The sequence below is a fragment of the Echinococcus granulosus genome, assembly GCF_000524195.1.
Source record: "Echinococcus granulosus chromosome Unknown EG_S00011, whole genome shotgun sequence".
NCBI classification, from domain to species: domain Eukaryota; kingdom Metazoa; phylum Platyhelminthes; class Cestoda; order Cyclophyllidea; family Taeniidae; genus Echinococcus; species Echinococcus granulosus.
This window is the reverse complement of record NW_020170391.1, coordinates 671042-911198: the sequence shown is the minus strand read 5'-3', so window position 1 is coordinate 911198 and position 240157 is coordinate 671042. Positions and strand designations below refer to the sequence as shown.

At 40.1% G+C, this 240157-nt stretch overlaps 21 protein-coding genes across 21 annotated transcripts in view; 11 read left to right on the top strand and 10 right to left on the bottom strand. All coding sequences in view use genetic code 11, as the record gives it.

Annotated features, from left to right (window-relative positions):
* Nucleotides 1–2459, top strand: part of EGR_02471 (hypothetical protein) — a gene marked incomplete at both ends in the record, with an annotated part of 3189 nt that extends 730 nt beyond the window's left edge. Inside the window, 2 exons of the mRNA XM_024491720.1 lie at nt 1788–1878; nt 2362–2459. Coding sequence (XP_024353871.1) covers nt 1788–1878; nt 2362–2459 — 189 coding nt within the window. The remainder of the gene's footprint in view (nt 1–1787; nt 1879–2361) is intronic.
* Nucleotides 2460–12609: 10150 nt separating this feature from the next.
* Nucleotides 12610–25838, top strand: EGR_02470 (Dynein light chain 1, axonemal; the record flags this gene model as incomplete). The annotated part of the gene is made up of 11 exons (XM_024491719.1): nt 12610–12647; nt 13595–13790; nt 14106–14219; nt 16441–16482; nt 18319–18807; nt 21101–21619; nt 24806–24954; nt 24989–25044; nt 25104–25316; nt 25354–25434; nt 25798–25838. The coding sequence occupies 11 exons, from the start codon at nt 12610–12612 to the stop codon at nt 25836–25838; spliced, it is 1938 nt and encodes a 645-aa protein (XP_024353870.1).
* A 127-nt stretch (nt 25839–25965) lies between these two features.
* On the bottom strand, nt 25966–29455 carry EGR_02469 (hypothetical protein; the record flags this gene model as incomplete). Its single annotated transcript, XM_024491718.1, has 5 exons — nt 25966–26673; nt 26752–27350; nt 27422–27764; nt 28003–28908; nt 29276–29455. 5 exons carry the CDS (start codon nt 29453–29455, stop codon nt 25966–25968), a joined length of 2736 nt encoding a protein of 911 aa, XP_024353869.1.
* Nucleotides 29456–36149: 6694 nt separating this feature from the next.
* EGR_02468 (hypothetical protein) lies at nt 36150–36656 on the bottom strand (the record flags this gene model as incomplete). Its single annotated transcript, XM_024491717.1, has 2 exons — nt 36150–36527; nt 36618–36656. The coding sequence occupies 2 exons, from the start codon at nt 36654–36656 to the stop codon at nt 36150–36152; spliced, it is 417 nt and encodes a 138-aa protein (XP_024353868.1).
* A 6478-nt stretch (nt 36657–43134) lies between these two features.
* Nucleotides 43135–45056, bottom strand: EGR_02467 (Innexin unc-7; the record flags this gene model as incomplete). The annotated part of the gene is made up of 3 exons (XM_024491716.1): nt 43135–43986; nt 44268–44611; nt 44735–45056. 3 exons carry the CDS (start codon nt 45054–45056, stop codon nt 43135–43137), a joined length of 1518 nt encoding a protein of 505 aa, XP_024353867.1.
* A 559-nt stretch (nt 45057–45615) lies between these two features.
* On the bottom strand, nt 45616–49043 carry EGR_02466 (Innexin unc-9; the record flags this gene model as incomplete). Its single annotated transcript, XM_024491715.1, has 3 exons — nt 45616–46610; nt 46894–47224; nt 48879–49043. 3 exons carry the CDS (start codon nt 49041–49043, stop codon nt 45616–45618), a joined length of 1491 nt encoding a protein of 496 aa, XP_024353866.1.
* A 5796-nt stretch (nt 49044–54839) lies between these two features.
* EGR_02465 (UBX domain-containing protein 2) lies at nt 54840–62208 on the top strand (the record flags this gene model as incomplete). The annotated part of the gene is made up of 8 exons (XM_024491714.1): nt 54840–54935; nt 55021–55137; nt 56610–56756; nt 57559–57709; nt 58435–58655; nt 59656–59787; nt 60801–61073; nt 61990–62208. The coding sequence occupies 8 exons, from the start codon at nt 54840–54842 to the stop codon at nt 62206–62208; spliced, it is 1356 nt and encodes a 451-aa protein (XP_024353865.1).
* A 7540-nt stretch (nt 62209–69748) lies between these two features.
* Nucleotides 69749–80657, top strand: EGR_02464 (hypothetical protein; the record flags this gene model as incomplete). Its single annotated transcript, XM_024491713.1, has 9 exons — nt 69749–69754; nt 70901–71006; nt 71070–71485; nt 72181–72306; nt 74625–74742; nt 77307–77720; nt 77799–78410; nt 78850–79077; nt 80512–80657. The coding sequence occupies 9 exons, from the start codon at nt 69749–69751 to the stop codon at nt 80655–80657; spliced, it is 2172 nt and encodes a 723-aa protein (XP_024353864.1).
* Nucleotides 80658–84084: 3427 nt separating this feature from the next.
* Nucleotides 84085–101964, bottom strand: EGR_02463 (hypothetical protein; the record flags this gene model as incomplete). Its single annotated transcript, XM_024491712.1, has 9 exons — nt 84085–84220; nt 86486–86642; nt 86951–87031; nt 87621–87934; nt 90732–90880; nt 92880–93139; nt 93531–93789; nt 94814–94911; nt 101775–101964. 9 exons carry the CDS (start codon nt 101962–101964, stop codon nt 84085–84087), a joined length of 1644 nt encoding a protein of 547 aa, XP_024353863.1.
* Nucleotides 101965–109887: 7923 nt separating this feature from the next.
* Nucleotides 109888–122656, top strand: EGR_02462 (hypothetical protein; the record flags this gene model as incomplete). The annotated part of the gene is made up of 7 exons (XM_024491711.1): nt 109888–109978; nt 115915–116113; nt 117541–117821; nt 118133–118264; nt 118628–118812; nt 120463–120630; nt 121781–122656. The coding sequence occupies 7 exons, from the start codon at nt 109888–109890 to the stop codon at nt 122654–122656; spliced, it is 1932 nt and encodes a 643-aa protein (XP_024353862.1).
* Nucleotides 122657–131569: 8913 nt separating this feature from the next.
* Nucleotides 131570–132637, bottom strand: EGR_02461 (rhodopsin-like orphan GPCR; the record flags this gene model as incomplete). Its single annotated transcript, XM_024491710.1, has 1 exon — nt 131570–132637. One exon carries the CDS (start codon nt 132635–132637, stop codon nt 131570–131572), a length of 1068 nt encoding a protein of 355 aa, XP_024353861.1.
* Nucleotides 132638–141285: 8648 nt separating this feature from the next.
* On the top strand, nt 141286–156079 carry EGR_02460 (hypothetical protein; the record flags this gene model as incomplete). The annotated part of the gene is made up of 10 exons (XM_024491709.1): nt 141286–141402; nt 142708–142790; nt 144355–144589; nt 147933–148142; nt 148402–148506; nt 148863–149033; nt 150578–150631; nt 151197–151305; nt 154575–154668; nt 155779–156079. 10 exons carry the CDS (start codon nt 141286–141288, stop codon nt 156077–156079), a joined length of 1479 nt encoding a protein of 492 aa, XP_024353860.1.
* A 5747-nt stretch (nt 156080–161826) lies between these two features.
* Nucleotides 161827–166362, top strand: EGR_02459 (hypothetical protein; the record flags this gene model as incomplete). Its single annotated transcript, XM_024491708.1, has 7 exons — nt 161827–161886; nt 162238–162427; nt 162975–163126; nt 164376–164424; nt 164521–164652; nt 166085–166142; nt 166242–166362. 7 exons carry the CDS (start codon nt 161827–161829, stop codon nt 166360–166362), a joined length of 762 nt encoding a protein of 253 aa, XP_024353859.1.
* A 1413-nt stretch (nt 166363–167775) lies between these two features.
* EGR_02458 (Anosmin-1) lies at nt 167776–184884 on the top strand (the record flags this gene model as incomplete). The annotated part of the gene is made up of 12 exons (XM_024491707.1): nt 167776–167991; nt 175260–175352; nt 176747–176803; nt 178509–178749; nt 179614–179858; nt 180051–180317; nt 180845–180931; nt 182388–182444; nt 182769–182913; nt 183071–183295; nt 184022–184438; nt 184649–184884. 12 exons carry the CDS (start codon nt 167776–167778, stop codon nt 184882–184884), a joined length of 2286 nt encoding a protein of 761 aa, XP_024353858.1.
* Nucleotides 184885–190225: 5341 nt separating this feature from the next.
* EGR_02457 (Butyrate response factor) lies at nt 190226–191194 on the bottom strand (the record flags this gene model as incomplete). The annotated part of the gene is made up of 2 exons (XM_024491706.1): nt 190226–190486; nt 190775–191194. 2 exons carry the CDS (start codon nt 191192–191194, stop codon nt 190226–190228), a joined length of 681 nt encoding a protein of 226 aa, XP_024353857.1.
* Nucleotides 191195–194697: 3503 nt separating this feature from the next.
* EGR_02456 (Coiled-coil domain-containing protein 42A) lies at nt 194698–200865 on the top strand (the record flags this gene model as incomplete). Its single annotated transcript, XM_024491705.1, has 8 exons — nt 194698–194734; nt 195148–195314; nt 195720–195934; nt 196026–196108; nt 196873–196982; nt 197679–197849; nt 198257–198376; nt 200761–200865. 8 exons carry the CDS (start codon nt 194698–194700, stop codon nt 200863–200865), a joined length of 1008 nt encoding a protein of 335 aa, XP_024353856.1.
* Nucleotides 200866–201588: 723 nt separating this feature from the next.
* Nucleotides 201589–204077, bottom strand: EGR_02455 (Calcium-binding protein p22; the record flags this gene model as incomplete). Its single annotated transcript, XM_024491704.1, has 5 exons — nt 201589–201642; nt 202764–202844; nt 203362–203569; nt 203795–203882; nt 204011–204077. The coding sequence occupies 5 exons, from the start codon at nt 204075–204077 to the stop codon at nt 201589–201591; spliced, it is 498 nt and encodes a 165-aa protein (XP_024353855.1).
* Nucleotides 204078–206378: 2301 nt separating this feature from the next.
* EGR_02454 (Calcium-binding mitochondrial carrier protein SCaMC-1) lies at nt 206379–207759 on the bottom strand (the record flags this gene model as incomplete). Its single annotated transcript, XM_024491703.1, has 4 exons — nt 206379–206729; nt 206795–206962; nt 207069–207289; nt 207498–207759. The coding sequence occupies 4 exons, from the start codon at nt 207757–207759 to the stop codon at nt 206379–206381; spliced, it is 1002 nt and encodes a 333-aa protein (XP_024353854.1).
* A 964-nt stretch (nt 207760–208723) lies between these two features.
* On the top strand, nt 208724–212340 carry EGR_02453 (Zinc finger protein; the record flags this gene model as incomplete). Its single annotated transcript, XM_024491702.1, has 5 exons — nt 208724–209935; nt 210006–210678; nt 210963–211044; nt 211525–211885; nt 212125–212340. The coding sequence occupies 5 exons, from the start codon at nt 208724–208726 to the stop codon at nt 212338–212340; spliced, it is 2544 nt and encodes an 847-aa protein (XP_024353853.1).
* A 351-nt stretch (nt 212341–212691) lies between these two features.
* Nucleotides 212692–220709, top strand: EGR_02452 (Queuine tRNA-ribosyltransferase; the record flags this gene model as incomplete). Its single annotated transcript, XM_024491701.1, has 11 exons — nt 212692–213381; nt 213537–213767; nt 213863–214213; nt 214978–215246; nt 215609–215831; nt 216248–216498; nt 216602–216949; nt 217528–217619; nt 217665–217854; nt 218566–218883; nt 220523–220709. 11 exons carry the CDS (start codon nt 212692–212694, stop codon nt 220707–220709), a joined length of 3150 nt encoding a protein of 1049 aa, XP_024353852.1.
* Nucleotides 220710–230044: 9335 nt separating this feature from the next.
* On the bottom strand, nt 230045–234299 carry EGR_02451 (hypothetical protein; the record flags this gene model as incomplete). Its single annotated transcript, XM_024491700.1, has 5 exons — nt 230045–230320; nt 230546–230606; nt 231336–231407; nt 232224–232330; nt 234237–234299. 5 exons carry the CDS (start codon nt 234297–234299, stop codon nt 230045–230047), a joined length of 579 nt encoding a protein of 192 aa, XP_024353851.1.
* Between the last annotated feature and the right edge of the window lie 5858 nt (nt 234300–240157).

Below are 240157 nucleotides of genomic sequence, written 5' to 3'. Positions count from 1 at the left end.
GGGGTTTAGTAACTCCAAGGAATGACTCAATGATCAAAGTAGAATTTCCCGTACGCATACCACAGAGAAAGGGATTATTTTTAAGCACGCACAAAACGAAAGAGCAGTTTCAAATTTACCACTTAGTTGATTTTGGGTATAATTAGTGAGCAGTGATTAGTTGTCCTGTTGCACTATCTTTGTGGTAAACATTTAGAAAGCAAGGCAGAATTTCGGAAATTTCATAAACAATGTGTGGCTCTCCTATTCTGCAGAGCCACACCCCGTGCCATTTTCAAAAGCGCAGCTGTCGACTCAAAATTACTTCTGCGACAAGGTCAAGGATCCCCTGGTCAACCGCAATACAATCTAAGTTAATGCAAACGACTATATTAAACTAAACAAACGCTTGTCACTGAATGCGAAATTTGTAATATTTGATATGGAATTATGCGTCACCCAAAAACTTCATCCGCTGTTGTGAAAAATGGGGATTGCTTCCACATCTACTCAGATGCAATATTGTAAGACGTTTGTTGCTCAAACATTGGCTTTAGTTAAGGGCCACTTTGTGACTTGGGCATTGTAGCTTCAGTGGATAGGCCGGCCCCAGGGGCATGCTAATAGCCCCAGAGGCTGCTGCACGTTAAATTTATATGTATCCTGCATGAGCATTATGTCCTCTTTCATCTTCAGGGATGTCTCGGGGCGCCACAACATAATGACCATGTTAGCTGACTAATTTTGGTAAAAGGTGCAAAGTGGAAGCACAACTAATGGAGACTGGAGTGTCCAGGTAATTAGGCACGTGAGTAAGTAAGATAATGAGCCATTACACTTTAGGAGGTAGGTGAGAATTAAATTTACAAATGCCGAAATCTTTGCTCAATAGAATTTTCATTGCTTAGCTGATCATTAAGTTAAATAACAGAATATATTTCATGTTCAAAACACTAAAATTGCTTGATTAATTCTCTATACTGTCTTTGTTTGACATTTAATTAATAAATACATCTCCAGTGCTCAAAATTGTAAAAAAGCAATATCCTGTTTCACAGTCTGCACCAAGATCACCTTCTTCATGCATCTAATGAATTTTAAATGTTGCTTCGTGGGCCAGAATACTTCGAATTTAGCACTACTTAAGTGATGTGTGATCATTTTGTTTCGTTTGTTTTATTAAATTTATTATAGTCATTGCTAGGGTGTTATTAGCCGCTACGTCTTTATGAAATGGTTCGAAAGGGATTGGTTTTTAAGGTTTCATTAGGCCAAACCTACAACAATTAAAGCTGCTATCGCAGATTGGGAGGCAAAAACGAACCAAAAGGCGAGCGAAGCAACTGAAGTCAAACTCTACGCCCAATTCCCGCCAATAGAAAAAATGGATGCGGGATTATCTGTGCTGTCCAAATGCGAGTAGTGCCTTAATTTGCCGTTACACAGTCTTTAGAAGATTGTCGCTTTCATCAAACGCTATTGAAAAAATATCGAACCTACATTCTCTAAGTAAGGATGTACTTTACCCACTAAATGAATATCAGAGCACCTTCGTGTCCTCTCGTTAGCTAGAAATAACATAAAAAATATATCCGGGTTGGAACCACTCGGAGAGACTCTTGAGGAACTATGGATATCCTACAATTTGATTGAAAAGCTTAAGGGTCTCGGTTCTCTGAAGAAATTACGTGTACTTTACATGTCAAATAACAAGGTCAAAGATTGGGTTGAACTGCTCAAGCTAAACGAACTTCCATCTCTTGCTGACCTCGTCTTCGTCGGTAACTGCAAAACTTTGCGCACTTTAGGTCTTCATAGGAAATCCACTGGAAGAACACAACCAAGAGACATTTAGAGATGAAGTTATGAAGAAACTACCTAAGATAAAGAAACTAGATGGTAAGCACCGATATTAACCCAGTGACGTAGAGTTGACGTCTCTAAATTGTAATACCTCTGTTCTAAATGGTTGATCAACGAAACAAGTAGGACACTAGTTTACTCTTTCAAATGCTTCACTGGCACATGTTCTTGCGCTACCTTGTGAGAACAAACAATTGCTCAACTAAATGTTATTCCGTACGATAAAACCAAAAAAAGAATACACCAGCATCAACGGCCTAGAGAGAATGAGTCACACTCCCCTGATTAAAGACCAACCCTACATACGCACGAACTCGATATGACGGATTAAATGCATCAATTATTATTCGTAAACGACCGATGGGTTGATCCGCTAATTTATGAGCCTCTAACTTCAGGCATTCCCTTCGTGCGAGACGACGCCGAGGAGGAGACTTGAAGATACTATTCGGCTAGTATAATACATTGGTAAATGAAGTGTATTTTAGACAATGTGAATAAACTTATCCCAATGTACAGCATGGAGAAGCGAAATAGAAACAGCTTGTAAACGTTCAAGTAAAAGCCTATTTCTTCATCTTCTTCTTGGCTTCGTCAATAATCTGATCTATGAATGAGTCGTACTTCTTTTCCTCATCTCTGCGGCTTAGAGACAGCGAAGGCGGCACAGATCCACTGGTAAGGAGTTGACACAAGTCGGAATAGAGCTCCTTGGGATATGTCGGATCCGCAAATTCACGTTTAGATTCGGAAATGACATCTTCAATCGTGAAAAGCTCAAATGTCGCCTTCGTCGACTTTTGGCGAGTTTTAACGACATTATTCAGCAGCTCATCGGCAAGGCCAGATACTTTAAATCGGGATGGTTCTGGTTCGTTAGAACTGTTGAAACCCAGACACCAGGAGCGTACCTCCTCTGCACGGCTTTGATGTAGTTCTGCAGCCCTGTGTTCGGAGAAATACCAGTCCTCGCTGAATATGTCACCGCGGGAAGTCAACATGAGACCACGAACCCCGATTGGCTTGATGTCACATTCATCTCGAAGTACATAAGCTGTCGAACCCACCAGGCCTGTGGTGAACCGCTCGTTGCAAAAATGAGGATCTAAGATACCACTGTGAAGATTGTTGAGTGGACAGTCCAGAATGTCAGTGAGAGTTCCATTTGTCATGCAGGGTCCAACTACAGTGGGCGGCAAGGCAATATTCCTGTTAAAATTGATCCCCATAATCGAAAGTTCTCCGGGCATCTGCGAAGCCGCCACGAGTGCCGCCTGTAAACCAAACAGAAGATCACTCAAAACTAATTTTCCAAAAAGTTAGGGACTTAGACCCTAAATCAAAAGCACTACCTGTGCGGGAAATTCGCCAGATTGGTCTTTGACATCGCAGATTTGTGCATAGGTTAAAGGACCTCTTAGGGCATGAGACCAGTGTAGGACGGGATGTCCGGGCATGCGCTTGTCCAGAACCAAGCCGCTGTAGTCAGTAGCAAGCAGAGCGTATGTGTCACCATACCACTGGGGTTGTGCGTAGAAAATGCTCTCGTAAGGATTGAATGACCGCCCCTTGTCCATGTCGACCACTTTCGTGGCCATGTTGAACAACTCCTGAGCCGCTCGCGCGCCCGAGATGCGGGTGTCAAGACAAAGAAGTCGTTTTGGTGTTGCAAGGCAAAGTAGGCCTGGAGCGTCTGCAAAACCCACACGCACCCACGTGGAAGCGTGGCTCAATCGAAAATCAAGCTCCGCACGATAAAGCAACTGCTCTGGTGACAAAAAACCTCCCTTCTGCTTTTTTTGAACTTGCTGACAGTAGTCGAGGAGACTCTCGTAGAGGAAAGAGTTGGCATATGTCCGTTTTGATTCCTCAAATTTCGTGTAACATTTGTCTACGAAGTCCAAACTCGATGCTGCTACCGAGTTAGTCAGCAGGTGGGTTATGCATTCACCTGGAAGCGACAAAAAAGCAGTTAATCCAGAAGATACATACCACGCAGGAGGGATAGAGAAGCGGACTAACCTTCGCTGCTGAGTGGAATTCGACCGCACCACAGACGTCGATTTAACCCAGCATCAAAGAGTTCCACGACAGCCAAGTGCGCATCGGGAAAAGCCACAGGATCATGCGTGCGGCCAGCGAGAGCCCACCTGAGTGAGGCTACACTCGATCTGTCCGAATGTATGCACCAGGGGCATATGGCCACCGAGGTAGGTTTGTAGTAGTTGATGCTTGAGTTGAATTGAGTGTGATCACAATCCACCACTGTCAAACTCCCCGAGTCCAGAAGCTTGAGCCTCGTCCTGCTCGTAAATACCTGACTGCCTGTATTCCGGGCGATGGAATAAAGGGAAAATTCATCTAGCTGAAAAAAAAAACATTTCTGTGCCTGTTAATTTCAACGCAATATCGAATTCACCTTTGCCGATTTTTTTACAGATTACAATCTATCTAAGCTTGCATGTTGAGTGAAGAACTCAGATAAGACATCTGTAGTTAGGATAATAAAATAAACGGTCGGGAGGACTAAATACTACTACTGTCGTTCGGGATGTAACAAGTAGTAAATCACATTAGCAAGCGATTTTGAATAACAACTCACTTGAACGGCGTCGATCTCACACACGGAAGACCCCACAAATTCATCAGGCACTTGAAAGGACGTATACTGATTTGTTGAGAGGGGAAATGAGACGGCGTTGGGGAGCAAAGCGAGAAATATCTTTGGGGTGGATGTGGTCAGAGCGGGTGGAGCCCATAACATTAAAGGATTCCCCTCTCCAATCACACGAAGGCAGCCACTGCCGAGGAAATCTGGATTCACCGGCCTTGCCGATAGAGCAATAAGAAAGGGGTCAATTCCACAAGAAAGATAAGACAATTGCGAAAATTTTGGTTGTGTTTCTGTGCTTGCCTCCTCATCGAAACCGAGGTACTTTGAAACAGCTTTGGCCTGCACCTCATCAAAAGGAATCCTAAACATAGACCCAAGGGAAGGAGTCAAAGGAGATTGGAGTTTAAGTCGTCTTTTTCGCAATATCTCGCGTCGAATTCCCTCCTCAACCTCCGATGGTTCAGCAGTCAAGTCTTTGACAGTGTTCACAATCTTCTCCAATGCTCTTTGTAATACTTCAGACTGGCGGGCCGAAGAAAGAACTTTCGATGTGGATTTCTCAATTAATTCCAAGAATTTTAGTGTATTATCCGCTGAAGCACGGGTTTCGATATATTTCCGCCGTCTCATTTGTGATTTGGACAAATTTGGTACATTCTGATTTAGAAAAGTCACAAACTTGGCACAAACAAATGTCGCACAGGCTTGTTCACCAAAAACAGGGTCGTCGAGGAGCTGCGTGATACCCAACTCCTTAAAAAGGGTTTTAGAAAATGAAGAAGATGAAAGATTCGCCTTTTTTTGGCTCCAATGATAATGAACAGGCAAAACGGGTTCGGGGCATCCAGCACGATGCAAGGCTCCAGCTAAATCGCAAGAGAGTTGGGGATGTACCTGAATCCCAAAAATAAATCACAGTATAATCATCGCATTAGAAGCCAAATAATTAACAGTTCCTGCTAGATTTTCCAATTATGCGTGATTTCTGAGGTGCTGGCTAAAATTACTTCCTTAAATGTGCCATAAATCTCAACCTCAAAACGCACCTATGTTCAGTTTTCAGAAATCATGCCTCATAACTAAAAATGTAGATTACAGCGATAAAGTGTGGTTCAGCAAACTTGTGTACATTCTAGATTGGAGGATCCATAATATTTGCTGTCTTTTATATGCAGAGAAAGGTGACCATACCTTAAGGACTAAATCAGGGAAAAAACGACACCAGAGCTATGCATTTAAGCAACGCAAATTGAAAGCGTACTTGGACTGCGTCGTCTGACAAGGTTAACTGGCAGGACCCCACACGACCCCAGTCAGCAGTCGTAGATCTCCCATTCCCAAACGGCACCCGGATACTCGGCAGTTGGTTAAGATGATTAGCTTTGTGGGTATGTATATCCCACCAATCCGGAAAGAAACCACGCGGGAAATCAGCACACATTAGAAAGAGTGCACCCCCTTAAATTTGCCGGGTCCCAAATCAGGAAATGGCTACATTAATTTCAATATCTTATTCCAGCCTAAATTCGAAGACTCCGAATTTTTATTTTTTATTATATTTATTGAAATTGTGTGAGTTTAACTTTGTAACGTTGAAGGCTTTTATTTTCTGTACACTTTAAAAAGACGAATTTGGTTTGCAATTTCTGTAACAATAGATCTATTAACAGCGTATTTCGACTTTCACAAACATTATAACTACGAAACATTTTAGTCGTCAGGTGACCTGGTGTTGTCGTCTTGGAGCTGTTGCACCTTAGGGTCTTCCTAGAAGTCTGGATAGAACACGCAGGTATGAAAAAGCAATTGATGTGAAGAAATGCTCAAAACTACAAACACAACCTTTCATCCGCGCTAAAAATGAAGTTTCGATCGCGAAAAGTAAAAAAAACAGTTGAGCAATAGTTGAATTGCTACACCGTTCTCCATCTTTTGATCGTTGTCACTTTTTCGCTTTGGCCATCACAAAGTCGTCAGTTCCTTAAATTTTACCAACAAATGGAAAAATTATAGTAGTCAGATTTTAATTCAATCCCAGTGTTACTTGTGGGCCCTACCGATTCACCCATATTCGAAGTTCAGCCCTCATCGTAAACAACATTATCAAAGGGGGGATTCACTAACTTTGTGGTGTTTAAGGTTGAAAGATCCTTTGCAGTAGGTAAACTCGGTATGTCACTGGTCTAAACGCAGAAATATTTAATAAAATTGACCAACTAATGTAGCTCCGAAGATCCAACTCCTTGCATCAATTTCGCCTTGCCACCTCGTTCCCATTTAGGGCCGCCTAGTAGTCTACCCAGGTGTTATTCAGGCTCTGTACATCTGGCACATTTAGGTCCTTCAAGTGTGGTATTGTCTTAGTTGTTAACAGTATTCTTGTAGAACATAAGATTGGAGTATTTGTCGAAGGTAAATGCTGCTTCTATTAACTTTGTACTCCATATTTCGGCCTATTTATTATCTGTAGCCGATGCTCCTTCTGTCCAGTTAAGGCTTGATAATTTGATAGTTGTCCCTTTGAATCGGATTCAGTTATCAGTACCACCGTAGTAGCAGTCAAGGTCTCACTGGAAATCTTGATGAGCTATACAATAATGGGAGATCTGTAAGTAATGTACGGTCATATCATCAAAAGGGAAGTGAAAGACGTGAACACTGAGGCGTCCTGGTAGTTAAATGTACAGTTATACACAAAACGTATCACTACAACTCATCTTAGGTTATTCTATCGGAAATAATAAACACACCTACTTGCCAATTTCTTTTCAAATTTTCCGTTGCATGGTTGTGGTGGATGATTTGCTTAACTTATGTGCAAAAAAAGGATAGGTTAAATGTAATTGAGCAAACCTTGCCCTTTTCATTCAGTATATGTGTTACAATTCTCCTTTTCTTAAGTTAAATGGCAGCACAAATTATTTCCCTATTCCAATTTTATCTGTTAATAATTCACTTAACTACGTTAGGGAAATTCATTACAATTTTAAATAATATTGAGTAGTTTGCATTCATTACGTTCGTGGGAAATGGTAGAGATACTTTTTGCTAACTGATTATGCTGCCCCTTGGGCATGATCGTCGACCACGCTTTACATAGTAATGTGCAGACTGTGTTTTGACCAATGGATTGACCTGTTTAAATAGAGGGAGCCGTTGAGGAACCCCGTAGATTCTGTTAGCTGCCCCATGGGCAAAGCATGTGGGACATAAACAGGGACGATTTTAAGCCGTTCAAATGAAGTGTGGCCATAGGTAATAAACAGGAGGCACGAATGATGGGCGTGCCTGAAAACTTTCAAAAAATGGCTTCCTACGCATTGGTAGTGTTTACATTTTCGCTCTCGACCGGACGTAGCGCTAATTCTGTTTCTACCAAGCATGAATAAAGGCCACATATTTGAACAATTTTAGATTTTCTCTTGTTAGTTTGCTTGCTTGAGTGGAAGCCTTGCCAGTGGACATTTAAACCCTTTCTGGACGGGCAAGTCCAACCGCCCGCGGTACATCCCGTGAGACCAGCTTGAGACTTTGATGGTCAAGCAGACAGAATAGCTATCTATTTTAAAATATTTCGATACCATGGACGCATTATTTAGCTGTTTACAGGATGAATAGGTGGGCGATTAGTCCTTGGTTAGAGAGACATTTTTATGGGCAATGTCTAAATTGTAACAGCGCTACTTTTGCGAAGGTAAGATGGATAACTTCGAGGATTTTGAAGCCAAATGGGTTTTTTAAGAACAATATTTTTGAGTGTGCAATATTGAGATGCTCCTAAGCGCAATGGTATGCTGTATGGACCTTTTTAAAGTAATAAAACTAGCTTGGTTACTGGCGGGCTAAAGAAAGCAAGCAGCACTCAAGTTCCTATAAATTTTCCTGTTTAAAAATACTGTACTGTATGCAATAATTTTACAGCCTTATCCAAGCAATCCGTGAGAATTGTGCTAACGTTTAACCTTAGAACTCAATATGAGGGAGAAAATGAGGCAATTTCTTGATCGACACATTTAGACAAGGGAATGAAGAAATTCAAATAGCAATGGATTTAGTTTCTTTGGACTTCGTTGCTAGTTTATGTTGATGCATTTGAATTAAGTTCTTCAGCCGCCCATTGCTTACCTAAAAACTAGAAAAGAATAAGAAAAAAGCCTAGTATTGAAAAGCAAAACTAAAATGTCCTCAATATTTATGAGGAGTTATTAGTGAAGTTAGTAGATTCTATTGTGAAATGAGTTTGTAACTGATGTCCCATTCTTAAAAAATACGATTTTCAAATATAAAGTAGGTGATTGTCATTTGCATTTGTGCCCTTACATTCAGTTCCTTAAAGAGCGTTACTTATAGCATTACCTGAAAATAAAGTATTTCCATTTCAAAGGTCAGTGCTTGGTGGCTCAAAACCTTCCACAGTGTGCAGTGTATTTCCGTACCATTTGAGTTAGCTATGAATTGCGCATTCAGGAAACAAGTTTGCTGATATCTTTAATCAACAAGCAAATTGAGACGTCCGATAGACTGTTAATTTGGGAATGAATTTATACATTCCATCTTGACATGGAAATTTGTAAGGAGCGTTTACTTTCAAGAAGTCATGCACTGTTTTAAAGCGGGAGTCCGCACAGCTCGCCCTACTTGAATTCCTCTTTCTCAAAGGGTATATGGATTTGGCTTGATGCCATCATTAGCAAAAACATTATGATCAACTTCAATTTCCACCAGGAACTTTGTGAAAACTCATACTTGGCTTGTTTTTTTAATTCTACAAAAAACAGACGTGTTGAGATATGATCAATTTACTAACTTTGCTAACGGTGTTGCTTTTAGAGTGAATTAATTTGAATTTTGCGAGTGGGCGCAAGGAGATTAAAATAACACCACATTTGAAGATCTTTGAACCCTTGGGAAAATAGCTTTATTTACTCAAGATTCTACGCAAAACGACCGAAAAAATAAGTAATTGGGATTATAGTATTGCCATCATTTTCTATGGAATCCATGATTAATGGCATATATGTGTTTTGAAACTTCGCCCCAGGAGCTAATGCTTCCTAAGCAGTTACATCTACTGCCGTCTGAAGTTTGTGGTATTTGATGCATCGTCCCTATCAGTGAATGACAAAGGGCATCCAAAACAACCGTTCCATTTTTGGGTATCAGGGTCAAACCGAGTTACCGCTCAGTATATTATTGTGGCACTTGAAGACATTACTCAAACCTACTGGGATGCACCATTATCTCTTAAATGCACCTGGCTCTATATCCTAAAACGAGTCAGTTATGTTAGCAGTGCTAACTGAAATTAAATGTAAAAGAAGTCTATTTTTCCTCCAAATTTTACAATTTGAAAATCCAAGCCTAAATTCACATTGCTATTGGTAAACACACATGCATGATTTAACATAAATTAACTTAATAAGAAAAAGCTCGTGCCCCTGTAATTGCAATTTTTAAGACCTACAACTAATATTTTGGTTCACAAATTTACAGGGTTTTCATCTTCCGTCATTTCGTATGCAAAACCATCTTGTCGGCTACAAAACCCCTAAAAAAATTAAGAATAGTTAACTACTTATGCAAACTACAATGCAATTATATTTCCTTTTAAGTAATCCGTTTTAGATGGACTGCAATTCTGCCCCATCATGTCAGCATGAAGTCCCACTATTTAGACAGAAGCTTCGGTTATCCCGTTCATCGGGAGACTTTAAAGTTAAAATAAACTGCGAATGATTTCAACTTACCGAAACTATGTCAAATCATCTCTTTCAACATTGTTCGAATCGCCTTTAGTCTCCAAGGTGTATGGCTCTATCCTCTCTGATCCTCGGTGACGTGTGTACTAAGGACAAATGTGTGAAATGTTTAGGTGTTGCGCAAATGCACCTTCAACGTTTCGTCAAAGTCGTTTCCGGAATTGAAACATTTCAAGTTCTTACAGTTTGTGAGTTATAAATCAGTCCTTACAGTTAAACACCAGTGCATAGCGATCACGAAATCTCATGGAGTAAGTGAGCAAATGTGCAAACTAATGTTTGCACATCATTTCGGATAAGCCATTCTTATTGATGAAACATTATATTCTGGCAGTAACTCTTACCTATACCCCCTTAATAATTCACTATTCCTTGTCTCTAATAAAGGAGTGTGTTTCCAAAGTAGGTAAATGGCGGCCTCTTATCCCGATTCAAAAAGAGGATGAAGTGCTAATATCAATTATCCATAAAAATTTGCCCTAGATTGGTCGGCAGAATCAGTCCCTTAACATGCATCGCCTTAGTCATGCACTCAAGGCCACCCAAATCATACTGCGGTATTATTGGGGAATGCTTAGGCGAATGGCTTCGGAGCTAAAACTTCTGTTCAATGTCTAATCTCACTAAGGGCTCAAATTCATTACTTTTGAATGTTTGAGATTTAGGTGATGCACCATCAATTCCACTATGTGAGGAGTTGTAACAATGGGAAAAGAAATTCAACATCGTTTAAATGCGCCACATGTAGGCCCTCGACTAAAGTTTATACAGGCAGGGTTTCGTGCAAAAAACTCAAACAATTAACAATGTTGTTATTGGTAGCGATAGTCCCTTGTTTTTTCGATTAGTACAGTGGAACTAGCAACACATCAAGTGTCCGCTGAGCTATTGGTCATTTTTACAAGTCATGTATACAACATACAAAAGCTCAATGGATGTATTTTGTCTAGTGTTCTACGCTGCTTTCCATTTACTTTAAATCCATGCTTCATTAAATATCCACTGAACCGAATTCATCTCGGTTCCAAAGCTGCAGGAGCTAGCTTTTGGTTAAATATATTGCGCCAAAAACTTCGAGAACGGGCAGTGCGCAGTCGCAGAACGCACTGTCCAGAAACGGCTTAAAGAAGTCGAGTGGCTCTGGCGAGGAATAACTCAACAACTGATGCATCCCGTTTTGGAGGGAAGACACTATTCGTAATAACAATGAGGAAATACGTGTTGCTATCAGTCAGACGACTTTGAGGCTAATGCGTCAAGAACCTACCTGAAAGTAATGGTTAACCCAACGTAAATGATGAAACGATTGCATTGCACCTACGTCAAATGGGAAGGGGAAGTCCTGGTGGAAGCTGAGCAAGTGGGTTGCACCCGCATGGATTAACAGACAACAGTATGCTTCAAGGTTCGTCTATTTATTCTTCACTTCCTTCGCGAGTGTCAGAAAAGCAGGGCATTCTTCGGTTGCCTGATTGACTGATTAGTGATGAAAAGTGGCTTTTGAAGTGCAGAGTTTTTTACCCGAACGAAGATATCACTGGTTACCTGCAAACGGCCAACCCCCATTCCACACTTCTTAGGTAGGCGCCACCTCGCCCATATTCCTCTGATTAGGATGTTTTGTGTGTGGTGGACTGGAGACATGAGTGTTCACTGGAACCCTCTTTCTGTAAACTAAACAATGGTTGCAGCTCAGAATCTGTCAACTCGGCACGAAAGTGGGAAGGATAAACTTTTTCTTCTCCATGAACAGTCAGTACTAGCCATTCAGTTAGAAGGAAAGTGCTACTTTTATTCATATAAGGAAACCGCCGGAAAATTTACCCTTGAGAGGAGTTGCATTTTAGGTTAAGCGCTGAGTTATGCTGCCTCACCTTCATCAGCATCCTCCTCGGTATTCTTTCATTTTTTAGGTCATAATTATCACCTTTTCCCGATAGTAGACAATCAAATACCAAATGGACAGTTGGGGAACTGAAGTGCAGTAAAAGGCGCTGCTGGGGCTAGCCTTTTAGCTTCTGGAGCAAACCGTCTGATAAATGTGGAACTTGCAGGCATGTGTCTCGATGAGGAAAAACAATAAATTATGGAACTATAATGGCTATTTGTTCCAGTGGATGAAATTTTTTAGAAAGCTTTCTGTAGTTATTTAAGTTCTACCAAAAACTATTAACTTAGCTACTCTACATCAATACCCTCCCAATGGTTAAGGGTAGTTTGACAATCAACTCATCGCTGATCCAGTGATTGGTCGGGGTAAACCGGTCTGTTTTTATCTTCAATTGCCTTGCACGAAATTCTACAGTCAGCCGCTCGCCACTATTCTGAGGAGTGTAAATTCTTTTCCGTTGTTGCGCCTGTGCTAACATAGCCCCCGCCCCTCTGGCCTCGGATATGTACGCGAAAAGCAGACGCGAGTCATCGCTGTTGCGGTGACGCATTCGATCTGAAACCTGGGCTATTGCTTAATTCAATCGGTGTCACAAATGTTCCAGACAAGGGCACAATGTTGTAGACAAAATTTAGCCATCCTTACAAGCTCCCACAATTTAATGCGCATTTTGGTGCCTCAAGTCACAAGTTTTAGGTACAATTCGTTGCCTTGTATTGATCTTGATGTTCTGTTGGCTTGCAACAAAGCCATCAATATCGGCATCTGTTAGTCTAACCTAATTTATTTTTGATTTTGAACTCCTTGAGTGCTGGCCTCGCTTACTGGCAATGCACTTGCTTTAAATTCAACACCGCGGTTTTTGTGATCCTCATCCTCGTTCCCCATAGCATGTGTGCACTGAACCACTGACTTTTTAGTACTTCACCTATAGCTTAATGATTTTTTGCTGCCATATTGCGTTGCATCTTTTGCTTATTTGATTAATTTTATTCACTAGGGAGACTATAGTTATCGATCACTTGTCTGCGAAACCAGTGTCCTGTTTACATCCAGCATTTAAATCGCACGGATTTGTTGTTTTTGCTCCTAACATTATTTTGAGTCAATTTTTGCAGTGACATGGGGGATCTTATTCTTGTTCGAAAGTTAATTTGCGGATTTGTTATCTAGTGTGAATGCATTATATTTAATGAAGATTTGGTTCTCTATTGCTTGAGCCAACTGGTTTAAGGCTCAGATTTATAATCTTTCATTTATTATGGCAAATTTACGGGTCCATTGTAATAGAATGTTTGTGACAGGTTCGTCGTTTTTGTTCTATGCATTTTCAATCCTGTTTTGTAAACGACTCATCTTACTTATTGTTTACCTTGTGCTAAACGTCGCTTCCCCCAATTTTCTATCAACGGTCAGTGGAGGATCCTTGTTTTTTTATAAAGCGCTTTACTTACAGATATAAGTAGGCATTAACTTTTCTTTCTCCAGATCCATATCATTGGAGAGGCAGGAGAGGATAATGCGCTTCATTGATAATGCAAAGATCATCCGGGGCACCTACGACACCAAGGCAATGCTGATGGGCGGTGACAATGCCATCCGACTAAAGGCCGAGGTGGACATTGACGGTCGCGAGTTGACTCGTAGGTACCTGGAAACCATGCCGCTAGGCACGCTTTTGGCGGTGAGTGCGATTGGTAGTTTTATTATTTTTATGGCGATAATCTTGGTCTTATCTGGCCCGGATGTTTTAGTGATTTGTGACAAAAGTTAAACACCTGGCCAGTAAGAACCACCGATGATCGAGGCCTATCTTTCTTTCGTGAAATGGTTGCCCGTATATGCTTAAACGTTTAGCATTTTTATTTGGTGATCGGGTGTAAGTGTGATTTCTCTGCGAAAATAGGCGAGGACAGCGTTTTTGTCACCTTACTGTGACTTTCTCTGCTGAGTAGAAGGAATTGAGGCAGCTTTTTATCTGGTTTGATTTGTCTATCAGGAAATCCAAGCCATCAATACGGAGGAGCAGCTGATACATTTCATGCTGGACCATGGGGACCAACTGGTAAATACCCTTGGTGCTGAGATAAACCAAATTGAAGATAGTCTAAAGGTACGGTCTCTACTTATTTACTCCTCGGGTGTCATTTTATTGCCTGTTTTGCAACTCCCTTGAACTTCTCTAATCAATTTCCCTATTTCATTATAAAAAGTGGTTAAATGTTCTCTGTATTATTTTTTAATTGTTTTGTGTCGGTTATTTGAGGGTTAGCTTGCAATGCCATCACGCGTTTCTCACTTCAGTTTTTTATCTCAACCAATCGATGTTATTCTAGTCAGTATAAACTTTCAGTTGACTGCTTGTCTAGTTTTATTCTACTGAATGCATGTTCAAACAATGGGACATTTGTGGTATTCACTTCTCATTTTTAACTCATGAGTACCACATCAAATTGCTTAGGGTTTCCAAGTGAAGTCGCCGCGCCTATCAAGTTGAGGTCGCGTTTCTTCTAGTATGTACTCATGCGTTCGAAACACAGAGCGTCACATGCGTTTTCTCGGTTCGCTCGCACATGTCAGGATTTTTTTGCTTTGTCTGCTGCGCGCTCCTCAATAAACGGACGACCTATGCCACTAAAAGTAGATACATATAGTAATCACGATTCTCCTTCAACCTCTATGAACACGCGTTTTCGATTTTGTGGTAACAGTTGGGATGGTGTTATCCTGAAGAGTGGAGTCCACTTAAGTTTCTCAAACTGCTTTATGTTAAATATAAGTTTTTGGAAGCTGAAAGACTGAATTTATTTAGGTACTTTTTTCGCTCTCTTTTGCATCTTTGCCTTCTAAGGACGTGTTAAACAAAGTGGTACTTCTTTTTATTAGAAGTATCAAACTAATTTAAAGTTCCTTATCATTTCTGGCCTTCATAAGTCAAAGTGGCTTTGTAGTGAGTGCAATTAATTATACTTGCGTGAATCATGACCCATATAGTTAAAGTTTTTGCTCAAAATGTGGGATATCGCCTTTTATTGCTTTCGCTTCTCTCTGTTGATACGACCCAACTAATACCCATGTTTTGTACTATGCCTTTCAAAACTTTATGTTAAATGTACACAATCGCTGCTCCGCTGTTTCAATTATCCATTGTGGATTGTTTCTTAATGACTTTGTCAAGCATTTAACAAAATTTCATTTGTGTTAATCTGCTATTTTCCTGCAAATGTCTATACTATGCGCATTGGTATGGTTGGCAAGCCGACCAACGTCAACCTAGGGCTGGGGTTGAATAGGAATGGTTTTAACCGTGTGTCTCGATTTTTGCCACTGGTTCGACTCGTTAAAATAAATCTATTTTATGGTGTGTACCGTGGCAACTTTACCACTTTCACATAATCATTGGAGACGGCATGCTTTAAGCATCCTGCGATGTCTTTGCATTCATCACTTGCATCGTCTACCAGTCAATGCTTTGGTATGGAGAACGTATAGTATGCCCTGCGATATTCGAGGCTACTTTTTTATAAATTACAATCATGAAATTGTTTCTGAACGCTAAGTATCGTACTTGCTGTTTCGTCATGCGCTGATTCTTCCTTTTCTCTTCCCTTACAGAGAGAATTCCCCGATATAAAGCACATAGATATTGAAATCAACTGAGGCCATAGAGGCCGATCTGATACGATCGTCAACGTGCGCATGCCGCAAGCGAACTCAGGATCCATTACTTAACCCAACCTCCTGTACACACTCCGTCATACATGCCTCGCTTGCTTATTTTTTTCCTGCTTTTCTGTGCACAGACACAGTTATATCACTGTTTTGCTCAGCCTCCATGAGAGATCGATTGCGTGCTGGAAGTTGCGTTTGTTCAATGAAAGCTTAGTGTATTTTTATATCTGTAATATTCTAGTGCGAATAGGTATTCTTCTTTCTATTGAAACTTTTGATTCATCCCTGTTTCTACCTGGGAGGAGTCCAGTGAGCGTTTTTTAACATCTGATTAAATGGTTGTATGCTTCATAAATGTTTGAATCGTGTCAGTCTCATCGCAACTCCCGGACTGACTGAGGCCTCGTTCTTTGGCTGTGAGTATTTTATGTTTGCAATCAAGGTGCTCCTGCTTAGTTTATAAGCTGCGAATTTTCACTAGGTCGATCCGTATTTTGAGGGTGTTCGTGGAATTGCTTTTTAGAGCTAGATCGAATGTATATTGGCCCCCACCTCAGTCTGGATGTGTGTTTCGCACTTCAGCAAATACCTCTTTTTTGCGTGTCGCCTCTTGGACTGGATCATCGCTTAAAACCACTGATTTGGTATTGTTGCACCTGTAGGGCTATCGCGAACGTAAAGTAATAAGTCGTGCCAGCTCGGAAGTAAGTCCATCGTAAGCTCACGAAAGGTCACGGAGACGCAGACAAGTCATCACGACACCGGCGTGGCAGGCGAATTGAAAATATTGAAAAACCCGCGTAGTTGGGCATACAGTTACACACTGGATATCGCTGTGCCATGATGAGACTATCGGTAACTATGTGCCACCCCGCAAAATACGATGCTTTCCCACTCTGGTTTTGTTGATGCTTGATTCCTTTCATTGAAACCATTTCACCTCAACTGAATGCAAGTGCAATGGTATTCCCCGTCTGATTTTGTTAGTGTCATCGTGAACGCGTCTTTATTTTTCCCAATTCGGATACATGGAGACAGTTTTAGCAATCATATTTGTTACAGCATATCTATATTATCTCCTTTCTACCTTTGACTTGACAATATGCAAACATCCGTCAATTCTTATTAAAAAGGGAAAAGACGTATTTCCCAAATAAGATTGACAGTCATTCACTACGACGCAAGTTTGCGCACAGCCTCTAAGTCATTTCAAATAATCAGTGGTAATGGAATAGAATGAATCTTTTATCGACTTCTATAAAGTACTTTCAGGGTCATTAAAACTTTGGGTTTGGAAGATGATGCAAGCCTTTTCAAGCAAACAGGAAATTTGTATTTTCGTTTTAAATCAGACGTGCGTGAACCGGATTTCGTTCCGCCATCAACTTCAAAGTTGGCATTTATCTCAGGCTTGGGGGACAGTAGCTTGTCCTTTTAGGACATTTAACTGGGTAAATAGGTATCTTAGTCATTTGTGCGTCCCTTGTTTGACGAAAATCTGATATCCTAGTGTTATACTCAACTCAGCTGTCGAAGTTGACAGAAGCTTGATGTGGTGCTACAAATGGGGGTATTTATAATTCGAAACTTTATTAGTCAACCGCCACATTGGAGGCATCTTCACCCGTTACTGGTGAAGTGCAATCGTATGTGACAATTTTTGAACTGAGTACTCACATTCATCATATTTTTAGGTCCCCATTATCGTTTCGCTTATACTATTTATTTTTAAAGTTATGTGGAACAGAGGTACGTCTATTGCATGCTTTATCATTTATCTTATGCTCATTTGACTCATTTTTCCACAATGATTTTGTCAAATATGCGATTAATTGTTGCTCTTAACTTTGTTAGCATTAGAATTCTGTAGTCTGTTTAATTAGTACAGATTTGCACCATATTCCCTTTCTGTTTATCCATTGTTCACTTATCTACTTTACTAAAGATTTCAAGTCGACAAATGCTCTTTAATGCGGTCTCCTAAGATTCACCGGACATGGCTTATTATTACACTGACCATTGGTCTTTCAAGTGTATTGAAGTCCCTTGAGCACTGCTATCTACTTTAATCATATTCACTTTACGATACGTTCGCTACTCTTGTTCCACCTCGGAAACCCTGAAGACATATTTTGCTGACTCTACATTACCTTTAAATGATGAAATCGGTGGTGAAAAACAATGCTATGAGTAGTTATTTGCTTCACGGGTATTGGAATAAGGAATTTTTGCATCCACCTGAATGGCCTCAGCACAAAACTAGAGTTGAGCGACTTGCTTATGCTCTCATAACGTGCTCAAATTTGGAAAGAGGTGCAAATTTACGGAAAAACTGAAATTTGCCTATGTGCGTACTTTTTCTTGGCCAATAAACGCGTCCCCACCTGCCCCACCTCCTCCTCCAATGAGAATGCTCCTGCCTATCGACCGGCCTATCAGCGCTCGGAGGCTGCTCACGCGTGCTAACAGAAAGACGAGTCTGCAGAGCAGCAACGGCATCAGCACCACTTTTCATACACGCCCAAATGGGTCGTACCAAGGATACAGCAAGGGACAGCCTCCCCATGGAGAAGACTCATCAGCACCATCACACCTCATCTCACAAGGTCTTTTCACGGCTGCGCAAGAAGTATTGCTCTGGCACCTGCCTCAAGTTTGTCTACCTAGCCTGTGCGACGCTGGTATCAGCCAGCGTCATTATTGAATGCATCCTTGCGCATCTCGTCATCACCCCCTACATCTCTGAGTCTGTCTTTGAGTCAGGCGTCTGCTTCCTTTACTACACTGCCACCGGCAAGCGGGTGAAGTGTGAGAACAAGTGCTCCAAGGACCGCTCTGCCTTCCCATGTGCAAACGTCCAAGTCATCTACATTCCAGCTCCCCGGGCCCAGGAGAATCATATTCCTGGGATCATCGAGGCCATTCGATATCGAAATCCCACTGTCAGGCAGTACCTCGAGGTAAGGCAGGCTCGACTTCTCTACCTCTACGACTACTTCAGCACCTATGCTGCCTACAAGGCTGACAAAGTAAGTCTGCCGATCAACTGGTGCACCCTTTTATGCCAATCTTGAGTTTCTTTATTACTTGAGAATAAATTCTAAAGACAGCCTTCATTCATACAGTGGAGAGTGGAAGATGGCAAAAGGATTGTGGTTCTGTGTAAAAATTACCTAAAAAACTAGTAGCTGTTCATCGAAAGGAAATAACCGTATGTAGCTTCACCTCAAGAGTTTTTTCAGCAATTACAATTCATTTTGTGCAAATATTTGCTTTTTTCACTCAAATAATTCTCACCAATGAAAAAGCAGTCTAGGTGGAATTATACCCCAGGGGACTCTCCCTGGTTTTGCGGACTTAAGTAATTGGTACTGTGCAAAATTATTAAGCAGCATTATATTCCAAAGCATGCAAAGGTTCTCTAAGCTTTATTCTAAAAATTAATTTTAAATATCATTTCATTCTAAAAATCGCCCAGAGTTGTCTTTCTTGCTTAATGCACTTTAGACGCTGGAATGTCGAAGTAAACCTACCAAATCATTAATGGATTTGGGGTAAGTCAATTAAGCCTTCGGTTGAAATGAAGAAAGGAAGGATGTATCACCCATTCCTTGTTTACAGATAGAGAGGGTTAACGGCTAGGGGAGTGCATCAACTTCCCTCCTTCATAATTTGGTTATCAAGGTCTAGAGGCTGAGGCAAAGCTATGAGCTCTAACCCACTTCTTGAATCTTAGCAAAAAAATGATCCTTAATATTAATTTAAGAGTTTTCTAAACAAGTGAAATATATGGCCATTAGCATATCTGATTGGGCTTTCCACAGCATTACTTGGACGCAGATTTTATGCACGGATCAATGTCCTTGCATCACTGATTAATGCGCCTCAAAAGCGGTCTGATGGGGCGATTACGATTTGAGAACGAGTAGTCTCAACTTGAAGCAGAGGACGCTAGGAGTGGAGACGCATGTTGTCATTGGTGGGAAACCCCTAATAACATTCTCCACTCAAACAAAGTCTTAAATTCCATGCATAATCTTTTGCCCGTTCCCTGTTTCTGCCGTTCTATTCTCTCTCCTCCCGTCAGCAATGTACAGGTGCCACAGACGCCTCCAACCGACATAGTTAATCATCTAGTCCCCTATCACGATTTTTATAATCGCTTTAGCAGCCACAACTATATGAACTGTAGTTAATTTAAATGGTGGGAATTCCGTTATACGTAATAGCGCTACCCATAGCAAAGCTCGATTACAATTAGAGTGTAACAGTTGTGAACAATTTACAGAATTAGAAAACAAATGCGAGTGTTGCCTTTGTAATCCGGGCTTTGATGTTGAGTACATATTCATGCCAATAAAACAGAAATTGCCAAAATGCAGACTGAGGCGATAGCAACTTATGTGGAATATGCTGTCTGGATACGCATATGGATATGAATATACATATTCATATAGAGAAGAGGATACATGTTTGGCTTTAAAACCGGAAACCCAAAGATCCTAATCGAAGGTGATTCTTTCATATAATTATTGTCTTGCCATAAAACCAAACACTGTTGCAATTTGTAAGTGAATTGTTAACTGATAGTACGTCCATGAAAGGTATGCGTCCTTCTCTACAAACGGAAATTCGAACAAAGTGACTACCTCCTGAATTTCAAATCTTTAACCAAGACATTAAAGGACTCAAATCATGGCTGTGATTATATAGTTCTAAGGATTCTCTGCCTTGAACTTCTGTACTAATAACTAAAAGGGTACGAAGATGTGAATTGAGCGCTATTGGGCATGTGGCCATGGAACTCGTAAGGATTAATTCTCTTCTTATCAGAAGAGCAGGGAATCGTCAATCAGTTTTAAGGGAATTCGTTATTTTGAAGTTGAGTGTATGTAGAGACGCTTTAATTCTAGGTTAGATATCTACCTTCATCGACGTAGGTTGATTCCAAATTCAGTAGTAGAGGTATGACATTTGCATGCATGTTTTTAAACGCTGCAGGGATTGCGTATTTCTCCGGTGTGTTGTTCTGCCTGATCTAGACTGCAATGAGCTATTTGAGAAATTGGGTGAACCAGTGTAGGAGCGAATTCCTAATTTTGGCATTAGAATTTAAATTTACATTGAATTAATAACCCCATTTATTCTGCTTTGCACTTCTTCACTTTGGTAAGTGTTTTAGTGGCAAGAAACCATTTCTTGTAAATTGATGTCTGTGTGAAAATGAGACATTGAAATTAAATTTACATATATGCATTAAAATACTGTAAAATTTTGACTCCAAGTTTTACCCATATAAGTGGGGTCCTTCTATTACTGCAGTGCTCTACAAGTCCCTGCAACCGTCGTGAAGCAGACAACGTGGAAACTGTGGATCAATACCTGCGCGAGCTCCACGCAACTGGGCTGATGCCCTGCTACGCACTTCCCATGCGGGCAGAGTTCTCAAAGGAGATGCACAACTGGCGGGGTCGCTTCAATTCATTGACGATGCCCGTAAAGATAATAGGATCGCCAGAATCTAGGCGTGAGGAGGAGAGTGAGGTGGAGGCCGGCATTGACAACTTTCACATTCTGCCGGCTGCTAACGAACCCACCTTCCTCCCTCTGCTGACCATAGAGTGGCTGCGTGAGGGTTCGAACCTCTCGAAGGCAGAGGTGGGTTCCTCGCGCCGCCTTCTTCACTTTCCGCCGCCAGCACAAGGCGAGCTGAGTGCTGCAGCACTGATGCACCGCCTTTACCCCGACACCCTCCTCTTCCACTCCCTTTTCTGGCCCCTCGCCATCATCCTCTGCGGCCTTCTTCTCATTGCCCTTGCTTACGCTGTCGACGGTTGCAAGGTCTGGCGCACAGACATGACTGTCATCGCTTGACTCCTCCTCCGCACTCCCTTCCATTACAGATTTCACATGTGTGCACATATAGCTTTAGTCAACAGAGTAAATGAAAATGGTTCTTTGATGTCATCTCTTACTTATTAGTTGCACCTCGACTCAAAGGAAAACCCACAAATCAGTCTTTTTTCGTAAGGCTTGATTCTTTCATTCCCCGTAGTTTATTCCGATTTCCTCGTATAAACATATCCTTAGTTTCTTACTATCAATTCTTTTGCCGTTTTGATGTTTGTAAGCTCTTAAAAATGGGTTGTAGTTTACAAAGGAGGGCAAAGAAAGGAAAAATAAACCTAAATCTACCTCCATATACGAATTGAGGAACTCACTTATCTCGCTAACAATAATTATTGTACGTTTTGTGTAGTCAGCCCTCCTTCCCCCTTTTTTTGTTTGATAAACTTATGTGAAGCTTCGATGTCTTGTCGTGCTCTCCACACCACCATACCTGCAGTTTGGTTTCATATATGGGCTTTGAGCATGGTCAATACGGCTATGCATGGCATTTGGCGCTTCCTTTTTCCTAACAAAGGCGGTCGAGAAGTCCTAGTGTGTGAATGTCTCACATATGAACAGTTAAAATACAACCATAACTAGGGACGGAAGTAACCCGCATACCCGCATCACATCACCATGTACTCACAAACCCCACAGTCATTTCCACGAGGTACATGGATCGGGTTGTCCGTTGTTCAATCCGACTACTCCGTCTCACATGCCCAGAGCTACTAGTTTTCCTCGCCTGGCTAATCACACATGATACGACACTCACATTGAATAAACACGGTTTGCTATTACGGTTGCCTTCTGCCCAGTGCCATGTCATGCCATCACTGTGCATTTGAGCGGTGGGTGGGATTGCTGACGCCGAACCAAAATACTTTTATAATTAACATCTACACAACTTTTGTGACTTTATTTACAAAGACATTATTCTACTTAAGCGTTAAGGTTTTCCCTTTTTAAATTCTAGGTTGAAAATTCGATAATTTTTTCAAATGACGTTGCATGTCGAGGGAACAGTTTCTCATTCCAACATTCGATTTGGACACGTATTTAAGGTAGAAACATAAAACTTTGCAATCTTAAATTTACGTCCCAGCTCTTCTTTCGTCCTTTCACCGGTTTTGGAGTTATTTATACAGCGTTTCCCCGCTTTGATAGACTCAAATTTCGGTGTTGTGCCAAGCGGGGCTGCGCAAAATAGACACCAGTGACACACCTTAGATGTCACGAAGACAAACACCTAGTTTACAGTGCCCACTTATGGCTGACATTTTTACACTGATTTCTGGTTCTTACCGCTGCAGAATTGGTGAATTACTAACAGTATTTAACAGCATTATTATTTTTCATTGGCAGCATCTCCTTTTTAACTAGAGTATTTCACATTACGTACTTGAGTCCGAGACATAAAATAATACATCTGGGTACGGTTACCCTTATTTGGGTAACTCCAGATCAAGGGTACAACCCATTAAATTGATAAGTTGGAGTATGCGGTACAGATTCGTGCTCACAATATCGCCACCAGTAATTTTGCTTATTTCAACGATATAAATGTGGAACAATTCTGCAGCTTCGTACCATCAATACGCGAGAGGAATTGTTTAAGCACAGATTTTTCTTCAAGTCACTGAAGCATGGCGTACCTATCAAGCCTTTCTGTACGTGACTGGATGCAAGATTTGTTTTGTTTTTAAATTGCCTATTTGAATCTCCAACCACTTTAGCGGTGATATAGCATCCAGCCCACGCCATACTCATTAACAGCCCACCAAAACCCCATGCATTTAAAACCAATTTTTATTCCAAACCGTCCATCTTATGACGTTATCCGAGGGGCCTATGCGCAGCAAATTGAATTAAGCGTCCTTGTCTTCTGTGGGGTTTAGTAACTCCAAGGAATGACTCAATGATCAAAGCAGAATTTCCCGTACGCATACCACAGAGAAAGGGATTATTTTTAAGCACGCACAAAACGAAAGAGCAGTTTCAAATTTACCACTTAGTTGATTTTGGGTATAATTAGTGAGCAGTGATTAGTTGTCCTGTTGCACTATCTTTGTGGTAAACATTTAGAAAGCAAGGCAGAATTTCGGAAATTTCATAAACAATGTGTGGCTCTCCTATTCTGCAGAGCCACACCCCGTGCCATTTTCAAAAGCGCAGCTGTCGACTCAAAATTACTTCTGCGACAAGGTCAAGGATCCCCTGGTCAACCGCAATACAATCTAAGTTAATGCAAACGACTATATTAAACTAAACAAACGCTTGTCACTGAATGCGAAATTTGTAATATTTGATATGGAATTATGCGTCACCCAAAAACTTCATCCGCTGTTGTGAAAAATGGGGATTGCTTCCACATCTACTCAGATGCAATATTGTAAGACGTTTGTTGCTCAAACATTGGCTTTAGTTAAGGGCCACTTTGTGACTTGGGCATTGTAGCTTCAGTGGATAGGCCGGCCCCAGGGGCATGCTAATAGCCCCAGAGGCTGCTGCACGTTAAATTTATATGCATCCTGCATGAGCATTATGTCCTCTTTCATCTTCAGGGATGTCTCGGGGCGCCACAACACAATGACCATGTTAGCTGACTAATTTTGGTAAAAGGTGCAAAGTGGAAGCACAACTAATGGAGACTGGAGTGTCCAGGTAATTAGGCACGTGAGTAAGTAAGATAATGAGCCATTACACTTTAGGAGGTAGGTGAGAATTAAATTTACAAATGCCGAAATCTTTGCTCAATAGAATTTTCATTGCTTAGCTGATCATTAAGTTAAATAACAGAATATATTTCATGTTCAAAACACTAAAATTGCTTGATTAATTCTCTATACTGTCTTTGTTTGACATTTAATTAATAAATACATCTCCAGTGCTCAAAATTGTAAAAAAGCAATATCCTGTTTCACAGTCTGCACCAAGATCACCTTCTTCATGCATCTAATGAATTTTAAATGTTGCTTCGTGGGCCAGAATACTTCGAATTTAGCACTACTTAAGTGATGTGTGATCATTTTGTTTCGTTTGTTTTATTAAATTTATTATAGTCATTGCTAGGGTGTTATTAGCCGCTACGTCTTTATGAAATGGTTCGAAAGGGATTGGTTTTTAAGGTTTCATTAGGCCAAACCTACAACAATTAAAGCTGCTATCGCAGATTGGGAGGCAAAAACGAACCAAAAGGCGAGCGAAGCAACTGAAGTCAAACTCTACGCCCAATTCCCGCCAATAGAAAAAATGGATGCGGGATTATCTGTGCTGTCCAAATGCGAGTAGTGCCTTAATTTGCCGTTACACAGTCTTTAGAAGATTGTCGCTTTCATCAAACGCTATTGAAAAAATATCGAACCTACATTCTCTAAGTAAGGATGTACTTTACCCACTAAATGAATATCAGAGCACCTTCGTGTCCTCTCGTTAGCTAGAAATAACATAAAAAATATATCCGGGTTGGAACCACTCGGAGAGACTCTTGAGGAACTATGGATATCCTACAATTTGATTGAAAAGCTTAAGGGTCTCGGTTCTCTGAAGAAATTACGTGTACTTTACATGTCAAATAACAAGGTCAAAGATTGGGTTGAACTGCTCAAGCTAAACGAACTTCCATCTCTTGCTGACCTCGTCTTCGTCGGTAACTGCAAAACTTTGCGCACTTTAGGTCTTCATAGGAAATCCACTGGAAGAACACAACCAAGAGACATTTAGAGATGAAGTTATGAAGAAACTACCTAAGATAAAGAAACTAGATGGTAAGCACCGATATTAACCCAGTGACGTAGAGTTGACGTCTCTAAATTGTAATACCTCTGTTCTAAATGGTTGATCAACGAAACAAGTAGGACACTAGTTTACTCTTTCAAATGCTTCACTGGCACATGTTCTTGCGCTACCTTGTGAGAACAAACAATTGCTCAACTAAATGTTATTCCGTACGATAAAACCAAAAAAAAGAATACACCAGCATCAACGGCCTAGAGAGAATGAGTCACACTCCCCTGATTAAAGACCAACCCTACATACGCACGAACTCGATATGACGGATTAAATGCATCAATTATTATTCGTAAACGACCGATGGGTTGATCCGCTAATTTATGAGCCTCTAACTTCAGGCATTCCCTTCGTGCGAGACGACGCCGAGGAGGAGACTTGAAGATACTATTCGGCTAGTATAATACATTGGTAAATGAAGTGTATTTTAGACAATGTGAATAAACTTATCCCAATGTACAGCATGGAGAAGCGAAATAGAAACAGCTTGTAAACGTTCAAGTAAAAGCCTATTTCTTCATCTTCTTCTTGGCTTCGTCAATAATCTGATCTATGAATGAGTCGTACTTCTTTTCCTCATCTCTGCGGCTTAGAGACAGCGAAGGCGGCACAGATCCACTGGTAAGGAGTTGACACAAGTCGGAATAGAGCTCCTTGGGATATGTCGGATCCGCAAATTCACGTTTAGATTCGGAAATGACATCTTCAATCGTGAAAAGCTCAAATGTCGCCTTCGTCGACTTTTGGCGAGTTTTAACGACATTATTCAGCAGCTCATCGGCAAGGCCAGATACTTTAAATCGGGATGGTTCTGGTTCGTTAGAACTGTTGAAACCCAGACACCAGGAGCGTACCTCCTCTGCACGGCTTTGATGTAGTTCTGCAGCCCTGTGTTCGGAGAAATACCAGTCCTCGCTGAATATGTCACCGCGGGAAGTCAACATGAGACCACGAACCCCGATTGGCTTGATGTCACATTCATCTCGAAGTACATAAGCTGTCGAACCCACCAGGCCTGTGGTGAACCGCTCGTTGCAAAAATGAGGATCTAAGATACCACTGTGAAGATTGTTGAGTGGACAGTCCAGAATGTCAGTGAGAGTTCCATTTGTCATGCAGGGTCCAACTACAGTGGGCGGCAAGGCAATATTCCTGTTAAAATTGATCCCCATAATCGAAAGTTCTCCGGGCATCTGCGAAGCCGCCACGAGTGCCGCCTGTAAACCAAACAGAAGATCACTCAAAACTAATTTTCCAAAAAGTTAGGGACTTAGACCCTAAATCAAAAGCACTACCTGTGCGGGAAATTCGCCAGATTGGTCTTTGACATCGCAGATTTGTGCATAGGTTAAAGGACCTCTTAGGGCATGAGACCAGTGTAGGACGGGATGTCCGGGCATGCGCTTGTCCAGAACCAAGCCGCTGTAGTCAGTAGCAAGCAGAGCGTATGTGTCACCATACCACTGGGGTTGTGCGTAGAAAATGCTCTCGTAAGGATTGAATGACCGCCCCTTGTCCATGTCGACCACTTTCGTGGCCATGTTGAACAACTCCTGAGCCGCTCGCGCGCCCGAGATGCGGGTGTCAAGACAAAGAAGTCGTTTTGGTGTTGCAAGGCAAAGTAGGCCTGGAGCGTCTGCAAAACCCACACGCACCCACGTGGAAGCGTGGCTCAGTCGAAAATCAAGCTCCGCACGATAAAGCAACTGCTCTGGTGACAAAAAACCTCCCTTCTGCTTTTTTTGAACTTGCTGACAGTAGTCGAGGAGACTCTCGTAGAGGAAAGAGTTGGCATATGTCCGTTTTGATTCCTCAAATTTCGTGTAACATTTGTCTACGAAGTCCAAACTCGATGCTGCTACCGAGTTAGTCAGCAGGTGGGTTATGCATTCACCTGGAAGCGACAAAAAAGCAGTTAATCCAGAAGATACATACCACGCAGGAGGGATAGAGAAGCGGACTAACCTTCGCTGCTGAGTGGAATTCGACCGCACCACAGACGTCGATTTAACCCAGCATCAAAGAGTTCCACGACAGCCAAGTGCGCATCGGGAAAAGCCACAGGATCATGCGTGCGGCCAGCGAGAGCCCACCTGAGTGAGGCTACACTCGATCTGTCCGAATGTATGCACCAGGGGCATATGGCCACCGAGGTAGGTTTGTAGTAGTTGATGCTTGAGTTGAATTGAGTGTGATCACAATCCACCACTGTCAAACTCCCCGAGTCCAGAAGCTTGAGCCTCGTCCTGCTCGTAAATACCTGACTGCCTGTATTCCGGGCGATGGAATAAAGGGAAAATTCATCTAGCTGAAAAAAAAAAACATTTCTGTGCCTGTTAATTTCAACGCAATATCGAATTCACCTTTGCCGATTTTTTTACAGATTACAATCTATCTAAGCTTGCATGTTGAGTGAAGAACTCAGATAAGACATCTGTAGTTAGGATAATAAAATAAACGGTCGGGAGGACTAAATACTACTACTGTCGTTCGGGATGTAACAAGTAGTAAATCACATTAGCAAGCGATTTTGAATAACAACTCACTTGAACGGCGTCGATCTCACACACGGAAGACCCCACAAATTCATCAGGCACTTGAAAGGACGTATACTGATTTGTTGAGAGGGGAAATGAGACGGCGTTGGGGAGCAAAGCGAGAAATATCTTTGGGGTGGATGTGGTCAGAGCGGGTGGAGCCCATAACATTAAAGGATTCCCCTCTCCAATCACACGAAGGCAGCCACTGCCGAGGAAATCTGGATTCACCGGCCTTGCCGATAGAGCAATAAGAAAGGGGTCAATTCCACAAGAAAGATAAGACAATTGCGAAAATTTTGGTTGTGTTTCTGTGCTTGCCTCCTCATCGAAACCGAGGTACTTTGAAACAGCTTTGGCCTGCACCTCATCAAAAGGAATCCTAAACATAGACCCAAGGGAAGGAGTCAAAGGAGATTGGAGTTTAAGTCGTCTTTTTCGCAATATCTCGCGTCGAATTCCCTCCTCAACCTCCGATGGTTCAGCAGTCAAGTCTTTGACAGTGTTCACAATCTTCTCCAATGCTCTTTGTAATACTTCAGACTGGCGGGCCGAAGAAAGAACTTTCGATGTGGATTTCTCAATTAATTCCAAGAATTTTAGTGTATTATCCGCTGAAGCACGGGTTTCGATATATTTCCGCCGTCTCATTTGTGATTTGGACAAATTTGGTACATTCTGATTTAGAAAAGTCACAAACTTGGCACAAACAAATGTCGCACAGGCTTGTTCACCAAAAACAGGGTCGTCGAGGAGCTGCGTGATACCCAACTCCTTAAAAAGGGTTTTAGAAAATGAAGAAGATGAAAGATTCGCCTTTTTTTGGCTCCAATGATAATGAACAGGCAAAACGGGTTCGGGGCATCCAGCACGATGCAAGGCTCCAGCTAAATCGCAAGAGAGTTGGGGATGTACCTGAATCCCAAAAATAAATCACAGTATAATCATCGCATTAGAAGCCAAATAATTAACAGTTCCTGCTAGATTTTCCAATTATGCGTGATTTCTGAGGTGCTGGCTAAAATTACTTCCTTAAATGTGCCATAAATCTCAACCTCAAAACGCACCTATGTTCAGTTTTCAGAAATCATGCCTCATAACTAAAAATGTAGATTACAGCGATAAAGTGTGGTTCAGCAAACTTGTGTACATTCTAGATTGGAGGATCCATAATATTTGCTGTCTTTTATATGCAGAGAAAGGTGACCATACCTTAAGGACTAAATCAGGGAAAAAACGACACCAGAGCTATGCATTTAAGCAACGCAAATTGAAAGCGTACTTGGACTGCGTCGTCTGACAAGGTTAACTGGCAGGACCCCACACGACCCCAGTCAGCAGTCGTAGATCTCCCATTCCCAAACGGCACCCGGATACTCGGCAGTTGGTTAAGATGATTAGCTTTGTGGGTATGTATATCCCACCAATCCGGAAAGAAACCACGCGGGAAATCAGCACACATTAGAAAGAGTGCACCCCCTTAAATTTGCCGGGTCCCAAATCAGGAAATGGCTACACTAATTTCAATATCTTATTCCAGCCTAAATTCGAAGACTCCGAATTTTTATTTTTTATTATATTTATTGAAATTGTGTGAGTTTAACTTTGTAACGTTGAAGGCTTTTATTTTCTGTACACTTTAAAAAGACGAATTTGGTTTGCAATTTCTGTAACAATAGATCTATTAACAGCGTATTTCGACTTTCACAAACATTATAACTACGAAACATTTTAGTCGTCAGGTGACCTGGTGTTGTCGTCTTGGAGCTGTTGCACCTTAGGGTCTTCCTAGAAGTCTGGATAGAACACGCAGGTATGAAAAAGCAATTGATGTGAAGAAATGCTCAAAACTACAAACACAACCTTTCATCCGCGCTAAAAATGAAGTTTCGATCGCGAAAAGTAAAAAAAACAGTTGAGCAATAGTTGAATTGCTACACCGTTCTCCATCTTTTGATCGTTGTCACTTTTTCGCTTTGGCCATCACAAAGTCGTCAGTTCCTTAAATTTTACCAACAAATGGAAAAATTATAGTAGTCAGATTTTAATTCAATCCCAGTGTTACTTGTGGGCCCTACCGATTCACCCATATTCGAAGTTCAGCCCTCATCGTAAACAACATTATCAAAGGGGGGATTCACTAACTTTGTGGTGTTTAAGGTTGAAAGATCCTTTGCAGTAGGTAAACTCGGTATGTCACTGGTCTAAACGCAGAAATATTTAATAAAATTGACCAACTAATGTAGCTCCGAAGATCCAACTCCTTGCATCAATTTCGCCTTGCCACCTCGTTCCCATTTAGGGCCGCCTAGTAGTCTACCCAGGTGTTATTCAGGCTCTGTACATCTGGCACATTTAGGTCCTTCAAGTGTGGTATTGTCTTAGTTGTTAACAGTATTCTTGTAGAACATAAGATTGGAGTATTTGTCGAAGGTAAATGCTGCTTCTATTAACTTTGTACTCCATATTTCGGCCTATTTATTATCTGTAGCCGATGCTCCTTCTGTCCAGTTAAGGCTTGATAATTTGATAGTTGTCCCTTTGAATCGGATTCAGTTATCAGTACCACCGTAGTAGCAGTCAAGGTCTCACTGGAAATCTTGATGAGCTATACAATAATGGGAGATCTGTAAGTAATGTACGGTCATATCATCAAAAGGGAAGTGAAAGACGTGAACACTGAGGCGTCCTGGTAGTTAAATGTACAGTTATACACAAAACGTATCACTACAACTCATCTTAGGTTATTCTATCGGAAATAATAAACACACCTACTTGCCAATTTCTTTTCAAATTTTCCGTTGCATGGTTGTGGTGGATGATTTGCTTAACTTATGTGCAAAAAAAGGATAGGTTAAATGTAATTGAGCAAACCTTGCCCTTTTCATTCAGTATATGTGTTACAATTCTCCTTTTCTTAAGTTAAATGGCAGCACAAATTATTTCCCTATTCCAATTTTATCTGTTAATAATTCACTTAACTACGTTAGGGAAATTCATTACAATTTTAAATAATATTGAGTAGTTTGCATTCATTACGTTCGTGGGAAATGGTAGAGATACTTTTTGCTAACTGATTATGCTGCCCCTTGGGCATGATCGTCGACCACGCTTTACATAGTAATGTGCAGACTGTGTTTTGACCAATGGATTGACCTGTTTAAATAGAGGGAGCCGTTGAGGAACCCCGTAGATTCTGTTAGCTGCCCCATGGGCAAAGCATGTGGGACATAAACAGGGACGATTTTAAGCCGTTCAAATGAAGTGTGGCCATAGGTAATAAACAGGAGGCACGAATGATGGGCGTGCCTGAAAACTTTCAAAAAATGGCTTCCTACGCATTGGTAGTGTTTACATTTTCGCTCTCGACCGAACGTAGCGCTAATTCTGTTTCTACCAAGCATGAATAAAGGCCACATATTTGAACAATTTTAGATTTTCTCTTGTTAGTTTGCTTGCTTGAGTGGAAGCCTTGCCAGTGGACATTTAAACCCTTTCTGGACGGGCAAGTCCAACCGCCCGCGGTACATCCCGTGAGACCAGCTTGAGACTTTGATGGTCAAGCAGACAGAATAGCTATCTATTTTAAAATATTTTGATACCATGGACGCATTATTTAGCTGTTTACAGGATGAATAGGTGGGCGATTAGTCCTTGGTTAGAGAGACATTTTTATGGGCAATGTCTAAATTGTAACAGCGCTACTTTTGCGAAGGTAAGATGGATAACTTCGAGGATTTTGAAGCCAAATGGGTTTTTTAAGAACAATATTTTTGAGTGTGCAATATTGAGATGCTCCTAAGCGCAATGGTATGCTGTATGGACCTTTTTAAAGTAATAAAACTAGCTTGGTTACTGGCGGGCTAAAGAAAGCAAGCAGCACTCAAGTTCCTATAAATTTTCCTGTTTAAAAATACTGTACTGTATGCAATAATTTTACAGCCTTATCCAAGCAATCCGTGAGAATTGTGCTAACGTTTAACCTTAGAACTCAATATGAGGGAGAAAATGAGGCAATTTCTTGATCGACACATTTAGACAAGGGAATGAAGAAATTCAAATAGCAATGGATTTAGTTTCTTTGGACTTCGTTGCTAGTTTATGTTGATGCATTTGAATTAAGTTCTTCAGCCGCCCATTGCTTACCTAAAAACTAGAAAAGAATAAGAAAAAAGCCTAGTATTGAAAAGCAAAACTAAAATGTCCTCAATATTTATGAGGAGTTATTAGTGAAGTTAGTAGATTCTATTGTGAAATGAGTTTGTAACTGATGTCCCATTCTTAAAAAATACGATTTTCAAATATAAAGTAGGTGATTGTCATTTGCATTTGTGCCCTTACATTCAGTTCCTTAAAGAGCGTTACTTATAGCATTACCTGAAAATAAAGTATTTCCATTTCAAAGGTCAGTGCTTGGTGGCTCAAAACCTTCCACAGTGTGCAGTGTATTTCCGTACCATTTGAGTTAGCTATGAATTGCGCATTCAGGAAACAAGTTTGCTGATATCTTTAATCAACAAGCAAATTGAGACGTCCGATAGACTGTTAATTTGGGAATGAATTTATACATTCCATCTTGACATGGAAATTTGTAAGGAGCGTTTACTTTCAAGAAGTCATGCACTGTTTTAAAGCGGGAGTCCGCACAGCTCGCCCTACTTGAATTCCTCTTTCTCAAAGGGTATATGGATTTGGCTTGATGCCATCATTAGCAAAAACATTATGATCAACTTCAATTTCCACCAGGAACTTTGTGAAAACTCATACTTGGCTTGTTTTTTTAATTCTACAAAAAACAGACGTGTTGAGATATGATCAATTTACTAACTTTGCTAACGGTGTTGCTTTTAGAGTGAATTAATTTGAATTTTGCGAGTGGGCGCAAGGAGATTAAAATAACACCACATTTGAAGATCTTTGAACCCTTGGGAAAATAGCTTTATTTACTCAAGATTCTACGCAAAACGACCGAAAAAATAAGTAATTGGGATTATGGTATTGCCATCATTTTCTATGGAATCCATGATTAATGGCATATATGTGTTTTGAAACTTCGCCCCAGGAGCTAATGCTTCCTAAGCAGTTACATCTACTGCCGTCTGAAGTTTGTGGTATTTGATGCATCGTCCCTATCAGTGAATGACAAAGGGCATCCAAAACAACCGTTCCATTTTTGGGTATCAGGGTCAAACCGAGTTACCGCTCAGTATATTATTGTGGCACTTGAAGACATTACTCAAACCTACTGGGATGCACCATTATCTCTTAAATGCACCTGGCTCTATATCCTAAAACGAGTCAGTTATGTTAGCAGTGCTAACTGAAATTAAATGTAAAAGAAGTCTATTTTTCCTCCAAATTTTACAATTTGAAAATCCAAGCCTAAATTCACATTGCTATTGGTAAACACACATGCATGATTTAACATAAATTAACTTAATAAGAAAAAGCTCGTGCCCCTGTAATTGCAATTTTTAAGACCTACAACTAATATTTTGGTTCACAAATTTACAGGGTTTTCATCTTCCGTCATTTCGTATGCAAAACCATCTTGTCGGCTACAAAACCCCTAAAAAAATTAAGAATAGTTAACTACTTATGCAAACTACAATGCAATTATATTTCCTTTTAAGTAATCCGTTTTAGATGGACTGCAATTCTGCCCCATCATGTCAGCATGAAGTCCCACTATTTAGACAGAAGCTTCGGTTATCCCGTTCATCGGGAGACTTTAAAGTTAAAATAAACTGCGAATGATTTCAACTTACCGAAACTATGTCAAATCATCTCTTTCAACATTGTTCGAATCGCCTTTAGTCTCCAAGGTGTATGGCTCTATCCTCTCTGATCCTCGGTGACGTGTGTACTAAGGACAAATGTGTGAAATGTTTAGGTGTTGCGCAAATGCACCTTCAACGTTTCGTCAAAGTCGTTTCCGGAATTGAAACATTTCAAGTTCTTACAGTTTGTGAGTTATAAATCAGTCCTTACAGTTAAACACCAGTGCATAGCGATCACGAAATCTCATGGAGTAAGTGAGCAAATGTGCAAACTAATGTTTGCACATCATTTCGGATAAGCCATTCTTATTGATGAAACATTATATTCTGGCAGTAACTCTTACCTATACCCCCTTAATAATTCACTATTCCTTGTCTCTAATAAAGGAGTGTGTTTCCAAAGTAGGTAAATGGCGGCCTCTTATCCCGATTCAAAAAGAGGATGAAGTGCTAATATCAATTATCCATAAAAATTTGCCCTAGATTGGTCGGCAGAATCAGTCCCTTAACATGCATCGCCTTAGTCATGCACTCAAGGCCACCCAAATCATACTGCGGTATTATTGGGGAATGCTTAGGCGAATGGCTTCGGAGCTAAAACTTCTGTTCAATGTCTAATCTCACTAAGGGCTCAAATTCATTACTTTTGAATGTTTGAGATTTAGGTGATGCACCATCAATTCCACTATGTGAGGAGTTGTAACAATGGGAAAAGAAATTCAACATCGTTTAAATGCGCCACATGTAGGCCCTCGACTAAAGTTTATACAGGCAGGGTTTCGTGCAAAAAACTCAAACAATTAACAATGTTGTTATTGGTAGCGATAGTCCCTTGTTTTTTCGATTAGTACAGTGGAACTAGCAACACATCAAGTGTCCGCTGAGCTATTGGTCATTTTTACAAGTCATGTATACAACATACAAAAGCTCAATGGATGTATTTTGTCTAGTGTTCTACGCTGCTTTCCATTTACTTTAAATCCATGCTTCATTAAATATCCACTGAACCGAATTCATCTCGGTTCCAAAGCTGCAGGAGCTAGCTTTTGGTTAAATATATTGCGCCAAAAACTTCGAGAACGGGCAGTGCGCAGTCGCAGAACGCACTGTCCAGAAACGGCTTAAAGAAGTCGAGTGGCTCTGGCGAGGAATAACTCAACAACTGATGCATCCCGTTTTGGAGGGAAGACACTATTCGTAATAACAATGAGGAAATACGTGCTGCTATCAGTCAGACGACTTTGAGGCTAATGCGTCAAGAACCTACCTGAAAGTAATGGTTAACCCAACGTAAATGATGAAACGATTGCATTGCACCTACGTCAAATGGGAAGGGGAAGTCCTGGTGGAAGCTGAGCAAGTGGGTTGCACCCGCATGGATTAACAGACAACAGTATGCTTCAAGGTTCGTCTATTTATTCTTCACTTCCTTCGCGAGTGTCAGAAAAGCAGGGCATTCTTCGGTTGCCTGATTGACTGATTAGTGATGAAAAGTGGCTTTTGAAGTGCAGAGTTTTTTACCCGAACGAAGATATCACTGGTTACCTGCAAACGGCCAACCCCCATTCCACACTTCTTAGGTAGGCGCCACCTCGCCCATATTCCTCTGATTAGGATGTTTTGTGTGTGGTGGACTGGAGACATGAGTGTTCACTGGAACCCTCTTTCTGTAAACTAAACAATGGTTGCAGCTCAGAATCTGTCAACTCGGCACGAAAGTGGGAAGGATAAACTTTTTCCCCTCCATGAACAGTCAGTACTAGCCATTCAGTTAGAAGGAAAGTGCTACTTTTATTCATATAAGGAAACCGCCGGAAAATTTACCCTTGAGAAAAGTTGCACATGTGAATTAGATAATCAAAATATGGAAGTAAAGTGGTGACTAGGACTAGGTTTCCTGCTTCTAAAGACAAAACATTGGTCAAAAGTAGGAGTCGCAAGCTTGTACCCTACTAGGAACTGATCATAAGTTGGGTTTTGTACTGGTTACTATTTTACGGAATAAATGCATATCTCATGGAGGTTTTCGCATTAACTGGCACAAATTCGTTTGCTAAATGACCGCAGAGACTCAATTTGGATTTCGCTGTTACTGACATTGCATTCCGTGTTTTTTGATGACTTTTACTATGCTTTAGCCATGAAAGCCAGTGCTATCTAAATTTTTTATGTGTGGAGACCCAAGCACAGTTTTAACTGCGCTAAGGACACAACAAAGCGTGCGTTTCTGAAGTATCAAATCGGCATATAACGTTAAGATAACTGCGTTGAGGTGCGAATTTAAAAACCTGGTGTGAGGTCGGAAGCACCCGTTATCACTTAAATTAGTTTCGGAAGTGGCGATTCGAAGTTGAGCAAATACATAATTAGAATACACTATACCTCGTCGGGGTCGCCTCGAAATGTCTTGTGAAATTGCTCAATGTAATTTTGAAGAGCCTCTTCATCCGCATCCACCGGAGACACCAATCCTTCCACAAGGTGGTTTGACCCAACCATCCGACGTTTTTGAGCCAAACTCGACCCATCGACCTCTTCGTGCAACAGCTGTCCCATCCTCACTAATCGTTGCGTCTCTTGTGCCACCTCTTCTTGTAGGTCCTGACGCTTGGCGATGGCTGCTAGGACAGAATACAACTCTGCCTCCTTCTCCATCGTCTCCAGGACTTTCTTTGTCTTCGTGGCCATCGTCTTTTCGTAGAGCTGCTCAATCGCTTCGGCCAGTGTCTCGTTCTCATCCGTCAGGGGTCGTGCCTATTCAGTGGAAAAGAGGACCAAAAAACCAAAAATTTCAACATCTCACACGAAAGTTGCGTGCCACCGAGAGGGCAAATGACAGGACACCTCAACTGTAGAGGGAGGATTACACTGGGATAAATGCATGCCTCCGCATTTCCCACATCCGATTGGGTGATTCGTCCACCAATTAATTAAATCCATTGACATTGTACATAATTGAGCGCAAATTAAGCCCAAAAAGTGGGTGTAATTGGGGTTAAAATTGCCAACGTATCTTGTTCAATCAAAAAAGTTGAGTCTGCTTAAGCGTCTCATTCATGCTTCAAATGTATTCAGATACCAGCAATATGTCGGAGAGGGGTACGCAACCTTAAATTGGTGGCCCCCTAACAGACATCAGTTGTTAATTATTCCACCCCTTTGTGTAACTGGTCTTACACCCTAATTTTAAGTTCGCTCTCTGGAGAATCGGAATTGTATTAAAAGGTTCACCCTATGATAATAAATTGCACAAATGCTTTGATGTATGTAAACCGAAGTCTTTTTTTTGTTTCCACTTTGTCATGAAATTTGACTTACAGGACATGAGTATCGTAACTTGGCAAATTAATTTTTTTTATTCCTTAATGCAGAACCGTGATCCCAGTATCGTTATGCCCTGCTTTAGCTAAAATTCGCATCGCCGTAACCAATCGTAGAACATGGAATTGGAGTTATTTGCATTTAAATAATTATTCAGATAAATTTGATGCCCAAAATCCGCGCTTATTCCAAATGGGTATTAACATATTTTAATTAACATAGAACAACTTTCTCAATTAATTGTGAATACCTAGACAACATATTCACACGATTTTGCGTAGCTAAATTTTCCCTTAAAATTTAATTTTTATTTGCAACTAAGCCAAAGTGTCATTCGAAATCCCCACTGATTTCTCCATTATGCAGTTATTGAAGCATCTTACTCACAGCCTTTCATGTGCTAGATTTATTTTGTATGTGTACCCATCTACTTCCTTGGGCTGTGTGAGTTTGTTCTCCACATATTTCACGTATGTTTGGTTTAACGACCATTAAAGTACCATATAATTTTGCTTTTTTCTTGAACGCCGGTTCTTGAACGAATTTGTCTTCCTCTACCGAAATTGACATTATCAACGTATCTAGTACGTCACTGCGTGTGTTTAGACTGTTAAGTTGGATAAGACCTACCTTAAACCGAATAGTAGGGTGTGTAAACAGCCACAATACCCTAGAGACAACATTTAAATAAAAACTGTTGAATATTTACTATGCAATATTTCAAAAGTTAGGAGGTCTGCGATAGGGGGTCAGAGTCATAGTCGGTCCGTGGCAAAATGAGATTACAATCACGCAAAAAAGCATGAGTATCATTTGACTGGTGAAACTAGTATTGTGGTCTTTAAAATAACAGATGTTTGTCCCGGCTTCACTTTGTATGTACCTTATTTTCGCTCAATAGTGTGGAATATTTTATATCAGTTTGGTCGTCCAAATTCAAGCATACCACTAGTCAGTACTATAATCCATGGAAACTTTTATTTAGCTAACAAATGACCACTCCTGCATATTACTGCTTGACATTTAACAAAATTCATATTCTTCACAATCTTTAGTTAGGGAGTAGAGAGTATATTCAAAAGCAAGGTATTTACTAACATTTTTGCACATTTTGTTGGTTGCATAACAATAGCGATCTGATTATAAAGCATTTAGAAAGCATGTATTCAGTTGTCATCAGTTGTCGCTAAAACCCTCATTTGAAAAACGGCAAACTAAGCGCTAGTAGATCAAAGAGTCCATTCAAATCTCATGAAGTCGGAAAAACGCAATTGCAAATGCCTCCCAGTTTTTCGGTTCAGCCATTGAGTCACATACATATAAAGTGCAAATTTCATTCAGCTATAATCATTTTGCAATCACTTCCGGGAGACCCACAACAAGTGTGCATGTTCACCTTCAAATTATTGCAACATCCGTTAGAATATAAGAGGGGGCATGTATCAAAGTTCCTCAGTCTTTGCCCATCTGTCTGGTTTATTCTGTGGGACAATGTAAACGGTAATTTAGTTTTTCATTCCAACCAATGAAGATTTTAAGTGCAGTGTAGTTACACCGTTTGTTCATATTACCAAAGTAACGAATTTCAGCGCTAGTCACAAATTTTCATGCTTATAAACCATTTGGCAATAATACAACTAAAAGTGCTGCAAAATTTCATATAACTAAGTATTCCTGCTAGTACTTTCATGCTTATGAGTTTTAGAGTTAACTAAAGTCTGGCTACGAATTGTATTTTCCGCACCAATTTTGACTGCGTAATATGAGTCCGACAGTGAGTGACTGGTCGGTTCAATCGTGTTTCATGTTTTTCGTATTTAGATTCCATTTAAGCTTTTTCTCATATTTACCAATAAAAATGCTAATCCCAGCAAAAATTTTGCACAAATTCGAGTAGATGATTACTTTTTTACGGTGAAAGTTTGTTGAATGTTGATATGAAATCATTTGTCAGGTACCTTTCTGCCGGGAAGTTTGTGAGCATATTTTAAATTCATAGATGAAGTTAAAATATATTAGAACTGATAAAGAGCAAAACCCTTTTATTGGAGTGAATGAGATTTTATAAGGTGATAAGAAAATGTTCGATTTTCAAGTAGCAAATGTTTTCAGATGAGCGTAAATACTCGAAGTCTATACCGAACACTATACTTTGCAAAACAATTGCATTCAAGTGTGGGACTAGCATGTTCAATGGGGGTAGCAACTTGCAACTTCATTTGAGAACTTTTGAAGACTTTTTCATTGCATGTCGTGATATGGCAAGCACTCTATCACAAGCTTCAGCCTGAGTGGTGGTAATCTTCAAAGCAGAGGATTTTAAGAGCACTCATTTTTCTCCGTGAGGTAGTCTACTTTGCTCCAAAGGTGATTTATGTCCATCTCATCATGCTAACATAGGTCGAAACCGCATTCTTCTGCATTCATTTTTGTCATGACTAGTGTAAAGCACCGACATATTGGTATCTGTATCTTCTGTTACCTCCATATATTGAAATATAACTGGAATCAAATAAACTTATATTCAAAAAGTTGGAACAACATGCGCCACTTCAGAAGCCTTTTTTTAGCAGAACTAGGGAGTGAAAACTAGTTTGGATTAGGTTTAGGGGGATTCAAAGGAGCAAATTTATCTATCAATTCAGAATAAGAACATCATTTACAGAAATGACTTCAATTTTACCCTCTTTGTTGTGGTAGATGTGGAACTGAGAGTAAGTCACTTTGAAGCAGTTTACTGACTTGGCAGAACGGTAGTCCTTTGAGACGTCAAGTTTGGTCCACGATTTTGGTCGATTAGCTCTGGAAGTTCTGTAAGGTTTTTGAACATTTTTAGATTTCTGGAAAAGTTGTAATTTACACTGTAAGAAAGCTGTTTATGTTTTTTAAAGGATTCGCAAATGACTTGGTCATTAATGAAAAGTCCTTCATTCATTTGTCGCAAACTCAATAATTATAAGGTTCGCTATTTTGTTAAAAATGTTTTATCTGGAGGAAATAATGCAAGGCTAAGCTGTGGCAATTTCAACCGAGATTTGTGTGAAGTAGGGATAACACTTTGATAAAGTATTGGTAAATCATTTTATTTTCCTAATTTTTTGAATAAAATAGTAATATGGTTTGCATTTTAAAGAGGTGGGCACCCATGTGTAGCGTCCCGAGACTCCCTGAAGACGAAAGAAGACACAATACTCGGGCAGAATATGTATTCAGTGCATAGAAGGTGTCTGGGCTATTGGCATGGCCCGAAAGGCCAGCCCACCCAGCGAGGTACAAGGGGGCTAATTCAAAGTACAAAAGTGGCGCCTCACCAGAACCGAGGGATAAACCACTATCGTATTACACATGTATCCGAAAAGTGGTGTCCATTAAAAAAATCTTCTCCAGCAAACTAATTTAAGTGGTTTCTGTTTAATGAGCTGCAAATCTTAAAAAGGGTCCATTTTTGTTCTGATGACTTCGTATTATTGTCTTGATGATTGGCTGAACCTATAATCTCGATAGGTATTCTGTGCAGTTTGTAAAAACATTGTAGCTCTTTTGTTCAGCTATTCTCCGCTGCGGTTGGGCTAAATCTCACCCGAAAATATATTTGACTGCCTGATTTGCAAATGCAAGAATCTCCTCATTTTAAACGTCGAATAACTTATGAATTTCCCCTTTTACTTCCCCAGAAGGTGATAATAATACCACTTGAGAATTAATCAGGCACTTTTTAATTTATTACTCGAAATTCGAACATAAATTTTAAGTGCTACTTCGAATTTCCTGATAATTTTTGATTACACCAAGGAGGAGTCTGTTTTACTGGTAATTTTTCATTTTAACTAACGCTATTATTTCGGAGTCGAATTGAAATGTAAACATTTATGGATCCACATGATTTCAGGCAACTACACGGCTCACTGGAATACTAAAGAGCAGTTTTGATGCGGAGTTTGAGGAATTTATATTTTTAGGACGTAACATTTCGTTTCTTCTTTTATCCAATTGATTTCTCCATCTAGGCAGTCGTCCGTTCCTTTATAATCTACTGAAAGATGTTTGCATTCCCACTGTATGTGAACAAATATTTTGGTTTCTAACTCTTACACTTCAGCGCATAATCATTTGTGTCCGGTTTAATTCATTTCCTTCCCAATGGATTTACCCATATTATCGTTTCCGTTATCACTCCTACCATTCTCGCTAATAGTGTTATTAGCCTCTATCATTTGTGAAATAACACATTTCCACCACTTTCTGTCCTTTTTATGCGCTACAGTTTAAAATGATTGGCGTCTGCGATTCGCTGCATAACTCAAGCAAATACAATTGGATTCCATTTATTTTCACCACAAAGAGGCACGTTCAGAGTGATGTACATTTGGTGTTTTAGAACTATTCTTCATGAAACAAAGCGTAATCATTTTGTTCCATCTTGCCTCAGTAAGCCTAACTAGATTTGTCGCCTTTCAGTATGTTTCAAGTAATGTGATGAACATATGCAGAAATCCAGAAAGCACGACTTCGTGACCGTACATCTGAGAGTGCGAAAGTTATGAGGCACCTTCAATCCATTCAAAGTGAGGAGCAAACTAATCCTTGTGAATTGAACACTCTGTGCGTTAGTAATGGATTTTCTTCCCTATTGGAATTATGCCATTGTCACTGTTTCTAGTCAGTGTCGTTCACCACTTTACACCATAAGTATTCCTCACTTAGGCGAATCGAATCAAAATTATGCACGTCCAGAACCTCGGGCAGTATGTTATCACTTTTGGACCGAGTTGAACCCAAAATCATCTAAGCACCACTCACTTTGCATCGTCTTTGAGGCATTTAAGTAGGTCATAATTAGGATGAATGTTTCCACCTAAGCTAAAGATTAATTCCTGCCCGATTTTTTCAAATTCTCAAATTTTATAAACAAGGTGCGAAGCCAGGTTGTCCTGCCACCTGATTTAACTTCTAATCATGCATCGGGAAGGGTGTATGACTAATTTGTCCCTAATCAGACATGCTGAATAAACTGCATTGGGAAGCTTTGGATACAGTCTATTCCTGTGCACGTAATAGTCCTAGGAACCAAAAAGTGATTATTTGACATACTGTACATTTAATGCAACTGTTATCGACACGTAACGGCAGAATAAGAGACTATTCAAGGCATTAAACCCTTTATAATGATACAAGATCTTACAACTTGATTTAGTTACAATATGGCGCATTTTTCACAAAGGAACGCAATTTGACCCAACTACAACTACATTATTCCACGCGGTTATCTGTAAATTGGGCCTTTAAACGTGGTCAAAGTCCACCTGTGATTGCCTTACAACCCACTCTCCAGAGCGCATGATCTTGCTACAGCCGCTGCGCTGAGAAGCTGACACCGGCATATTATGATCCTGAGAGACTATACACCCGGAATACTTGTTCTGCCTAAGTGATAGCACCTGATTCGCACCCACTGGTGCATCTTCATTTGCGAATGCTTGACAGGTTGAAGTCCTAGGACCACGTAGTGGGCTATCCAAAAATATCTTTGTAGTCCTGTGCTCCCTTTTTTGATAATAATGACTGCATGTTTCACTTCCATAGTACCCATTAGACCGTGCTCACAGCTAAGAGAACAACTGCAAACCCAGAGATTGACATAAGGTATAACCTGTTCGGTTAATGCATCACTGTAACCTAACGATGGACATTACCTTCAAATTCAGACAGAAGATAAAAACGCCTTAACACATTCGCCGATTTAGAGTCACTCGCACATCCAAAATCCCTTTCTCCGAATGAGCCCATCAGGCTATTAGCATTTCTACAGCTCTCTTCGATGAAACCATTTCTGGCATTATCACTTACATGCCATCATTGAAATGTCATAGAAGAAACAGAACACAAAGGCAGTTCAATTTATTACGCGATTTGTTATTCTAAAATGAAGGTAATCGAAACCGTTTGTCACAGATTATTAAACAATAATAGGCCAAAAATACAAATTTAGCGTTACTGTTGAGATGTGAGTGGTCAAAAGTTCAAATTGATTTCTTGAGCTTCATTGAAACTGTTCCTTCGTGTCGGCCAAGTCCATCTTTATTCTGTCTATTTCATCCATGTCCTCGGGAAAGTAGGGGTCAATCCAAGGATCGTTGCCAAAATCCTTCTTGTCGGCGTACGTAGTAACCCACGTGTGCCACAGGAGGCGAATCACTTCACCCGTGATGACATCACCCGCGTTCATGTTGAGCATCTGAACGATAAAAACACCATCCATGCGGAGAAACTCGCGAATGAAGCGCTCCACGGTGTCCGGTCTGCTCGGGTCTAGGGCTTCAGAGGGTGTTGTGGAACTACTATCACCATTCTTCTCTGGTTCTAGCATCAGAGGTTTCAGCTTGAGGTACCTGCGGATAACGCTCGTCTGTCGCCGTCTGATGGCCAGACGAAGAAACCAGTTAATGAGGCTCACACCAGTTGTTATAGCGACGGCGAGCGTCCAGAACCAGAGGAAGACGTAGAGCTTCTCGTTGAGCATATTAATGGCCAGAGCACACATGCCCATGTAGCGATTAGTCTTTTGACCCAAATGACGAATGGTAATGCTGCAGAAGGCGACTCGGGGGAAGTAGAGGGACTCCTCCCATTTCACCCCCGACACCAGGGAGTTAGCCAAGGTCAATCCAAAGCCCACCATATCCTCGTCATAACCGAGGAAGTGCTTCATCAAGTAGAGCTGCCCGATTGCATTTGTAAGGTAGAGAATCTTGATGCAGAGGTACGAGAATACTGTCCAGGTTCCTATAGCCGCATTGAAATCATCGTTATTATTTAAGTTGACTATGAGAGAAGCAAAGCCTCGTCCATCCAGTCTATCCACTCGTGGCGCGAATCGGCCGGGGTAATTACCCTTTCGGTGACCGTAAAGTAAACTACCTAATCTGCTTGCAGACAACATTAAATACATCTTTACAAAGATTATCAGTGTGAAACTAAGTGAGAGACTTTGATGCTTGATTAGCATCAGCCCGGCAGTTATTAAATATGTGCTAGATGTGATGTATATTGATAGCGCTGCATGGAATGCAAATCTCCTTCTGACTTGTCACGGAGAAAGCCAAAGATGGGAACACGCTATCTCGACAAAACATGACTCCTGAAAAAGTCCTCCCTGGGCTTTCACTTTCCTACTGAAGATTCATAGGGACAAAATAGAAGGCCGATGATCATACCCATCCTCTTGCTGACCAGGAAGATGCCGCAGATTGCGTGGAGTCGGCGTTTGATTGCTGCCCGTTTGCCCCGACGAATGTCACGGTGCGCAAACAGCAGAAGTTCCAGTCGTTTCGCCACATTCGCAATCATCTTCTCCCGATTCACAGGTGATGAGGTCTTGAGAGCGTCCATCGCCTTCACAACAATGGCAGTGAGGTCTGCTCCAAGACGATTAAACGTGATGTTTTGCCAAGCGACGTGTGGCAGGTAGAACATTATGGTTTGAAGACCCAGAATGAAGGGCACCCACTGATAGTATGCTGAAATTAAAAAAAAAAAATACAATGGGAAAAAGAACTTTCTCTCTCAACCTAACGTTCTATTCATTTCCTTATGATTAAACCCTTGTGAATGCGTATCCACGGTACAACTAACGTACTTACTTATTTTCCGCTCCTTCTCCAGTTCAATCCACGCGGTGTCGTCCTCAGGTATGGTCTCGTTGGCGCGAATCGGTGTGGTGCCATGTATCCAGCAGTAAGAGTTGAAGTAGGAGTCAAAGTCAGAGCCCGATGGGACAGTGGGCACGTGGCAAGCCAGAGGCTGCAGAATGTAGGTTTTTGCAGATACTATGGCTGTACACAGCATGAAAATTATGGTACTGTGCACGTAGCTCATTCGGTCCGCCCAGTCCTGAATACCTATAAGCGTTGCCGCCTGATACTTCTGGTAAAATTTCATAAAATCTGCCCCCAACTGAGACATTGTGGTTTAGAATTCAATCCTATGAAACAAAGAAAATTATAACTTCTTGAACAATAGGCTTGAATTCTGGATTGCAGAAAGGATTGTACTGTTAGTGATTCACTAGAGAGATGTTACATAGCAATCCAAGGATGACTTCGCTTTTCAAAATATTTTTACGTCTAAATTTAAAGCCTAGAATGAAAAAAACAATTCATCTTTTGTGAAATTCAATCGAAAAAAACCTTGACGGTAAGAATGGCACTTGTTTTGGTCGTTTTCATCAACTGTAATCTTGCTTGAGCACAGTCATTCCAAAAGAGTGACTTCCAATGAATGAAAGCATATTTATTTACCTTTAGAAGAATATACAAATCGTTATCTGAAAAATTGAGAGCGGCTGGAAATCAGACTAGATGCGGTAGAAAGGGATGGGTGGAGGGGTGTGTGAAAAGTCTTATGAGAAAATCATCATACCAAAATTGCTTCATCAAAGGCTGCGTTAACAAAAGAAATTGGGTTGTTGTGCTTGAGCGTGGTGCAAGTTTTGTAGGTGTGCTTTCCTCGGTCGACTGGCGATCTAGACAACAGACGCCTTCTTCTCATAGGGTGCTCTGCGTTGTGTCGTCTCGCCGCCCTCTTCGAGTTGCCGCCTTTGAGCAGCAATGTCACGCGCAATGTCATTCAGCATAGCCCTGTTCTTATACTTGGTCTTGTAGATGTCCCACATCTCCACAACAACATCGGCGGTCACGACATCGCCGGCATTCATGGATATCATGCGCAACAGGAAGACGCCGTCGTGACGTAAGAAGTCGGAAATGAAATTGCGCAAAATTTCTTTGTGCTCTGGAGTGTATATATCCTGGAGACGAAGGAACTTCTTGATGAAATGAACCTTATTCTTTTCACGACCCAGCCGCATGATCCATAGTGGGATCGAAACAGCTGTGCATACCGCGACGATGGCCGTCCAGAACCACAAGAAAATGTAGAGTTTTTCGTTCAGCATGTTCACAGGAAGTACACATTGGGCTACGTATCTATTAGTTGTCCCGAGGTGGCGAACATGTTCCAGGTAGCAGAAGGAGACACGGGGAAAAATTCTGGTCTCATCCCAGTCTCGACCATTTACCATGTACCTAGCAACCTCGTAACCGAAATTGCTCATTGATTTGTTGAATCCAAGGAAGGTCTGCATGAGATAGAGCTGGCCGATTGCGTTTGCCAGATAGATGCACTTTATGAAGAGATAGGTGAAAATGAGCCAAGTCCCCAAACGCTTGCTAGCAATAAACATTCCGAAAAACTTAAAGGCCTTTCGGCGCGCGTCAGCGACTTTGCCACGACGGTAGTCGCGGTGTTGGAACAGCATTTCTGCCATTGTTCCAGCAACGTGTTTTACAAGCATCTTGCGGTCGTTCTCAATGGTGTTGCTCGCTTTGTTCGCCACAGCGATGAGATTCTCCAAATCTGTTCCTGTACGGTTGTAGCAGATTATCTGCCAAACGACGCGTGGAACGTAGAAAAGGATGCACTGTAGACCAAGCATGAAGGGGACCCACTGGTAGTAATCTAGATATTGGACACAAAAATACCTTCACTAGATTTGTCATTGCTACTTCAACTCCTATAATCTGGAAAAAATTAATTGTGATCTTAACTGGACAAAATACACCCAGACAAATTGAGACAAGGTAAATTCAACCTCACAAGTCTCGAGCTTTTACTGGATTGAAAAACCTCTTTCTGCACTTATAATTACGTCATTCGCCAAACGCGAAGCCATAGTACCGAATCAAGAAGCTGAAATCTTACGTTGACAGCTGCCTAAATAAGTTAGGGTCATTGAACTCACTAATTCTCATATTTTCATCAGCATCGTGCCACTCAGAGTAGTTTTGAGGGATGTGCTCCCCCTCCAAAATAGGAATCGTTCCGTGGACCCAACAAAAGTTTTGCAGGAACTTCTCGAAATCCTTGCCGGAAGGTACTGTGGGTATGTAGCACGCGATGCTGGCAAGCAGATATTGCTTGACTGCGATTATTGTTGTGCAAAGGAGCAGAATCAGAACGGAGTACATGAAGCTCATTTTGTCCGCAAAATCCTCCAAGCCGAGGAAATCAGAGACATGAAGTTTTGTCAGGTAGTCAATGAATTCTATCCCAACCATTTTTGCGGCGGTGGACTAATGGGTACAGTACAATCACCTGCAGAAAAAGGAAAGCCTTTCATTTTTTTCCTACTCCTGATTACATGACCAGCAGGCGGGGCACATTAGCTCTTTGTGTGAAAAGGTTAACGTAAACATCTGGTGCGTAAACAGTTTAACATGAGTAGTAGCGACCGACTATCTCCAAATGAATTTTAAACTTCATCCTACATTCCCAAATACATATTCTCAGGGTTATTCAAGTTACCACTCAAAAAGGAAAGTGAATAACACGATTTAACAAAGAATGACGTCTCGGACAGCCGTCGGACTGGTATCACTTTTGCGTACATCCGTAAAACTGCCCATTTAGCCAATTGGAAAGAGACCCAAGCTTCAGCCACCAGGATGTAGGGTTTACTCAGCATGTCGTCTCACTAAGCCCCATGTCCACAATGTAAGGCATTTCAGCATGAAAAGACGTCTTTCAACCATGCCGAATGTCTTCACCTAATCGCGCACGCATGCACAGGCTGAGTAGCATTTGTGGATTAAGCCAACTTTATTCTCGGTTATTGTCAAGTCTGAAGTGGAGAAACTAAAAAGGAAAGTAGTAAGAGGTTTAAGAGAAACCAGTGTCACTAAATTAATGACAGTTCACTTGGATTGAAATTCCGATTTCTTCATCTCTATCACAAAACCGTCCAGATCGACTGTATCAAACCTGACAGTTCGTTATGAAAAAGCAGCAATAGCGAAGGACCAGTGACCTTGTGAAAACAACGATTGCAACGCATAAGACAGTGTACTGAAGTTTGGGGTTGTAAATTAGTAGTATTCCGTGATGGGAACCAGTGGTGAATTAAGTGCCATGAAGTAGGAGTGAGGAGTTCTCATACAGTCTCTAAATACATCCCACCATTAGACACCACAGACAATCATATTTCACATAATGGCTCAAAGTTTACTAACCAATCCAGTGAAATCACTAAACCTAGGTTAATAGATAGGTAGATATCTCAAAAACGAACTGAAACCACAATATTTCCTGTTGTGAGAGGCGTTGTAGGCAAATAGATTTAGGAATTTTCCTAGCGAGTGTTTCAAGCAAACGATGTAGAGAATATAAATCAAACCATAAACCCCAACCTTAGCAAACGTACCGAATTCACAATGGTAGACTAACAACGCCCAAACCCTTATTATAAACTTCCTTTTGCAAGTGTTTATAAGGCTGATAACTTGTACACGTCCAACCTACGACCAGTTGGTGGTACCATCACACCCTTGAGCTTGAGTCACGTGATAACAGTGAAGTCGCACATCTATGGCATCTTTACTGAGAAAATAATCCACTCGCTTCACTGTTACCTTGGCGATTACCGGGATAGTGCATTCCATTGTATCTTCGGGTCTTTGCTCCCAAATACAAATGTGGCACATCCATCACAGCTAGTGTGTGTAGTCTACGAATTTACTGTTATTTTAACCGGATGCCTTATTTGGTATCTCCGCATTTCGTGCATTCAGTCTCGGTCATGTAAACAACGAAGCGAGAAGTTTGGCAAGGAACAACACTAACGCCGGAAAGCGTGCGGAACCAACCAGCACAGCCGGTTAGACCAAAATTTTGGGCACAACATCTACAACCGCATAGGAGCTCCAGCGCTCTGAGAACACACAAACAAACCCGGTGGGAGGGGTCGCCATAACCCCTCAAGGGACCAATCAACGCACGTATGCGCGCACGTGACAGAACCCTGTCAAACACACGTACTCGCACTGGGGTTGGAGTTTCAGACGTGAGATGCTGGTACTGTCCAAAATGACGAAGGTAGGCGGCTAGCCAAGACATAATTTAAGCAAAATTTGAACGCCACCTACGTCGATGTATATTTTAGCGTCGTAATATCATCCCTATTACAAAGAACTAGATCACTACGGGACCAGCTTGTATTTTAAAGTCAGAAGAAACGCCAGTACCTTTCCATTGTCATGAAAGTCACCTATTTTCTAGGATATTTCTGAAAATCCTTACAAAATTAACCAATGTAAGGTTCGCCAAATGTCCCAGCTATCAACCCGATCTTTTAGAGCGTTGTCCTATAGGATTTAAAAAAAACCTACGTTTTTTGAACTGAAATGAAAGTTATAGGCGGACTTTACCTAACGTTCAGTTTGCGTTTTAAACTTGAACCACGTATCTAGTGATGAAAAGACCTAAATTATGATATCAACAGGCAGCAAACGTAGAGATAATCTATCCCAGAAGTCAAGTTCCCTTCTTAATAATGCTTTACAAAGGATGTTGCGGCTACTAAGGCAGATTAAACCTATCGACTAGTGTGCTAATTCCCCAAACGATTTGTCTAACAATATCAGTAACATAGGTAAAGGACAAAAAAATGCAATACCTGGGACCTACACTATGCAGTGGGTACAATATCCCGGATTGAGCACACCCCGTAGAGCGACCTCCAACGTATCAAGAACCTACGCTTCCAATGTAGTTTTATTAGCGGTCCGCTAGTCTAGATTACACGCTGACGATTGGTTCGTAGGGAGCCGCGCGAACCGATTGGTCAATAGCATTTATACCTTTGACCATAAGCCTCAGTCCGCTTAAAAGTCTGGATCTTTGCCAGTCTTCCTTTGAAAAGTGATAGCGTTTATACCAAGTTTCACGGAGGCCACATTTTGTAGCAAATAAAAAGCAAATGTTGACCCCGATCATGTCCTAGTACAACTGCAGTCACTAGTGCCACTTTCACGGGGCATTTTCGGACATTCAGGCTGCCAAATGGACTATATAACGCAGCGATGATTACAACAACACCCCTCCCCTCCCCATTTGTGTTAATTATGCAAAGTTAGGGCCATTAACCAAATTAGCCGCCACGACATGTATTCAAGACCTATTCCAGTACTGCAAACATTTATCGCCGCTGGAGTTCATGACGATCTTGGAACCATTCACTGGAGTAGTATTGCCAACTGCTATTTATGCGTGAACACGAATCTCGTTGAGTTTTCAACCAAAACATCCGTTTTTGACGCCAACCGCCTATGTTCAAGTGCGACAGGCATCCGTGTGCACGCCTGCTGGCCGAAGTGGTGGTTCCATTCCCGTGAACTTATGCTACTTTGAGTGGCCTTGATTGTGTTGAGGATAAAGTGCCTCCACGAGATATTGAACAATCGGGAGGAAATCAGCAGGAAGGCTAACTGTAAAGCTTTTAGAACGTTTCTAAAAAGGGGACTTCTAGAAACTTCTGGGACTTCGGAATAGGAAGCCCTTTTCTGGGGGTGCCAACGTCTTCACTAAACAGTTTTACTTAATAATGGTTACGTGTGTACCGCTCATCTACCCCCAGTACTTACTTCTTAATCGATCATAATGATACCACATTGGTGAGCTGTCCGCTTTGATTGGTTGAGAGCATATTATTCATATGTCGAACCCAAAACTTGACTCGTGGCACAAGGATTTCAGTTTTTATTGACTTTCTGCTTTGGATTAAAGTTTACTTTGAATCCCTCTTTTCTAGCTCAGATTTCACGGATGAATTCAAACCTCATCCTCCGGTAAGTCGGCATCCCGATGATAACTTTGGACGAAGTAGCTTTGGTAACCCCTTTATCGTTTGGGTGGCACGATTTTAGCACAATCATTGTTTCGTCCACATCAAGAATCCAGGTTAGACATCCTGAAATAAAGGTCAACATTTGAGCCACACTAACCTTGCAAACACCTCTTTGTCACCCTCTCTGCAGTAGGGAATTAACCCCTTTTCATGAGCCTGGATGTTCCCATCAGATCACCTATGGTAATACGGAACTTCTTCGAGCATTAAGTAGCGTGACCGGGTGAAGGCATAGCATACTTCCTGCCATACTGTTCAAATATTCGCAGCTCCCCTGAGCAGTCGAGCATATTATACGGCTTGTTTGAAATATGGACATAAGAAACTCATGTTTTACCTGCATCCGATTTCTCCTATGATTTGGAACAGTCTAACCTAACTGAGGCCTAATCCGATGGTACATATCCTGTTGTGCTGCTTCCTGAATTCAATATAGCACTTGAGCTTGATCAGAATGGCATTAAAGCACTCAATTTCATTCCCAAATCCTTAGTATTACTTGCAAGTTTATCAGCGATTGCTGAGGAGTTTTGTTTTTGTAATTTACATGGACTCGAAAAAACTGCCTCTCTAAATGCATGTACTCAAAGGTATTACAACCCATCTTATAATTGATTAGTTGATATCAAGTGTAGTTTACTCAAATCAAGCACAGAAGCTCAAATCCATCCACAGTATAGTTAGTCTCTCGAATCTTCCACGTCTGCTCCTGCAAGTTCCACCATCTGGATTTTGCAGTATGCTGAATGAATGACCGTAAGGTTCTTTTTCCTGCGCAGGTACAAAATAAGAAGTGCGTGCTTTCCAGTAAGAAGTGAAAGTAAGTACGATTTCAATTATAAATATCGTAAATCATTCAAACGCAACACTCCTAACAACAATATTAATGGCTGTAGCCATTCAACTCCAAACATCTTAAAAGCACGTCGGAAGTGGCGAGTCCACTATTTACTGGGATGTTTTAAATTTAAGTAAATAAGCCTATCCTCACTGTCACAAATTTACCAACAGTAAATCCTCCCGGACAAGTTACGCATCGCAGCACTTTGAAGAACTGTGAATGCAGCTGAATCAGCGTTGGCCCATAATCAAATCACATATGATATGCAGCAGCTAGAAGGTACAAACAAGTGGTGTTCCTTTACATGAACGGCATACAAGCTTTCTGAGTAAATTCGCGCTAACAAGGCGGTACGTGAGTGCCATACATTGACCCGTCTTCACTTTGCGTCCACTTATCAAGTTGGCAGACCTATCTTGTATTGATGAGTGGATTTCTCCAGCCTATTTTAAAGATGTTTTGATGGTTTCTTTGATACTCATACGCAATATTAAACAGCCGTAAATCATATTTTTACCACAGCAACCAATTTCCCGAAAGACTGCTTGAGCTTAGCCTAGTAATGTTTAGAAATTCTTCTGCTAAGTAGGCGTTTTGTGCAATAACCTTTGTAGTGAATCAATGCAATCCCGATTTTCGCGAAGCGTTTTTTGCACTGCTGCTCTCTGGTCACTGCTCTGGTAAACATTTGTCTTAGTGGGCATCCGGTCGAGCCTGTTCAGTTTATATGAAAAGACCGCATAAGTGCTGTGGACTATAAAAAATTCAAGAAGACATAAGGCAGGATGGAGTTATTGGTAATGTTAATCACGTTTTTAGGGCATTAATAAAAAGAAGTGCAGTCACCATCCAACTAATGGCAATGTAATTTTGTGGCGATTGTTTCAACAAATTAATAACCTATTCATCATTTCGACTTTTCCCAAATTGCACTTTGGGAGACCCTCAAATCCATCCACTATGCTGTTGCGCTATGGGAAATTTCAGATGCAATGCACACGGCAAAGCGGTATTTATCGGCTCAAGCTATTTAGTTTTCTTTAATTTTTAAGCAAGTGAAATTAACTGTTGAGTTGCTATTAGGTAAATGATAATTTTGGTATCTTACATCTCTCTGGACTTACTCATCCTCTTCGAAATAACTCCCATCCACCGACACATTCCACAAGCAGTTTCGATGCAATCTTCACGAAACTACTTTGGAACCCACTGTGATTCTTCTGTTTGGGTGGAAATCAGCATACAAAGGTGGTTAGAAATGCAGAAATTATGACTAATATAGTAACAAGTGAAGTGAATAGAGGCTGAGAGATCTTATCTACCAGTGTTGTCATAGCATCCATACGTGTATTACACTGATCAAAAAACATCAGAAGTGTTTTATCCTAATCGCACGACTGTGATGTAATAACCCTGTATTTTTCTGGAAATAATTCTGCACAATAAGCTTATTACTAATTAAAAAACATCGGCAAATTAGCAAGTAACAAAGGCATTACTATCACATTTCCATATAATACTAGCATTTATCTTGAACAATTGCTACGCATAGCGGCATGGTTAATGACAAGTGATAGCCAGTCCAAGTGATTTGTGACAGGCTTCCGCTGAACTAAACAACTGCCCCCAATTGGCCTGTGATTGTCGATGTAAACAGTCCAGACGTTTTAGATCAACTAATGTGACCTTAATTTATTTCTCGGTCAGGCACCTTGACGAGCGGTCCACCCCATATCAGCTCTGGCTATCATTTAACCCACAAAGACCCCAGCTATTTGACAATGGATAGAGGAAAAAACAAACGTTAGGGAAGATTTGCGCTAACCCGATTTCGCAAAACCCGGTCATTTAGACTTCAACCTTGTCTGGTATATCGCAATAAAAGTGCTCTAGAAATTAACAGCTTTAAACCACGCAAATTCAGTATCGTCACCACTGAAAAATCTTTGATGTACTAGAATCAACTTATTCAAATATGACCGTGACAAGATTGTTTTACGCTTTTTTCAACTGTTGTTAAACTGATCCACACTAAAAAGGGTAGCTGAAAGCCCAAACTCGAAGCACAGTGCGTTGGATTGCGTAAGTAAAAATAGGATTACTGCCCTACGAAAGCACACTTTATTTGAAACAACAATCAATTTTGCCTCATGTCTTTGCTAAATGTTGCAAAATGCTACATCTTTAGAAATGTGCATTACACTGGGAACGCCCCAAAACTATAAAACTATTGGTGTGTACCACCTAGTGTAAACAAGACTTATGGTTCATCAAAACACGTATCTCAGTTCAAGCTCAAGTTTATGAAAAAAAGACCCGGCTATAAAGATGCAAATTACAATCATTGCAGCACAGTAAAAATAAACAGTGGCGAGACACAACCAACCAATGTCCTGCCTGAATATTTGCCACAATCTACAGTATGGGAGTTATTTCAAGCACCAATTGTAATTAGTTTGAAGAAATCTCACTTCAAAATTTCCACTTAAAATTTCTCTTAAAATATCGTGGATATTCAAGAAACGCAGAAGTTCTGTTTTGGTTCATGATGCAAAATCACTTCATCATCACCCATTGTAATTTGTTACTTAGCAGACTAGGAGACCATTGTTAGTTTTTTAGCGCGCTATGTTTTAAATGCATTTTAGAAAGTTGACCTTCTTTTAGAAAAATGAGCATTTATTAACCTTGCACACGTTTACCCTATTTGCACCTCGAGTTCTTATTATCACATTCCGCCGGTCTGCGCTGCCCGCCCGCTTAGCGCGTTTGTGTGACGGATATTCTGGAATGTCGGGGATGATCGAACACTTCTGTGAGCTAACAGGTGTGCTGATTTTTTGTTATGAATTATTTTCGTAAGGCTGTGATGCTTACACCGCTAAGTCTTTTTTGGACGCGAACGACGGGAATTTGCAGATGGCCGTAGATCTTTTTTATGCGAGCAATACACCTCAGATATCCCCATCCGAGCCGCCTACATCGCAACCTACGTTTGCACATGAAGGTATGTTATTTGAAATTCTTAACGGCCTGTGGTTTTTATGTGCATTAGTGAGTTCTGTTATTTTGAGAGTTCGTAACCCACGGTGGATGATACAGAATTAAGTGGAGATGGTTCAGTATTTCACATTAATTTAGTTCTAATTATGTTGCGCCTTTTTTTATGGAATCGCGTCGTTGGCGTGGTCGAGTAGTTGCTAAGAGACCTGGCCCCTCTGATGCAAGCAACAATGCACCGTCCACGTCGTCCAACAATCTCGTAAGTTTTGTTTTAGGGCTTGTCCACGTCAAGTTCGCTTGATTTTCAGGTTCGCTCAAGGTAATCGTATGTTACTATAACCTAGAATACAGTGGGTTGCCCTCCATCAGTGAATCTTCCATCCCCCGACCAGAAGCGGATTACCTTGGAACAGCTATTTGCACCTCCATATGATCTAATGCATAGTGGAAACTTGAGACAGGTGCGTAGCCTACTTTATTTTGAAGTTTCAAAGCAACTGATGATGTAGTATCAGCACAGCTTATTCGTTTTATATGTTTTCTGCCTAAATATCTGTTCTTGTAATAGAACCACCCTATAAGTAGTCGTAGCTTACATCAGTCCAGGTGTTTTGGGCACTTGTGTTTCAGTTAGTGCTTTAGTTTCGTTCTATGATTAGCCTAAAAATTCCTTGGTGTTAATTTCCCTGAATTTTATTGATTTATCTGTCTTGAATTTTTGAAGATTACTCTTTAAGGTTTGTCGTACAATGCTGCTTTTTAAATGATAGGTGGATATTTCAGCTTTGATTTAGGCCATTCATGGGTTGTGAACTGCTTATTTCGTATGGTTTATCCGGATTTATTGCAGGGGAAGTTAGAATAAACAGAGGGTTTCTTGTCAAAAAAATTGTTTTTGCAACACACAAACATTAGTTATTTACCATTTGCACAAGTTAACCCCGCCCTGCATTCAAAGATTTCAAATGACCGATTTGCTGCCTCTCTGGGGTACGCTTTGTGCTCCACAACCTCACCCAAATCATCTCCTGAGGCATGGCACTGCAGTTAGAGATTTTTTAACTGTTAAGGCCGAAGAAAGTAACAAGGGATTATTCATTCAAGTCTCATCCACCACCTACTCTTTCTTGTGCCCGTCCTTATTCTCGAAGGCGGTCTTGTTTGATTTATATGGATAATTTTCTGCTTTTTTCCTAAGCAGCAGACGTTCGCACGCAAAAAACTCGCAGCGACGGTGGCGGTAGCAGTTGTGCCGTCATATCTCGCTGCCTTTTGAAATCTTCAAATAGCCACTCTTGTCTTTGGTTCAGATCAACTGAGAAATAATCCTTAAAAAGGCTGTTCGTTTGGTTCAATCACCAATTTCTTTGAACAGAGTTTGGGCTGAAATTTTTATCCCCTCAGCACGCGTGTAGTCGGTGATCTGGGCTCAGCTTATCTACGGATTACTGTTTGGCCTTGGCAACTTCCAATGCTTAATCACCGTCTCTAGACGTGGTTTACTCCATGGCTTGAATAGCTTTTAAGACTTAACGCTATTAATTTAATCGCTTGTATGCTCAGTCGAATTGTATCATTCCAGTCCTTCTTATCAATACCTATCTCCAAGTGGTAGCTCCTAGAGTTTGGTGGTATTTTGGATCGTCATCCCAGGTAGTAAAAGACGGGGAGACCATCAAAAAAAGATAAACCTACATATTTCTGTTCCAATTTTGGTGCCTGGAACGTGTTTTATGTTTGTTGTGCATGTTAAAAATAGCGGAATCCTTTCGATTTCACCCGAACTGCTGCGATCCCAATAATACCCTTTGTGAGGTCCTTCGTTACTCTCCGTCCTTCAGTCATGGACCAGAAGTTCATTCATCCTTAAAGCTAGAACTTTTGGTTGCTATCGGAGTAAGTGCGCACTTTAAAGGTGGATTTTACCTTGCAGGCCATGGAAGCGGCACGCATCCGACGAAAATGGATTTTGGTTAGTCTTTATGACGATTCGTGCTTCGACTGCCGCGTGCTCAATCGGGACGTGTGGAAGGATTATCGCATTATTAGTCTCATCAAAAAGAATGTGATTTTTATCCAGGTATAACTAATACTATTTCTCTTAGTATATTTCATCGCATTCATATTATCTTCACCTCAGTCCAAATCACCACGGTGACTCGCAGACGAAATTTCATCTACCACTGCATATGTGATTTATTACTCATCCTACCAACATGCTTCGTATCCAACATAGTTACGACTGGGATAATGCTCGTGTTTTGGCTACCTTGACTTAAATTTTAGTTTTGGAGCCGTGAGACTTGGATGAAGGATTTTTTTATCTACTTGACCCTCGAATATTACTGGTATTTTGCTCTCGCATCTGACACAAGCTGTAGATGACATCATCTACGATTGCGTGTTGTTGTGTCGTGCACTTCAGAATGGATAGGTTCTCTGGGGTGCCTCTAGTACGATGAATTTTTCGTTTAGACTTTAAGTTTGCATTTTTAGAGATGTTCTTTATCTAGCAGTTGCTCTTTTAACGCACTGATCGCCTCGTATTGCATTGGGGATGGCTGAAATGGCTTACCAACTGTTCTTGCTTGATGGGCCATTCCCGCGCTTGCTGCGATTTATGGAAGCTGCATAAGCCTGATGTACCTCTCAGTTCTGCTCTAATGACGCATCTTACTCAAGATTCATTTCTGCTTCGTTTAAGTTGGTTCCTACTCAATTTGTTTAGGAGTTTTGATCTCGTTAAGGAAGCTTTTGCTCTTTTGAAATGCTGGAATTATTTCCCCATTTATAGACAAAACAGAATACCTGGGAGTCTTAAGAAATTATTGAACTGGTATCACTCCTCAGGCTTTAAAAAACTGAGTTTTTTATTTTTTTAGTTCAACATCAAATCGCCTGATGGGATGCTGTATCGAAATCGTTTCACCTGCATAGATTCAGCGACTCATATTGCGTTTCTGAATCCGTTTACCGGGGAACAGAAAATTTTCTGGAATCGTCTTAAAACTCCCCGTGAGATATTGAGTGTTTGTAAGTTTTCATGCTCGATTCCTTATCTAAATCGCGTCTTGTGGTTTCGCGTTCCGTCAATGCCCTCACGACTTTAATCTCTCAGTGAATGCCCTTGAAATTTAAGACATTATTTTACTGTTTTTAGTATGTTAATGCCTTCAGAGGAGTTTATGAACTTCGGCCAGCTTAGCAGACTACGGACACAAGAAGATTGGCTTCATATTGTTCATTTTTTCAAAAGCGGTAGCTGGGACATTGCTTACAATTCTGCTGTACGCGACGCTTGATCACTGGCCCTTATTCGCATAAATTATCGGTTATTGATGAACAATCACCAGAATTCGTTTATTTCCCATATAGACATTCCCATTTATTTACTTGAAGCCTCTACGCCCACCTATCTCTCCTGGAGAATACCCGTTGTGGAGATGGATTAGAGTATTCACGTTTTTTAGGCAATTGAATTAATCCACTGTTGCACCTGCCTCCTTTCTCTATTTTAATCAAGTTAGCATTTAATAAGCCAACGAACCCCCTTAATTCTTTTGCAATTGTATGTATCCCAGTTAGCTATCGGCAACGTATATTAGAGACTATAAATACGACTTTATTGGCCGTGTAGACACGCTCGCACCAAGGTGTTTCTTCGCCTTCCAACTCGGATCCTAACGACACCGAGCTGCGTTAAATATACTTGTTCTGTGCGTGTTTGTGTGCATACATCTAATGTCTTCTAACCGTAGTGTCGAAGTTCCTATTGGCCCATCCGACTCCTCTGGGTTCCGACTGTGATATCTCCAAGACCAACACTTTCGCTACCACCGTTGCCAATGTTTCCGGACCCTATCTACGGTCTGCTCCCGGCGAAACGGAACTAGCTGAACCCTCTGGATTGGAGTCGAAGTATTACCCTTTGAAAACGCGTCGCCTCAAGGCTGCTAACGGCACCTCCGCTTCAGCTTTGGTAAGCTTTTCTCTTTGGTCACGTGAAATCGTCCTTATTTCTTCATTTATTTTAACCAGTGCCATTTTGCAAATTTGCCATAGCTCTCATTTAAATTTACGGTTCATGGTATTTCGTCAGTTCTATCTTCAACAGCGCAATTGACTTCCTTTGCGTATTGCATAAAGGGAAGGAAAATTATCCGCCTCTTTTTCAAAGCTACCCATCATGGCGAGAGCGAGGAATGGAGGATGGAGAAGCAGTGTATTTCACTGAAGGCAGTGATGAAAAAACCAAATTCTGCTGGTTGCTGTGCCTGCACGTCTTTTGGCTTATTTCATTGGCTAACTCCGTGGGCCAATCAGATGTGCATCACTTGATTCGCATGTTGTATTCATGCTTTGTTTTTTTTTCCTCTCTCACTCTCACTCCCTCGGTACGCTCTTTTCCAGCCCAACTTTAGCCTCAGCGGCTCTTCTGCTAAAAGGTTAAAGTGCACATACAACAGCGAATGTACGTGTGTGTGTACCTCTATGCAAACTCCCATTTAGAATCACTTTCCTGGCTTATTTACCTGGATTTCCATTTATTCACGTCTGCTTCATGCAGCTTATGGCTCCAAGTTGCGTTCCAAAGAATAAAAAATACTGGTTAAAAGGATAAAGTAGAAAATAAATAAGGCTAAAATAAGTCCCGAATTTGCTGCAAAAATAAACGATCTTGATCTTTCACAGGTAACATTCTGTGGGTAGCAACTACTGAAGGCATGAGAAGTTCGATTGTTCTGGGTTTGTTAGCTAAAACCGTTAAAAGATAAATTTTGGTCCATGCTGTTAAGTCGTCAGCAATTACACTGTAACACTAACACTTATTTGGACGTCTTCCTGGGTTACCCTACGCAAAGTTTGTGCCCCAACGTTATGTGCTTGTGCTTGTATTCCATTGTAACTGTCTTATGTATGCACCTTGTTCAGGTCGTTGAGGACTTAGTATCAATTTCCTTCCTTTTCGTTAACTTTAGCCCTCGGCGTCTGCACATGGCTCTGCTACCCATACTTCGCCGGAGGCATTAACCGCCACTCCATCTACCTCATCCGGTTCCACAACTACGGCTAAACCTTCTTCCTCCTTGAAACGCAGAAGCCTCGATGTGGTACGTCATCTTGCTTTCTAATAATTCTTGGTATTTAATGCGGGTAGACGTTAGACGCTCTTTATTGTCGGAGCTGCCAAATAAATTTGTGTGATTTTTTATGGGAGAAATTAAATAAATGCAGACTGCTTCTTAAACTATTTGACTCGTTACGATAGTCATCACTGCACTCTATAATTTACAATACCTTCACACCAAGACATACTTGCGGATTTCACCTTCGTCAAACGCTTGCCTCTAGAAATAACAAACCCAGCCCCATCCATCACTTTTTCTCGGCCGTCCGTTTCACGTGGTTATTTAATAGAAAAGATGCCAATCATTAATTTGAGAAATTTAAGGATAATATGGGGAATGAGGATAACGTACAAAGCACAAATCTCAGGGGTGTTTTGCAGCGGTATAACGTCTTCATTTGCCTTGTATGGATACAGATAGACTTTTTCTTCCAATTTATTGACTAGTCCTGACTGTTTTTGGGCAGAAAAGTTTCACTATTTTCGAGTTGTGCCATATCAGGTAGATAGACTCGGATCTGTAATTGTTGTTTGGTTTTCAGGAGTATCATGGTGACTATCGCATTTGCAGTCCACCGCACAAAAAAAACATCGTAATTACAGGAACACGGGTGGTTTGGCGCCTACCTACCGGGTCAAACTCGATTCATAAAGCAGGCCAGCTTGAATCACATCCATTAGGTTCAAGCGACGTTTTATGAAGTGAGGTTTAAAATCAAAGGAAACTGGTGAGGCACTGTAAAAGCGCCTTTTCGATAGCCTGACGTACTTATACTCTATAACGGACATGGAAAATCGCCAGTTACAAGTCCTTATATAGCTGCCGAATATCTCAGGAACTTTTTTGGCCACCCAATTGGTGGTTATGTGATAGGTAGTATCTTGGCACAAACTACAGCTTGGCCTGCGGCCGTGTACAATCCTAGATTTCCCGATATTGTTCGAATCCTTTGCTTCAATGGTGAAAATCGTTGCTTGGTTTAATTCTTCCTCAAGTCTTCTGAAGCTGGCCCGTCGAAACGTTCGTTGGTGGAGGACGATGCCGATTTCTTGCGTTTTGTCGACCTCGCTTTGGAGGAAGACGATGAGGAGGATGCTAAGATTCTTTACGAGGATGTTGACTCTCCAATTTCGGGAGAAGAGAAGCCTGCGGCATCGGTAAAGGAGTTGCCCCCAGTGACTGATCCCACCAACGCTTTTCGAGTGGCCCTGCGTTTTCCTTGTGGTCAGCGAACCGTACTGAGTCTGGAGCCTAGTCTTCGTTTAAAAGTGCGTTACTTTCATAAAATAAGTTGATGAACTGTCACTGGTGGAAAAACATTTTTTGTGAGGTCGCTAACGCTCTGTCAAAACACTGCTTCCTTCAGCTCGAAATGTGACACCATTAAGCAGTAAATGAATCTCGTTTGACTTAAATAACGTCACTGCCAAGAATCCTGTTTAACTGGAGTGGTGTGTTTCGTTTCACTGGTTCCATTTTTTTTAAATTTCAGTCGCTGTTTTCCTATCTCAAATCGAAGGGCTACCCTTCTTCAAAGTTTGAGTTGGTTCGAGTGTATCCTCGTCTTCGTTTGAACGATCTACCTCTTATGAGTCGCATCGATGAGATTGGACTAGCAAAATCCGATTCCCTATTCCTGCAGGACATTTAAGCCAGACCTTATTCTCTTTTGTGGTATTTTCCTTTATGTGTTTTAAGTATGTCAAATGCCTCCTGGAATCCTATGTGTACATTGGTCTCGACGTATTAGAATAAATACTTATTCCGTTTATATTTAAACTTTTCTTTCTAGAATGGAAATCGCATGGTTTGATTGCTGGTTTTCAGTATGGGACAGTTGTTTGAAATACTCGTCTCTCATATTGGGTCATGCTTTTCTTTAAATCACTCTCTGTTCTTCATTTTTAGAATTTATTCTTTTCACATAGTAATTCTGTTAAATACCTTTTCGTTAAGCGGTCACTCTATTTTAAGAGTTATTTGAGGTTTTAATTTAAAAATCATGACAAAGTTGTATATTTAGTTTCATCTGAAATCCTAGTCGAAACTAGTTGTAGTCCTTGTGAACTCAGATTGAGATTTGCTTATTGGTGGTCTAAATAGCACAGACGTATGTTCTCGGGCTTGCGGTATCATTTCCTTTCCTGAGTGTCCCTGCGTCAAAGTATCGTGCTCTTTTTTAAGGTGTGGGTTATGTCCACCCAAACGACTCAAGGTTTCGTGAAGACGGTGATGGTGATGATGGAGAGTGTGGTAACTGGCCACCGGATGGTCGGCTTCCGTCCGCGTCAGATGACCACCAAGAAGGAGGTGATTGCTTTCGATCCCCTCGTTCAGCGTCACGTCCTCTACCGCGAAATAAAGAAGATTCGCAGCCTTCGCAAAGCTGGCACTCGAGACTAGCCCATTTTACATGGCTCCACTTGTAAATACTGCCACTGATTTATATACAGATACATATATAGACAGTCATTGAGATTGAATTTTCTGCCTTTTTACGCATGATGGCGATGCATTACTGTCACCTCTGTGTTCGCTCATTGTTACCAGTCATCATCATCATCATGCATGTTGCTATACCCTTAAATGTTGTCATCGGAACACTTTCAGCGAGTAAATTAGGAAACAACCGTGGGGATACATCGAAGTCACTTCGTTGTAAGGGTCCAGTAGTTACTGAAAAACTAATGATTCGTATACTGGGGTGAGGTGATTTGCCGAGGTCCTGTTGGCATATTTCCGGAATAGCGACAGGTCGAGAGAAGATTCTTTGGACTAAGAAGGCGGAAAATCTATAGCTTTTAGATGTTTCGCTCTGCTTTATAACACTGATTCCACTCAAGCGGTGGAATGCCGATTTACCACATTATGAGGTTGGGGCGTCGGTAGTACATTAGGTACTAATTGCAGTAAGATGTGTCCAGGCTTCAAGGCGCGTACATTAGTCGGGAGGGCAAACGTGATTGACGCGTCTGATTGAAGTAGCCACAACCACGTATTTTCATGGTCGTTCAGGAGCGTTTTCCAGCCTGTCCGGCATCAAAAAACTTCTTATTTCGCAATTATTGTTGGCCTCGTGCATAATACATGATGTTCCTAATTTCTCTGGTTTTAGTCACCGTTACTGTTCTTCAAGTTTTTGTAGAGCTGCTGTCCGTTAGTGTATTCATCTTTATTAAATCACTATCTCTTAGAAAATGTTTCCACTTGCATCAAAGTAAACCTGTAAAGATTACATTTCTGGAAATTATGCATTGTCTTCAGGCGGTTGTGTGCGTTCAAATCGTCATTTTCAGACGTAACGAGTCACGGTCTCGGTGAGCCACTATCTTGTAACGGTCAACTCTGCTGTGCTGAAAAGGTGAATTTGCGAATGCGGGAAACTAAGCGGCATCTGGATGTGTGGGTAGTTATTTTAGCCTCTCGCCTCGTCTTCATACATATCAATGAGCAAGTGGTCCAATGGTATGTACTTTGTAGGTCCCAGTTATGTCCCTGCAAATATAACCTTAAGATGTGAGTGGCCTTGAGAGTTCGATTTCAACCAAAAGTGGATGACTGTCCAATAAGGTGACTCGCTAATTGGTACTGCTTTTCAAACACTTTTGGAAAGTTAAATTTCCTATAGTTAGTGCTTGGGTTCATGGGCAATTTCGGAAAAGCTTCGGAAATAAGGTTTAAAAGGTGAAATACTTAATGAATAAGAGCATACAGGTTCCCATTACTATTAACTGTCGGTTCGAATGCGTAAATCACAATCCAACCGTAGTTCTCTTCGTCAGCTTATACTGCTTCTATGCCTGATTTAAAGTAAAAAAAGAATACTTTAACAAGGTAGACCTTTTGTGGAGACCCATTACGAAGGACTTAGACATTTTCCATATACTTTTAAGGGTTAACCAGGGATAGGATTTTCACTATCTTCCCTTGGATTGTTGTATTCCAAGACCCATGTATCCCCTTTAGTTTGATGGATAATCGTTTACTCTCCCACTTTATTCTCGGGTCCGGGGATAGTTTGCACAGTTTCCTGAACTTGATTAAAAGCTAAATCAGACATTGGCCTGGTGCGTTTTGACACTTTTGTAGGAACCCAGAAGCAAACGTGTTTAGTCAAACTGTACACTTCAGCCGAACTTGGGTCGGCTTCTCACCCGGCTATGGCTTTACACGATATTTAAAACCGGAACAAATTCCACTGTGCTAGTGCTATGCAAACTTGGAGTTTCTTATCGCACTAAATTCTCTGAATCTTGGAACTGCTTTTGATTTAGATAAATCTACCTGCCTTATCTGTATAAATACTGGAGATGTTACCTCAAGAAGTAAATAAAATTAAGATATGCATGAAATTGAGGTTTTATGACAGGAAAATAACCTTTAGTTTAAAATGCGAGGAAAACTAGTCTGTCTGTCATGGAATAAAATTACCAACTTGTGGTTATGGAGTATTTTTTATTTGTAAAGGTAAAGTCGTATGCTTTCGAATTTTCTATTCGATGCATTTTTCGAAGCCGGCAGGCAATTAGATGCCGCTCTTCGGCAATTATGCGATTATTCCTTGAAGTTTCGATCTCAGAGGTGCTCTAGAGTTGACTCCCTACCTCCAAATAATTAAGCGAAATGCTGGTTAAAATGCCATCACAACAACAGCTAATACGTTTCAAAGCTCTTTGAATTCAAACCAGTCGCTACTGGCACTCGTTTGGTACTTATTCCTCTGTCGACAGGTAAAACCATACTAGGTGTTCATTTGTTACCCATTCTAATTAGAAATTAGCAGTAATGGCTATCAATGCATTACGTAGTACGATTCATTATTCCTATTCAAAGAAAGTGGCTACAATTTGCCTCGTAAACGCAAACTACTTGACCTTTTAATGAAAGCACGACTGCGTTGGTTGGGTGACACACAACAGTGCACCTTTGTCAAAACAGCTACCCTCACTCGTTAATGCTAGCATTGTAATATTTTGTTGGCATTTGCAACTCCTGAGCTCTTGTAAATAATTATTTTTAATTTGGTACCTTGATGCATTGACGGCGGTATAGCATGTAATATAGGCATGGTCATATGACAATTAGGAAATTTGGAACTGAGTAATATGGCCCTGAAATTGTTTAAATAACAAAATTTGAGCTCCTGCGAGGTTTTTTTGTTCATTGACACCTATTTTTTAAAATTTTTGTCAACCCTTTCCCTGAAGAAACCAACTTATTTGCAGTGAGGCATTGTGAATAAACTTATTCTTGATGAAACTTGATGCATGCGGGCGGTTTGGATCATTGTTAGCTGCCTCATGCCACTCGAATAAGTGATATACTGGAAATAGTTGACTGTTTTCACCCGTGGACTAGCGTGCGGATATGTACGTATAAAATGGTTATGCGAATTCCAAAAATTGGCATATTGTACATGAAGCTGTTTTCGAAATTGCTAGTTGGTGGTGTGATTGGTTCTTTGAGAGCGCTAAATTTTTTACCAAAAGTAATAAAGATTATAGGAAAATATTTCCATGCACAAGCAGATGTTTTTAATAAAACATTCAAATTCCGCATTTTAGGGGAGATCATAGTCAGCTATTTAATGAAGTGACGTACAGGTTGAATGAAAAAAAAAATGCTGCACTTCAGTGATGTCCGTGAGCCCAGTAAATTTTAAGAGAAAAAAGTCCCTTTAGTTTTCCAATTGGGCAACTACATATCGCCGCGCTGCGCGTTGCCAAATTTTCATTGGCTTTGGTGGACCAATAGGAATTCTGCCCACGCCCCCTTAAACCTCCACGTACCCTTTCAGACGGACTGGAAGCAGACGGTACACCGACACAGCACATAGAGTGGCGCGCGCGGGCATGGCAACCGTCTCCACAGTACCAGCCGACCTGGTCTCAGCCGCGGCTACCTCGAACGCAAGCGCTCCCGACCTGCTACGCTATGACTCCATCCTCGCAGACGCCTGCGCTTTCAATCGACGACTCCGCAAGGGCAGGGTGGACAGACTCAACTTCTTCGACACTGCGACACAGATAGCTCAGCGTCCAGCGCCCTGGTTGCATCGCTCCGTGCAAGCTCGTACCAAAAGTAGGCCCATTTCTCAACTATCATCCCACTTGTCTACTCTCTCGTTCGTTCATACGGCTCATCAATGCCAAAATGCCTTTTCACTTGAAGAAGGCAGCTCTCACTCAGGTCAATAATACTAATACTACAAGTCGGCTGGATGAACTTTGTGCTAGTTCACGCTACACATGGAAAAAACTGGAAAAGAGTTACCAGCCTTTTGCATAATCCTTACAGTTTTACCATCTATCTTCCTACAAAAAATACTGACATTTTGTAACATGTAAGCTTAGATCTTCCAGCAGTAGTAGAAGCGCAATACCACTTTGAGCAAACCAACCCAAGTAGCCTGTCTGATTACTGAATCACAGAGAGCTTCACTATCCCCATAAACGGTATTCGAGACAAGTGTAATATTTAAGTGCGTTCCAAGCTTCTTTACCTAAGTTGCATCACCAAATCGTCAAATACAAAACGTATCTAGTGTTTCTTACTTATTGATTATCAAATCAAATGACATTTTCATGAGTTCAATTGGGGCGTTTTCGATGACAGGAAAATTGGCTCTTACAAAAAACAATCACAAGGGCGACTAATCACCGTCACTGTCATAAAATTTCTAGTTTTGTGGTTTCCAGCTCCACGAGTACCGTTTGGTTTTGGCAGACATTGCTATCGCATAGAGGCGATTCACTGTATTCAGACAATAAATGGTGTGTATTGGTGAGGCCCAAGTAACACCTAAAGGCAAAAGTCTACATATGAAAGAATTTTGTAAGTCAAATTCGTTTTAAAGACGAACCGTCGGCAAAAAAGACAAGGGTTGACTTCACTTTCCAGAGTTTCAAATTGTTGCAAGATTTGAAGCGCACAATAACGCAATTTACCGTCAATAAAACGTCTGAACCGGTAGACCGTTGACACGTTAATATGTATTAAAAGGCACTCGTTCAGACTTTACTGTCTGCCAATTTCACACCAACAGCCTGAGTGTCAACTTACTAAACGAGTAACCCAAATGGCCTGTATTTTATCGAGTCGAATATTAGTAGATAAATGGTTGATAGGTAGGCACGAATCATGAAAAAGTACTAAACTTTTCTAAAAACTTAAGACTAAGACCTATTAAGAATGTAGACCAACCAGTGCCTTTTATAATACTTGAGGGAATTGTGTTGACTGCTAGCCAATAGCTTCATCAAGGGTGTACTCTTCGGGTGGGAACACTACAGACGCGTGGCGCAGTGGTACTGTCGCAGCCTTAACTACGTTCCAACAAGTCAGTCAAAACTCACACGAAGACGCATCACCCGACGTCGCTGTTGTTGACGCGGTGACCAATTGGAGGACTTGACGATGACTCACCTAGCTTGTGTTGAACGAAAACATTGCTGATCACACCTGTGGTAGAGAGTTCCATGAAACTCCTAGGCTAGCGGAAAAAAACTTTCCTTTAACCGCTACTGTTTTTAAATCAATCACTCGGTACCAAATCATCATGTAGCGTAATTGATCAGTGGGTTCAATGTTTTGCTCTTGTGGATCGGGTCAAATTTTTCCCGTAACCTCCTATGCACCATAATGAACAATTTTGTCATGTATAAATTGTAGTAATTACGCTAAGAATGGCAAAGGTTAATAAGACAAAACAAAAACTAGAAAGGGAATAGAATCATGGGACATTTGACTAAATGACTTAAAGAGTGAGTTAGCGGATCATATGATGGCAGAAATACTTTTAAATTATTTTTAGCATTTTATCCAACACCTTAATGAAGATAAGTCTTTATTAAACAGTGTAATTCTTCGTGAGTAATAAACGCAATTTTCTTGAAATGAATTAGTCATCAGTTCTCCATTTACCACAAGGGGAATCCGTGGACAGGACAATAAGAAAATATTCCAGAAAGGATTTTCCAAAGTGAAACTATCTCATATTCCCAATTTAATCGCTTTGATTTCATGAATAAAATGGTTGTTCTTACATCTATAAGTCGATTTACCATATAAGGCCAAAATTGCCCTGAGCAAGATGCCAACATCCCGTTTCGTCTCCTATTGGTAGACGCTGGCGTGTAAACGCCGCCTTTTAACTCGATGGTGACATTCTCATGCACAGGAGATGACAGGCGGGACCAAAGGCGGAGCATTTATAAAATGAATGGGTTATCAATCATTACAGCACTACCACTTCAGCTAACTTCATGCACATATTAAGGGACTATTTATAACTTTCCAGTACATGGTTTTTGAAAATTTCCTTCCCTATGGCTGATATGACTTTTACTCTAAGATGCATTTGATCGTGCAAGGAAGAATTTACCTGCGCGATGTCTAAGCTGCATCATTTTGTTATGCTCAGCCCTGGAGTCAGCAAAATAACCTTCGGGACATTAATTGATGCAACTGAGAGCATACACGTATCTTCCTACCGCATATGGGTGACCAAATTGGGTTGCAACTTATTTAGCTCTCGGGTTTATATGCATGGAACATTCTAGGGTATCTTCGCTTTGTTGAGTTGTTGTTCTCGCCTTTATATGCATATGTTTAAAGGCTTGATAAGAGGTCGGCCATTTGAGTTTGACCTTAGAGTGTTCACGTACTTCACGATATGTTGTTCACTCAAAACCCAACTCTGCAAGCAACACCAGTGGCATAACGATCATGGGGAATGAATTAATCGATTTGAACTTGGTCATTAGGTTACAAGGTCATTAAAATGGTTATTGATAAGGCAAACCTTTTATGATTTGCAGAAACATCATTTGTCAAGATCATGCAACCTGAAGTGCATTATGGTCTCCAAAGCCTGTACACGCTTTGAATACCAGAAAAAGAGCACCACAGCATGCCGGATCGAGTTAATTCTTACCAATAAAGGCAAAGCATACACCGCGATGTAGCATCATCACGGTTGTGAGGGTAAGGAGGGGGCGACTTAAGATGTGTTGAAGTGCAAAAAAGGGGCACACGATTTTGCAAGTGGTGGTCATATCGATTAACACGCATTGCATACTTTGACGAATCGTCCAACGTGACCTTGAATTTTTTGCCTCAGAGTTGATGGCGACTGATTGGTTGATTGTGCTTCAAGCCGTAGTCGTAGCGCACGCCCTATTTGTCGGCTTAGTCAGCCGGTTGAGGGGAGGAAGAGAGGGAGGGTGGGCGGAAGGCAGAGAGGGTGGGGGCCAGGGGGCGGCTGGACCGTCGGCCGGACGGATGGGCAGGCAGGCGGGCGGGCGAGCGAGTGGACGCGGAGGGATTATTTGTCGACCGTTTGGGCATGCAGTCGGCAGAAAGGTAAAAATGCACCGACAAGGTTATTTTCTGTGTAATGAAGCTTCGTGAAACAGGATCTTTTTCCCCATATAAAGTGAGTTAATTTAGCACGGTTTTATTTTGCTATGTTACTTAAGCATACATTTCCAGTCTTAGTAAAGCACACTTCTTTCCGCTTCTAACCTTCCAAATCAAACGATAATTATGCTCAACCTTTTCAAATTGTTTGTAAGTTAATCAAAACAAGGCGATACGACCCAAAGATCAAATATCTCTTTTTTTACCGTATCACCTTAGGTTTGTCCGTGTCGAGACCACACTTCCTTGTAACATATCGGCGACATAGGTGGCGACTACAACCCGGCCTGAAACGAAGAATCACCGAAAGTCTCGAAAGCTCTCGACTTCTTTTCATGTTCCAAACAATCCCATTCCCAAGCTCTAATGTGGGGGCAGATTCGTCCAACGGTAAATTATATTAAAATTGCATCTAAATACTTTTTAATTACATTATGCACTTGGCTGGATCTACTTGTTTATCTTCTTTATTATGGCTTTACTATAGCATTTGTTTACATCAAATTCATATTTCAGCATTGAAATGCTGGTATTTTTAAATTGAGGACTTGAACTTATTTGTTACTACATTAAACACTCTAAAGAAAAATAGTTTAGTGTACCTAAATTAGCCAAGCTCTGCCCCTAGATTGAATGTAACATTCAAGTAACATATTCGAAAACGCAACTTGAAGAGTGGGAGTAAATATGTTGAGTTGTTTTAGTTGCGATTCAAACTAACATTTTACTTACTGGAAGCTTAATAGAACCACTGATGGTGACAGAGGCTTGCGGGGTTCCTCCCAAGATCGCGTGCACCTTCACGCCGAGCTGTTCGCACGTCAGTTAAATTTAATTACTCCACCCACGGAAGCAAGCGGCTTTTCTGTCCAGACAATTTCTCAAAAAAATATGCCCACGGAATTATGAAGGCAATTGATTCATGCAATCGCGAAAATATACGACACCGGGTAGTTACCCTAGACCTGCACGCCAGAGCTAGCACTCGTTACGTTACCCACCCATTCTGTTAATTCTGTTGTACTTGAAACGAAACTTTGCATGATACTGCTAGGGGTGTATGGTATAACTTGGCGGATGTAGCTTGAAATCCATAACGGAATTATTGGTTTGTGCAAGAAAACAATTCGTCCGCTTTGACTTCAGTTTCGCTATTTATTTACGCTTCAAACAACAACCAGAAGATAGGCTGGAAGATTAAGAGTTGATTTGTTCTTACGTGCCTGAAGGCGGGTTTATACTAGCTGTTCATTATTATTATTATTCAAATGAAAGGAGTATGATTCATACATACTCTTGTAAGGATCTCCGGCCCTTCATTGATATACCTGCGGCAATTATTCTTTTTAGACTATTTTTATTTAAAGTGCACAAATTGCGGTAATAAAATAACTAAGGAATGACAAAATAGCCTGTCAGGCAGTTTGCATATTTGTACTGCTTTTGAATAATTTAAACTGTTTACTGCTTGAAATGAATTATCATTGGCGCAAACACCAAGGCAATTTTTCACTACACGATTTTAGTTTTCTCAAAATACCAGGTGATAAATTTACCACGTAAAAAAAACAAAGGCAAATAGTTTTAGTTGTTGAAACCTCTATGGAAATTCTCACCTGACTCATAATACATAATTTTGAATAGAATTCAATCTATAGACTTAATCCATTTTCAGGACACAACGTGTCCCTTGCATTTCCGCTTGAATTGTTGTTTTGGAACAATGATAGAACCATCTCCTCGAATAGTAAATCAAGCTAATAGTGCACTTACTGGATATTGTGTAATCAATAAGCATAGCCAAAAATGTCGCATCTGAGGAAACTTATTCAATTTTTTGGTAGCTCGAGGCCCCGTCTCGCGAGCCCAGGTGCCCGCTAACGACTTAGCCAAACCGCAGCCACCACAGCCATCTCTGGGCATCTCCACGACCGATCCGGAGGCCTCCTTAACCGGCTCTGTCTCAGGTGAGGGATCCTGTCAGTCCTCGGTGACTCAGAACTCTGCTAACAACTCGACAACCGCCTCGAATGGAGGTGACAGGAGGCTATCGACTGGGGAAATGCAGCAATCCCAAGCATCACCCTCTTTGGAGGACTTCAGCGGGCAACGCTACGATAGCTATGGGGGACGTTATGCTGAGGATGATGATCCGGAACGCTCCAAGTTGAAGTTTCGTCGACGAATTGTAGGGATGGGCGAAAAATCCAGCGTGGTTCGACGCTACCACAGACGTCCCGGTGTAGGAATATGTGGTCGGGTGAGTGATGGGCGTGGGTCTTCCACTAGAATCGATTCTGTGTTCCGTACTCTTTTTCACTGGTAGCGCTTATTGATATATGATTTTAGTCTGCCGCATTTCATTTGAGGTTAGAAAGTGCAGTAACATCGACAGAAAGTTTTATATTCCTTGGAACTTTTTTCATCAAATTCTCAGTAATTCCTCTCATTGTTGTGCATCTTTACTAAATGGTAAGTTAGTCTTATCTAGCATGATTAGTTCAGTTAAAGTGCATATAGATATGATTGCTGGAGCTATTTTGTGATAAAAAACTAATTGAGTGAAGTAAATAAAACACAGTACCATAAAAATGGAGACAAATAATTAACTCTAATGGCGGGAAATTTTCTAGACTTGCAAAGGGGCTTCATTCATAAGTATAGGTAGGATGATGGATACCGACGAAGGCTGTGCCGCCTCACAGACGTGCAGTTAAACTAAACGATTCCTCACTACTTTTAATCGCAGCCATGAAAGCAATTCATTGTGAACCCCAAAGGAGTTGCATGAAAATAACTTTAAGGGGGTTTAAGACTGAACCAAACTCCCTGAAAGATGCATCACGGTGAGAGAAGATTACTTTGAAGTAAAATATGACGATGCATTAGTTCAAGTCTGACTTCCACGCTGAAATTATCAGTACATTTTAATCACCGTCAACATAATATTTTTAGGGAGACATCAGCATAACCAACTTGGTTGGATATGGATTGCACTGGGAGGCCTTATTTTTGCAACTCTGCATCCACTCCCGAGTATTAATATTAGAATGTTTGGAGCCTGATAATAAAACTCCGAAAGTAAGGATGAAGCTCGACTGGTGGGGAATATTTGGAAATAGTAAATGTACATTAACTATATAGGAATACAGTTACTCTCTAAAGGTCTATTTTCCAGCTTTCCTATTGCTACTGGTGAATGTGCCTTTTGTAAAAATGTAATATACCCTCAATTCTTATCGCCTTCTCGGTGGGATAGCGTTTTTGACATCTCATTTTACATGAGAGGCCCAAGAACAGCGTTACCCACCTTCCGTACATTTTAGAACTGTAGTATTTTACATTCTTTATTTCTAGTAATCGGTCATGCTTCCGCCTATTGGTAAGATCCCCACGGATTTTTTTGCCTAACGAGAGGGATCTTGCTAATTTCGTTGAAATAACTATTTAAAATGTTACACGTACGACAATGGAATGAGTCTAGATTTTGGTAAGTAAATAAATAAATCACGGTGGTTTATCTACCAATTTCGCTGACGAAAATTTCATAAATTTGATAATAATGGGTTTATCAGGGCAATTGGGTACAGTGTAACAGGGCGTTGAGGGATAAAGGTGAGTAGAAAGTAACACTAAAATTAAATAATTATGGGAATTAACAAATGGCAATGCTAAAGGCTGTATTTACTTTTTGCTGGATTGTTTACGTTTGTTTTTTTAATGCGGCACAAAATGTCAAAGCTTTATAAATGGAGAGCTAGATGCGCAGTTGCCTACTTCGGCTGTCCGACGTGTTTTCCGCATCCGTGAATAGAGACCTAAAACAAACTATTAAAATACCAAAAGCTTAAGTACTAGATGTCTAGATTTGAGCAAAAAATAGCCACGACAGATGGCATTTCTATAGAGTATCTTATCATTTCGCTGCACGTAAACAAGTCCCACTTCACAAAGTCATGAAGTTAGTAGTTTAGAAAACAGACTGAACTGTAAATTGGTGCAGACTTTACAAAACAACACATTGTTGTATCGTTCGTCACACTATTGCCTGCGGGCATTAATAAAGTTAAGCAATTTCGGAATTTTAGAATATTAAAGTGGAATGGGTTTTAAATTGGCTGCTGATTTTGGAATATGCGACATTTCGTGCGTCAAGTGTTTACTGACACTGCCACGGAGAGTAAAAGTGCAGCAGACGCGTGCGCCTACGAAGGGCAATAAATCTTCCCTCAAACCTTCACAAATTTCGGCAGAATAAGCACTATGCGCAAGTATGCGCTAAAAGAATATAATCAAAAATTATTTACTGGATCACCATCAAATATGAAGCCCGTAATTCACATATTCATCCAAGCTTCGTTGGAGATATTTTCTCCTTGTTTCAAATGGGAACAAAGCTTGTATAATGTGTTGGTGAAGTCAGTCAGTACAATAGCACCTAGACTAATTTCCCCCACTTTTACCTATTATGACTTGTTTTCCTTTTCTTCAATCTCTTTACTTCTACTGGGTGATTACGAAGGTTTATTTGTGCATTGAAAAACAATCGAGGTGGATGATTCGTTGGTGAAAACAGCCATGAATGAGAAAGCATTTGAATCAATTAAATACTGAAAATCAGTGACGATTCTGGACTTTACTTCTCATCGCATTATGTACATAACATTGTATATTTGGGGAGAACATTAACCTTGTGAGTATTATTGGTGCTTCGCAGACTTTAGATTCATAAATAGCAAATACAATTTCACTCAAACTAGGGCGTGAATCCACCTTCAAGATGCCTCTTCCACGAAAATTCCTTACTTTTTTGGATCTGTTGATCCCGCCTCTTAAGAATAGAAATAAGACAATTTCTTGATGAATTGCGATTGCAAGACGTATCCAGTCAGTGAAATTTAATGTTATACTTATTTGTGTAAACACTGTCCATAAACTTAAGCAATCTGTGGTTTTGGCTGATTACCGATTTTTAGTGATTAGTCAAAATTTTGAGACACCCTATCATTGCGTACGCTTGCAGAGAACGGAGAACCATCAAGAATTACTTTACGATACCTTAGTTAACTTTGGAAATTTCCTCCAATCCAAATGCTCCATTACTCCTAAATGACAGCTTTACCGCGAGCAATTACAATTTACTGTTATGTTCTAATTTGTTCTGTAAAGGGCTATTCATTATCGGTATGTTGGTGACTCTGGCTACGAAATTAGGCCACGTCTGATCTCGCCTATTAGGGCATGGTCTCCAAAGCTCAGAATACATTATGTACTGTTAAAAAAGCCGCCGGTAATGTAGGGCGTACACTAAGCTGATATTTTGAATGGCAAGAAGTTATCCATATAGAGTACACTGTGTGTAGGAGGATAGCATTAATTGCGCACTTTTATAATTTTAGCCACGCGGAAGGAGGGGCGTTCCTGGAAGGTACGACAACAGTAGCCGATGGACGTCGCTCGACGACTCAGGCAACAGTCTACAGGGTTTTGATGCTGGATATGAGGAGGAGAGTCCAGGTGCACAATTGGTCCCATTTAAGTTTTTTTTTAATTTTCAAAGTAAATAACAACCGTTTGCAAGTGTAGTTATAAATACTGGAAGAAAAAATGGTTGCTTTCCAGATGTTTCGCTGAATCCATGTATTCATTAAGACAGTTATTCTCGTCTCGATTATAGTCTCTGCTAATTGAAGGAAATGTGCTTGTTTACCAGACATGCCTGTATATGCGAAGGGTGGACTAATTTGAATACTGGACGTATTTTGGCTATACCCATTACTCCGTTGGAAGCGATAGGGGTTACAGCCAATTACCTACTCAATTACCGACACAATAACCCATTTATTAGTGCTTGCACAATAATTATATTTGACGAATGGATTCGCCTTATCACAAAGTACATTACATAAGGCACACTTAGTGAGGGATGCAATCGCATAGACTGAGTGCGTTATTCAGGTTCAGTGGGAGTTATAAAAGCTGGCGCAGTGTACGCATTTCCTCACTGATGCGAAAAGAATGCTCTTATTCTTTAGGCATTCACATTAAAATAGTTGACACTAGATTAGCAGTGTATGAAGAAATCAAGCAAAAGCATACGATGAGATTGTTAATATCGGGTTGCTGACCATCAGAATATCTTTTTAATTGTGAGACAAGCCAATCATGGGTGGTCGGAAAAAATTTACTAGTTGTAATGTTCGGGCGTTCCCTTTATTGACATTGGGTACCCAAATCCCACTATTTTGCTGTGATAAATAATTTTTCTAAAATCTACTCGCCACGTTGTCAAAGATCCACTGGACTCATGGCATTTAAAGTTAGCTTGAATGGTGATGACTCTCGTACTAAAGGTGCACCAAATGCGAACTTGACTTATGAGGCAAATACAAGTTTACTTATGACAATTTAATGAAGTCTTGACCACATTAAAACAGATTTTAATGTCTTTCCTAGGTGATAAACTCGGTGCCAAGGTATCATTTAACTTCACGAGAATTCAAACTAACGAATTTAAACGGATCTCGTAATCGGAAAAAACCGTACATTACCTTTTAGTCACCCGCAGATGAATTGTAAATGCGGCATTGAAAGCTTGCTCAAACTTTTTCATGCCAGGGCACTACTGGTAGTCCGGATGAAATCTCGTAGCTGCTAAACTTATTAAACTGCTATGTCAAAACCAAACAATTTATTCGGACATATGTTGTCCAGAATTGGTGAATTAGGAAGGGTTGTGTATCAGGGTAACATGAGACCACACACAGGTTTGGTCACTTGTCAAAATGACAGGCCTGGGTGGGATGGTTGAATGCAACTATCCAACGCTCCTAAACCACGTAACCATATCAGACTTTTCCCAAAATGTTCACTAAGTGCTAAAATCGGTTAACTCATTAAAGCGGTTCTAGTATTACCCACCGATTTAGTCATTTAAAAGATACCAAGATCAACGCTTTGGTCGCAATGTACACTGCCTAGTAGACAGGAGCTATATCGAAATAGGCTGACACATTGCTGCCCACAAACAGTGGTTGAAATAGGTGATTACTAATTTTTGTGATCCCTTCATTTTGATTCGTATCAATCGTTTCAAAAATCCTCAATATTTATTTGGGAATACAAGGCTCGGCGACCTACCTTAGTTTGTTCGAATCATGGAAAAAAGGTACAATCTCAATCGTTGTAAGTTAAACCGGCCGTACGTTAACATGCTTTGCATCCTTACCACTTACAAGTATTAAATTTCATTTTATGCATTTTTGGTGGAAAACAATTGACTTGTCCATCACGCTGATAATGGTAATGCAGCTGGGAAGAATAGTAAACTCTTTAATTTAAGGTTTGTGTGAAATAAGAGAGACTGTTTTCAAGCGAAGAGGAAATTAACTTTCGAACTCTATTTCTGCTTCTCCAGTAGGCTGTTCTCCTACTCATGAATTGGGTTTAATCCAATTCGTTCGCAATTTAGGTGCATTAAATATCGCCAGGTAAGTTCATAGCTCTTGCACTGTTTCGTTGTCATACGGTAGTAGAGAAACGCAACACTTATGAGTGATTCCCAAATGTTCCTGTTTGAAATTATTGTATCTTATAATTAAACCTTCAAAATTCGAAGCTTTCTGCAACAGATATATCTGGTTAAGCTGACCGGTGGGTTAAACTGCACTTAAAGACATTCAGTAAAATGACGCTCTGAGAAATCGTGCGCATTAATTCATAGGTTGCGGATAGGAATCCCTCATCAATTGCTTAAGACTTCTCGGGATGGTTAACTTGACAATTACCAAATCAATATTGTTGGCGTTCACAACAACTGGTTATTATAGCCATCACGCGTAGAGAGGGTGTGCTAAAATGGCATCTTTTGACTCTGATGACTTGAGAAATACTTTAGATGTTTGGGACTTGCTCATCATTTTCGTAAACATTGCATCAAATAAGGCAAATCCCATTTTCCGATTATAAGTATGTCATATTTTTAGAATCTAACTACAGGTTATGCAGGTGACGAAAACTTTGATCCCCTTTTCAAGTGAACCTTTTAAATTACCTCTCACGGGTCCCTTTCATGTTTCTAGATGCCTACACACCACCTGACGAAGCCATCTACCGCAGCAACGCCAATCTATCGACGGGTGGGCTCAGCGATGGTCTCCCTGCCAAGCTTCCCCACCCTCACTCAGGTTTCTTTGAGGTCCCGGAGCTCCTTGAAACTGTTGTTGTTCCCCGATCAGAGACGCCGACCACTTCGCAGCACCATCACCACCAGCCGCCCACTCCGGCATCGCCACCGACTCCTGCGCCTACGCCAGTGCAAATGTCTGCGACGGCGTCATTAATGATGGTACCACAATACCACCAGCAGCAGTCCCTTATATTTGGTGGTATGGACAAGAGAATGCTTCCTGAGACGATCCACGATCCAAGCAATCTCGAATGGCGAAATGCTGTTCAAAGACATCCTCATGTTAACGGTCCTGACAATATAGGCAGTATGTTTCTAGCAAACATGCAATAGCGTTTTATGTTACTGAGGGTGAGATCAGCATTGAGGTGTTCTCGATATTAAGATTCGATGCTACCGGACGTGCCACAGGCTCCAGCACCGTCACCACTATCATCGTTGCCGCCTAGACGACCGACAATGTCCAACCAACAGCCACACAGTAATCCGGCGTATCAGCAACATCATTCATCGCCACTTCCGGCACCTCACCACCATCAGCAGCAACCCCTGCCACCCCCACCAGCCTCAATGCAACCGAATACACCGCCACCATTGCCACAGCAACCACCACCTCCACCACCGCCGCAATCGCTGCAGCAATCGAATTCAGCATCGGGTCCACCTGAAATGAATGCAAACCAAGGAGGTGGAGGTAGTAGTGGTGGAGGCACCGCTCACGGTCCCTTGGGCACCCCACCTCCACCTACTGGCAGTAGCGGACCCCCGGAACCGACCACCGTGGTGACCTTCTTTGTCTGTGAGGTCTGCGCCTCCCGATATCGATCGACTGCAGGTCTGAGGTACCATTACCATAGTCAGCATGCGGGATACACACCGAGGAATCCGATCTCGGCTTCTGCTTCGAGGATAAGCATACCTACTTCAGAGTATAATCGATTCGCTCCGAATACGGGACCGCGGGGAGGACGCAATGGGAGAAATAAGCGTAGTAGAAGTAGGTCTAGGCATGGATACACTTTCATAATGAAGTTCATAGGTGTTAGTAAAGATCTGTTGTGATTTTGTGCAAACAATGAATAAAGATACCATTGTGAAGACGGGGCTAGTGGTGGTGCTCAATGTGTAATCGGCCTTATCGGGTTATTTGGTCTCTTACTATCTTTTTTTGGATATATGTGAATGTTGATTTTCCACAATAAAAGTATGTGTTAAACAATCCACCACAAATTAAAATCATCAGTAGGAGTGATTGATGGTTTTCCTTGTTCCTATTTTGTTTAAATTGCTATTGGTGAGGAAGTTGTAATATCTGATCTCCTAAGAGTTAGCAAAATAAAAACGATGAGACGGTTAAATCAGGGTAGTGTAAGTTTCTTAGCTGTGGTACCAGTAATGTAATCCATGGTATTAATTGCATGAAATATCTACTACAGGACACATAGATATGCAGCTTGCATTTGATTTGAATTGCAAAGGCAATTACCCAAGCTACCGCAGTGGAGGGACAAACAAGGGGCGGGGGTTGTCGGCGGCAAACCAACAGATTGTGAATCAACGGAATGCAGCTCAGACGCCGGGGGATGGGAGCGAGTCCGATCCCTACCACATGCCCTCCGCCAACACCCCTGAGGAGCCTCATCCTCGCAGTGTCTACTCCAGCAGTAAGTATCCAGGCCCAGTGCACTATTCCAACTGTTTAAAAGCCAATTTTTTAAATTAAGACCAAGTGCTTTATGTACCTGCCTCATAATAGAGTAATTTGTACATTTTCACAGTAGACTTCTGATTAAGAGCGCTTTGGTTCTCTACAGAAAAAATTTAAATGATTTGCCGCCTATTGTAGGTAGTGAGCCGCTGCAAACAGAATCTTCATTGAGTTCCGTCAACTCCAGCTCCTATATTTCACCAATCAAGCTTAAGTCACCGAATGACATGGAATACCCCTCTGGCCCACGCGGAAAACCCTACTCTGGATATCCTCCCCCTCCCCCCCCGCCCCCCTCCTACCTCGTCGGGTCACCAACCGCCCCCACCGCCCTACGATCAGCACCCCTACTACGGCGCGTCCTCAGCCCTTGCTTCCATGGACCACATGGCCTCCTCCCTTCTTCGGCAACAACAGCACCAACAACCACTTCATAGCCTTCTCGCCCAACTACATCCGACTTCGTACAAGCCCTATGGCGATTCCTCTGGCCATTACTATACCCCTCAACAGCGGCCCTACAATGGCGGCAGACCGAGTTTTGTCGAGCTGAAAAACATGCTGAGACATAGGAGAGCCCAATACTCCGCTGACGCCTTTACGTGCGGCTACTGCCAGACTCATGTGGAGAGCGGTAGTGGTGGGGGTGGGGGAGGAGATTCGGGAACGGAGGGAGAGGGTGTATCGTACACGCGGTGCTTCGGCTGCGGAATGCCTGTGCATCACTTCTGCATTCTCCGGTATCGCAACGGTGGCGCTGCGAACTGCTCTCGCACCCCCAACAGTCAGCGCCTTTGTTATCCCTGGGTGTGCACTGAGTGCAAGTCCTGTTGGATTTGTGGCAGTGGTGCTAATGAGGCAAGCTCAAACTTCCACCTTCTAATCCTATACTACCCAATCATTTATAAATAAGCAACTCATTTATAAATGAGCAACATAATTATCATAATAAGAATGATTGATGGAAGATGTAGCGGGAACCGTCCCCACTTTTTGAAATAATTTCTCGAAATTGCCAAATGTGTTGAATTTTTTCTTTAGAAAGCGTTAAGGATAAAAGTGGTTCTAGAAACAGTGTAAACTAGATTGAAGTAATTATTTCTCTTAATAGAAAGATGAGTTATGCTCCCGTTCTTTGTCATTTCATTCGATAATTTGGAGTGATTTATTGCTTTGTGAAAACAAATATTTCACTGGAGGGAGAGAAAACACTACCACGAAAGTATCATGACGAAAGCGGACAACTGTTTCAACTTTGTGGAGCCACCTCAGAGCGCTGTGGAAATCACATAATGATAAATACCTTTTCGCTGAACAAAAAGATGGCAACATTAGTTGTTTTTGGGTTTTTTTCCAGTCTGATTCTTTGAAATTATCCCCTATTTTGTAGATGATGTGATACTAGCTCCACGTAAAGTGACTCTAGATATACCAAAAGGCGCTAGAAGCTGTCGAGAACTAGTTTTGCTTATGATTATTAAGCTTAACTATCCTCGTCTAAAGTCTCAAGTTAATGCTTTAGTGACTAAGCCCTAAGTTATTTCTATTAGATTGTCACGGTGATACAAAATGGCACCAAGTTCATAGTGCGACATCTCCAAGACTACCACATAGATGGAAATGAACGTTCGCCATACTTCATGCTAAAAAAATATTTGCTAAAAATGCACGTATAATCTGACGATAAGTGTATCGGAAATACACGGCTGGAAGGCGACGGAGGGGTGAATTCTGCATTTCCTGTCGTTCGAGCAAAACTTTCCATTGAATAAATTTTTTTTCTTAAAATTGTCCATAGGTAAGAAATATCGATAAGCTAGAGGTAACTTTATATTTAGTGCTATGCAGGCAGCATTTGCACCAGAGGTATTCTGAAATACGAGATTGTTGATACATTTCTCCATTTGCAAAGGTCACGTGACTACCATGGCGTCTAACCTAAATCGTAGGTGGCCTTTTGTTGACAATGTATCTAGGACGCATGGGCAACCGCATTAGCTGCTGTCAGTCTTGTATAGCTGAAACTTACATCGATAAATGAAAATCGCGGCAGCACCGAATATACTCCGTAATCTTAAATATTAGTTGGTTCACTTTCGAAGCCTCACTGTTTGCTCGGTACGAGCTATCTTTTTCTACCTGATCCTTGAAGTTAGGTCATCAAAAAAGTATCTTCCGCTTGAATTGGTTCTCACACACAATGGACACCCGAAGTCGCAGTGGTCAACTCTCCCTTAATAAGCGTGGCCACGCATCGTCGTTTACGCCAATCTAAGTTGCTCGACCATGATTCCATGTAGGTTACCTGCGTAAAAGCTCATGAACATATCATTTTCTGCACGTACAGTCATCATTCTCCACTCAACTTGTGCGTTGGAAGTGTTAAAAGACTATCTGAAGATCGTGTCAAGTAATTCAACTTATATACCAGCAGAGATGACCGTCAACGTCATTGCAATTGAAGTTCGCAGCCTTTTTGTTCTATAAACTGTAATACGTTTTTTGCATTAAGCTAGATCAGAAGACCTCCCTAGCTAAGTTAAATCAAGTAGGAATTTTATCTGACTTTTACACCCATTAAGAAGCTCTCTTGTTTTACTTCATACGTTATAACAATTCCAATGCTTTGAGTAAGGGCCAAAATGAAGCAAAACCCCAGCAGTACGCAAGGTCCGTGTAACATGTTGAGCGTGAGTTAGAGCACGGGTGCCTGAAATGGTTGAATTATACTTTTTACTTTAGAATAAAAGCTTCGAGATTAGTTGATTGTAGTGGTTGACAAGGCCTCAGGGCAATTTGCTTGTTACCCCTGTTGCCATACTCTCGAAACTTCTTCATTTTAATTCTCTGATTAAATTCCCTCAGTACAGCCTAAGTTGGAAGGACAGCAACATTTAGTAAGCATTTCTTATTTAATTTGCTGTTTACATTATCATCGTTTTTGGTGGGCAAAAATGTTTCGTATCCATTAAGCTATTCACATTGGCTAAGCCAGATACCAAATGTTACATAAGCCACGGTCAACAATGTGATTTCGATAAGCCCTCCATGCTGACCATTATACATAAACAAAAAAATTATTTTGACTCTAATTCTGATTTCCAAGCCCCAATCGCCTGCACCCCAATTCCCAAAGCCGGAGAGGCTTAAAATGCGAAATGTCATTGCTATTGAACACAGGTGGAATATTAAGCTAAATAGTTACTGACCAAAAGACACCAAGCTTCATTTTACTTTACTGTAGCTGTAAAAACTCCCCAAAAGATGACATCAGCTGCCTTACCTCATAGAGTTAAAAAATATAATTTTGAGGAAAAGTGTCTTTTGCACTTCCACTATCATATTAAAACTCCGATATTGTTCTTTTCTTTACGCAACATCTAAAACGTAAGGATGTGTACGCACACTTTCGCTGCACCACAACGTAATTTGCTTTGCATGCAGGATTTGATTATGTGCTGCTGTGAATGTGACCGCGGTTACCATGGCTACTGTCTTACGGGTTCCTCACCGGGCTACCAGACCACGGGCTTTCCGGATGACTGGGTTTGTGAAATTTGTCGTCAGCAGGACGCCTGTCTTCCGCCACAGCCGCCAACGATCCACTGATTCGGATGGAGTCACTTCCACAAGTGCGCCTGCGCCCATGCAATCACGCGCGCACTTATGAACGCACATTCACACAGATAAACAGGGTCATATAGACGAGAAAAACAGCCAACCCAGCCACTTCCTCTGTCCACCCTTTTGTTCGCTCCTTTTTTAAACCAAAAGTACTCAGACTCAGCGTACGTGTTGCACGAACTCCAGCCCCAAGGAATACTTTCTTTTCTCACCACTCGGCTATACAGGTTATCTTCATCAATGGCTATCTTCACTATCATTATGCAACTTGCCAGCTCCGAAAATGAGCTTTGCCATTATCATCTACAGTCGCCAGACCTAACCCCTCCTGATCGAGTCAAACAGGGTCAATATATACAAATATAAAAGTAATTGTATGTAAGTATGTACAAGTTTACAAGTGCGTTTATCTTGCCTTTCTCCTCCAAACCCTATCATTTCCTACTTACCAGCCTTCATCATCTCCTTGTACTCAACTTTATATTTTATACTCAAAGCATTACTCCGCCTCTCTTCGCCCATTAGCCCTGACGCATTTTCATTTCTACTGGTTTTTGACTTTAGAACTCTTAATGCATCACACCAGTCTGGGCGCGAATAAACGCTCACTCCAGTAGATAGTCCAGGCTTTTTCGCTATCCGAAGGGAAGTCCTCTTTAAATACATTAATGTTTTCTTTACTGACTTGGGAATTCAGACAATGGCGAACATTCGAGGTACTGGGAAAGCCAGTTTGGGTGTGTCTGCTATTGAAGCATGGTGGAAATGCGCTTTTAAGTTGGGTAAACACGAACGAAACACACGCAACGGACTGCAAGTCAGTATTTCTGCATGCAAAGCTTGTGCGGTGAAGCTTTTGTTTGCCCAAAAAGTCAACAAACCAACCCAATTATTTCTGACATCAAACAAATCTTCATACGTGCAATAAAGCAACGCACGTAAAGTGGAAATATCTCGGGCAATATATGTTTGGGTGGAAAAATAGGGACGGTTATTTTCATGAGCATCCTTTTACATCCTGGGAGAGTAAGAAGCAAGTTTAGTTGAGGTGTATAAACAGAAATGTAGTCAGTAATTGGCTAATGGACGTCTTAGTAAATAAATTAGTCGATCCTTATCCATTGGTTCACTAGGAAGGAGTTCTCACAAATTGAACAAAATAAAGTTTGCGGACTTTGGCCAGCCCGATGCAGGTGCATTGAGTTTACCTCTCCAGTAAGCATCACTTTGCGTTACTGAGCCATTTAAGAACGCCGAAATTTACTAACACCTGCTAACGATGAAAATTTTCTTCGATTTACAGCAGATACTATAGTCGTGCGACGTTGGGCTGATTGCCTCAAATGCAGCGTTGATGTCCCAGGTGGACAGGATTCAGGCGCCAACAAGTACGCTGAAGGTCACAGGGGAAGTGCAGAGGCATGCCGAGACTTGCCCTGCCGACGTCCATGCCCGTGCCCTCCGTATGTGTGGGTCTACATATTAGTGGGTCAATTGGCTATCTGAGTACAACACACTCCTCCCATTTTTAGCCGCTGAAATGGGTAAAGTATGGAAGGAAAGAGGTCCCTTCATTGAGACCACCATGGTAACTAAGTTTGGACCCTAGGCCAAGATATGCAAAATTAGGGAGTGTAGTCGATAAAGCTACAAAATTAGCTTAGAAGGGGAAGTCACCTCCAAATTTTATGCAACCTACTTACATTAACATTTCGACCCAGGCGTCACTCAAGATGGCCACAATTTCTTCCTCTGAGAAAATTCACTGGGCTATTTGTGCGTTGATGAGATAAAAACTGGTGTTCTGATATTCTATCGAGATAACGGGTGACGAATTGACAAATCGACTGCTTCTCAAGGCGAAAATAGGCACAATGTCTTTGAAGAATTTTGGCTGTTACAGTGACTAGCCGAAGTCTTAGCCCATACTTTTGCCTAGACCTCAACGAAAAGAACAAAAAAGCCCCTTTTAATAAATAATGCACAACTCCTTTATTGCTGACATCGAGTTGCAAGTGGCGAAAAACAAAATAAAGTAGTCTCTCCCTCATATAATTGCGATGATGTATGAGCGGTTGCCACTTTTCTGTGGAAGTTGAGCACAAGAGCTGTCGGAATTTAGAGGCATTCACTTGTACTTTCCATAAAGGAGAAGGTATATGTTAATGCTGAAATGTAAAAATAAGAAGCTGTGAGGTATAACCTGGTGTAGTAAATAAAGGCGGGCAAATTAAAGATTACTGGTAAGATCGGTGCAAAGATGTAAGAAAACAGACTTTACAAATAGATCTTGAAAAATAGCTAGCAAAAAAATATTTCCTAAGGTTCCCATCTTTTTATGGGTGATGATTAATTAAACGCATCTGAAAGAGTTTTGTATAAGTATGAGACAAACAAACTGGTCTTTTCGTAATCTTAGTAAGTAAAACAGAAAGTCATTCGATTGAATCACAAAAAATTCACTAATAAGCAGATGAATACAAGTTTATCTGTTACTTTGAGTAACGATAGTACGATTTTACTAACACCCCTGTCGAAGCAAAGTGGATCAAATGGGACCGAACGAGGCCCCAAGGCGGCATTAGGACACAGTAGTTCAGTCGAGCTTTCAATAATCGTGAAGTCGAAAAACTTCTGCAACTACTCATTATTTATAGAGTAAGGTTGTGGGCTAATAATATTATGCTGAAAAGATTCTTTGAATTATATGGAAGTGGCTGTTCTCTTAACTGTACACAATATCAACTGCTATTTATAATGGTTAATACAAATGGAACCTAAATATAACTCGAAAACTCAGTGAAACGTATTCATGAATGTGGTAGCATTTTACCAAGTTCAAATTTTTACATTTTAATACACTTTTTGGGCATTTTACAAGAAGATGCAGCAATGTCAGGAAGCTGGAGGATCTGGGAAGCGCTTTGCTGAAGGACTTCGTTTATCGTCGAGTAGCATGAATTGCCCGTTTAAATCTTGATGGGAATGAATACTAAAGTTAAAAACATTACACCTAATAGATGTAGAAAAATGAAAAACTCGGAAGAAATGCTGCACCAACGCAAGAAGTACGCTCTCCTTTCCCACTGTCGGCAAGGGAGGGTTGCATTCAGGAGGCACACAAGCCACTTCCCTACGACTGATCTGTTGGAGAGTTGACTAATACTCTCCTACCAAGATGCTAGGAAGAGAGCCAACTATAATTATGCATGAGCAAGATATGGACACGTCGGAGAGGTGAATTGGAAAAGTCCTGTAGCACATTCGCATTCCGACATGGGAGTGTGACGACGCTTAGAAGGCACGGAAAAGACCCGCGATGACTCAAGACGCGCCGAAAGCGGTTAGTCATAGGCCACGCTGTTGTACACCAGCGAGAAAAAAAACAAGCTCCAAATTGTTTGCGTGTGCTACGATGGTACCAGGTGGGGATGAGGCTGTCTCGCGTGCAGTTCTTTTTTTCTACCCCGTTTTTTTCATTTGACTGACTAATTAACTTATTGGAATCCCATTCTTGTATCCATTACAAATTACCATTACTATGTAGGTCACAGCAGATACAAAGTACATACTTGAAGGAAATGCTTATAACTCAATGAAACATATGAAGCGCTTTCGATTGAGTTAACACAAAAACTTAGTAACTGCTTTGGGTGGTGGGTTGATAAAGAAGTCACACTTTCTATTGAAGTAAAATAAGTACAACTATAAAGTTAAGCTAATGATAATTTCCAACATACGCGGTGAGCACAAAAGCGAGAGCGAGGATGAGGGCTCCCATGTGAAACACAAAGCCGGCATTCATAAAAACCGTCGTAGCAAACAGTGCTGGCAACGCAGTCGAGCCGATGAACGAACCCAGCGCATCGGCGAAGCCAACAAGTGCATACAGGAGACCTTGACGATTAAAAGCAAGTATGGCAGAAGCGAATAACCGCTTTAAGTATAATAAGTAACTGAAATAAACAACTGTTCGCTTTGCATTTAAAAGAAGTTTAGTTCAATAATGCAAGTTAGGCTTTGATAGGGATTTCATAAAAAGTCATTTATGTGCAAAGAGTTGTTTGAATTCGACTTCCCACTGGGATTGATAAATTGCATAAATAACAGAAGACAAATTCTCTTATCCGAACTCCGAGGACTTACTTGCTGTATTGTTGTGGATTAGGAAAAAACAACTTCTGACCTTTCTTGACTTGACTTACCTTGCACTTCACACGTTACCAAACCCGATAGAAGAGCTCGTGCGAGAGGTCCATAAAACTGGAAGGCGTTCAAAGTCATGCCTGAACATATAAAACAAAAGGGAATAAATGATGAAGGAACACAAAAATAACAAAGGCTAACATAGGAGTCCATGATCACTTTTGACTTGGAAAGTGGGCACTAAATATCTTCCTGAGAATTTGGTTTAAACACCGCTCAGGGTGCACTAATAAGGTGAATTCGAACTACGGTAATCTGAGACAAAGCGGTCCCCTTGTCACCCAGTTACTCAAATCATTGCCAATCAAGATTAAATGATGCTAAAAGCCATTTTGTACTAAATGCACTCATCGTTGCCACCTTAACTCATTAGGGGAAGAGGGAAGTATGTACGGAGTGATAAGTTATAGTTGTGAAGACACGAATTTACTCGTTAATTATAATTAGAAAGTTGCACATTCAGCGACTTGTGCTGCTTTTCTTTTGTGATTATCTTCGCTGCTTGCTAAAAGCGAACTAGCATCATCGTGACATAAAACCTGGTTTCTTACTCGTAATCGACGATAGTTTAAACGATAAAATTTTATCTAACCTGTTCAATATATGAAAGAGTTCGAATAACAAGCAACAATGTTGGATAGAGTATAATCAGGAGGAGAGTAACCTTACCAATGAAGAGCAGAACGAAACATGTGGGTTTGCTGAAGTTACTCGAGAGCCCGTAGAAGAACCGACTCACAGCCATGACAAGGAAGATGCCGCCAAGGCTGAAAAGTATGATGCGCCGAGCCTCTAGGATCTTTACTTTCTTCTCAGCGGCAACTTCGGCGCCAGTGAGACATAGGACGTCACCCTCGCTGGTGGACGCTTTGGACGTCTCGAGTGCCGGGGCGTTTGGTGTGGCCAGTCTGGGCTGCAAGTAGAACATGTTGAAAAGCACGAAGAGGCCAGAAGCAATTGAACACCCGATGGTTCGTAGCCCACTGAAACAAAAGGTGAATGACTTCGAAAATAGGATCGCTGATCATTACTAGGTACATCGCTAAGTGCGCATTTAAGATCACAAATTGATTAGACATACTTGAATTTGAATATGTTAAACTGACTTCCAGTGAATAAATTGAGGACGGTAGCATTGGTGCCTGCTATGCAAATGTAACAATAATGATGTTCCGCATTTTTAAACATTGAAAAGTGAATGCATGTTCGTCGGAAATATACTTGCCTCATTTACGAACAGAAAAATCTTCAAATTCCATTAAGGTCTAGTATTGCACCATTTGGTAAGGGTTCACACCTTAACACAGATTTCTCATACTCTCAGAGGGGTGCTGGAGAATATTCTAATCTCCTACCGTCTTTCTGTGTGTTCTCTGAGTGCAGTGCAAGTGGAATGAAGAATGAGGGGAAAGATGTACAGAAAGAGGAGCATAATTCCTGTTTCCTATTACCTATCCTCCAGAAATAGCAATCTTAACAAGGTTGGAAGACGGCATAATGCATGCTATGTACTGAAATGGTTTGAAATAGGTATAAAACATATTAAGGCATGTGTACTTTGAAGATAACAGGATACCAGGTTTTATATTTCAGTTCCGTATTTATTAAATCATTTTTATTTATTATTAATGGCGTGTACTGCAGAGGAGCCTTTATCTTATTTTGACTTATAACTTATTCATAGCAGTTTGGAAGTAAAATTAACAGGTAATTTCTTCCTTCAAAAGTATTTTGACTTGAGAAGCCGCCTTTGCTTAATAGGATCCTAGATTTGCCGGCGCAATTTCTGGATTGCTTTCATATTCATATTGGTATTCGTATTATTAAAAATCAACTCAAAACTCACCTATCTTTGAGATACATGAAAAAATGACAATTGAAAGCCAAAGATGCGCACATTAATGGCGGGACAGCGACGGAACTCGTTACCTCCTCTTCCCTATATCTAACACAGAAGCGGGAAATAATCTACCGAGCACATGATTAGACAGAAGTCGGTATTTTAGCCTGCATTTTTATATCTTATTAGAGGCAATTAGCTGTAATCTCGCAAATGCCATTGGTGACAACAGCTAAATATATTGGGATGGAAATGTAAATGTTTGAGGGCGTCAAAATATTCCTATTTATTTATTTGGGGGCTTTGGCTGAAAATAAGTTCATCCGATTTAGAAGGCACCAAAATCAGCCACTTGGAAATCATAAAGGCGGTCGCAATTGCAAAATGCGTCCAAACTCTAGTTCTTACAGATGGGATTTACTTGAAAGGCGAAGGAATATGTAGGAATGCGGATACATTCTGAATATCATAATGAAAGCAACAGAACATTAGAAGCCATATCAACTGAACCGCAGTAAGTGACCCTCTGTAAATGTACGACTGCCATCATCATTTTCCGTTGCGTATTTACTTACGTCTAAGATTAGGCTTTTTAGAAAGACCACTGCCAGAGATAAGAAAGTGAACAAACACTATAGGCTGACGAAGTAGTTTCATTTTACCTTTTATGACGCAATAAAATAACTACAGAAGAGCTTTCTTGTGAAACAAATAATTCTCCGTTATTATCAGGAATGAGCCGTAGTGAATTAATCTTTGAGTGATGTCTCACTAGAGTCACTCGATTGGCTTAAACCATTTCTGTACGGTAAGTTCTACTACCGCACATTGTCAGTCCTCAAAAGTCCTTACAGTGTATTTGATGAGAGACTATCTTCTGCAGCTTTGGAATCTAGTTAAATTCGGCTCAGAAAACACTACATGGAGTGATGTTTTAAAATAAGGGTGAAGCAGCGTAGACCACACTAAAATACACCACTTTGATAGTGACACATTACTTCACAACCTGTGTAAAACATGCTACTTTGCAAGTCCTTGCAAGTTACGACAAGCTATTGTTGAAAGAAGCACCCAAAAAACCCACAAAACCTTCTGATCAAGTGACAGGTTGAGAGCTGCGTCACCTTCTCTCCTGCTGCACCCACCACCCACCATTGTCTTGCAGTAGAGGCACTCCTGTGTCTAGTCTTCATTTGATCATTAAAGTAAATTCCCATCTTTTTCAAATTCCAATTGCCCGTTAAACAAAAGTACCAACATGAGCATGACATTTAGAAAAGAGACATACTTTATTTAGATTCCATGAAACCCCTTTGTAGTCTTATTTTTTCCCATCAGTAACGATTTGTGATCATGTTTTTAAAAATATATGCTTTGTGGGGATTTGTAAATGAGGCACACCAGAAGCTGTGCAGATCCAATTGACAAAGGTCATCGTTTCGAGTGAAAAGGAGCTAGCATGAAAATTCCCAAGTAAACAAGAATAAGTGGGCAGATGAATATGAAGGGAATCGAATTTATCCAAAAAATTAATTACTTCATCGAGTGAAACTATATGGGTAGGCAAATCCCTATGATTCACTTAGGTGTAGCTAAACTTTCACTGAAAACTTACGTCTTGTGGCTTCGCGGGTATGACCAAGAAATTATGAAATGTATATTCAGGTAAACGAGACCATGACCGCTTCAGCAAACTCGCGTTATCGCGCAGACCGATTCGCTGAGAGTGAATTAGGGTGACGGTAGTAACAAAGTAACTAGCAAATATATCTGTGGCTCAGATTTAATCAATTCCCGAAATGGTGGAATAAATGTGATCATTACATGATTATTTATAATGAGTATTTATGCATCTCATCAAATGCAAAAAACATAAATGAATCAGTGCACGGAACAATCCTACAATCGCCTGACTTCAGTTAGTCACTAAAACCACTTACATGGCCAATCCGACTTGTGAAATTGTCATTGTGAAAGGATTGCCGATAAAGTAGAGATTGAGGATGGGAATGTCGGTCATTGCAACCATACCAGCGAGCAAATTTGCGATGATCTCTATGATTATTGGCACTGTCACAAAGGCGAACGCCTAATAAGCATAAAAAGATATATTTAAGTGAAATATCATCTAAGAACAATGAAGTACATGTGTTCTCAAAGCTTCAGTGATTTGGAGAATCATTCCAGTATGTTTTGCCAACTTTTTCGACTTGCTTAGATGCTAAGCTGCAGAGGATGAAGTCACTAAACAGAGAGAAAGGTATGCGATTAAAAACTAACTCTAGCTATATTTCCGCCTCTGCTGGAAAGCCTAGCTGATTTAATAAGTTCACAAATAATCTTTACAAATTACCCAACTAGAGCCTACTTCACTTTTCACATTAAAAGAACCCTGTGCTCACCCTATATACCATAAGAAAGCTCTCACTGAATTCGCCCATTTTAATCTACCTTCATGCCTCCAACAGTTTTATCATTGATAATTGAAAAAGGATGCGCCTAGGACGTTTTTTATACCATTACGTAGAAAGGGATTTTGATACCCCTTCTGTACTGCAATGCATTATGGATGGGTGAAAATATTGTTGAAGTTAATGCGATAAAGTTCTAATTCCCATGCATTCACCAATTTTAACCTCACACAATCAGTACTAATAAATTCATCATTGACTAACTTCTTTTCAAACATGTATGCAAGGCTCTACCTCACTGCTTTCGAGTCTACACTCCAAATTACGCCTTTAATGACATATGAGAACGCCTTGCGGCTACTTTAAACTGTCACACTAACCTTGGTCGAATCTGCGTAGCCATCTTCATATGCAATGGAAACTTTTCTTCTCTCAAATAAACTTTTTGAATAGCATCCTGTGCAAAACAGCCTGGCAAGTGCACACAGCTGTGATAGGCTATTTATGCAGCAGAAATGTAATTCTTTTCAATCCCCACCAGGGAGAGTTATAATCTGTTTACCTTAAAGCTGAAATACTTTCGACAATCAGCACCTGCAGACCTGATACGATGTAAATTGTACAATAGCTTTACCTCCTGCCTGGTGTCTTTTTTAGCTTTGTGTGTTGCAACGGCTCGACAATCCACCTTTTTACCTAAATCATTTAGAAGCCCAAGGTTTATGCACTATTTAACAGTGCTTAAAACGAAAAAAGACAGAGTTTTATAATCTGATTTATTCATATAAAGTAATCTTCTTCTTTAAAAATGTCCCATTTGGCAATAGGACTTTTTACTTTATTGACCCCGAGCAGTAGCACCTGTAGACCTTCATTGGGAAATAAATGAATCAAATGACTAACAATGTACACCAGTTTGGTTGCGAATTAAAGTGAACTAAAGAAGCAGGTAGATTTGGTGTGAATTACAACATGAGTCCGCTTTAAACTTACTTGAAAAGGGATGCACCTCTTTATTTCTAGAGGGAAAAAATAACATCAAGGAGAAGTTTCAAGGTGGTAAGTTGGTACATTTTCCTGGAATGCCCTCCACACTCTTGTAATTTTGGATTTCTTTAAATTGGTTTATTTTGTAACTACGAAAAATCTGATTTGCATAGTTTTTGCAGCTGTATCACACGAATCGAGGGAAATGAATACATTCGTGGGAGGAGGTTTTAATACCAGCCATTTCTAAGCATGTTTGGAGCTTGGAAATACATTTACCCTCTTATTTTCCTTCATAGGTTAGATGGAATTGCACGAAAACCCTCAATATTTGCTAATTAAAAGACGCACTTGCGATGTCATAAATAGAGGGAGCAATCCTTTTACAGTCGTGATCAAAATACAATGATTTACTCTTTGAAACAGATTTAGTGCGGAGATGCAAAACAAAAAATACGTTTTGATGTAGTTAACAATTGCACTTCTTTCATACATCTAGGATTTTCCAAATGACTTTGGCGCATATTCATTCAGTCGGCAAAGTGTTTGTCACTTGTCAGGCCGATCATTTATTTCAGATTTATTCATAATTAATTCGTACCATATCTCAATCTAGACTTATCCATTATTTTGTTAACTAAACGCTACAGAGTGAATAGTTTCGGAACTACATCCATTCCCCCTTCTCACCTGCCTGAGAGCAAGGCAGCAGGACCTCTTTGGCAGAGGGCTGGAGGGATTTGGAGAGTTGTCCGTGCTCGCAGGGGAGACAGAGAGGAGCTTTCTTCTTGACTCCTGGTCAAACTCCTGAGACTTCCCCTCTTTGACCGCCGGATTGTACCATAGATCTCGGGTGTTGGGTAGGAACACTGACAACACCGCGTTGATGCCCGTCAAGACGAGGACCACCCAACCAGAGAAGACAAATCCAAATTTTTGAATGACAGGTCCTGGAAAAAAACAGACTAGTGAATTATTTAATTTGGGCGAGTGAATGTAAGAGGCAATTTCTTGACAAAACTGCTAGTGTAAGACCGAAATAGGTATTTTACTCGCTGTGCCATACAGGATTTAATGGGTTGAATAGTGCTACTTTTGGGCGAAATGAGCATGAAGATGAAGGGGGCATGTTGTAGATGTTCCACATTTCAAAAGGTTATAAAAGATTCCGCTTAAAAATCGCTTCAAAGTGAAGCATGCATTTTAAGTTATTAGAATAGGCAATTGATATGATGGCAGACCTATTAAAATGTATAAGCAAAATCATTTATACACCACTTGAACTGACCCAGTCAGTAATTTCATAGTGAAATTGTTTTCGCATGCATACATGGTACTCACCTATGGCGATTGTGCCAACGGACAGGGTGATACCCGTGCAGCCCTCGAAAAGGGCGATGAAGGAGAGACGCTCAGAGGCCATTGAGGACTGCACTGTCGTTACGGACTTCGGCTCACACTTCTCCAAAATAGATCTGGTTCGACGCCTCTCGAGAGGCGGAGGTGGAGTTTCGCTGTCTATGGGCTGTGGCACAACTGATAGCCGCCGTTCCATGATCTCCGCTTTCTGTTCCGTCAAATCCACAATGCATACGTAGAGCTGTAATTACATTTCATAGAAGGAGGGAGAGCAGTTACTACATGGTTCCTTACAGGTATCAGCATAGATCTGCATATTCCTGATTGGTCCATTTAGTGGAAGTTTGGGCAAACTTTGAACAATTGGTATTATTAAACTGTTTTATTTAAAAGCCTGACTTAGCATGCTTTGAGGGTGGAAGAAAGTCTTTCGAATTAAATGCAAGGATATTTATGACGAAATTTGAATCAAAAGAAATCAAGCTAATTTCGATTAATGCAGCATTGCCTGATTTCCTCATGTAATCCAAATCGAATTCGAATGACATTCTTAAGGTCCAAATAATTAGACAATTCTGGCCGAATTTACGAATTTGTGAGGGCTCAAAAAACAATTTTGGTGAATATTCAAATCACTAAAGTTAACACAACTTTGAAGAAATTTCGAGGCACTAATGTTATCCATGGTGAAATCCCATTACCAAGATAGAGTAAACCTTGTCACTGTAACGTGTGCGGAGCCAAATTACGTGTTGACTCTGTGAATATCAACTTATCCCTTTTTTGATAGTTTAAGTCTCCTCTCTACAACGATACGGCTATGTAACGATAAATATTTAAAAATTAATCCGTCCCTTCATTTTACATTTAGATTATTTTAGAATTCTTGGATGTCTAGGATAAAGTGGGAACTGGTAAAGCCTGGTAGGCATGAGAAAGTGCGGCTCTTTAGCTCACTTTAGTGAATACCAGGATGAATGACGTTACCACAAGTGCCCATCTCATGTCTTGGCATGCTTTTTGTCTTGCTTTATTCGTGGTGTCAGGCGCAGAATTGATAGCCCTTGACTAGAGAAGCACACCCTTAAATTCCCGACTTTATTTTCGCTTGCCAAATGTGAATCAGCTCATCACTTGATGACCCAATTCACACGAACTTACGACATCACTTTTGCCAAATTTTTAGTGAATAATGCGGGTAAATTTGCGACAAAATAAGTCCTGTAGTAACAACATGAGATACTGATGTACCCGCATTGTGTTACCTGAGTCATTATGCCGTAGAGACCGTTTCCTAGAATACTGGATGGAAGCGTTGCAAAGATCAGAATCCATAGAGGCAGATTGAGAAGCATAACAAGAGCTAAAAAAGAGGTAAGTTGATTTGTCTAAGTTCTTATTAGGCACACTACAGTCTACATGAAGCTACTGAAATCCTTTAGATAACTCTATCGAGCTCTCTATACCATTAATGAACCCATTTAAATAGCTATTTATCCGGAATATCGTTAGTACTTTTCGCCGCATTTATACGCCTAGACCTTGCATAACACTTCAATATGTAATTAAAAGTTAATAACCGAGAAAAATCCAAGAAATCGCAACGAAAGTGGTTAAGATTGAAGCTGAATCTTTCCTAAAACATGCTTAACTAAAACACCGCAAACTGTTTAATCACTATATTGGTGTAACGTATGATTCCCCTAGGAGTCTATCAACATTCCACAAGTGAGCTCCAGTTGTTAGGTGCTTTTAAAACATTGTTTTGATTGCCCTTTACCACCACAGTGAAAGTAAAATTATATGGGCTAATCCAATGGGAAATACGCATTTGCCTTATCCCGTATTATTGTCTAATTTGTTCAGGTTTACTCTGGTTGGGTGAAGTTGTTCAACGAAAAGTCCAGGAGCGGTAATGGTATGCAGGGAAGAAAATAATGCCAAGAGGAAGTAAGGATCACTGAAGCTTGATAGACGTATTTCGGATCTTCGCAAAGCCAAGCAACAAGTTAGTTTTACGAGCACCACTGTAAGTTAAGTGATTTACATGAATTTTTCTTGAAGTAGGTTTTCACAACATTCATGTTCCCTTCACTAAAATTAACTACTTTATAGGACAAAGCATGTATAACTACAGCAAAAGGCAAATAACTGCGACATCATTTCAAACAAACATTTCCGGTCCCCTTCTTTGAGACCTTATTTACCTTTCCAATATTTTGGAAGTCAAGTCCTTCATCGTAACTTTATTTAAATTCTACGCATTCCCCAAAATACCGTGTTTTCATCGCTTGAATAAGGTTAGTGTCTTGCACTTTATTGTCAGAATACGGGCAAAAAATGCTCGTTGCAACTTGTCATTGTCAATGAAAGTTGTTGATGCAAAATAAGGAGCTTTTTTAAAACCAAGCATTTTGACTTTGCTATTCTTGATTGTTGACTCCACTAAGACGGTATACCAAGTACAAAAAACTTAACGACTAATAATGGGTTTTGCCAGTTTAGCGCAGCACCTCCCATGGTGCTATTCAAACAATTTATTAGCGACTAATCTGTAGCATTTTCAGTGTTGTTGTTTAAGTGGAAAGAATTTAAAGTTGGATAGCATGTCTTTGATTTTTGCCAGGAGAGTTATAGGCGATAAAGACAGCCATTAAGTTGAAGGACAACAAAGAAGAAAGTTACCGCACTAAATCAGATAGGACAAACAATGTTTTCAGCACAAAGTCTTTATTTTGGTATCAACACGGTGTCCACCATCGAAAGTTTAAACTTATGAGCTTTATTTTCTGAATCCACTTTCAGTCGTGGGAAGTATTGGTGAGGTAAATAAGCAAACCCTTTTTATCGTCCAAGTTGAAAACATTCCTCAATCATTAATAAATACATACATATTAAAAAGATTTGTTCATGCGAGAATTAACTGGGAAATCCAATTGGGATAAAGAAAAGAGCAATAGAGTTGAATGACACCTTTACGCTGCCTCGGGACACCTTTTAGGTGTGTGCAATGAAATAATGAGGTCTCGTGACGTTACAGGCGGACTTTGGTTTTTTTTATTTCAGTCGACTCTACGCCGAGGCGCCACAACAGATCCGCAAATTACAAACAAATAGCCACTTGGTCATTGCGATTTTGGCTGATTGTCAAGGGTTAAAGATTTGTAAATGTGTCAACCATTGTAGTCAAAATAGGCATTTTTTTTAATAAACAATTTATAAGCAGACCCCTTGCCCCAGAGAGGCCTGTTTATCTGGTTTAAAGGGACAAAATTGCATTGAATCCACAGGTGGAATGCTGCATTCACTGCAGGGCGATTATCTAGGATAATTTTTTTGAGCTTATTGCTAAGCTACACCATCGTTCCTCGCTAAATTCTTATTTATCGAGAAATAATGCTGAATTAGCAGTAATGTTGCATTAAAAGCATAAGTGTGATTTATAAACACGTGTGGTATGTGACGTTTAAGTCAAAAATGCTTTCCTCAACTAGATCAGTTTGGTCTTGAAAAGCCGAGGTTGTTCCAACGGATTTGCTTATTCATCCACTAAACAAGCACTCTAAACTTGCTTCCAATTAATGATTCATTAATGAATGATTGAATTGAGATCATGGAGTTCATTAACTTTATTTCTCTTGACTCGCCTCCTTGTGAGTTTAACCGCTCTGTATCTCAACAAGAATAAAGAGCCGGAATCTACAAGTACAAACAACTTGTTTCATTAAGTGTGCCTTAGAAGAAGTTTATTAAATGACAGTGAGAAGTTAGTCAAAATAAGGAAATCAGCCCAGTTTTACTCAAGATGAGCATTGAAGTTACTTACCACCTGTTTTAAAAATGTAACCATTCTGGGCAAAGTGTCTGCCAAACCATGTGGCATTTACCCACTCCAAGGAAAGTTTTCACCACTTATGTTAATATTAGTTCATGCATCTTTTGATACTTATGCGATTTTATCTGTACAGTTCGCCCACAATTTTATAAAAGGTGCTACTTGTGGTTCTGAATCATTTGCTGCCGTGTAGAAAAAGAAATAACCTAAACAATTTCAAAGAATGACTGGAGGTAAAAATTACACATTACAGTCAGAGTGAAGGCGCTGATAAGGAGAAGGCCATTTTGAGAAAACAGTGCTAACTTCTACTTCTAAATACACTCCACCATCGGGTATTTGGTTTCATGTTTAAAAATGAACCCCTTTGCATTAGCAAGGCTTGATATTGTGGCGGAGGAATTACATTCTCTTTCTTGGATGATGACCATGCATATCGATTCATGTCAGTGAGTGGAGGCAAAAGCTGATACGCCTGAGCACTGGAGGGAAACAAGTTTTGTCGTGTCAAGCGCATATCCTACCGAGTGTAGAGCAAACTTTTATTTTTAGCACGATGTGCCTTCTTGAGATATTCGGTTAGTTTAAACCAGCTAGTTGGAAACGATTGTTCGAAATTCCGCATTAATTGCCCTCGATACAGTATGTCAGTGGCCTCACATTTACGTGCCTTATCTTCATCATTTTATCCAACCGCTCAGCACCGTGGAGGCGTGGTCATTACATTTTTGCTACTTCCTAGTGTGCCTCTAGTATCTGGTCGAATTAATATTGGTAATGAATGGTTTATTCTTCCAAACTAGTTTTTAATAGACAATAGTGACAATGATTTTATGAGTAAAGTAGTTTGGTAAGAAAAATCTTGAACGAATCCCGATCAACACATGCATATCAAGTCTTCATTCAATTTTAGCAGAGCACATGAATAGCCTACCATTCGCGGTGTCTCTTCAAGTGGAGGAATTATAAGAACAGAAGGTGTTTCTGTTGATTACTAATAATAGCTATCCAGCGCAACCTAGACTTATACACGGGAAAGAATTCCAAACCCATTTTCAGGTAGACAATTTAACGAATCTCTGTGATAGCACTAGAAAGTTCGCAACAAAATATGGAAAAATTCTGCTGATTGGGGGTTACAACATTGTTATAGTTAAGCTTATAAACTATTTCCAATGTCTAAACAGAGGATGTTTATTCATGAGTGTCAAATATGAATCGGATCTCCATCAAAGAGTCACATAAACGATTGGCGAAAATAAACTAGGAATTTTAAACCAAGCTTTTTGCTTTTTGAGACCGTGCTATGATTTGTTATAAAAATAGGGGTTATTTTGCTTTTAAGTGAATGTATCATTGTATCACAGACTGTGGAAGGTATATGAGATTTCAGTCTCGAAAAAGGCAGTTCGAAACCGCCAAAACCACCGTGTCACAGGCACAAGCTTAATGTGAAGAGAAGACCCATTCCTGACTAGTAAATCAGCTATTTGCAAATTTAAAGCAGCCAAATACTAGTTTAGGCGGATGAATTAAACCATATGTCGCCTTAACTTTTCCGCACCTCATCGAGTGATATTGAAGTGGGTTGGCAATCTTTAAAGCATTGCTGACTCGAAAGCATTTCCTAATCTAAACAACTGCAAATAATATTAAAAAAAAATCTGCAGTTGCATATTTTGATTTCTTAAAGAACAACTGCTTTCGGATAATGGTTTCAAGCGGCCACCTTCGCAATTATGTACCACTACTTGTAATGTGCACCATTCAAACTTTAAAGTTAGGGCGTAGCTACAAAAAGCACCATAGTGCTCACAAGATGGCATAAGTGAACTTGCCTGAAATGACTGATTCCGCGAATTGGACATAATGCAGTGCGTCTCAAGCACAGTGCAATTTTAGGCATCCGTTGGCGTAATGAATCAAGGCAACGAATCCTGAGCATAAGTCTTAATTGCGTGTGAAATTTAACATACCGCTTACATTGGACATACGAATTATTTTGTAACTCTTATGGAAGTGTTTGGCTGGGTCAAGTAACCTGTATTTTCATTTGCAAGTCAACAGCCTGGTTAGCCTAGGTATACGCCTTTCCCTCTTATCTCCCTGCTTGATCTATCCCAACTATGTGCATACTCTAAGCCACAAAAACTTGGGCTGGGTCTTAGTTGTTACAAATTAGCTTGATAAATTGTGCTCACCTACCCAAATCCCACTTATTTTGTCGAAAAATTACTTATTTGCTTATAGATAGGGGAAATTGTGGAATAACACTTATCCTTTAGTATCTTTGACTCACCAAACAGAGGAGGTTAGACACCCACTTCTGCGTGAGTTCAAGCGCTTTGGTTTTCCTATGAGGTGTCCGTAAATCTCGACTGCATGGGATAAATAACTTTGTCGTGACAAATTTTTCTATTCTTGCTGACGTAGGACCCATACATAACCCGAATCTTGTTTATTAGTAAGATCATCTACTTAAGAACACATTAACTTCAAAAATATCTTTGAGTTCAGGTATAGTTCAGTTTGTAATCAGTTGGAAAGTAAATCCAGTTATTTATAAAGTTTTACCTTTTGAAAGTTATATCCATCTCCTACCTTCTTACCTTACTGTAAAATACTGTAAAAAAGATAGAAATGACCCGGATCTACCATTATTTTCATTTAGAGCTTCAAATCAAATTAGGTGAGTGTGTCTGGCTTAAAGTGTAGGCCAAATTACGGCCGATGACTTAAATGCGTTTAGGTTAATTTCTAATTTGGATTCTACTTCTTAGTTAAGACGTTATATTTTTGAGGACCTACAATCTTTTTGGTAATATGGACTGGGTCCTGTGATTGCTGCAATTTCAAATTCATTCATCCTTTAACCAAATAAAGACAGATAGCGCATTTGGCTACCGGAGACTGGAACCAACGCCGGCCTTAGTCCAGCCCTGAACGTGTAGGAAAAAAGCGAACCTCCAGATGCTTTGCTTTGGGGCATATAAACGAGTTGTACGCCAGAAATTCACTATCCAGAACCCTAGAAATGTCATCATCAACTCTAGGTTATTTACGCAGTAAAACTTTAGATCAAGCTTTGGATCACACTTGGGATGCATTTTTTAGATTAGCTCATTAGGATCTTCTATTTTCGCAAAAATATGGGTCGAAATGGGGTGTAGAGAGACAAATAAATGCTTGCAATTATTTATGTTCCAATGATTCATATTTACCAAAAAGCAAAACAAATGTGTGATTATCCAAGGATACCAGCAACCCCAAAACCGCTCCATATTCTTTGTACGATTAGGACTTAATTGTTAGGTGAGTTTCAATTTCTTTAGACACCTCTTGGAAAACCGAATAGTTATGTCACTTATCCGGAATTCGCTCGAGACATTCCTTTACTCCTAGGGGGATGGTCATACTCATTCACTTGAATAAGCATTGAGATGTAGTCGCATAACCTCTCAATACTTATTTCTCTAGTGCTTACACGGTTGACTTTTGAACTGGCAGTACCTGATTACGACAATATGGTTGTAGAAGATATTCAAAGTGCAGTATTTTAGACTAGCTACGTCCACGTTGCCAGATGAAAGCTATCTAATAGATTCAAAGTTATTCGCTCTTAAAATATCCAAGGGACAATTATGGTTTGATGCTCACTGATGTGTATTCATTTTGCTTTTTGAATGTACGGAAATATTTGATATTGTAATACTTTTAAATTAATATCTTTTAAATCCGTAGCCATTTCCGTATTTATGCAGATGTTTTCAGCATGTCTTCGGACTTTTCTACTTTGGCTGATTTTAGCAGAGGGTGCTGAGAACATACAAAGGGAAAGTGAGGACATCTCAGCAGAGTACATTTTACTTCATTAAGTTCACTGGGTCGTGAAACCTGTTACGCCCCATGATTGTGAACTTGACATCTAATAGTGCATTTGAATATTGGTGGGCGATAAATAATTACTACCGATAACTGAAATATTGGATAAAGTCAACAATAAATCTTGGTAATTAATTTCCAAATCATGACAACATGTCAAGAAATTATGGATCTAGTTAACAGAATTTGACTGTATTTACGACAAAAAGAATATCATCTTGGGAACGAAATTTCGGTTGTCTAATGTTGGCTGGAATAGAATAAAAAAGCGGTTCTACAAAGTTTTATTTTCAAATAAGTTTAGTTTAAAAAATGTTAACCCTAAATTATTGTGCGACTTCACACAAGAATCCCAACAGATATAATCACACTTAGCACTGGATCACCAAAGACGTTTCACTCTGCTTTCGCCATTTTTGAGTGAAAGCACAAATCCATTAATATTTACCAGTCGCTGGAAAGTGAACATTCAATAAGAAGAAGGCCTTACAAGTGCACATTGAACTTACCGTTAAGCACCGCTTCGATGGCGAAGCCGGTATACGCAATGAGGAGGCCGCACTTGCGACCAAACCGATCCGAGATGAAGCCCAAGGGAACGATGGTGAAGAGGCCGACGATGCCACTGACGAAACTCATGGTCGTGGCGACGAATGCAGATTGCGACTGAACCCACTGCTCCCTCGCCGTCTTATCCATACCGTCGAATCGTGACCTGCAAGAGACCAAGCAATTTGGGGTGATCAGAATTTCGGTCTTATCAGTTGAGGACCTTCGCCTCTCCTGGGAATAGAGGGTAGGTAGTTTAGGTGCCGTATACGCACAAGTATGTCGAACATATCACTATTCATAAAGTGTCGTGGGTTTAAGCAAACGGTGATGCATCCTGATGGTCCGAAAAGTAAGCAATTACTGTACTTACGACGATTGAATGGTCTTTTATCCATCATTATAGCCCCAATGTAAAATATCAAGTAGCTGATCCCAAAGGTCTGGGAAATTCACATCGGATATCAAGTTACCTTAATGAATTCTCCACCAATTCAGAAACAGCAATGCCATACACCAGTGAAGTGAATCTGGGATTTCGCAAAAATTTAAGATGCAACTACAGCCGTTGTAAAGCATAATTTTGGCAAGGGGAGATTTAAAAAATGCTTAGTTTAGAAGGATTTTCCGGTTATGCCGTACTGAGCATGCGTTAAAACACGTTCCAACTCGATGATCTTAGAGTAATGCTCCAGAGTTTCAACTATCGTGAATTCAGGTAATGAACCATGCAAATGCATTTGGTCTCTTAATTTCGAGAATTACCAGCCCTATAAACCGAGTACTAACTTAGAACCATTTTACTTTGAAGAATAACGATTGTGACACCTTTTTGTCATACTTTAAGCCTCAAGAAACTGACTAGAATAAAGTGATAGATTTAGATTTCGGCATTCTTTATTTATCGGCATCAATGCAATAAGAAAATCATAATGAGAGCATAAAACCCATATATGGTGTGCGGAATCGACAGCTGTGCCCATAAACTGTACTAAGATTGGTACTTAAGTCATCTTTATGCTTCATCGGCATATATCGTCACGGGTAGATTTCAGGACAATGAACAAACAGCGATCTGTAATCCATCCAGCCTGGACTTGAAGTCGACTAAAAAACACTTGGCATAGTGGTGAGCGTACTCGGTAAACTATTGCATATTCCTAGATTGTGCGATACAGCAATGATAACTGATTTGCTATGGTGTCCTTCTAGCCCCAAGTTGCATAGTGACCCATTGAAGCAGAGACCTACAAACACATTTTTTTATTTCCACCTAGCTATTAAAATTACAGCATATATTTAAGGGATTTGTAAAATGTTTGCCTCCTAGTTCAAAGCGAATGTAAGTATGGTTTCGATAGCTTAACATCCTTTAATCCCTTCTCTTTTCTGCATACCGACGTGTGGCTATTGTCTTCAGAGTCGTTAAGACTAACACCATCTTCCGATTCGTTTCAGTTAAAATAATCGGAACGACGTTAAAACTTGGGAGGATGACGCTGTCACCAAATCCGAGTTTATACGCCCTTTTCTAACATGCGTGTACTTTGCGTCGCACCGGTCCTCACCCAAGGGCATGCATTTCGTCGGATTTTTGGTAGACGCCACCCACCCTACTGCTTACACTATTGTTGCATAATGTAGGGCATTTACCTCTTATCTTAATAAAAATACTAAAATATCACTATTCTGGTTAGAATATCACTGAAGTTGGATTCAGTAAAAGGAATTTTCGGCTTTATAATTTAACTCCGTGTCGATACTACAATCAAAATCTCACTTTTTAACCAATGCAGTCCAGCATTATTAATGATGTAGCTAGATGGAAAAAAGGGTGACATATTGCGTCATCAGTAAAAAAATTTGAAATATGATATTTTGAGGTCCCTTATTGTAAGACATGACGCGATCGTATGCAACTTAACCACTAGAAACTACAACGGTAAAATTGAAAGTCTGCTTGAAGCATCTGCATAGTTTAAATGAAAAACGTTGAAATTGCTACAGAAATAAAACGGAATCTATCGTTTATTATGCTGAGAGAAGTAAAAACAAAAGGTTCTTGTTGAATAACTATTAAGGTAATTTGCCCAAATATTTGTAGAAGGGAGAAACACTAATTTTGAGACTGGTGAATTCGTTACTTTTCCAAAGTGTTCTGTTTTGACTAACAGGGAAACGACAAATTTTTGGGCCTGAGCTAGGAAAAACTGATACCTCGGCGCTGTCAACAATTACACATTAACAAATTGCGATTATGATTTTCGGTGAGAATCACATGATCTGGGATATGTAGTCATAAAAGTGGACGAAGTGACGCTATGTGTAAAGCAATCGTATCGACTAAGACAGCAACCGTTTTAGCGCAAACAGTTGTTGACCACTTTTCAACCAACATGTTTAAGAGAGTAGAAAATAGTAGCTGATTTTGGTGATTAGAAGATAACTACTGGAGGCGTTTAAAGCCTTATGGAAGTCAGCATAATTTTAAAAAGTGAAAACAGTAAAGATAGTTTTTTAGTCACCGAAAGAGCAGGCTACTTTCACGACATCATTATCGCCGCCGTCAATTGCTTGAGTTGTGGTGTCGCCAGCACAATGCAAAATTCACATGCAACTAAAGTAGACAGGTGTTGAAACGTAGAAGGACGCAAGAACCTACTTCTAATTTATCAATGGAAGTTACATCGACTTAATATTTGATGTATACCAAGCTTCTAGTCACAGTTTAAACCAAAAAACGGAAACTCTACCAATTGCAGGAAAAACCAACTGGAATGGACTAGCCCCCGGTATTGATAAAGCCAAAGTATTAAGCACATACGGCCATCATTTATGTGAGTTACTGGTTAACATTGTTTTAGAGAACTTGGATTGATATGTATCGGGAAATTTGTTATCCAAAATGGGTGTTATGTGGCTGTAAGAGCTTTGTGTCTCGAGTACGAATTTTATGCATTTCAATCGCTCTCATCAAACCGTCACTGTTACGCAACACTTCGAAATCGAGAAAACTCGATCGTTTAGTTTACCTGCAACACTTCTGTTAACGTTATTGGTACTTTTCTTCAGACTCTACCTTCAGAAGTTTATTGTTCGCAATGGCATTGCTATTGAATAGGAGAGATTCTGGTTTGAGCTGCTAAGTAAATACTAAAGCAACCGGTATCACTGCGCATAGATCACGCTTTTGGCCTACATTACCACTTTTAAAATAGCATATATATGGTTCGGGTAATAAATTAAAAAACTCTTTAGAAGTGTGTTTAGCACATTCATCAATTTGAAACTTCTTAAAAAAACCAATATCTGTGATCTAGAATCTAAGTAAAGTTGCGCTGAAAAGGTTTGTAGTTTTCCATCCAGTATGAGCACTCATATACGGGCATTAAAAACCTTTCAAGGCCCTTATAGAATTATCAGGGCACGTGATGGAAGTGTTATTGGTTTTACTAACAAAAGGAAACCAAACAAAGTAAAACTAGATTTCATCATGGCAATGCTTACTATTTCCATTGGAGGTGATAGGAATCACTTAAAAAACTCTACTTGAGAACCAACTTGAAATGCACTTTAGGTGAGGAAATCAACCTCAATTACTAATACTTAGATTGCCTTGATACAAATAGCAAAAATGACGTATTCAAAATAGCCTAGGTGAGTGCTTTATTATCGGTACTCCAAGCCCATATTGTTCAAACAACATCATACACAACTACTAACCAACTAAACCAGCCTTTGATTTCGCGCAGTTAAACCGCTGACGATAATTTGCTGAATAGTTGTTAAGATACGCTTAATAGTTGGCCTTGCTTCTTAACCCCAGTGCCGTAGTAACCTATGCTTTGTCCAAATACAGGGTTTGTGTATAGCATTTCGTATAACTGTGTTTGCTCAATGAAATTCTACCAATAGTTAGCTTAAAATCCACTTCTTTAAAAAATCAGCTGCCTTTAACCCCAAAATACCTGAAACTTCCAGTAATTTAATAAGCTAATATTTTACTTATTGACAAGTTAACATATTTCCCAAGTATGTTGAATATACAGCAGCACGCTTTGCATGAAGTCAAAACTGTTTTAGAAACCAAAAAGCATTTTTGTAAATTAGTTGCGTTAGACGAGGCCCACTACTTTGGACATGTCTATATAATGGCATTTATTGTGCCTTATAGAATGTCAAAGAACCTTTGTATGTTCATTGGGAAATAGTTTTAAATAAAGTGGCTGTACATCCCGTTGTTTTTTCCCAAGATGATAAGAAATGGCCAGTTGGGACAACAAACAAGGGTAGAAGTCCAAATTCTGTAAGTCGAATATAATTACTACTATTAAAAACAATTTCATTACACTACTTAACCTTAAGGAGTGGAACTAAATAAACTTTCGGAACACAAAAGCACGCAATCGCCTTTAATTAATCTAAGTAAGATGGTTTAAATCTTCATTCAAAAGGGCTAAAAATTAAACTGATTGAGTGCTGTATTATGTGTGCAAAATAAGGAGAGATGGATGCGCTTTTATGAAACACTGGCAGGCAATTCTCGCAAACTTTCCTGAATATTGCTGTGCTCGGAGTCAAACGCTGCTGTGTATAACTTTCGTTAAAAGTACAGCAAAATCAGCGGCATACACCACATCACAAACTTACTGGTTTGCCGTGCCTTGACAGAAATCTTCCCCTTCACCACATGGTGTTATCCCAGAAACCTTATTCAACCTTCAGGATTAAATTGGAAAATTTAGGTAACATAACAAGAAACCAATATAGAAATGACACGCATTAAGTGTGAATATAGGTGGACTTGGGGGAAATTTATTTTAAATTTGACACTATTGTAAACAGACGTATATAAAGTAGACAACACCAATACCTATATACCAGGTATTGCATTCTTGAAAATAGAATGCACGTTGCTGTGGCTGCTGTAAGTATCCCAATTATGAAGACCAGAGCGTAAATCGCCGACCTCTCCATTTGGTTATTTCTTCGCCTAAGCAACCTTGAGTTTATAAATCCTCTTTTTAAGTGCCTCTATAAACAGCATTGTTAAGGCGTTAAAACAATTTTGGGGAATTTTACCCAAAATAAGTCCTACAATAATATTGTATAAACAACAAAATTAAGCCGACAACTATATAAAATGATTTTTAGTGTGTACTGAAGGGGTTGATTGATCCTATTTGAATTAGCTCATTGAGGTGTCACCTTTTGGTTTTTGCATAGATAGGTAACCACAAATCCTGATCAAAACCCAAAAGCGCAACGTTATATAAGACTAATTGTAAGCTATCTTTGCAAACAGTGATATAACTCTGGGTTGAGTTTCAGCGAAAGGTTATTCTTCCGTTCTGAAGAGTTTTTAGCGCCCATAGTCTTTTCTGAAATCATAATATGTCAAAATACCATAGAAACACGTATACTGGTACTACCGTTTGTATTTCTGACGGCTATGCTACAGAATGGAAGTGGGATCCGCGGCGCCTGAAGTGCCCGCGTAGCTAGGCACGCAGTTGACCAAAATACCAAATCAACACAGTTTACTGAATGCCATTTAAGTTCAATATTGCTTCACACTTAATTATGAAACCACGTTATTTGTGCTAAGTGAGTGAGACATCTAAAATTGCTTCCTTGTTTTTAAACTGTGAGGTAATGGGAGATTTTAGTAGATGGAATTCTCTTTATCCTCTTTACCTTTTATGTAAGCTTCCATCTCGTATCTTTTACTATAACGCTTTGTCTATCCAAGTAGTGTGTGGTAGCTATTTACTTGCTCAATAGGATTTGCGATAAGTGATATATCAATTTCCATGAGGTAGTGATTGAGCTTTACTGGCAGCCCTTGATTCTAACCATTTACGAGGTGTCGGCTGTAATTTCACTAAGGAGTGTAGCACATAGCTGATTTGTCTATAACAACCAGTTAATGCAATTTTTATGCAGGGATGCAGTCAAATAGTCAAAAGTCAAGAATCATTAACTGATTGCTCCTTACCTATAAAAAATAACCTCAACTCTGTACACTGCAGTTTCGCTCTTCTACATTCATCATGTCTGAACGGGATTTTGCATCGCTTTGAATATTTCAATGCGTTTTGGACTAATTTCTTAATCCCTAATTATTTCACCATGTCTGTACTTCTCCCAAATGCCACCTAAGTTTTACTGGATTTCAGCTTATCCTTTTGCTCGGTAAAGCTTGCATTAGATTGGTGAAAAAACGCATGTCTAAATTCATCATTTCCGCAAATTCTCCAAGAAGAAAGCTAAGTTTTAAAAAATTGTATCTAAATTTATTCACATACGTCTCATGGTTTTGGCTTGCCACGGATTGAGAAATGCTCGTTTCCTTGTCTTACAAAGCTGACACTCACGCGCTTTAGTTGCCTCCCTTCAACGCTTTTAAATCCCGATTTGCTATTCCCAACATGTTAACTGGACATCCATTGGGCGTGAAGGGGGTCGCAAAGACGCAACTTTTGGTTGATTTACAGTGCAATTCGCTATAATTCATTGCCTCTCCTTTACATTCTCGTTTTTTACCTCACACTAGGAAGTTGATGATTATGCCTAATTTATAATTTATTTTTTTTTATGAACGTCGAGTGTGTAAATAGATAACTCAAGGGAAATAGCTGATCATGGTTCTGATTTAATCTGAAACCAAATGTTAGGTAATACAATGAGACTACCTTTTATATTCACCACATTCATGTGCTTTTTTGCAGGTTTGTTTTCGTCATTTCTGACCCAAATAGAACGACGTCGAACGGAAACAGCGAGCACATGAGGTCTGCATTTTGGCCAATTTGTTTGTACAAAATTTTCCAAAAAGCGTGTTTGGTGAACTTTAAACGCTCTTGTGACACACAATGCACACCTATTGTGCGAGTTGACCCTGCTACTGTTTACTTTTTATACACACTCACTGATTTCACCGGTTCCGTCGGACTTACAAATCTGTCAAAATAATGATTAACACCTGTGCCAGCAAGGCACTCCTTTCCCTGCAATTGTTAATCACGTAAACCCCTATTGGCAATAAGCATCTCTACATAGCAATGATTAGTCCTACTTTTGTTTGTTTAGTTTTGAAAACCCTACTAGTCTCAGTCTTGGAGGTTAATGAATGTGGCTTAACTATTAATCGGAATGCCGCATAAGTGGGGCAACTGTTTATTCTTCTGGCTCACCTGACACTCATCGCACAAATCTGGCAGCGAATACTTTATGAAGTTTCCTCAAACTCTCACTTGGGTATTTTCCACATATCCTATCTTTCATTTATTTATAGAGCGTCAACTAAATTGAAGATCTCTATAATTAAAACACCCACCAATATGATTTAGATCTTATCCCAGACAGGACTGGATTGTGCGTCTTAGCGATTCGTTGATCCACAGTCAGCAAGTCAATTTGCGGAAAATACCCATCATTTTCACTTCTATAAAAGGCCTACGAGGAATGTAAAAGTCAACTTCTTAAACCTGTTGCCTAAGGATTGCCTAACTATGGCCCAAGTCTAATTACTAACATCCATTTCTCCCACTGAAGTTGGTGCTCAAGGCAAAGGGTTACCCTTGGATAATGCTCACCTACATATGCTGCAATATCTCAGATTATTTAACCCATTTCTCACAATCTAAAGTGTCACAACACAACCACGAGAGGCATCTAGCGTACTTCACGCATTCATAAGCTCAGAGATTACTTGGTGATAGCATTTTTTGAAAAGCATTTTGTAAAAGTTTTGTCTTAGACATCAGATGTTTTTGGGTCCACGGCAAAAAGAGTTCTGTGAGTATCACCATAGTGAGTGGGGCCTACTACGCTCACATATCTAGTTATGTGAGCGTACTTTATGTACAAAAATATGCATTTATAGAGACTTATGGGAATTAAGTCCAACAAGAAATAAATAATTTACTATAGACTCATTCGAGTGCCTCTTACATTGAGGAGTTTCAGAAGATTAAATTACACCGTAGAACAAAAGATCTACATCCCCGCCACGCATTCATCAGTCTGCACTTGAAACTTCAAATTTTCATTGTAACGGTTTTCCATTTCATGTTTGACGTTCAGCTGGGCTGCGCTGCGTGGGGTGAGAAAATTCGTGGTGGTGGGGGCATTGGTAGTAGTGGAGGTAACGGTGGCTATGGTGACATTGAGACCTGATTAAAAGCGAATAAATAATCCAAACCACCACCCTACTCTGATCCCGACACTCAGAGCCCCCCCCCTGCCCTCTTCCACCCCTTCACTGAATGGACCTATACCGCTTCCCGGGAAGCGGTTGCCAGGACGACCTGTCACCGCGGTAAACCGCCAAAGTGACTTGCTTGCATAAACAATGCCTGTATGGTGTGCAGACCACACGGTAGTAAATATAAGTTCATTCCAATTCCTGTCGTCTTGATGTGCGATTAATTTTAATGACCACATTGACTGACAACCTCACACTAGGATCGCCACGTCACTGTTTTACCTCGCGCCAGCGAATGATATCCACATTGTTTGCAATGTGGCCGTGGCATTGGTCGGTCAAGGAAAGGCAACATAAATAAATAGTGCGCACACATTTACTCATTCGTATTTATAAATAAATAAGGTATTTAGTAAAATCTGCCAATCTAAGTTAAGGGTTTTAATCACTTTTATTTCTGTGTTGGTCTAAAACTCAATAGGTTAGCCAGTTCTGTAGCATGACAACCTGTATTAACAATTGCAGTCAGGTTTCTAAAAGATCATAATTTGATGTCCAATGACTGAATGGGAGAATAGATAGACGTATAGTCGTAGAGATGTCGAATAATCTCGAAACGCCCTTAATGAACCTATCTATCACTGAATTTTTATAAAACAAGAAGGTATGAAGCAGATGTGCTCTGATCTTCCATTTAGTGAGGATGATCCATAGGTTGTCTCATCGTACCAGTGGGTATTGTGTGTGTGTGGTAGTCGTGTAGTGAAACCAAAACTATTCTGTCTGGTGGAACGCAGGTGCCAAAATGCAACGCGTCTCGATTTATGGAGAGAAGGGTAGGATGGAGATGGGTGAATGGGTGTGTATTGATACTTTGTTTTTCCATTTATTTGAACATGCACGCGTCTGGCAGGTACATACCGGTGGGTTGGACACAGGGCGTGTGTGTGTGTGTTGGAAGTCATCCCCTGTAACCTCAATACCGGCTGTTAATTGTCTGATACACACAAAAACCGCGACAAAATGAACAAGTTTTAGGAAACTTCAAACACAAACAAACTACTGGCTGCTTTAGTGCTAGGCAGCATTCATCACACGGCGACCACCAACTGCCACTACAGCAGCTTTACATGCACCGTTCAACTTTCTGGCTGTCACCGAGGGTTACAAGCAAATTCAGGCCTCTTTTTACCGGGTGCGTACTTCAGCATATCTAATAAACCCATGCATTTTGAGAATTTGGATGCTGTACAGCCAATAGTGAATAATCATGAGAATATCATTTGTGCCGTCTCATGGGAATCACAAATCTTGAAGCCTCTTGTTGTTAATCAAGAAGTATTTTGGCAGGCATATTCATAAAAAGGGGCAATCCATGTTGTGTTGCCACTTATATGATACTATTAAGTTCTGACATTCCATTTTGGTAATACAGTAACCAAAATCAAATCACACATTTTCTATCAAGGGAAAAGTAACGTAGACTATTTGGAGAATAAATAGTTAAAAGCGGTCGGTTTAAAAGCAGTCAATGTTTTCGGTCTGGATTGCATCATTTGCGACTGGTTATGGTAGCGGTGGTGCGACAGCGCCGAGATGCAAGTGGATGCGGGTGTGAGACCATAACTGCGTTCTCTCTCTCCTGGTTGCCACGGTAGTTCCATGACTTTGACAGGTGAAAGTCATGCAGTTCCCCCAATGAAGCGGTAAGACGAGAAGGCGAGCCATTAGGCAGCAACGGATGTTGACGGTGGTGGTGGTGGTGGGGATCACAGGAACCCGGACACCCTGATGATAGAATTTGCTGCAAGCTATCAAATATCATCCGCATGCGGGTGGGGGATGACCCGGTGGTGGGTCATAAAAACACCGCGACGATGAGAGAGAGAGAAAAGTCAAATAAAAGCGAAACAATGCGGGGCGCGAAAACCACTGAATTCTTGATTATTTGGTTTTGACCCCATAGAACGACGCTTAGGTTAACTAAACCTTCGGACTACATGCCGGTCACGCAGTGCTGAGACAAGGCGAAATGATTCTTTGGCTTTTACTTGATCAACTTAATTCAATACCGATTTGGAATTTGAATGGTGTCTGCCTGCAATGTTGTATTTGAGCATACTCATTGGTTTTCTTTTTCTCTTGTTAAGAAAAAGGTCGCTTGGATTGGCTCCCGGTCAGCAATGTTGTCGATTCGTTCAGGTTTGCTAAGAAATTGAGCAGTTGTAGTTTAAGTCTTAATCATTTTCACTAGCACTACGTAATGGAGTTAGATTATAAGTTGTATTATCACAGTCGTATCTTTGTTTAAGCACCAAATTTTTCAAGCTTTAGTGAGAGGAAAAGTGAACTCACCGTAACACGTCTTGCAACCGTTAAAGATAAAACCAAGACCAGGTGGAAAGGGCTTCTAACTGTAAAAAGCGTGTTAAACAAAAAGGATAATTTTACTGGTGGTTTCCGAAAAAAAAGCCGTCATTGCTATTGGTCCCATGTCTTATTACGCGCAGTAGGGATGAGAATTATTTATTGAGCCTTTTATACGCGTGCAGCTCCATCAATATTGTTCAAAAGAGTCCTTAATCCCCTTTGAAGAGGATAGAGGGGGGGGGTTAATTTAGAGGTGGGATCTTTTTAAGTTAGTCATTCAGCAAGGCAACCAGTTGTTCCTATATTTTGTCTTCGGATCGGAAGTATATGATAGTGACAACTTTTGAAGGCTTTATCACTTTGTCGAAATATTTTGATTGTCATGTGCCCTTATGACAGAGAATTTATCCCGAGACTACGTCCACGCTGTTAAAAAGATTCGAAATAATTTAGCTTCCGAACAGTTAATTATTGCGTAGAACCTTACATGGTTATCATATGTAAGAGAGTTAGCTTCAAATGGGAGTCCGTTTACCATTTCAGAGTTAAAGAACACAACTACGCTTGAATTCATCCTCATTCCATCAGCATTGTCTAATCTGTGCCAAAAATTCTAGTCAAGGGAAGGATTTGGAGTTGTCGCGTTTTCTAAATACCATGGCATGCTGATAGTTCGCTTATTAAGGAGAGGCAAAAGCCAATAGCATCGGAGTTTGTTAAGTTAGGCATTGCCATTAAAGCCACTCTAATGAGGATCCTCGGCTCTGACCACATTGTCAAATATGCAACATTATTCACTATATAAACGGCACATTTACAATTGTCAAAATTTCATAAACCCTTGTCCATTTATTGAGAGTCCACTGTCGTATAATGTTCAAGATATTACACGTCAGGGAAGTTGGATAGAGTATAGAGCAGCAAACATAAACAAATCCTATGATGATCAGCTAATGGGCTCCAAAACCCACCTACCAGTTCCTCTTTAATACCTTTCAAATCGATCTATTTAAAATGAATATATCAAATTCCATACAATAAAGCCCTGCTATGTTTGCATTTAAAAAACAGAAACGCTTGAGAGAATTTTTCAGTAAGATCAAGCTCACGGAACAAAGTGGTAGTATGACACTAATATTGTCTTTATTGCGTGGGTGTTTTGTATCCAAACTTGATCCACTCGAATTTTGGATCACAAACTTTCACTCAGGGTCTCACATAAGCAGTGGTGAATTTTTTGTAAATATCCTTACATTTAAGAATATGATCATTGGATTTAGATTGAATAAGAAGTGAATGCAGCACAAACTAATCCCGAATCGGTAAGCAGGATGTGGAAAAAGTTTCAGGATATGCATATTAGTTGGATTTTATGCTTGAACGAAAAAATATTTACTACTTTATTATTATAGCACACTTATCTTCAATCGAACTGAAGACTCCATGCTTTGGCAAAAAAGTAGGAAATTCGGTTTTTGGATCCCACCTGCCTCCTTCACAAAGCCATCCGGCAGTTAGTGCCATTCTCTGATTGGTCCAGCATCCTAACGCGCTCTGCGTGCCTGTGTGAAGACGAATGGCATGCATGAACTTGGGCGGCCTATCCCAGTGCAGGCGTCATTGCATAAACCAACCACGTGCTACCTGTGCCAACTGTCCTCTACCCCTACCTCGCGCACAACGCTTCTTTGCTATTCGCTAGTCGCACCCTTCTCCACGGATCAAAAAGGTAGTACTTTAAAAACGCGCCACAAAAGACTACTCAGCAAGGACAAACTGAGTGGTAAGTCCCGTGTCCACTATACTTTGATGGTTTCTTATTATATACATAGAATATGGGGGTGTGTGTGTAGGTGTGCCTACTCGATGATATTTTCGTGTCGGAGTCATATGTGGCTAGTACGCGCGCCACTTCTCCAAGATTCACTCGAGTTAGAGCCCATCTACTTATTGCACCACATCGATTAGTAGGTGCCGCTAGAAGACTCCTTGTATACTTTACACCACTGGTTGCTTTTATGTATTCATGCATTGATGCACACAAATACACAAATAGTGAGGTGAGCTCTCATTGCTTCCACTGCTTCATTGATGTGCCAGTTAGGCTGATCGGTACGATGTCACTCTGCCATGAGTGTCGATGCATTAATGATGCCAATTTTTTCTGCAAGAGGCATCAACATGCATGAATATCGCGTGACTCATTACCTTTCATAACTTGTGCACACAATATGACCTGCTACACTTAATTCTTTTCCACATAATCTCTATCAGAGCATCATTCTCCTCTGGTGGAGTTTATAAAGCCGTCACCAAATTACCTAAAGAATCCACAAGTTACTTAACAAAAGGAGGAAGATGTGATGCTTCTTTCGTAAAAAACCGCGTACAATTGTATTTAGCGGTAAGTGGAGTAGTCTTGGTACTCGACTTCTTCACTCAAGTAAATGTACCCCATTTCACTGCGTGGGAATTGGGAAAGGATTATGAGCGCATATGAGGCCTCCTGAAAGCTCGGCATTTTTCGTGTCATTACAACGGAAGTGAGTGTTTTGCTAACTTTCAAAAGCATCATAATGTGGATAGCATGTTTGCCCAAAAAGCCTCCATGCCGCTAATTAACTTCCGGTAGTTGAAAGGCGATAAAAATTACAACTCTCCCTCCCTCTTTTCCTCCCTCCCTTCCTCTCCTTTTCCATCGCCTTGCTCACCCCACTAGGAAATGCAGTTACTTTTCATGGGCGGAAGTTGGCACATGAGTCCAAAGGCCTAAGGTATAAGCAGCTGACAATCTGTTTTTTTTTTGATTAGATTTGTAATACTTTTTTAACGGCGACTTCATTTTCTCAATTATGCTCGGTTTAAATCCTAACCATTGCCTAAACTGAGTAATTTACGCACGTCGTGGGTGAATAATGTTGTCTTCGTAGAATAACTAACCACTGTGAGCGCATTGATTGAATTCTGATAATTCTCTCTGACTATGGCATCTTTAAGATGTCTCTGAAGATGACTACATTTTGTGCACAGTTGACTAGTGTTGCAATAAACAATGAAAATATTTAGCGGGGTCAATGATTTGGTTTTCCCACCGGCACAATTCAGTGTTAGGGAGAGGATGATAGACAATCCAATAGCCGCCTTTCAGTCTTCAACTTGCTCCATGCCATTCTGCAGTGTTCGTTGTATGCTCCATCTTTCCATATGGCTCCAATTTAGTGCGGAATGAAAACGTAGGCGCAAGTGATGGTACGGCAAAAATTATTCCTACTGAATGATGGTGTGCTAATTGACGTAAATTTACTTAACCTTATATCTTTAGATTTGGCTCGTGAAAAGAAAAGAAAAGTCGACTGCCGCATCAAGGTGTTTCAGTAATCCATGAGCACATACACTTGAAGCTTTTGACCCTTAAAATTCTTTTTGCTGTTAATGCATATTCTCCTCTTAAATTGATACAGCGATTGCTGAAAACACTCACTGCATAAATGGCTTGAAATTGATCCATTTTACCGTTGCAGATCAGTTCAGCAAAATGTTTGCACCGGATTCGTTTGGTCTGGTACGACCGAACCTCCACTCAAGCCCCATGGGTCTTCCACATCGGTCACAGGCACCGGCCATACGATTCCCTCCCCTCATTTTCCCCACGCTTGCTCACACCATCCCTACGACTACTAAAAGTGATGAAATGGAGAATGCTCACTTACCCAACCAAAAGTAAGTTGTATATTTTGGTAGAACAAATTTTTGGGTCTACCTATTGCTGAAATATTTACTAACTGTCTTGGGCTTAACTGCTTTAAAGGATTTCTTTTTGATAATTGAACTTATCGGTGATTTCTTGGTTCACCTGTAATCGCACATCAACCAGTCGAGATTCTATTTTCAATAACAGTCCTACTGTATTGAACACCATTTAGTTTCCAGTTTGCTTTAGTATTCGAAGCACTGTTGTGAATAGAGCACTCTACTGGATTCTACGGTAAGGCTGGTGATTCTGCAGCATGGACGCAGTATGAAAGTTATACAATCAGTCTTTATTATATTACTGTCATATTTGGATTTGAGCCTTAGAACTTACAATGCAAGAGAAGTCCAATAAGCTCAAACATTACCGTTTCCACCCCAATGGTGAATTTTTGTGAAATTTTCTAGCTTCAGTGGATGATGGGATTGCGATAACCGAAACCATTTGTCATTCACAACAACATAATGCTGCCTGTTATTCGATTACTGACTCGGAAATAATCGGCAACGGACTGAAATAGCGTTCACAAAGCTTTTCTATGGGTAGTGTAGGGAGATAGTAATTACTCTGCTCTTTTTCATCATTTTGATGTTCAATAGAATATACGGAACTGGTTATCACTTTGAATGAAAAGCATACTGAGGCATCTAGTTTATCTCCTATTAATTTGTTCATTAGTAGGTTTTTATGACCTAGAGGATACATTTTAATATAGATTACTCATAGGTAAATTAAGCTAAAAAATCATGTACAAGGTGCCAGCTATTTCGTTGTTTTGACCTCGCACACACACACGCGCGCAACTATTCATCTGTATTTGAACAGGCACAAACACGTAAAGAACATGTGAACTCGGTGTCTAAAAAAATTATTGGCTTGGTGTAAGTTCTGCTAAGGATTAACTCAGAAGTTAACTGAGCCACACACTGGTCTATTGCATTAGACACTGGAAACACTTTAAATTGTTTTTATCCCGTTTTATTAATCAGGTAAAATAACCCACTCATGAAAAGTTCGATGGTGTTTGCGGGAAAAATATCTTGGGCTCTCATTGTGATGGGGATCTGATAGTCTGTGATCTGCATCCCAAGCTACCGGTGTTTGTGTGCTGCATGCTGATTCAGGCTCGTACACTTTTGGTACAAATGTTTCTTAGGGTTAAAAATGCGTTTATACGTGTTTATATGTGTGCACATATCGTGGGACCAGACAAATTGACCCCTTTGCTAACTGATCGACAGTAAGCAGAAAGCCACTAAGCATTAGAGGTAGGGAAAAAGTCGCTCTCCCACATATTTACTGAAGCAACGATAAGTTCATTATGTTTGAAGCAGCATTGTCAAATCCAATCTAAAGATATATTTATTTCTCTAAAATTACCATCTACTATCCGTAGTTTCTTTCAGATCATCCAGACGATGCTGGGGAGCTGCGGAATAAAGAGCTGTGAGGAAATGGTGGATGAGAGCGTTCCAGTGGCCTGTCCATCGGGACCCGAAGTGACTAAGGAGGCTGTGGCGGGGCGTCAGCCCTCACTGGAACTGGTGTTGGACGCGCAGAACGTTATGGAGTCCTCCAGCAGCACTCCACCCTCCATAATAGATACAAAGAGGACCTCTCCTACCAGTCCTTCCTCTCACTCCTGGCCTTCCGTCTCCTCCCAGATCAGCAAGTCCAGTATGTTTGCTCGGTCTTAACCTTAATTGTGCTAAATAACGGCAAACATTACCCACTTTAACTATGCAAGAATCCGAAATATTTGGCCTCTTTGCTAATTAGCGTACCGCTGAATGGCGTCTACTTTCCCATGCATATTTTTTTCCATACCAGAGAGTGAAAAGTTGTTATAAATGAGGGTGAAAGAAAATTATAGATCACATCGATAGCGTAGTGAGAAATTTTATGAATCCCACATGATTTAAATGCACAGTGAATTCATTAACCTTGTATGACTGCCGAATGGGTGTTCCCTCCTTTTCCCCGTTAAGGCGCACAAAATCCCACACATGCACTTGATGAATCGGAGGAGCGACTGAACTCCAGTCAGATGGAAATTTTCACCGACTCCATTCAACCAGACACAGATGGCATCTACTTTTGTCACCTGTGTGAATACACTGGTAAGAGTTTGTTTTTTTTTTCTTTCACATCCACTCATTAAGTTAACCGCGCCTACTCCCACTCGCTTATGTGCTGTTAATTTGGAAAAACAATCATTCACCTTGAAGAATGATAATCAGCTTTTGTGGTTAGATAGTCTCTTGTTAATGAGTTTTTTGAAAGGCAGTACTTGCGAAGAAGAAATTCACCTTTTTTATTGATCTGGAGTCTTGGCGATTTAGAGATGCTATGAGAATTTCTGGCGATAAGTATCCGCCGCGGTGAGCAGGGTACAGTACAGGAAGGCGAATGAACATGAGCTGAGTGAAAATTAGTGGTACAATGGGACGTTTGTCTCGCGGCTCCAAATTACCTTTTTGAAGTTGAAAGCCGAGGAGTGATGGCCACAGACGCAGGTGGTCCATGGGGTACAAAGCGGGTGATCGTCGGGCGACATGCGTGCAAGAGACCGTGTCTCCGACGTCTAGACACTTTGCCTACCGCTCCCTCCCCTGCAGGCGAAAAAACGGCTTATGGTCACAACAAGTGCCCCTGCGGTAGCGCGAGTGTATGTATGTAGTGGAGTGGGTGGAGAGGGGTGAAATTTATCACCTGTCGGTCCGTAAAGAAAATCAAATGTCCGCCTTCTCCTACACATCATTTCGCCCAGACAGTATCATACTGAGGGTGGGGCGTGTATTGGCGTTGCATCCTTAGTTGACAAACATGTTCAGACTGGTAGGAGAGCCTGGGAACTTCCATGATTATCACTTTCTGAGATGTTTACTCCTCCTCATCCTCATTTTAATGCATTGAATTGCCACTATATCCTCCCATAGGGGGACTTTGTTTTCTACTGAATCACTTGACAAAGATCGGGCTAAAGAGGAACGTTTGCCTATAGTGCTGGACTTTCCCCCTATAAAATGAGTCCTCACTCTTTTTTACAAGTCATCGGAAATATTAGAAGTCAGTTTTATAAAAGATTTTAGGTTTGGTAATTTATTCACAAGCTAGGAATGAAACAAGGTATTCGGTACAGCATGAAATCCTGGGAATATATAAACGGGACTTATCTACAGGGCTATTTAAAGCTATCATTCTTAGTTATTTGCTTAAAATCGACCGAGAACTAGCAGCTGAAGGAGAAAGGTCGTGCTCACGAGACCACTAAGACTGCTTCCCTATTAGATGGGATTTTGCTATTTTGAATTGATTTTTGCCATTTACTTTAACTCCCAACTAAATTATTGCATATTTTAATGTACAAAACGACAAGTAATTCTAAGAGGAGTGAAAAATCTACAAATATGAGCAACTTATGTGCAAAAAGACAAAATCGACACAGTGAACCAAAAATGCACTCCAACGGAGATCAAAGGGAGATCGACTACAGAAGGGATCATTTCACTTAATCGTCCCCCCTATTAAAATACACATCAATTTATATACGAAATGAAGTCGTTAATTAATTTAAACCCATTACCCCCTCCTTTGGTAGGCAACACTAATGCACTGGTTGCAAAATGCACTTACAATTACGGTATTAGTGGTGAATTTGGCTCGTTTTTGGACAAAAATGATTTGTGCCGAGGTCAAATTCAAATCACTTCAGTTGTTTACTTGAAGCGCGTGGCGCAGCTGGCCGAAATGAGTCATGGCTTGGAGGTCCGACACCCCCCCTCTGGGCCAATCAGCCAGCATGTCGCTTGCGCAATCGACCGCGGGCATTTTAATGGAAGATGTTAATCTATTCCAAAAAGGGGGAAATTTAGATATTTGACCGCATCCTTTTATGCTGGTGAAAGTCATCAAGCCATTAACCGCTCCGTATGTAACATTAACATCGGACCCCTTCCACCAGTGCATCTGATACTTTTTATTAGTTAATTTTATTAACGGATTGATACTTTTAAAACAAGAGAAGTCTTATTAACTTTTCATGACGAACTATAGCTCTGCAGCTTCGTTTATCAAAGTAAGACTCCTTTTTGCCATTTCGGACCAAATTTATGGAACACAAGCTGTAGAGGTATGCTGCTTCGAAAGTCCCGATAATATGAAAGTGTCTTATCTACACATCGACCCTGTCCTATTCCACTAGACCACACCTGATGGGAGGCTGGAAGTAAATAAAGTAATTTACTATTTAATTTATTTTACAGGAAACAAAAGGCAAGAATTCCAAATCCATTTGAGGAGCCACTACGACTACCAGTGCCCGAAATGTGACTATACGTCGCGTACAGAGGGTCGTCTGCGGCGACACATGGAAGGATTTCACTCGGCCGTTCCTCCGGAAAATTTTTCGGGCAAGTCCTCTAGGCCCCCCAACAAATTGAAGCTTCAACGTTGCAAACAATGCGACTACGTGGCTGAAACAAAAGTATGTCAGAGCACAATTAGATGTCTTTGCATAAATCCAATTAGTGTAGCTTGGTCGAGGGGAGACGTTTATTTAGTTAAAAAATTCAGCGATAAATTTTAATTATCGAAGTCAGACCTCGCAATTTTAGTACATGGTTCAATTAGGCAAAAGAAATTCGAGCGTATAATCATATTTGCCGATCTAACTAGCCTATCCACATCAGTAATCATAGTTTAAAATGCCTTGCAGTGCTGAGAGTGGTTCAAGGGGAGTTAAGATTAATAAGGTGACCAGCTGTTTATTTTTACTTATTAACGTGGCTTCCCAGGGTTTTCGACCTATAATGCTGGGGGAGGAGTGGATTAGGGATATCCTGGCAACCAGGCGACGTGGGGGGAGAGAGGGGGAAGAGGAAGCATCGGGTGAAGGGGAGTAGAAGAGGAAGTGAAGGCTTGTGTCAGTTACCACGGCTAGGTTACGTAACGGGGGCAGGTGGCCGTTGATTTTTCCCATGAAATTAGTCATTTGGTCATATACGTCAAAGTAACCACTGGAATGACTCTCAACAAGAACTTGCTTTGATCCGATGTCAATTAGAACAATGATGTGGATAATATAAATAGATAATAAGTCACATTACATTGTCTTCACAGCTTACCTAACTGACCGATTTCAACTTAGTTACAGTCTGGTAGTACTGACCATTTTTTCTTTAAAAGCCGCAGAGCTCCTTAACATCCAAATATTTGAACACGATCCTAAATTATGGGGGGATGAGGTGCTGATGCAGTTATTTGGTGAATCTGTGGTGGATTGTGATTAAGCCACATCAATCATACTCATATACCACCAAAAAAGCACTTTGATAGGTTGGCAAGCAGAACGTAAGCTCCACTTGTTATCCACTAATTAGAACATAACTGAGTGCGTGAAGTATTTTTTGGAAGAAAATAACGCACTAAATTTCGTAACACTGGCACTATCGGCTATTTAAATCCAAAATATAATGCAAAAAATATTTTTCTTAAAATATACCCAGCATGTGTATAAGAAAAGGAGGTCGCAACTTAAAATACGCGGAGTAAGTAGGAAGAGCATATTTTTACTTGACTGGCTTATATCTTATCAATGCCTTCTAATATGGGTAATTTTACCGTCCTAATTACAGACAGACTATTGGCAGCACCAGCGAACTCACATAAAAGCGGACCGACAGTTGCAATGCACGCAGTGTCCGTTTGTCACGGAATACCGACATCACCTTGAATATCACATTCGCAATCATCTGGGTTCGAAGCCCTACAAATGCTCCAAGTGTAATTACGAGTGTGTCAACAAATCCATGCTCAATAGCCACATGAAATCGCATACTAATGTGTACCAGTACCGCTGCGCTGACTGCAACTACGCCACAAAGTATTTCCACAGTCTAAAAATTCATCTCACCAAGCACAAACACACGCAGGCTGTGGTTCTGAACGTGGATGGAAGTCTTCCGGAGAGAACAAATGCCCTACTGATTAAACCGGACCAAGTGGCCCCACCGATGAGTCAACCATCCCCTCTTCCTGTTACTCCTATGCTGCCCCTCTTTCCTCCTCCCCCAATCAACCTCCAACCTGAGATACCTTCAGATAGGTCTCAAGAAAACCTTGCATTAATGACTGCATTTGTGCTCTCCATGCAGCAGCAGGCTTTTCCCCAGACGCCACCACCCCCCTCAACATCCTTTCCACCACTTCTCAATTTACCATTTAAACCCGAAACACCAGCGCTGTATATGACAGAGGATGATGTACTGGATCTCTCAGCCCCGAAAACGGAAGCTAGAGTGCAGGAGGAAAATATGCACACTTCCTTGGCGAAATATGAATGCGGATATTGTGAAATCATATTTAAGAACGAAGCTCTCTTTGAACTGCACAAACAGTTCCATGACCCCAAAGATCCTTTCCGCTGTAAACGATGCGGTATTCGTTGCAAAGACTCAGTGGACTTCTTCAATCACATCAATGAGAAGGAACATGGTGGTGGTAGTGCTTGATTCGGTGTTTTTTTTTGTAAATCGTTTTATCTAGCTCCATGTTTTACGTACCTCAGAACAAAATAATTGCTGCCACCTACATCTACCCACACACCTCACCTCATTACTTTTGTATATATCTATGTAATGGTTAAATAAAAGGTGTCTTTTTAATAATGTAGTCGAAAAATGTAATGCGTTTAATCAAGTAGTTAAACAGACTTAGTGAGGATCAGAGATTTTTCTAATTGCTCAACGTCTAGATATGTCCCTTGTGGTTTGAATAAAATCATGATGTCTTGCGATGAAATTTGTTAAAAAGTTATTGGTACATAGCTATGAAACATATGGATTTCGCTTAAAAATGTAAAGAAACAAGCGTAGAAACTACAACGGGTATCAATGAGCAACAAACCAGGTACTAGATCAATGCGAAATGGTGTTATGGTAGCTACTGGCATGCAAATGTCTGAACTCTCCCTTCCGACAAGTTAAAGCCATGAAATTTGCTAATGTGAGTGTACTTATCAATAGCGCACAATCACAAATACTAGTTGGGTGAAGATGGAACCTGCAGATCATGCAAATTAAAAGATAATACTGACAAACAGCAACTGTGGATGGACTTGTTTATTTACTCATCTTAAAGACACATTCTCTGCTAACAGTTAATCAGTAGTGACATTATGCAGCATGATGGTGCTCCTACACTGATTTGCGAAATACTAGGGTTCCTTTTCACCGTATATCGAATTTTCTTTAAGTACTTCCAGCAAGACAGAGGTTTGTAACAAATGAAACTATTGGCTATTTGATTAACTGGTTTGATTAAAATAACTACTAATTGGTTACTACAATGAGATAGTTTACTATGCACTACAATGCACATTTGTCGAAATCTCGTAAAACCTGAAGTAAATCTAGAGCAATCTCTATGAAACTTTTTTGGGACTTGCAACAAGCTTCTTTAGCCATACTGATTAAGCGGCATCAAAAACAGTAAATTCACCCTTTTTTTGTACATGGCCGGGTCACGCCCCATTTCCAAATTACTAAGAATTGCAATCGCCTTTTGCACTAGCCTATGTAGTACAGTCTGTTACAATTTGCATGCTTATAAGTCCAAGGAGGTATCGCTGTTTCGACCTTTCTCGGCTTCGTTCTAACTAAACAAAAAGTCCATAGTGAATAGCAATCTCCTATAATGCTTAGTACCTTCAAAAGCGAATACTCTAATGGTAGGCTCCCCTTTTAAAATGCTATCTTACTGTCATGTTTCCCGGATTTCTTGAGTGTACCACCATTTTTATCCTATCGATGCCGCCAAAATTGATTTACCGTAATTTTTGACACCCTTTCACGGAAGCATCTCTTGATACATTGACAGAGGAGGTACACCTTTTGGCCATGATTAGTAGCATGACCAGCTCTTTTGGAGCGGGTGTCGTTTAACCAGCTTGATTCACTAAAAAATAGAACTTAAACCGCAAAATTTAAATATTTAACTTAGAAAACATTAGATAATTCCAGTCGAAAAAGTGCTTTCTGTCTGCATTTTTGGATGAAGAAATTTGAATAATGGCGGTAGGTGGATGAGGACGGTTAACAACGCTTCTAAGAGGGTATGAATTTAATATGAAATCATCAATATGAGCGTATGCAAGTTCGGATTATTGAATCAACTTACTAAAATCTGAGAGGCTAAGGATGACTCAACAAAAGTCCCTTTTTTTACACTCTCCCTCAATTACAAGTTCAAATTGCATGAAATAGAGAAATCTCAACCGAAAAATTCTCACACCATAAGAACAGAAATGCTGACACCATTGAAGAGCGTATGAAAATGTTTCAATTTGGAATATACAAAGTGCTTTGATGTAGAATTGATGAAAATATCATGTCTATTCTGCACATATTGTTGTGATCCATTTGTTCACTACCGATTTTTGACGTGTTTATGATTTCCTGTTCTTAATTAAAAATACTGGCATTGAACTGAGCTACGCCTGAAATTAAAACATTGAAAGAATTATCACTATTCCTTTTTTACAATTTAGGTAAAAATTTCAGCCCTAAACTTGCGCAAATTTAGCTTTTGTAATGAATAAAAGGCCACCAGACATCTTAACCAACTTATTTTAATTACTTATACAAAGTGGCTTGAGAAGTCGGTGGGATGGAACAGCTTTTTTTGTTTCAGAATCGGTGTCTAGGGGAATTTACGGTAAAACGAACTAACGGAGAAAATCAGCTGCACAAAGCATTGGTGTTTATGGATGAGGGCAACAGAAGCTGAAACCCCGTTCTTAATGGGTGATTGCAGACCTCCTTGAGGTCTATACTAGTGGAATGAATGGTAGTGTAACTACCTAGAGCAATTAAAAATTAAGCAAAGTTAATGCGAAGTTGCTCTTTTGGAAGGCGGATTCATAAAAAAAACTATCGTGAGCTGCAAATAAATTAACATTAGGGACTTTGAAAATACACATGCATTGGATTACATCCTCCAAAGCAGAATCTAACTGGGGCACAGGAGTTGTGGATGTTTTTCGCCTAAATACACGAAGAACATTAATGAGAAGTAGAGACGCTTAAGACAGTTTATTTTTTCAAGCAGCATATTGTGAGGAGGTATTTCTTTAGCCCTAAAAACTCTTTCTCCGTCAGTAATTAAATCCAGAGCTCACACTCACTTTGGCATCAGAACGAAGAAAACAAAAAAACGCCGAGAGTTTTGAAATTACAATAATTTTCACAATTTCTTCTTCACAATTTACCGCTCCTGAGCAATAGCTAGTCAAAATGTAACCTGCAACCGTGAAGTAGGTTTTAAAGAAAATTTTCAGGAAAAATCACTTCTCCAATAGGATAATCACGCTTAGAGATGTGCAATAACTGCCACTTCTTGTTAATCAAGCTGAAAGCCTTGGAGTAAAGGCAAAAAACCTCTGAATCACAGCGCTGGTGATGGCGATGCATTTCAAGTGCGCGCCACTAAGGTAAACAGCTATAAAACCAGAATAATATTTGCATTTTCGCATAGGCAGCATCCGACCATGATTGTCTTGAATGTGTGAGTTACTTGTGTTAGCCACTGTACTATTCACAGCCGTAACATCACGATCCCACCTAAAGTTTTACTACCGTCCGCTTGAGCACAACAATCCTTCCCCATTCAAATACACACCTAAGTCCACTAACTTGAAATACTTCGTAAATAAACCAGATTTATTCCGATAAATATCAAAGCTCAGATCAAACAATATGGAGATAAAAAAATAATATCATGGCATAAAACGTATTGTTTAGTAATGCCTCCGACGGAAAAGACTGTTACATTATTTGACAAATGAAGTGAATTTTAGGAGCTACCCGGGCGGGATGACCAAGATACAAATAGTATGTAAACAATTTAATAGGAAAAAGTAGAAAAATTTGTTCAGCTGAAACAGTGGGAGACGGCTATAACCTCTACATCAGCGCCCTCACTATTGTAAGGCAGCTTTGTAACGCTTTTGTGGTAAGGCTTTAATTTAGACTTTCGTAAAAATCACGCACTTTTGGCTTCTTACAAGAATGCCTCTTTTGGATCCAGTTGTACTTGCCTGTGAGGGTGTAGGTATGGTTACGGCTGGAAACTGTGCTGCACATTTACCACTAACTTTCGAAAATCTACATTCCAGGACTTTTTGGTATTATTGACTGTAGGGGGTCGCCTAAGCTCAAGAAGTTCATAAGGAAGACGTGATTCATTGCATCACGTTAAGAGTAGAACCACTGTCTTCTGTTTAAATTGTAAGAGTAGTCAATGAACGGATCTAATTGTAGGAAAACTGTACAAACTGCCACTAGTTTTGGTTTACAATGTAAAAAGGCAAGCCATGGAAGGACGTACCTCCACTTTTGCTTTGCTTTCCCCTCTTGTTTCATGCGAGCTCAAAAATTAATAGTAGTAAGGATTTTGTTAAGACTGAATTGCTTTATTTATTTTAACTAAGGTCAGTCAGAGTACAGTGGGAGATGAAAGGTGGGATGACGATAGGTACACATTTCAGCGACTTCGATGCATCTCAAATTCTAAATTACTTGCATAGACGGATTCAATGAAGGATACTGTTAAAATATACCAAACAGTTTTGAGCCTGCCTCACCCAGTTTTAAGGTGAAGCAGTGAGTGATTTCTTTAGGCGCTATCAATGGCGAGGAACTGAGGCATTACTTTATGATCGCTTCACTTTTGGAGTTATTTTTTGAGCATTTTTTGGATGTAGTAGTCTACTGCGACGATTCAATTGTATTAGTGGTGTCCTTACACCTGTGCAATTATTTCTATATTGGACAATTACTTAGAAGCACTCTTCTTGCTTAAAGTTTTCTCACAAAATGTGGCTAATAGCAGTATTGGAAAAATTTTAAAAAATGAGTTTCCAGTTTACCGCAGTAAATGTTGAAAGACAAGCATTAAAAATGAATTATCTAACATAATCCCGACAAAAGCAATGTGGAAGGTTCTTTCATCGTAAGATAACCATTGCTTCCAATTAACAATTTCTACATTTCATTTACGCCGCTAAATAACTGAGCAGTTGGGTATTATCTCTTGACACTATTGTAAATGCATATTAATAATGACTTCAATACTTTACAGAAAAATAAGGACTTTGAGAACAAGATATTCGCAAACGATACAAACCATTTTTAATGCTTTTTAATAGAATACGATGCTAAATTGTGTGGATGTAATTTGTGAAGTCATTCCATCGCTCGTAAGAGAGTTTACAGGCGAGGCCATGCAAAAGCGCGACCTTTCGTATTCGACATTCGGACGCGCTGAAGAACTCGACAACTCAACGCCCTTTCATGAAGTCATGAAACATTAAAGGCAGATTTAGTAAACTATAACTAATACATTTGGACCACCATTTGGCTACTTCAAATATCTAATTTTATTTATAAATTGGAAGAATTTTAGAACCTCAATCACTTTTACAGTAGGAAAATGATGAATCTGTCATCAATAAATTGCAACAAAGAAAATAAATTGGAATAAAATACCCTTATGGAGGGGTTTCTTATACTTACTGCATCACTTAAACAGGTTTTAGAAAGCATCTACGCTTAATAGATAAACGTGATGGGTGGACATGTGAAAAGGCCATTGAGGCCACTTCAGGCGGTCTAGCTTCGGTCTCGTTAAAAGGCAACTCTTTAAACTTCCCTTTTTCAATGGCATTATGAAAACACGCAGTGTAGTTTAAGTCTATCCAAATGTCATGTAATAGTAACCACATTTTGTACAAAATATCACTTTTTCTAGAGCAGAGGAATTTCGCTTTTTCACAGTCGTCCTAAATACTAACGAGAATACTTCAACCTGAACTAAAATAGGCATTAATTACGCTTTCAATGCTGCACTATACTATAACTTATAGTTACTTTTCAAATATAGGGGAGGCATTATGTTTTTCAATAGATATTGAGTCAAAATTATTGCATATTAATACTGCCTGCACACCTTAAGAGTGAATATTCACGTTTTGCTGATAAAGCGAAGCCTTGAAAGGCACATGCTTGTCCCCTATTACTGAGTTTGGCACATTGGGTAGTTTTGTGAAGTCTAACCATCTGAAAGACAGGCGACTAGAAAGTAAGGTTGCTCTCAACTTATGTTACAAATTAAGTTGCACAATCGCAGCCTTTGTGGGCATTGTCAGCTGCAGTTGATTCGACTTGGAGAAACAGAGAAAGCGAAGCGTTAAAAAGCCAAAAAATGTGGTATGAACCTCAAAGTAGCTCTATTTATTCAACTCGTAAGCAGTAGATGGAAAGTCGCAAAGACGAATGCTAAAGTGGGTAAATAACTCAATTTTGGAGGAAAATGCTCGGCAGAAAAATCCAGACAACCAGCAAACCAAAGCGCTCACGCCATGCAGAGCATTGCGCATAACTTTAAGATGGGAATTGTTTTTTCGTACCTACGTTGAATACGTAGTTTTATTCGCCTTACTAGGAAGTATCATATGTGATATAACGCTTGTTTTACTGGATTATGTGGAGTATGAGAAGGACACAGTAATTAACTTCGTACTTCACACTACGCTACCGCTACTTTCTGCAGAAGATTCTCTCAGTCATTCCTAACATAGCCTTGATAATAGTCCACTAACTGATATCCCTTAACTTATCTGTTGCTGATAAAGACATCATTATTACGATCAACTACAGCTTCTAATTTGAACAGAATGGAAGGTGGAACGGATGTGGTAAGCAGCTATTACGCTTCATGGTGACTTGTCCGACACTTGTGTATTTAAGGAGGCATCTGGGAGCACATTATAAACATTACCAACTTGCACTAATCAGTGATTAATGATGTGCACAGCAAGAATGTCATACTTTCTGTGATGTTTAGTTACTTGACAGTTGAAACGAAAGGCACTTTCATATTGAGTCACTTACTTGAAATAATCCCTCTATGGATTGTAATAACATCTTGTACTAGTAATCTGAGACTCGCTTTTTCAAACAGTTTAATTCCTTACTTGAAGTCATGGTACGAAAACAGAATTTGCTTCCACTTAGTTGAGTGCACAAGGTCCTGGTACTTGACATAAAATAATGGCAGCCTTAAGCGGCGTGTGCAGAACGTGACATTTCACTTATCGTTTCCTTTGCATAATCAGGAAGTGTAGGTCACTCTGCCAAAAGTAAATTTAAAAGGTAACGCTTAAATTATGAATAAATCACTTTAAGGGCAGTTGACACTGCTTGTATCGTAGATTTCCAAACACCCAGTAAATACGGAAAAAGTGGAAATGAAGGATTTCATTGTTGTCCCCTCACCACTTTTACCGCTCCTGTAAAGTGAAAAAGGATAGAGTAGGAAAGTGGTCCACCGATTTCCATGTAGACAAAGGAAAATTGTGCTCCACTAATGGTTGTTAAGCTGCATTTCATTAATGTTTTGAAGCAAATAGTTCCACGTTTCTTTTGGGAAAATCTGAGGGTAATCTGTTTTCCGTCCTACTAATTACCCTTAACGAAGGCCCCAAAAGCATTTCCTAGATGGTTTAACACCTTTAACTGGCGACTAAAATCAATCGACAGTAACAGTTTAATTACCCCAAAAATCTAAATGTAAAATGGGAATGTAATTTGATAGTCCAAAAACTTCTGGCATCAAATAATGCTTTGGAAGCAACTGTTCTTAGTCTGAACAATATACAGGCACAAATAATCTACTTCAACCAAAGCAAAATGTTGAGCCACTAACAGTTTTATTCGCACAAAGTATAGGAGGCATTATAGAGGTACAAAACAGTGTTTGAGGCGCCAAGCAAGTAGATCGACGTATTCTATATTCAGCTTTTGTACTGAGTATTCCTAAAGGATAGACTTCAAGAGAATAATTGTCATTAACTAGATAAGGTTTACTGTTTTAAACAAAATATTTATTTATAATAGGGTACTATTCCCAAATTCACCAAATCATTGATTTGCATAGACTTTACTTATATCATTCAACAAATCCTGCGTTATTTGGCTTCAAGATCATCTCAAATTACGATCTTGAACGCAGATGGCGAAAAGGTAAGCCGATTTTAACTTGAACATATTGTACTAGTTGATGCCTTTTCTATATCTAAATAAGTGATCATTTCGGCAAACTTGACATATATTTTTATTTTAACTTCTGGACTTTCTAAAAAATAATTAACCTAGTAATTTACTGCTTCTTTTGCTCTCTTAAGTTAAGTCTAATTTTACACAAAGGAAAATTCTAACACATTTTTTCTCTGTTTGATTTTTTCTATTTTGGAAAGGGAGGACAGTACTTGGTAAATTCACCTTGTGTCTACTAAAACTACTTATGTTTCACTTCACTCTGTCGCTTGTCTTCCGAGGCTGGTAATCACTAATGTGACTGTACCAGTAAAGCTATTAGCTTTCCAATCTTTTGTTAGGCTAGACAAAACATGCGTTTGTTTGAAAATGATAGTGCAGCAAAACTGTACTTCTAATTCACAAACGAGATTTTTATATTTAGGGAATCGACGGTTTTCTTAAAGTCGGAGAGTAATTTCGCATTAATCTCTAAATACATTTGGGCTGATGCAACTACCAAACGATATTTAGAGTGTTTACACTGGCACCGGTTACAAATATTTTGAACATCCTGATTTCCATCACCCGATACTCACCAGCTGATTGGCATTATAGACAAACTGCCTAAAGGAGATGTTTATTGGTGGGGTACCTTGAAAACTCGGATTCCCAAGTTGATGCAAGTTGTGCTTAATGTTCTCGCTCACTGTGCCTTCCTTTTTTTGAAGCGGAAAAGCAAACGAATTTAAATTAGCATCCAAAAAGTGGTGCAACTGGTCCAATGAAGCGTCTCTTCGGTATGTCGTATATGAGCTGGTCTCATTTCAGATGTCTTTGCTTTTGATTAGAAAATGCCTAGGTATTGTCGTTGAAAATAAAAGACCCTTTTAAAACCCACCGAAAATAAATGCAGTTATTAACTTAAAAAATAAATTGGACGATATTTCATGCAGTATAAACACACACAGTTTTTAACGTAATCAAAGATAAAGATAGTACCAAAAACAGGAAAGCAGTACAAATTGGTAAAACCGATGAGTGGACGTGACTAAATGGAGCTCAGGTTTTCTTACTTTCAGTCACGATATTTGAATATGCTGTGGATTTATAGGAAAGGATTTGGTTTCGGTCTCATGAATCTCTTGCATAAATAGCACTTGAATAAAAGTCATGCTACGCATATTCATCTGATGAGTCTGCTGAGGTTAATGTAAAGGTATTACAGGAAACAGAATACTACAGAATAGCCGAAATATTAGATCATTGTAATGTGGAGGTCAATAAGAAAATTGAAGCTACAAAAATAGACGTGAAATTAACTGATACAGATTAATTTCTCTTACGAAGTTCTCTGAGACGTCTTCGAAAGGCGGGTGAGACCCAAGAGTATATGAAAAAATTTACAGCGTTGTTGATATAGTAAAACTCGTGGTGAATGTACGCTACGCTTGGGTGCATATGCACATCCTTGGCCATGTCCTCTCGGGTTCCAGAGTCATTTGACCAGTTCCCAAAGTGAACTATTAACACGGGAAGTAGGGTCAGGTAAAACACGAGAGTTGCAATGAACAGAGTTAAAGCCGTTCTCCGTGACCTCGGCAGTCGAGCTGATCCATGGCTATGAAGGCGAGCTCTTTTCTTATCAAGGCTGCGTATGGCCAGAAAAATACAAACGTAAGGACCACAGACGAAAGGAAAAGTAACCAATGTTAAAATTAGGTATAGACGGTTCAAAAAGTATCTTAGCCTGGCAGCTGGAAGAGACTTATCCCCCGTCCTATGCTCTTGGATGTGCAAAACGAAGACAGCAGCCTCAAAGATCAACAAAATCGAAGTGGTTATAGTGATGGGCAGAAGAACGCACAATTGACGACGCAGCTTCGATGGAGTGCTCGGTACCAAGATAGATTGCGCCTGCCGTTCCGACCTCCGGGATAGTTCGAATTCATCTTGACGTGCGACAGCTTTTGAGGTGTAATTGGCTTCAGTGCCTGTGATATGAGGTGAAGTAGACTTATTCAGCATGTCGTGGCTCGATGTCTGACCCGACGAAAGCTCGCTGACACTGGAGGTGCATGTTCGCCATTTGCTGCTTATAATCCTCACATAGGGACACCCGATAACTATGAACCGGTCGATTGCAATTGATGTGAGAATGCTTCCCTCAAGTGCAAACATAACATTCCTTGCGTTATCTATAAGTCCATAAGCGAGGTTGCCCACGTTTAAGTCGCAGTAGATGCGAATGTTTAAGAGAATGAAAACTTTGTGCGCAATGTCACACGGAAGAACTATAGTTGCAGTGAGAAGATCCACAACGGCAAGGGCTATAAGGAGTTTTCTTTGGCTGTGCTGAAGACCCTTACGAAATCTGGAACTACACTGTGGGTGGACCATGCGACAACAGTGACAGCAACATAACAAAGGGCTCTGACAGTAGACCAGCAATACGAGTGCATTTCCCACAACACCCAGAATTCCTATGAGGGAGAGAAGACTGACAGAAACGAGAATATAGGTTTTGTCTGTGACTCTCTCTTGAAATACTCGACATGAAAGCCTTTCAATTGACAGCGTCGAATAATTCATTTGGCTTGAGAGGTCAGCATGTAGCGATGGGGGAGATGCAAGGGCAGTGACTGTTTAGTGCACTCCGAACAAATCACACTGCAGCATGTCAGACAAGCGGTTATTGGTCGGATTGTGACGAGGCACGAACGCAAAATTAAGGCCATTGACTCAAAGGTACAACATTTTACTTCACTTCCAAGTACCCTACCATGTCTCCGGCGATAGAAAGCAACACCACACTGTACTGCTTATCTTATCCACAGTCTGATTATTTTAAAACCTTTAAGGAGTGATGTCCAAACGAAACATCTTTTAACATAAACCTGTAAGATATTGAAAATCTCCTGACTGTCGTTTTACGGTTAGCAGCAGACATCTAATTGAACTGTACCACATCAGTACCTAAAAAGTGTTAGGTACTGTTCAGAACTTTGCTTTACTTGTAACAATCGGAATCATCTATGACGTCCCTTGTTATCACCTCCAAGTTATTGAATCAACTGTGGCATTTTAATTTTTGTTTAACTCGGGTTTGGCAGTGGGTCTCTGAGGGCTCCGCCATTGTACCTCGGTCGAGTGGCCTGACTTTTGGGCCATGCGCGTAGCCCTCAAGCCTTTATGAAGGCAGATTGCACATATTCTGCCCGAGTATTATATCTTCTTTCCTCTTCATGGAAGTCTCGGGGCGCTACACAACCTTCTGTGAGCATGCAAACCGCATTGAACTGGTATCGAGGTCACTCCTGATTTGTTCTAGGATACATCATAAACAGCGCAAAGGCCAGACACAGTGTGAATTGTCCGACAACATGTAGCTGTTTGTATTGTTTAACGTCCATTATGATGGGGAATTTTTCGCTAAAAGTGGGTGAAATACATCTTTGAATTAAAAGTAAAATAAAAATTGAAGGTAGCACTAGACTACTGTATCAAACTTTAGTGAAATCTGAAGAATGCTTAAACTAACCATAAAATACGCTGAGGAAAACCTACAGTTCTTACATCAAGTAGAAATTCTATTTGATGAATATGCAATTTATCCGCTTCCATCTGTAGCAGATGGGCTATCGTTCTGAAGCTTAAACAACATTCTCTCCTACGCATTCTGTGAATGGGACACAAGTGCGCATTTACTAGTGTGTTGGATGGCTTAAAAAGTTATCTACAGTAGAGTACTGGATCCGGTTTTACAGTGCAAAACTTGAATTAAAAGCATGCTAAATTGTTTTTACCGTACTCTGCGACAAAGGTGGTAATTTTTACGAAGAAGAGACGGTGGTGAAGAACGTCGACCAAATCACAAAAATCCCAATCTAAATTTTCAATTCGCCCTAATTGAACAAAAGTTGATCATTCCTTTTCGGTAATTTATTTTCTTTTTAGTAACAAACCGTGTTTTGATACCATTACCAAAAAGGGGTGCTAAAGAAAAAACTGAAGGTCACTTAGGGCAATGCAAATAGTGCTGAGATTTGAGGATTTACGAACCATTGGTACGACTATATAAATATTACCTAAGATCGTGCCTGGTATTGTGGATGGAAAATTTCATAGTGACACTTCCATTTTATTTCCTTAATTTGCACTGCAACTAATTCCACGAGATTCGTATACGAACGCAGATATGTCTAATGTTGCCGGTTTTGGGTAAAACAGTTCCTTGTAAACCTATTGCAAGTAGGTGCCTAAAGGTAATGCCAAGACGGTTTCGGTATTTTAATGGCAAGGGAAGTAAATTAAAGAGAAGCAGGTAAATAATGTCGAGTGGATTTGTAGCTATAGGTAAAATGTAACTTCTAACACAAAACTTTCCTCGATAAGTGTATGGCTATAGCTGTTGAGACAAGTATATAGCAGAAACTGCTTGTTCCAGATACATTTTATGTTTTAATAGGATCCTAAAGAATACACAAGATCACATCTCTTCTTTTTGAAGATGAATTTGCATAAATGAGTCTAATTAAAGCAAGGAGAGATTAATCTATGGGTACTGCGACCGCCGGACCGCTCGGGTACGGCTAACGTGGCGTTACAGCGGATCCGACACAAGGGTTCGTCGATATCACATAATTCGCGACACTGTATGGACTCAGAAAAATATTAGTAAATGAACATATGATAATTTTGAATATGCTTTTGATTTTTGTGTCAAGTAGATTGTATCAAAGGGTGTGTATTTTAGGTATCTACATCAACTATAGGAATACTATTTTAAACACATGAGTTGAGTCAATGAAAATAATCAAATATCGCCATATTCGCTGACATCTACTTCAGTTTGTTTAATTGTATCGCATATCAACATGCATAGACTAACATGGAAGATGGTAGTAGCATAGGCGAGAACTCTAAAGATGCACACCAGCGATTTTAGTATCCTAGTTGATGGCATCTTTAAAGTCGCCTATGAAATAACCTATTTGGACTTGATAGTGCAAAACGGGAGAGCTGTTGATGAGGCACCGGAAGTACTAAAGAAACCGGCTAAAATGCTCCTATTGCCGGAAGTCATCGAGCTTTAATTCGCTAGTCACATAGAAACGCACATCAAGAAATAATTTGCCATTCTTATACCACCTTGCTTCGACTTCTCTCGGCTGCCAGTCGAGGGCGGAGTTATATGGGAGGAATGAATCATCAAATCAGTTAAATATAATTAGGTCTTATTTAATCCGATACTGGGGTATTTATTATTTCTGCTTATCGGAATAGAGCTACACATGCTAGGACATTGGTGTGAGAAATGACGAAAGTGCAGGCATGGGTGTCTGCGTGTTTTGTTTAATGCTTAAAAGAGTGATTTCCTCCTTAAAACATGCTACAATTAAGACCTTTAGCGTGCAAATTAATTTCTTGAGGAGACCAAATCGAAAAAAATGATAAATAAATAAGTCGAGTTTAATGAACAAGAATAATGGCTAAGCCTTACCAAATTCCTACTTGTTAAAGTGGCAAAAATCATAAACCTCACAGTTTAAAATAACATTTAAGTCAAAGTTAAAGTTTAACCCGATTTATTGTAAAACAGGCTAAAAAGGTGCTGAATAAAATTTTGCTGGAGAAACGTTTCTGTAGTCTAATCCGAAAATCTCGCATAAAACGTCATCAATGCAATGAAAATTGCCTAAGTAAGACCCCTGGCACTGAACCAGGAATCACTCTCGACATGGAAACAATTCAATGGCATAATATAAGACATCGCTTAAGTTGAGGCAATGCTTAAAATATCAAAACAAGGTTGATGCACGGCAAAGCTACTTCATCTAAGTAACGGATATTAAGAGGTAGGAAAAGAGAGCACGAAACAACATATGATGATTTCGTTCGACGCCCCGCCTCTGGGACAAAACAACCATAATGAATAGGTCATGAATGCATCGTTTTTTACGGTTTTGTTTAAAGCAGCGATGAGACTAAAAGTAACCCTCTATATTTTTTCTCCTACTTGAAGAGGTAAACATCTGCAATCAAATAATTGTATGTACAGCGGTTTGTTGGGAGGTAGATGTTCAGCATTCTCTCTAAAGCAACTCAGAAGAAGACAACTATGCAAATTTTAGTGTTAGTTCATTTATTCCCCATTGAGTTTGATTGAAGCATTCATTTGTCCCAGATCTTGGAGCATTAATTCATGTGAGGTGTAAAGATACAACAATTGACCAAGAGCAGTATAGTAAAGTCCAGTCGCGTAAATACTCAAAGCGGCAGAAATTGCGCTGAACCTTGCCGAACAAAAACACCGAGTAGCTTCGGTTCCAATACAAAGAAAGAAAAACACACAAGATCAAAGGATTTTAACTTGAGACCACTTTTAAACCATTTACAAAGTTATTCCAAACAACATTCTGTCTGAACCAAATAGTTATGCAGGGAATTGTACAAGAGTGAATTATAAAACTAGTTATTGAATTACAACTAATCAGAAGTGTTCTCCAAATAATTTTCGAAAAGAAACAAAGTTATTTCTAGGGATGTGTGAAAACGCATTATTTATTTCTAGAATAACTCTCAGTGGAGATCAAAAATCCAGACATGCTTCCCTAACTCGGGACAGTATTTCTATTCGTCTCTGGAACGGTTCATGTTACATCCAGAATTCTGGAATAAACTAGGCGTGAAACATCATATACATAATTCAAATACAATTACTGCTATGTAACTGAGCCCTCCTTATGCATTCGAGGGTTGAATAAACAGGCATTCATGTGAAACGTTATCCTTCTCTAATGGAAACAGCGTTTTTACTGAAACTTAATAAGTAAAACTACAATATGGTTTGCTTGTGTCACTTTTCCAAAAATTTTGCAGAACTGATGATGGAGTCCTATAACCCTAAATAAACTATCGGGAAAAACGGCGTCTAAATTATGGTGCCGCGCAGTGCGGATTGTGTTAACTGGTGTGTTTGTAATAATCTTAAATAAGCCCGGAAGTAATCCAATTTCACTTCATGTCTGTAGCATTCGACTGACATTTTCACCAATCTTAAGTAAAAGTTAGACTACAACTAGAGAATGGCACTTTGATTGAAGCAGATTTCCATGTTACTCGTTAGCCAACCGAATTTAAACTATGCAAGACACATTTCTGAGGTATAAAAGCATTTAAATCAGAATATAATAGTATGACAGATTATTTACATTGGAATAAACTCCCGCAAATTGATCTTTTTAAGAGAACTTAACCATTTTAAAAAGCAGTAAGTAAGTCACAGCAAAGCATGATTTTTTGAAGGTTTTCGAACTTCTTCGTTATTTTAGTGCAAATGAATGGTGTAGAGGTCACACTACTTGAGTTTCCACAGTCCAGGGTACTGGCTGTGTACTGGTAAATGTACTAGGTGAAAGCACGCTGGAAGGGCGTCTGGTCGTTGCGCGGTTTATCTAGATATACAACTTATTAGAGCAATTTACTTTGCTTTGGTGCCCCGTAACATCAGAACAAGGCGATTTAAATTCATTTTGTTAATGTTTTTTGTAGCTATTTTTGCTGTTTTGTTTTGTTATGTGAACTCGAAAATACAAATTAGGCTTATGTTGTTCATTCAAACTCCTCCATTTTTTGCATGAATGTTGAAGTTAGAAGATTCTAATGCCAAACAACAGTGCCCGCACTTCCAAATTCTCCAGAATATCTGCAATGGCTCAAATATTTAGAAAAGCATACAATTTTGCAGGAATAATGAAGTATAATGTCATCTACGCCTTGATTTTTACCTTTGGTATATCAATAGATGTGACCATAGAAATAAGTATAAAGTACCAAACTTTATAATCTTCTAATAATAAGAAAACAGTGTAAATGATGCAAAGTCAACAAGACACAAAAACAACCACACCTATTGCTCCCTTCCAGCTATTCAAAGGATGATGCGTCAAAACGAACACGGGAGTGGTCGGCTCCCCTTAGTTGCATAACGCACTACCGAAGTTTCGCACGGCCAACAGACTTCTCCACAAAGGTCACGGCCTCTCTTCCTTAATCGCGGCACAGAAGATGCCATGTACAACTTCAACATATAAAGTTCGTCCTGACATTTGATTCGTGCTGGTCCAGTGGCTGACGTCGCCACTGACCCAGCTTGCACCACCCCTGAGCCTGATTAGCGATGGGGATCTCACTCACAACATTCCCCAAATGGGGTGATTTCTACCACTAAATGTGGGTAGTTCAAGACGAAATACTACGATGTTTAGTGTTGTATATTCGTCAGGATTTAAGTCACATTAATAAAAATAATTCTTTACGAGTTTTACGACACTTTTATCTATTTAAATTTGTCTACTGGGAAAAGAAATAATATTTCAAATTTCCGTTTAGAGCTTGAGTCAATTTTGCCGCGATCACTACAAACACCTTTTTTAATATAAATCTCATGTAACTTTTATCCATTCTAATGTAGAATAATCATGTTCTTACCATTTAGCGCAATGCCTTAAATTATTAATGGTTGGGAAGATAACTTTCCTAAGGAATTGTTACCTCCATGTCCATAATGGGGTCCGTATCCACTATACATAAGAATGTGTCAAGAACGCAACACAGAAGATGAGTCGAAAAGGTAATCCAATGGCAAATATAAGTGCAGAGTGGACACAGAGCAAAACGATTTCTACTCTAAGCAACTTAAGCAGTGAAATAATTTAAATTAAAAAATGGGCAAAACTAGATGACCCACAGGAACAACTCCAGAAAATGTAAAAGCAATTTTTTCAAAAAATTAAATCCTGTAAAAATACACATATCCTTTAAGCATTTTCTGACTGTTCGCCCATTTAAATACGGACTTTTCACGGTAACTTTGTAAATGCAAGCGCTATAATCTTATGTGGAAAAAATTGCGTAAGGATAAAGTTCTGCCTTAAAGACACATCCCAGTTGTCCAACATAATTGTGAAATGGAAACTGCCGTGGACTGCCTTCGTCCTGACAACTACACCAAGGCTGTTCATGCAAACATGGTAAAAATATGGCAGTACGGAAATGCTTAAATGATAAAGAAGATAATGGTTAAGGCTTCCATAGGTTTTGGCTAGCTTTTCCGAACTAACTTCTATTTCGATAAACTCAAACCGGGTTTAAATCATCGCACAACTAATGAAAGAGGGTTTTAAAACAAGTTTATCTAAAATGTCCACAATTAGATGCAAGCATAAATATCTATTAGGCACGTTTGATAGATTATCACACATTTACCCGTTCTGTATGCGTGAGAGGCATAATAAACTTTGCAATCAGAACTTTAAAATTATGCTCGATGCTTGGTAAGGTTACATTCCCGTGACGCATCTGCCTAGCGTCTTCCAAGTTGGCGAGTTGTTGGACAGCCATTTTGACTAAAAGTAACCTGCAGGAGGGCACCGACACAATTGAATCTTCTTTTGATTTTAAAAGGGAGATTTCTGAAACTAAGGTAGGTTATGAAACATCTTTGCAATAAAGGACCGCCCTCTTCAAAATAGCTGCTGGTATTCTCAACCAAACGGTAGAAGTAAGTAGATAAGCCCTTTGCAAGCTTAAGATTTTGTACGAAAGCAATCAACGCGAAGCTGGGAATATTTGCGTCAACTATCACCATTTCCATGGACCAAAATGTTGGGAAGGAGAGGTGTGAAAATTCCTCCACGGGAAATCAATGTGGCTAATGAGTTTGACAACCAGCTGTCTGTTGGTAGCCCCATTTCTAGACAGTCACACAAGCCGTAAGTCATAAAAAATCTTAGAGGTGAATATACTTTGCAAAATTTTGCAGTTGCAGTGTCAAAGGCATGAAAACAAAGAGCACCAAAACAGTTTAGGCGACACCACTAAAAGAAGAAACGCCCAAGAAATCCTATCATTGTGCTGCAGATTTTTTGCGGGTTCTATAATAATCATTTCTAGTATTTTTAGAACACAGTAGAAGGGTTTTGAAATTAACATTGTCGTCAAAGCCTCTGCAGCAAACTTTTAGAGCGATAGTGATGACCTCAGCATTGGAAAATCCACGCTGAAGCATAAGTCAATAAGTGAAATGTCAGGTTATGCCTTCACCGAAGTAAATCGGATGGCTGATGAATCAGCCAGCATGTGTATTGATATGCTGAAGACGTGGACGGCATTGATGCTGTGGACAACATACAGAAATGTGCACTCCTTGCGTACGTAACAAAAGCGGAATATCCGCTTGTAATAAGTTTGTACCGAGCTTTACATTTTTAAATTTAAGAACCCAATACAAAGGTTAATCATTTGCTCCCTTTTTTATTTTGGTCAGTATCGCGGCAAAAAATGCACTAATTGAAGAAGTTATAAAAATGAAATAGCCAAACCTTAAGATATTTCAAGATCTTCCCATCTGCTACAGAGATAGCTAAAGTGGGCTAGACATCTAGCTAGCGTTTCCGCCAAAATTCAGAAAGCATTTTATGTCAAGGAATAAATAGAAAGGACTTGACGTAATTCCGAAAAATGCCTTGAAATTAATTACATTCACACCTTGGCTATTATTGCCAGGAAATATTATACGGTTCCAACAAGTCCCGTCAATAAAATAGCATCTAGAAGAAAGGATATTTGAGCACACGTTAAGGTGATTTTTAACCTCTTTATTCTTTAACAACACGAGCTCTTATAAATCCACAAAAATTAGCACCCGACTTGCTTCCTTGCATTTTATAAAAAAGACAAAATACAGATGCACCTAGAGGATCTTTTCTTAATGAAAGGTAGGTCAAGAAATCAAAGTCAAAATCTTTCCTACGACTTTAACGGTTTGCAGTTATGTAGTTGGTTCAGGTGACGAGGCACCTAAAATATGTGGTCTTATTTACTGGGTCATCATTCCAGACCACGGCAGTGGATCCGAGTAAATAGATGTGCGCTTGAATAGGCTTAAGAGAAATTTCCACAATCCAAAGATTTCTTAATTACCTAAAACTTCATGTCAACCTGAATGCAAACGAAGGCGATTTATTTATTGCTATCTCTATCAAATGTGTCGGTTTGGTGCCTTTATCATCCAAGTTAATCCTAAAGGCGTTATAGGGCGCAGGAATTTGGAAGGTGGTTGGATCGAAAGCATACAGGAGGAACAGGAAACTAGTGGCGGCGTAAACAAATTCAATAGCCAGTCCCCTTCAACCGATTTCTCCATGGATTCCGTAGCTGTTGTTACATTAGACTTCATAACACACGCTTCGACTACCTTAAATATGTGCCTTGAACTACTATTGTTTTGAACAAAACATTGAATGTATATATTTTGTGGTGATGAAAATTTTGAAATTTGAAATTTTAGCTTTTTCTTTGATTTGGCTTGCGTCTGCCCTGGCTGAGAATAGCATAACGTTTGTGAGTTTTGCTGACTTATTTTAATATATATTAAATTATCACCTCTCAAAGGTTCGAATGGGAATCTCATCTGTTACCAAAATATTTTCTTAACTGTTCTTACAATTGGTATACCCAAAGCGCCTTTTCTACATAATTAACCAAGTGAGTGAAAAATGCGCAGTTCAATTATTTAGGCTCTACCTATGAGTGATTTGCATCACACCATGACGAAGGGTATGTGTAATTACTTACTGACTTGAGGCAGTTTGAACGCTGTCTGCCTGGACGCTTAAATACACTCAATAAAAGTCATTTCAATGGCAATGAACCGAGTGCAAGTGTTCCTGTTTCATTACCTGAATTCTTCACGATCAACAGTTAAACACTACAATTCAAACAAATAGTATCAATGCATTCTTACAAGCATAATGCGACGTTCCTACTCGAACTTTGTGCTATGAATAGCTAGGCTCAGGCACTAATAAACAAGTCGTTTTATATTTCAGGTTTATGAATTCCAGATTCCAAAAATAACTCAGACAGGTGGGTATTTGCGTGTTCCGCTTAACGCCTACGAGGTGAATCCCCTCAGAAAGAAGCGAAAGGAAATGTCAGATAACTTTTTTGTGTTTTAAATTGATGGGCAAGCATATTTGTTTTATTAAATTCAACGCTTCATTGGGGCACTTGCCTAGACACAAACGTTTAATTTTTGGTTTTCTTACGCCGTGGTGGACCTCCAAAAGGGCCTTGCTACGTGGCCTTAGAACACCCAGAGCCAGAGCCCTTCAACCTGGAGATATGCGAACACGGTGACGCGACGGCTTCAATGCGAGGCGAAAGTGCACACCTTTCTCACGCAAAACACGGCTGCTCCAAACCCTGTCCGCGCAATTAGGCGAGACGCGCGCACCTCGAAGCCACTGCTATCGATTACGCCCTTCAGCCAATCACCTAACGAGTTGTCTCGGACACTTCGTTGAGCTTTAACGCGGCCCTGTGATTGGGCATCTGTGCACGCGTGAAGGCAGCTGCTTCGGCAGTGGCTGAAATCACACCGCTTCTGAAAACCATTTCAAAAGGCGGTCACACCGCATGGCTTGGCTTGCATAAGATGGAGGCCCATTGAAACCACGTCGACGGTGGATTTGTATGTCTGTTTAAAGTAGGTTTGTCATTTTTATTTAGCATAGCTTTATTCGCTATGAATGAATAATCATATTGTTAATTGATGCATGACCAAGGCCTAGTTTTTTGTATTCAGCTATTCAAAGTGAGTATCCTTGTTAACAAAATTCAATGTGATAAAACAGCAATCTAAAACAGATTTTCTAGTAATATTAATAACTGAAGAGTTGGGGGAAATGGCCTAACGATTGCCGAGTGTTTTCATTCTTAAGTAATATTCATTGTGATTCAACATCGCCCTTCAAACGTCCGAAGGAATTTGCATAACCATGTATCGTTTCTACAAGTGACTAGACTTTGTACTCAGATTCACATTTCTATGGTGAATAGCCGTCACGGTCTGTTTTCTGCAAAACAACCATCAGAGTGGGTGGCATTTTGACGAGTATTTATAGCCTATGCACTGGATGAAAGCGATCACGCAGAACCATTGTTTATCAGGTGGCAGAAACTTTCGACGACGTCTGCATTTTCGTGGCACTGAGGCCAAAGTGATTCACATGAGGGTTCGGCGTGTGTGTGCGGGTGTGAAATAAGTGACTACCAGCTGTGATTGTGTGCGCGCCAAGTCAGGACCTTGGCTAGGCTAACAATGCGTTATGAGGCTAAAACGCGTGCCTTTTCTTTCTGCACGAGGCGGTGCAGAACCGCACCGTTAACATAGTGATTGTGGTTACTTTGGGAACGCTGTATTCGTTTGTGCGGTCGGAGTGTACAAAGTGCCAAATGCACTTCCTTGATTAATGCGTAGAAGTATTTTTAATAGGTTTTAAAATTCAACTCCCATTAATTATTACTTAAAGGAACTCGAATTTAAGTCAACGAATTCTCGCGAATTTCTTAAAATTCTCCTAGTAATCTTTATTTAAGGTGAAAAATTTCAATTTCGAGTTCACCTGGTTTATAACAGCTTGAGGTTTTCTTCAAATCCTAGTTTTAAATAAAATCATGCTGATGCCTAACATGCAAGATCAGTAAAATGCATCTCATAAGCTTGCAAGTAAGGTGGTCCAAACACAGAGCTCTTCTCAAGTTTGATTATTTTGGTAAAGGCGTTTCATTGAATGGCGGCTGAAGGTAAGAATTGTGTGGCATTTTTGCACCCATATTTCGAGGCGTTAATATCCCATCTCAACTTCCACATCGAGTTCGAGCAATCCCCACTCGAAACTTGTTTTTCTTCGGTATGCCTGCTGCCTTTGAGCAGACATGGAACTGAGTCAAACTGTAAGCTGTTTATTCACCGAAATTAATCATCCAGATGTAAAATGCCGTTAAATTCCTCATGATCAAAATAAACGATAAGATCCAAACCACTCGCTTGTCTTAAAATATTTCGGTGATAGGTAAATAAGGCTGGCTCCGCGAGTTAAGACAAATACACAGGACCGCAATTTGAATGCAACATATAAAATATATACGGGGTTCCAAATTGAAACAAGTCCTAGTATTTACTCTTCTATATTAACTAGACGATAACTCCTACCGCTTTTGTGTCCTGAAACAATCAATCCTATGATCGCAATATTTCCATTTAGCAGCCGCTGCTCCGCTGTTGTAAAGACGCCGACACCATCGCCGCAGCAAATGTCGTCGCCCCTGTACCTTGAAAGAGGACATGCTGTGGTGGGAGGCCACCTCTTCTCGCCTCTGCCACAAAAGCGGATTTTAGGCGACTCCCTGATGCAGGAATCGCGCATCTTGCCGTGTGACCGCGATGCTCACATTGGGAGCTCTTTTACTCGCAAAATGAAAGACGTCGAATCCACCTTAACCGTAGGTCGACGAAAGTAGAGGGTTTCTTGTGGTTTCCCACTTCCAGACTTGAGCGTAACGGTGTAGTTAAATTGATTCTGTGAATCTGTTTGAACTCCATTTCGTAAGAGATTGGTAATGGCACGCATCTAATCGCGATTTTATCTTATTTTCTGTAACCAATTTATAGGACTTGAGTGGTTATCTTCTGTTGGCTAAAACGAAACTCATTCAGAGTTATCAACAACTGCAACTCGTTATTCTTGTGCATATTCACCGCTATTTTATTTTGCGATGAGAGTGAAATATTAGAAGTAATCACATTTAGCGCAATTTAAAGTTCGTAATCACAGCGTGGATACACTTCATAGCGACTTTTTGAGACTTATTATAAGTTATAAACTTTTAGGGAAAAGTGCGTGCTGGAATAAGGCACACGAGTATTTTATTTTGCCTTACAGTCGTGTTTTAACACAGGCTGCATTTCCTAACTTAAATTTTGCTTTTTAAGGAAAATTTTGGTTAACATTGAGAATAATTTCCCATAGTTTGATGCCCAATGTACTCACTGCAACATTGTTTCCTTCCAAAGCATAGGACTACATAATTTTACTCCCTCTTTTTGATAATCTAAGGAAGTTATATTATGCAACTTCTTTAAGGCTAAACATATCCCGAGAATGGATTTTAAGGCAAGGAAAGAACCACAACCTAAAGTCGGGGTGATACACATACACATCTTGCATACGTGCAAAAAGTTGTGAATTGAAAGTGATAAGGGATGTACGCGCTGGGTGCTATCAACTTTTTCGCAGTGTCTGCTATAAGAGCTAAAAAATCACCCTGTCACGTACTTCCACACCGCATTTGCCAAACACCACATCCTGCTAGAATGATGGGAGGAGGGAATGCTTTTCTGATTATTTTGAAATGGATCTGAAATTCAGGCAGAACATAAAGGTGTGTGTAACCTCCTTAGGGTGACACTTGCATTGAGTGTCACCTCCGCATCATAAGGCCACTTTATAGTGCACTTTTCTGGCCAGATGATTCTCATTCCCACGAGGAAATGCCTCGATTACGTACTAGTGTGTTCAGGTGATTTAATTTCAAAGAAAGTTGTTACAATACCGGTAGCTAAGCTTTACATGCTAATGAATTTGCTATAGCTTGAGAGTCCTCCGAGTTTCAGCCACTATTCCCGTCTTATTCATATCTAGGTTTTTACGTCTCAATAAAGGAGAAAGAATGAGCTTCGAGATGGAAAAAAGCTATTTGCTCTTTGTACAAGTACCCAGTGATTAGCCGTTTCTTCCTCAGTTGTTTTACTTACCCCGGGTGGAACTGCACCAAAATTCCAAAGTTGCCTGTAACTGCTTGACCTTAGACAAAACTACCTCAAAGCCACTAAAAAGGTTGTCACCTGTGCGAGCAAGCTAGTTAAAGAAATACGTGTTTCTCGGTTACTTTCAAGACAATACTAAACAGGCGTACCGAGGATTTACGTGACATTAGCCACGGGAGTGCGAATAAGTTTATTGCTGTGGTCCATTTGGAATGAAATGCACAAGTCACAGCAGTTGTGGACTTAGTTAAGCTAGGATGGCTAGACAATGTTTCATTCTGGATTTCACTGGTAAAACCATACTTCGTCCGGCAAACCAGTCACATATTTTCACTGCATGCATTCGATAAGGTCATGTGTTTCTATAGGCTGAACCAGTCATGGCTTCATCGCATTTCTGACTTGCGACAGCAGAGGTGTGAAAACATATGCACTGTATGTGCTGTGGATGTTCAATCTGTGAAGTGTTTTTTTTTCAAAATGACCATCTGAACTCTATCTATTGTTGACTTTTTTACTCTCCTCTGTGAACCACACATGTTCCGTTAGTTTGTCTGAGTTTTAATTATAAGACCTACTTCAATATAATGAATTCGCCTGATCAAGCAGTTCAATTAGTTCATAGTATTCTTTGGTTTAAGTGGATGGTCATTTGTCAAGTACGCCTGACGCAAAGTCCTAAAACCTCAAGCCTTTTGGATTATAATGAAGGGAATCTGAGTGCGCATTGATGGATGAAAAATAAATAGAATTGCTAGCTTTGTATCGAGTAGCCAGGCAAATCAAGTGTAATTTAGTCCCAGCGCAACTCAACGATGAAGAATACTCAAAAAATACTGTCGGATGGACTGATCTGACAGGGCTCTTAACAGTCCACGACAAAATGTATACCAAAACTGGACACTTAGCATCAGTGCATGCTCATTAGCTCTTAAAGAACGAGACTATATAATACAATGTAGCTATTGTGCCGCGTTCATTTAGTTACACACTCAATGTTCGAAAGCAGAAAGACTTTTGGAAGCAAAAAACAAGGTTATAATTGAATTGCTGAGATTAACTATTCTTGGGGAATTTCCGGTGTAAAGACTACATAGGGGATAAGTATTTGCATCATCTCAACCGTCGCAATGCATTCAATGCCTGCGCAAACAATTTAGCTCCCTCGGTAGCGGTGCAGAAAAATCTGTCGTTGAAACGCATGTTTTTGTTCGTAGCCACGATGGACCGTTCACTCTTACAAACGATCACCAGCACCACGCAAAATATAGGCTCTAGATGTCCTCGTGCGTCCCTCGTCACGCTGAAAGCCCCCGCTTCCTTACGCAGCCGATCAGTGGGAGAGCCGTGTAATCAGCATCTACTTTACCTACACCGATGGGTATTGGTAAAGAAGATAATGTCAAAAGCTAAACTTTGGGCTGTTAGAGCCAAACCCACAAAGGTATGATATTTGTGGAGTCATAATGCCTCTCCCGAGTAGCGCGCGAACCCGTCAATGGAAATCGTGTGCATGTCACATTCTTAATCAAATACTGTCGAATTGGTTCTTGAAGTTTAAAGTCTATTTGTTACATGATGAAATTTCGCATTAAAAGTACGAATTACGTTGCCTTTCAGTCCCCGTTTCTATTTGGAAAATAATTGTCATATTCTGGCGAAAATTTCACTATCTTTGTGTGTCCTCCATGGAGAGGTTTGAGGTTCTCTAAATTCGGATGATATTAGCGTCAAAATAATTGGTCTCAAAAACTAACTTGAGCACAAAATACTTAAAAAATTATTTTATTAACGGTAAATGTTTGAAAATCGTCATGCAGCGTATGATTTAACCCGAAGGAATCAACAATTTTGCTGACGAGCTGGTTTCAGAAAGGATGGTAAACGTTTAGTTTCCGCTGATTGCAGGGAATAAGATTGCGCCTATTTTGGCTGGAATACATAATTGTTTTTGCTATTGTATCAAGACCTGAAATAGACCTATGATCGCAGTGTCACTTACCTTTCCGTTCTTTTCAGTCATCCTACGTCGAAACTGATAGTGTTATCTCATCATGCATGCTTACATCAGAGAGTTTTTACGGACAGACCGAAACGCCGATACATCGGTGCGGCGCAAACCCTAACAACGAGTCCTTTTTACTGGAGGGTGTGGAAGAAGCTGCTGGAGAAAAACTACCACAACTAAAGCCTGATAAAGCTCCAGTGAATGATTTGTCCCCGCCCAAGGTAACGTATTTCGACAATTGCTATTTCGCACTTCAAGGGGGTCGTTTTGCCTTTAATTCATAGTGAAAAATATTCTGAGTTAGGAGTTTATTTTATGCATAAAGAGTTGCTTTGTTTTACAAATAAGAAAATTCTGGCAGCATCATCATCGAACAAAGTTTAAATGGAACTGAGTAGTTAAAATATGCATGCAACTATCGGCGTCTGATTTCTGAAAAGACATGTGACCTACCAACTTATTTCTATTTTCCTTGATTAGCTGCGGAAGCACAATGTTAATTGGGGAGACAGGGATTCAATTAGATTTTCAATTGAATATCCTAAGTCAATGGCCGCAGAGCTCACCCCCAAAGTTATTGAGAAGGTGAGTTGATCCGTCCTTGGATTTTGTATTTATTGTGTACACTTAGTGTAGCTATTACGTAGATTATACAGGCAACAATTTCACAATAGCCGAAACTGAAGTGGCGTTGTCTTTGTCTTTTGTGTCCTCAACTACAATTCATTGCATTTGTGGAAAGGTATAGAACAAATGTTTGCTAGCTAATGCATGTTTCATCCATCGAAAAGGATTTTCTGTACCTGAAAATAATAACTTTTTGGTTGAGTTCTAACAGTAAGAAAAAATAGTAATGGCAAGTTGTTGACCGCGATTGAACTCTTTGAAAAATGACGTCAGAGGTATTTATCATGTCTCCTACTCATTTTTCACCCCACTAGGTCAAAACTTTAAGTTACTTTAAAATATGTTTTGGAACTGAATTCTCTGACGATGACGACGAGGAGGAAAGCGATGATCAGTCGCTGGAAGAAAGAAACACTGCCAACGCCGCTACGAAAATCAATGGAAATGATCTCACCTCTTCCATGACCAGCTTATCCATTGTGACGGTAAGTGAGAAAAATTTCGAAGAATAACATCGATGCTGCTAATCTGACATTTCAATCCTATCGCGAAAATGCCACTTACCTTGTTGCAATCGCTATGCACACGTGGCTACATGAACCGAGTCGTGTCATCTCACACAGCGTGGTAATCTCAGCCAAAACTGAAAACATTTGCATTTTCACAAGCTAGCGTAAGTAATGTTTGATATCTATTTAACAGTTAAGTGTCAATTTCAGTGCCACTTTAAAACCGTGGGAAACTCGGCCGCGTATTATAAAAAAGTACTATAATCTACAAATGCCGTTTACACTACTTCTGCAGATGTTAATCACGTCCGCTGAAACGAGCATACACCCTCAGCGGATAATCAATCATAAGTCATCCTTCCGTGGGCTATGCCGCCCACTCGCGCTTTGTTAGTCAGCTGTGCATAATCTAGACCACGAAAGTGGGCGAGAAAGCAAATACAAGACCCTAAAATCAAGAAATGTGCATGAAACACTTGACGCTACAAAATTGGTTCCTATTTTGTGCGAAGACATCATTCGTACGTATTCGGACGTTTGAAGGCACAATTTGAGGCAATTTGAATGCTATTAATTAATTATTCATTATCCATCTTTATAAGAAGAACGTCTCCACTTATGGTAGTTTTTGAGGTCTGCATAATGCCATTCAATTCGTGGTTGTAGGTCCCTTTCGGTTGTGCACAGTAATTTATCAACTCAACGCACAACTTTGTGTCCATGCTACGTAAATCAGCCTACACCACGCAACACGTCTTCGAGCGTAGAGGAAGTTAAACGGAGTTTGATTCAAAATTAAAATTTAGGCAGTTCATTTTTGGGGTTCGTACATAAAAATGCAATAGATAAAACTTTTTGAAACACTTATATGCAAAGTCAAGTCTGTTTTGCCGAATTAACGGTATGACAGTTTGCATTTTTAAACCCCTTGGATTGATCTCGTATTTTGTAGTGCAGAAAAGCAGTCTACTTTTTGATCCACCACCGCTTCGAACGAAATCTAGGACAAACCCCTCCCAGGTCAAGTCAAGCCATCACTTTGATCCCGTTGAAAGATAATGCTTATCGGGTGCCAAGTAGCTACGCTGCATCACTTAAAATACAGAAGAAAGCTTATTCATTTGCGCTTTTCATACATTTTAAAATCTAAAAGGAACGTCGTGGAACTCCGCATGAAGCTGCATGTATGGTAGTACTATTATTCAGAAGAAAAAAAAACGAAAAGAAGGAAATAAAAGATGGAGCAGGATAATGTGTCCAATTTGACAGTCGACGGATAAAATCATGTACATTTCGAAGTGGGACCTTCAGATCCCGGCTTTATTTAGCTGCCAATGGTAACTAGCTGTTGTTCTTTCGCATCATATTTATCCTTTCAGGGGTTTATTTCGTGTGTGATCTATGAACTTTAACCAAGTCCAAAGGAGTCCAAATTTTACTTGAAAACTACAAATTTTGTGTTAAAATAAATACTTAATGAAATGTGCATTGGTATTTTTGCTAGTTTTTGTTACCTTTAGCCAAAGAAGTCGCTGGTTAGGGTTTGCTTTCTTTCGGCTGCAACTTCAAAATTGGTATGTAGATATTTTTGCTTTTTACAAATAAATTTATTGACTTAAAATTGAATAAAGTGTGCCTTTAAATAAACTTATTAATTCGACTGTGGAATGCAGATTTGTTATTCAGTAGGACAACAGAAAGAGTAAAGTGGAACCTGACAATAGCCTGACTAACATAAGCTAAAATAGACTGATTTGTTTCAGTTTTTTTAACGATATAAGAAAAAGTTGTCGATACAAGAGCAAACGAAGGAAAATAGAGTTTAGACAAATTCTTTTCCCTCAAAAAATAATTATTTGGGGGCTTCCATTCAAATTAAATCAGGTAAGGCTCTATTCTCTTCAATTAAAGGCGATGAAGCAGTTGAATCGGAGTTTTTTCGAAGCAATAAAATGCGGGTGTACTACCAACTGTTCGACGTTTCAGTATGGTTTACATGGAGTAAATGTAGTACTTTATACGTCAAAAGTGACGCGCACAGCAGGCCCCTGTCAGTTGTAAATACGGTTTGCAATTGTAAAAATAAAAAAGTGGTGACAGGCTCAGTGTTTGCCTAAACTTTTTTATTTTCAAATTCAGATCGGTGGAATCGAAACTGAAGATGGCATGCTATCACCACGGTCCCTTGCAAACCTTTCACTTCCTCAGATTCAGCTTATTGTCAACGACTTGCACAACCGAATAAGTGGTAAGTGAAACTTGCATGTAAATAGTGTAACTAACATCACTTAATTCAAATGCATAAATTGCCTTCAATAAAAGCAACCGTTCGAAATGCGCAATTTAAGGAACATCGTTCAAAACTTGATGCTTTATTTCTATACACTTTCGAGTCTTTCGTTAGTATGCCATCAGTATATAACATGCTTATCTTCGGTATTTTGCCTCTGGACATTAATTATGGATATTTAAAATTGTTAATTAATTTAGTAATCTGAACAATGAAAGTGGAGAAACAGATAAACAAGGCTTTTCCTATAAGTCGGGAAAATCCAACGAAAAATTTAAAAATTGAAATTGGGTGTAAATATCCAAAAAAGTTCAAGGGTTAGCACTTTTAATTGTTTACCATAAGGCTTCTTCATATGGTCCGTTCAGCTTAATGATCTCGACGATTGGCAACTTTTCGGGGTCAAGAGAAGCGGTGGGCAGACGCGATCAAGCGCAACGAAATGGTGATTGAAGCACTGGAACCATACCTCATTAGTCTATGGGTTTTGGGTTAAAAAATAATGCCTGACAGCCAATTTATGAGACCCAAACAAAACAGCGGTACAGGCAGTAAAAAATGCAAGATAATAAAGCTTGAACGGGGAACCCGATACCCCTAGTGGGGTTCTAACCAGTCCAGCTTCGCTTCTGTTCATGGAATTTGGCTGAAGAGTGGACTGACTACGACTGCAAATATATGGCACCATCCCTGAGAAAATCTGCGCTTTTAATATCAATCCACATTTGTATGTGGTATTTCTACCATGATCGATATTGAGAGTAGTAGATGACGCATTGTTTACTTCCTCAATTATCAAATTGTTTGTTTATACCTGTTGAGTTGTGAGCGTCGATTCTTGCCGAATCTCGAGAAAGTAATGTTGACTTTGAAAGTGATTATCGTATGCAAAGTGAGTGCATTTTTGTTCAGCCAATAATACTACATATTAATAATGCCTAGTAGGTCTAGATTTAAAAAAGAATTCTTTTACTTGCATTTATTCCTTTAAAATCGGAGTGAGAAATAACACATTTGGAATTTCTCATGCTTAAACGTCTATTAAAACATTGCCTTTAAGTGCGTTTTGCCATTGAGGGCTCCGAAACCTGCAGAATTAAAATATTCGGGTGTATTCCAGAATGTGTGGAGATTGCTGCTTTACATCTTGTGGCTTTTGGAACGAAAGTTCATCTACTTGGATTAAGTTCGGTAGTCTGACAATGGGGTCACAAAATGCAGGAAGGCAATTTTATTGTAAAATCACCTACACGACAATAGCGCTCTACATGTTGGGAATCCAACAAGTGTTGTCGTCTAAGATATGAACTAATTAAAATGCCCTAAAAAGGAAAAGCATGTAAGCTCAAAAATCAATACCGGGATTAGCAGGTCGCCTGAGAGTTTCTGGCATTTTCGATAAGATGTCAGAAACGAAGCTGTCTTTTTCACTTGCTTTTCCTTTATGCAGGATTTAAAGAGAGGGTTTCAATTACCGATTAAAGTTGATTCCCACAGCTTCGGTCTTAATAAATTAGAAATTCCCTGCCATTGACTGCTTATTTGCTCTAAAAAAAACCAAGTACGCATGATTTTTACTTATTTTGACGATTAATTAAACACTTTTTAATCATTGTAATCGTAGCCTTGGCGGCAAAATGTTCGATTTTGAATTCGTGTTAAAACACGGAGCTAAAGCGTTTCAACAAGTAAGTCATAGGGGCAATTGTGATTTGCCATACGGTGCGCATACTGCGTGTAGCAAAACACTGGCATGTGTGGAATGCGTTGGTGTAAGAAAAGGACGGGTATGCTCGGAGTCAAACTGCACCTCTGCGAAAATTGAGGTATTGAATGCCATACCTCTTTGTTCTTCTTGCATCTTGGTCACTTCATTAGAGAAAAAGTAATTACCTCAGTTGGTTATTTCCATTTAGCTTGCAAAGGAAACATGTTGCTTTCTGTGACTAAATCTAATTTTCGATACTTTTCAAATAATTTCGCTTAACCTGGGTCTTCGTAGGATTAGGGTTTTGTACTTCTACTGTAAGTTAGCTTTTACTCTTGCCTATGGGCGAGCAGTAGCTTTCCAAACGCTAAACCACGACTGGTAGGGCTCAGTGATCAGCTCATTATAGAGCATAAAAATAGTTAGGAGCAGTCATCTCTTAGAAACTGGCATAAGTTCAGGCAGAATGGTCAAGAGTGTAATACAATTTTATAGACGCATAAAGCTGAGAGCAAAATTTAACTTCATTTCGTGTAAAATTACCAGTGGTATTTGGGCTTAATCCAAATATGATTGTCCACCACACATAACACCGCGGCTAAACAATGACGATCTACATAGGTTTTGGCCAGATAAGATGCTTTTGGGGATCACATGATCTCAAAGCAGGTCACACTGTGATGTCCCGTAAAATTTTACGCGATTCAAGCCAAGTTATCTATTTTCCCGATTTTCCCAACTAGATAATATGATTTCATTTTTTTATATGAGCCCCAAGATTCCAAGGGCCTTCCTCATAAGTGGGGCAAAGTTTACGATCCACAGTTAATTTTGACCTTACAAAAGCAACTGAAAGTAAAAATTTACATCCTTTTCCAGTATAATTTGCAGATTGTCGGCAGCATTCGGAGCTTATTATCGCCCTTTTGGGTATTTGAAAGTATAATTCTTTTTTTTGTTTCAAACCAAGCTAACATTGTTATTTGAGGTGACTAACAAAGACATTTATATCATAAAAAGGGAATCCTTAAATCATGTATAAGCCCACTGCCACTGCAGTTCATTTTAGATGATGATGCACTGCAGAGGGCCAAATAGCTAATTACTAATTTAATAGAAAGACATGTGGAGCTTGAGGGTGGGTGATCAGTCAGTTCTGGGCTCTTTAATTACCAATCTATTTATTAAAGTAAGGACACATTTATGATTGGTCACCCACCCTTGCATCTTACGCGTATGCCCGTAAGGGTCGAAATTTTGCCCAGGCATCTACTCTGCGTTGTGTATACGTCGTCTCTAAATGTGGACTGAAACGCATTGAATGTTTCCCTTATGATTCATGGGATTAAAATTCCTCTTTTATGAATCCTTTTATTGCTTATTCGGAAGGAGAATTTAGAACCTTTTCTCGTCCTTGAAATAGAAAATCTTGTCACTGTTTACAAAAAATGACCAGGATGTTCACCTAAAGTGGTGTCGTATAACATGATTTCATAACTGTACTTAATCTCCCTTCTAGAAAAAAACCTTGAACTTATGAAGGAACTGCCTATTCGTGACGATTTAAATCTCGAAAAGGAGGAGAAAAAGGCGTATCTGGACAGATGTGCTATGTAAGTTGCCCAACATTCTTGCCAACAGGCTGCCAACATTGAAACTGCTCACGTGAAACTTCATTACCAATAGGAGTTAAAATTCAAAATGAATATGTGTGAAATCCACATACATGAAGTGTAGTAACATTAAAAAGTGGAAGTCAACCTCTAAGACCTGTATCTCGTCCCTTTGCGCTTGGTCGATCGTCTTTAAATTGAACTACTTTGGCAGCTACTTAAGTATCTCATCACTAATGATGACTATGATTTAAAAATCCCACTGTTATTTTCCTTGTGTAAAATGTTAGTGCTTATGTTGTAGACATAAAAAGTGACCTGTATTACGTCACGTGGTTGAGATTTGCGAGTTTACCAAGCTGTTAATTAAATGTAATCAGGATGCAATAATTAGTTATGTTACAGATGGTAGGGTGAGTTGATAATGCAACAGAATTGGATCATTTTGGTGTTGCATTACAGCTTGAAGTGAAATCCTAATTTGAAACACTTGTGTTGAATCTGCTTAAATGTCTTAGATTGGACTAACAGTCTCATATTTACTATAAGGGTAAGTGAATCTCTCGTCTCGTTGCAAACGCATAGTAAAAAAGTTTCTGTTGTTTGATTGTACACATACTTCAGCTCATATGAGTCCTCTTTGTTAATATTGCTAAGATTTTCGCTCCTTTGCATAGCACGTGAAAATAATGGGCTCTTTTTAAAAGAGGAAATTTCATCGTTTGTTTGTTATTTAACGACGGCTTGCCGTGTGATAGAAGAAATAACCAATCTTGGGAGAATCAACACCATAGGTGCGGCCGGGTCGTGCAGTAAAAGGTTCCATGCACCTCGTTTCCCACTTCTTTTTGGCATGAAGAACTTTCCGCTAAACATTTTAGCGGCGTACTTGAATTTTCGCACAGGAGGCTTGGAACGCTGTTGTATTTTACGACGCGTAGACTGGGCATTAATTATATCTCATATAAGAAGCGAATTAGAAATACCTATTTTGAGAGGTATGCCATCGCTGGCAAGTCGTGCCCGCTTCGACGAGGCCATCCTGTCTTAGTTATTCCGAACAGGCGTTCCACTGAAATCTTATAAGTAGATAATGTTTTATCTCAACAGGCAATATCGTACGAGCAGTTATCATTCAGCGGAGCCCTACCACATTTCGCCCCTCCGCCCGAATAACTTGGCATTCGCAGACGCATTTAACCCCAATCCTGAGTACCGATATCCCTTCAATTCACCACCCCTACGCGCGTCCTTTGACAGCAGCCATTGCGTCATACCGAAAGCAGAAATCCCAATCACCACTCCCACGACTGTGGGCGCGCGTCTGAAAACATGCATCACTCGATTCTTTGGCTCTCGCCGCTCACACCAGCCCCAGTCCTCACCCTGTATTGATGTCAATCTAAAGTAATTGTCATTTTAATGCACTGCCAATAATTAAGTTGCAATATTTATTTTCATAAAAACATATGTGCTACAGAAATGTATTCCAGCATTAGTCTATTGTAAACGCTGCAACCACTTTAGCTTACAAAATTAATCTAATGTTTTGAAATCTCCTGATTCGACCTAAGTTCACGCCTAAGACGTAAATATGAACTACCACAACCTCGAAACTTCAGGTTTTACAAATCACTAAATATCACAGCGAATGAAATTTGGCTATAATTATGTCAGGATTTTCCCTGTGGATTGCCTTAGACTTCGTCTCAAATCGATGGACCTGACAGTTTGCTTGCAGTCATGATAGAAATATCTCTGAGATCAAAGACAAATAAATAGCTTATTTGCTACCAATTTTTAATTAAAATTGAAGTTTAGGCTCAAGAAAATTTAATTTTACATTAATGTCCCCTAATTTGCAAATGTACTAACAAAGAATCCATTCAGTCTAGTGAGACCACCAAATATGGTGGCAGTGAAAGTTCGTACTAAATATAAACTAAACATATAACAAATCACATTTATTCTGTTGAACACGCCTAAGATATTCCAAACTCATGAACATGAATGTGTAGCACTTTAATGGTTAAAATTCAGTAGGAACGGCACAAGTTGTTGAGTGCCAAAATTTTGACAGCCTCAGAAAAAGGCTTGATGCTATTATGTGACAAAGAAATCTAGCTGTTACTTTAATGCAAATACGTTTTTAACATTTGCAGTTTAAAGTAAGGGCAAGAAATGCTCCGTTGCTTCGATGCTCTGGCAGTGATCGGATTCTGCCATCAAACTTACCCCGCCGAAAGTTTGCTCGTTTAACTTTTAGCATCTAATACCCAAAATCCAACAAGCGGCTCCACAGAGTCTAGTTTTGTATTACAGGTACACGAGTCAGACAATGATTACTGTGGCAATCTAATGTTTATCTTCAAATTGCAAGTTGTGCCATCTCAATTCTGAGGAGAGCAAAATTAGAGAGGCTACCACGCATGTGGCGTCTTCTGAAAATCTTTTTGATCATTCAAACCGAGCGCATTGCAGGGTGAAATGGAGACCCCCTATTCAAATTACGATTGTTTTCTAATGCTTGTAGAGATAAACATTATAATGCCGTTTTAGTTGTAGATTTTTCAATAATCTCGCAAGAAATACATAATAGAACTTTAAGAGAACAAAAGGGGCGGGTAAGCGTTGAGCCGTATACTTAAAATCTCCCACAATATTTTACAAACTTCATTTTGCCATTCTAAATCCCTTCCCCAGGTTGATATAAACGACAGATTCAATGGCGTGTTCGATATTTCGCAGCATAAAGGCAAACCAACTCTAGAACTGGCATACCTTAGTTTATTTATTTGTGGCTAAGCATTAACCCTAGTTGGGACCTTAAACGTTCAAAAACAGACTACGGATGCCTTTAAAAAAATTGACAGAATAAAAGTGGTTTTTTATTTCAGTTCGCATTTGACGGGCATGTTTTGCTTCTTCATGAAGTACGTAAGGGCTCATTTCTCAATCGCACGCTTGACGTCAAATCAAAATACTTAGTTCCACATTAAAAGCAATTTCCCTTTTCGAACAATCATTTCTTCATGAGAAAGGCTTTAGGCTCTACTGTGAACAATTATTATAGGATCAAGAATTTATTATGATGGTATGCTCAGCGTAAACCACTTCTGTCCAACTTTTTATCCAAAAAAAGAACAGTTTAAACTCCGACAGTCAAACATGAAAGGGAATTTTTGTGTGGACATTATTTAGAATGAAAAATGGAATAAAATGATGTGCTACACTAACATTCCATAAAACAACCATAAAAATCTAATTTTTTGTTTCCTAAGTGTAACAAATTAGTCGAACTTTGCGGACGCACAACTACTATTCTGTTTTAATGAAAAATTAAGTTCTATTTTGCGTTATCTTGCCTAATTTTTGGGTTGCCGCGTATGAAGTCCCTGCTTCAAAGCAATTTATTTGTGTAATTATGAACATGTTTCATTAAAGATCTGGCTTTTCGACTAATGCACTGCCTTTTAGGCTCTGGCTAATTTTAGTGTCAAAACTTCTTACTCAAACTGGGAACTAGGATTGTGTTTTTACCACTGTTCATAGGCGTTTTGTTTAACCTTTCGCTGACAGGGTACTCGATGTTCCACTGAATGTTCCGCTATTTTAACATAAAACGGACTCTTTTATATTTCGTTCTCGATCAAATTCACTTCATTGTAATTAAATGCAATGGTTCTGGTAGTAAAATAGAGACTTTCTCATATATGACGGTGAAACTCAATAACTACTCAATACTGAAATTCTGGCGGCAATATTAGAATTGAATTATTCACAACGTTTATCATTCTTGCATTTCATGGAATTCACTAACCGCTTAAGTGTAGAAGAGAAGATCTAGCCATTGAAGGAACAAAGGTGTTTTCTGACAGACATTTTTGAAGAATTGTCTGCCAGCCTAAAGTTTCGATTCTAAATGATGATATATCTCGTACGAAGCCGGCTTCTTATCCCAGCTAGCCGTTGTTTTAGAATACGAAGGAAATCAGCCACGACGACTGCGTGGTATATGACTAGGTTGAATTGAGACGTGTTGATTTCTTCCGATGGTTATGTCGTCGAATCTCTAATCAAGCCGAAGATCGAACAACCTGGGGCGCCGTTTTCGCCTTTCGCTATATACATAGATTAGATTGCGCAGAGGTCTGGTTTTCTGTTCTCGAGTTTTACTGATAGAAACTTTATCGACTGAACCATGTCTCATGAACATTTAAGTAATGTATAAAATGGCATTTGATACACAGTGCCCTTAACTATTTTGCTGCATATTTTTTTTCATTGTGTACTTAAGGGAAACGGATCCATTTTGGGAACAAAATTACATTGATTCTTGAACTAATAAGTATTTAACCATTGGAAATAGTTAATTTTTTCCTTACTATGAATACAATTTGGACTAAATGCAAGTAAATATATTTAAGTAGATCCCAATTTAAAATCTCCTAGTGAATTCATTTAATAGCCAAATATGTTTACTCTATTCAGTTTAGTGAGCGGAATGCTAGCTCTTCATTGGACCAACCAATATTTGTCACTTGTGCAGACGCTAAATTTAACACAAAAATGATTAGTTTTGTCTTCAACTGTGCAATCCACGGACCATAGTGGATCTGGTCTCCGTACACTGAGTACTACAACAGCAGTTACAAATTAAAATGAATGATTCAAATTTATAAAAATGGTTACACATAATTTTGTGTCACTGAAAATTAGCTATTTGCTCTAGAATCTGACGTCCATTTAATCATATCTGTCCTTATAATAGTTCATCTGTGCTGGGTGGATATTGGTAGGTTCAAAAGACGAACGAGATGTTTTTGTAGGTTGTCACAATTTAAATGTAGATCAATTTATCCATGAGTGCAGCTTCAGGGACACAGCAATCGGTTGCGCCGAGTTCTGCGAAAGATTACAAGATAAAGGGTGAAAATATTGGGAATTTTATTGTGTGATCGCCTTGCGATGGAATAGCAGAAATAGACGGATTAAAAGAAGTTTGACTATAAACATTTTTTACTGGCATCGCCACCTGAACCATGTGGTGCATTTGCTCCGCAGCAAAACAACACTGGTTATCTGCAAACTATGGTTGGGTTCAAATACTGTATAAAATGTGTGAGGGACAATGATAGACCAGAACCGGTTTTTAAATTATTGATGATGTATCGTCACATGAAAAAACAGGTTAGACACTGTCTACATATAAATTTTCAGCACTTAAGGAAATATATAAAGTTAAGTTGGTAATAATTTGCATTTTCAAGCACCTAGTAGAAGTTATTCATCAAAGTCTAAAATGACTTTATAATGCCTTAGCTTAACTGCATTATTTCAGTTGGACGATGCATTTGATTCTCGTGGTCGCTGTAGTTAGGGGCACTTGCAATGAGTGGAGCAATGATATCACTAAAGCCGACTATTTCGCATCCCATTACCTAGTTCGTTTCAGCGAAGCCTGCCAGAAGCACCGTCGGTAGTTGTAATTTAATATCTTTGGAAATATTTATGATCAATGGCATCATCTTATCCATAGGAATGAATCATTACTAGAAGATATATTTTAAGGTATAAAACTAGGTTCTGCTTACTGGCTAGTTATACAATGGTGAACTGCAAGTTGAAGTTGAAGAAAGCAGATTATTCGGAGTATGTGGAAAGAATGGAGACACCTTTTCTTTAAGAGCAGACAATTTTAATCAAGACCCATTTGAAATGTTGATTTACCCTATGAAAAGCAAAACACAATAAAACACTAAGTGTTTATATGTAGACAGTTCCACCGACATGCATTATGCAATACTTGTTTAACAGAACTAAAAGAATGATTCAGCAATGAAATACGATCGCATCAAGTAATTAACTTCACTATGAAAAATTCTGAGAGAAGTTAATCACAATTCCTTAATGCACAATTTCATCAATTCTAAGACATTCACGTATACATTTTCGAGGTGATATAGTTAATTTCACGGGTACTCTTGCAACATCAAAGAGGTTAAGGCTAATGTCTGCGAGACCCATTGTTGCCAATGCATTCTACACTAAAGCTCGAGCCCAGAGTATCTCTGTTGAATGGCTGCGCCCTCGTTTTCTTGTCTGAAAAGTAGCACGCAACAAGGCGCTTTCACTTTTAGTGGCATTTGGACAAAGTCTTTAGTGGTAGGCTGCATTCGGTTCGAGGAAGTCTTTTGAGCACCACCAACAGAACAAATGACCAGTCCCTGTTAAAATAAACTAAAATTTTCCTTTGAATTTTCAACCAATGTAATTACGTTTTCATAAAATAAATATAATGGTCGACTGTTTGATCCAAGTACCTTTCAGTAACTATTTTCTAATAAGTGAAATTCAGAACTAGTACTTCTGATTTGTTCCGTTACAGACCTAGGCCCTTAAGTTTCGTGTAAGAATGTGAAATTCTTATGAGCATGGCAGATATGCTCTGCTTGGAATGGAAAAATCGGCCACATACAGGCGAATTTCTGGCTCAGATTGCCAGACAGGGTGTGATAGTGATTCGGCTTATTTTGGCACTTGGAAGCAGCTGTTCTATTTCAAAGATACATACCATTAAATCGGCAGTGATTCCCTCAGTGACTGTCACAAATTAAAATAAAAAAATTCGTTATGGTGTTTTTGATGGTGAGAACAAACTCACACTAAATAATTCAAAATAACTTCTCATTTATATAATGTGGGAACTTAGCGATGGAGCAATAGAATCACACTTCTGGAAACCTTTACAAGGCGTTAGAGAGATATTTTTCATTGAATAAAGTGTATGTTTAATCTGCATTTTTGGGTAAGTTCTGCTCCTTGAAAGAAAGGGGTTCTATAAAATACCCTTGTTGATGACGGTTTTACAAAGTTGAACAGTACATCAGTCGATGCTGATTTGGTTTCAGTGGAAACCGAGCCATAACTTCGTCCGTTTATTCCTCACATGCTGACGATACGCCGCCGAAACCACCTTTCTGGAGTATTATGGAATAAACTTAAGTAGAACTGGCTGATTTCGGGATGGATTTTTCAAGGTAAGATTTGAGATTCCTTTTAAAAGCATCAGTTAAAATGCATTAAATTCGGTGACACTATTTTCAAACCAGCTAAAAGGTGAGCATAAAATGTGTATTTTAACGAAAATATTTTATAATGCCTGCTTTTGTTGAACCTATTTCATATGCCGAAACTTTTAATATGTGTTTTAACCAAGTTAGAAAATCTTGACCTCTTTCGCTATAATCTACATCCTAACGGTGGAGACAAAGCGAGAGTCCTTAGGCCCCAGGAAGCGATAACCCATAAAAAGCGTTGTAAAATTGTTTTGTTTTTTAGATTTTTTTAGTTTTTAAATGCCTGATTGCATACAACTGCCAATTTATAGGCTTCTTCATCTGGAGGAAATGAAGGTGTAATGTCGTTTGATCGCATCCAATTGATATCTCTATTGGGTGGGCGTTATTAGGCAAGAGTGGAAGCCTGCGATCCAAGGAACTAATGTTGTTTCCTGGGCTGTTACTGTAAACAATTAAATACATCAAATAATGTCGTATTAATTCAAAGAAAGAAACTAAACATTACGTAATACCTGATGAAGTATGGTATAGCGTTCTATACTGTGGAACGCAACTACCACAGTTGGTATACACCACCATAAACTTATTTTCTAGTCTTGCCAATTATTTCCAACTCCTCTACGTCACCAACTATCAGCCTTATCATACTGACAATAAAACTAATTGCTTAAAAAATAGTACATAAAAGATATCAGCCTTTTTGATGGGGGTTCATTTTTATGGTTATAAAGCACTCCGAGATTTCCCTAAAGCCAAAGGAAGACATGACACTGGGGTGAAACATGTATTGTCGACGAACAGTAGGGCCGAGGCTAATGAAATTGGCCTAGAGATCAGATACATCGGCAAGGTAAAATGACGGTGCCCCTAAGCGTCCAGCTGCTAAAACCGGGAGTTAAACTGCCAAGTAAAGTATTAAAATTGCTTGTAAGAGTTGGGCGTTAGTGTTTGAAGTGGAGAAGATGGGTGGTGTCTAGTTTGAATTCGAGATTACTACAGTGCTTAATCTATGCTTTGAATTGCTACTTACTTTTACTACTGAGTATTTCCTGCATCAGCACTTCGAAAAATCGCAGGCACACGAAGCTTAAATCTCTGGGTGGGCCATGCTCAAAGCTACGACATAAACATCTGGCGTTTACCTTTATCTTCGTTCTCATTGATTCCGTGCCACACCTGAACTCTTACACTGCATCTATGCTAAAAAATGTCATTTATAAGTAGACACAACGATCAATAATTTCATCCTTTGTTTGGTTGAAACCTGGACCCCAAGTTTTAGTGGTGAATGTGAAGACCTGAATTTTATTTCAAGGCTAACTTACTTTGACCTAATTTTTATTACAGTAAAAGTTGGGAGGAGATATCATGAGGAAGTCAGCTAAAATCTTGCCACAAATGGATTAACGGCTGGTAATAAGCTGTCGATTTCTGGCAAAGGATTCCAACATCGCACCACTTTCCCTACCATGCGGATTGAATTTTAGAGCTAGGCCGAATTCCAATGAGTTTATGGAAATTGAGTTGAATGCTTCTAAAGGTCAGTAGCATTTAGAAATGTCATGCCGTCCTAATTTACTTATAATTCATTTTTTCTCAATACTTTAGTAAATTATTTAGGTTTACTGTTTATTTGGGCGGTTGAAGGTGTTTGAATTTGTTATTTGTGTTTCGGCAAGTCCTTAATCAAATTTACGAACTTCGTTGCGATGAATAATTTCATTTTACAAGGTTTAACAATAACAAGTCCAAATTCCAAATTGTACAGATACGCACTTGCTCATTCGCCTCTCATTGAAATCCACCACCTGTGACAACATTTGTGGTTGCTTTAAGCTAAAAGTGTAAGTTGCTTTGTTCTAATTATCCTGCAAATATTCATAACTGGCTGTAATTCTCTTCATTTGACACGATTGCTATAGACTCAAATAATTCCATAAGGAATATTGCTAAAGCAAGCACGTTTTTAGTTCCTCAGACAGTTCCGGTGAGATTAAAAGCATGTTCCAGTTTCAGTTAATACTGCTTCCATTTCGGGTATTCTTTTGCAATTTTGGCTTGCGCGCTTCCAACATCTCGTTATTTGACTATGTTATAAGTTTCCCCATGATGACAGCCTATAATTACCGTGGCATTTACACGCGATTTGGTCGTAAATTCTCTTTGAGAGAGGAAACCAAGTCACCTATAAGACAAAAGCAGAAAGTTTTTTAATGCATTGTTGACCAGAAGTAGGCAAGCAATCTGACCTTTAGAAAAATATAACCATGGGATTAAGTCAGCTATACTTTTCAAAGGGCGCCCCAGAAACCTTTGAATACGTCAGCCTAATTGACATCTCTGAAATCCTGGGAAGCGATGGCGCACCATACGAGACTATCCACAGCTATGGTTATGTTCAAAACACATTTGCCAAATGATGCACGGGGAGTGGCAGTTATTTATTTTTCACGCCATTAACTCCTTGTTTATCATTAAATTCAGTTTGTTTTTCATGGTTGGGATGGGAGAAATGTCCCTATGTGCAACGCTTACGATCTCTATCGTAATTGCTTTTTTAGCTAAAATTAATCTACTTACCGTATAGTACTTTCTTCCAAATTGTTTGCTTGTCACATTTTTTAGAGCAACAACATTCAGTTAATTGCGAAGATGTACCATTGTAATGACATTGGTAATCCTAGCATGCTAAATAATAATTCCATTATTACCGAAAATTAGTCGTTTCTGTACCATAAGGTAAATGTTTTCAGCTTTTTCTAGTACTAAGGCTTTGAGAAATTATTAAGGGAAATGCTTATTAGGATGGTAGAAAGAACAGAAGAAGCTATACTCCAATATCTGATGGATGTAACTTCGACGAATGTTCATCTTAAACAATTACCTTGTTACCAAAACGAAGGTAACAGATGTAATATTGGTATACATTCGCCATTCCCTTCCATTATGTTCGTTCTGCATTTAAAACTAAATCGTAGGGCTACTAAATATGGAGATTCTCGCCAAAAGTTTCAATCAAGGTACATGGAGAAATCTATGATTTGTTGTCGATCATGGACGATTTATGGTACCCTGCATTCGGAAACAGTGGAAAAGAAGGAAGATCCTTCTAAACTGCAGATAAAAATACGGTCCAGCTTGACAAGATTATTCAGCATTTGACCAAAAGCTTCTTCTCCTTGCCATTATTAATCAAACTTCAAAGGATTGTTCTACGTTTCCCCTGTGTCCAGAGGGTACATGCTACTTTCGGCACTTAAAACTGTAAAAAGCCTAAGTAATCACTTGGGCGTTAAAACCGGTGTTGCCTTAAAGATGAGTGAATCCATTTCACCTTTCCCCAAACCAATCGGTGTAGGTGGGTGAATGAATATTACATCGTGTCCATAAGGCTCTCCCCTATCCAGAATCTGGTTCGCACTCAAGGCCGCCTCATGCCATGGTGTGTCCATCTTTAGAATGACCTAAATGGTGTGGCCACGTAAGCAATGGTGCAATTAATTATGAAGTGTCTGTTTGTGATTCATCCCTATAAAACCGTTGGGAGCGGCAGTGCATTATAATACCCACTAAATTTCTCAAACTATAAAGGAGATTAAAAAATGCTTCACAAAATCCACTTTTACACGATAAGTATGTAGGCGAGGTATCAATGCCAACGTTATTGCAGGAAGGTGCCGCCAAACTCTCAAAAAGGTTATTAGGGAAAAACAAGTAAACCTTGTAATCTTTTAAAGATGCGCAAATTGTCCATTTTACTATCAAATAATTAAGGCATTATCCCTAAAGCTTTAAGATTCCTCTAAGTCTAGGTGGAGAAAATAATTCAAAAAGGTTAATCACTTCATTTCATAATTAATTTCCATGACTGCGTGTATCTATCTTTGTTGAATGGTTTTAAGAAGATGACTTGGAAATATTTGCGTATTATGGATGCAGAAATCATAGTGCATTTGTCTTTGTGACATTAGCCGATTCAAAAAGACATCAGAACGTCTCAGAACCCCTCTTAGATTCAGGTCAAGACCGAATACACAGAAATACCATAAACTCGATTCATTCCTTCCACGAAAAAAATACACTGGAAATTGGACTGCTTTAAAAGTAGCCTTGGGTTAACGACTAGCACTCATAATAATATTCCGCGTTGATATTTAAACCCGCTGACAGGACCTGTCTATGCAGGATACCATGACAGTTGACACAATCTTTCCGTGTGACCTTAGCTAATTTTTAGCACGCAAAAACAAATATTTATCCTGAGTAGAGAAGATATATAGAAGGGCATTTCAGTAAAGCATAGCAAACTCTTGTCCTCCTTTTTTTCTCAAAAGATTTGCACTGGGTTCTGTGCATTGAAAGTGATCACCTCAAATTAAAAATGTCACCAAGGTAAGCAAATAAGGCGGGAAACATGATAGTGAAATGCATGTTTCTAAGCAAGACATTTCAAACGCTTATTGACGTTAAAATTTACCGTTGTTTTTGAAGGATTACACTGCACGCACTATTTTATGCAGTGATGGATTTCATTCCACTAAAGGTCAAAATTCCTAGAATACTTAATGGTGTAAGTCAATCAGATTCGCTTAAATCTAAACTATTTCGATAGAAGGTAACCACTTTACCCTGCCTGTTAGAAATTTAGGACAGACAGTTTGAATGAAACTTGCCGTTTTCCTAGCAGCCTTTTCCTCCTTCGGCAGTTCAAAGGGGGAATAGTAACTACGTCTTCTCCCCGTCCAATAAGGTTTTGCTGCGGGAAATAAAAGAACGACATTTCGCAAAGGGATTGAAACAAAAAAGTTAGCTGCGAGGCAATCACTTTTTAGCAATGAGGTGATCTACCCTAAGGTCTGGCTAAATTGCATTTCATAGCAAGTGAACGAAATGACTTTCAACAAATGTGATGCTTAATGTTGCAGGTCGTATTGCACTACTAAACGAACGAGACACGACAGCTGAAGAATTAAGGCATTAAATTTGTCCTTCTGTTTATTCTACACAGATAAATCCAATTCCAGCCTCTTACTCATTGTAGCTAAACCTTAGTACATCCATGACTTTCACCTAAAAGAACTTTTATCTACTCACTTTTAGGAACGAATTAGGTTAATTATAAAAGACCGGTAAGGTATGAACTTCGAAGCATTGCATTTAACAGACTCAAGTTCCATCAAAGACTGAGAATGAAGTTTAAGTGAATAGCGATAATGATGCTTGGCTACTTCTGCCAGCTTATTTAAACAAAATCTTTCAGTTGGACCATTCAGTTTTACTAAAAAGAATATGAAAACTTCGAAAGAGTGACTCCTCTTGACCTGGAGCTGGCAAGATTTGCAGTTTTGTTTAATCGACCGAAGTGTTTTCTAACAAATGAAGCAACAATCCGATTTTCACATATTAATCTTGCGCCTGTGGTATGCACAAGTTGGGTCTTTTCGAACAAGATATCACGCAAGCAACTTTCTCCTTACAGGTTGCATGGATTCTGGTCATGCTAACCGTGTTTGTGTCTTTCGAACCCTAGTACTATTAGATATTAACACGTGTAATTTGGGTATTGCGATCATCGTAGATACCCGGGATTTGCTGAAAGCAGTAGTTTTAACAACAAATATCAGGTTGACTGTAGTTAGGGGAAGTGTAGTTTACTCTATTTTATGTTATTTATCATTTCCGTATAAATCGCCCTGCAAATTGTACTTTAGGTCTTTACCAAAGAAGTTTCATGAGCATACTTCCCTCAAACAAGTCGGAGCCAGAGGAGAAACAGACTGCAGAGCGGCATTTTTTTCCTAAGACACGACAATGGCCCAAGAGGTGGGCCGCAGACATACTCCTCACTGATTGGCCCCCATAGTCCAATAGCATCTTGGCCTGCATGAACCAATGGGCATGCTCCTGCCTCCCACGTGAACGTGGTCGAGCCGATTCAACTAGCATAAGCATAACTCGATACACGTTCACTTCATGTCTATGTAAAACAAAGGGGCATTTCTTCTACGATAACTTTGCAACCGCGATGACATCTTTCTTTCCACTATTCGGATTCTGCTTGCTGTTCAGCCTCTCCGAGTGTAAACTCAATGAAGTGCGGCCACATCGCGACGTGCTGAGGGAGTTTTTGATCGCTCAACCAACGCCCGAGAGTCAAGAGTTGGCAAAGGCGGTTTGCAAAGTAGAGTGTCTCAGGGATTGCCTCAATACTTTACAGGCCAAAACAAATAAGGACAATATGGTAAGTCGTTATATAACTGCTAATGCTTAGTAAACCATATTAAGGGCATAAAAGTTTCCCTTTGTCCTGAGATGGAAAATTAAAGTAATGCCGTGAAATACAATTTCATACCAAGTAAAGTTTTATGCATTTTTTCTTGTGTGAATGTTCCGGTTTCACTTACGCTACTATGTTAGTATTTAAACAAAGTGAAATGAGACCTTTTGATTAAATAATAGTAGGTTGAATAAAGTGCGGACTAAATGAGTACATTTGAACAAGAGGTTAATCAACTCCTTTGTAACGGTACCTATATTTCCATAATTATATGAACTTCTGGTGGATGTAACATCGAATGAAATACATAATACCAAGGATATGTACAATCGTGGGACCGAGGCAAGAGTAATAAAAGTTGACATATTTGCGACTTATGCAATGATAAATAGCCGTATGAGCATTGTTAACTGAATGTCAAGTAGTGCCATTCAACACACAGCTCAACAAATTTATTACATCTCACAGAAGCGTTGAAAGAAATCTGACTTATGGAAGTGAAGTAGTCACTGCATGAAACATCACAGGTCACTGAGAATAATCGGAAATCGTTTTTCATCGTGCTGTTTAAGTCACCTCGTCGTGACCATTTTTATTTGATCTTCGAAAATTGTCTGTGACTGATTTATGTATACCAAAACTCCAGGCTTCATGGTACTGGATTTGCAGGCATGTAGAAGGCAAGTGTAAGTGTTGTAGGACCTAAGTCACCAGGGTAATTGCGATATCACGTATGTGCACAGAGGATAGTCTTTGGAAAAACTTAGGGCCTAGTCAGAACGATGGACCAACTCCCCTTGGTAAAGAGGTGACACTTCCCCTCCCGGTTAATCACAAAAACCCCAACTGCAGGAATGTCTATTCGTATACAACGTGCCACTAAAGTAGAAAATTTCTCATCTATGCAAAACCCTAATTTCAGACACTTTGTGGGGGGCTGACTGTAATGTTTGTCAAAAATCCTACTTATTTTTAAAGTTTTTCTCTTCGAAATGAAAATTTGACAGAAGTTTTAAATAACAGAAGGTAATTTAGACTGATTTTTTATATTTGTCGATCGTCGCTTATTGTCTGATGCAGTAGTGACGCCTTACTAAAGGATTGATAACGACTAAGGTTGCATCATGAGCTGTCAGCACAAAAAAACCAGTCTCATCAGTTCCGTTATCGAGTAATTTAAAGTCTAACTTATCTCTCTTGATGGAACAGGAGACTACACGCAACTCAATTCTATGTGGAATGACTTTAGAACTATACGCTTTTGAGAATTTTGCTAAGAATTAGTGCCATCGATTTGATGTGGACGCGCTCTACTTCGGAAGTCGATGTTTTGGAAAAAGGATGGACAAACGAATGTTTCATTCATTTGTGCTAGGAGCTTCCATTCCAAACCAAAACAGTCTCTCATTTCTTCAACATACTCCATCTTAATGGCGGATGCCATTAATGTGTAAGCATGGATCTCCTCACCTTGCGATTATTTGCGTGGTCTGGGCGGCCTATCCGCGACTGAAGAAGCGTAAACCAAAGCATAGGGGGATTTCGAACTAAATTTTTTTTTGACAAAGAGCAAAGATTTTTCTTTCCCAAATCGAGTTGTTGTAAATTATAAGGAATGCTGCTTTTTATTCTTGAACTGGTTCAAAAGTCTGAAAAAGTGGTCTTTTTTGCGTACTTAGTGAGCATCGGGAAGTTACCTCTGGGAGCAGTTTTAACTGTGAGCAGAGTAATGGTATCGAGCGACCGTAATTTAACTACATCACCATTTACGCACATACATGTGTATCACAGGGCTTACAAACGTGTAATTTTTGAAGTTTACAAGAAATAAACCTGACAATGGCTGATTAGTTAGATCGATTGACACATACACGGTGGGGTGAGTGCTAACGCAGGAGTTAAGGAAGGGGCTATGAAACGTAAATAGTGGAACTGCACTTCTGTCTACGTTCTGGACATTGTTTAAGCCTCTGAAAGAACATTTTCCAGCCATTATATTTTTTGCTCACTGACATTCCATAAACCTATGCCTTGACACCGTAAATGGAACATAAGTGCGTAAATTACATGCATGCATTTAAAAAGGGATAAAAATGGAAGCTCTGCATTGAGGAAACCATTTGATATCCCAGTTTTACTAATTTAAAATATCGTTACGATTGAAAACTACGAAGATTACTACGAGGGCAAAATGTCATCGCAGAATAGTTGGACTTTAAACGGATCGCAGTGTGTGATCATAAATTTCAATATGGCATGAAATTACGCATTGACACTTTATCATCAACTTGTGCACATTTAAATGATCAAATAATAGAATTCCAACCTTTTTTTCCAAAATTGCGTGAAAGTAGCATACATGTTAGGATGCTTTATCCTTCTTTTAGAGCAGCAATTCTGCTACTTCGTTCGGAGTTGTTTGTCATAGATAAAACTTATAGTGATGCGGTGCGTGTGAAAATATCTAAAAGAAATTAGGAAAAGATCTGAAACTGTAGCACCTTCAGGATATGGCAAATCACTTCAATTGTCAGAGCAGTAAAAACTCTTACAAATCTTGCTAAGGTGACTCATTGACACCGGAATGAGGAATAGCCTCAAGGTTGACTTCTTGGATGAAATATCCAGGCTCCGCTGAGAACTACCGTCAATAAACCACACTTGCTAGGGGTTTGCATTGAAAGTTAACTTGATTTTAATGATTTTTAAATCAACTGCCATATAGTCAAGACTGAGTAGGCTATGGGATAAAATTTTTCGTATCTAAAAACTCCTGCCTCTGTGCTCCCCGCTTATTACTTTGCCGTATGACGTCAGAACGGCTGTCACCAAGTTCATGTGTAAGGGCTGTTCCTGTTGCCATCTTCAGATGTTGCTTCGCATTCAAATTCCAACACGTACTTTCAAATACCAAAATTAGCTCGCATCTTAAGGTACAATATTGATACTTATGTCACGGGAAGAGCATGAATTTGTTTCATGTTTACCAAGTTGAAATAGACACGGGTAACAAGTACTGCAGTTTTACTTGTCAGTAGAAACAGAAAGACCGAAGCAGAACGAACCGGACTATTGTGTAATTTCAACATCAAACTGTACGTTTGGCTTCGTGGTTATATGCTTTCCCTCAAGAGTAGTTATAATGAAAGTGAAAGAGTTCGCACATCGGCCAATCGCTACCACTATTAGGAAAACTGGCTATCACATACTTTCACCTAGCCATCAGGCAAGCATACATAGAATGCTTCGATTCCTATTGGGCCCTTTTTTCATAATTGTGAGAAGGAATTGCAGACATCTTGGTTCTTTTTTACCTTCTTACATGGCACACATCCACAGCAATGGATAACTAGTTCTTCATCTGCATCTGTGCCCAAAAGCCACAAGGTATATTTTTTGATGCGGTATCGCCTAGAGTGTTAGGCGACGCCTTTTCACAGGACTTGACGGATTGCACAATGCGCGGGCAAAGATAACTAGGCATAGTTGTTAGCGTTTCCTGCAAAGGCAGTAGGATTGCCCAATGTGCACTGGCCATTCCCTTTGTAAATGCTCCGAGAAGCTATTTAATAGTTTTAATTTTCGTGTTCTGATAGTATCAGTGTGAGGAAATCAACACGTTTATTTAGTGTCAATGCAAATGTTTGATGAAATAAGTATTTATTGGAACACTACAGAAGAATAAAAGCAGTATTCTCCTTAATCATACGTCTGGATTTGACAACAATCTAAGGCACTGGGAAACTGGAAGAGATTTTCACTTTTTTTGTTGACGAATCCACATTCAAACAACATGTTAGATTTGAACTTGACATTATAGGCTAGCATTACTGATAGCTTTCTCATTCGAATCAGGAAAAAGGTTTGTAGCAAGATTGTTGGTAGTGAGTACGCAGAACCTTCTTTTGGAAGTAGCAAAGTGGAGAAGTTCAAGCAGCCTTGACTGCGTTTCGCTTTGTTAAACTTAAGTAGTAAAATAAAATATCTAGCGGTTGATTTGAAGAAAAGTTGGACCTTTTTTATTTTTACTTGCTTGGTTGCTGCCTCCATACATCATTTAAAGCCTTTAGACGCGTACAAACAATCCGCATTAATCATCGTTAGAGTAATTTTATGTGAAAATTCAAAGTCTGCAATCTTTTCAAGGATATATAAACAGCTAATAATTTTAATATTTGCAAATCGTTTCTGCATCTGTGTTTACTATAGGACTTAAGGAACCTTTACAAAAGATGGTAAAAATTGGCATTTGCAAAAGTTTGAAGACTACGCGCTTGATGTTCATTTTAAATGCTGTGCCAATTGAATTCCTAAGTGGATCAAGCCCTCCCCACCCAAAAGTCAAGTGGTCCGCTGTTCTACCTTCCTCTGTAAATGCTTTTTTGATTTAAAAGGTCGTTATTGTGCCTTTACATTTACAGAATCAGATTATTCTCCATATATTTGACGGGAATTATATGACTTACGAAATATTGCCATTGCATTCGGGTTAGTAGTAGTAGTTAAATAAGTAATTTTTCAGTTATTATTGGCAAACACATTGAATTGTAGTTAGGGGTAGATACAAACCCCAAAAATTAGTCCACAAAATCATTGCTTGCAATACTGATGCGCATCAAATATCAAAGGATGGAGTTGTACTTGTTTTAATCTGTCTAGCCTCTCAAGCAACAGCAGTGTACTACACTTACTCGCTCAATCAGTTTATCTTAGACTGTTTTCAAATTTTGTGTCTGTAGCTTTCCACCGGCTATGCTGGCCTTCTATGTCGCCGATAGATGAACGCCTTCTAAAATTTGTTAGGTAACTGTTATGGTTTTCTGCTCATCATCTCTTCATATTACTTATCAGGAACTTATTATTATTTGGGAATACCCTATGCTGAAGTTATTTTGTCCTTTAACTAAACAAAAACCATCTTTAAAATAGGCAATCCATGTCTACGATGGATTTGAAATAGGCCTGTGCGGTAAAGCAGCACATAGTAGCAAAAGGAATCCTTTGTTACGGAGAACCTCAAGCCATAATAAGGATTAACTCTCCTTTGCAAAGTAATAAACGTTTTGTTAATTGGTTGCAAACGCTGAAGCCTCAGCACATAAAGTACTCAAAAAATCGCCTCATTTTGGCTTGAGGTGCTTCGCTATGAAAATGAGAATTTGTACTTTAAATTGGATTTTTTCTTCATTCACTTGGAATGACTGCAACTAACGTTATATTCAGAATTCATTTTAAAGCGAAGTGTAAGTATTCCCCTACCTAAAGTTCCTTCACTTCCTCGGGGAATACTGATGATTTCCCCGATTAATCAAGCAGTGCGTACTCCAGACAGCCGTGCGTCATTTAGGCACTGCATCCTTAACACACCTTTAGTCCACTTTTTAAAAATTTTACGTGTAGGTGAGTGGCAAAATGACACATTACATGCATTCCGCCCCTTGTATGTCCAGACACCACTGATTCAACTTATCCCCAAGGTCTAGTAGGTACTTTGTCATTTAACTTATTCAAACATCAAAAACAGCTACGAAGAAAGCAGGAAAGCTTTCCCATGCGAATTCATTTTGCACGGACTCCCCAAGTTACAAGTGGTAACAGGCGAGAAGCGAAACATTTTAGGAGCTTCCATAGATGTTGCAGTGGGAACATTCGGGGCTTTGCCAGTTTAAGGACAATAGTACTGTGATTTTATCGACCTAGAAGAACTAAATTTCGTTGAATGGTGTTACAGTTAGGTCTATTCTTTATCGACCCCTTTTGAATAAAGCGACAGTCCTTTAATAGATCGTAAAATGGAGTATCATTATAACGTAAATTGGTAGATGATTAGTTCGACCTTTTCGCTAACATGCAGTTCGCTAAGGAAAGTACACTTTATCACGACGCCGCATTTTTACTCTAAGGATGATCCGCAAGTGGCCGATGTTTATAAACAAGGGCTGTAATTTGTATCCTCCAAACGTAAACTCTTGAAAAGTGTTTTTCAAAGACTTCTTGTCTTCCAATGTAGAAATCACTTATTTGAATACTGAATAATTCCTATTTCTCTTCAGTGATTGGATGGACAAATGAAGGGGACGTTGAAGGGTCATCTACCCTCACTTTTATTTTTGTTCAGCTGCTTTTGAGAGATCTTTTTCAGTTACACTAAAAACTGTCACAGGAACCGTCACCCTAAAAACTGGCTTATAACAGGAGCTTTTTCGTGCCCCGATTGTTCACAAACCGGTAATTTATAAGAAGTAGATACCGTTCCACCTCAACTAACAAATGAGTTTCCCGCAGCGTCGTCTGTAATATCCCAATAGCCTGCTTTGCTTTGTTCTGCTAATCCGTAGGCCACTGCTGTAGATGATTTTAAACAAGGGCACATTTTATCCGCCCCTAACCCCAATTTTCCAGTCGTTTAGTCATCATGATACCTAGTGAATCGCAAACATTGCAATCATTATGGAAGTTTATGACAGTGAATATTAAAAGTTAGCAGATAGCAAAATTCCTTCACTAATGGTTATTTCCTTGAGATCTTAGCAGCAAATTCAAAATTCATAATTCAGACATTAGATTTAGTCGCCAAAATTGCCATTTAAAATGGCTACCCTTCCCAAGAAGTCCAAAGTTGTACAAGAATCTTATTTTTCTAATCTTTTTAAAAGATGGCATATTGTCCCAAATAGAGTAATTGATTGAATTCACGGTGCGTATACCTATCTGGTGGTGCCGTTGCTTTAATTTAACAAGTGACATCGGGTCGCCTTGTATTGCGATACCTCGCCACACTAAATTAAAAGATACTTGCTTACTTATAAAGAAAATAAGTACTATAGATTACCAGAAATGATTAGAGCTTGACGTCACATTCATCATTCATAGTTGTCTAAGTAAAATTATGATATGCAGATTTCTCAATTATAGATCACTTAGTTTAAATAATCTAAGCCATAGCTCATCACTTCTTTCAGATAAATGATTTCACCTCAAAAATATATTTGTATTACTTCATAAGTAGATGACAAGTGTTGACAATTCAGCGAATCAAATGTCTAATTTTGATCCCACATATGAGAAATGGAGCCAAAAAAGCTAATCGGAAGATCGTTATACTGCAGATTAAGGTACAACTCTTTTGAATTTCTAAACTAATCTTCAGAAAAACTCCTCGAGTCCAATTCAGTTTTGGAACTAAATTATTGGCAAAATGCACTCCTCGAAACTGTTTGTCTGTATTTTAGGCCAAAGCAGTCCTTGAAGAGCTTAGAAAAACGCCTGTCAATGTGCAGTCGGAGTGCCGTCGTCTTTCACCAGCTTACCTCTTTTACAACGAGGTGAGCAAGACGCATCTCCATTTTTACAGAGGTTAATTTGAGCGCCTACCGTTTGACGCCTTTTCAGCCATGTTTTCTGACCACTTATTGCCAATTAATCACCCCTGATTTTGCTCCTCCTCTTCCCTTTCTCCCATTTTTATCCCAACCCAATTAGTGGAAAGCGGGAACACGACGCTTAGCTAGAGCGGTTGCCGCCTCTCAATATCGTACTTACATGACAAGCCGTGCCAGCCCCCTCTCCTCTTGAGCCCGGAACTTAGCCCTGCACTCGGGTGACTCCCATCACAGGTTCGAGTAAAAAAAATCTTTTAAGCCCAGAGAAGATGTGCCTTAGCTTACATTTGCTCTGGAAAGTTGATGATGTATGGATGGGATGAGGCTTGTGAGAAACACACCTTATACCTAATACAAAACGGTCAAAATTTAGCTTCGAAATATGATGTATAGGAGGTGGCCACTAACACCATATTCAAAATGCGGAAAGTTCTTATTAAGTATATGACCGGAACGCAGTGAGATTTAGCGAGTTAAAAAAGCAGTTGAATTGGGCTCGGTCAGGAGGTGAGTGCATTATTTCTGAGCCTTGAACAATAAGGAATGCGCTAGCAAACGTCATTTACTATGGAAATGTATGTGTCATACCAATCCCATGATCCGCAGGATTTTTCTGAGTCCATATTATTGTTAAATGATGTAAAAGTTTGGAGAAGTATTCGACGCTGGTTTGGCTATTGCAATTCCGTTCTTATGTTTAACTGAAGATGATTTCACTACTGCGATAATATTCGAAATTCGCTTTAGAACCACAATTTCTTTTTATTCCATTTAGGTGTTACATTCCGTTAAACCATCTAAATCTGCGTACTTGGTGGAAGCCACTTGTGAGTAGGGGATATCTTTCTCCATCTTGGTAGCATTATTCTGTTTGAATTGTACTCTACCAGCAGAAGCAAAAATGCAGATGTATTTTCTTTTCCTCTTTAAACTCGATCTCGTACAAACTATCTTTAAAAAGTGTTTGCGTGGAGGGATGTAGGAGTAAGAGGTTTTTTTTTGCAAAAGACTACACTTGCTTCATTGGGATGCTTTAACGCAATTTCACCCTCCCCAAAAAAGCATCAACTTCAACTTTCATCATCCTACACGCGAACTCAATTTACCAGTGACGCTATGGTCGTTGACAATCATGTTTGGTTCAAGTGATTAACTTGAGTAATTTCTTTAGTTTTATTAAGAGTGGGATTCTCCACTTCAAAACCCCGATTTGTAACACTATTAACTCAATCTGTGTATTATTTACTAATAACTTTAGTCATCTTTGTGCGTGAGGCTGCAATGATTACTTAAGTATTTATAGTTGTAGAAATGTTCTTTTTTCCTTGATTCTTTAGTGTGAACGAGCCTGCGACACCGACTTGGCTTATAAGGAGTGTGCAAAGGGATGCGCGGTAAGACTCAGCATCAATGCTTTAGGTCTAGACTAACGTCGCATACATTCCGTTAGAGTAGTTGAACATACCCTTCATGCAAAAATGCACAAAACTGCACTTATTAGACACATGCCAATTCCCTGTAGCTGTTACTTGTTCGGTTCATATAGTCCGGTTTTAAGTCGCGAGTTATCATAACGAAATCCTAGCCATGTATCTTCAAAACTTACGTGGAATGAGTTGTCTGCAACCAAAATACGACGTGGCTAAACCAGACACATGCTTCACCAACTCATAAATGTGTTATTTACATTCTATTTCTTTCCGTAATGACAAAGGAAATGACCAACTTATGTGTCATTGATCAAAACGGCAATACTCTACACCAACTAGACATTTCTGATATTACCCAAAACATCGAATCTTTATAAATCAGTAAACACCGAAGTTCAAAATGAATTATTAACACGTTTTACTGATTCATGCTGACCGCAACCTTTGTATATTAACGCCTTTGGCCAAATAAACCAAAATTTTTGATTGATTTAATCTGCCCTAGTAAGATCCAACTTTTAGCTTTTAGAGAAAAAGCTCCACCTATCCATTGTGGTTTAAAATATTTTAGAATGGATCCTAACCTACTTACCAAAACAATGGTAAATTCCTCACCAATCATATTGGGTTCTGGAATCTTAAGCTTAAGTGAAGCTTTTACAAATATTGCATCTCCTTTGTAGTGGCACACAATACAAACCTACAGCCAGTCACAATCTAATCAAATTAACGGACTGGATACTAGGATGAGAGGTTTATGCGATTCTAAAAATTAACCGACCTTGTCCACGGGCAGCAGGATTTCCAACAAATCTAATGGAGATAGAGATCGAGACCGGCAAATTTTATCCACAGAAATGCCTTAAAACCAAATTGGCTATAAGCCGTGTAAATCTTGCAAATCTTCCATATTTAAGTTAAAAATGTAAGTATATGCGCAAAACTTTGCTGTTATTCATTTTCTTCCTCCTTTGCCCATCATAAATCAAAATACCGTCTCCAGTATAGGTTGGGGTGGTGTTTATAGTGGGATAAAATGCATGAGTTATATAATCGTCTGATTGAGTGAAAGTAGAAAAAAATTCGTAAGGATTCATGTTGATGGGAATTTTCCCTTCCATACTGTTAAAATGAACTGCTCTTGACATTTACTGCTATTTCAATTGCCTCCATTAGGTTGAACTAAATGTCAGCAGATAAAAGGCGACTAACATCATCAAAATCTAATAAGCACATAAAACTCTACGATTTAAAATGCACATTTCTCGACAACAGAAAATGGTTTTAGTGAAACATTCATTTAGTTCAATTTAACTTTGGGACCGTTTTACTATTTCATTGTATTATTATGTCAAGTTGTAGTAGACGCAAAAATCTGATCCAGTCCTTGAGAAGGTCGATAATGATCCAGTGTTTATAGAATGAGAAATCTTTTCCTCCTCAAGCTTCACCTATTTTGATGTTTTGGGTAGTTGCTAAAAAAGCGTTTGTATGGACAGTCTGAAATAATTAGTAGAGCTGACGTCAGTAATGCTGGCTTGTACCAAAACATTACTTTTGCAGCAAGACAGTTTTTAGCCTTGTGAGATACCTTCCAAATCTTTTTAAATTGGTGGCGATTTTCTGCATATGCTTCGCCATGTGAATGGAAAAATTGTACAAATTTTAGTCTGGGGAACTTCAGGAAGGCTGGGCCTGTCACATAGGGTGTAGAAAGCTGGACACAGCGATGAAACATCGCTTCGGCGACTGTCCATCCACTGGTGCGTTGGAACCTAAGGAGGGGAGTGAGCACTGGCTGTCTCTACGTGACGCGGGTGCCTCTGCGCCTCCCTGTATCTTGGATTTGGACTGCCCGGGGAACAAAAAATGCTGCTCCAGGATCTGCATGGTACCCACTTTTGGCGATGGTGAGAAGCACTGGGTTTTGAACTGACCACTTGACACTTTGGTCTTTTAGCTTCTCTCCATGAGGTTTGGGACCTTATAATGGTAGTGCCGTTCATTTGGTGGCAATCTATCGTCTGCTCTAAACAAGATGTCTTATTTGCTTGCCTATTTCATAAATGTGACGAAACTGATTCCAATCACATGTGCAAATGTGTTTGCTGGATCTTCTTCACGTTTGGCCGAAGTGTGTGGGGAAGCGTAGGCGTACGACGTGCATGCACCAGCCCGGTGGCTGGCTAATGGAGGCTATCGCAGGCTGTTGCTAAGCCTGAGTCTGTGTACTTCAGCGGTTCCATTTACACGCACCTTTAGCAGTACACTTAGGGTACATCTTTGCTTGATATGATCCAATCCGGAAGGAGTGAACGAGGCCACAGCTCTCCAAAACGCTTAGACATCAGCCGTATTAAGGCTTCTGGAAAGTCGAGCGGAAACGCTCTTCTGGGGCTGCAGGCACCCCAGAATACCACTTATTTGTTCATTCACACAAAACCCGATTCTTTGGATAGCTAAATCAGTTATTTAAATCTTTTACAACTATTTGTTCTTCAGTTACACAATGGAACCAATTAAAGAGCTTAAATATATACTATATGTCAAATATCATAAGTTTAACTTGAAACAGTGCGGTTTGGTTAAAACTGCTGGTCTGCTGCGCTTGACATTCGTTATTGCTTTTACTTTTACTTCCCATTGTAGGCCTTAGATTATGTTTAAAACGTTTTAGTTCAAAGAACATCCTTACCAGTAATAGGTCAGGCTATTTGCTGCCGCCTTGATTTGATGATAATTGTTTTTATATGAGCTAAGGATATTCACCATAGTCATCGAAGTGGGTACTTACCTCTCTAAAAGGGAGCAGCCGCACTCTTTAGACATACCAGAGCTTGTCCAACCTCCACAAATCACGGAGGGGAACAGGCCGCGATCATTCGAACTGACCTGGAATGTTGCTGGTGAAAACAAACCCTCGTTTGCGGAGCCAGTCATCTACGTTTTGCAAGTACGAACGTATTTTGGTCCAGAGTTTGATCCAATGGCTGCTAACGCCTGGAAGACTCTCACCATGGTGCGTCATTACCCTATTTTTGCCTAGTAAAGAGATGACGACTTCAAAGGTTGTTATAGAATTAATTTTACCAAATTAAAATTTCACGTTGATTTTCTTTCCGTTTTCTTTTGAGAGACAGGCCATGATATGTTCGTTAATAATTTCTGGTACTGTACCATGAAAAGTTGGTAAGCAAAGTCGTCCTTTTAGACAACCATCCCGGGAGCTCGGCTGAGTGAACCAGATGTAGGTTGGTGGTACCAGTATCGAATTGCAGCCGTGAATCGTTTTGGATCGAGGGGATTTGGTGATTCAACTACACCACCAGTTCACCTGACCAGTCAACTCCCACAGGCGGCATCGGCGCCCCGACAACTCGTGGATGGCGTATGGCGGTTCCAGGCAGACGGGGGAGTGCATGTCCGCATTGAGTGGAAAGCCCCGACAACTGCTGTCATCCCAGTCACAGAATATCGGGTAAAAAGTGTGCCAATTTACTCCTTCATTAATTCATTTTTCAGACGTATTCAACAGACACATGTTTAAATTGACCAAAACCTCAGGAATTACTTTTTACAAAAGAGTTTGCACGCATTCTAAGACAAGCTGTTAACTTTTTGCTAATAGATAGCTGTATTTGCAGGAGACTACCAACCTTTATGATGTACATAAAGGAAGTAGAGGGTGTCAGTATCCATTCATTGCATGATCGAAAACGCACGAAAGCAAAATGTTTATCTTGGTTCAAATTCAGTCTAGATCAAGGTAGTAATATGTTGCAATTTAATTTAGTTACATTCCTTGGGTGTGTGTATTTGCTTGCCTAAAGTAAAGCCATTGTTTTCGGCCACTATTTAATCGAATTAGCAGCTTGAATGGCTGAAATTGGTGTTTGTCAACCTCTGCGTTGTACCCGTTTCTGCAATAAATAATCTTTTTACTTGACTTAAATTATTTTTTATTACTTAAAAATTGTTTGGTTGAACTGATGATTTTGGTTCTAGATATCTTGGGCACCCGAGGATTCTTCGTCAGATAAACGCGCAGTGTTTGAGGATAAAATGTCAACATTCCTCCACATCGTGCCTGCTGTGAGTACATTAGTATTGGTCCTGCTGACCGCTATGGATGCGATTTCTGTGAAAGGCGATTAGGTCCTTCAATAGCTGCTGCCAGGTTTTTACTATCGATGGAGGGCTATTAATGAATTAGCCCTCGTTCTGAAAAGCTATTTACACTAGACAATCAACCACTTTTGCTCAAATAAAATTAATGCTTTTAAATGAGTCAGTCGCAATTAACAAACTCTTAGTTAAAGGGTCTAATTTTTTTCTTGAATCTTCCTTTCCATTCACTTTCCATCGATGCATTTAAAGTGCTTTTTTACAAATTTTAATTCATTTGTAAACCAAATGACACACTAAAAGCCCCATAAATTAGTTCTGGAAGTAGAGACATGTGATTAGCAATTTATTTTGTACTTATAAGACCCCTTTGAGAGAACATAGCAAATTCTTCGTTTATACATCATCAGAAATATTTAGGGCACAACATTTAAGGCTCTAAATGTTAGCTGTGAAATGGTTAAGCAGATTGCAACGAGATGGAGTCGTAGAGAATGGTGCATTATGAATTCCTAACTAAACTAATTTAGAGAGCAATGTTCAGTGCAGATTTTTGATTCACGATAAACAGCATAGTTCTCCGTGAAACAAGCGCTCATTCGCAAGAGATGCGATTTGGCTAACGTTTTAACAAGCATCAGCCCTTCCTCTCCTTCCAGTCACGCTTTTTTCGAATATCTTGCCCGATGGTGTGAATCATCTGATAGGATCTGGTGCATTCCCACCCCCAACTGTGTGTGTACGAAGCCATTATGGAGATACCCACACAAACCACGATAATACGTGGCGTTTTAAGGAGTATTTTGATTTTCGTAAGAACCACAAATTGTTTGTTGCACGCAAAACTAAATTCATGTAAAAATCAACCGCTATGTTTATTCCTGGCCTCTAGATAAAATCCAATTCGTTGAAAACATCAGCACACAAAATGGAGGCCCTTCTTGCTAACTGTTATTACTCACCTAATTGCCAAGTTGTCCGGTCTTTTTTAATCCTTGAACTTCAGAATTCAATACCCTGATGCTCGCATTCAGTCTTGACACAATTTATTACAAAAGCATTTTTTAATAACCTGTTTATATCAAAGTCGCTTACATTGTCACATTTTGAGAGGAGTCACTTTGACTAGGAATTTGTTGGAAATGGTGTAAGTTTTGTCGAGCATATTATTTATTTGTCTTCACTGCTGAATCAAAAGTTACTTTCTGACGCCCACTGCAATGATAATAATGGTGGGTCCACTGAATGTTCAATGCCGCAGTAGGAAACTTTGTACTTGCCAGTGCCTGTTGAGTGTTCTTCCTATTGTTCGCTACTAGTTGGACCTTCTTTAGGTTACTGGCAGTCATAACGGAACACTGCCTTGTACTAGTTTTGCCTGACAAGTGGCAAGTTTTAGTGACGTGCGGTTTGGATATTTTAGAGTCAGACGCACTATCTCCTTCGCAATCTCAAGGCAAACATGTCCTACCACATTCAAGTAAGTAACTGGCTGAAACAACGCGACCGTGAACCCCTGCAAAGCACATCAAATATAACGGCAAAAATTAGTTGGTTCCCGTTTGCCTAAGTCACTTTAGGTGCTCATGAAAATCACTGTTAAATCAAACTATGTTTAAAATTACTTGTATTAACTTTGAAACCCCCTTCATCCCTCTAACCATTCAACAATGAATTAGTAAAATTTCTAAAAATTTTTGACGGTAGGAGTGTGTGAAAGCCAAACAAAAATCAAAACTTCCTATCTTGATTTCACTTTACTAGCGGGGTTCATTTGGCTACGAGTAGCCTCGAAACTTTTCAGGTACAGGCAATTTCCTCGTGGGGATCAAAGACTTTTACCTCTGCGCCAGCGTCACATTTCATCATAACTCCTGAACTGCCAAAACGGGAGCCTTACTATCAACACCAAAGCTATCCTGGGCATGGTGTTAGCAATCTTGGTTACGGTAAATACTATCGGAGTTGAAACGGAATAAAAAGTATTTCCTTACTGTAGGGAAACATTTATAAAATAAAAATATTAAAATCCAACAATCGATATGCCTTACCAAGAGAGCAATTGCCATTTTTATACTGGTGATTTTTTATTGCATGTTTTTATAGGTGGTACCCAAGTGCCCTGCAGCTGTGATAATGTCAGGGAGCGAGGTGGTGCCAGTAAACTTCAAATATCATCAAACTTTCGCCCTTTGCGTTTTCCGCAATCTCCTGGTGGTTTTCTTACGGTTCGATTTGCCAACGATCCCGGTGTTTCGGATGGCCAGTTTCTGAAGACTATACTTACGGTCAATGAGTTCGCAGAGAGTTACAATGCTCAATTTTCTGAAGGTGCTCCCTCATTTCTCTTCAGCCTTGTTTTGGCAAAGATTCAAATGGCATAACGAATAACGTAACCATAATTAAGCATATCTTCAGCCAGTAGTGTTACCCTTTGTGCGATGATTTTTGATGATCCCTTTTGTCTCAAAATGTAATCGCTTTGAAAATTCAAGTACGGTGCCTAATTTGGTTGCAATAAAAACAGTAGCCATTCTTTTAGCAATAATTTTGGATTGAATTCTTTGTACAATGAGCATGGTATCTGCTAAATAATATGTATCAGGTTAACATGCAATACATCTATCCAAACTATCTAAACTGCAGACCTATGGTCGTACATCGTGCTGACTCACAACATAACCCGATACCCTGAGCTCGGTGGATCGCTTAAGCCACCTACGCAAATGAATGGCAATTTTTACAAAATGTACTTTATGTGTTTATGAAGTCCTTACCAATAGTGTCTGCGTTGAATTGCTTGCAATACAACCCTAAAACCCCTCCAACTGGGAAGTTTATAGCCTAAAAATCCTTTTTAAGGAATTAGTTATGGAGGAAAAAAACCAGTATTTACTACCAACGTAACGCGCAATTATGCCGTTAATATTTGCTTCATCCTTATATTAATAAGAAATAACATCTGATAAAGCTGTACACTTTCATTTTGCTAACATTTCTAGTACTTAAGAGCCTTTGATGTAATATCTCTTGGCTGTCAAAATCATTAAATTATAGGAGAAAATCTCTCACCGAAACTTCTCACAATTCAGTGGAAGCAGCAGGCTTGCATAGAAACCGGCGAGCAGATATCAAAAACATTCATGCCCCTCAAACCGCTGGATGAATTTGGTTCGGGGTCTGCGGGGAGTGAATACAGCCGGTTCCTGATGCTAGAACCAGTGGAGCATGGAGAGGAAGTCGGTTTATTACCAGAGGGTCAGTTAACTCGAACCGGACGAGTGGAAATATCATCGCTACAGCTTAACTGCCACTACGCAATATTCGTGGCACCAAACAAACGCAAATCAAATGGTGCTACTCTGCAACAGCACACGGATCAGCCTCCAATTCACATCGGATGCTTATGCACTCCAGCCTGCTTTGATGATCAGTCAATACCATGGGCTTCTCATTTCAGCTGTTCCACCAAAGGTTTGTGGTTACCTTGCAAATAGAAAACATTGAAATAGGCGAAGAACAAATATTCTTGTCCATCGAGTGACCAAATTAGCTGTCAAAATATTGTACTTCCGATGTTTTGTTTTAGAAGCTGATTTGACACTCTGTAGTAGAATTCGACTAACGTCAACATATAATTATTTGCAAATGTATACGACAGGCTATTTGACCATTTCCTATCAGAATCGGACGCCTTACTCCCTCCAACCAATCTGCGCTCTCAGTTAGTCTCCGACACCTCCTTCATTTACAACATGTCTTGGCGGCCGCCCACAACTATGCGGCATCTGCGAAGCCCTCGACCCGACATTGGCCCTGAGCTCAATCTATCCGAAATTTTCTACAGGTGGGTCAAGCGATCTGCGGTCGGAAGTTTAAAACCGCGCATGCTGATCACGCGCCACTTTAATCCATGGTGAACTGTTTCGTACCTAACAGCCTAAAATCTAGATTGCCTTCATCCTCATGCAAAGCATTGCAGTGTAGCATTGCCTTTTAGTATTTAAATTCCAGTCAGGTGATTTACACAGCTGTGGCATTTCAAATTTGATATTGGTACGTCTTGCTAGAAGGCCACATCTGCGAATAACTCAATGAAGCGTATTTTAGCCTAAAACAGGTCACGAAAATCTAAACTCTTATCCAAATTATGAATACCTTTTTTGTGTCTCAGAAGTAAAATGTTTCTTGAACTCCGTTTTACGATGACTAAATGGGTGGCGGATTTGGAGGGCAAAATTAATTAACTTGGGTTGCAAACCACTTTCTTGAAGTAGCAATATACTCCAAATGCCAAACTTGGTTGTTTAAATGCGGCAAGCATTACATGTCTTCGACCAGATTGACTAAAATCTGTTTTGTTCATTTGAAAGTAAAGATCTTAAAGTCGTCTCTATGACACACAGCTGCAGATTTTTCCGATTTGGGTCAAATTTAGTTCCATTTTTGCTGTGATGCAAAGTTCCATTTGTATAAGTGTTATTTGATTTAGATAAAACCGTCGATAAGTTGATGGTTGATTGATTTAATGGAGCTAAAGTTATTTCTAAACCTCTTTTTCTCTTTCGTACCCAGTGAAATCACTTTTTTTCGTTTTTTGAATTGTTTAAAATGAAAAACACCCGGTTCTATGGCCATGTCTTTTAAGAAGAGAAGCTTTGTTTTAACTGGCGTTTTAAGTGATAAACATTGTCTTTGAACGACTTTAATTGGTATGCTTTACTGCTCTGGAACTTGTATGTTTCAAATAGTCTCATGTTCTTGCTTGTTGGTTATGTCAGAGTTGCTTACTGTGGTTTATGCTTGTATTTTATGGATCTACGATTTACCACATATGGGCACTTGTGATTCACACGCCATAAATCACAATTAGAGTAACCTGGGGCCCTGCTATGGACAGACATTTGACCCCTCACACACTGCGGCTGATGGCCGACCCTTACCCCCGGCTCAGTCCAACTGAATCTCAGACAAAGGTCCTTCCTAGCGTAGGTTCATGATCTCTCCTTATCATTCTACTGTTTTATTATGTACAAAAGTGGCGCTAACTATGTTTGTGTATGGCACTTCAAACTGTAATTTTGTTTGGTTCGGTAGGTTGTTCAGACTTTAAAGAGGAGGTTGGGAGGGGGTTGGTATGTTGTTTAAACTGCACTATTTTGCAGACCACTCGTCTGTTACATGAACTTATTTTCATACTTCTGGTAGGTCCTGGTAGATGTGGTTTGGGGTGTAAAGAAGTCCAGTAAAACTCCTCAACATTTTACCTCTCAAACGAGGATAAGTTATGAGAGAGTTAATCATATTCGAATAGAAGTGGGATTGAATGGAAGTAGACTCGATTGACGTGCTGTCGGTTTTGACTTTGAGATTTAAATTTGAGGCTGGTCACATAATCTCTGTGTGGGTTTGCATTTGCATTTTAGACTAAGACCTCGATCCTATTAAATTCTCTTCAACCAAACAGTGTGTATGTCTTCAAAATCCAATTGATTCATCTCAGATCATCAGAGCACCTGGGTAGTCAACAAGAGGAAAGTCTCTCAAAAATTATTCAAGCAAGTCGTGAAGTATTTCTTTACGTTCAAACACCCCTCCAAGGCATCAAAGATGATTCCTTTAGAAGCGTTGGAGGTGCAATCAGGAAAGTGAATACGAGATTTCTCATGAGTAAGTCTCTGCAAAGTCCATTGTTAAGCAAGTAGTCGGATGGACCGATTAAAAACTTACCACTTTAATTGGATGAATTGGATGGGCGAAGTTATGCACATGAGCTAAAGACTCTTCACATGAGGGCAGCATAGGGGTTGGAATAGACAGGATAATATGTCCTAAATGTAATTGTAGTTGACAGATGCCAATTCTTTTTTCTTAAACTTTGCCATGGATGTTTGTCAATTTTTAATACTTCTGACAGTACGTTATACTAAATAGCCCAACAGGCGCCCTTACTTTTCTACTTCCCACTTCTTTGTTAATATATATTTTTTAGAATCCATGAGTAGGCTTTTATAAATTATTTAAGTTACAGCAGAGCCATTGGGTATGAATAATTACTTCCATAGACACCTAACATTTAGTAAAATTGCATACACGAAGCAAATGGAATAGACAGGAGATAGGTTGAGCAAAGCGGGCTTTAAAATGGTACAGCAGGCTTCTACTCACGCATTTATCACTAACTTGCCCTCGCCAAGTCATGAGCACTGCAAATTTAGAATGGTACATTTCAGATTGCTTGTAGGCATTGTTCCAACCAGTTGATAAAAGTTTTAACTTCGGAATGTTTTTCTTCTATTCTTCCAATCTTTGCTTTTTGCGCAAGGTGTCAAGTCTTGCGAACAGACTAGTAAATTAGTTTTAGACATCGTAGCATATATTCTTTTACCTTTCATTAACCTTAAAATTTGAGTTGAACTAAATATCTCAAGTTAGCACGAATTTGTGCATACTATTCAATAAATATAAGGCACTTTCATGATTTAGTGAGGAGGATTTCTTAAGCAACAACAATTTTACTCTAAGTAGTGGCAAACTAGTTTATTTTTTAGACCAGAGAATTAAACTGCAGATGGATTTTACTACAAATAGTTGCCTTGGATCAAATCAGACAATGACGAGTTAAGACGAATAAAAGGCTTGGAGAATTCGATTTTTTGCCTAATTTAATCCTTCATTAGTCAAACTCCTTACATAAACACGTTTCTGTCATTTCAGCCTTATTGCTGTTCTGGACGTTTCTTTATCTCACCTCGCCTCGGTAACCCCGCTGCGTATCTCGTCAGATTATTCATTTAAAAGTAACACTATCAGCTCATCCATCCTCTACAGTGCATCTGCTTGTACAGTACTTCATTCCTAAGGCTCAAGTTTTTGTACATATTCTGTTTTCTTAATTGTACTGTGTTTCGTGATATCGGTCATGCCACTTCAATCAGAAACGGTTTGTACCAGCACCAACGCTGGTATGAGTTACGCAAACGGAAAAGCCAAATGAAACGCCCAGACCTGGTTCTGTGCCACTGCGGTACTCATCGCCAATAAATACGTGCAAAGGAATTGCACATTTTAAGAACGCAAAACTAGAAGCGAAACTTGTGAATTATTTCATTATTTTCGCAAAAATGCTCACTTGAATTGATAGTTCGCACGGAGTCTTGATATTTTCAAGTTATTGTGAAATAAATATAATATGAGCCAATTTTTTTAGAAATTATCGTAACAAAGCCGCAAATCTCATCCATTTGTTATATTTAAAATTAGGATCCCAAATAATATTAAAAAGCGGTCCGCCTGGGGGAGAATGCGGATGTCGTAGGCACGATCAGTATCCACACTTATACGCATCAACCTCTAGGCCATTTATCTCTTTCTCACCACGCTGGAAGTCGTGAGAATTGTTACCTACCACATTCCCTGTAGACAGCATCAGGCAGAGCTTTTCTTGTTGGAAACTTAAGGTGGGTATACGGTCTTACCGCGGAAGTCTTGATTTGGGCCCTAATACGACAACCATCAATGCTGCCATGGCAACAACATTTTGCTCACTTTGCCAATCGTTAAAATGCCAAATTTTTATAGAACTGTATCTCTACCTGAAGTTTACAACCACTCCTCCTATACGTCTTCCACTTTTAAAGCATGATTCGTCCAAAATCCATGTGCTACGTACGGTGCTTCACTACCCGTTATCCACCACTTATTAAATCCATGAAATTTTCTATTTTAAAATAAATAGGGCTAGTATTCTTAACCCTGAATCAGATGACCCTGATTTGCGCAATTTTGACGAGGTAGTAGTAATGTTCTGTAGTGTTGAAGATGGTAGGCAAAATAACAAGGAAGCAGATTTGTCGAGGCATCACCAAGAACTGATTCACCAGCTCCTCAGTACCAATACGAAGTGTGCTTGTTCACTAATGTACATGAATTTGAGACTAATTTTTTGTCCATGGGAACTGCAGAGACATTTAGAGGAGAATTTATTGTGAGTAGTATTACACCAGAAAGCAAAATATTAAAAGGAGAATCCCACCAGAGTTATGTGGCGTACAAACAGGGACTTAAGCGACACTTGTTTTCAAAATAAGAAGTTCGTAGAACATTAACAACATCTGCTGTCTCTCGTGAAAATGACCTGTGCATCATTTTTCGTCTCCTTTCTTCCCCAGTAGGAAAACTAGTTTCAACTTACTATATTGACCAGACCCCGTACTGGGTCTACTGCAATTAGGTGTCCGCATACATTGCACGGCCTGCAATCTATCACTAGTAGTGCGTCCCTCCACGAAGCATTCCTTTACTTCTGGCCTGGTGTGCAAGTTCTGGTACTCCCTTGGTTGGGGCTCTCCAAATAACTAGCCTTGTGTTGTCTACCTTTAGTAAATAAGTAGAAATCGGCAATAGGCCTACTTTAGTTGAGATTGTTAGAAATATCAAGCAAACTGTTTTGAATGCAAGCAAATGTTGCAGGAGTTGTTTTAAAAAGAGCAACATGAGCCTTCATTGTGCCTTAAGACAAGGAACAATTTGATCTCCAACGTGGCTCGTCTTTAAGTTACGATAAATACCGTGTACAGGCATTGAGAGTCAACTTTTTTTATTTTAGCATGATGCATTCTATGCCACGTAGGTTTACTGTGTTCATCGTTGTGTAAGTAGCGAAGCACTGCCCCCACTAAATACTCTACACATAATAGCCCTTATCCAATCATCCAGTAGCAAAGCAAGCGAGAGATATGTGGTCAGCCGAGGAAATAATTTGTTAAATTATTTAAAACAAATTATTTTACTGCAGCAAACTGAGTGCTCTTGCTTATAACTCCGGCCTTTTGCTCTCATCTAGCCATAAGAGTTGAGTTTCTACACCAATGTCTTTATGTAATTGAATAACAATTTTATCAGTGACGAGGAATGCTATCCGTGCAGGGCAGGGGATACGCGTGCTGACGGGCTACATCACGGACATTCGGTAATTTGACCTTTCCCTTCACTATCTATTTTATTAACACATAATTCTCATGTTCTGCTATTTTTTCGTGCCATCCTAAAACTGGGAAGCTCACTTCAATGTTCGGCAAAGAAATCGTCATTTGTGTTCCGATCTTGCGAAATGGGTAAAAACGCATTGAGATCCGAAAAAAATCAGTCATTACTGGTCAGTATATATTTAATAAAATTTATCACAATAATAAATATTACCAAACTCGTTGGTTGATGTTGTTGTTTTTACTGTTCCAGTCATTATTAACTCTATTACGGTTAGAAATAGGCATGAGTAAAGGCACAGTGGCTTCCATAGGGGCATTGTCTCTCTCTTTCAAAGTAAATACAGTGCTCGGTTCTATACTTTGGGTGGCTTGAGATACATCTAAGTTCTTCTATTCCATGTGCAAATTGGCAGTAGATTCCCATAGGACAGTAACCTCGCCTTTTGTAGTGTTTGCAGAGCTCCGTTTTATATCTAATATTTTTCATCGCTGCTTCTACAAGCTCTGCCATTCCATCGGGTTGTTGAAATTCCTAGAAAAGTATCATTTTATTTATAAGCGCTATTTCAAACCAGGAATTTGATCAAAGTAAGCAGATCATTTTTGAATTTATCTTCTGCATTTAAGGTGTATTTAATTTTAAAAACTCTTCAGCAAGGATAGCAGCATGAACTGTATAGAATAATTCTATGAAGTTATTAATGAACGTTAGATATCAAGATAAGAGCATCAAATATTAGCATGGAAGTGCTTATTTACGTAGTTCTAATCACAATGGCAATATGAACTATGCGCATCTTCGACTCAAGTGATTGCTTACATCTTGATTGAAGTTGATCGGATTGGACTGCAATGGCTGCGCTCTGATCAAACGAAGAACTTCAGGAACATTGGGAATAGGTGGCGCGAATGTGTCAGTATCTAACCTATTTAAATTCGTAGGATAAGTATTATTGACTTGAGAAGTTGAGAGTACTTTAAAACCTCCAAAAGCACCACCGAGAATTGGACGTCCCACCTTTGCAGGATGGTGCTGTTCCTGATCCCTATGGGGACTCCAGACGCACACTTGCAATCCTTCCTTGCGTGGTTTCATCGAATGCTCCTGGGAATTCATGCATGAATTTATTGACGAACTATCTGAACCTTTGTAACCACCGCCTAGGATTGGGCGTCCGAAAATCAAAGTGTCGAGTTGTTGATCCCGGTGATGTTTGAGACTCACTGAGTAGTCAAGCATGACGGATTGATCAATGGTGCAGTTACGTAGTGAATGTGATGGCACTGAAACTTATCGGCTGCTGGCTATCTTTCACTACTGACAGGTGTGAATGATTTATCGACATTTTATAATCTGTGGTTAGTGTCAATGCGCCGACAGTTGGTTCTTGCATAGAAGAAGACTGATTGGCCATCCGCTTAGGTGGTTTCACCTCACACAGTGGCCGCATGTGCACGTGTGCTGGTGATGTCATGCTGGTGAATCTATGGTTTGGCAACCTGCATGAGCGAATTCATGAGCTGGTGGGTGCATATTGCAAGCAATTGCTTAAATGTCATTGACAGTTTCTCTCCGTTCTGAGTTAATCAATGGATCTGACAGGCGAAAATTTTTAGGAAAAGTGAAATGAATTGCTGCGTCTTGATTCCTCCACTAGAAGAGTTAAATTTTGAGCGCTTGTAAAAGTGATGGCAGTCAGATCTTTGGATTCACTTTTTCCTTGGTAAGTTAAGCTAGAATGGTAATTTTTTTATGTCTTGTCCAAATACCGTCATTAAATTAAACACATTTTCTCCGGGTTTGCCCAACTTTGAAAATGCAGTGATATCTAGGACCATGGAGAATATTACCTGAAACGAGGAAAGGGTAAATATATTAAAATATGGCAAATAATTCACTTACAATCCATTTGTTGTTTGTATAAATTAATTCAATGTACAACAACTACGTTTGTTAACACGTGAATCTCCCTCTTAACAATCATTGTTGCAGACGTGCTCAAAAGACATTTTGCCATTTATTTGCTGTAGGCTTAAAGACAAAAGGCGGTATTTTGTGGAACAATGACCCAATCTTTCCTTTCGGCATGAGACTGAAATCATTGCAGCAGGGAAAACTCAATGAACTCCTTAGCAGAATCTATGCCTAGTACATGATTTTGTAATATGATGATATCTGCTTTCAACATGCTACTGTACTGATACTTCCGTCTCTAACGCAGTTGATGGGGACGTCTTGCTGATGATTCTATATTACTAGCCTCTTAGCTCTTTCACCTTCTTACACTGAGGTCAATTTAATATCGGTAGACTTTAAGTCAACCTCAAGGGTAACTTAAACCCGAAACTGTCCATATGATCTCGTTTTCATTTTGCCGGTGATGAACTCTCTTCATTCCTTGAAATACCGACATATCAAAAATATTATCCGGATAAAAAACTACTTAAACGGGGAAGAAAGGGAAAAAGAGGTGAAAGGACGCGGTCCCCTTCATTTAACCCGATTTCAAGCAGCGTCCTGCGTATTTATTGAGGAATACTTTGCGCACCCCCGTAGAAGTTTGGGTTTATCCTAGTGGATCAGCTATTCGAATAAGGAAAGAAAGAGGTTATTCGTTTTGATATTGTCGACAATGTGTTGAACATTAATGGCCATAACAAATAGATTGGGTGTGAATCATTTACATATTAATTTTTGGGCCAAACAATTTCTTTCAACCTGTTCATTCATCCCGCCTCGAAATATTCGCTTTTTTTTCCCATCAATGGGCACTTTGCCAGTGTGATTTAGTCGTTTTGCATTTATGGAATTAATACCAACTTCTTTTATCCATAAACTAAGTTCAAAAATATCTGAGAAATATCTTAGTAAAGTAGGGACTCTAGAGGTGTGGTTCTGATTTTGCACAAAGCAAATAATGTTGTTGCATTAAACACATTAATTAAGCTGGAAAATTGCGGTTATAAATATTCACCTTTGATATTTAAACATGAGATTTAAGGGAAAACGGGCTTTTGGTGTTTTATATACACGCAAAAATTTGGTAGACATGTTGTGGAGAATAGTCACGCCGTTTGGTCGCTTACCTTACAGTTCATGGCTTTGGACATGAACGCGCAATCGTTACCATGGTATGAAAGGGTGATGATGGCATTTGGCAAGTGTAAAGCCTAAAAATAAAGATAAATACGCTGTGCACAGAATTAAACCCACAAGCAAATTTTCAGAGACTTACGTAGCTGAATAAAACAAGTACTGCATAAAAGTTGCGCTGCACTGTCTAATTATTACTGGATCCATTGTGCGGTGTTATAACGGAATGAATTTAGTTTCCATTCCTCTCAGGTTTCGGTCATCATCCAAGCGGTATGGAGCTCCGTTCGTGCCAATTCTTTTAGCAACCCATCAGCTCTTCTTTTCATTCGTAAAGAAGACTCGTACAATTTATAACTTCCATAGAAAGGTCTGTGGTAAGCGAACTCATCCCAGGTGGGCAACGATCCAGATTTTATTGACTAGATGCTAAACATAAACATCTGAGGAAGGCATATCTTGTGGGCATACGAATCTGCAGAGATCCACAACAGAAAGTATATTAACGTCAAGTTGGATTCTGCCAATTAAATAACCTTATGATCTATAATGAAGTAAAAAAACAATGATATCAGGAGATCTGATTATGTCTACTATTGAGGTGTTTACGATACTTATGTAAAGTTCTGAAAGTTACCCATGGAAGTGCCCCTGCTGATAGCAACTCCAAATGATCGCCACCCATTGTAGGGCTCCGTATCATAAAGATACTATAACTCTGATTTAATCGGAATCTGCGATACACCTCAATTGTGTTAAAATCGCGCTTCCAATGGGTTTAATGTTAATTGAACATATGCAATACGTTGGTGGTGTGTTTAAATCTCGGTTGTGGGAACGGCCATTTACGGGCATGCTAGTAGCTCCAATCCCTTCTGTATATTGACGATACATATTCCACTCCTGTACCATGTCCTTACTTGTTTTTAGCAAGGTCTTGGGGCGATGAAATATGCCATCGATCCTGTCTCGTGAGTGGTGTGTAAAATGCAGAAGACCAATACCAAGGACGGTTAAGCATGACTTTTAAAGTTTGTCGAATCATGTAATAAAGCAGTGTTTGTTCTACTTTTGCATATAATGGGATAAGATTATAGAACGTTGGTTGTTTGTTGAACTCCTGATTTTGGTAAAAGGAGCCACTTAGCCGCACAGCCATAGAAACTCAGCCGAGTGGACTAGCATCTGGATCATAACAGCAGCTTAACCTCTTTTTCATGGCAAAAATACACATTCTGCCCTAGTATTATGGCTTCTTTCTTTCCCAGGGGAGTCTCGATGTGTCACTGGGATTTTACTCCTCTGTAGGTTTTTGTCATCTTGTTGGTAGGGCATTAATTTCATGTCACTTATGTTGGGAACCATTAAACAATTTCATGCAATTATACTGAGGCCTCACTCATAGCTTAAAATCCTTTATTGCCTCCGTAGAGAACAACATACACCGGTGTCGCACGTTTACTTACTGTAGTATAACTTATTGACAAATAACAAGTAGATGCACAAAATCTTGCAAATCTGCTTGTGGTTTCGGCCAACTTTCAGCGGTTATATAACTTGCTTTATTGTAGTAAACTATAGCAAACTAAATATTCTTTAAAATATTAAGGCTGATATTAAATCATACTTAGATGTCATTGGATAACTTGATGGCTGAGTGGTTCCACTCAATCTGTGGTCACACAAGTAAGCGTCGTGATATGTTATCGTGGGCATAATTTTAAGTCCAAACTCTCGGTTCTTCCATAGTCGAATTTTGTAAGTAGCTGTACTTATATGATTAGCATTCGCATAGTTACATGCATCCACATATCTGACAAATATACCTGGATTATACCTGCATGCAAATGTTTTTATTTCTATTAAGGCATACCATGTTATTATAACTACAACAAGTATTTTAGGTGTTCTAAACGTGTAAAAATAGCTTATGTGGCACTAAATAGTGTAAAGTTCTTAGTGCACTCTTAATTTCCATCGGTATTATTGACATAGTAGTTTTACTAGGCTTCCTCCATTCCACACTAATAGATCATCTGTTTGTGATGTTTTATTTGCTGGTATTGCTTTAAAATGCTTTTTAAAAATGATGCTGATAGAAATGGCCTTGAATAGCAGCGCGAACACTCATCCTTCCAAATTCATTGAAAGCCTTACATATGAATCGAAGCTTTTAAAATCTGGTAATGGAACAGCACCAGAAAATAGTATGATGAACCTCGCTAACTCAGATCGTCGGCTCCTGGAAATGCGAAAGAAGTTCCGCGTATGGACAATTTCTCTAGTTCTATACTTTGTTTTCACTTCCCTATCCTATGAGGTGGTTGGTAGAGTTTATGCTTTCAAATTGATTACATCCTGCGAATTACACCTAATTTAATTTCCCATTGAATCCGTCTATAATACACGTATTACATAAGAGCTAATTTGAACCAACGAGCTACTCGGTCGAAATGTTCACATCAGAATACAAAGCGTCGCAGCCGCAAACTTTTCTTTAGCCAGCATGTGGTAAATGCTCATTAGCTTCGCTTAAACAATCGCTAGTCATTCAGTACCTTTTCTCCTCAATCTTTGTGTGAAATTTTTACTAGCATCAGTTGTTCAGTCAGACCTAACATTGCATGTAAGCCCATCTGCCTTATAAATTCCACTTTGCTCTAACATTTAGAGCGAAATCGCTGAAAGCAAAAAGAAACGTGAAGACCTTGCGGTGAGACAGGAAGATTTGCGCTACCAAATGAAACGCTTTGAAGGTTTTATTCGCGATAATGAAGCAAAGCGCATTCGGGCCGTCAAAAAGTACTTGACTGAGCGACAGATAATCGAGGAAAAGACCAAAGAAGGCGTTGAGCTCAGGGTGGAATTTGGGAAAGCCAAAATCGCGTAAGACGAAGGTGGTATATGCGAAACCATTCCGATTCCTCACCGCAATACCTTGCTGAGCGTTGGTAAATTCGATTGTTTTCATTTTCAGATACGAGGATATGAGGCGGAAGGTGGAGGAATACAAGAAGTACGAATCATACCTTTTAGACGTCATTGACCTCCTTCCACCGGGTATGGTTGCGCCCCTGATGCCTTTGGCTATGTCCACTTATGTCTACTAGCAATACTTAGGTACCATGCAATAGTAGTGAAAATCCGATCATATGCTTTAGTCTTTGCTATTTATAATTCGAAATAATAATGCACTAAAAATGTTCATCCTGGGAATTCTTTCCATGTCACGTAAGTTTTGGAAATGGAAGGTATTTAGTGGAGGTGTAAGGCGCAAACTTTCCAGTATATTAATAACAAATCAATCATTTTGACAGATAATCATGCTTTGTATTTAGTAGTCCATCTTGATCTATTTCTAAAAGTAAAACTGTTATCACTACTTTTTTATGTCTATGCGTCTTTATTTTCAATAGTTCTTTTCGTAAAATTGAATGCAACAGTTTATGCATTTTAGTGGCTTTAGCTTGATCTGTTATTGTTGAATATGCATTTTTGTGCATAAGTATTTTGAAACTAAGGCAGTTTGTTTCATATGCTTATATTATATAGGAATAGGCCTCACCTCTCATACCTGAATAAAAAACTGTAATTAGTGATTTAAAAATCCGAAGCTAGTCTCATGTTGCTGCGCCGGTCCAGTGCCTGACACATTCAACCTATCCTCATGATTTCGTAATGCTTAATGAAGTGGTACTCTACTATTTATTCCTATTGAGTTTCCTAATTTAAGGGAAAAATTACGATACATAAAATGGCAAAACAGATGATAAACCGACATATTAAAATAATCTAACTGTATCAGATTTGTTATTTTGATTTAGACTACATAAAAATAGCAGACAACGTTCTTGTTGGCTTAATAATGCGCTACAACACTCTTTACGGAACTTACCAATCACTCCTGGCTGAGATGAATACAAAATCTAAGAATGTAAGTTGTGTTTGCGTTTTTAGCGAGAAGGAAAGAGAAGAGGGGTAGGAACACTAAGTTACAGCAGCTAGACCTGCAAAACTGACTTTGTTCAAAATACGATGATGAAGGGTCGTATTTTGCAAAAGGAAAAAGTTTTCATTGGTAAATAGCGCACACGGACACTTTGCGGCGTTCGCACTTTCATACGCACCGCACCAACTAGGTCAAGCAATCGCTTTGCGCTTATCCGTTCTCCGAGTATTTGCCCGTACTGGCATCTGCGCTTGACTGCCTGAACCGGCTCTCGGGAAATAAGCAGCTATCCTCCACTCCCCTGTACTGAACGGCAAGGAAATAAGTTAGGACAACTTGTGGATGTTGAGCTGATGCAGATGGTTTTTTTGTAAAAATAGGAAAATACATAAAAGGGGGGATCGGTCACATGACTTTAAAAACGAGGTACTGGAAAATATCAATAGCTTCCATATTTTTGAATTTTGCAAATGTCTTTTTTGTGTCCGATGCTCTGCGCTTATACTGAAATATGAGCATTTTTCAACTGCGTTTGTTTAGTTACTGGGGTCAAAAATGGCTGAACTACTGAAGGTTCCATAGAGTATAGACATCTGCAATTAGCTTTGTTGCACTAATGTTAAGGAATTTGAAGGGGTAGTCAAAACTAAATAAAATTCAGTCAGTATTTGCTCTTCTCAGATTCGTGAGGCACACACTCATCTACAGGCGCTTCGCGAGGAGCACGCCAGCCGAATTCTCACTCTCAACTCCAAACTTGCCGACCTCTATAAGGAGCGAGCTGCCAACAACGAGCAGCTTCAACAGCTTGTTCAAAAATTCGACCAGGGCCACAAGGATCTGCGAAAACAGGTGATTGGGGAGGGGATTGGCACTGAATGGCGAAAATAGGGTAGCGAATTTTGCAAAATGAGAGATCCATGCCATTTACCTTATAGTGGCTACGAAAAATTTTTTAAATTTACTTATTTATTCCGTTCCTTTAACTTCCTTACCCGTCTCTTTACCAGCGAAAGCTGTATTTATCATTGGATGAGGCTCTTTTTGTTTTCACTGCTTGTTGTTGCACATGCCACTATCCTCGCACTTTTTACACATTTATCAACAGTGCTTTTGGCTGTCTTCAGTTCACCAGCGCAATGCATATACTGGTCCATGCTGACTTTTCCCATAGCAGATATGGAGGATATTGACGAACTTACCTTGGAAGTGTGGTTAGAGCAAATTATGTGAAAATATTATTGCTTTTTTGATTTTAGTTGGAACTGTTCGGAACAGTGATTCGGTCAGTCGATAACCTCGTGGATAAATGCGGCTGGCCTTACACTACTGCAGTAGAGGAAAATGAAACCTTGTGCACCAAATTGGTTCGCATAACGGTAAGAATTCACACTATAAATTTTCCTATTAGTCAATTTCACGATATCGTCTCGCGGAACGTAATGAGGCATTAGGGATCTTTGTTGTGAAACAAAGTATTTGCCTATACAAAACCTGCGCTCTACCAAAATTCACCTTAGTGCAATCATTCAACATTAATTTTCTGTGCAGCCTTTGTTGCTAACCTATTTACGTCTCGTTGTCATGACTAATTATTCCATGATAGAATTACAGTTGTCCTTAAGTTAGGTTGTAAAACAGCGTAAATTGAAACAGCATATTCAATTGATCATAACTCACCCTTAGTTAAGCTGCATCATTGAGGTCAGGCAATCTTTCCCAAATTGCTGTACCACTTCGATTGCATTAGTTTGTCATGGTCAGAGATTTCATCCTCCCCCGATGTCTGTAGTTAACAGTGTTCTCTTATAAACATGATAATTCCTATCCGGTGTTGAAAACTGAACAGCCGTCGTATCAAGGCCATTCAAAAGGTGTAATTTCATTTCTGGTAGTCTGAGATTACGAGTTCTTCGCTTCATTCACTTTCGGAATACTTAATTCACATTATCTTCTTGTAAAAATAAGAATCGGAATAATGCATCATCTTTGTTCACAATTCCGCCTTTTTAGATTGAAAATTTCAGTTTTTTTCGAGTCTCTCTGCATCCGTGGGAAGATACCCATAACTAGTGGCTTTTTTCCCGCATATCTGTAGTTAAAACCATTCGTGGCGATGGCAGGTTGGTGTTTGCCAATTCTAAGTGCTTTTGGGGCACAATTTTTGACAAGTTCGAAAAAATATCTTTTATATGGTGTAGGTAGACAAGTAAAAAACGGCATGACTACCCAAGCGTCTAAACGTGAGCCTTTGTAATTCCCGTTTCGCAAGTGCAAAATATGTGTCCTATTGCTATTTTCATTCTTGAATAACCCATCTAAAATGATCTTAAAAGCATTGAACTTTTCATTGGAGTGAAAAACTCTTAAGTATATTTGATTTCATGATTCTGATTTCTGATCTGCAATAGGGGAAGGCGACAAGAACTTCTAGCTTAGGGATCGGGTTTCATTAAATCCATTGAATTGTGGCATAAAACCTAAGCACGAAAATTAAAGACCCCCAAACATCTACGTAAATGGTTGAAATGGCGTAGTCTTAATGAATCATGGGAGAAAATATGAAGTATAGTTAAAATCACGCTAGCGCTTGCGGCCCTGTCTCATTTCCTCTGTCATAAACTCTTCCATAAATTTTGATGGCTGAGAGTTAGCCTCACGTGAACTCAGTTAAGTTTTATTTTAATTCTTTTTGAGTAGCGTGGTCGCTATGGGATTCATTGGTAATTATAAACTGGTTACCTTCAAGATTACCTAGATCGATCCACTACCTAATTTCATCTTAAATGCAAATTTGGTAATTTCTATCTTCTGTACGCCGAGAAACACAGTGTTTCAATATCCCGAACGCTAGTGAAATACTGCAGCTATCCACACCTAGTGAACCGAACAAGTCAACCAATGTAAACAGATGGTGAAAAACACTTTTTAAGGTATTCTTTTGTGTAGTGTTTAGGTTATGCAAAATCGGCAACAGACTTTTTATGTGGGCTGAGGTTTACGCCATGGCAGCTTGCACAACAGTCGTCGGAGCTTCCATTTGCCTTCCAGTATTCAAATCGCCTAAGTGGTTACGTTTGTAACCAAGGCGCGAAAATAAGTAGCCTTCAGCCCATGTTAAGTTGGCCTCCCATTCCGCTTATGCGTTATGAATTGCACGCATTGTATCGCCACGAGACGTATTCGGTAATTCAACTGCCACTGCAACTAATTCTTAGCAAAACTAATTCCGCCTTTTTGCAGGTCCACAAAGAAGCTTCTATTCATATTTGCGAAACAAATCCACTTGAGACAACTAAAATAATACAGTGTAGATTGTATCTTACCCTAGTTGCCAAGATCTAGGGCACTTTTTCCATTTGGTTAGTTTATTGTCGTACATAATGACTCAACTTTTTGGCTTGGCTAAAAAATTGTCTGTTAAACTCTAAGTGACATTCTTTACGCGAAATCTAAATACCACCATCTCTCATCTGGCGCGAATAACCGTTACGGCGTCATGGCATACTTTTTAGCTCTTTATTAACTTAAGTGTGTATAAGCATCGAACACAGACCATTGAAACCATGTTCTCTTCGCCGTCAGGTCACGGGTTCTGTGAGTGATCTATAAGTGAAGATTTTCTAAACCTTTCCTTAGCTAAATTCTCTACCTCCACCTAACGGCTTCCGATGAATAACTAATTACATGGAAGAGGTGGAGGGATGCCTTGGTTTTCTAATGACCTCGAGACTGCTCTAAGTGGGGTTTGTTTTTCGTTTAGGAGTACATTGTCACTGTGCGGATGATCCTCGCGGCGATCAATGCGAACAGCGGTAAAGCCGAACGTAAACAACCACCGAAGAATCGCGGTGCCACCCCCGAATGACACGACGACTTCACAGCATTCACAGTATTACGCGTATGAGTTTACTGTATGCGGGCTCCGAAGTATCATGCACAAGTAGACCTTGTGGATCCTGAGAGTAAAAAAACAACACACAAATTGGCCCGCCTTTTGAGTACATCTGGATCTCAGGCTTACATGAAAAACCACATATTTTCGTTTTGAGCGGTGAATCGCTTCAGGCCTATTGCACGTGACCAGCACTACACGGCGCCCAATTCCTTTGCGGTCGCAAATGCTTCAATCTTCGGTTACTTGCAGTAACTAGTAAATACTTCAACTAATAGTGTAGTAACGGGCATGCAAATGACAATAACTTAGCTTCATATTATTCGACTGCCATGTACGTCCTGCAGTTTAAGATCAAAGTAACATCCAAGAACACGAATAGTGATAATCGCCCGCATTTGTGATACCATAGGCGTTGAACTGGGATATTAAGGGAGTACCACACACTGGCGATGGGGAAAATGGGGGCAAGCTTTACCTTGTATTGCAAAAGAAGCGGTAGGTGGGTAAATAAATGTCTTTCTTAAATACTGTGATAAAAGGAATAAGACAGAGATGTCACTAGACAACAGTATTGGGGAAATGTGCGGTTGGTTGGGTGAACAGGGACAAAGTAACAAAGACGTAGCAAGCTTGCAGCCCGTGAACGATAGCAAATATAGACACGAGGTTTCACAGGAATGTAGGCTTCTGTACTCAATCCAGGAAGTGAATACTCATCTTGTTTTCAATATCCACGCTCTCAACGGCCTGGAAGGGAAGAAGGTACATTATTACCTATTCTAAGGGAATAGTAAAGGGATTTACTGCCACAAATGACGCAGTATTTAAAGTGGTCCAGCTAAACCATGAATTTACTACACTCAAGAAACTGGTTACTGGGTTCTGCGAGACACTACTTCTCCCTTTTTTACCTTGCGAACCTCAGCAAGGTGCTCCACGTTTAAATACCCGAACTCAGCTTTCAATTGAAACACTGGATGCCAGTCACAGCAACTCGCGTAATGCGTTTCAAATGTTCCCAAATATTACACTAATCCCCTTTCCAAACCCAAGATCGCAACAGTGCAGCCCAAACGAATGGGGAATTCCATTAATGATATGGTAATTAGACTGGAGGAGGGGGAGAACGCGTTTAAGTCTCTCTCTGATATGGTCATCCCACTTTTTAAAGCAACAAGGTACGTCAATTGACACTTGTGTTACAGTACCTAAGCGTGCGTTACTTGACGACGCAGGTAGTAAGCTGATATACCAACTGCGTCACTTAATGGAGCGCAGCTTTAGCACTATCATAGCAGATCACCCACAAATGAACTCTGTGGGACATGTGTGCAAGGCTAATTTACTTTCGATTACCAGCCCCAATCAATAAATTCTGGGAATGACTTCCATTAACCCCTAGGCTAATGGCAAGAAACTCAGTTTGGTTTTTTGCTTATTTTGATACGCTGAAGGCCAAACTTACTAACTCTTCCGTTACATCACAAAGTCCCTGTGACCCCTACCCGCTTTGACCGACTTTTTCTGCGTACAGTATCGTGACTAGTAGCCTCGTCTCTCGCTTGTTTTTTTCTAAGCCCTCCCCATGCAAGACGCTACTTTGTTAGTTTCAATGTATTTATGGTGTTACCAAAGTAACACTTCATATTATCAGAGCAGTTAAAAATACCACTTCACGGCTAAAGTAGAAAGAGCCACCATCGATAACTTCCTTTCGGCCATTTGGAAATATAATGTAGAAAACGACTTCGACATTGTAAAGCTACTCTAAACAACAAACAACTTCATCCGTTGATTTTACTAACATTAAAGTCACTGGACGAGCTGGGTGCATAAAACAAAGTAAGCATACAAAAGCAAATACTTACCGCTTTGAATTCGTCATAGGTGATATATCCGTCACCATCAACGTCTGCTTCAGCCATTGTTCGCTCACCAATCCGATTAATCTAAAAGGTTGAATGCACGTCGATGAAACGAATTTTGAGAGGCTGATAAGGAAGAGTTTGATTATCGTTTCTTTTTTGCAATCTGACTCAACCAATTAGAACTCCCAAAGAAACTCAGACTAGGGGAGAGAAGTTGTCGATTTCATCCATTCAAAGTGTTGATACGACGATTGTAAGCAGGGACTTCAGTTGCAGCATTTAACAACTCGCGCATGAGACTAATGGGAGCTAAAGAATATGTGACGTCAGAACGGTAGCTCTGAATATGTCAAGCAAGCAATTTTATCCACAAAAATATGCTGACAGTTTGGCGTATTCAAGTGCAAAGTGTGTGATCGTCGTTACAAGTAAACGAGTGAGATTTACTTCGCGTGTTATAGCGTGAACATCTAATTTAAGCACATTGTTAATACAGATAAAAAATCTTTACGGAGTGAAAAAGGTACCCCTTTCATATGGGTGAAGATACATTAAACATAAGTTGAAATGGCTTAAATATAGATGCAAACAGCGTTACCTGTTCCATTGTGACGCTAGCTCCAACCATCATTTGCAGAACACTTAGTAGCTCACTTCGGGATATTCGGTTGTCGACATCGAGATCGTACATGCCAAAGAGGAACCGCAGTTTGGCCTCGCGATTATTATACTCAGTCACACCGCTAGAATTTGGCTTTCGAAAGCGTGCAACCTTTTGCATAAATTCCCGGAAATTCAGCTCCTCCCTAAAGAAAGCAATTAGACGGCATTTTGTCGATACCAATAACTCTGAAGCACAGTTTAGACGAAATATCAAGACACAAAAAATGCAAACTAGACTGACGTGAAAAACAAAATTTATCGCAATTAGAGTCCATCGACGGGAGAAACACTACCACCAAGGAGGATTCCTCATTTTCAAAGACATATTTAAGCTTGTACAAAGGATGTAAAAAGTGAGACGGACTTACCCGCCTTTGAAAAATTCGTTTATAATACGGTCGCCCAGAGGGTTTATGGCTAATTCAGGTATGAGGAGAAAGTCTTGACGCCTAAAAACTATGCGTGATCGCAAAATTTACTTCAAATATCCTGCCTTAGATCGATCAAGTGTAGTATAACGATTGTAAAGCCTGTGTATTTGCTTCGCAGAAACTGCTCAGTAACCGCAATTCATATTTACTTACATCCAGTCTCAGCTGATATCTCAGCCACTTCTTCTGGGTCCAAAATCTTTGAAGAACCACCTCCCATCGCGAGCCCAAAAAAATAGGGTAACTACGATCCCAACGCTGCTATACACCATCATTTAAAACGAAGACCGTATTTCATAATCAAAATACATGATAATAAAATAATAGCAGTTAAAAAAATCAAAACTTGGTTTTTTTTGTTTTAAGTCCTTTTTAAAACGGCAACATTATACTCATACACTAAGGAGTACTACTCAATTGATCTGGGCACTTTTCGATATTTTATCCGGTGAAGTAACGTATCTTACAAGTTATTTCCATATATCTCACCATATTACATTTATCTATTAACAACATCTTGTATTCTTAAATACAGGGGTTCAGCAATTATCAAAGTCTTACGGCAGATCACTGTTCAGTCTGCAAATCGTTGACATCTGCCCAGTCGGAAGGCTGGCGCAGTCTGATTGCTTGTCACCTGAGAAGCATATTACAGGTTGAGAGGTTTCGTTGACCTCCAAACACAAACGTGAAGTCGAAAAGGCTGAGAGGAAGAAAACACTGTATATTGTGCAGGGGATAAATGGAGTGCAGAAATATGGTCATAGTCTTCAGCGAATCTATGGTTTCTTGCTCCTTTAGGAAGGGTGAGTCAACGAGCACGGCGTTAGGCTTTATGGCCTAGAGGGTGTAGTCGCAAAAACATGCATTACGGTACATCATGTTTCTCAGGAGCGGTCGAAAAAGCGAGTAGATGCAGTTTTACCTTCAAATACGACGCAGCTGTCATTTAAGATCCGCTCAGTCGAACCCGAGTCTCACTGCTACTTGTAAAGTTACCAAATATTTTCATACATTGTGTCCTAGCTACAAATAAATAACCACAAAACCACTTCTTGGAATAATTCTTGCTAAAATGATCATTATCTTTCTTCATTCCCATTCTAATGTGGCATAAGCTTATGAGCTTCACCTTTACAAAGCTTTTGCCTGTAGAAGTCAAAGGAGAACTTATTCGCAGTTCTTCTTAGTCATCTTAGAAATATCAAGCTTGCCTGCGATTAGTTAAATTCCCAGAAAGAGTGTTATTACGTGGAGGAAGATCTGATGAATATTGGGGGAGAGAATAGGGATGAGGTAGTGCCTCCCATTTAACCTAAAATGGCAGTCTTCTCACAGGTCACTTTTGCCAAAAGAGGTCGCCTATTGTCCTATAAGAACAGTGCTTTCTTCCGGCTGCTTATCCATTATAGCTGTTTCTGAAGGTTTTTTGCACGCACTTGAATAGCATTATGTTTCACCTGTAGTCGCTTGCCCTTCGGCGAGGCAGCTATGGTGAATACACATCCACAGCCTAGCCTTCTTGGGAAAGATAGGGTGTATCGGAGGTATGAGGTGGTATGTGAGCCGTTTGCGACAATCACTGATATACTGGCTCGGTAAATAGCGGCAAACAGGGGTACTTTCTTACCTCATGTCAGCTAGTCCATCTTTCTTAGAACATAAAGGAAGTGGAATGCACATTAATAGGCTTTAAGTTTACTATCACCCGGTGGTGCATTTGAGACGCATCAGATTTGGCAGTTTCTACGACTGTTTCTTCCCAATTGAAGTAGGCGTGAAAGTATCGCCCTACCAATCACATTTAACGAAATCGAAAGTTACCGACAGGTAAGTCTTCAAATATTCATGTCAAAATTTGCACGCAATTATTTACTTTCAAACACAAAGAGGCTTCATGAATGCGGCGCATTCTTAAGCGTTTCATCACAAGAAGCAAATTTGTAAACCACTTCGTGACTGTAGACTCCCCCACTCTACCTTTTCTTAAATGTCTCATGGACGTTATGAAAAGCTTCTACGGCTTTGGAATTCAGTTTAGCACAAGGCACTTTGGCAAGCCATCACAAAATTCGTAATGTCTTTCGATCATTTAACAGCAAAGGTGATCACTAGCTCCTAAGAGTGAACAACCCACTAAAAGTTTAAATTCCAAGATGTTATACTTATATGAATCATGACATGTAATTGCAAAATGACAAGTGTCCTATGTTCACCCAACAGCTCATGCCATATTTTTAATCAAACAAATAGACAATCTTTTAACGAGCATAAAATCACGAACGTGCTCAAAAATTGTTCAACAAAGAAGCCCCATCACGCACCTTCAGGACTCAGTCATCCCTAAAAAACTCACTCTTGGGGCATGCGACTCTTTAAGTAGCCCGAAAAAAAATAATGAGTAAGGAACTGTCGTCAAAAATAATGTATTCACTTAATAAACGTAAAAATCTCAATCAACATTTATGAGAAGGTGAAATAAACTAAAAGGCATGAACAATGCATTGCCTGACAGCATAGCCTATTTGGAGCCAAGGGTAGGAAGACCCATCATTTCCATTAGAGCTTCGAATGTAAGGTAAGTGATGGTGACAGAGGGGAGAGTTTTGGAGAGACTGGTTAAGAAGCCCCGGTAGAGGCCGGAGAGGCCGTCCGCTTTGAGAATGGCTTGGAACATGTTGAGGATGCTGGGTGGTATAAAGTTGGTGTTGGCCTGGAAGCGGGTGCGCATTAGGTTTGCAGGATAAACAATGAGCAGTGGAATGGAGGAGGAACAGATGATAAGGCTTATCGCTACTGGCTTTGCGAGATGAGGCATTGGCTCACCTGGACGGTAGCCATGGAAGTATTCCACATAGCTACGTTTGAAAAGCTAAAAATGAGGCAACTTTAATGAGAAGAACGCGCATTTAAAGGGACAGTTAGACATCATTTTACCTCGAAAAACGATAGTTCCAATCCGGCGTAGGGAACATAACTGAGCATGCTAATCGCATAACCACGGTAGAAACTGCGCAGACCACCTTGACTATAGACTGTCTTCATACAGGCGATGATCGAGTTTGAATCATCCGTCTTACGCAACGCCATGCGAGTCTTCATCACCTATAGGAAAAATGAATGAGATCTAAGTAACCTTTCTACATCGAAAGCAATATTGGATGGAGCATTAAAATACGCTTGAACAGGATAGGTCCGACTCGAACTATACCTCCATGGGATATGTGAGAGTGAGGGACCAAGCGCCAGCCAAGCTAGCGACGAAAAGTCGTTGTGAGGGATGCAACTCTTTTGCCTCTGGAAAGAGGATATCCTTTAGTTTGCCATGAAAACCGAAGCGCAAGGCGGTTTCGGGTCCATTCTTCAGCACATTTACACCGTTGCCCCGCCACAGTGAGAACAAGCCTCCGTCTGCTATTAATGCTCTAAAACCTTAAAACCGGAGACATACTAACTTTAAGACGTGCCGCCTATACTAAAACTACATTATGACTTCACCGCCCGCACTGAACTCAAACTAGTTACGATAGCTAACACACTACATAACCTGCACCGATCGCAATAAAACCGAGTAATAACAAAAACCGAACGTGACGACTACTTCTAAAGTAGCATAATTATGTGAAGGAAATGGGCCTACTTTTATACATATTTAGGCCAGCGATTTCGGGTGTCGCGGCTTGGCGTAGAACCTTGAGCCTGTCGATGGGCGCAGTGCATGTGCGTGAGACACAGCCGGCCAGGAAGCCGGCAAAGTAGCGCCTCCTGTCAACGGACTTGCGGGAGAGGACGGTGCCCGAGGGAGTAACAAAAGTGTTGGAAGAGCGAGCTGCGATCACGATGGGCGAGAGGCCTCTGTAGTGGCCACCCACCTTTTCCGTACATTTTTCGAGCTCACCCATGAAACCTAATGAGGATTCAAAAGGGCATAAAGAAGTCGGAAATAAAACGAAAACTTGATTCCCGTGAATTATGCAGTGTGTTAGAAGTTAAACCAACCTTAGCATGCAGGATAAGCACGATAGTAGAAAACATGAAAAAGAATTACGTCGCTTATGCTTGTATGCGATTGATTGGTTTGAGACATAGGCTTTTGATTCTTCGACGGGATTTTGAACTAACTACTACAAATGGAAGCGGGAACAACTCAAACAGCATATTAACTGAAAATTCAATAACTTGCCTAACAAACTGCAATTTCAATAAAGACCGCACCAGTGGGTTAAATATCAACCAAATAAGTGGGGGGAAGTCAATAGACATGGAGTGAATGAGAAGCAAGCAAGTTCCTTACCATGGACCAAAGGAGAACCAACCAGCAGGCGGCACAAAAGGATCATTATGTGAATAAAATTTGGGGAAAACATACAAGACATTGCGAAAATTATTACAATAATAAAAATAACGACCCAATTATAGTCAGAAACGTACAAATGTCAACAGGTGAATAATATCAGGCGATAGCAAGCAAACCGCCGACAAAACAAGCTCCAATTTCCATACTAAAAGGATATACGACTTCCTGAGACACTTAAAAGCATAGTTCAGATAAGACGCTCGACAGCCTGTTTGAAACGGCCCACCCCCTCGTCTTATGCGGTTACTCGAATCATGAACAAGCAACTGCACCCAGAATGTGCGGCATTGGATCTTAAAGGTCAAATTCAAGAACCGGTAAGTTCACAGTTCCCTGGCATATCATATTGTCCTCATAACCTGCGTCTATGACCTTTGTTTAAAAAATATTTATTCGGGATAATTGTCTTTTTTAGTAGCCGCACTGGTCAGTGAGGATTACTGCATTACGCAAACATGGAGTTGGTGTGGAGCCGAGATCCTGCCCCATTGTATTGCAGTTTTTAGGACATGAGTCAACGAGCACTGGCTAATAATGATTATAGTCACGGTGGGTACTGTTATGCCAGTAATAATTTAAGTTGTGTCTACTATGATTCGCCAGAGTTCTATTCTTACCAACATCCTGAGGAGAAGTACACCGACCCCATCAGTTTATCAAACGTTCACCGAAGCCAGTTTCACGTTGTTGAGGCGCAAAGTGATGAGGACGCCAACTATTCCAGTTCCCTATTTGCGGACTCGATTTTTCAGAACTGTGACAGCACGGTTGATGACTCTACACGCCCTTTTGCTGATTCTGCTTTTAATTCGGCACTTCCCTTCCCTGAACACAGCCAGTCCTATGATAATAACCAGACTGACTATACTGTGTATGAGTTGTCGACTCCAAGTGACTTCACCACATCGAAGATTAAACACGTAGACCATGCTAATGAGTTTACCATTTATCAAGACGATGCCTTTTTGGATTCTGGACAGCCCCTTTATTCTGCGCCACAAAATGCGACTTCCTTGAGCAACATCCCATGTAATAGGGACCACTCAACATATCAGACCTATTCGTATTCTTCTTATCAGTTTGATGACACCTTTAATTACGCTTCGGAACAAGTGGTTTCGTCATCTGGTCCCTACACTAATGGGTTTAGTTCGGCTTCCGGAGGTGGGGCACGTTGTGCCGCTGATTCTCAGATTAACTATCAGGTTACTGTTAATAGCCAGGAGTCAATGTTTACATCTGGTGAGAACTTTCCCCAGACCCAGTTAAATCAGCAGCCTTATGCATATTCCACTCCATACACAAATAATCAACCGGCGATACCCACCCCTTATAACCACTCTGCGTGCTATGTCACGCATCACGGTACATTTTCATCACGCTATCAGGAGCCACAAGAAGTCTGCCAGGATTCTCAACCAAATATTTATCAACAGAATCAGAATATCCATTACACTGACCTCTACACCGAGCCCGTTCAACCTGTTTGGCAGGAGCAGCCTTGCGGCAGTCATAATTCACAATGGCATTCCCAAGCATCGAACACCTGTGATCACAGAGAGGATTACAGCCGAATGCAGATCTATAATGGCAGTAGGTCATGTTCATACGAGTCGCAACAGCAGCATCCTTTTGGCTTCGCTGAAAATTACCCACCAAATGCACAAAGTGATACCCAAAGACTTCAATCACTGTCGAAGCCTATTCAATCTTTCGAAAAGGTAGGTTCTATGCTACTTATTTTCAGTCCATACTGGAAGGCGGTGTCTCATATTTTCCCTTCAATTTCAGTCAGATATCACGAATAAGGTTACGGACTCTGCGTTGCAGGAAGCCCGTCAGGAACAACGGCTTGATCCAGATATGGATGGGGAGGAGGAAGAGGAAGATGATAGTATTCCTTCCCTGTCTCATCCTGGATCACCATGCGAACCAGTTCATGAATATGCCTGCTCTCAGTGCGCCAAACGGTTTGATAGGCCAAGTCACCTGGAAATTCACTTTCGCACTCACACAGGCGAGCGTCCTTTCCGTTGCTGTATTTGCTCAAAGGCCTTTTCACAGGCCTCAAATCTACAGCGGCATATGAAATCGCACAAAACCTGGCCGCAGTTGCGTTCAGTCGGTGGCACCGTGTCCTCCAGCAACCTCCTGATGAAACCCTCCCGCTCAATCTTATCAGTTGCACGGAGGGTGCAGGTTTTATCTGCTTCCGAGATGCTGAACTATAGCCTTGTGAACAATCAGTTTGAGTGCAGGTTCTGCGGGATGCGAGTGAATGGATTTCAAAATATGCGCTCTCATATGGTGGAGCATAATGATGAAAAGGTCTACCAGTGTGTCGTGTCTTCTTGTTTGAAGACCTTTACGGAACTGGAAGCCTTTACAGATCATTTAAACGTAGCGCATGACTTGGCCAATTCCAAGTGGCTTCGATGTAATAAGTGTGAAAAGCAATTTGAAAGTATGTATACTTCCGCTGCCATACCCCATCTTGTGTTTCGTGTGCTTTCGTACCTATTTCGTATTGCTAGATGTTTCTGACTTACTTGGGCATTACACGACAAAACGTGGCTTGATTTCGCACTGTTCTTACAAGTCTGCTGTGAAAACAATGCACAAGTGTTCAGATTCCCAGCAAAGCAGGCGTCCACATTCGACTCAGTTAAGGTACTTTATCATTGTTTTCTAAACTGCTAATGCCTACATGAAGTAAAAACCTTTTATGAACGTTTCGCTGGTTTGTAGATGTCCGATCTGTCGGAACCGGCGCTTTGCTCGGTATGGATTACTGCGCTTGCATCTGCTCAATGATCATGCTGTTACGAGCGTATCTGAGGCTTCTTTATTTAGATCTGCGAGGATTAAACATCCGCAAGTTATTTTGAGAATTTTTTAAGAGCCAAATAATCTTACTGTTCCACTGAGCTTGTTTATACCAACCTAGAATTGGTTTCCCTTCAACCGAACTGTTACTTATTTTCGTACTGATGCGCACATTTTGCTACTCAATGTTCTTTTTTATTTCAATCGACTGTGCTTGATTTATTGCTTGACTGCATTTTAGTTTTACAACTGGTAGCGTCAACCTTCCTGTCGATGCTAGCTGCATTTGCGTTACCGATAGGGCCAACCGGTTCCTGTAAATCAAATAAAATGTACTGACTTATGATGGTCGTATATCGCCGATCTTGTACCATGTGACGCTGAATTATTGAAGTTGGTTCAACCAATTGACTTTTTGGTGTCTATTTTCTATATGTATCACAAACAGCGACACTAAATAATATTTCTGCCATTTATGCTTCAGGGGCAAATTGGGTAACCTAACGCCACTGGCACAACCAGCCATTTCTGTGTCACAAGACACCCTCTTGACGGTTGCGAGTGAACCCACACAACCACTTGAGGACTGTGGCGGTAATAACGACGTAAGCGGCAGTGGCAGCATCAGTGTGGAGGCGTCGCAAACACAGCTCCCAAAAGACTCGCATGTTCCACTTCGGCTCGCCAATGTCCACCTCGTTGTCGATCGACGTGCCGCCAACGATGTTACTGCCAAACGGCGCGTCAGGCAGCACACCGACGTGCCCCCTCTTGCCTGTCCACTGTGTGGCCGTGTGTTTAAAAAGAGGAAATTTTTCGATGACCACTGCATCTTCTGCCAGCAGGTAAGGGTGCATATGATATCTATCTTCATCAATTAAGCGTATGGAGATAGTCGGTTCGACCTACTCGTAGTAAATCGTGTCTGACTGACTTATTTTGGCTTTGGTGTCCCTAAGGAATCAATAAATTTCTCCAAAATCAAAGCATACACTTCAAGTGCTTTTAGTGTTGAGACTGAAGTTCTTTTGTTATGCTTGTATGAGAGTTGGTAAGTTGATTGTCCTTGATTTCTCTTTACCAGAAACAGATTGAGGCGGAGCGTCGTCAGCGTTGGCGTAACAGTCGACGACAATCGGGCAATCCGGTGGGGTTGGAAGACTCCGCGACCGCAGTTACCTCAGAGACGCCTCTTCTGACAGAACCAGTCATGAGACGACCGCATCGCTCCCATCGCAGCGTTCACGCCCCTCCTCCGCCACCACCACTACCACCAAAACACTCCATCCCCGCTTCCTGATTGATTGGGGGTAGGCTTCCTCCCTCCACCCCCATTCTGCGTGTCTTTCATCACTTCTTTCATGGTTATCTACTGCTCTTCTTATGTAAAACTTGTTACTTTTTTTCATTTACAATATATTCCTAGTCTTTATAATCCTCTTTGATGAGTTCCTCGCATCCCTCGTTTGCTGTCTGCCTATCAATGGAAAGAGGCACTTTATTTCGCTATTTTCTTATATTATGGGGTCCTAAAAGACAAGCAATCATTGCCATTTGAACGAACTGTTTGCAATTTCAACTTCAGGCGTCACCGACACTTGTAGACACTCAACCTCCAATCAGCAAAGGTACATCAGAAGAGACTAATGAAATGCATGGCAGAGCGCCATTGCTCTCGATTTGGACTGGACCGTCTCTTCGTTTTGATCTGGTATTTGAGTGCTCGACGACCCGAGCTCGCGTGTGTCGTCTCTTCTTTCCCTCCCACTGCCCCGTGGGTCCGGTGGAGACGCCGGTCTACATGCCTGTGGGCACCCAAGGCACTATAAAGGGGGTGACGGTGGGGCAGCTGGAGGTGATCGACTGTCGCCTGCTGCTAGGTAATGCCTACCACCTCGGTCATCGACCGGGCCCTGAGACACTGACCCGTGCCGGCGGACTGCACGCCTTCATGTCTTGGCCACGTGGCATTCTCACTGATTCGGGGGGTTTTCAGATGGTTTCCCTTTCCAAGCTTTCCTCTACTGACGAGCAGGGCACCCACTTCTGCTCGCCTCACGACGCTTCCGAGATGCTTCTCACGCCCGAGGAGTCGGTGGGTCGGATTCAAGCCTCCATTGGGTCTGACATCGTGATGCAGCTAGACCATGTACTACATGTTAAGACTGTGGGCAAGGAGGTGTACGAGGCTACGCGACGCTCGGTTAGGTGGTTGGACAGGTGTATTGAAGCGCATAAACCTCAACTTCAACGACAAAACCTCTTCGCCATCACTCAGGGTGCCCTGTACGAGGACCTCCGCGATGAGTGTATCAGGGAGATGACGAAACGCAAGGATAAGGTACTTTGACGGACCACTAAAATCTGTTACCGTTGCTTTCTCACGTCCTTGAGATTCCATTATTGTTAAATTCATTCGGACTGTTTTCAGCACCAAATCTAGCCAACTATTGAGGGATCGATGTATTTTCCAGTTCGATGTTTAACTCGTTGCAGGTGCAAGGATTTGCCGTCGGTGGTTTGAGTGGGGGCGAGGCAAAGTCTGACTTTTGTCGCACCGTCTATCAGTCTACAGGTTTGCTGCCCCGTGACAGACCCCGCTACTTAATGGGTGTCGGCTTTCCCCTTGATCTGGTCGTTTGTGTTGCCTTGGGTTATGACATGTTTGACTGCGTCTACCCCACACGAACAGCTCGATTTGGCCAAGCTCTTGTCGATTGGGGGCTGGTAAGTACTCCTCCTTTGCAAAGAGAGAATTTTTTACTAGATAAGAGTACCCCGTTATCGCATATCCGACCTGTGCTTGTGGTTTTTCTTTGAAGGTGAATCTCCGTTTGACAGACTACACGTATGACTTTCGTCCAATTGAGCCTGGGTGTCCGTGCCCCGCATGTTCTGGCAACGTCTCCCGCTCCTGGCTCCACGCTGCTTTTGGCGCTCACCAGTCGAATGCCGCCTCTTATGTCAGTCTGCATAACCTGACATATCTGCTCAATCTCATGCGTCGGATTAGGGAAGCCATTCTAGCTGACGCCTTCCCTAGGTTCGTTCATGAGTTTTTCCGACGACGCTGCAAATCGTCAAGGGATAGTTCTCAAGATGGCGAATCCCACATTGATGTAGAGTACGAATTCAACGAAGTGCCGTCTTGGTGTGTCGAGGCTCTGAAGAAAGTTAACATTGATTTGTAGTGCATGGAGTGATTTGTGTAAAATATACGCATGATTTTCTATCTGATGCTCTGTTATGGTTCTGCTGTTTTCTGAGCTAGCTGACTGCATCTCAAATTACCGGTTTGTCTGTTTTAAGGGAAAATAGTTAAGCTGCAGTACTCGGTGCAGTTTATGGTCCCCAAAACGTTTTAAATTACACGATGTTTAGGGGTATTAGCACAGCTTTACTTGTTTTAGCTAGGTTTGAGTACAGGGTATGTGTGAGTTGAATGCCGTGTAAAACACTTGAAAATCACAACCGGATCGGTTCGCGTTAGTACCCAGGGGGTAGTATTTTGCTAGTGTATAGGCGGATGCATGGTAAGCTTATAATGTCCGATCCATTTTCCAAACAAAAAGCAGGTTATTTGACACAGGCATCCCATAATTGTGGTCACTAATTCATTAGGTAATCTGACGCATTCCATCACAGAGTAGGTAATTCAAATAACAATGAGCATACCTCAAAACAAAGTCGTATGTAATCAAGGAAAAATATTGTAAATGTAAAATGCAATTCCTCCTTAATATTTTGCCTGTTGTGTGATTACCTTTTTCAAAGCTGACACTTCTAGTACCGATTATTCAAATATATCGAGTAGATTTAGTCCAGTCACTATGCACCATTGATGTCCTCCCCGCTGTCAGGTTACGCGAATTGCATTTTCATTTCTGTTTAATTCTTCATCACCAGTGTTTGCCCTTTAGTAGGGTCTTCAAAATAGATGAAAGCTAGTCAGCGCAAATCTACAGTACAACACTCGAAATCGGTGGTGGAGTCACCACGGCAACACGACAGAACTCTAGACAGACGACACACACGTTCCGCTAAGCAAGGAGAGAACGGTGGAGACAAGACTAGCATCGGTGGCTCGAGGCTTTTGTTTCTGGGCCTCATCGCCTTTCGTTTGGTCAATGCTCTGATGATACAGACAACTTTTGTGCCGGATGAGGTATGGCAGTCGGTCGAAGTGGCGCATCGTTGGGCCTACGGGTAAGCGTTCATATCACACCAATCCTCACTTGCATTAATAAACGAGCGTGTATGTGCTACTGATACTTTGAAAGTAGCATGTCATATCCATTCTAGATCACTTTAATAAAAGAATTTCGTGCTTTTGATGCCTTTTTCGACTTCTGAGTTGGAATACTAGCTTTGATTTTTCGGTGGACAGCCTAAATATCGATGAATAATTTATTTAAGCCACTTCAATGTACCAGGATGTTTTTCTTGCCTCTTCCCCATTAAAATCTGGTCAGCTACTAGGAGCCGGTGATCGGTCCCAACGAGGCAATCTGATAAATGCACTTATTATTGCTGGAGAGTTCCTTACACATACAATCGCCTGGCCGTAGATTTGGCACCTTGACATGGGAGTGGACTCCCACAGTGGCAATCCGCTCCCCGCTCTACCCGCTCTTCTTCGCTGGAATCTACAAGGCATTAGCCTTCTTTGGTGTAGACTCCCGTAACGCAATCGTTCTTCTGCCTCGGCTCTTTCACGGTCTTCTCACCGGTGTAACCGATTACATAATCTACTTGATGGCCGTCCGATTGAGTGGAAAATTATCTGCAAGGGTATGAGTGACTTTACAAGCAAAAGTTGACGTATGATGTCCACCTTTAACATTTTTAAAATTTCTGCTTTCGCCCTGGTCTATTTGTGTAAATGTGGAAGTTCACATTAAGCTATGAGAAAAAATGTTTTGGTCTTTGTTTTCTATATTTGTCTCATTCACACCTGTTTTTCAAATCACAAATAACAGGGTAATTTCATTTCTTAATTGCATTTCACAATCACAAGGGAAAGGGGGAGAAAAATGTTGGCTTCTTTCTACTGTACTGTGTTGCTGGTTGAATCATCTGATCGGCTGACACAACGTCCATAAGTCAGTGTTTGCGTTGCTGTCGTCTATTTTTACTGCGAGAGATGGTAACTATTTTTACTAGGCTGAGGGTGATGGTATCGAAAATAAGATTTTTTTCTGGTACAGTGGGTGCTGCTGGCAGAGATAACGAGCTGGTTCACCGCCTACTGTGCGCCACGCAGCCTCAGCAACAATCTCGAGTGGGCGCTGCACGCGGTGGCCTTTCGCTACTACCCTTGGCCCCCGAGTCTTGGTCTGGGTCCTGCCTCTACCACCGCCGTTCCCTTTCTGCTCCACGTCTGCCTCTGTATTTTGCTCCGTCCAACTGCCGCTATACTCTGGATCCCCGTCTGTCTCCACTACCTCCTTCGGATTTGGTAAATTGATCGCAGTCCATTTCCAATGTCATTTAAATATTTATCAAGCAATTACTCGTTGTTGCCTCTCTGAGAGGTCCACGTTCATTGCTTTGCTTTTTAGGAAGGAGTACTCTTTCCAAGATTTTCAACACACCCTCCGTCTCGCTTTGATGATTGGTGTCCCTTGTGCTACTGTATCACTCGGTGTTGACCGGCTCGTTTTCGGTCGTTGGACGGTGAACCAGTTCAACTTTTTGCTTTTTAATTTCTTTTCGAACGGGGCAAACTTTTACGGCGTGCAACCTTGGTACTGGTATCTCACAAGTGGCCTTCCCTCTATCCTCATCCTTCACCTACCCTTAGCACTCATCGGTTGGTTGTTTGATGTCACCAATGGTCGCCGTTGGCTCATAAAGTGGTGCAGTTTGCTGAAGAGCCGTCCTCAAACAAGGGAAAAGGTTGTCGCAAAGTACTTTGGTGCCTGGACTGCGTGGACTATCTTCGCTTACAGGCACGATCCATTGATATTTTATGTTGCTCCTTTTGCTAATTAAGAGTGTCAAGAGAAGTGGTGCCATTGTGTGAATAAATGGGATACTCTGTCACGGCTGTTATTTAAAATTCACTGAGATAAGTAGTATCCTTTAGAAGGACTGATGGAATCTTACAGACTATGACACTGGGACCATTTCCATCCATGCGGCATCAATTTTGATATGTTGCAATTAATCCGACACCAATCGCGCCAGTCACTTTATGAAACGCCCTGGTCGATTTCGTATTATCTCTTCATCACTTTCTTCCTTGTACTCTATACAAATGTTGATTGAATTGCACTAAAATGATCTTTAAAATAAGATTTTTACGAATGAAATGCCGATCTATGGCTGATTTTATTTTGGCGGTTTTGAAGACTTGAAAACCAGAAGGGGGATTGGCACTAGGCGTGAAGATCTTACCATAAAATTAAGAGTATTACTAAACCACTATTCAACTGAAAAGTACGTTCTAGGGAAGTGTGACCAAAAACCCCTCCTTTCATTTCAGCTGTCTAGCACATAAGGAATTTCGCTTCCTCTTCCCACTGTTCCCTCTGTTCATGTACTACGCCGGTCGAGGATTGTTCCTCCTCCATTGCAGTATGAGCAAATCTCGGTGGTCTCAGTCCTTCTGTTCCCCTCTAGGGTTGCTTGTTATCCTTCTGGTTGCAGTTAACTTCGCTGTGGCCGGTTACACCTGCCTTGTCCACCAGCAAGGACCAGACGCCTTGATGTCGAAGCTAGCCAGACAGGCTAATGCTGCCAACTGGGCTGACATGTCTCCAGGGCCCAGTATCCTTGTTCTCATGCCATGTCACAGCACACCTCACCTGAGGTAAGCCAAATTGCCTCCAGCACTGCGACAACGAGTTTGCTCCAATAATCTTAATGCGTGACGAGCATTTAATAGAAAAACCAGCTGCGTTATCAAACGATGTTGATTTTTGGAAGAAGATACTAGTATTGAGAATAATCTAGTCGTGCGCCGGCACTTTTAATCTGTATGACTTCGGACTCTGCTTATATTATTGAATAACCTACTTTCATCTTTATGTGATCCCAAGTACAGAGTGCGTTGTAGTAATGACTCCTACAAATAAGGAAAATCTTTTCAGGATTAAATTACATCACGAGGCTTTTGCTGAAAATTGTCTTGGAGAAATACCCTGCTCGCTAAATATTTACAAATCAAACAAAATATTAACTGTACTTTGTTAATACTCCATGTGTTTGCGTGTATTTAAGTGTATTTTGGTTGAAAATTCCATTCAATTGCGTAGTGCCTTCTTGAATAGGTGTAAAGGTGCGTAAATTGCGGTTTACCGCTTTGTATTACGTAATCTGTAAATTCGGATGCATATGTAATCTGACTGACTCTTTTATACTTTTTTCTCTTAATTGAACAGCTTCGAGACCCATGACAATATAAGTAGTGAAGCAAATATACGTGTGTAGAATATTTAATTACGTGGATCATCAAGGTGGGTAGTCTGGGATGGATACCTGAGAGGAAAAATCAGCCCTCACATTTTCTCTACTCCCATAGTTATCTCCATGTGAATGTGAGTCTACGACTACTCTCTTGCGACCCAGATCTTTCGGCATGGCACAACACAGATCCCCGAGCTTATGTCGACGAGGCGGATAAGTTCTACGAGGACCCAACTCACTGGCTCAACTCCAACTATCCCAGCGGCCACACACTGCCGCAGTACATAGCCATGTTCACCGAACTTACACAGAATGCAGACTATGGTCAGGGTGTAACGCAATGGCTTCAAGCTAGGAACTATTCCACCTGTACGGAAATATTCCACTCCCATGTCGTCTCACATCGCAGACACAGCGGGCATATCTCCGTATGGTGCGCCGAAGGCTGGAATCTCGATTTATCTGGGAGATATTCTTTCCTGTGATGTTCTCTGCTCACACTATTTTCTGTTTATTTTATAAATATCTATAGTTTACATTCCCTTTAATATTAGAAATAACGCTAGGAACTTGTTACTTTTTTATCCAGTGGTTACCTGAGTAAGTTTCTCTAATGAACCGAGGTCCCCCGACTGTTTTTCGCTGCATGATCTTTTTAGATGTGTTCGATTGTTGTATTAATTAAATGCATAATTCATCCCTCTTATTTTACCAGTAGATGAACACCTTTGTAGTTAGTTTTGCTAAAATAATTGTTTGTCCTTGGGCGACAATAGTCCGATACGCGTGGAAGATTCTGGAGTGTGAATGTAGCTAAATAACTCATTTAGTCGATTCGTGAACCAAATGTCCCATGCCTCACTTTGCATTCTACACCTTGATTATGTCTTCCACGCTTCTCTCAAGTCAGTTCTACTGATATTCACAATACGCAACGGTAAGATGAGTCGGTTAATTTTGCCATCGCGCTTGTTTCAGGCTTGTCAGAACTTCGGCGATTTGTCACTTTAAGACCTCTCTGTTCAGCATCATTATCAATTTCATCAGACTGCGTGTTTTGGCTCGTTGATTCTTTTCGAACCCCCTTAAAGGGTAAGATACTGGTAGCTTACTGGAGAGCTTTGGGCGTAAGAAATACGAATAATCAAAGCTCTAATTATCCATTGATCACTTCATTATGTGCTTCAACATTATTAAAATAACAATATTCGAAACGTATGAAAGCTACTTCGGATCTCCATTTCTCTCTGGCAAAGTCAGTATTTAGTAGGAATGGGACTGAGGAGAAATTGTGACACCTAACGCGAGGATGTGATCCATGGTATCGTTATTTGATGTATACGGAAAGACTGTCAAATTCTACATGAGGTGATGCACGCAGTGGAAGCATAACGCGACCGCTCTCGTCTTATGAATTCACAGTTTCCAGCCTCATTGAATAAATATTGTGGAATCCTTTTTGCGGCATTGTTATTTGTGTGAGTGCATTGCACATAATCAGGCGTCTCCGCACGTTATAACTTTAGAGGAAAAGAATAACTTGCATGGGCTATAGAAGCTAAAAGAACTAAAAGCCTCTTCTATGACTTTTTTCAATACCAGGAGTTTGTTTGATATTTTCTTTGAAAACTTTCTGTAGGTGTGACATTCATTTATTTGCCTTCTCTGAAAAGTGGTAGCAAATCGGAATTATGATGCGTTTCTGGGTGATCATTTCCACATTTTTATTAGACAAATTAAGTCTCTATTATCTCTTAATTGTGAAGCAGTACCAAAAGTTACTCCTTAACATAAAATTGTCATGATAAGGGTAGTATATAAATTGTGTTTTATGCGTAGTACGCAAGAATGTCATTAAAAATGACCATCTGAGTAGCTGGTGGGTGTGCGCGGAAAAACATCAGCGTGCCATTTCACTTGAGAAGAGAACGCTATCGGTGTATAGAAGTAAAATTCAGGAACGAAAGAGGGAGAAAAGTTAAACAAAGATTTGGTTGAATGGTTCGTCTTCTGAGTGCAGACTTTGACAAGCCCGAATAACTGGAGCCAAGAACCCAGGGCGGCACTTACAGTCCTACTCACCACACACCCATCCATTCACCACCAGAGTCATCAGCACCATCAGTGCCCCCTATGACTATCTCAGTCCCCCGAGGAGTGGCGAGGGTATTTCACGCACCACCGAGTGGTTACTTCAGCATCCGCGTGGCTTTGCCCTATTCTCCCTCATCCTCGCGGACCTCTTGTATGCGTGCTTGAGTCTGTCTATTAAGAATTCAACAGTTGGCCACGCTCCATGTGACGCCTCATCTTTGCCCACATTTGAGTTGCAAAACGTCTTGGCTGAACCATTGGCAATGGTTTTTCTGTTCTTTCTTTCAGTAGGATTGCACAAGAGGTGACGTTTTTTTGCTATTTTACTTCTATTACCTGAAATCTAATCGCCCTGGTGAAATGAAGTGGTATTTCGTTATTTTCAATGCTCATATCACGATCAAAGGGTTTTATCACCACTGATTACTTTGGAAACGAAAACACTTAAGTGGTCACGAATCTGGCTATGCGAACTAATTCCTCGTGTATCAGAAGGTCTCTCATAATGACAAATAAATGAGAGCCAACATATAATGCGCTTTAATTAAGATCTCGGGCTTATTGAGTCACAAACAACTATGCGATATTATGCGATTTGAGCGGAAGATTTCATAGTTTTCCTTCCTTTCTACTTTTACAACAATAACGCGTTTGCCACATGCCCATGAAAGCATATTTGTTGCTATCGTCTTTTAGAGGGTGTAACATTATTTGAAAAGAGTGGGTAGGTCGGTGTAAATTTTTCTTTAAAGAAATGTAAAATACTTTCAAATATTTCAGTTTTAGGTATTTTGTAGCTAGTTCCGCTATTTACCTACGTCGTTATCTTCCAAAAGTGAATAAGGAAGTTAAGTTGCGTGTCTTTTTCCCATAAATGGTGAATCTATGTGGAATGGTTCCAAGTCTCGACAGACTAGTTACCTTCGGTCAAATCAGCTTCGTCATAGGCAGCAATACCTTTATTGAAGAGAAAGGGTAATCGGAATACCACCGTTGGTACTTATTTGCAGTTTGTCAGTGGATAAATTGACTTTTGAGGTGTTATGTTCGATGTCAAATGCTTTCCAAAAGCGAAAACATTTCTGTTAAGTATAGGCATAACTCCGAATCGTAGAACACCTAATGGTGGTAGATAACTGGAATAATAGCAAAGCGGATAGCGGTTTCCATAAAGCAGAACTTTGTTGTCATCAGGGGAGTTGATGGGCCTTGTCTTATGACAACGTCGATTGGCAAACCTTACCTATGACGCCATTAAAATGCTTAAATGCCTCCTCCAAATAATGCAATGTGTACAGGATTCCAAACGCCTCACCTTCAAGAATCTAAAGAATTTTGTGACTTTTGTTGACGTAACAATGCTAAAAGTACCGTGAGATAAGGCGCTTATGAAAATTGTCTCATTATGAAAATGTGGTCGTTTTAGGTCCTACGTATGGTATGTTTAACGCAATTAATAAATCGGTCGAATCATACGCGATATGTGTGGATTTTAGATTTAATTTGAAGTCTGAAGGGACGTGGAGCATGGCTCATGCTCGCGCACGCCATTTGATTGAATGAATAATAATGTTGAGCAACTTTATTCAACAGTATCGCGTGACACCCATTAAACCAAAAAATTGTCACAAATTTACTTGTGGATAATGATAATAATAATGCGATTTTCATTTCCATTTTAAGTGTTTTATTGCAGGACCGTTTCGTCAACTCCTCAATGCAAAGATGAATTGGTAGAGGCTTAGTTCAAGAAAACATCAAGTTGATACAACATAACGAAATCAATCAGACGTCTAGTCCTTGGGGTGTTTGACGTCTCAGGCAGCATAAACTTCATTTGGATTTTGGAGATAATTACCTACTTGACTCTAATGCGGCAAGATCTCTTTACCATAAAATAGTTTTGTCATTTTGCTTTTGCAGATAAAATTGCTGTTTAAGACGTCTTAGAGCCAAACTTTTCCTTTATAACGTAACAATTCTCATTTGATCTCATTACTCTTAATCACAGGCATATTTTTGATTGGGGGAAATGACTTCAAGAAGGTAATTCTGTTTATTTGGTTTGGGGTATGTGAATGAATTATGACTGGTAGTGTTTAAGACCAAAATACTTCCCAATGGAAGAATGCAGGTAGATAGAATTGATGAAGTGAAGATACTTGACGAAATAACAATCTCTAAATTTAGGTATTTACCATGTAGTTCAACGATGTTTGGGAATCTTGCCTATTTGTGAGTGTGACTGTCACGTGCAGAAAACGTAACGCTACATCCTGCGCTATATGGCAAGTGATACTGGAGAAATTCGTACTCCTGAAGTAAGATTTTAGAAATCCCCCTTACCAAACATTGAGACAGTGCTCGATTTCGACTGATTTTGGTTAAATGTGTTTTTATGCAAATCAAATGAATTTGTTTGAAATATTCATGTGATTTGAAAAGTAGTATTAAACTTAAAATTCTTGCGGGTGGGTTCCAAAATCGCATCTTCTTATTAAATTGCACTAGATGAGCTGGAACCTCTTTCAAGACTATTGGATGACTCCAAATTAGAATTCTGAAAGACTGTTTTATTTCTCATGGTTATCCTAGTTTTTCCAAGTCTGATCAGTACTGCAGTTAAACTGCTCATCAATGCGCCGGTAATACATGGCTCCACGCCCGAAACCACCGCGTTGAATTTCCATAATAATATTTTGGCGACATACATGCTGTTATTCGGTTGTCTTGGCATTGATTAGAGCAAATGATTGGGCTAGTCTTGTTAAAATCAGATATAATGGTTCCAAGGCATCATTTATTGTTGAGGTAGTAAAGAACCTATTTGTATAATTAGTCCCAGTAAATTTTCTGCACATTTCTGTTCATTTTGACTGCGTGGGAATAAGAGGTGGTATGTTGACGCGGGAAATTTAGACTTGTCCTCCGTCACCATAAATCGACGTTCAATCCAGTTCCCTACCCAAAATTATCATTCACGTGATGCGTAAATGCAACAGTTGCGTTGGCAAATATTTGCATGCCATGCGTGAATTCGCGGTCTCATTCAGCACTGAAGGTCACGGAAACTTCCTTCCGGCTATGCATAGACGAGTGACTGCGTCATAGATGGTGTAAAATGTATGTGCAATGCTATTTAATTCCGAAATAGTGGTTATGGGATGATTAAACGAATTCAAGGAGCGCGATCAAGTAACACAGCAACGATGGGTTCACTCCTCTTGATCACGCCATTCCGACTGTGAGTAAGACTAAGAAGACTACCTCAAATCCAGTTCAGATCGTATTTCTAGTTTTGTTCGATTTGTGGAATTACCAACATTGTAAAAACCTGATTTATAGCCAAGGGAAAGTTTGAGCCTCCCACTTGCTTTGCTCGAAGCTATTTGTACCAACTGATTCCACTTGTGTAATAGTTATGACCATAAAATTAAAAACTAGTTCCCGTAAATTCTGGATCCACATGATGCAGCGCTTGGGGACTTTATGCGTCTGCTCGATTGGAATCGCTGTTTCAAAGCCAACTACATGAGCAAACCGATGCCTCTACAACGGAAGTGAATGTGATAACAGACAAGTTTCAGCAAAGTTGTCTTCCCAGTACGTTTTGAAGTGTGAATCAGCAGGAAGGTAAAATCTTACCGAATCATTAAATTTAGTTTGATTTAACGTATAATGCATCCCGATATAAGAAGTGTTCCTAATAATTGTCCTTTCATCGAGAAAGTTGAAAATTTAATCCCCTTACTGCAGAGGGCATAAGTGTGCAGTTTGTGTCCTTGAGGCTATCTAGATATTGTAGCTTAATAGTGCAAGGTTCACCTTCAAGAAAGTTGTGTACTTACGATTTCAAGGCCAAAGAAAATTTACTTAATGTTAAATTAACTGCGTAAGCCTTGATTAATACCTCGTAAATTTGCCCTACAACTTAGTGGTTAGTAAACCGGTCGCTCAGTAATAAATTAAATCGAATGAGAAAATCATGCATGTACTCATTTCTTCTTTGATAAACACAATATCCTGAAACTGATTAAAACATGCAGATAACATGAGGATCCAATACAACACCCTTAATTACAGTATGTTCAACCTATCGGACAGGAGCAACTTTGGTGTCTCTGATCGCCAGTGTTCTGTGTAGAGAGCTAAGATGAGGTAATGGCCAATGGAGAAGCGGAGGGAAATAGAATACAATAATACCATATAACGCTCTCTGGGAGGAATCAAGCAGGATACTTCTATGGGCAGCTCAAACCAAAGTAAAATTGCAGGAGCAAATTTGTGCTTCCTTCACTGGAAGGAGGCGTATGATTGACGTTTGTTTCTATGGCATGTGGGTATCATGATTAACATTTAAGGCATCGTTGATTATAAATGACCAAAGGATGATGATGAGATTTAACTTGACTACCAAATATGCGAGCTCTCTATCCCTAACTTCCATCAAAACACCACTTTTAATGTTTACTTTTCCGCCTATTAAATGAGTTACCTTAATTTTCCATAATTGGTATTGCATTTTTCTTCGAAGGTTGTTGGATCTTGCAACACGCACTGGCAAGTGAGCAGGCATTAGTAAGCAGTGACCTCACTCTAGTCGGGGGATTGACAGGCGCGCACCGCTACTACTACAATTAAGCTAGCCCTCTCCCTTGTGCGACGCCACATCACAAAGCCATCATACCTATACGCACACCTGTCTTCTTCAATTGTTCCTCGATTGAGGATGACCTATAATAAATTTCTCTTAGTATATGCAAGTGCACTATTTACCTTTTGGTTTACTCTCGTCTGTGACACTGCTATTGACTCAGAGGGAAAGAAGTGGCAATTGTTCTACTTAACAGGACGTGCTGGCTATTCGGTGGGTTTATTCTTCCAAGACTGTTTGCCCCAAGTTTTGAACGTTTTAGGCGTTCAGTACATCCAAGCCGATCGTTCATCAAATTATGTGCCATGTTCAGAATACCATTCGTTATGGTAAAGGCTGCCGAAGTCGGAGGTTTGTTAGTTATGTTTTCTGTACTTTTTTTACTTAATACTCTTGAAATCACTACAAGAATGTTATTGTTAAAGAATATGGCAATGAGATCATTGATAAAACCTCATTGGCTGATCGTAGCGACTGATTTGATGCTGATACCGGACTTTCTGATGTGTTTGCTTCCTGCATAGATGATATAGTCATTTACAATATTGGCACAAATGCTGACAGCTTGCTATTTACATGGGGTTCTGTATCTCCAAACAACGGTACAGAAAATGAAAATCAATTAGACCCACTAAAAAGCTTTAATAGTCTTAATTAAATCCTATGCAATAACCATAAGTCCCCGACGATTTGAGCACTTGAACAGGTTTGGCCTCAAATGAGTTAAAATTGTTCTTAGTACATCTGCAGTAAATAAGTAATTTTTCCGGAAATAGTTAATAATTTAATGAATTGCATCAACAATTATCCGTGTGCATAATCGTTTGACCAAACACTAACTTGAGTGAAACTTTGAGCTTACCTGAAAACATGGCTCTAATTTCCTGAGGAATGAGAATGCCAGTAAAAGAAAACATCTTTTACCTTCTTAACAGATCATGCTTAAGAACTCATCGACGCGCTCCCAAGTACACAGCAGCGCGCAAACTCCGTCAAGGCCTTAAGCGGGGACAGCCTGCAGCCCTAGGGTAATGCCATATAAAGACGCGCTTTTACACACTTGTGCATGCAGGTGTATGCAACTCTCTGTGTGTACATGCGTGTGTGTAAACACGCCAGTGCACATGAGTAACCACGAGGAAGTCTTGGAAGAGAACACTCCCATCGTGTCTCACGAGGATCCCTTCTACCAGCCTCGAGCAAGTAAGTCCCTTCTTCTCCTTCTTCATTTCCTCAATCTCCTCGACTCCTTTATTGGTACATTTTAGGTGAGGCAATTATGCTTCCATCCCTTTTTACTTATCAATTGGTAGTTAATTCGTACAGTGCATCACTAAATTTTGAAATATTATTTCTTTAATTTAGAATTAATGAGAACAAATTGCTTATGCTACACTATTATTTCTTGTAAACCATATACCAAAATTCAAAAAGTCATCTGTCAACTGCATTTGCATATCCATTGTCAATTGACTCAATGTTAAAACATTGATTAGAAAGTAGACGTTAGAGTAACTTCATAGCAAGTCTACTATTACACTACGGCTGTCAACTTATAAATCTGCTTTTAGTGGAATTTTTGAAGGCTGTTTAAGTTGGCATCAAGACCCCCACCAAAATAATCACCAAGTGCAGAACAAAATATTCCTATAAAGTAGTGAATTATCCTTCCCACTAACATGACTCACTTCAGGGAATCAAAGCTTAAAGTGTAACAAGTGTCCAAGAAATTAATTGAACTTCTTTCAGTGACGTGCCAATACGGTGCTGTGTTTACTCTAAGCATATTGTTAATAGCTTACTCTTATTGAATCCTTCATTTTTAAATTACTGGATGCCAAATATCGCTTTCAGTGTTACCCAGTGCAAGAATACTTTAAATAATGCAATCACCATGGCTACGGTCGATCATTTGGGAATAATCATGGGTGTAGCCTTGGCTATGCGGCGTGGCTGAGACTGGCTCAGAATAGGCCTTCGGAAGCGTGGCCGTACGAGCCAATCCCATGTACCGCGTGGTCACGGATGGTTGCGCATCTGCGCGCAACCAAATTGTCCAATCAGGAATGGGAAAATCCCCATTCCTGGGGAGATAATTCCAGTCTCATTCTGTGATCAAGCAGCACTGTTCACAGATCAGTAAGCATAGAGTCGAAATCCCTCCAAAGTCTATCATTTCTTAATGAATTGCAAATTTCTTAAAATGATCGATTTGGGAAGTCATGATTTAATGGGTACAGGTGTACCTTACACTAATAAGTGGCAGGATCTTAATTGTAGTCAGTAAAGTGTTGTGTCTGAATGGGTCTGTTAGGTGCGTGGATGATGATATTTTGTGCCAGTGGAAGATGAGCAATAGTGGGTATGAATGCTACGAGCCAATCCCATGCCAATCCCTGTCACGGTTCGTTGCACATGTGTGAGCAGCTCAGTTGTCCAATCAGGAGAAAAGAGAGCCGGACGAACTTTGATCTTCTCAGTTCATATGTCCCCTTTGGTGAAGACTTTATTTTACAGCGAACTGATACCAGTCGTTGATTACTGAATAGCACCTATCGTAAACAAAAAATGAATACGGATTTGTTTCTTATAAAATAACTCCACCTTTACTGCGCTTTTACTTCATAAGAAACACTATTATCGAAATTAGGACTATAAATTGTTCCAAAAATTTCCAAAGTATGCCACCTTAGAAATGTGTTACACAAATGAGTCATGTAACCTCACATCAGCATATGAATTTATTTAATAAAATTATGCCGCACGGTGAATAATCTGATGAATTGCCGAAAATTTGCCAGTGATACGCGCAAATCTATTTTGATTGGAACTTTGTTTAACGTTTTATTTTGATGTGGAGTTTAATATGGAAGTTAAACGAATTGAGGCTGCCGGGTTTCACGTCGGGAAATTGGCTTGTCATGCGAGGAACAGCCGCCAGTAAAACTACCGCTTGTAACGTGCATTCGCAAAGCGCCATTTAAAGTGCTCCCGCCTCCAAGATGGGAATTTTGTGCTATTTAGCCCCAAAAAGAGGTAGATGGATCAGGACCGACATGGGTTGATAGAGATGATAGTAGAAGCGCAGACGAAGGATTGCTCAGACTCACGTGCGCGCCATTGGTCAGTGGGCTTAGACGTTGATTGGCGTAGCTCTCCCACACCCGCGTACTCCTCTGCGTGTAAGCCGAGGTGTCAGTGCGCTCGCAAGTGCCCTCCTCCTCCCCACCCGCAACTCTCGCCCCCTCGCCTTCTTTGTCGCCACTGTCACCAACTTCCTGAGTGTTCCATTTGACTAAACAGACGTCGTTGTGTACTGCTGTAATGTGTCTAAGTAGCATGAGTCTGTGGGATCAGCACCGAGGTCATGAGAGAGCCTCGCACCACCACCATCACCAACACCAGCAACAACAGGCTCAATCTGAATTCGGTGTTTCCACCTCCGCCGACTCTATGTCTGACAGCACAAGTACGAGTACCAACCAACTGCCCTGGCAGGTGTCCACCTTTAAAGACGCCGCGTACATCCAAGCCGCCACAGCTGCGCCCTTCATTTATCCTTACTCACGCCACGCCAGTTCCCCTGGTGAGGTATTCGGCTTTAGTGACGGTAATCATGATCACGACCATACGCGTTATGGCAGTCCAGCAGGAGAGGGAGTTGGCTTTTGTGGGGGAATGAATGGATTCGAGACATCATGGCAACACAATTACCAAGCCAAGTGCGAGCCACCCGACTATGCAACTGTTGCGGCGACCATGGCGGCGGCGGCTGTGTGCCGACAGGCTCAATACTTTGAGGATTTTTACTCAAGAAAACGATCGGGAAAGAGTAAGGGTAGGCTTCGCTAATTTGTTTACGCCACTTGCTAGCCCTGTGAATGTTTACCAACTGCATACGAGGTTTACCGAGTCAAGTAAATATACGACTGATTGATTATCAAAACCCAAGCGTTTGATTAATAATATGTATGGTTACAAGTAGGAGCATTTAGTTTTGTTGAAATCATTGAGATATTAGGTTTTAGAGCAGTGTTTTTTCCACAAAACCCAACCAATATGCATTTATTTAAACGGAATTTTAATGATCTTTTCAATGAAGTTAAATGCTGGGTAATATAGAACAGACACAGTCGGTAACTGTCTACTTGATAAGAAGTTTGAAATTGTGCTATTACATTCATTCATCATTCAACCACTTCTTTAAAGTTATTTGTTAGTTTAAAAGTCACTATCGACCAAAGTAAGGGTGTATTTGTGTGTTGGTAGTAAGTGGAAAATAGGCCACATCCTTAGGTGCGCAGATATTTGCTATTAGGTCTGAACGGAAGTCGAGCATACAGCCTGTTTTGTCCCTTGGTCCACTTCAATTAGTATCTACCTGCACGAATTTGGCCGCGCTTCCTACTCTCCTCGAGATAAAACATTGGTAATCGCAGCCATTAAACACTTAAATGTAAACACCAGAGGATGTTACCCATGAAATATGGTTGCATGCCCTCGTGCATTCGAGCCCATTAACTAGTTCATGGAGATTGCGCTATTGTGGACTGAAGAGAATGCCAAAACTATGAAGTCCTTCTAAACCGCGTTTTCACCAGCATTTATATCCCACAACTTCAATCATCTGCAATTTCAGCTGTTATTCTCAAATAGGAACGTGGGTCACCAGCACGTGTCTTCCATTCAACCTGCCAGCGGACAGGGGTGGCTATTTTACTTCCTGGTATTTTATGAATCATGTCGCCCCTCCATTGGATGCACACGGATGCGTGTGCCGTAGTTGTAACAAGTTTGGCTGACAGAAATTTTGCAGAGTCGAGGAGGGGGAGACAGAGTACCAGAATCATTTCGTTACTTCACGAGGCGATGGTGAACCGTTGGCGTTTATCTTTCGATGGGATTCGAGAATTTGCCCACCAGCAGGAAACACAACGGGAGGGTTTCTCTTCTCCTTTGTCCATGCGAGTTTGGGGAAAGGAAGAAGTGTTGAAAAGGGCTTTAAGTATATTGTGATAGCACTAATATATCGAAAATACATTAAACCGTACAAAATATTTATGGAAGAGAACAGTTGCATTACCAGTTGTAGCAGCATATTTTGACGAAGTGAATTTGAAATCTGTTTTTCACAAAAATGTTTTGATGATTGACACGGGCAAGGTACGGAAGTAAATCGTTCTTTTTCTCGTCACATGTTAACAGAGCTAATCTAAAAGAGATCATTTACGTTGATTCATGCTAACTGTTATACCATAGAAACCGTTCATCATTATGATTAGTTTCCTAGGAATACATTCAATCATTGTTATTTTGATATCTAAGCTAGGCAATCTCACAAGCTAACTTTACCCAGGAAAATCCATACTGTAGCAATAGAGTTGATCATTTTATTTTCTACCATCAATCTGAAAATTTATTTGGCTTTTTTAACATAGACTCTAAGCTGTGATATCTTATTTACCTCCGAAATGCTGCCCACTAGATCCAAACCGTCCCATCACTCACGACAATTATGTTTATTGCACGCAGTCGCAAGTCAGCATGTGCGTTGGCCCCATACGCTTGCAATGCATATTCACAAATTTGAAGAATAAAAAGTGCCTGCTTAAGGTTGCTAATTTTACCCACCTGTGTACTCCCACGGGTGATTAAAAATCCACCCAATAATTTTTTTGCACGCTGTGGTGGCTTAATCAAAGTGGTCTTTGTGATTGCTGTTGTTTTCTGTGTGTACAACCGCCATGTTTTCCTCGCCATCAACTGACTTCCCTCCTTGTGGTATACAAACAAACAGGCTGTGCAGTTTTAATTAAAACTGCGCCAAAATCATACATGCATGTATTTATAATCCAGATTTCCCTTGTGAGTTTCTTACAAAAGCAATACATCAGCAGGGCAGCATCTATTCCTCTGTTAAGTAAGTCATATTACCTACTAGGAAAGGAATGTCGGAAGTACCCATATTTAAGGCTTTGCTGTTTTGGAAAACAAGCGGTACTTTCTTGAGAGATTCCTGATCAACTACGAATGTTAGATAACCCGGTTCCATCTTCCACGCGGTCTAAGGCTCCAGCGCATCGGACTGGAGTCAGCAAGTTTTTACTCTAAAACTAAAAAAAACTAGAATGAGTAACATTTTTCTGCATTTTAAGTCATTCGGAAAAATAATCATTATTTTATTAGTAATTTCCTTTTTAAAAATTAAACTATTAGTTCTCATAAAAATAATAAACCGCAAATATGCAGCATTAAATCTGTCCTTATTTTAAAGGTGTCGATTTCTTAATGCAAAATATGCACATTTTTACCCCATAGGGACTTTAGAACAGATGTGATGTCGTAAATTTACTTAAATTCAGGTAGCACAATATGCCTTGATAAGCGAAATTGCTTTTTTGCTTTAAAACGTTATGAATATGAGTTGGTATACGAAGGGTGTCTTCTTTAGTTTAATCGGCGAGGCAAATGGAAACAGGGGAGTGAAGGACTTTGTTTTAAATTTACCAAAACCTGATCTAATTTACCTATGAGTGGCCGCGAAATGGATCGCAATGACAGTTAAATTGTTAAATGCGGAAGCTAGGAATTAAAAAGTGTTTACTTCTAAACCATTAACGCTACATTCTTTGGGAACACGTCAGAGCTTAAGCCATCAAATTTACTCATAATCATGAGCTATCTCAAGCACTAGATTAAAGATAATTTTCCATACATATAAAGATTTTGGTATCTTAAAAACGAGCAAAATACCGCTAGCTTGCTCCTCCTCCTCTTTCTTCCCTCTATTTTTTAACATGCGAAGATTCACTTACCTGGTTTTACCCCATTCCGATCTTCGGTCTCTCTTAAGGGGGTTATTTCCGAAGGGAGTGAGAAAGGAAAAGTGGAAAAAAACCTTTACCGCCTGCCCTACCTCCGTGATTGCGTGTCATTCCCCCTTACCCTCGGGAATATTAAACTATTCCACAGAAGAATTTGAATAATCAATTTATACTGCGAAACTGGAATATCGCAAATATTACCTTAGGTATATCTTTGGACGATCTTTCTGAATGCACTTAGAAATATCACTGTTCCCCAGAAGAGCAAAGTCATACATATCATAATCAAGTGATTTAAAACAAAAACACTTATATTGTTATCTTACATTTTCTCTTACAGCCCACGGAAACGTAAATCAGTTAGGAGGGAGCTTCGTGAACGGACGTCCTCTACCTGATGAGATCCGCCAGCGTATCGTCGAGATGGCCCACTCCAACATTCGTCCCTGCGACATTAGTCGTCGTCTCCGCGTTTCGCACGGCTGTGTCAGCAAAATTCTGTGCAGGTCAGGCAGAAGTGACTTAGATGTATCACTCATTCATTTAGTGATATGAGAGCTAAAATATCAGTACTCGCCATTAATTAATTAAATATGCCATCATTAAGGTAATTTGCACCCTAGCGGAAGATAATAATGAATCCAATTTCTTTGGCTCTACAACTACTTACACGAATCGCAGAAACTACCCGTAGAAGAATGCGTATGCGCCTAAAATATGTTTTAATATTCTTCATAAGTTGATACATAAAACATCACGTTATGGTGTAGGCATTGTAGAACTGGAGGATGTCTAAACTTATCTGAAAATCCAAATTTGCAGATGGGTAAATCTCCATCTTAGAGTATCATACGAAATATCGCTTCCTATAAAGAAAGGTTGGAAGTAATGAGGTATACTACTCACATCCACGGCGCTGCCTCCGATGCAACTAGTCCTCTGGGAGACAAGATCAGCGAGATATTCTGGAGGCGCGTGTGCCCATGAATGTAGAGATTAATGCGCACACATCAGTCGAGTAATGGTTACATTGGTCTTTTGCTGCCGCAGCAGCAGCACCAGTAGCAGTAGCCCCAGTTTCGGTCCCAAGAAATGTTGTTTGTTGAAAGCAGAAGCAGGGGGCGGTAGCGGTGGTGATGTGAAGCTAGCGATGATAGACAGTCTCAAGACTAGGTCAGACCAAGCTGCTCTGAGGTGGCGTATTAAATGCTGGTAGTAGCTATAGTGCAAAGCGAAGAATCCACCCAGGCATGGTCATGCTTAAAACGCGCACAGATGCGGCGAGTTTCGCCTCACTGGGCTCCAATCGACTCTTAATGTGTTTAGAAGCCACTCATTAAGCTGTATGCCGATCACTCATCGGAACTGCAAAAAGAAAGCCACAAGTAGGCTGTTTGCTTGACAGAATTTGCTGTGACTGGTTTAAGTTTGATTCACTTATACAAAGCAATAGATTACCATGTTAGATTCAGATTTCAACAATTCGTTTCATCTTTTATCAATAGTATAAGGGCTAAGTGCACATTGGTAGTGACTGCTAGTCAACCTTCCCTACACTTCCATTTCCACCTTACTTTGTTCTTCTAATGGTACTTTGAAAAAAGAAAACAAAGCTACAATTAAAATGCAAACTTCTCATCACTTCACAATGTATCATCGTGATTAACAAGGATAAAAATCATTATCTTCTTACTATCTGGCTCCCATTCTTTCGCCCCACCACCTGCACTACCACCACCACCACCACTCCACCCGACATTGTTTCGCTAGACTGCCTGTTAACAATACCCGCTCTCCTCTTAATAAATTTAACGGAGCATATCAACGCGGGGTTGGCGGTGGTGACAGTAGTGGAATAAATACCAGGAGCCTTCGAGCTACCGTCATGGGGTATGGTGGGACGGAGTGGGCTGGTGCAGAATCGTTACATCAGAGAGGGGAGGTGTGCGCCGTTGGAAAGGAGGAGGGAAAGGCGGTCAGATACGTCAATTACATATACTCACACACACGCAAAATTATGACTGGTCAGGTCGGCGCCAGGCCATAAAATTGTTACTCTTCAGGCATTCTTCTCCTCCTCGTCTCCTTCGACGAGGCGGGTATTTAAGTGTATTTGGTAAAAGTGTTTACACACGTACGTCTACACAACATTGCGCTTCCCTTATATGGGTTGTTTTATTCAGCGCAGGATCTAAATTTAATCGACATACTCACACACACACCTGCATACACAAGGAATAAAAGTAAATTAAAAGAACAAATTTTTCCAGCCTTCATTTGTCAAGCTGATTTTATGATACATTTCCTCGAGGTCGTGCACCAGATTTTTGGTAGATTGCATGATAGACGTCACCCATAGCGGCTTGCATTCACGTCGAGCCTCCATAATTCGACATTGACCTTTCAATGATCAACTCCAATCGCTAGGTCTAATGAGTTTATATAATTCTCGGTTTTCTATCCATAAGAAATAAGTGTTTCCAGTTGGATTGATTCCCGCACTTCAAAGTAAAAATAGCGATGTAGTGTTGGGAAGTGTAAAGATGCGCTAGGATGCAGATTGTTTTATTATGAAGGATAGCTTTTTAACAACAATACGATGGTTCCATTCTGACTCAAAAAAAGTGGATTGGTGCAAGAGACCGTCCTTAAACTTTGAGTAAACCAAACATCAAAATGCTTTCCCCAAGTGAATATAGGAAATATATAGTTTAGTGGAAACCAAAGGAGTGTATGAAGTAATTCTAAACGTTACACTACAGCCATTTTAGAGATGCTGCAGTTCCGCTTCCCCTCCTCAATGGGGATTTTGTGGACACAAATAAGGGAAGTAGATACAAATGTTACGATCAAATCTCATTGAAAGATGATGAGCCTTAGCAGTTTTATATTCTTTCTGACTTCTAAGGTATAAAGCAAGTTACATTGCCTTTATAATGCCCCAGATGGCATTGTGAATACCACCACCTTGTTGAGATGCTGCCAAAATGCTAAGCCACCATTGAATGAAATCTACTGCCGATCAGTACGAGAAATTCTACTAATGGCCTAAAAATATGGTAGTTGTGCAACAGAATTTCGATTGCTACAACCCTGCAAAGGCAATTGATGCTTTAAAACACGTACATAAGGAACAGAATACTAGGAACTTATGTTTCACTGCCAGAAAGAATGCATAATGACTGGGTAGAGTATTTCCGTTTATTTTTATGCTAATTTAGAACTCCGAAAATTTTTAGACTGCAAAAAAACAGAAAAAATTCCTCTTTTTCTTTTCAAATTTGAAAAGTAAGGATGGAAATGCAAAAAATTGTGATGGCAAAAATTTCAATCAGATAAACGGACCAAAGCGCAAAAAAATTAGAATGGAATTGATGGTGGTAACGAATGTTAACAGCAACTATAACAAATTTGAATTTTTGTTTGGTATAAATGTCAAGACTTGAACCTAAGTGTAGGGCGATGTAAGTGAGCGCAGGAATCTCTGGCCATTTGCAGATACAACGAGACCGGCAGCATTCGGCCGGGAGTGATTGGAGGATCGAAGCCAAAAGTAGCGACCCCCCAGGTGGTGGAAGCCATTCACCGATATAAGGCTGAGGCACCCACCATGTTCGCCTGGGAGATCAGAGATCGTCTGGAGAAAGACGGCATCTGCACCCAGGAAACTCTACCATCTGTGTCTTCTATCAATCGAATAGTCAGGAACAAAGTATTGGTAAGTTTCGTTTACTGTCTTATAAGCCATACTAACAACCCCTTAGAAAGAAAGCTAAAAAGTAAGGGTTGCGCATTTTTACAGGTAAAAACCAAGTTATAATTATTTCCATTTTTGAAGAAGCAAATTACAAACAGTTAATACGGTATCAACTTTCTGCCTCTTTAGCTTGAGTGGGAAATGTTTAGTAGAAAAGGAATAGTCGTGAGATTTCACTTGCTGCGAATGTTATATATTAGACCCTCCTACGAAAAACACGTTTTTTGTTTGAAGCAGAGTTATTCTAAGACATTAATGGCCAGATTTAAGCAATGCTAAATGCTAATATTTCTAATATGATGGAATAGATCTTTTGTTCTAAAAAAATACAAAATCGCCATTGATTACGATGATGAAGAAGCTAATTATTCAACCTAGTGCAACTACATACCCCAGGAATGCTGAATCGTCAAGCCAAAGCAGAAGGGCATGTGCACAGAGGCGGCACAAGTACAAACAAGAAATTTGTTAAAGTCTGTAACCACCTGATACGAAAGACAGAATCAGAGGCCAAGGTTGAATAAATAGATCGACCTTACAGTTTGAACTTTACGGCAATTACAAATTACTGCGGTGAACTTTCATCGTGCTCCTCAAACGGAAGATTTTTTGCCGTAGAATGCTCCAGATACGCACTTATTCGCATTAAACTTAAGTATTTAGAGTGCACGTGGTTGAACTGCATTAAAAACTCTTTGTAAGGACACGAGACTTACGTTAATATGCAATAATATTAGGCCTCATTTATTATGGTGAAATCGATGTAAACCATCGGACACTTTCCTGAAATTCAATGATAACTTTTTTGTCTCTGTTTGCCTTTAACCCTTCTCGGCTTTAGGAAAAGATGTCATACTTTAACTTACGGTGTATAGCTCATAGTTTAGATTGGACTAAGGCAAATTTTGATAGCATGCTAAGTCAAAAAATATGAACTGTTGGGGGACAACTATCCTGTGTAGAAGATCAAAGATGACAGGGCGGCGTGCTCGCGATCAAGCGCTAAACCGAATTTCCACTAAAACACGAAGGCCCTGCTGACGTTATCTCTTGGTCAAAGAAAATGAAGGTATTGAGAGGGATTTCAAAGGTAAAAACTATTTATGTATTATGATCATGGAAAATACAAATGACCCGTGACTTTGGATTCCAAACAACGTAGCAGGCCAGAGGTCATCACGGAATAGCGTCATAGGTTATTCTAACAAAACTTTCTGAGGACTTGCTCTTTTACATTTTCTGTTGTAACATTGTGAAGTTGAATTTGCTCATAAGACCTATTTTATATAACACAACTTTATGCCACTGCTGTGATTTTCACATCATTCATGGCCCCATGCATTTATGAAGCCCTGAAAATGAATTTCAAGCCTCGTTGTTACTTTAGGATACGCGCTACTCCGTTCGTGACCAAAGCTCTTCCAACCGAGAACAATCACAGAATTCAACATTGCGAGAACCTCTTCAACCACCACATTCCCAGTGTACGCCTCCAGCTCTAATCCCCCCGCCGTCGCTGCCGCCACCACCACCACCACAACCACAACTGCAGGCACCACCGCCCCCACAGGCATTTTCGCCGGTGGACACCAAATACATGGATCGAATTCATCTTCTCCACGGTCTTCCCCCACCAAACTCGGAGCTCGAGTTCCATGGTCAGAGGTCCATGTTCGGCACCTGCGCCTCGACGTCATCTTCGTCGACGGAGTTTCCAGCATTTAGACGGCAAGAGGACGTCTGGTACCCCGAGTACATGACTTCAGCGGCACTGGTGGAGGAGGTGGGAGGACCTCCGCCCGATAGCACGGCCACTGTCACTCCTCCTTCCGCAGCCGCCTCCCTGCCACGAGACCTGTTGCTCCAACAAGCGCTAATGCACATCCCGCCCTCTATTGCCCCAGCACCTCCCGGCACTTTTAGCATCACAGAGCTGATCCGACAGAACCACCAACAACAGCAGAACCTCTTTTCACGAGCCATTTCTCCTGGAGAGGTGGGAGAACCTCCGCGACATCAAAACTTTGACGGTATGACTTACAATCGTAGAGATGGGACTGCTGAAGACGGCTATAGATTCGAACATAGTAAGTATAACAGCTATCGTAACATCCAGGCGTATCAGAGTCTTTGCACGTAATGTGAATACTTGCTCATGGCAATGCTAGTGTCTAATTAGAGACTGAAAACACCTGGACTATCAGTTGATACAGAGAGAATAGCGAGAAACTTTGAGTAATAATAGGGTAACGTACAAATCCAGGACAAAATTCATTAACACTTGGGCAATAAAGGAAACGAAACGGCAGAAACTATACCATATCCTTGATTACGTGTGAAGTCAAAAATGAACAGATTACTGGTTGCAAAGCATGAACTTTTAATGACAGTTTTAGCCACTTTAAAAGCAGTGTTTTTGATCGGAACGTCACAAAAAAGTACTGTGAGCATTTGTATTTTAATCTCTTATCACTCCGATTTGGGAGGGCTAAAAGCTACATGAAATACTTTTATCTGGTATGATCATGCTTCAGAAGTACTTCATTGACAACTGCTACGAAGAAATATAGCATAAAATTTAAAACGTCTGTTCGATATCCAAGATACACCTGAACTGAATAATCATCCAATGGTTATCAAGGATCCATAGAAATGGCAAACAGCTACATAGCTTTATGTATATTCTTTTACAAGGCAGTCGGTATTCAAAAGTGTCCCTCTATGGTCGGAATAACGGCTTTACATGATAAAACTTTGTGCTTGGCACGGTAGTGCCATTCAGAAATATCTTGTGAGATGGTGAGCACCGATTAATTTACCAAGGGCTAAAAATAGCTGAACAACATGAAACTTAGAAAATGAGAACAAGAGTTGCAAAAGGCAAGAAAATGCACAAACAACCTTGCAAACTACTACACCCAGGGTTTTGACTGGCATGTCTCACTTTCGCTAAAATGTGGGTGCTAGCACTCCCCTAACTCGCATTTCCTGTTTCAGTGTTACTCAGCTAACTATTAAAAATGAAATAGCCCTTGCATGTGTCACGTAAACAACCAACGAATGGCTGCCTGCAAATTTCACGCCTCTCTCTCATACTTTAAAGTTAACATGAAAACGCCCTGGTTTATACAATGTTAAGTTTTTCTGCCCAAAATCGTCTTCTTTAAAGTGAAGATTTCTACGAAATCACCGCGGTTGGCAAAATAAGATTAGAAAATCAGCACTTATATCATTTGCTGAAAAACTAACACAGCTCTCTTAGAATACGTTCCTTTATCAGTTGAGCCTTTGACGGGACATTTAAGCACTCAAGGCTTTACAAACTTTTCTACCGTACACCGTTTGTTCGACTCAACAGCTGGGAACACGTTTCATTTCCTGAGTGACCACAATACACTCTGCGGTTTTTTGGACTAAATAGGAAACGATGAAATTGCTTAAAACAGTAAATTATTAGATAGAATATCTATTTGAGACAAGCAGTCACCGAAGTTTGAAGGCAAAACTTCGGTTACGTCGAGTGGGCATAACAAGTGTGTTCGTTAGCGTCAAGGATGGATTGGGCACACACATTAATACACATGCATTCTCTTAATTTTTTACCTGCTCGCTCAACTTAGGTTATCCTCAGCGTTTTAATTGGATGAAAATTAGCAAAATCTCTTACCATAGAAACTAGGCATATTTTCAACAGTGAGATTTCACTTCCTCATCAGGACTTGCCCAATAGTAGGGAGCAAATTTATGCGACGTGTTTTTGGTGCACTTCGAGCAGTGGCCACGTACGAAGTGACCAGTTAATTTCCGGTGATGGCGTGTTCCCCGTTCCCAAGAGGGAAGCAAGAGGGGCAAAGGTGTGGGTGGTGAGATGGGGTGGGAAGGGTCACAAAGACGTTCTCCCGGGGGATAGGAAGCTGCTACTGCTAGTGATGTGTGCGTGTGTGTAGGCACGCGTGCATTTACTTGTCTTCGCTGACTAGCCGGACTGTACCCATGCTGGCAACTCGGCCGGCCCGCTGATCAAAGGCGGCGCGAGATAGATGCAGTGGAAGTGATTAGCTATTCTACAATCCTCATGAGTCGTTTTTTGTATTAACAATTCAGACTCCTTGGAGGAATGTCTGAACCCTGAAAGAACATAGTAACTACGTTTGTGTGTGTGTTGCCTGTCACTGGCATAAAGCGGAAATTGGTCTAAGACGTGCCACAGCAACGTCTATAACGACTCGCAAAATTACCCCTTCTCTGTCCGTTAATGTCGACAAATCACAGAATTTCACAAACCGTATCCCAAGCTTTTATTAGGCAGGCTAGCCAGTTAAATAAAGGCTCGTTGATTTTATATTTCTGGGAAAGAGAATAAGGAAGAGTAAAGCTG